Source organism: Malaclemys terrapin, chromosome 7, assembly GCF_027887155.1.
Source record: "Malaclemys terrapin pileata isolate rMalTer1 chromosome 7, rMalTer1.hap1, whole genome shotgun sequence".
Lineage (NCBI taxonomy): Eukaryota > Metazoa > Chordata > Testudines > Emydidae > Malaclemys > Malaclemys terrapin.
In genome coordinates this window covers 30182875-30426667 of record NC_071511.1, presented here as the reverse complement: position 1 = coordinate 30426667, position 243793 = coordinate 30182875, and the positions used below count along the sequence as shown (strand labels likewise).

The window sequence follows — 243793 nt, the reverse complement described above, 5'->3', positions numbered from 1 at the left end:
GAACCAAGGAGTTCCCTATGGGGGTTGGGAGGTCCACAGGAAGTGTGGGGTCTGTCTGTCCCTCCCCAGAATGGTGGAGGACAGGGAGGCCTGTCAGTCCCTCCCTGGGGCAGGATCCATGGGGGTTCCCTATGGCGGTGCAGAGGGTCCCTGGTGGAGGGGTGTGTCTGGGGGGCAGGATGGGGGGGTCATCACTGGGTCATCTGTGGGGTGATCTGTCTGGGGTGAGGACCTGGTGGGGTCTGTTGGTCCCTCCCTGGGGTGGGGATGCAGGATTCCTATGGGGGTGCAGGGGGTCTGTCGGTCCCTCCCTGGGGCGGGATCCGGGGGGTTCCTGAGTGGTGTGGATCGGGGGGGGGGTGTCTTATGGCGTGCGGGGGGTTCCGTCTGTTCCTTCCCCGGGCGGGGGTGCGGGATCGTGGGGCCCCCGGGGGTGCGGGGGGTCTGTCGGTCCCTCCCCGGGGCGGTCCCTGCGCTCTGCTCCGCTCCCCGCTCGCTGTCACATTCCTGCCGCCTGAGTCAGGCCCGGAGGCGGCGGCGGCACCAGGAAGCGCCGGGCCCGGGCCATGTAACCGAGCCGAGCCGAGCAGATCCCGGCCCGGCGCGGCCATGGGGGACGGGGCAGAGGAGGAGACGGTGGAGCTGCCGCTCACGGACGGTACTGGGCTGGGAGCGGGCCCGGCGGGGCGCAGGGGCCGGGAGGGAGGGAGACACCATGCCGGGGTGTGGGGGGCCTGGAGGGCTTGGTGCGCAGGTTAGGGGCCGTTCCTGGGCTCGGGGGAAGGGGGGGCAGGTCCCGGGAGCAGCGGAGGAAGAGGGGGGTGCTGCAGTTCCGGGGTGCAGGGAATCGGGTGCAGTGAGGGGGGAAGTCGGGTGCAGTGCCGGGGTGCAGGGAGAAGGAGGGGGTGGCGGGTGCAGAGAGTCGGGTGCAGGGAGAAGGAGGGGGTGGCGGGTGCAGTGCCGGGGTGCAGGGAGAAGGAGGGGGTGGCGGGTGCAGTGACGGGGTACAGGGAGAAGGAGGGGGTGGCGGGTGCAGTGCCGGGGTGCAGGGAGGAGGGGGAGGTGGCGGCGGGTGCAGTGCAGGGAGGAGGGGATTCGGGTGCAGTTCTGGGGTACAGTGACAGGGTACAGGGAGGAAGATGGCGTGGCGGGTGCAGTGCAGGGAGGAGGGTTCAGTGCCAGAGTACAGGGAGTAGGAGGGGGTGGCGGGTGCAGTGCTGGGGTGCAGGGAAGAGGGGGCGGCGGGTGCAGTGCCAGGGCGCCTGGGGCCACTGGTTTGAACTGTGCATGTCCCCTGGGACTTTCCGGGTGCAGGGCCCCTGGTGGCAGTGGTGTGGGCGAAGGGTGGCTATTGGGGGAGAGGAAGTGTAGAGCCATGCGGGGGGGGGGGGCTGCCCCTCTTCTCCCTATAGCCCTATGCCCCCCCCCCCCATCAGTGCAGGCTCAGCCCTGTGGGTGGGCAGCAGCAACAGGCGAGCGGGGGTGGGGATTAGTCACTGCACCCCCTTCCCCAGGGACTGGCAGCTTGGAGAGCTCACGGGAGCTGGAGGCGTATGAGACACAGCCTGCTGGGGGAGTGGGAGTGGCCAGGGACACGGGCAATGAGGCAGGGTACTACCTGGGCTTGGGGTAGGGCCTGCGTGGGAGGATGGATGCTAGCCAGGGGTGTGTGACATAGGCAATGGGGTAGGGGCTGCATGGAGGGCAGGCTGCCCCACCCACCCAAAGCTGGGCACTGGGCTTTCATCCACCACTGGTGCCAGACTCATGCCTAACATGCCCTGAGTTGGGTCCTGCTGCAAGAAAGCTCACACTGCCTGCCTGGGCACTAGGGTCTCTTGCATGTGAGCCCCCGGGGTGATGCCTGTTTAAACCCAAGGGAAGCCCTTGTCCCGAGTGGGTGGGGGATGGGCAGGGAGCACTCACCACTCTGGGCTGGGGTAGCCTCCCATCCAGAGTCCTGGAGCCTTTGTAGTGGAGGAGAGAGCAAGAGGGGCGGTGCCAGGTGGCCATCCTGGTATCTGCCACTCGGTGCCAGCTGAGGAGGGTCTCATGGGTGGATTGGGACCTGCCAGGACATGTGAGGGGTTGAGGGGAGGAGGCAGAAGCCTCCTTAGCTGCCAAGAGCTTGGAGGGGCAGGGTAGTGCACCCGCAGCCCTGTGGGGAACCTGGGGAGGGGAGGTGTGGTGGGGGAGGATGTAGGGAGATCTGGCCAGAGTTGGGGGGGAGGGGGTTGTTAAGCAGGTGATCTCACCCCAAGCTCCTCCCAGCTGCAGGCTCCCCATTTCCCCACTGCACCCTTAACTCTGTGCCCCCCTTCACAGGAGGTTGTGGGGTGCCCCTCACCTTGCCATCCCCATGGGCTGAAGGAGATGTCTCTCTGGGCACTTCATACCTCCAACCCCCACATTTGCCACCAGACCCAGGTGCCCCCTTGATCCAGGGAACCCCCTTTGGGGAAGAGGAAAGCAGCATTCAGGATCCCCACTAGGCAGCACCACAGGGATGTGGGGGGATGAGTCAGTGTCCCCACCTGGAAATGGAGGGGTGATCCACCCAATTCCCCCCACCCTGGCTTGGTCCCAGGGTGTCTGTGGGGATGGGAGTTGTTGGGCCTGGGCCCGCCCATCCCCTTGGCACCAAAGCTGCTGTGAGTCACTGGCAGGAAATGGGGGCTCCTCCTCGCTGCACCCTGACCCCACCCATCCCTGGGGGAGAGGCTGAGGCAGGGGGTGAGGACTGAGGTGCAGCAGGATGGGGGGGTAAGGTGGGGACATTTAGTGGGGGGATGGGGATGAGGCTGGAGTGGGAGGTGGGGGGATGGGCCTGAGCTGGGTGTGTGTTGTGGGGGGTGAGGCAGGGGGCATGGGCTCATAGGTGGGGGGACAAGGCAGGGGGTATGGGCCTGTGGCATGGGATGAGGGGGTGAGGTGTGTGGCCCATGGGGTGGGACAATGTAGGAGGAGGTGAAGGGCAAGGTTTGTGGTGAGCAGGCGGGGAGGGGTGGTACTGGACCCCCATCCTCATAACCTTGTCTCTATGGTAGCGAACCTGACTGGCCATGAAGAAAAAGTTGGCATGGAGAACTTTGAACTGCTCAAGGTGCTGGGGACTGGAGGTGAGTGGGGGACACGGGGCTGTGCCATGGGGAAGGGCACTGGAGGTGCACGGGGGCACTGGGGGCTGTGCCCCCATTCCTCCTCCCAATGGGATAGCGCGCTGCCCATCAATCCCCTCTCTCCCCAGCCTATAGGAAGGCCCCCTTCCTCCCTGAGCCTGCTGCTCCCATCCCCACTTTCCTGAGTTCCATCGTCTCCCCAGTCCCCTGGGATCCTCCTGATGTCCCCCTCTGGGCCGCCTCTGATATCCCTCTGTATCCCCCAGCCTACGGAAAAGTGTTCCTGGTGCGCAAGATGACAGGCCATGACGTGGGGAAGCTGTATGCCATGAAAGTGCTGCGCAAGGCGGCCATTGTGCAGAAGGCCAAGACCACAGAGCACACACGCACTGAGCGGACCGTGCTGGAGCATGTGCGGGCATCGCCCTTTCTAGTGACCCTGCACTATGCCTTCCAGACTGGCTCCAAGCTGCACCTCATCCTGGGTATGGGGGAACCCTTGAGGGGGCAGGGGAGGGTGGGACACTGGGACCCAAGGGATGGGGTGTGGCAGATGCCAGGTGCAGAGTGGATCCAAGGGAATGGGTAGGGTAGGACAATGGGACCCAGCAGGTGGGGGAGCAGGGAAACCCTAGGGTGTGGCAGTAGGTGGAGCTGGAGAAAGACCAGTGTTGTTTTCCATAGCAATATTTGATGAAAACATAATACAAGAACATAATACAAGAACAAGGGGCCACCAAATGAAATTAATAGGTAGCAGGTTTAAAACAAACACAAGAACGTTTTTTTTCACACAATGCACTGTCAACCTCTGGAACTCCTTGCCAGAGGGTGTTGTGAAGGCCAATACTATAATGGGGTTCAAAAGGGAGCTAGATAGATTCATGGAAGATAGGTCCATCAATGGCTATTAGCCAGGATGGGCAGAAATGGTGTCCCTAGCCTCTGTTTGCCAAAAACTGGGATTTGGTGACAGGTTTTCATCAAGCGATCCATCCCCTGTCTGTTCATTCCCTTTGGGGCACCTGGCATTGGCCACCATCAGAGGACAGGATACTGGACTTGATGGACCTTTGGTCTGACCCATTATGGCTGTTCTTATGTAAACAGAGGGGGAAATGATTTTTGCCTAACTTTTCCAGGGGAAACTTTTCAAGTTTTTCAGCAGGAATTAAAAAACGGTATTATGATAGAGAAGTACTGCTGCCATGTTTGATGGGAGTTGTAGTTCAGATACCTCGCACTCCTATCCTTTATGTACTGTGCACCCTGGTCGGACTACATTTCCCATGGTGCACCAGGCCATGGGCTTCTGACACACCACCTAGTGTCTCCAACGGGGGAGGGGGGAACTATGATGCATTATGGGAGATGTAGTCTGGCCAGGGAGCTTAGTCAATAGAGGAGAATGGGGGGTGGGGTGTGTGTGTGAGGCAGCTGACTTACAGCTCCCATGAGGAGCTCAAGCCAGACAGCAAGGGGAGGCTGTGGTGCATTGTGGGAGGTGTGGTTCAACCAGGCAACTTGGCTTACAGATTAGAATGAGTGTGTGAGGCACCCAAACAACATCTCCCAGGATGCACCACAGCCAGGGATTCATGACACTACCACCGCTGTGGGGAGAGGGACAGGACTATGGTGCATCATGGGAGATGCATGGTGCATCATTTGTTTTTTTGATAAAAAATAAAACATTTATTTCAGAAACAGGCTTTTGGGGAAAATTTGCCTTTTAACACCCCCCCCTCAAGTTTTCCTGGGGGAGAGGCAATGAGGGTGGAGCGATAGGGGAGGCATACAGCACCCTCCTGTGCCATGGGGTGTGAGAGAATCCAAACCAAGCTGAGAGGGGCTGGGGGTGGGGAGGGGACTGGCTGGGGTTTTGGGTTCTCACTCCCTGTCGTCCCCCACCCCCCGCCCTGCAGACTACGTGAGTGGTGGGGAGCTCTTCACCCATCTGTACCAGCGCGATCATTTCAAGGAGGATGAGGTGCGGATCTACGCCGGGGAGATCGTGCTGGCACTGGAGCATCTGCACAAGGTGGGGGGCTGTGCCTAGGGGGTGGAGCACGGGGAGCTCTGCTTTCCAGGGGGTGCATGTTCTGGAGGGACGGGAAATATCTGGAGAGGATACTCCAAAGAGCAGGTAGACTTTTATGCTATGGAGGGGCTCTGAGGGGCCATGCCACAGGGAATACGGGGGTGCTGTCCTATAGGGAGTTCCTAGGGGGCTCTTGGGCCATGCCACAGGGGTTATGGGGGTGCTGTCCTGTAGGGGTTCCTGGTGGGCTCCTGGGCCATGCCACGGGGGCTATGGGGGTGCTGTCCTGCAGGGGTTCCTGAGGGGCTCTTGGGCAATGCCGCAGGGCCTATGGGGGTGTGTCCTGTAGGAGTTCCTGGGGGGCTGTTGGTCTGTGCTGCAGGGTCTGTGGGGGTGCTGTCCTGTAGGGGTTCCCGGGGGCCATGCTACAGGGTTTATGGGGATGCTGCCCTGTAGAGGTTCCTGGGGAGCTCTTGGGCTTTGCCTCAGGGCCTATGAGGGTGCTGTCCTGTAGGGGTTCCTGTAGGGATCTTGGGGGCCATGCCGGAGGGGCTATGGGAGTGCTGTCCTGTAGGGGTTCCTTAGAGACTCTCGGGCCATGCCGCAGGGATGATGGGGATGCTGTCCTGTAGGGGTTCCTGGGGGGCCTCTCGGTGCCACGGGGGCTATGGGGTGCTGTCCTGCAGGGGTTCTCCCTCTGTGCCATAGGTTCTGTGTGGTTGCTGTCCTGCAAGGGTTCCTGGGGGGCTCTTGGGCCATGTCACAGGGGCAATGGGGGTGCTGTCCTGCAGGATTCCTGGGGGGCTCTTGGGCCGTGCCATAGGGGCAATGGGGGTGCTGTCCTGTAGGGGTTTCTGGGGGGCTCTCGGGTCGTGCCATGGGGGTTATGGGGGTGCTGTCCTGTAGGGGTTCTTGGAGGATGGCACTCCAGGTTGGAGGGGCACTGAGGAGCCATGTTGTGGGTGGATCTGGGGGATGCAGGCTTTGGGGAATGCCCGTTCTGAAGTTGTGTCATCTGCAGCTGGGCATCATCTATCGGGATGTGAAGCTGGAAAACATCCTGCTGGACAGCGAAGGGCACGTGGTGCTCACTGACTTTGGCCTCAGCAAGGAGTTCCTCACTGAGGAGGTCAGACTCCGCCACCCTGCCCCTGATGATCCCCCATAACCTCCCCTGGGCACCTCAATATCCTGCCCCTGGGGACTCCTGCCCCATCCCCTCACCCTGCCCCCTGGGGATCCCCCAATATCCTTCCCCTGGAAACCCCCTGCATTCCGCCTCTAGGAATTTGCCCCTCCCCACAAGGATCTCCCTGCCCTCACTCTGCCCCTCTCCCATCTTTCTGATGAAAAGCGGGGGAGAGTCTCTTTGCTTCCCAAGCAGGGCCGGCTTTAGGCCAATTCCACCAATTCCCCCGAATCGGGCCCCACGCCTAAGAGGGCCCCGCGCCCAGTGGCAGGGCCGCAGGGGTGGGGGCAAGTGGAATCCCTTCCCTGGCTAGAGGCTCCTTTTTAATTTTTACTCACCCGGCAGCGCTCCGGGTCTTCGGCTGCACTTCAGCGGCGGGTCCTTCACTCGCTCTGGGTCTTTGGCAGCACTTCGGCAGCAGGTCCTTCAGTGCCACCAAAGACCCGGAGCGAGTGAAGGACAAACCGCCGAAGACTACGAGTGCCGCCCGGTGAGAACAAGCCCCACATGTTTTTTTACGTGTTTTTTTTTTTTTTTTTCAGTCATCCCTGCCGGGGCCCCGTCAAAACTGTTCGAATCGGGCCCCGCACTTCCTAAAGCCGGCTCTGTTCCCAAGGGGGTGTCTCTTTGCTCTGCCCTCTCCCCTGGTCATTGGTGTTTGGGGCCTGGGGAGAGGTGCAGCCCCTCTTCCTTGTGGGGGCTCCATAGCTGGGACCCTGGCACTGACTCCCCCTCCCCATTCTTCTCACCCCTCCCCCACAGAAAGATCGCACCTTCTCCTTCTGCGGCACCATTGAGTACATGGCCCCCGAGATCATCCGCAGCAAGTCAGGGCATGGGAAGGTGAGCGGGGGCGGGGGGGCAGGGCGTAATGAATGGGAGGGCGTGGTGGGGAGGGAGAGGTATAGCAAGGGAACCAAGGGTTCCATAGGGGGCATAGTGATGGAGGAGAAGAGGGTGTGAGAAGTGGGGGGGCATGGCAAGATGAGAGGAGTGGGGGGAGTGGGGGAAAGGCATGGCTAGGAGGGCACAGTAAGGTTGGAGGGAGTGGCAAAGAGCAGTGAAGAAGCAGGAGGGGGTGAAGTGAGAAGGGGGAAAGCTGGGCATGGTGGGCAAATGGGAGGCTGACTGGCAGAGTGGTGTCAGCTTGTCACTCCCACCCCAGCAGCAGTGTCGGGGGAGGAGGGGCATTCCAGTTTCACTGCCCCCTCCCTGGCACTGGGAGGTGGGGTCAGTCTTGGGGGGTTTCTGGCTCATCACCCCCCCCCCCTCCTCCTCCACAGTCCGTCGACTGGTGGAGCCTGGGGATCCTGATATTTGAGCTGCTGACGGGGGCTTCGCCCTTTACACTGGAGGGGGAGAAGAACACGCAGGCCGAAGTGTCCAGGTGAGGGGGCTGCTGGGTAACGGTGGGCAGGGAGGGGGATTGGCAGGAGCCAGTGGCAGAGACTGCTGGGTAATGGGGGGAGAGGGGGATTGGCAGGGGCTGCTGAGTAATGTGGGGCGGGGAGGGGGATGGCAGGGGCTGTTGGGTAACGGAGCTGTCTGTGCCGCAGACGCATCCTCAAGTGCCAGCCCCCGTTCCCAACTGTGATTGGCCCCGTGGCCCGCGACCTGCTGCAGAAGCTACTGTGCAAGGACCCCAAGAAACGCCTGGGCTCGGGGCCCAATGGGGCGCAGGACATCAAGGAGCACCCCTTCTTCAAGGTGAGGGGGTAGGGGGGAGAGGGACACCTCCACCCTGGCCACAGCCCACTGGCTCAAGACCCTCAGCATGGCTCCCCACAGCCGGGGCACAACTACCTTTCCCAGCAGGGTCCCCCAGTGCAGCCCCCTCAGGTAGGGATCCTGGCATCCTCCCCACAGCTCCTACATCCCATGCAGGGACCCTCTCACGTTTACTCCCTTGCCCCAGGAGAGGCTCCACATACAGCCCCCTCACCTACTGCCCCTGTCACCAGGGCCCCATGGCCACGTCCCCCCCATCCCTTATGTTGGCCAGGGATCCCCACACAGCCCTCACATACCTGGGAAAGAGCCTCGTATGCACCCCAGCCAAGGTGCCCTCCAATCCCCCCTGGCAGGTCTCCCCTCACAACATGCAGCCCCCCCAGCAATGCTCCTCCCCCCCAGCCTGGGCAAGCCCACTCCCCACACACAGAGCTCACCACGGGCATGGCCAGTGCCCCAAATCTTAGAGGTGGCCTTGGGGGAGTGAGACCCAGTGGCCCCCCCCCCCCCCCCCCGGCTAGGCTCTGGCCCTGTGCTGGACCCTTTCCCGCATTAGACCCCTTTCCCCACTCACCTCCCCCACACGCTGACCTTCGTGTTCCCCTAGGACCTGGACTGGGTGGAATTGGCCGCACGGCGGGTGAAGGCTCCATTCAAACCCATCGTCCGCAGTGAGCTGGACGTGCGCAACTTTGCCGAGGAGTTCACCCGCCTGGAGCCTGTGTACTCGCCCGCTGGGACCCCCCCCAACCTGGACCGCGTCTTCCAGGTGAGAGACTCTCTCCCTCCCCCCCCCCTCGTCTGGGGTCCTCCAGCAACACCCAGCTTCCTGTGCACTCGCCTGCTGGAACCCTCCCAACCGGGACTGCATCTTCCCAGTGAGACCCCCCTCGAGGTTCCCCCAACCCCCCCCTTCGGGTGTACTTTTCCACTGGAGCCTCCCTGCAACCTGGACCACGTCTTCCAGGTGAACTCCCCGCTGAGGTTCCCCCAAGCCAACACCCGCCGTCTTGTGTGCTCACCTGTCAGCACACACCCCCCAACCTGGACCACGTCTTCCAGGTGAGACCCCTGCCCTGCTATCCCCATGCATGTGGTGGCTGAGCTCTGTGCCCTGGGAGAGGGCACTGGTTCTTGAATCCCCTGCTCTCACTTACAAGAGTGGGGGGGCTGTTTGGTGTGTGTGTGGGGGGAATCTCCTGCACCCACCAGACCCATGGGGGAGGGTGGGGGGAGTCTCCATTGGGTGCTGTAGCCATGGAGATGTCTGCAGGCTCCCCCCCACGCCCCAGTCTTATCCCTCCCTCGTGCCCTCTTTCAGGGCTACTCCTTCATCGCTCCCTCCATCCTGTTCAACCACAACGCCGTCACCACAGATGTGCTGGAGCTGGAGCTGGCGCTGAGCGGGGAGCGCCCGGGCAGTGCTGCCGTGGCACGCAGCGCCATGATGAAGGTAGGGGAGCTCCCTGAGTGACCAGGGGTTGGCGGGAGTGGCTGGTTAATGGGTGAGGGAGGGACCTTAGTGGGATTCCTCATCAGGGGCTCCCTGTGAGGGAGGGGGATCCCTCCCCAGCAGTGAGCACCGCTGATGCTCCCTCCTTCCTCCCCCAGGACTCTTCATTCTTCCAGCTCTATGACATGGACCTGAAGGAGGCAGCGCTGGGTGAGGGCAGCTTCTCGGTGTGTCGCCGATGTCAGCAGCGCCAGAGTGGCACCGAATTCGCCGTCAAGATCATCAGCAAGAGGTGGGGGTGCTCCCCCGGCAACCCCCCATGCTTCAGCTGCTATGGCAACCAACCCCCTGCTCCCATCGGAACACCCCCACTCCTGCTCCTATAACAACTCTCCAGGTGCTTCCCCGACCTCCCACAGGTGCCTCCTCAGACTCATCCCTGGGATTACGTGAGGCCCCCCTCACTCCGGACTTTGCCCCCCCACCATCACTGACCCCCAGGCTCACCATTGTCCTCCATCACCCTTTATGGGACCCTCCCACCACCTCCAGATTCCCCCCTTCAGCGACCAGACTCCCCCCCCCCCCCCAGCTGCCTTCCCTCCCCTCCCCTCCTTTCCCTTCCCCTGAACACTCCTCCCACCCCCTTGTTGTCCCATTCCGCTTTCCACCCCACACCTACCTCCCCCTGCGTCTTTTCCTTCCCCCATCCCACAGTGCAGTTCTCCGAAGCCTCAGCTAACATCTCCCTCCCCCCAGGATGGAGGTGAACACCCAGAGGGAGGTGATGGCTTTGCAGCTGTGTGAGTCTCACCCCAACATCGTCAAACTACACGAGGTGCATCATGACCAGGTACCCCCCCCCTCCCCCTCAGCATCCCCTGGGACTAGCATGCCCCTTCTTCCCCGGGCATCATCAGCCCCCATTCCCCCCTGCCCCCCCCAGAGGTGGCTGCATGCATCTCAGTGCTGGGCAAGGGATCCCTGTGAAACTAGCCCCTGTACCCCACTCAAAGCAGCTGCATCTTAGTGAGGGCAGGCTCTCCATGTTGTGGGATCCCCCTCTGCTCAGTGACCCCCCCTCCCTTCTCCCCGGGCAGTACCACACGTACCTGGTGATGGAGCTGCTGCGGGGGGGTGAGCTCTTTGACCGCATCAAGAAGAAGCAGCATTTCAGTGAGTCGGAGGCCAGTCAGATCATGCGCAGCCTGGTGTCAGCCGTCAGCTTCATGCACGACGTTGGCGTGGTGCACCGGGACCTCAAACCTGAGGTATGGGGAATGGGAATAGGTTTGTGGGGCAGGGCCTCAGGAGATTGGGTGCATGGCTAGGGTAAAATGTTGGGGGATCAGGGCCTTGGGATGCAGGGCCTGGAGGACCATGGAATTGGGGTGCAGTGCCTTGGGTTTTGTGGTGTGGTGCTTGGGAGATTTGGGATAGGGGTGTGGGGCCTGAGCGATTGGGATGCTGGGGTTTTGGGGTGCTCCTGCTGTGCCCCAGGAGCTCAAGGCTCCATCCTCCTGCTGTTCCCCAGAACATCCTATATGCTGACGAGTCAGAGGGTGCCCCAGTGAAAGTGATTGACTTCGGCTTTGCCCGCCTGCGCCCCTCGGGCTCACAGCCCATGCAGACGCCTTGCTTCACGCTGCAATACGCCGCCCCTGAGCTCTTCACCGACGAGGGCTATGATGAGTCCTGCGACCTCTGGAGCCTCGGTGTCATCCTGGTATGCAGAGGGGGGAGGCCAGCATTGAGTACAAAGCACCCCATATCCCTATAGGGAGGGGGCATTACGATCCCAGGGCTCTGGAAGGGTCCCAGTCTCCCTGCTGCTGCTTTATAAGCACTGTGCGCTCCACCCCAGAGGTGAATGATTTCAGCAGGACTGAAGAATGTAACCACACGGTGGCGCTCCCCCCGCCCCCCAACCCATGGAGTCCTACACGGAGGAGGGGAAGTGCTGACAGCTTTGTTGCATGTCCTACTGTCTGGTGTTTGACTGCAGGGTCAGGGTGGGAGATGTGGGGAGGAAATAAAGGGTTAATCCTCCCCTCCCACTAAGGTCAAAGAACAGGCTCCCAAGGCTCGACTTTGGCTCCGCCCACAATTATAATCCTGTCCACACATGGAGTGGGGCTGTCAGGAGGCCCCCCTCTTCTCCCACCACTCCTGGGAACAGCAAGCAGGCCCCCCCTGTGCTTTTCTGAGGAATTCCTTTGCTTGGGGGGAGGGGCGGTCCTGTGAGACATCCACAGCCCTGCAGCGTGGGATTGGCAGGGCCCCCCAGAGCGATAAAGCTGGGATTGAACATCCCATTGGGATACTCAGGGCAGCGCCCTCTCTCAGAGTGATGGGCTCAGGCTCTTGGCAGACTCAGGCAGGCATCTCTGTGTCAGTTACGCTGAGACAGCTCCTCCTCTCCCCCAGCGATCAGCTCAGGCTCTCTGCAGACTCCAGGCTGGTGTCTCTCATTTTCCAGCTTTTCCCCCAAACCATGATGCCTAGAAACTGATTTTTTTATAACAGAAGTTGCCGTTCTGCCACAATCACCTGACTCCAAGAGCTGGTGTACCAAGCCCGGGGCAGTTAGTACCAAGTCCTAAACCCACCCCGACTCTGGAGTAACAGTACTGTGTCCTGAAGAGCTGTTGGGCCTCGAGGGGTGTTAGTGAGGGTGTGTTGCCCGATGGGGCTACTCCAGGGGAAGGGGAAGGGAAATGCCTGAAAGCAGAAGTCTGTACTGGGGTGTCTCAGCCACTTCCACAATCTCAGTTCCTCTCTGAGCCCTTAGAATGGAAAAAGCAAATGCTCAGCTCTGCGCCACACATGTGGGTTGGTGGTGCCTGGGATCACCCCCTTCCCAGGGGAAGGGGTGGGTCCCCAGTATGGGGGAGGGGATTTGGGGGGCTGGAGGATCACCCCCTTAGGGTAGCTTGCTGATATTTGCCCCGAGTCAGCTTCACCCAGACTGTCTGGTAACACCCCCACTCCACTGTCTCTCGCCCCACCCCCCAGTACACCATGCTGTCCGGACAGGTGCCCTTCCAGAGCAGCCAGGAGGGCGGCGCGCTGACCCATGCGGCTGAGATCATGCACAAGATCAAGGAGGGGCAGTTCTCACTGGAGGGCGAGGCCTGGAGGGGGGTCTCTGAGGAGGCCAAAGAGCTGGTCAGAGGTGAGGGGGGGGCATGAAATAAAGGGTCAATATATAGGACTCTGTTCCAAGGGTTGGGGGAGTGAGAATCTGTGGGGCTGGTGTATCCCTCACTCCACCTCAAATGGAAGGGGTGCTGTGGGGCTTGGGAAACCCCTCTCCCAAGAGGTGGGGGAGGTGGCATGTGTGAATTTGGCAATTTCCTATAATAGGTTTGTATTAAGTTTCTGTATCATTGTGGGCCAGGGATTGTGTAACTCCACGGGGGAGGGGGAACCACAGCCCTCCAGGATCAAAGAATAGCGGGGGTGGGGCAGGGGTCATTAAGCAAATTCACTCACCCCAGAGAGGTCCCTCGCCCTGGAGAGGCTGTACAGCCCAGTTCAGATGGGATTCTCCAGAGACCAACAGACTAAGAGGAGATTTTTGGATAAATAGCCTGAGTTTAAACTGACTCGGAACTGCTTTGCGATCCAGCAAACGGTCAGACCTTTCTGGCCGGGGCGGGGCCCAGTCCTTCCTGGGAAGGGTTGGAAGGACTTTAGCCTGCTGAGGCCCCCATTAGACAGGGTGGGTGCTCTCTGTGAAGCCTTTAGCAGGAGCTAGGAACTGTCATAGGGTTTCTCTGTAATGCTTTCACCTTTAGAATAAATGTGCTTGCTTAGAAAGAGCCGTGCCATAACTTGGGACTCCTGGCAATCGCAGCTGGTCACAGATATGGCCATCACTATGACAGTATGTGGGGCTGGGATATTGCTCCCCCCCAGGGAAAGGGCTGGTGAAGTGCCATCCTGCTCATGCCCCCCCATCACTAACCCATGGGTGTGTTCCCCTTCCCCCACCCCCAGGGCTGCTGACCGTGGACCCTTCCAAGCGGCTGAAGATGTCGACTTTGCGCTACAGCGAATGGCTGCAGGATGGCAGCGCCCTCTCCTCCACCCCGCTCATGACCCCTGACATCCTGGAGTCCTCAGGGCCCGCCGTGCGCTCAGGGGTCAACGCCGCCTTCATGGTGAGGGGGAAGGGTCTGGTGCATGGCCATGAGGGCGCTGGGGTGGTGGTGGAGGAGGAAGCAGCCTTGGTTGGGGGTGGGGGGGCTGGCTGAGTCTCCCTCATGTTGGGACTGGCTCTTAGGCAGGGCGGGGGGATGGGTTGAGGCTTTGGGGGAGGATAGTGTCAGGCAGGGAGAGTTGAGCATCTGAATAGGTTGGGTGGGGATGGGGAATAGGCCATGTGGGGGTGGGGGTGGGGACAGAACAGACCAGGGCAGGGAGAAGTTTGGGGGGTGAATATCTGGGTCTCATCCCATCCCCCCCCCCCCAATATCTTGCCCCCCAGGCCTTCAACAAAGGCAAGCGCGAGGGCTTCTTCCTGAAGAGTGTGGAGAACGCCCCCCTGGCCAAGCGCCGCAAGCTCAAGATGTCGAGCACAGGGGCCGAGGCCCGGCGCAGTTCCTCCTCTTCCTCCTCCTCTGGCTCCTCCTCAGCACTCCCCGCCCGGCCCCCCCGCCCCAAACCACCTGGCCGCCGCCACAACCCCCCCTCGTAGCACCTGTGGGGCAGGGAGAGGGGGGCTATTTATTGTCTCTGTTGCTTGTGGGGGAGAATGTGGGCGGGTATCTCATTTGGGGTTTTTTAGGGGGGGATGAGCCTCTTTGGGGGGCATTCTGCTCCCCCCTCCCATTTGGACGTGTTTTTTCATTCATCTTGTTTTTGTTTTTTTCATTTTGATTTAAACCTGGAGGTTGCCCTGTGTATGTCTGGGGGCCATAAGGGGTTGTCTCTGTGTGACAGAAATGTGAAGTCCCCCAGGAGCTAAAGTGGGGGTGATCTTTGGGTTGACAGATAAGTGGGGCAGGCCTGGGGTGATGATGGGTGGTGTTTTGTGGGGCAGGTGTGGGGGCCATAGGGCAAGGAGGTGTCTCTGGGGTGGATGCACATGCCTGTGGAGCTGTTCTAAGACACATACCCCCCTTGGCTTCCAGGTCAGACTAGGGTCCATCTCTGCCACAACAGTTCAGGGTTGCCCCACCCCACCCCACCACTGTTGCAGGGGAAGGGGAAGCTGTTCCCTACAGGGGATGGAGATTCTGTGAGTACTGCCACCACCACCCCTTAAGATCTGAGGGCAGGTCCCTTCAGCCAGGCTCTGGGGCTGGAATGAGAAGTGAAGGTCAGACCGGTAGGGTCACCTTAGCCCAGCCAAAGAGGGGGGGCGGGTTACTGGATTCTATATTTTATTTCTTTTAATCCTTTTCTTTTGGGGGGAGGGTGGACGGGTGGGCAGGCAGGCACCACAGGGCACCATCTCCCCTCAGGGCTGCCTGCTGCGGGAGAGCCCCAGCACAAGGGGCCAGGCCCAGCTGATGTCCCAATCAATGTCTCCCCCATCTCCCAGATCCATTGCTAATCTGATACCCCTGCTGTAGGGGAATGGGGCAGGACCCCCATTAAGCAATGGAGCACATGGGAGGGAGTGAACAGTACCCCACATTTAGTCCCTGCAAGGGAGGGGCTAGAATTGCACCCCCTGGATAAGATTGGAGTGTGGGGAGAAGGAAAGGGAAGAGTTTTTTTTATTAAGAGACAGAAATTTCTATCTATTTTTAAACTAAAAATGTTGGGGGTGGGTGCTTGGGGTGGTCTCAGAGTACAGCCCCCCTCCTCCCCAGCTGGGAGTGAGGCTAAAGCTAGCCACCACCCAAGCAAATTAATTCCTAGACCGTCCCTTCAGAGCGAGCCAGATGAAGGGGAAGCATGGGCAGAAAAAGCTTACTGGGGGGGACGACTAGTTTAGACTTGGGGATGGGGGGGCCTGAATCAGTCACTTTAAGGGGTGTTTGTGCAATTGCCTCCTCCAAAGATTGAGGTGGGTGGGGGAAAGGAGGACAGGTCCCTAGGGGAGTCAGAGGCCAGAATGGGGAACAGGGGCCTTGGGTTCATCCCACTTCCTGGGTGCTGCCATCTTTTGTGTTCCTCTCCCCGCCCCCTCCCCCTTTAGGTGTGCGGGAAGGGCTGGCTAGTGTCTGTTCCTGCAGCTGCCCTTTCCCGACCCCCGTCTATCCGACTCACCGCCCCAGTTGGGGTTGGATAGGAGTTGGGGCTCTGAGCATCCCCCCGCAGCTTCCTGGTTTCTGTCCCTTGGGAGCAGCTAAGACTCAGGGGCTGAGGATTTCGGGATGTGGGCAGTTGTCCGAGGCCCCCCGTGCAACTGCACTTAGAAGGGAGGGGCGGGGCCCCAATCTTTAGGATGACGTGGGATTGGGGGGACCCCAAGCTCCTGCTGCTCCGCCCAGGGGGCCGCCTCTCATCTGTCTGAGCGAACCACCTGTATTTTGTATTTGAGAATAAAACTCCTCTGACGCCACCGAGTCTGTGCGGGTCCGGGCGGGAGGGGAGCTCTATTCCTTGGGCTGCTGCTGGGTATGACGGGAAACAGCGCCCATCTCAAGCCCCCTGGGGGCGCTGGAGCAGGCTGCGGCAGCTTCCGGACCCCGCTGCTTGGCAAAGCGAAGCCGCCCAGCCCAACTAAGAACGTAGCCACGTGCCCGGCGGCCCAGGCGTTTCTGCGCGCGCCACCCATTCTTAGTAGTACTTCCGTGGGGCGAGGCCGCTTCTCATTGGTTCTGACAGTGGCCAATGAGGTGAGAGAAGTCAGTATAAATGCAGCTGGCGGCGCTCTCGGAGCAAGGTGTCCAGAGTAGGTGAATAGTGGGCGGGTTTTGGAGTCGGCGAGGCCCAGGCCGCCTACTCTGATTAAGCCTTTGGAGAAGACCTGTGCTGTGGGGAGGAGGAGTGTGCTAGCCCACTGTCCACAGGCTAGCTTAGTGGATATTGTCTCTCATCAGGCATAGCATAATCAACTGTTCTCTAGTGTAGTTTTATTGCAGGCAGTGGTAGCAGGACTAGCTGCAGCTGTCTTTTAGTACAGTGATTGATGCTGGATAGTAGCCTGTTGTGACATAGGCTGCACAGCTGAAGTCCTGCTAACACTGCTACAGTAACTAACCCATGAAGCTGGCCTGTAGATACTATATATATTGTATATTGAGATATGGCAGTGTTGAGAATAGAATTACTGGTACTGGCCTAAGAGGGTTCTAGTTTAGTATATAAATAGCATATTTTACAAGTCAGACTTTTTTTCAGTAGTGCCAGGGGGGTCTCAACAGTGGACTATCTAGATAGTAACTTCACTATTCACTAGCAGTGTTGGCAGGAGTTCAAGCTACACAGACTCTGGGAGACCTAGGTTCAAGTCCTGACCCAGATATTTACATGAGGTCATAGTAACTTTTTGCTGCTGCTGTACCTGCTTTGCCCTAGGGTGAAACTAGCCCACACCACACCAACTAGACTCTGCCCATAGACTCACACCACCCCGCTTGGTTTATCAATATAGCACCAAGCCCCACAGGGTGCTGGGGCTCCTCCAAGGGAATTGTGCACTGAACATGCTGAGGCAGCACTTGGAATAGAAACCACACAGAGACTTTATTGAAAATAAAACCTTACATCATCTGGAATGGAACCGAAGCATCCCCGGAAGCCAATATGGATTTGGGGGGGGAGGGGAGGAAAGGAATTAGAGATTAAGGGGGGTGAATATTAAGCAGTTAAGAAATTAACAGTCACAATATCCAACATATGCAGACACGTCCAGGAAGGCAACAGTGGCCAGTCAAAGAGACACTGTCAGCTGCCCTACCACAGTCCATGAGCATTCAGGTGAGATGCTGAATATGGGAGGCAGGGGGAAGAATTGTCAGATGGAAAGCAGTTTGCAGAGCCCTCCAGCAGCCAGGGGCCTGCTCCACCAAAACACTTGGGGGAAGCAGGCCATAGGCCCTGCTGGGCTCCTGTCCCTGTGGTGCCCAGCATACAAGCACACATTGCAGAAGAGGTGAAAGCATGCACTGTCCTCAAAGGAGAGCAGCTGCTGATGACAGGATGGCACCTGGGACAGGGCAGGGGTGACATGTGGCAGCAGTAGGAAGAGTCCATCCAGTCTGTACAGGTGAGGGGGATGCCCTACCAGAGCCTACTTAGCTGTCATCATCTGTACAAACTCTGCAAAGCAAAGGCACAGGGTCAGAGAGCATGAGACAAGCCTGATTCACCCCACCCCTGCCTTCTCTCAGACAGAAACCATCCCTCCCACCCCCAGCCAGGCTGCACTTGGAGGTGCTCTGCTAAGTCTCCCATTCCCTAGAGTTAACAGCATTTGTGACATTTCCAAGCCCCGTCACCAGGCTATGCCTGTCACAATGCAAGAGGCAGAAAGCAGCAGACCTGGAAAGAGAACCCAGGCATCCTGACTCCCAGACCCATCCTACCTACTACATTGGAGAGTCCTTAATGGAGCAAGTGCCTTCTGCAGAGTGGTACTATCCTAAGCAGCAGCTGTGCCCTTTGGACAGTCAATGCAAGCTGCCCCGCCCCCCTCACCTTCATAGTTGACCTGTCCATCACCATCGATGTCAGCTTCCCGGATCATCTCATCCACCTCCTCATCTGTCAGCTTCTCACCCAGATTGGTCATGACGTGGCGCAGCTCGGCTGCACTGATGTACCCATTCCCATCCTGGGGGGGCAGGCACCATGTCAGGCAAGGGGGCCATAGGACTGCTCCCAGTTAGCACAAGCACCACAGGGACCCCATCCTGTCAGCCTCAGCACAGGCCCTGGGGAGGGGAAAGCAGGTAGACCGCATTCCCCCCCTCCCCCAACACACACAACCACCTACCTCAGGTAGCTGATGACTCCAGCCCCCAACCCCATGTGGAAGGGGGAGGTGTCCAGTTGTGAAGCACATGCACACAGGAGGGAGTATTGGACTCAGCTGTCCCTGCAGGGAGGAGTTTAGCCCCAGCTGCTATTTTGGAGCTCCTGGGGAAAAAGGGGGGAGGGGGACACGCACAGCCACTAGGGATAAGGGGGATGAAGCCCCCCTGCCTCACCTTGTCAAACACCCTGAAGGCCTCACGGATCTCCTCCTCACTGTCCGTATCCTTCATCTTCCTTGCCATCATGGTTAGGAACTCAGGGAAGTCAATGGTGCCATTCCCTTGGGCAGGGGAAGAGGCCATTAGTGCCGGGCCTAACTGACATTGGGTTGGATGACCTGCATAGCCACTCCCCGCCCCGGAGCATCCAGTACCCTTACTCCCACGAATCCAGACACCCAAGTACTGGCAGGGATCTCTGGGGAATTCACTGAAACACCCCCTTCCCTCCAGTGGTGGGTTTGCCTTGAGGGGATTCCTCTTCACCCCCTCTGAAGAGATGTGGGGAGCCCAGAAACAAACCCCAGAGCTCTGTAGTTTGGGCAGGGGACTGGCCTACAAACCTTAGGTCAACCCCCTGGGTTTAACTCAGGTACAACCCTCACACTGGAACAGGAACAGGCAGCTCTCCATGGGGCCTGCATCACTTTGGGATGCAGAAGTGACAGGCCCTAGGATGAGGTGATTCTCAGCTCAGCCGTGAGTGACCTCCAGCTGTGTGAGCAGGACAGTAAACAGCAGCACTCGCAGAGGAGGGATAGTATCAGGGGTTGGGATTAGGTGTATCATACAGGGACATAGGGCTAGAAGCGGCCTCCTGGGTCATCAAGTCCAGGCCCTGCTTTTGCAGGCAGGCCCGTCAAAATCTCAATCAGAAACATATAAATGTTTGCTCCTATTGGGAGGTTGTTCCAGAAACTCATTCTTCACCCTCCTTGGGGTTTCCTCCCTGCTATATTTACAGAGAACAATCAGATCCACCCCCCCCACTCTTCAAGCTTCATCTAGCCAAACTATACAAACCCAGCTCTTTCGGTCTCCTCTCCATTCCCCTGATCAGCCTAGAAATCCTTCTCTCAGTCCCTAGCCCAGAGCTCATAGTCTAAACAGACAAAGAATGGTAAGGGAAACTGAGGCACAGAGCAGGAAAAAGACTTCTCCAAGCTCATAGCTAAGAACAGAACACAGGAGTCCTACCACCCAGCTCTGATCATTCCCCGCACCCCCACTGCCGCCAGTGCAGTGGCTGTATTCCCACTCCCCACGCGTCTCACAGTTCCCTCTCACCATCAGCGTCCACCTCATTGATCATGTCCTGCAACTCTGCCTCGGTGGGGTTCTGCCCTAGGGACCTCATGACGGTACCCAGCTCCTTGGTGGTAATGGTGCCATCCCCATCCTTGTCAAAAAGGGAGAAGGCTTCCTTGAATTCTGCCAGGAGAGAGGAGAGGAATCAGTACCCAGGGGGCCTGCCACAGGGTCCCTTCTCCCTGCAGTCCCCTCCCTCCCCCCAGCACCCTGGGCAAACAGGCTCCTGGGCCCAGGCCTGACCATATTGTGAAGCACCAGGTTCCCCCATATAAAAGATAATTTTGGGGCTGCAGGATGAAGGGGTGTCTCACCTGCGATCTGTTCTTCTGTCAGCTGGTCTGCCTGCAAGAAGAGACAGAGTTATTGCCGACTGTCTGACACCCTCCCCCCAGCCATGCCCTATACCCCATTGCCCCCCGGGCCATCTGCCCCCCAAAGACAGCCTCACCCCCTTCCCACCCAATCTCTTAGGGGAAGAGACTCTGCCCTACACCCCAGACACCCCTGGAGTTCCCACGCCGCCCATCTCCCGCAAGACGCAGCATGGCTGCTGTCTCCCAACTGCCCCCCAACTTCTTGTTCCCGACTAGCCAATGGGAAGCGGCCCTAGTAGCCCCAGTCTTGGGGCCTGGACCCCTCCCCCCAACAGTGCCACCTGCCGCCCCCCCAACACTCAGGACCAGGCTCCCGACCCCCCACTGCTCTCTCCGCGCACGCTCCCCGCCGCCCCCAGTGCCCCTGGCCCCAGCCCCACCCCCTCGCTCCGCCACCCGCTGCCAAGGAGCCCCAGCAGCGCCCCAGCCCCCCACGAGCCCCCCTTCTTGCCATGGCGGCGGCGGGGGGCTGGTGCTACGACCGCTCAGTTCCCCGTGGTCTCAGGCTCCCTCCGCCCGGGCCGCGCCGCCCAGATCCCTCCGCCCGCAACGAGTCCCGGACCCAGCACTGGCCTTCCGTTGCGTTTTGCACCGAGCCCTTTAAATACCGCCCGCCCGGCACGGCCACGTGACCCGCCTGCCCTGAGCCCATTGGCCGGCTCCCACCTGCAATGCGTCAGGGAGACCGCTTAAAGGGGAAGGCGGCGGCGGCGGGGCCGGCGTTCGGCCGACAGAAAGCGGCCAGGGTGGGTTAAAGAGGACGGGCACTGAAGAGCAGGTGGATTTAAAGGCGAGGTGGCGTGTTAAAGGGGAAGGTGTAAAGTGCCCATAGGGAGCAGTAGGGGCCTCCCCACGCTGAAACACTAGCTGCCAGCATGTACCAGTGCCAATGGCTCCTCTGCCACGTGCCTTGCGCTAGGGGGCGGTCCTTGACAGGTGGGCCCAGCATGCACCCCTCCGTCCTTCCCATAAAGGTAGCTGTGCGCCTCGCACAACCCCTGCAGAGAGAATCAGCCCCCTTCTCACACCCAAGGGGGGCTGGGCTAGGGCTGCCAGCTCAACTGCTCCTCCCCTAATGCAGAGGGAGCAATCTGTGATGGGTCCATATCCTTAGGGCACAGCCAAGGTTCGGGGAACCCGTCTCCACTAACAATACCAGCCCTGTGCTAGGCAGATTGCTCCAGGGCAGCACCCAGACCCATGAATTGCAGAGTGCAGAGATCTGCCCCCAGGCTACTCAGTGGTTACAGGAGGGGGGGAAAGGGGTCCTCACAGTGCAGGTAGGAACCTGCGGCAGTAGAAGAGATAGCCAGTGAGGATGAAGTGCAAGGGGTCCTCCTTCCCCCCTCCCTTAAGGCATGAAGCAGCCACAGGGAAAACAAGGAGGCAGTGGGGCACTTGAAGCATAGGGGGCAAATGCCAGGGCCACGCTAAAGGAAGAGACAAGCCAGAATCACTAAGCAGAGCCTTTTATTTCCATGCTGATCCCAGCAGCACTCAGGAGGAGCCCAGCACAAAGCCATCCATCCCCCCCCACACCCAAACACCAACCCCACTTCACACACAGCACTGGCCATTACAACATGGGGAGGGGGAAGAGAGGAGGAGAGACAGACCGTTGGTCCTGATCAGTCATCCCCACCTATCCCATCATACAGGGCACCTAAAGGAGGGGGTGACCCCAAGTGGGGGGATGATAGCAGGGCAGGGCCAGCCCTTCAGGAGCTGGAATGACTTTGGGGGAGGGTGAAGCTGCAGCCAGTGGGGCCTGAACCCTTTGGTCCCTAAATCTAGATGCTGCCCCACCATGGGGAAACAGATGTCACAGAGCCCAGTCCTCACCCCAGCTCAGAGCTCCCATAGCATCCCTGAGGATGGTGCCAAAGTGAGGCTAGCAGGAATTGGGGAACACTGAGCACCAGCTCCCCCCCGCCAGCCCTGTGGGGTGTATCAGGACAGACATCCAGGGCTCGGGAGAGCAGAACCTAGGGGCCTTCTTTACCTTATGGCTGCAGCTCCCTCCTCCTGCCCCAAGGCCTCAGTGCTGCCCCTGGGGGTGTTAGTAGGACTCACATGAATAAACCCCCTCCCTGGAACACGGAAGACCCTGGCCCGCAGGGGAGGCCTCCTCCCCTAGGCTACATAGGGGAAATGCAGCAGCAACCCCTCAGAGGGCTCCAATATCAGGCCCTGCAGGGCCAGCTGCCCCTCCTGGCGCTGGGGGTCAGTGCTAAGCTCCACAGTGGCCTCAGAAGGCAGGAGAGAGTGGGAGAGGGTGACAGAGCTGCGGGTGCCAGCTAAGTTGAGGACCACCAGGAAGCGTTTGTTCTGGTCCCAGCTGCGCAGGTAGACACAGACATCCGGCACCAGCGGGGGCAGCATCATGAATTCCCCATGCAACAGTGAGCGCTCCTTGCCCCGCAGCTCGCTCAGGTGCCGGAACAAGGAGAGCAGTGAGGAGTGGTCCCCACTCTGTGCCTGGGGAGGGAGACATGGGGTTAGTGCAGGAGTTCTCACAACAACATTTTGATGACCTTAGAGAGAAGCCACCCACTCTCGCAGGTGGCTGCCTGTCTATTTTTCCTAAAATATGTCATTAACTTTAGGAAAAACAAATACATATGCATGCAAACAAATGACAGTGATTTGGACATGTCTATGTAGGGTGTTTTTGCAGACTCAAATACAAATAATGTTCAGTTGTGTCTATGGTTTACTAAACCTAAACAAAATAGAAACACAAATAAGGTGTTTGGCACATTCTTGTCTTTATTGTTCTTTCTTTTGGTTGCCTAGCTAGCAAGTCTACTGCTGTGAAAAGTGATACTTGTATGTCAATATCCCCTTTCACAGCCTCCAAGCTAGCTGCTAAGTCTGCTGTGAAACGTGATATTAAACATACAGATATCATTTCACAGAAGACTTTATTCAGCTCCCAGCAAGCCCTGGATAGGGGCCGGGGGAAGCGATAGGGGACAGAGCCCTATCGCTGCTCAGCCGGGGACCAGGGAAATGGGGGTGGGTGACAAGCACAGGGCTGGGGCCAGGGCCTGCCATTGTGCAGCTGATGCCAGAGAAGGCAGCGAGGGGGAGGGGGGAGCCACGGACGGAGATCAAAGCCCTGCCTCCCATGGCTGGAGCTTGGGGCCCCGTAGCCAGAGGACAGAGCCAAACTGCTGCTCAGCTGGAGCCAGTTGCCTGCTACCCCAAGGCTGAAGCCAGACCATCTCCATCTCCAGAAGGTGGGGAACTCAAATGCTGGAGGAGCAGGCAGCCACTGTGTCCTCAGAGTGGGATAGGGCCCAAACCCTGCTGGTGGCCCCAGAGGAGGAGTTACTGCTTTGTCTGCCCCGCTGCCCCAACCACCACCACCACCACTGCCCAGAAGTCTGTGGCCATAAGAAAAGCCCCTGCTGGCCACAGTGGCAGCATTTGAGAAATGCTGGGTTAGTGTGAGGCAGACCATGCCCTCCCCCAGCTCCTCCCATACCCCTTGAGATCCCCCAGAGCTCTGCCCCCATCTAAGCCCACCCTCACCTCACCACCCATGTTCCTCCCCTAAGCTCTGCCTGTACCCCTGCCCTCACCTTCACAGTGATGTTGCTGCTGCCGCCGCCCGCACCTTGAGGCAATGACTTTGAGGAGAAGCCAAAGTTGGCCGAATCATTCCACTGCATGTGGGGTACGCCGGACTGGGGAAGTGACAGACATGGTTACAGGGAGTTGCACAGCTGGCTGCCCATCCTTCTTGCACCAACCCAGCCCATCCCTTCCTCAGACACCCCTTCCCCACCCAGGAGCTGAACAAACTTCCCCATCCCCTCCCCACACTGCACTGCCGTTCCCCCTGCCCTGACATTCCCCACCTGCCAGCACCTTCTGGGACTTCACTGCCCCCCTCCCCACCCCATCACCTTAACTAACCCTCCCAGGCCTCCCTCCCCCACCCCCTCCACACTGCCCCTACCTGTCCTGGCTGCTCCTGCAGCCCGATTTCATCCCCGTAGTTGGTGAAGGGCGTCCCTGGCAGCGTGAAAAGTAGCATGTGATAGAGCCGCAGCAACCGCTCCTTCACAAGAGAGGCCATGTGCCCTGTCCTTGGGCCCCCCACCTGAAGAGACAGCAGAGATGCAGTGTCAGCACAGGGGGTGGGAGGTGGACGTATTCCCCAGGTCTGGGAGGGGATGGGGGGGCTAGTGGTCACATCCCCGGCCTATCCTCCTTGAGCAGCCCAGACAGAACAGACCCATATGCTTTATGGCACACATCTGTTGGGGCTCAGCTCCTGCCCTGTCTCCAAAAGGGAGCCCACTCTGAGCACTGGGAGCTATGATACAGATGGGGGGGCTTAGCATGGGGATCCGGTGGGGCAGGGGTGGGGTGAAGGAGGGTCCATGCCCCAGCCCCCTCACCCAATTCCAAGAGCTGGGGAAACAGAGTGGGTGGGAGGGCAGCACTCACACTCCAGCTGGGCCACTTCTCTCCTGAAGCCTGGATGTACTCTTTGATCGCGTTTTCCACCTTCTTCCCAGTGGGCTCTTCCCCCAGCCCCGTCAGATACGGGCTGACCAGGAGGTCAGCGCTGGTCTCGTTCAGCAGGGAGAAGATCTGCCAGGAATCTCGTTGACCTGTCCCAGCGATCAGCACCCTGGGGAGAAGGGAGTCAGGGTACAGTGAGCGCCGGGGTCAGCTATGAGGTGCTAGGAATGGGAAGGAGGGTGTGGGAGGCTGGGGTGGGGCAGGGTACAGAGTCAGAAGATGGAGAGGTATTTTCTAGAGGATGAGGGGACATGGGGGAGCTATGGGTGCTTGAGGGGGGGTTGGCACCAGGAGAGGAGAGAGGCATCCCAGGGAGGGAGCCTGGAAGGTGGGCGTATTCAAGAGGGCTGGCATCCCACAGGTGCAGCCAGTCAACCACCACCGCAAAAGGGCCAGAACCATTTGGTGTGGGCTTGGCACCCACCTGGCATTGCCATCAGAACTGTACTGGCTGGTGAGGTTCTTCCACTCCACCAGAAGCTGGGAGTCCTGGAGGAGAAAAAGACCTGTGAGACAGACAGTCACTCCTCACATTACCTCCCGCCCCAATACCCCACAACCCTCCCCCACAACACACAGACAAGCCAGTCACTTACATTGAGCTGCTCCACTCCCTCCATCTGGATCCCTGCCACGCCAAACTCCAGCCAGAACTCCAGTGCAGCCTGCCCAGAGAGTGTGTGTCAAGCATCAGCATCTGGCATGCCACCAGCCCTGCATCCTCCCACCAACTGACAGTCCCCAGCCCCCAACTCCAGTGTAGCCAACACTTCCTCCCTCCAGGTCTCCATACCCCTAGCCCCCCTGCATTAGAAACCCAAACAGTGGTCCCAGCTGCTTTCCCAAAAATAGTGAGGATTCAGGGGATGTGGCAAACCAGGCCCTCACAGATCCCTAGGGAGAATCAGAGAGAGCAGGACACCCTCTCCCCCAGAACATAGCCTTCAGGTTAGATTGCCAGCTCCCCTCAGGTGCTGCTCCTCAAGATGCCCCCCATTGGAGCCCACCCTCACCTTCATTTTAGACTGGAAATCACTGTTGCGGGGGGTCTCCTGGCTGAACCAGGGCATCTGTCCACGGTAATTGGGGGTCAGGTCCAGGATGACCTTGAGACCTAGGGAGAAAGGGAGGTCAGGTGTACATCCTGGGGCAGGGAGAGCTCCCCTTCCCAAAAACTCCATATCCCATTCCCCACCACCCATCCTGGGGCCAGATCAGATCCAGCACCCCCAGGGGAAAAGACCCCATACTGGGACATTTTCTTACTCTTCTTCTTGGCAGCCTCCAACAGCTTGGCAAAGGTCTCCTTGGTGCCGAGCTGGGGGTCCACTTCCTGCAGGTCCGAGCGGACCAGGTTGTCAGGGGTGTTAACATGTATGGGCCCAATTACCAGCCCCTTCACCTTCAGGGAGCTCAGGTAATCGATGCGCTGCTCCACCCCTGGGGGGGAAGAGCGAACAAGGATCAGAGGTTGGCAGCTCCCCCAGTCCCACATAATCCCCTCCCCATCCCAGGTAAAAGCTGTCCCTATAGCCCCTGCATCTTGCCCACATTACCCTTCCCCGTCAGGTGAAGCATACTCCCCCAATCCCCTTTCCTCCCCCACCCAGAAAGAAACCTTTAACCCAGCCAATCCCCACAGTTCACATTTGCCTCTGTACATTATGGGACCTTTAACCCCAGCAGCTCCCCACCCCATCTCCCCATGGTGGGACCTTTAACCCCAGCTCCCTTCCCCTCACTCCCCCCCCCCCAGTCCACGGGATCTCTAACCCCAGCTCCCTCCCCCCAAGCCCATGGGACCTTTAACCCCAGCTCCCATCCCCTCTTCCCCCGCCCCCAGATTGCATGGGACCTTAACCCCAGCTTCCCCCCCCGCCCCCCCCGAACAGCTGAGTCAGCTCAGGCTGGGCTGACGTCAAAGCTGATGAAACAAAGCCTACTGGTTGCTGCTGCCAACCGGCTAGAACCGGCTGGGAGCAACTCCAACCCACCCTCAGCCCTCCCAGGCGCGGCAGACAGCCAGCCGCCGGCTGCCAGTCACCTGCTTGCGCAAGGAGCACGTGGGGGACAGATTGTATGGGATATGGGGGTGGGTGGGGGGGAAGCATTCCCACCTCCATAAGCCCCCCCAGATAAGGAGAACTAGGGGAGGGGGGGGTCACCCCAGGAGCACCTGGGCTCCAGTTTGTGCCAAGAAGGCAACCAAATCCCAATGTTCACCCGGGGTTCCTGCCACCCCCCCAGCAGCTACCTCCCGCTACCCCAAACCTCTCTCCTTTCCCACCCATAACACCTCTTCTCCCCGCACACCAGGGTCATCCCATCCCAACCCCCTCCTGGTTTAATCCCCAGCTCTGGGAAGGAAGTGGGGTCTACTGGGTTATGGGGGTGGGGGATGGTTAGGACTCCTCGGTTCTATCCCCAGCTTAAAGGGGAGTGAAGTCTAGTGGGTTGGGGGGGCTGAGAATCAGGACTCACCTGCTAAGTCCCCGACTCCATCGGCATCCGAGTCCTGGAAGGCCTCCAGTGCCTGGATGCGGTAAATGCCCCCCTTGTGCCACCACTCCTGGGGAGGCAGCTCCTTGCAGCGGGGAGCCTGGATGATGATGACGATGGCCCCCGCCAGCATGCCCAGCCAACCCAGCCAGAAGAGGATGAGCAGGGCCCAGCGGGTGCGCACCCACGCTGGAGTGCCCGCTACCTGCAGCAGCTCCTCCTTGGACAGCCCCGTGAACTTGGTGCTAGCATCCGCCTCGCCATCCTCCTCGGGCACCTTCACCTTCACCATCCCGTTCTTCTCGCCCAGGGTGCCTGGGGATCCCGAGGAGGGGGAGCCCGTCATGGGCTGCTTCTCTGGCTCCATCTCGTTCAACTCCACCTCCTTCATGTCCACCTCTGCGTCCTGGCTCATAATGCCTGGCTAGATACCACCGGGTATCGCTAGGGCCTGCGGTGAGGGGAGAGAGGCAGAGCCATGTGCCCCGGGCAGAGCACTCTCCACCACCCGGCCCCTGAGCCAAGCTCCCCTGACCTTGGCACACAGCCCTCCCAGTAGGCAGAGAAATTTCTCCGCCGAGGACAGAGACTCCCCCCTCCCCTGCCTGAGCCCCCTTTCCTAGGCCAGTCGCAGGATTCAGCCGCAGCCATGCTGCCTTCTCCCCTCGTGCCCCCCTGTGCGCGCTGGTAGGTACCCAGCCCATGCGCCTAGGGCGCGGCGCTAGATCACGCCGTTCCCACGCGCCCGGCACACCGCGTCGGATCATACCTAGCAACCCCGATTGATTCCTCTGACTGTGAGACTGGCGCTCCGCCTCAGCCGGCACTGATATATCCCGACCCGCCTCCGACTCCGCCTTCCAGATCCGCCCCCCGCCCGCCTTAAGGTGGAGACAGTTAATTACTCCGTGTTACCGTGATCTAGGGCTTGGAGAAATGGAGAGGATCCTGCTTGTTGCAGAGCTGGGGGGAGAGGGACTATGGGCAATTGAGGGCTGTGGAGAGAGCAGTGCCCCAAGGGGTGAGGGGTCTGTACCTGCTAGTACCTGCTACAAGGCCCTAGATTTCAGAGGAGATGACAACGAGAGGATGCCACTTCATGGAAAGTTTGGGGGTGAGATGAGAATAGAAAAAGAAGAGCAGGAGTACTTGTGGCACCTTAGAGACTAACAGATTTATTAGAGCATAAGCTTTCGTGGACTACAGCCCACTTCTTCAGATGCATATAGAATGGAACATATATTGAGGAGATATATATACACACATACAGAGAGCATAAACAGGTGGGAGTTGTCTTACCAACTCTGAGAGGCCAATTAAGTAAGAGAAAAAAAAAAAAAAAACTTTTGAAGTGATAATCAAGTTAGCCTAGTACAGACAGTTTGATAAGAAGTGTGAGAATACTTACAAGGGGAGATATCTCCCCTTGTAAGTATTCTCACACTTCTTATCAACTCCCCTTGTAAGTATTCTCACACTTCTTATCAACTCCCCTTGTAAGTATTCTCACACTTCTTATCAAACTGTCTGTACTAGGCTAGCTTGATTATCACTTCAAAAGTTTTTTTTTTTCCCTCTCTTAATTAATTGGGCTCTCAGAGTTGGTAAGACAACTCCCACCTGTTTATGCTCTCTGTATGTGTGTATATATATCTCCTCAATATATGTTCCATTCTATATGCATCCGAAGAAGTGGGCTGTAGTCCACGAAAGCTTATGCTCTAATAAATCTGTTCGTCTCTAAGGTGCCACAAGTACTCCTGCTCTTCTTTTTGCGGATACAGACTAACACGGCTGCTACTCTGATTAACCTGAGAATGGAAAAGTTTCCAACTGGGGATAAACAGAATGATCGGGCCTGGATAGCTCCCTATGGGGGTGTGTGTAACTTGGCTTGAAGAGAACAGGCTCATGGGGGTGTTTAATGGTTAAAGCTGGGGGCCTGGGTGTCAGGACACCACTTTACCACCAGCATTCTATCCACAACTCTGGCAGGAGTGGTATCTAGTGGTTAGAGCAGGGGAGTGGAGGCAGGATTCTGCGGGGTCAAATCCCAGCTACACTGACTCACTGTATGTTGCTGGACAAGTCCTTTTCCTTCAGTGTGCCTCGCTTTCCATATCTACTCTTGACTCAGTCTGTCCCTTGGAGCCAAGCCTTCTTGCTGAGAAAGAACCCTGTCTCACAGGGATGGGAAGGGGACAGAGATCAGTGTCTGGGAACCCTATACATCAAAGGCCAGGAACCCGAGCAGCAGGGGCGGGATCACAGTTGGGAACCCTAAGGGGGAAGGATAGATCAAAGGCTAGGAAGTGGTGGGGACTGGGATCAGAGTCTGGGAACACGGTGGGGGGGGGGGAGGGGAGCCACAATCAAAGGCTGGAAATCCAGCCCCTTCCCTCCGGCCCTGGCAATCACAAGAAACACTTGATTGTTCCCTGTTTCAGTTCTGTCACATGATGGGAAACCGCGGCCCCAGCCCCACACAACTGAGCCGGCTCCCTACACATAGCAGAGAGGGCCCTATGGGCTTCTTGAAGGGGCTGCAGCAGCTCCTCTTGTTTTCTGACCCTCCTGGGAAGCCTCAAGCTCTGAATGGCCCCATCGTGTGCTTTTGAGAATATGTGACCAACTCCCCCACCCCAACCCTGGCTAAGGGGGGGGGGGGAAGGCAATCTGGGGGAGATGCACTCCTTTATTCCTCCCCCAGGCTAATCAAGCCTCCTCCCCAAGTAACCTCCCAGGAGCCAGTGACCCCTAGTGCTCCCCGCTAACCTCCCAGTGCCCCCCCAGCTAAATCCTACCCCCACCCAGCTAACACCACAAAAGGTTATATACAGATCTGCTCTTACCTGTGGGCTTCCCATCCACCAGTAAACACTCCCAACTGCCTCCTGGTCCTGGAACACCCCCCCCCCCCCCCCCCCACATGGAGTCTAGTTGTCAGTTGCATCTGAATGGCACTAATGGGCAGGGCTTCCGGGGCTGATCTGACCATGAAGACAGAGTGCTCCTGTCTCCCCATAGAAAGGGGCAGGGGTTTTAGTGGGGCCACTACTCTGTGCTGGGCATCCAGAGGCCTCTGTATATGGCAGCTGGCACCGAACTACCCCCCACTCTAGCACTGAATTTGCCCCAGAGGGGTGGAACAGGGATAGGGGGAGGTTTGAGCCCCAGTGCCAGAGCTGAGGTGCTGATCCCCACACACCTGGAGCTCCAGCTTTGCCACAGTAAGCAGCAATACCTGACTCAGCAGAACAGACCAGGAGCCACACCCACCAAAGGTGGCCTACAGCCAGGCAAGGGCTGTAAACAAGTGCCAGTCACACAAGCTGTAACCAGAGACTAATTCATCCACCTCCTTCCATGGGCAATCCCCCTGACCTGACCAGCCCCCTGCCTCTCTCAGCGCCCCTCAGCCTCCACACACTGCGTATATACCCCCTCGTTTACCCCACACTTTGTGCCCCCTGGCCTCAACCCACTCTGTGGGACCCCTTTTTCTGCCACACTATGTGCTACCTGGCTTCCCCCATGCTGTATGTGCCCTCCAACATCTCCCACACTGTGCACACACACCCTTGATCCTGCCACTCTGTGTACACCCCTGGTCTCCTCCAGGCTGTACACACATACTTACCCCTTGCTGCCCATCTCTCCTCCCCCCCCACTACCTATGCCCCTTGTCCTGCCATGTGCATACACCTCCAGTTCTCCCCTCCCGCCCCAACACACACACAGTCAAAACCTGGGGAAGGCTCCCACATTGTCATGCTGGGGCTTGAATCCTCCTAAAGCCGAGGGCGTGGGAGGGACAGGGAGGAAAACAGCAGGCGCCAAGATGCTGCTCCAGAGCCACAGATGGATCCCACATGCTTCTTGCCCCATGTTGCCAGCCAGTCAGGGTGGCGCCAGGAATGGGAGAAGAATTCACAGCCCTAGGGAAAGTCTGGGCCCTAGCAGAGTCCTGGGATTCCAGTTCAGCCATCTTGGGAGAATTACACAAAATGGCTGCCAACAGCCTCTTTGTACCACTCCCGCCTTGGCAGCCATTTTTGTGTTTCCACCCCCCCCCCCCCAATAGCCATTGCATCCTGTCAGGCAGCCATCTTTGTGTCTCCCCTATCAGCAGCCCTCATCCTCCCTGGCAGCCATCATTGTGCCACCTCTTGGCAGTCATCTCTGTGTTATCACCCCGACAGCCATCACCCCTTGCCTGGCAGTCATCTTTGTTTCGGCATCTTAATGCTGCCCCCTGGGCCTGCGATGACTGAGAAAGGGGCACCCCCACGCCAACTGGTGCCACGGTTGCACTGTGGGGCAGCATCAGGATTGGGTGTCATTTCCTAAGGGGCCAGGCCTGGGAGCCACAGGCAGTGCTGAGGGGGCACCTTCCCTCCGTGGGTCTCTGGGCTGGGGCAGAAGAAGCAGGCTCCATGGAAGCCCCAGCTCTGCTGATCTCAGCCCCGAGAGGAGCTGCCCTGCTTAGACAAAGTGAAGGGGATACATCCCCCTGACACACTGCATTTCCTCAGGGAGTCAGGGCTGCAGAACCCTCAGCTTGGGGTTATGGGAGACTCTTATGGGTCCTGCCCTAACCTGGGGGTTTCAGCCTGAATGACTAGAGTCTGTTCAGCTACACACACCCCCACACTCCCCTTATTCCCAGCGCTCCAGCTTCTACTGCCCAGCTCCAGAATACCCCAGTGTCCACTGATCCCCAGTTCCCCCATACATCCAGCCCTCAGTGACCCCTACTGCCCATCCCAGCCATCAGTGATCTCCACTGTTCCACTCCCAGTATCTCCGCTCACCCAGCCTCTGGTGTCTCCCATCATCCCTGGCAGCCCTTGCTGATAGCACCCCCATCAGTCCCCCGAGCCTACAGTGTCTAGCCCCCATCACCCCTCCAGCCCCGTTGGCCCCCATGTCCCTCTTCACCCACCAGTACTCCCATCAATCCCCAGCCTTCCCCTCACCAGCCCCCAGTCTTCTCCACTGACCCTCTCTCCACCTAAATCTATTGCCTCACCTCCAACCCTGTTTATCCCACAGACTGTGTGTGCTCCTGGCAGAAGCCTCCCCCAGTTGTTGTTGCTGCTGGAACAGGAGCTGTCTGGGGTTATTAATGAGGCCAGTCCCAGCCCTGGGCTCCTGCCAGGCCAGTTCAAGGGGAGGGGCTCTGCTCAGCTGTTTGTTGTTGTAGCATGTTTTGCAGCTGGAGTGTCTTCTGTGCCATACTGGAGAGAGACAGAGAGAATTCCCTACATCCGACCTGCTCAGCCTTTTTCTCCCAGAGCCTAGGTTCTACTCCCCCTCCAGCCTAACTCCCCCAATTTCCCCCTGCCCAGCCTAGGCCTTTCCCAACCCAGAACCCCAAACCACATTTAAATGACCCATAGAGTGCAAGAAACAGGGGTGAATTTAGGGGAGGCCATGCCCTGCTCCCCACCATCTCTTCCCCTCAAATTCTGCAGCTGGGCACCAAGGGACGGGATGGGTCATGAACCCCCTGTCCTGCCAAGAGACAGGAAGTTCTAGGAATCAGAGGAAGGCATGCAGAGCAGAGGAATCCCTTCTCCCCCTCTGCCTGGCTGGGCTCCAAGGCAGGGATGTAAACAAGGCTATAATCATAGGGAGCATGGCTGGGAATGAGCCATCCAGGACTGGAGCCGTCCCTACAGCGATTAGTGAGTCAGTGCCGTCCCCAATGCCCCAGGTAACCAAAGGGCATGGTGCTGCAGAAAGCGGGATGGGGAGCTCAACGGGGGGAACTCTCCCCTCACTGCAGGCCCCCACTGTCCCAGAGTGGTGCTAGGGGCACTGTGCTCCTGGCAGCACCATCTTTAAGTTCTGCAATAAAATCCAGGTCCTTGTCTCTCATTTTTGTTATTTATTTGCATTCTAGTAGGGCCCAGACTGAATTTTGGTGCAAGACTGGGGTCCTCCCGGATCCTGAAGAAAACCTGACTGAGATCAGGGACTCCTGTTATACCGGTTGTTGCACAGACCATGACCAAGATTGGGGGCCTGTAAGGGGCGAGGCCCACCCCTGGGGCACCTCCTGCTGGTTACTCCAGGGAATTAGCTCTGTCCAGCTCATAGCGCCCTCTGCAGGCCAGTGATCCACCTTGTCCTCCTACTGGCTCCCATGTCCCTCCCAGGACCCCACTGCCCCCTTGCAGTCCCCACACACACTGGGTCTCCCCTCCCAGGGGAACCCCCACCCCCTCACCCCACCTCCCCTCAGAATAAGGCTACTGCCAATCACCATCTAGCCCCACTCCCTGGGGCAGACTGCAGCATCAGCCACTCATCACAGGCAAGGAGGGTTTGGACCTGCTGCCTTGGCCTACACCTGGGCTGCCCTCTACAACCCCCAGTACCTGTTGGCCTATGCTAGGCCACAGCCTAGGGCTTTCCAGGCTAGAGTGCCCCAGCTCAGAAAGGCTGAGCCTTTCCCCAGCCCTGCTCCTCTCAGGTACTCTGTCTCTAGCTCACTGCAGCCAGGTCCTTCTCTCTCTCTCTAAATGCAGAGAGAAACTGCTGAGTGTCTGGCTCGCAGCCTCTTTATAGGGCCAGCTGGGCTCTGATTGGGGCGTGGCCCAGCTGCAGCTACTTCTCCAATCAGCCCAGTCTTCCCTGCCCCAGGCTTCTCCCAGGGCTGTTTCAAACCTGTCAGGGCAGGAGCTGGTGTCCACCCCATTACAGGGCCCCATCACTGTGGGTGCTGCACAGCTGCATGGTGACAGTCCCTGCTCTGAAGAGCTTACAGCCAAACTAGAGAAAGGGTGGGAGGGGAAACTAAGGCACGCAGTGGGGGAAGGGATTTTCCCAAAGTTATTTGCAGAGCCAGGAATAGAAGCCAGCTATCCTGGGTCTCAGTACAGTGCCCCACCCTCTGGGCCACCTGTGACCCTAGACACCTTGCTCCCCTCCTCCTCCTTCCCCATGGCAGGTACTCTCCAATATGTTGGAAGGGCCATGGCATTGTTCTGAATACATGGGCGTTCCCCACGCAGTCCATGGGCTGCACAATGTCTCTGAGACTTCTACTGTCCCTCCTAAGCTCTCCCCTCCTTGGGGGTCTAACAGCAGGGTCTCTCCCAGAACACTGGGGCCACTGGCCTGGATCAGAGTCAAGGTCCCTCTACCCCGGTATCCTGTCTTGGACAGTGGCTGGCATGAGATACTTCACAGGAGGGTGCAAGAAACCCAGCAGTCACAGACCCCACTCTCCTCCCAGAGCTGGGCACAGAACCCAGGAGTTCTGACTCACAGTCCCCTCAACTCATTAGATTACCTGCTGCTCCCAGAATAGTGAACAGAACCCAGGAGTCCTGCCTCTTAGCTGGGATCTCGGAACTCCCCAACCCCTTCCCCTCACTCCCTCTCTGCTGGGGTCCATACAAGTACCACATCTGCCCCCCTCCCCATCACAGTTGCTATGGTGACTATATGAAGGGGGCAGGGCCTAGTTCTGGAACCCCACACCCTTGCCTTGTTCTGGAACCAGGTCAGTCACCACAGTAACAGCTGAGGGTGGGGCAGTCAGGTAGGGACCATGCTGGGGGCCCACCGCCACTCCATGTTCACCAATGCCTGCATCAGCCCCTCCCTGGACCCCAGCGCCCGGGCACCTGGCACCCTCTACCAGAAGAAAGGCAGGGTGCACCTACTAGGGCTGCTCTCAGGTTCTCTTCCCCAAGAGGTAATACCTGTACCTCCCTCCCCCACTGCATACTGGCTTCCCCCACTCTTGGGGAACCCAACATCTATTTTAGACCATCCCAAACTCTAACTTCATCTCCCTGCTGTTGGGGACTCCCCCAAGGGGCAAACACTCGGGGAAAATTGTTGGGTTGTTTTTTGTAGGGTCTCCTTAATTGGTGCATGTCTCTCTCCCTCACTATCCTGGGTTGGTGTTTGTAGAGCCACACCACTGGCTAAGGAGCAAGGGAGTCAGGTCGTCAGGACACTCTATTCCCAGCTTTGGGAGGAGTGGGGGCTAGTGGACTAGGGAGCTTTGAGCCAGGACCTCCTAGACAGGGCTGGCTCCAGCATTTCTGCCGCCCCAAGCAAAAAAAAAAAAAAAAAAAAAAAAAAGCCGCAATTGCAATTGCGACCGGCGGCGGCAATTGGGGGCGGGGGGAAAGCTGCAATCGGCGGCGGCAGTTTGGCGGTAGGTCCTTCGCTCCTAGAGGGAGCGAGAGACCTGCTGCCCCCTAATTGCCGCACGTGCCGCCCCTCTCCCTTGGCTGCCCCAAGCACCTGCTTGTTAAGCTGGTGCCTGGAGCCGGCCCTGCTCCTAGAGGGGAAAGGCCCCGTGTCCCATTCCCTGCTGCCCTGAGCCAGCCAGTCTCCCTGGGGAAAAGCTGGGTCCCTCTTGCCTCTGCTCTGCGGTTTCAGGAGGAGGTTTTCAATTCTGGTGACGGAATCGTGGTCTTGATGAGGAAAGGGAAGAGGAAGGGGTCACCCAGAGGCCCCCCTTCAGGGAGAAGAGGCAGCCAGGCCCCACAGTGCAAGATGCAGGAGCCATGTGTGAGTGACACCTCTGACGGAGACCAGGACTCAGCACCATCTGCAGGAAGGTGAGTAGGTTGGATGGGATCCTTATGGCCATTGGGCCAAACTCATCCTTGCTGCAGCTCCATGGAGATTATATTAGTAGCACCTGGATGTGCCAATTGAGATCAGCACTTGTTTAGTGGCAGGTGCTGCACAGATCCCGAGACCAGGGCCATAGTTGTGCCAGGCACTGCACACACCCTGACCAATATCGGGGCCCCCACTGCACTGGGCACTGCCCTGACACACAGTGAGAGACAGTCCCAATCCCAAAGAGCTCAAAGTCTAAACAGACAAAGGGAGGGGAGTGGGCTCTACTGGGTTAGAGCGGTGGGGAGGGGGGCAGCTAGGAGTCTGTTGCCAGCTCAGAGGGAGATGTGGTCAGGTGTTTGGTATGCCCTGTAGATGGACCCTTTGGTCCAGTCTAGAATGGCCAGGGCGGGATGGTGATACTAGACTAGATGAGTCCATTAGGTCTGATCTGGAGGCTACCAGACTAGATGGCCCCGTTGCTCTGACCTGACACTCATCATCTCCTCTCCTTCCCACCACCAGGCAGAGAGACGTTACTGAGGACACCCTTCTCTCCAAGCCAGCTCACTCCTGCACCCCTGATTCCTTGCCCCACAGTCCCCGCCCCTCCTTCCCCTTCCAGTGGATGTGGGAGGAATTCTCGCTCAACGGTCGTGCCCTCCTCCCAGCCCCTTCCCTGGACAAGGGGAAGAAGGGGGAGCCCCGCAGAGCCCCCAACAACTCCCCCCGTGACAGTGTCCGCCCAACAGTGACAGATTTGCAGGGCCGTGTAGACCAACGTGCTGGCAGCTTACGGGGGCGCAGCAGCACTGAGGGGGGCAGGATCAAGCAAGCCCCCCATCCCTCCCCCAGTACCCTCTCCTCGCTGTATTGGAAGATGGAAGCCCGGAGCGAGGCCCGCAAACGCCAGCTCCAGGAAGAGCGGAGGCACTGGCTCCAACTGGCTCAGCAGCTGCTGAGTCTGGAAGAGGCTGTGTCCTCCCCAGCCTGGGAGGCAGTCACCTCCGCCCAGCATCTCCGGACCAGGCTGAGAGCTGAGGCCCTGTGCCTGGCCACAGAGCCCCAGGACCCAAGCCCCAGGGGGCACAGAAGGAAGGGCAGGGGGCTGGCCCCCAAAGACAAGACCCGGTTCCAGCCCATCATCAACCAAACCATCCCTGACTTTGAGACACTCCACAAGAGGTTCCAGGAGCAGCTGGAGAAGAGGAAAGTGAGAGGTGAGCCAAGGAGATGGATGCAATTGCTTTTGGGGTAGGGTAAAGAAGCCGTTTATACAGAACCCCTTGCCTGGCGCTAAGGTGGAGCTGCCTCTGAGGTGGGGCTGTTTATACAGGAATCCCTGGGGTGGGGCACAGGAGCTGTTTATAGAGACCCTTTCCCTGGTGCTGAGATGCAGCTGTTTTTGGGGTGGGGCAGTGCAGCGCAGCTGATGAGGGAGGGGTTCTGGGACCCTCTGTTAATGCTTTCTGTGTCCCCCTCTCAGCCAAGCTGACCATCTGCAAACCCTTCCACCTCCATGTGGCCAGCAGCTCTCAGCACCAGCCTGAGGACGAGCTCAGAGACTGGGAGCAGCAACAGCTGCACCAGCTCTGGAGCTTCCACTGCGGGTCCCAGTCCTGCTCAGAGTTCGACCCCCTGCCTTCAGTGCCATCCACCAGAGCCTCTGACAAACGGCAGGAGGCCACCAGGTATGGACAGTGCCCTTAAATCAATTCCCACCCCAGCTATCCCAGCCCTGGCCTCCCCCCAGCTCTGCTGCAGCCCCTCTGCTATCCCAGCCCTAGGTTCCCCCCTCCCTAGATCTGCTGGTAACCCTCAATCCTGACCTAGAGCTAGGGTGGCCACTCACACGTTCCCCAAGTACCGAACATTCCAGTGCTACTGGTAATGGCACGAGCCCGCCTCTGCCAGTGCCACACGAGGGGCACCATTTTGAAGAACATGCCAGATAGGGGACTAATGTTAGAAAGGCAGGACTGTCCAGCTAAAAGCAGACAACTGGCCTGCCTACCTAGATCCCCCTGCTATCCCAGCCCTGGCTTCCAGCCCCCACTGCCCCCAGCTCTGCCCCTCAATCCTGACCCGCAGCCCCCTGCTATCCCAGCCAGAGGTTCCCCCCAGCCAGGGGAGCTGGAACAATTTTTATAGATGCCACCTGGCTGAGCCTTCTCCTTTGCTCCTGGTGCAGGCTGTTGCTGTTGGAGTGGGAGCGTCGGGAGAAGCAGGAGAAGAGGCGAGCAGAGCAGCGCCGGGTCAAGCAGCAGCAGGTGCAGAGGGAAGTGGCCAAGTGCCTGGCAGCCTACAGTCCCCCGGGCAGCTTGGCCCAGACCACGCAAAGGAAGAGGGAAGAGCTGAGGTAACAGAGAGGGGAAGAAGGGAGTAGCCTGGTGTGAGAGAGAGAGGAGTGTGGAAACCACCACATGGTGCTGCTGGTGCCTCTCAATCCTGACCCTCAGCCCCCTGCTAGCCCAGCCTTGGGCTTCCCCGAAGTTCTGACGGTGCCCCTTAAATCTGACCCATGGCCCCCTACCCTCTCTTATAGGAATCAATTGTCAGTAGATAGGGCAGAGGACGGGTGCTCGGAACACCTGGGTTCTGTTCCCATCTCTACCACTGTACTTCAGCAAGTCCCTTTTTCCACTCTGAACCTCAGTTTGCTCTCTGCCCCTTTGTCTGTTTAGAATGGCAGCTCACAGGGGCAGAGACCGGCTCTCACTGGGAGGCTGTCTACAGTGCAATTGAGAGGTGTGATTGCAGAACATGTAGAAATACCTGAACTACCTTTGATCCAGCTAGCATGCTAACAATAGCTGTGTAGCCGTGGCAGCACAGATTAGCAGCCAAGTACAATCCCACTCAGAACCCTGGGTATGTTTGTACTTGGGTAGCTAGCTTGTTCCACCGTCTGTGCGGCTATGACTGTACTTCTGTTTTTAGCACGCTAGCTGGATCAGCTAGCTCAGGCCTGGCTACATATTCTTCAGTCACACTTCCCAGTTGCATAGTAGACAGACCCTGTGTGTCTGTGCAGCACCTGGTACAACAGGGGCCACAATCTTGGTCAGGGCCTCTAGATACCGATACACCTAATAATAACGATCTAGAGAACACTTCTATTTATGTGTAACTTTTCTCACATAAGTGGCCTTCTTGAAATCAGTGGGCTTGCTAAAATACTAATAATTAATTGTAATAATTGTTCATAATATAGATACACAATAATTTAATACTGATTATAATCAACAACAATTTAAAATAATGTATTAATAAATTTAATAATAATGTATGGTTATTAACAGTGATCAATATTAAATCAACATGCATAATTATCAGTGGTAGCCTATATTAATTCAGTAATAAATAATATTGATTTATTTTAATGTAATGCTAATAATGGTGATCAATATTAATTTAATTGTTTCACAACAGTTCATATTAATGTAGTACTTTTAAATATTTGTGATTATTAGAAATTTAGTGTTAAGGGTTATCAGTATTATTTCAATATTTATTAAAAATAGCAGCTAATATTAATTTAGTAATAAATGCTAGTGATTAATATCAGTTAGTATTTTAATGGTGAATCATATTAATTTAATATTTGGTAACAGTAGTAGTTAATTGCTACTTCTTTTGAGGCGAGCAGTTAGCCAAATTCAGGGTGTTGTGAGTTGTTCCAGTTAGGAGGAGAAATTGATGATGGATTCAGGTATTTATTTATTTATTTATTTTTGGGTGCAATTCTGTTTTTTAACAAAGATTGTACAAAGTCCTGTTTCCCTGAACACAGGAGGAACCAAACAGAAGGTAGTTTATTTGCTCACAGCCCCAAGCCTCTTCAGTAGCACCAGGCCCAGAAGTCCTCAAGCCTCTTCAGGCTTCTCTCTGGGTCCTACACCGTGCTTGTCTGGGCTGAGTCTGTGTCTGTCTTCCTGTGTGGTCTCTTTTGCTTCTCTTACGCATACATGGGTATAGGGCCTGTCTACATGGCGAATGTTTTGCTGGCATAGTATAGCAGCATAGCTATCCTGGCAGAGCCCCTTAATGGAAATGCAGTGTAGGTCAGCAGAAGGAGTTCCACCAGCATAGCTACACCATCTCCCTGAATGACATTAGCTAGGGCTATGTTTACACTTAAAAACCTACAGCAGTGCTGCAGCTGCGCTGCTGTAACGCTTCAGCATAAACACTTAGCCCTTGTCTACACTACCATTTACTTCAATATAACGTACATCACTCAGGGTGTGAATAATCCACATCCCTGAGTGACGTAAATTATACCAACCTAAGCGCCGGTGCGGACAGCGCTATGTTGGCAGGAGAGCATAGCTACCGCCTCTCATGGAGGTGGAGTTATAATGCCGATGGGAGCGCTCTCTCCCGTCGGCATAGAGCGTCTTCACCAGACGTGCTACAGCGGCGCAGCTGCGCTGATGTGGCACTTATAGTGTAAACTAGCCCTTAGTACAGTGATGGGAGGGATTCTCCGGTCACTGTAGCAAATCTACCTCCCTGAGAGGTGGTGGCTAGGTCAATGGAAGAATTCTTCCATCGAACCAGTGTTGTCTCCACTGGGGGTTAAGTCGGCTTAACTTCGTCACTCAGGGGTGTGGATTTTTCACACCCCCGAGTGATATAATTTGGTCAATCTAATTGTCTACTGTAGACCAGCCCTAAATCTACAGAAGCACTCTTGTGTCAGTATAGTTGTGTCTGCACCAGAAGCGTTGCTGGCACAGCTATGTGAGCCAGGGAGTGTGGTTTATTTCGCACTCCTAGCCAACAGAGCTATGACGGCACAACTTTGTAGTGTAAAATAAGCCACACACGTGGTCCATGCCTAACCAAAACCATCTGCCCACATTGTTCCATTCCCTGGGCAAATGCACAACTGCCTTTGTTGTATTGGGAGTGGTGCTTTACTGTCTCTCTCTGCCATCTTAAATAAAGGGTAGCAGCCACTCTCACCAGCCTCAATGACATTTCACCCCCACACACACACACATTAATATTCAATTATTAATTCATCACAGTGTTCACTCTGCTTGTGTGTTACACCCTTTCCCCCAACCTGTGTCTGTCTGGTCTATGTAGACTGTAAACTTTTCAGGGCAGGGACCATCTGCTACTTGGTGTTAGATGAGTGCTTTGCAAAATGGGGTCCGACCTTGGTTGGCCCTTAGGCACTACCATAATAAACATTATTATTATTAATAATAACAATAATACTACCACCAATAATAATTAATCATAATAATAATAATAACACAAATTAATTAATTATAAGCAAGTAGTATTTGTTAATAGTGATATTAACCCGGCGTCTATCAATGATCATTATTAACATAATATTTATGAACCATATAAATTAATATTTTCGCATTCATAATAGAGTAATAATATTTAGTATTTATGAATGATCAATATTTAATATTAACACTATGACTGGATAATTGCTAATATGGTTCCTATTTTTAAGTAAGGGAAAAAGAAACTACAGGCCTGTTAGTTTGACCTCAATTATATGCAAGGTCTTTGAACAAATTTTGAAAGAGAATGTAGTTAAGGACATAGAGATAAATGGTCATTGGGATAAAATACAACATGGCTTTACAAAAGGTAGATCATACCAGACCAATCTTCTTTGAGAAGTTAACTGATATTTTAGACAAAGGACATGCAGTAGATCTAATCTACCTAGATTTCAGTAAGGCATTTGATACAGTTCCACATGGGCAATTATTAATTAAATTGGAGAAGATGGAGATTAATATGAGAACTGAAAGGTGGATAAGGAACTGCCTAAAGGGGAGACTACAAACAGGTCATACTGAAAGGTGAACTGTCAGGCTGGAGGGAAGTTACTAGTGGAGTTCCCGAGGGATCGGTCCCAAGACCGATCTTATTTAAAATTGTTATTACTGACCATGGCACAAAAAGTGAGAGTGTGATAATAAAATTTGAGTATGACACAAATTTGGGAGGTATTGCCAATACTGAGGAGGACCGGAATATCAGACAAAAGCTCTGGATGACCTTGTAGACTTAAGTATTAGAAAGGGGATGAAATTTAATTGTGCAAAGTGCAAGGTCATGCATTTAGGGACTAACAACACGAATTTTTACTAAAAGCTAGGCCCAGGGACTTATCAGTTGGAAGCAACAGAGGAAGAGAAAAATCCTGGGTGTATTGGTTGATCACAGGATGACTATGAGTTATCAATGTGATACAGTTGTGAAAAAGGCTAATGCAGTCCTAGGAAGCATCAGACTAGGTATTTCCAGTAGAAACAGGGAAGTGTTAGTACCATTATCCAAAGCACTGGTGATACCTCATTTGGAATACTGTGTGCAATTCTGGTCTCCCATCTTTAAGAAAGGGAACAGGTACAGAGAAGGGCTACTAGGATGATCCAAAGAATGGAAAACCTACATTATGAGAGGGAAATAAAAGACCTTGGCCTAACCAAAAGAAGGCCGAGGGAGATATGATTGCTCTCTACAAATACATCAGAGGGATAAATATCAGGGAGCGAGAAGAGCTATTTAAGTTAAGCACCAGTGTGGACACAAGAACAAATGGATGTAAACTGGCCATCAACAAGTTTAGGCTTGAAATTAGGTGAAGGTTTCTAACCATCAGAGGAGTGGAGTTCTGGATGAGCCTTCCCAGGGGAGCAGTGGGGGCAAAATATCTAACTGGCTTCAAGACTGAGCTTGATAATTTTATGGAAGAGATGGTATGATGGGACTCTGCCTACAATGGCATGTGGCCCATCTGTGACTGCCAGTAGCAAAAATCCCCAATGGCTGGAGATGAGACACTAGAAGGGGAGGGCTCGGAGTTAGTACAGAGAATTCTTTCCCAGATATCTGCCTGGCGAATCTTGGCCATATTCTCAGGGTCTGACTGATTGCCATATTTGGGAATTGGCAGAGACCTTGGGTAGTTTTCACCTTCCTTTGCAGCGTGGGGCACAGTTCACTTGCAGGTTTAAACTAGTTGAAATGGTGAATTCTCTGTACGTGAAATCTTTAAACCATGATTTGAGAACTTTAGTAACTCAACCAGAGGTTAAGCATCTATTACAGGAGTGGGTGGATGAGGTTCTGTGGCCTGCCATGTGCAGGAGGTCAGACTAGATGATCACGATGGTCCCTTCTGACCTTAAAGTCTATGAGTCTATAATTATTAATATAGATCTTTCGTATCTATGAATTATTTATATTCATTTTAATATTAACTGCTTTAGTGAATATATTCCTATTCTTAATAGTGATGAATATTATTTATGAATATAAATCATGATTCACATCATATTTTTAAACATAGTTGTTAGTATTAATTTATTGTTTGCTGAGTTATTGTAGCCATGTTGGTCTCAGGATATGAGAGAGACAAGCTGGGTCAGGTAACCAACCGAATTTGGTCCTTTAAAAGATATTACATCACCCAGCTTGTCTCTCTCAGTATTAATTTAGTAATTGTTAATAGTGATATTAACTTAGTATTCAGGAACTACTGATATTTTAACATTTATTAACAATAGTAATTTATATTTAGTAATTAGTAGTAATATTTAGTATTTATGATAATATTAATTTAATATTTATTAACATTACAATATATGTTAGTATTCAGTGCATACTCTTGGGTTGAGTACTGGACTGGGACTCAGGAGACCTGAGTTCTATTCATGGCTCTGCAAGTGGCCTGATGGGTGACCTTGAGGAAGCCACTTCACCTTTCTGTGCCTCAGTTTCTCCATCTGTAAAATGGGGATAACGATACCAACCGCTTTTATAAAGCACTTTGAGATCTACTGATGAAAAATACTATAGAAGAGCTAAGTATCTATTCGTATTCTCTTTCGCTTTGTCCCATCACTCAGGATCAGCAGCTCTTGACCCTCATCTCCAAGTGTTCTTGTCAAGTGGGTCTTCCAAGCTGACAAAAACCTGCTTCATGTCCTCCTTCAACATCTCTAACCATCTTTTTCTAGGTCTTCCTTATGGTCTTTGTCCTGTGATTAGTCATTCTTGTCTCTGGCTACCATATCACACATCTCGTTGTCTCACATGACCCAGACATCTCAGTTGATACTCCCTCAGCTTTTCTGTGATGGTGGCTACCTGCATCATGGGCTGTACTGTTTCACTGCATAGCCTAATAGCTCTCATCTTACCCAGTGTCCACCTGAGCTTTGGCAGTGGCAGTGTGAAGTAGTTGTTCTTCTCTCTTCCTCATTGGCAAGCATTCCGACCCATACGTCATGGCTGGCCTAAACATGATCCTACACACTTTGCTCTTTTGAATACTTGGCATATTTGTATAGAAGATAATTCCTGTCAACTTCTTCCATTTATACCAAGCGCTCTTCACGTAGCTCCTAACATCTGCATCTATATTCCCATCATGGCTCAGCAGTGCACTAAACCAAGGTATTTAAATTATTGCACATACAAAGCTAATTTTACTGGCTTTTCATTGTCACACTCAACAAAACATTCTGTTTTTTGCTGGCTGATTTGTAAGCCATTTTCTTCTAATGCAGTGCTCTTAGGTCCCTTTCCAGTTGTATTTATCTTCACGACAGAACATACTGTTATTTCCCTGTACGTCTCCTACAATATTTGGGCAGCAAACACTGCGTTCATTGTTAGCCTTCCTGGCATAAACCCAAATGGGTTGTTGCTTATTTGATGCAGAGCTTCTCCCAAAGTCTTTTGTCGATAATTCTTTCCAGCCAGCTCCTCATGTGACTCGTTACCATGATGGGTTGGTAACGACTATATTCTTGCACATCTCCTTTATGAATAAAGTTAGGGACCAATGTGCTCTTCCTCCACACCTCAGGCTTTTTCCCAGGACAGAGAATTAAGTTGAAGAAGTTTGTCATTGATCCCACTCCCTCATGGCCCAATGCTTTAAATGCTTGATTGGGACACTGGCCAGTCCCATTGCCTGCCCAAGCTTCATCATCTTTAGCGCTGTCTGCGTCTCCATCATACTGATAGGTCTTGTGAGGTTACTGCTTGTGGATACTTCCCTCAATGTTTTCATCACATTCTCTTCATTTAACAGTTTCTCATAAAACTACTTCCATCTCCTAATGATTCCACCGTCTTCCAGCAGTGCTTTTCCATTTTCATCTTTGACACACTTCACAGCTTCCAAGTCCTCTGTTTCTTTGCTTTGCTTCTTTGCTTAATTGTGGCGAATCTAATATTTCTTTTCCACCTTTCTTGTTAGTAGGTGTGCATATAAGGCTCTAAAATGCCTGACTCTTAGCTTCCACAACTGCTCTTTTCACCCTTTTCTTTACCCGCTTGTATTCCTCATAACTTTCCACTGTTCTTACTTTCTGCCATCGCTTCAACCTTTCCTTCTTTACTGCCTTCTACACATTAATGGACCATCACCACATCTCCTTGCCATATTTTCTTTCTTTTGTTAGGCCACAGACAGCTTGTGTACTTTTTGTAATAAGTTTGGATATTTTCCCCAGAATCTTGTTAGTATCATCACTGTTGGTTTGGCCATTGTCTTACCTCCATAGAATCCTTAAATCTCAGACTAACTTCCCTATCCACAAGCCTCCACCACTTTATCCGTTGTCCCACAACTCATCTTTTGTCTCTTAATAGTAACTAATATTTAGTATTGATGAATGATTGATATTAATTTAGTATTTATGAACAGTACTAAACAATATTTTGATATTTTAATAGAGAATAATAGTAGTTTGTAGTTATGGATACTAATCAATATTAATTTAATATTTGTTAAAAATATTAAGAACATAAGAACGGCCATACTGGGTCAGACCAAAGGTCCATCTAGCCCAGAATCCTGTCTTCCAACAATGGCCAATGCTAGGTGCCCCAGAGGGAATGAACAGAACAGGTAATCATCAAGTGATCATCCCCTGTCGCCCATTCCCAGCTTTTGGCAAACAGAGGCTATGGATACCATCCCTACCCATCCCAGCTAATAGTCATTGATGGACCTATCCTCCATGAACTTATCTAGTTCTTTTATAGTCTTGGCCTTTACAACATCCTCTGGCAAAGGGTTTCACAAGTTCACTGTGCACTGTGTGAAGAAATACTTCCTTTTGTTTGTTTTAAACCTGCTGCCTATTATTTCATTTGGTGACCCCTAGTTCTTGTGTTATGAGAAGGAGTAAATAACACTTCCTTATTTATTTTCTCCACACCAGTCATGATTTTATTGACCTCTATCATATCTCCCCTTAGTCGTCTCTTTTCCAAGCTGAAAAGTGCCAATCTTATTAATCTCTCCTCATATGGAAGCTGTTTCATACCCCTAATCATTTTGTTGCCCTTTTTTGAACCTTTTCCAGTTCCTATATATCTTTTTTGAAATGGGGTGACCACATATGCACACAATATTCAAGATGTGGGCGTACTATGGATTTATATAGCAGCAATATGATATTTTCTGTTTTGTTATCTTTCCCTTTCTTAATGATTCCCAACATCGTTAGCTTTTTTGACTGCTGCTGCATATTGAACGGATGTTTTCAGAGAACTCTCCACAATGACTCCAAGATCTTTCTTGAGTGGTAACAGCTAATTTAGACCCCATCATTTTATATATATAGTTGGAATTATGTTTTCCAGTGTGTATTACTTTGCATATATTAACAGTGAATTTAATCTGCCATTTTGTTGCCCAGTCACTCAGTTTTGTGAGATCCTTTTGTAACTCTTTGGAGTCTGCTTTGGACTTAACTATCTTGAGTAGTTTTGTATCATCTTCCAGATAATTTATGAAAATGTTGAATAGAACTGGGCCCAGTACAGACCCCTGGGGGACACCATTATTTACCTCTCTCCATTCTGAAAACTGACTATTTATTCCTACCCTTAGTTTCCTATCTTTTAACCAGTTACTGATCCAGGAGAGGACTTCCCTCTTATCCCACGACAGTTTACTTTGTTTAAGAGCATTTGGTGAGGCGACTCTTCCCCAACAAATTATATTAATCTATGTGTCTGACAATTCTATTCTTTACTATAGTTTGCCCAGTTCTGAAGTCAGGCTTACCAGCCTGTAATTGCCGGGATCACCTCTGGAGCCCTTTTAAAAAATTGGCGTCACATTAGTTATCCTTCAGTCATTTGGTACAGAAGCTGATTTAAATGATAGGTTACATACCACAGTTAGTAATTCTGAAATTTCATATTTGAGTTCCTTCAGAACTCTTGGATGAATACCATCTGTTCCTTAATTTATCAGTTTGTTCCAAAACCTCCTCTAATGACACCTCAATCTGGGACAATTCTTCAGATTTGTCACCTAAAAAGAATGGCTCAGGTTTGGGTATCTCCCTCATATCCTCAGCCGTAAAGACTGATGCAAAAAATTCATTTAGTTTCTCCACAATGGCCTTCTCGTCCTTGAGTACTCCTTTAGCATGAATATTAATTGAATAATTATTTATAATAGTGATTAATATTGTAGTATTAATGATTATCAATAGTATTTTATCTTCATTATTTAATATTAGGGTGACCAGACAGCAAATGTGAAAAATCGGGACGGGGCAGTGGGGGGTAATAGGAACCTATATAATAAAAGACCCAAAAATTGGGACTGTCCCTATAAAATTGGGACATCTAGTCACCCTATTTAATATAGATGTAGTAATTATTAATAATGGTGATCAATAGCTATTTAGTATTTATTATTGTTATTAACCACTAGGTGTGGCTGGTTCCTCACAAAAATCCTGCTCCTCTTCTGGCTGGGTCTTAGGGTGAATGGGGCCCAAAAGTGGGAGTTAAAAAAATTAGGAGTTAAAAAAACACACACACATAAACCAAGAGTGAGAGACTGTCAGCATGGAAACATCTGGTAAAGATATGCCCTGGCTATGCTGACACGAGACTCCCTGACTCCGCCAACACTCAGACACCCACTACACGCTGACACACCCCTATACAGCTACACCCATACACACTATCTCCCTGCTGACACTTAGACATGCGGACTTCCACAACACCTCCCATACCCCGCCCCTCCCAATACTCAGACACAACAACACCGAAACATCAGCCCAATACATTGACACCCAGACAGTCTGACACCTTTCTCTGGTACCCTCCCCTGACACCCCAACACACTGATTTTCACATTGACAACCAAAGACACTGACACACGCATTCCGACACCCTGACACCTCCCAATTCCAGACAAACCAACACCCCTCTCTAATTCCTCTACACATACCAACTCCCAGACACTTTGACCACCACCAACGTCCAGACATACCAACATTCAGATTCCCTCCTAACACACTGACACCCAGACACCCCAACACCCCTCGACATCCAGGCAGCCTGACACACACACCCCAACATACAGACACACTGACTTCCACAAACACTCATGACACCCCCCCAACACACACCCTGAACACCCTGACACACGAACATGCAGACACACTGACACCCAGACATAAAATCTACATACAGACACACACCCCCCAATGCCCAGACACACACATAATACAGACAACTACACCAACACCTATACAGACACAAACACACTTGGACACACATCCACACTGTACACACCACACGGACACCAACAGTGACACACACAAAGACCCCTGAGGACTCCTGGGCCCAGACATTGCAGGAGTGCTGGGCTGAAACTGAGGAGCCATGTGACTGGGACAGGTGTTAAATTGCCTAAGTAAAAAAGAACAGGAGTACTTGTGGCACCTTAGAGACTAACAAATTTATTAGAGCATAAGCTTTCGTGGGCTACAACCCACTTCTTTGGAAGTACTCCTGTTCTTTTTGCGGATACAGACTAACACGGCTGCTACTCTGAAACCTGTCATTAAGTGAAAAAGGAAGATTTGAGATAAGCTTAATGGGCAGATTTCAGATTCTGATCTAAACCCAACGATCCTGCAGGATCACCCAGTCCTCCCCTCACCCAGGCCCTATAGAGCTTCTAGATCTCTCATACCCTATAGATCTCCCACGATTTCCCAGACTTCACAGAGCCTCTTGCATCTCCCAGCCCCAATGGCCCAGCATCTATAGATCCCCTGGTTCTCCCAGGCCCTATAGTTCCCCCTGGATCCTCCAACTCTACTGGACCAGATCCTAAAGGACCTGGGGCCTAGGTGTTGGGATTGGGGTATCTGTTCTGATCCTGGTGGGCAGTAATATTTCCCCAGTACAGCCAGTGCCCTGGGGCAGAGGATCCAGCAGATCCCTGAGTGTCCTTGTGAATGGGCACTGAAAGGGGGGCAGGGATTGGGGGTGGGATTCGCTGCAGTCACCCTCTCTGTGCTGTTGCTCTAGGAGGCTGGAGCAGCAGCGCATGACAGAGTACGATGCCCAGCTGCGGGAGATCCAAGAGAGGGTGGAGAGCCGCCCCTACCTCTTTGAGCGTGTCATGCAGGTGAGAAAGGAGTGGGAGCTGGTGGGTTAGAGCAGGGGGAGGAGGCTGGGAGTCCAGGACTCCTGGGTTCCATCTCTGGCTCTAGGAGGGAAGTGGGGTTTAATGGTTAGAGCAGGGGGAACTGGCACCCAGGACTCCTCAGTTCTATCTTCAGCTCTAGGAGGGGAGTCTAGTGGTTAGAGCGGGGAGGTCGGGAGCCAGGGTGCCTGGATTTTATTCCTGGTTGTGAACTCCTCCTATTGCTCTCTTGGCTATAGGAGATCCCTGCTAGCTCAGCTGGGAGAGGTTCAAGTGTGGGCAGTGGGGTGGGCAGCCTGAGCCAAGCTCCGTTCTGTGGGTGATGTGAATTATGTCCCTGCCTCTCACCTCACAGACCAATGCCCGCCTGGCTGTGGAGCGGCGCTTCTCCCAGGTGCTGGCAGCGCTGGGCATCGATGAGAGGCTGCTGTGGAGACATGCAGGGCGCCTGGCCAAGGGCAACACTGCCAGGACAGCCGGAAGAGCCACACAGGGGCGGTCACGGAGCCTCTCCTAGACCAGGTGCTGGATATCCCCCATGGATCCCGCTTTCCTGGGTCCTATACATCCCCCTGCCCCTGTAGATCCCTGCTGGATCCCACTGCCCCAGGTCTGATAGAGTCCCCCTGGATTACACAGCTGAGCCCTATAGATCTCACTGCCTTGGATCCTATAGCTCACCAGCTGGCTGTCCCAGCCCCGAGCACTATGGATCACCCAGATGTTGGGTACTCCAGGCACTATAGATCCAGCTGGATCTTCCATTTTCCTTTGTCCAGGGGCTATAGATCTCCCAGCACAGGGCCTGCTGAACCTCCTGGCTCATCTAGCCCTCTCAGGACTCCTAGGTTCTACTCCCACCTCTGGGAGCGGAGGGGGAATCTAGTGGTTCCTTTGGTTCATGTCCTGCTGACAGGTTGCAGCTGAACAAGAGGCTAGAGTCTCCTCTTGACTCTCTGGACACCGCCTGAAAATAACCCCGTCTGGAACGGAGAAGGGTCACATACAGCTCCCTGCATTAGAGACGCAAAGTACCGGCAAATAAATGAGTCTTTGAGAGCAGAGTTTGCTTTTTTCTTACTGGGGTTACTGCACCAAATCGAGCAGGGGGTGTGCTGAGCCGGAAACTGAGAGCCAGCCAGGGCTCCTGTGTTCTACGCCTGGCTTTGGAAGGAGGATGTGGCCCTGTAGTTAGAGGAGGGGGAGGCTGGGAGTCATTATTATTATTGTTATTTTTATTACAGTATCAGCTAGAGGCCTTGGCTGAGATGGGGGCCCTTGTAATGCTGGGTGCTGCACAGACTCTGACTGAGATTTGGGCCCCCATTGTGCTGTCCGCTGCATAGACCCCCAAGTGAGATTGGGGCCCCCCACAGACCCTGACCAAGGTCATGGCCCCCATCATGCCAGACAGGGGGGTGGGAGCGCCCCAGTCTGGAGAGACAGAACTCTAGTGTCATGGAGCACGGCGGGAGAAAACATGGCTGGGGGGAGGTAAGAGTTCAGCAGTGCTGCAACCAGTGGCATGGGGCGAGGGAAGCTGTCAGCCCTGGATCTCCCCTGTTGCCCCTAGCCCTAGAGCCCCTCAACTCTGTATCCTTCTACATCCCATGTTCCCCTCACCTTCCAGCCTTGAGTCCCCCTCAACCTTAAATTCGCCCCTCCACTTCCCCCAGCCCCAGATCCCCATCGGACCCCTGCTCCCTCCAACCTGGATTCCCTTGGTCCCCCTACTCCCCATAGCCCTGGATCCCCCCTCCACTCCCCACAACCCCAGACAGCCCTGGATTCTCTCTCCCTCTCCCCAGGACCGGCTCTGGCTTTTTTGCCGCTCCAAGCAAAAAAAACCAAAAACAAAACCGTGCGGTGCGGTGTGGGCCGGCCGGAGCCAGGGTGCAGGGGGACTCCCTGTGCTGCAGATGTGCCCCGGGCAGCGGAATGTGTACCCCGGCTAGCGGGGGGAAGAGGAAGGAGCAGGGGGAGGGGTAGAGAAGGGGGGTGGCCAGGGCTTCCTTCAGCGGGGCGCTCGCCACGTGGCCCCTCCCGCTGAGCCGCCCGCTGGGAGGGCTCCGCGCCACTCCGGTCGGCGGGCAGGAAAGGACGTGGACTGCTGGGCTTGCTGCAGTCCTGGCACTGGCTGGGGCAGACAGAGCACGCAGCCCACTCCCAGCAGGGTGCTCCCCCTCCTCTGCGCCGCCGCCCCCTACAGGGCGGCCAGATGAGCAAACCAAAAAGAAAAAAAACTCTGCAGGGCGGCCGGAGCGGCAAAGCGCAAAAAAAAACAAAACAAAAACAAAACCCCTGCGGGGCGGCCGAAGTGGCAAAGCAAAAAAAAAAAAAAAAAAAGGATTGGAGGGAAGCCGCCCCTTAGAATCTGCCGCCCCAAGCATGAGCTTGCTCAGCTGGTGCCTGGAGCCAGCCCTGCCTCTCCCCCACAGCCCAGATCCCCTCACCTCCCCCGCTCCACTTGGGACAACCCTGGATCCCGCCTTCCCTGCAGGCTTCCTTGCCCCTCCCGACCTAAGCAGCCGGCTGCCAGTGCCTCCCAAGAGCCGGAGCTCTGTTCAAGCTCATCCAACATTTCTCTCCCCTCACCCCTACTTAGCTCTGTCTTTCCCTGGCTCCCCCCATGGGGCTGCACAGGCACTGATGTCTCCTACCCCAGAATCCAGGTGAGAGGCACTGAATGTGGGAAACAAGGCTGGGAGTGGGAGAGCACGCGGAGCCCGGATCTTGGCTGGAGCACACCTGCCTCCCCGCTGATTGTTTAAAGAGCCCCAGGCCCCCGGCCCAGCCAGGTTGGACACAGGACTCCTGGGTTCTATCCCCAGCTCTGGGAGAGGAGTGGGGTCTAGTGGGTTAGAACAAGAGAGACTGTGAGTCAGGACTCCTGGGTTCTATTTCCAGGTCTGGGAAGGGGGGTCTAGTGGTTACAATGGGGGTGGGGCTGGAAGTCAGGGCTCCTGGGTTCTATCCCCAGCTCTGGGAGGAGAGGGGGGCCTCGTGGGATAGACAGGAGGGACTGGGAGCCAGGACCCACCCCTGCCCTCCCTGTGCCAAATGGGGAGGGTGGGTGAGAAGCAGCACTAGCACTATGAACAGCTAGGAACCGGTTTGTACTGACCCCACTGCTGCTGCCTGACTCTCTGAGCTTAATGTCCCCCCCCCACCTCTTATTCTCATTGCACTGTCCCAATTGCTTCCCTCCCCCTAAAGGACTCTGCACCTGACTCAAGATAAGAGCCGATCATCGCCCCACCCACTGAAAGCTGAAACCAGCTCCTCTGCAGAAGGGACGATCAGCTCCCAGCTCTAGGGGCAAAGTGAGGTCTAGTTGCTAGAGCAGGGGGCTAGGAACCAGGACTCCTGGGTTCTATCCTGGCTCTGGAAGGGGAATGGAGGCTAGTGGCTAGAGCAGGGAGGCTAAAACCCCAGACTCTGTCACTGCTGCCCCTCCCATCTCCAGGCTTCCGGTTCCCACTCTACAATGGATATAAAGAGACAAACCCACCTGAGTGAAATGCTCTGAGAACGAAGTCAAGCAGAAGTGCCATGTAAGTACCAAAAAGGGCAGAGGTGTGTGTGTGTATGGGGGTACCTGAAATACCATGGGAGTGTGTGTGTGGGGGGATAGCTGAATGGCCATGGATATCTGTCAGAGTTTGGGGAAGAGCAGTTACCTGGAAAGTCCTGGAGGGGCTGTCAGGATGCATGTGGGGGTACCTGAAACATGGGATTGTCTGTGTGGGGGTACCTGATACATCCTGGGAGACTGTCAAGGTGTGTGTGTGCAGGGGGTAGTTGAATGGCTGTGGAGAGTATGCACACAGATGGTAGTTGAATGGCCACGGGGAGGCTGTTGGTGTGTGTGGGAGGCAAGTACCTGAAAAGTCCTGCTGGGCAGTGAGGTGTCTGTGGGAGGGGGTAGTTGATTGGCTGTGGGAGGCTGTTGGGGTGTGTATGGTGGTACAAGGAGGTGCCTCAAATGCAATTGGGATGTACCCTCTAACCCCTTCCCTTCCTTGCTCCACAGCACCCCCCCATACACACCATGAAGCTCCGCTACATCAAAGCTTATGTCTGGCTGTCCTGCGTCTTTGTTGCCAATGTGATAGTCTACACTGTAGTGACGCTCTCAAGGAGGCCGCTCGGTCTGCAGGCTTCAGGGAGATCAGCTTTCATTGGGGGCCATTTGAGGCTGTGGCAGCACAGGGACCTCCATGGCCTTCCCCTCTGGGACCTGTTGCTGCTCTACATGGACCGGCTGGAAAACCCCATACTGAGGAACACCACAGCCCAGTTCAACCTCACACTGCCAGGGACGTGTGGAGAGAGCTTCCATGAAGCGTCCCAGAGGCTGGTAGATTTCTCCTCCTACCCTAGCCACCTCCAGGCTTTCGTCCTCTCCATGCACTGCAGGGACTACCCGCTGCTAGTTGGGCCAGCAGATGATGAGGCCTGCCCAAATGGGACCCAACTGCTGGTGGCTGTTAGGTCCCAGATGGCCAACTTTGACCGACGTCAAGCCATCCGGCAGACATGGGGCCGAACGGGGCTAGTGAGGAATGTGACAGTGCAGACGCTCTTCCTGTTGGGCAGGCAGGGCTCAGGGGACGGGCATCCAGATCTGGAGGCGCTTCTAGAGCTGGAGAGATGGAAAAACAGGGATCTCCTGCTTTGGGACTTCCAGGATACCTTCTACAATCTCAGCTTAAAGAACATCCTGTTCCTAGGGTGGCTGCGGGGCCACTGCCCCAGTGTGGAGTTGATCTTCCTGGGGGATGATGATGTCTTTGTTAGGGTGGACACCCTGATGGCTTACGCTGGGAGCTTTGATGCTGTCACTCGCCGGGGCCTCTTTGCTGGCCATGTTATACAGGATGCTGCCCCAGTCCATGACTGCAAACACAAGCACTATGTCCCTGAGTCCTTCTATCAGGGCACCTACCCACCCTATGTGGGGGGTGGAGGGATCCTTTGCTCACGGGATGTGGCCACCCGGCTCCACGAGGCCTCGTGCCACTTGCCCCTCTTCCCCATTGACAACATCTACCTGGGGATCTGCCTGAGAGAACTGGCGCTGGTGCCACAGAACCACCCTGGTTTTTGGTCCTTCAACATGGAGGCCGAGGGACAGGAGGACTTGTGTGCTTACAAGGAACTCATCATGGTGGATCACAGGACACCCCAGGATATCATCCGGCTGTGGCGAGGCCTGCATGACCCTGCTTTAGCCTGCTAGGCCCCATGGTGGTGGCCATGTTGGTGGTCTACTTTTCTTTGTGGCCATCTTGATTTTCTAGCTTTCCTTAGTGAACATCTCGGCTGACTGGTTGGCCAGTGTTCTTTGGAGGCCATCTTTGCCTCCTGGAGGATATTTCCCCGTTGAGGTGTGGCTACATCTCCCTCATGCAGACTCCAAGAACTGCTTCTTCTCTGGAGGCTCGGCTCTGAATCCGAGGCTGCCATCTTAGTCCTTGACTGCTGGCTACAGTGCTGCTGCTTAGCCCATGGGTGACCACCCCACAGTGCCTCCTGCTGACTAAGCAGAGATTGAGTTTCTCATGCAGCCCAGATACATATCCAGAGAAGGCTAGGGAAGCTGCTGCTGCCGCCATGCCTGAGGGATGAACGGCTCAGTAGGGAGCACTCCCCTCACACTAAGTGCTCCCCCCAATGCCCCAGTGTGACACTAGAGGGTTCTTTGCTGCAGGGAGCAGGATGGGGGGTCAGTAGGGGGTGCTCTCCTGTCGCAGTCAGTGCTGACCCCAGCATGGAACTAGGGGCTGTGGTGCATAGACTTATCCCAGGGGTGTATCAGAAGGAGACAGCTCTCTCAGCTGTAAAATTTGGATTTAGACTATTGAGTTGCAACTGAAAGGGTCATTTTTTATGCAGTTAATTGGTAACATGCAGAAATCCTCTCATTTTGTTCTTGGTTCCTCCTGCATTCAGAGAATCAGGGCTTTGTGTACATTTCTTATAAATAACCAAGAGTGCATCAAAGAAATACCTGAGTATCAGCAATTTCTCCTCTTCACTGGAACATTCCCGGAGTCCTGAAATTTGACTAGCTGCTTGGGTCGAAAATGGGCAGCAACACAAACTGTACATGGTGCTTCTCGCAGCAGGTAAATGATGCTACACAATAACTACAGCGTTGTCCATGAATTGTGCTGGCTGCAATGTATTGCATGTCTCTATGTGTCGTTGTCTCCTGCTGGACAGAATCAGGCTGCTGGGGAGTGTTTTCTCTCAGCCTGCGATTGCCTGAGCTATGCTGTTCTATGGCAACACCAAAGACGCAGTCCCTGATCATTGTAAGAGACAGGAAGGCTGGCCTTGTCTTTAAGGCACAGAGCTGGGACCCAGGAGATCTGGCTTCCATTCCCAGCTCTGCTACAGCCTCCCTGTGTGATCTCGTGCAAGTCACTTCATCTCTCTGGGTTTCAGTTTAACCATCTACAAACCCTTTCTTTGTCTACTTAGACTGTGAGCTCTTCAGGGCAAGGGCTGTCTCTGTGATTGTCTCGAGGCCTGGCATGACGGGGGCCCTGAGTCAGGACTCCCGGTTTCTGTACCTACTCCTGCTGTTATGACCGTAGCCAGCTTGCTTCCTCTCTATGCCTCATTTTGCCTGTACCAAGGGTTAATTTATGAACAAGCTTTGAGCTTCCTTGGCAGCAAGAGGCCGGAGAAGGGGAGCCGAACAAGCAGCAGAGCCCTGGGCAGTCACAGGAATGTTATCTGATCATGCTGAGAGCTGCAATTTTACCCCCTAAGCTCCTGTTTACATCTCTCCCGTTGCACTCGGGTTATGAACCAGCAAAGGAGTTGAGAGCAGCTCCTTCGTACCTGGCCAGGAGCCAGGGTAATGCCCTGAAATAACCCTCTGTATAGCGGGGAAAAAAGAAGCTGAACTGGAAATACAAGATGAGGTGTAGGGGGCCCTTGGGGAAATGATATCTCCACTCCCTGCCCCTTGCATTGCTGTGAAAGTGGGGTCTAATGGTTAGAGAAGGGGAGGCTAGGGGTGATGGTCAGGACTCCTGGATTCTATCCCCAGCTCTGGGAAGGGAGTGGGGTCTAGGGGGCTAGAGCAGTGGGGGAGCTGGGACTCAGGACTCTTGGGTTCTTCCCCAACTGTGGGAGAGGAGTAGGGTTTAGTAGGTTAGAGCAGGGGTTCCCAAACCTTGTACTCACGTGACCCACCGACTGCATTTTCTTTTTTTAGTGTAGGTCCAAATTCATGCCACCCCCTCCCCAGTCATAGGTCAGCATTCTTCTTCTCCTCCTCCACAGACAGGGGACCAACCACTTGCAGCAGCACCCTCTGACCAGCACCGCAACCCTAATCCCAGCCCAGTGCAGAGGGGAGGTTGCAGGGAAAGGGGGCTGGAGAGCAAGTCTGCTCTGCACTCACCCTGCACCAGCAGCTCCTGTCCCATGGTGCTGGGCCCAGTTCCCCAACCTGGCGCGTGGGGTTGCAGCGCCACTCAGCTTTGGCCCAGAATGGCCAGAGATGGGAGTTGGGCCCAGCCCTGCAGGACAGGAGCTGCTGTTGGGGGGTGAGTGCAATGCAGGCTCTCTTTCTAACCCCCTTAGCCTGCTGGGACCTCCCATCCACACCAGGCCCATGACACATCTAAAACCTTCTCACAACCCACTGATTGGGACACTGGGTTAGTGCAGGGTATATTAGGTACCAGGACTTCTATTTCCAGCTGAGGGAGGAGTGAGGTCTAGGGGCAAGAACAGCTCAGGACTGGGAGTTAGCACTCCTGGGTTTTATTCTCAGCTCTGGGATAGGAGTGTGGTCTAGTGGCTAGAGAAGGGCAGGGTGGGGGTAGGGTCTGACTGCCAGAACACCTGTATCCCTGTTCTTTGGCCCTGATTTTCTGTATGATCTTGAGGCAAGTCCCTCTTAGTTATCTGGCCCCCATCATAATTGGATCTGCACCTCCCTGTGCCTCCATTTTCCTGTGGCATGGAGATATTTCCTTTTCTCACAGGCAGCAGAGGAAGGGAGAATGTGATACAGTTACCGAATATCTGCACAGTCCTTGGGGCCTGTTGTATTCCTATTCTTCCTCTTGTCAGTTTTTCCAACGACTCAGCCCTTACTCCTATTAACTGCCACCAGGATCTACAGCTCTGCATTGCTGGCTCCATCTCCACCAGGATGCCAGCTTTTTGCATAGAAAGCCCCTAACACGCCCAAGAAAGGTGTATCTTTTTTTTTTTTTTTTGGGATCAGAATGATTTAAGAGATAGCCAGGGGCTTATTTCAAGGTGTGGAGAAGAAATTGTATAACTAACCCCAACCCCAGCACGATAGTATGTTCCCCTATTAGGAGGGCAGGACCTTCATGGTTTATATCATTGGTGGCCAACTTTTTTTGCCAGTCATGGCCCAATATGAATTTATAACATACCAAAATATCACTTTATTACTAACATGTCTAAAACAGTGAATTTCAACTTGTGATCTATGGATCCCTTGGGGTCTGCAGAATATGTCTAAGATTTCCAAAGGGGTCTGCACCTGTGTTTGAAATTTTTTAGAGGTCCGCAAATAAAAAAAGATTGAAAACCACTGGTCTAAAAAATATGACAGTTAATTACAGTATTTCCTATAATGTAATTAATGCAGAATAAAACTAACCATGATCTGGGTGTCATGGTAGCAGTCTAAAGGGGTTTCTGAATGTCCCTTCTTATCCACAATGTCATCAATCCCTGGGTTCAGCTTTGCTGATGCTAGTACATGTAAGTCAGTGAGTTAGGAATTGGTGACCTAGGCGTGATATTTACTTTTAATAAACTTCCTCTCTGAAAATGGAAGTTTTGATACGTTGATCCAAGACTGCCCACGTATCGAAGGGCCAGGTCATCTATCTGAGGAAAATCTCCTTTAGGGAAAAATTTCCAGCATGGTGTCACGTCTTGGTTCACTGGAGATGTACAGAATTCTTTTAATTTATTCTCAGGTCCAGAATTAATATATTAGTTTAAGAGTAGCAGCCGTGTTAGTCTGTATCCGCAAAAAGAACAGGAGTACTTGTGGCACCTTAGAGACTAACAAATTTATTAGAGCATAAGCTTTCATGGGCTACAGCCCACTTCTTCGGATGCATATAGAGTGGAACATATATTGAGGAGATATATATACACACATACAGAGAGCATGAACAGGTGGGAGTTGTCTTACCAACTCTGAGAGGCCAATTAAGTAAGAGAAAAAAACGTTTAAAGTGATAATCAAGATAGCCCAGTACAGACAGTTTGATAAGCAGTGTGAGAATACTTACAAGGGGAGATAGATTCAATGTTTGTAATGGCTCAGCCATTCCCAGTCCTTGTTCAATCCTGAGTTGATTGTATCTAGTTTGCATATCAATTCCAGCTCAGCAGTCTCTCCTTGGAGTCTGTTTTTGAAGTTTTTCTGTTGTAAGATAGCCACCCGCAAGTCTGTCATTGAATGGCCAGACAGGTTAAAGTGTTCTCCCACTGATTTTTGAGTATTATGATTCCTGATGTCAGATTTGTGTCCATTAATTCTTTTGCGTATATTAGTTTAAGAATTTCTGTAAATTTGGAGGGTAATTATCAACATCAGCGTACAAAACAGTGAAAGTAGTAGTAAGAAGGGCCATGGTGTACTTATCAACCTTAAAAATCTTCTCAAATGACTAACAGTGAAGACACTGCATGGTGGAGTTTCTCATAATTTATACCCCTGTCATTCTCAATTTTTAACTGATGCAAATGAATGAAGTGGTCCAAATTATTTGGACAAACTGTTTTGAAAGAGTCACAGTTTTTATATAAAAGAGGCAACTCAACTGAACAGTGTAGCAAAAAGGCAAATGATTCCCTGTACATGTTGAGATTAAACACAATATCGATAAGGAAAGCTAGATCACTTATCTAGTCTTTGCCTTTAAATAAGCTTGCAATTGTCAACGAGTTCATTCCTCTTTGTTTCCCAAACCTTTTGAGATCCTTTCCCTTTGACAGCCAATGAACATTCCAGTGGAGCACTAACTCCCCCTGCAAAGCCGATCCAGTGGGATATTTTATGCTAATTTCTGCAGAGGTTTATGTAAAATGCCACTAAAAATCAAACATTTTCCATAGGGCTGCAGTGTTGCATACCACCACTCTAGGCCTAGACTCTTTCCCTTCTATAAACAAGAACGGGTCTTCCCAAGCCAGGCTAAATTCTCTCCTTGCAATGGCATTGCCATAGTTTGGTTTGGACTTGCTGGGCTTACTAAACAACACAGTAAGTAGGCAGCTGTAGAGGGTCCACAGGCATGTCTGAAGCAGCTCACAGAGCCATTAGAAACCATGAGGTGGATGAGATGGTTGAGCCTGGGCTGGATGGGGCACCGCTGCCCAAGGTGTCCTCGCTCTGGCTGTGTACAGCCGCGGGCGGTGCGCTGCCCCCCACCCCAGCCTTTCTTTGATGGCTCATTGTTTTAATTCTTCGACACTTTGACGCCTGCCACAACCCGCAATGTCTGCAAAGGGCAGCTCTGCGCCGCGGGGCGGCCACCACAGCCCGTGTCGCTCGGCTCCCCTGCTAAGAAATATGCCGCCGCCGCCCGCTCCAATCGTAACGGCACATCCGTCAGGCAAAGAGCAACTAGCTGCGGCAGCCCCAGGCAAACAGGAAGTGGGTAGGGGTAACCCGGAGGTGGTAGCCTTGTAAACAGGAAGTGACGCATGGGTAACCAGGAATTCGATTATTGGGAAACAGGAAGTGATATACCAAACCAGAAGTAGCATGTAGAGAAACCGGAAATGGCGTATGCCTTAGCCGGAAGTAGTGCGGAATGAACTCAAACTAGCGTGTAATGACCTGGAAGCTCAGCGGCGCCAACCCCGGAAGTTTCGTGTTGCGTCGGTGCCATTTTGCGTCTCCATGGGCTCTTCGAAGAAGCACCGGGAGCGGGGGGAGACCGGGAGCCCCGGGGGCTCTGAGGAGCAGCAGCAACAACAGCTGCAGCCGCCGCCGCCCCCCGCCGCCCCCTCTTCCTCCTCCCGGCACCGGGAGCACAAGAAGCACAAGCACCGGAGCGGCGGGTCCGGCGAGCGGCGAGGGAAGCGCAGCCGGAGCCGCGGGGAGCGGAGCAGCCGGAGGAGTGGGGGAGAGGAGGCGGCCGCGGCGGCACGGGGCAGTCATGGCCGGGCCGGGGACAGGGGCGCCCAGGAGTCCGAGGGGACCAGGCGGATCAAGCGGGAGAAGCGCGACGAGGGATACGAGGCAGGTCAGAGCCCGGGGGGTTTCGGGGAAGGGGCCTAAAGGGTAGAGGTGGTGGTTTGAGGGGGAGGGGTTTGGGGAGCCACTGGTGGCTAAGAGTGGAAGGGCTGAAGAGGTCAGACGGAAAGAAATAGGGGGTGCAGGAGGGGTATAGGTCAGAGTGGGGTGTGGCTATGAGATTTGGAGAGAGGAGCTATGGGGAGGGGGGGAGGGATTGATGTGGCTAATGAGCTAACGGAAAGGACAGAGTTGATTAGTCTTGGTGAGCAGTGCTTTACAGTGCTTTGGAGGTTTAGAGCTGGCTATGGGGGGTTGAGTTGGCTATGAGGGTTTAGGGGGGGACTGGCTGCTAGGGGAGAAGTTATGGGAGCCACGTGTTGGGAAGGGACTCAGTGAGGGATTAGAGAGCGTGTGGGTCTTTCTGTGTTCTGGCATTGGGTCATTAACTTTGGAGGTCAGAGGGCATGAATTTGTTAGGGGCTAGAGATGAGGAGTTATAATCTCTGATAGGTGAGGGGGATGCAACATGTCTCATGGGTTGGAAGAAGAGGAAGCTGCAGGTACTGTCCTGGAGGAGGCAGGGGCATGAGGTTTAGGGAAGGTTGACTTGCTGACTTATTGGGGGAGTTTGATGGAGAAGGGGAGTGAGAGATCAGAGTAAAGCAAGAAAGTAAGCTCATGGCCCATCCTGGGGAGTGAGCATGCATGTGCTTGTAATTGCTCATAAAGAGGCCATTAAAGTTTTTTTGGAGCAGATGAGGTCAAGACAGACCTGTTGTGAAGGGGCTTCCTTTGTTGATCACGAGACATCTATGTATAAAGTACCCTGAAAAGGTGTCTTAATATATAACTCTATACAATAACTGTTGTGGCCTGTGATTTGCATGAGTGACTTTCTGGCTGCATCTGTCTAGCACATCCTGTTTTATGGTACCATATTCTGTCATGACATGGTATCTAGCCATTGACCTCACTGACACTCCACAATAGTGTGATCTGGAACCTGTTCTGTCTTGTCAACAGTATAACTAGCTTGGCTCCATCTGCGGGATCTTCATTCCAGCTGATGGGCAAGGCCTAAGGAACCAAGCTAAATTTTCAGGTCCCTGTAAGGTGTGTGTGTGTGTGTTCACAGCACTGTTCATTATAAAAAGCATACCTTAGCTGGGTGGTGGTCTCTGGCATGTGCTAAGCAGGAAATCAAACCAGTTGATCAGAGTGGACCCTTCTGGTCTTAAAATCTATGAAAACAAGGACTCTGCTACTTTTGTCTTATTTACAAACATCTCCCTGACTTATCTCTAAACAGCTGCCAGCTCAAAGGCCAGCTCGGGGGATGCTTCTCTCAGCATTGAAGAGACCAAGTAAGTGAGATGCTATATCTAATGTAATTATGTGCCCTCCCTCCCCACCACTTCCCATTGTGTCCGAGCACCGAGTGCATTTATTCCACCCTCTGAGGTTGGACGACACTTTTATCCCCGGTTTACAGGTGCGGAAACTGAGATACAGAAAGGGCAAGTGGCTTTAATTTTGTGTGTGGGAACTGTGGGCTGTGTAATTTATTTCTCTAATTAGTTGGCACTGAGAACCTGGCTCTTTTGGGAATCTGGAAAGAAATGAATGGGGAGTTGGTCTGAGATGCACAAACATGATTCAGTCAGAAATCTTTGCAGTCCATCAGACATTGCTTAGGGCGTGAACAAGGCTCTGCAATCCTGTCTGCCGTGCTGTTTGCTTGACTGTTTACCTTATTGTGTTTCTGTAATCTTTTTTATGAGGGAAGGCAGCATGGTCTAGTGGGCAGAGCACTGGACTAGGAACTTGAGAGATCTTGGGTTGCCTTGGCAGGAGCTGTCAGCAAAGCTCTCAGGGTCACTGGATGCACAAGCTTTCCCACTGTCAAGGTGTAGTTCCCAGGTAGGGAATTTGTATGCCTAATTTCCACTAATGAGAACTCGGCAGCTATGCCTCAGCCTTGGATTTTATCACTTGTGTTCCAGTGGTGTCCAGGAACCACAATCAGGAACCAGCACCGCATTGGGCTAGGTACTGTGCAAACATAGAACAAAGCTTAGGTACTTATTGCCTTCCCCCATTCCTGTAGCTTCCTAATCATTGATGTATCTATCCTCACAACTCCCCTATGAGGTGGTGAAGTGCTATTATCCCCATTTTACAGATTGGAAAATTGAGGCACAGAGCGACTGACTTGTCCAATGTCACACAGGACAGGGATGGAATTGAATTCAGGTGTCCTGAGTCCCACACTAATGTCTGAACCACTGGAGAATCTTTTCTCTGTGCTCTAAATGAGTCCTGCTCTTGTAGGCTGTGTATTTCTAATGGTTATGCCACATAACCCCATGTTTCTTCTTATCTGCAGTAAACTCCGAGCTAAACTTGGGCTGAAGCCTTTGGAAGTCAATGCCATCAAAAAGGGTAAGTTTGGCTTTCACGTTAATTACAACAAAACCCCAAACCACTTTGTACTTACGGCTTTAACATCCCTTTGTAGAAATGGCACAAAAATGTGAGGTCTCTGGTATTTTGCCATCTTAGTGTTCCCCCTCTTTGATGTATTGCGCTGGGGGTCTTTGCTGGAGGGTCCTTGTTCCTGTGCCCCACCCCTCATCTCTCATCGGTTTCCTGCCATTGCAGGGCCCGTGGGTATTGGGGTCGCCCAAGTCTCTCCTGTTCCCTGCATGGGGCACATAAGTGTCTCCTGAGGACTGAAGTGTTTTGGTCTAACAAGTTATTGGGTTCAGTATAGGGGTATTTGGCTGAAATTCTCTGACATGTGCCTTACAGGAGGCCAGGCTAGATGACTAATGGTCCCTTCTGGCCTTAAACTTTTTGAACCCATTAAGTATTTTTCTCATTGCAGTAGCACCCAAGAAGCCCCAGTCATGGACCAAAACCCCATTGTGCTGGGCGCTGTACAAATAACACTGTTTTTGTGTGTACTTACCTGGCCCCTATCTCTGTAGCATTTGAGCCCCTCAGCCTTTAATGTATTTATCCACACAGCTCCCTGGAGAGGTAGACAATGCTAATACCCTGTTGTACATATGCAGAAATGAAAGACAGAGGCCATGTCTGTGCTAAGAGCGCTATACCACCATAAAAATATCAGTATACTATGCCGGTGAAGCATGTGACTGAGTAGTACTGGCATTGCTCTGGTCTAGTAACCCTATCTCCCCAAAACGAAACACCTCAAAGTGCAGATTTGTCTGTATAGCTACACCTACACTAAAGGCGGTTGCCTGCACAGCTCTTGTCAGTCACAAGTCACACCTAATCTGACCCCTGGCTGACAGAAGTCTGTAGTGTAGACATGGCCTAAGTGACTTGCCTGAGGTCACACAAGGAGTCTGTGACACAGCAGGGACTCAAACCCGGGTCTGTCCTTCAAAATGAGGTCTGGCTGAAACTCTCCACAGCTTCCATCTGAATTCTCCTCTTCATCAGGCAGCAAGATGCTCTGGGTGGGTTGTTCAAGAACACTAAGTGTTGGCCTGGCAAACCCCTATGGAAGCCCGGAGGAGCAGGATTAAGGCAGTGCTCCATGATTCTGAAAATTCTGCCCTCTGCCAGCTGAGGGCCCTAGGGACTCCATCCCAGCATGCATTTCTGCACTAGGCGTGGTGGCAGGACAAGCAGAACTGGAGGATGTAGGAGGGCTCAGTGGCTATAGCGCCCCTGCCTGGTAGAGAAGAGCAGGTCTTGGCAGTGGTGTTTATCAAGGCTGGTGGACACAGACAGACCCCGTGGTTCTCCTGGCCTCTCTGACGCCTAGGTTGCACCGTGTAGCGTCACCACACAGTGTCTGCGTACGGACTGTCCTGGGCCAAGCTGCTGAAACATGCCGACTCCCTGCTGAGCAGCCCTTTAGAGCGTGGTGGTCTCCTTCCTCCCCGGACCCAACGTCTGCCAGTTCCCACTGCTGCTCCCTCCACAGGGAGCAGGGCTCTTGCTCTGGCCAAGGGGAAAAGACATCAGGCCCATCCCATGATCAGATGTGGTAAGACTCCCCCCATGCCCTCTCCCAGCTGATCAAGGCATTCAGTTGATGCCTGTGCTATTCTGTTCTCCAGCCAAGCACTAACAGGAGGAATGCAAGTGGCAAGGGGGGCAGTAACATATCTGTATATACTCATTCATTAGCCTGTTCGTTTATAAGCTGACCCTATATTTCAGGGGTTGGCCAACTTTGGCTCCCGGCCGTCAAGGTAAGCCGCTGGCGGGTTGGGACGTTTTGTTTAATTGGAGCGTCTGCAGGCATGGAGCCCCTCACCTCCCTGTAGCTGCAGTTCGTTATTCCCAGCCAATGGGGCTGAGGGGTTTCATGCCTGCAGATGCTCCAGGTAAACAAAATGACAATGTATTAGATATTCAATTCAATGATTCCATAGAGTTTAAAATCGTCAAATTTTGGTGTAGACCTGTTTATAAGCTGACCCCTGCTCTTTGATGCGTCACTTTTTTACCAAAACTATTTGGCTTATGAACGAGTATATGCTGTACTTGTCTGGCTCCTTCAGCTGCAGCTCCTCTGTCTTATGTGTTTTCCTCTGCAGAAGTGGGCAGTAAGGAGGACCCTGTGGCAGCTGAGGTGATCAACCCCATTGTGCTGAAGCAGAGGGAGGAGATCCGGGAGAAGCTAGCAGCAGCTAAGGAGAAGCGGCTTCTCAACCAGAAATTAGGGTAACCCCCCACCCTGTTTGCTTTGTCGGTGCTTGCCCCCATTACTTTTGAGTGTGATGCAGTGTCTGCACGCACTGCCCCTTGCTCTGACCTCAAGCTTTATACAAATATAAGGATGTAACTGTTTGGCAACAGGAGTTGAACCTGGGATGTCTGGATCTAACAGCCTGGGCTAATGACCGCTTTGCTCAAGATGTGTCATTGAGAAGGGCACACATTTTTACTAGTGAGGCTAATTAATCCTTGGAACAACTGACCAAGGGCTGTGGTGGGTTCTCTGTCACTGGTCGTGTTTAAATCAAGATTAGGTATTTTTCTAAGAGATCTGCTCTAGTTCAACTAGGAATTACTTCAGGGCAGTCCTATGGCTTGTGTTATACTGTGGTCAGACCTGGGCCCTTCTGGCCAGAAGTAGCCTGCAGAACTCATTGACACAGGATATTAAAGTTGAGAATTTAGCTGGATTCCAAGAGGAATTGGACGTTTCAATGGAGAAGAAGAGTATACAGTGTAGTTAATACAGTCAGTTCTGGGATGGGGTAACTTAGTCACTGGGTAGCTTTAGTGACTGACGTAAGGTCAGGCAAGAAGTCTGATAGAGTTGGGAAAGGAACTTGGGTCTCCCAAGTCCTGGGCTAGAACCCTGACAACTGAACCATCCTTCCCTTCTCTCCCTCTTCCATCCCTCTTTAAAACATTGGCTCTGCATTGACCAGAATTTGAATCCAGGTCTCCCACGGGGCAGACACAAGAATTCTACCACTGAACTACCAATGCTTTTCCTGAGGACAGGGAAGGCATTTGAGCTTCTGGTCATTTCAAGTATCCAAAGGGCTCCAGGGAGGAGGAGGAGGTGGTGGGGAGCTCTCCAAGGCAGAATAGCCTTCTTTCCTGCTAGCTTCTGCCTCTGTTCCCCCCCTTTCAGGAAAATCAAGTCTCTGGGAGAGGATGACCCCTGGCTGGATGACACAGCTGCCTGGATCGAGAGGAGCCGGAAGCTGCAGGTTGAGAAGGAGTTGGCTGAGAAGAGGGTTAGTATAGTCCTGGAGTCTCCGGAGCATCTGGGCTGCATGGGCGCCTCATTGGGAACACTAGCGCCATGTGTGACATGTACCCAGCTGCCCTTGTCTTCAGTCCAGTAGTAAAGCATGTTCAATCCTTATCCCAGCAGTTGGTGCCTTCTGCCCTGCTCTCAGCTGTGCCAGCTCTCTGGTTGCCTCTGCGATAAGGAATTAAGGCTGTAATTCGCCGCGTATGGCAGAGTGTTGCATGGTGGCTGGTATTCTGGGCCAGCTGATGCGAGAGCAGACATTTGCTGGCCTGGTACTGCATGCAAGGGGGTGTTGTGTTGGACTGGGCCTGTGCTGATGGCTTGCTGTATGCTTTGGAAGTAATACTCTTCAGCTTAGCCAGCTCCTATTGAGCTATGAGCTTGCTACAGAGGTCGGAAGGTGTAGACAGCAGCCAGACTTAGCCCTTGTGTTGTTTAGATGCATTATGGTAGTGCTTACAGACCCCAGCCAGAAGGGGGCATCATGCCAGGCACTGTGCAGGTCCCCAACCAATATCAAGAAACCAGACGTAGAGAAAGTGATGCGGGTACAAATGGATTAAATGACAAGTTTGGGCCAGGAGTTCTGGTTCTCACCCCCACATGTGCCTCTGTTCTGACCACTAGACCATGCTCAGTGGGTAATAGAAACCAGGAGTCCTAATGTTCCGCCCCCTAGCTCTAACCGCTAGATTCTACACCCTCCTAGTGCTGGGGAAGGAACGTATATGTCCTGGCTCCCAGCCCTCCCCCCAACTTTTGGCCACTAGACCAGCAGTCCCCAAACTTTTGAGGGTCGCACCCTGCTGGGACTGGGAGCAGGGCCACGGCTCAGGGGTTGGGGGGCAGATGGGTAAGGGAGCCAAGGCTGAGGGTGGGTCTGGGGCCAGGAATAAGACTGAGCTGGGGGTGGGAGCAGAGCCGCAGCTGGGCTGTTGTGAGGGCCGGCAGCTGGGCCTGTGGCCAGGTGTGGCTCCGCTCCCGGCCTTGCCCCCAGCTTCAGCCCTGGGAACTGAGCCATGGCCGAGGCTGGGGGCTGTCGTGGGGTTGGGATTGGAGCTGCACCGAGGCTGGGGACGGGAGCTGGGGATGCGGCTGGGGGTGGGACTGGAGCAGAGCGGGGAGGGGCTGAATGGCGTTCCCTCCTCGCCCTTGTGGAGGCTGGCCCACGTCCAGCCGTGCCCTCTCTTTGAGGACCTCTGCACTAGACTCTATATCTTAATATGTCCTTTGTGACTGCGATTAATTTTAAAAGCATCAGAATTGTTTCTATTTTGTTAAATTCAGGCCAAACTCCTTGAAGAGATGGACCAGGAATTCGGCATCAGCAGTCTTGTCGAAGAGGAGTTTGGGCAGAAGAAGAAGGTGAGACCAACCTGGAGCTGCTGGCAGAGTGCAAATGCCTCAGCAGTGCCTAGGGACCAACCACGAGCAGGGCCCCATTGTACTAGACCCTGTACAAACAGAGTCCCTGCCCCGAGGAGCTTATACGCTAAATGGTGGGGACAGACACAACTGGGGGAAAGGGGTAGAATGCAGAAGCAGAGTGAACCATGCCATGGCCACAAAGAGAATGATCGCTGTTCCTGGGAGGGGAAAGGAAATGGGGAGAGGGGGCAGGGTGGGGAGAGGGGGCAGGGTAGTGAGGGTATGAGGGGAAGCTGTGGAGCAAGTCTGAAGTGAAGAGACAGAAGGGAGCAGGGTGGAGCAAACCCCCGTCAGTGCAGGGCAGAGAAGTTCCTTCAAATCAGTACAAAATAGTGTATTATGGTCTGAGCGTCAGCTGACTCTGCTCCTTCCAGTTTGTCTCTGGCTGGCTTCTCCCTGCAGTTTCTCTCTCTGTAGCATAGATGGGTGGGGAGTGCTGCATGGATCCTAGTGCCCCCAGAGAAAGAAGGGGTCTCTCCTGTACACGTCTGGTGTGTGCTGGGATGGAGGTCTGGCCATGTTTGCTTATTGAAGATGCAGTAGTATTGATGTCTCCATTCTCACAATGGCTTTTCTGGAGACTATCCAGGACTCCATGTGCTATGGCCCTGATCCATGCCAGCGTCGCTCCCTTACCTCAGTGCAACTCTGTGGATTTCACTAGTGTTGCAGTTACTCTAGAGTGAACTGGACTGTGAGTGCTGCAGCGGTGGCTTCCCCATGCAGCCTAACATTGCTCTAGGGTAGAAACTGCAAGTCCCCCAATTCCAGGCATCTGATCTGAAACCTGCTTCTCTAGCCTCTGTACAAAGCTGAAGCCATACAGTGCTTGGCCGCTGGATCTTGTGTCCAGTTCTGGTGTGCACAGATCCAGAAGGACATTGATAAACCAGAGAGGGTGCAGAGAAGAGCCACAAGCTTTATTAAAGGATTGGAACCCTTGTCTTAGAGTGAGACACACCTGAAGCTCAGTCTAGTTAACTTAACAAAAAAATTAAAAAAAAGTAGCAGTTTGAGCCCAGTCTAAGGACCTAAGTAGGGGACAGAAATTTGTCTGCTAGGTTGAAGAGCCCTCCATTATCAAAGATTTGACAAGAGCCAATGGCTGGAAGCTGAAGCTAGACAAATTCAGACTAGAAATAAGCAATTTTTTCCCCAGTTAATTGTTGGAAGAACTTCAAGGGCTGTGGTGGATTCTCCATCACTGGCAATTTTTATATCAAGGTTGGATGTTTTTCTAGCAGATCTGCTCTGGTTCAACCTGGAATTAACTCAGGGCTGTCATATGGCCTGGGTTTTACAGGAGGTCAGACGAGATGATCACAGTGGTCTCTTCTGGCTCTATAATCTATGACTCTACTGTCTACTGGGGGATGGGTGGCTGTGCCTGAGTTCTGGCTTGGGGGACCATTTGCGCTTTCTCCTCTCAAGCTGACTTCCTGCAGCCTGATGCTCTCCTATTGGATCTTCCTTTATCTCCAGGATCACTACAGCTCCCGGGATCTGCAGGGCCTGACAGTGGAACACACCATCGATTCCTTCGAGGAAGGAAAGACAGTTATTCTGACCCTCAAAGACAAAGGTAACCAAAGGGACTTCCCTTGCACCCCTCCGCGTGGAAGTGGGGTAATGATCATGCTGTCTGTATTGGGACGACATGGCTACCACTAGGGCCTTCCCCACTCCCTGCTATAAGATCTGAGTTTGTTTTCTGGCCTGCCTGTACAAATCCCTGAAAAAAGAACTGTTAGTGGAATTGCTCACAGGTTCTACACACAGATTATGTACTGGTAGAATTGGGTGGGTGGGTGTGATATCAACCAATACAGTTATACCAGGTGCTGCATAGACCCTGCCCTCAAGTAGTCCCTGCCTCAGAGCTCACAGTGTAAACAGGCAAAGGGTGGGAGGGGAAACAGGCACGGAGAGGGAAAGGGCCTTGGCCAAGGTCACCTGGCAGGGATTAGAACCCAAATATCTAACTCGCAATCCAGTGCCCTGCCCGCTAGGCCGCACTGCCTCTATTCACTGAATGGAGATAATGGTGGATATTCTGGAGTCTGGGCAGCAAGGGGCAGGTTTTGTACAGGTTTCAGAAGGCAGGACTCCATCAAACTCGGTGTTACACCCACTGTGCAAGAAGCCCTTTGGCTGGGGAATGCATTTATCAGCATACTATTCCTGCCGCCAGTACAGCCGGTGCTGAGCCACTAATGATTCGCTGCAGTTTCCCATAATCGTACTAGAAGTGGGAGGGAGCGAGACCCAGTGGCTAGAGCAGGATGACCGGAAAGTCAGGAGATACTTAGACCGGCAGCTCTCTGTTTGTACAGTGCCTAGCACAGGGGTCCTGATCAGTGACTAGAGCTCCTGGGCACTACCATGGGTGCTGCCACTGACTGAACTCTGGCAAGTCGCTTAGATGTGTTGGGCCTCAGTTTCCCTCTTTGCAGCCTCTCTGGGGCGTGGTGCAGGATTAAATGCCAGATGTAAAGCACTTTGCAAGGCTAAAGGAGAGGGAAGTGGTGATGTTGTTACCGACTCTTGTTCCTGCTGGCCAGTGACGGGCCATGGTCGTTAGCTATAGCGCTGAGAGCACTGTGGCTGGGGCCTAGCCGGGGCTGTAAAGTGATGGTGATGGTGTCTTGTCCCCCAGGCGTCCTGCAGGAGGAGGACGATGTCCTGGTGAACGTCAATATAGTGGACAAGGAGAAAGCGAAGAAGAACGTGGAGCTGCGGAAGAAGAAGCCGGAGTACAGGCCCTATGAGGAGGAGGAGAGCGTGGATGACATGGCCATTGTAAGGGCAGCATGGGGTATCAGGGCAGGCTACCCTGGTTTTCAGGCCTCCTCCTGTAGTTTAAAATGGGCCCAGGTCCGTGTGTGTGTGTCCGTATCCGGAGTCATTGGGCTAAAGGTAGCCATGAAATGTGGTCATAGGTGACCTAAAGCCACCTCCTGTAATCAAGCTACTAGGAAACCCTCCCCCCATGATTGGTGGCTGTGACTTAACACTATTCTCTAACCTACTTCAATCCAGGCCCATGGGCATCAGGGTTCTCGGGTTACAGCAGTACGGTGGCTTTAAAGGGCCATGCCATTAGCGTGCGGAGCATTTCCTGGCCTGCCTGGGAAGAGTCCTTCATGTAGGTTAGTCTGAGCGCTGACCTATTCAGTGGTTGCATTCCTGGCTGGCAATGGAGGCCAGGATTATGGACTAGCTTTGTCCATAGGGATTGCCGTTCAAACCCTGATCCTGAGAGGTGTGGAGCATCTGTATGGGGTGGGGAAGGGCATTGTAGTCAGTGCTGTGACTAGTCTTTGCCCAACAGTCGGGCGTGGGGGCTGCCACTGCAGGCTCTGTGATCTGCCTCATGGCTGAGATCAGGGGGCAGGGGCCCCCAGTGGTGGCAGGCAATGCTCCAAACATGGAATAAGCTAAATAGTGCTCTCTTAATAGCCTCAAATCCAGACTGGAGGCCTTACTGGGAGAGGCTTTCGCCAAACACCAGATTTTGGGCTCAATCCAGGGTGAACTGGATGAAACTGTCTGGCCTGTGATAGACAGGAAGTCAGAGTAGATGCTCTAATGGTCCCTTCTGGACTTAAACTCTATGGATGTATGAAAAGCGGAGAGGTGCCATGGTTTGTTGAAGCGGGGGTGGGTTGCTTGTGGGATTGGAAGCGGTATAGCTAACCAGACCAAGGAAGGCAGAGGACATGAATTGGTGGCGTGGGAGGGAGTTACAGGAAACGGCCAATCAGCAGAGGACAGGACATACCGAGTGGAAGCCAGAATGAGCAGTGATAGGGAAGACCTGGGCAGCTCATGAGCCGCAAACCCTGGCATTCTGATTCCCCTCTTGCGTTCCTGCTGGAATGCCTTGTGCTGCCTGACCCTGGAGGGTTGGCTGCTGGGGGGGGTCTCTGTGCTGGAGGCTCACATGCTGTCTCCCCCCCACCCCCAGTACAAGCACAAGAACGTCCTGTCCAAGTATGACGAGGAGATCGAAGGGGAGAAGAAGAAATCCTTCAAGCTGGACTCGGGTGGCATGGCAGATGGCTCATGGGAGCGGGAGCTGCAGCAAGTCCGCGATAGTCTACGCAGCCAGGCCCAGAGCCTAGACATGCCCGGTCTGCACCTGGCCTCGGAGTACTTCACCCCAGAGGAGATGGTAAGAAGGCCTCGTACACTAGCACCTGCTCCTCATTTATTCCAGGATCCAGCTCCCTACTGCAGTAGTGGGATGCAGGGCGAGCCAGGCTCTAACTTGGTCCACAGAATCCTCTCTAGTTGCCAGGCTGATGGGCTTTGCCCAGACGCTCAGGGTCCAGCTGATGGCCAGATTTGGGATTGGGAAGGAATTAGACCAAGGTCAGATTGGCAAGGACCTTAGGGGTTTTCACCTCCCTTGCAGCATAGGGCAGGGATCATCTGCTGGGCATGTCTTACCTCATCTATTACCTGGTGATGCAGGGGCCTTGGGCAGTGGAAGCCCCTTGGTCTTTCCTACTCTGTGTGGGGTTCACAACAGATTAGTCTCCTGAGGGATGAAATGTTATAGTCTAAAGTCTTTTGGTTTAATTTGGGGGAACTGGGTGAAATTCCCTGGTGGTGCTGTACAAAGCCCAGACAAGATAATCTTTAAACTCTGTGAAGCTGTGTCTAATGCTGTTATGTCTGTTACAGTAGCACCTGGAGGGGGATTGTATCCTGGGTGCTGCAAAGCACCTGACTGAGATCAGGACCCCACTGTGCACCAGGCAACGCACAGAGCCCCCAAACTGAGATCAGGACCCCTCTCATGCACAGAGAGATAGTCCCTGCCCCAGAGAGCTTAGTCTGATTAGACAAAAGATGGGGCTGAGGCATAGAGGAGATGGGACTGACTCCAAGATTAGCGGCAGAGCTGGGAGTCCTGGCTCCCAATCCCAAGATGGTGCTGCCTCCCATACACGGAGAACATTTGCAATGGGGGGTTGGATACTGACCTCGTCTCACAAGACCAGACTCCCTGTGGCATCGCGGGGACTGGAATGGAGAGCTGGGTTCTAGCCACCCCCTGGCCTGGTGGGTTAAAGGCAGTCCCATGTCCCAGTTGCTCATGTGTGTGTGTGTTAGGGGGTGGCGCCACAGGCCATGCGCCTGCACTTGTGGTTCTAGGTACAGATGCGGGGGGGGGGGGGGGGGGAGTGGGAGGTGGTGCAGAGCCCCAGGTGCTTCTGGGTAGATGTGTGAGGGGGTGGTTGGCAAGGTGCTGGGCTCTGGGTGCTCATGGGGATTGGGGACAAAGTGCCACACACCAGGCCAGGACCCTGCTGTGTGGATGAGGGATAGGGGCTGTGCCTCACTGACCCGTCTGGTCTCTCCCTGCAGAACATCACCTTCAAGAAGACCAAACGGCGGGTGAAGAAGTTGCGGAAGAAGGAGAAGCCAGTGAAAGCTGATGATCTGCTGCCCCTGGGCAATGAGACAAAGCAGAGCGACTTTGGCTCCCGGTAACCGGGGCGGGGCATGGGAGTCTAGTCCTGTGGGTGGAGAGACCAAGAAGGTTGTGGGGGATTGGCTCATGTGCTAACCAATTTCTCTCTCCCCACAGGTTACGGGGCCGAGGGAGGAGGGCTCACAGGAAGAAGGAGGAGGAAGAGGAGGAAGGGGACATGGAACAGAATGTGAACCAGCCTGCAGACCTGCCATCCCAGTCAGATGACACCCGGGTAGAGAACATGGAAATCAGCAGCGATGGTGAGGGGCTGGGAGCCAGGATTCCAGGGTTCTTTCCACTACTCTAGGAGGAGAGTGGGGTCTAGTGGGTTACAGGAGTGTTTCTCAACAACCAGTCTGTGAACTGATGCTGGTCCCTGAGATCCCCCTGACAGTTTAGGAAGGCAGCAAAGCCGGTCCCTGGTATCAAAAAAGTTGAGGAGCCCTGGTTAGTGTGTCAGGGGCCCTGGGAGCCTGACTTCTTACCCAAAGCTTCCAGTGTCTGGCCTGATGCTCCTTCCAGGACCCCACCCTATTGAAGCAAAGGCCCCTTGGGATACTTGTTGCTGATTCCCTCCCCATGTTTCTTTCCCTGCAGAGGAGGCTGAGAAGGTGTCCAAATCCCCAGTTGCCTTGGAGGAGGACGAGGCGGAGCAGGAGCTGCAGAAGCAGCTGGAGAAGGGCCGTAAACTCCGGCAGATGCAGCAACTGAAGGAGAGTGGGGAGAAGGTGAGGAGGCCTGGTCTCTGGGGGGAATCAGGGTGGGGGGGGTTGATATTGGTCTGGGAGGCCGTCTGAGCCTTATAACCATATGGAATAGAATGGAATCAGAGAGAGAGCCCAGGAATCCTGGCTCCTAGTGTGGGAACCCAGGAATCATTAACCCATAGACCCCACTTTTCTCCCAGAGCCAGGGAGAGGATCCTGGGGTCACCCTGTTCTATGGATGGATGCATTTGGCCTCCACTGCTCCTTGATTGAACCCCCCACCCCAGAACGGAGCATGTGGTGCCCAGTCACACCCTTCCCCTGAACACAGGTCCAGCTGCCCTGCTGGGGCTGCCCTGAGTCTGGGGGCTCCTAGTGATCCTTGATTCAGCGCGTGAGCTCCCAGCCTTGTTAGCGCCCAGCTGCTGTCTAACCCAGCCCTCGTGCTCCCAAAGCAGGTCATTGAGATCGTCAAGAAACTGGAGACGCGCCGTAGCCGGGAGGACGACGAGGAGCTAGAGAGGAAAGGAGCAATAGTCTTCAATGCCACCTCGGAGTTCTGCCGCACACTGGGCGAGATCCCCACTTATGGGCTGGCCGGCAACCGTGAGGACCAGGAGGAGCTCATGGTGCGGCTTCCTGGGGATTCTTCCCTCCCCCCCCCCCCCCCTTTTCCCCAGAGTGGGCTGGGCTGGAAGACACTTGCCCCAGATGGAGGGGCATCAGCAGAACTAGCAGGAGCAGAGGGCTGTGGGTCAGAATTATGGGACACTGCCAGTGTGTGGCGGGGGAGAAGAGCCCAGGACTGCAATAGCAGCGGTCTGTGGGTTGAGACTGATCGGCACCAGCACAGCTGGGTGGGTTTGAGGAGAGTCCAGGGCTGGGATAGTAGTGGGTTGGGGGTTGATTCAGATATGTTGCCATGGTGCCTTACAGGAGTTTTGTTCCAGGTGTCTCATGCTCCCATTTTCCTTTATGGGATGGGCTTCCTGGACAGACTAAAGTTTCCATCCCACACCATGGTCTTTCCTCTGGAGCAGAACAGCACTACATCATTGGAGTCTTTGGCCATGGGGCATCCTGGGAGATGTAGTCTGGCCTATAAAGGAAAATGGGCATGTGAAGCAACCAAACTACCACTCCCAGGAGGCACTGCGGTGGCAAAAGTGCTTCTGTTTTGGGGCTCTGGGCTCTAGCTGGGAGCATGGGGCTGCAGTGGACGTTGGGGCACATGTTCTGCAGTGATCCTAGCCCCACTAAAACAGGCAGCTGGGGTGCCCCCATGCTGATGCCCCGGGTGGCCTCTCTTCTGCTTTCAGGACTTTGAACGGGATGATGAGAGGTCAGGAAATGGAGGCTCAGACTCCGATGGCGAAGAGAACATCGGCTGGAGCACGGTCAACCTAGATGAGGAGAAACAGCAGCAGGATGTGAGTACAATTGGGGAAGGGGTGTGTGGTGGGGATAGGAGTCACTGCATTCATAGCTTCCCCACACTCACACCCCAGTATAACACAATGAACCCTGAGGGGCTGCAAGTCAGGATTGAGGGGCACTGCAGAGCTGTGGGAGTGGAGCCCAAGGCTGGCATTGCAAGGGACTCTAAACAGATGGGTCCAAAGCCCTGAACCTGTCTCCTCCTTTTTCAGTTCTCAGCATCCTCCACCACCATTCTGGATGAGGAGCCCATAGTGAACCGGGGCCTAGCTGCTGCCCTCTTGCTTTGCCAGAACAAAGGTAAGTGGGGAACTCAGGATGAGGCCCCGGTCCCAGAATCCTCTTGGGTTCCCATGCTTACCTGTTGTGCTCCCAGTCCTGGCTCCCTGTTCCGACAGGGCTCAGCTCCTCATTGCCTCTCTGAAAACCCTCCCTGGTACTTAGTGACTGGAGTGAACTTTGTTTAATTTGTAGTAAGGCAGGATCTACAGAGATTGCAGCCCCTGTCGCTGGGCACTGAACAGTCAGTGAGGCAGTCCCAACAAAGGGTGGGAGGGGGACAGAGCCCTTGAGAGGGGAACTGATGTGCCCAAGGTGTGTCATAGCTAGGAACAGAGTCTAGGAGTCCTGAGTCCGTCTACTGCCCTGCCCATTAGGCCATGCTGCCCCTGAAAGTCCCTTTCTCCCTGTGTGATCCAGCAGCTCTGAGATCTCTGGGGCTGGTGGTTGTTGGGGGGGGGGGGGGGGGGGGGAGCTTCCCAGACCACTCACTGCCCTTGGGCAGGGCCTGATCCATGCCTCTTCTGTTCACTGCAGGCCTGCTGGAGACGACAGTGCAGAAGGTGGCCAGGGTGAAGGCCCCCAACAAGTCGCTTCCCTCAGCTGTGTACTGCATCGAGGATAAGATGTAAGTGGTCTTTTGAGGCAGGCAAAGCCCCGGGGTAGATCATCAGTAGCTGGAATCGGATCTGTCACCTCTGGGTCTTGGCGCCTGGGCCTCTTGCCTGAGCTAAAGCCCCACTGTGCTAGCCATGGCTGTAGCACTTGCCACCACGAGAGCGGCCTGGAGTGGGTGCCACAAGATCTGTTGCCAGAATAGGTGCTGTCAGTGCCCTGCCCCATGGCTGGTTTTCCCCAACCCCAGAAGAATGCCCATGGTCTCACAGTGGAGACTGGCAATAAGGGGGCAGTTATTGTGCTGGTGGTTTGGGTGATGTGGACACTGGTCATGCACCCCCAGTAACACCCATTCCCCCCCTTTATCGTAGACCTGGGCCCAAGTCTCATGCCATTGAAAGGCCCCTGAGTGCCAGGGGATCATTAGTGGCCAAGGGCTAAAAACCCTGATTTTGGCATCTCGTTCAAGACCGCATCCCCTAGCACCACACTGGGATCAGCAGTGACTGCAGGGAGAACACTCCCCCCCCCCCCCCTCCCCCCACCAAACTAACCTTCTGGGTTGGGCTCCTGCAGGGCCATTGATGACAAATACAGCCGGCGGGAGGAGTACCGGGGCTTCACCCAGGACTTCAAGGAGAAGGATGGCTACAAGCCTGATGTCAAGATTGAATATGTGGACGAGACGGGTCGCAAGCTGACACCAAAGGAGGTAGTGGGAAGGGACATGTGGGGCGCGAGCCAGGGGAGGGGAGGGGCAGCGGTGATGCAGCCATGTCTCTCCCCTCCATTCCCCCCATGGGGAGCAGCTGTGATGGTGAAAGGAGGCTGTTTCTCAGGGGGTGGGAAGGTTGGTTGGGAGCTGTGATGGTGAAGGGGGAGTTCTGTGGCAGGGATCCCCTGCTCTCCCTGCTGCCACAGACAGATGGGGAAGGGCGTTGGGGGTTCCCCAGCCCTGGTGCTGTGTTGAGTGGGTGGCAGGAGGCCCCCGGGTGGGGCTGACAGTCAGTGCTGACCCCCACTCTGTGTGCTCTCTCCCCAGGCCTTCCGGCAGCTCTCTCACCGCTTCCATGGGAAGGGCTCCGGGAAGATGAAGACAGAGAGGAGGATGAAGAAGCTGGATGAGGAGGCGGTGAGTGGGTGACATGGCTGGAGCTCCCCATGGGCAGAGCCTGCAGGATGCTGCAAGAGGGGCGGCTGTGGGGGCAGGTCTAGCTTCATCCTGTTGGCCAAGCTGTCAGGCATGGATGGGAAACCTGAGGAGGGCCCAGGGGGACACAGGAGCAGCATAGGGTGGGGTGCTCTCCCATTGTGGTCAGTGCTGGCTCCAGTGCTGCAGGGGGGGCGCTGTGCTGCTGCTTCTGCATCAGAAAAGTGCTGATTATTTGCAGTCATCAATAGTTTTGCTCCGTCCTTAGAGTCAGGCTGTTAAGCCTGGGGTCCTGGCCAAATCCCTCTTTAGGTTAACTGTCTCCTCTAAACAGCAGGGGGTATTAAACTGGACTAGGGGAGTTTTTCCTTTGCTGTATGATGGCCTGGGAACAGCCCCTACACACCCCTGGTGGCTGTGTCCCAGCACTGGGTGCGGATCCCGGGGTGCAGGTGGGATGGGATGGGCTGGTAGCCTGGGCTCACAGTTGAGCTGGTGAAAGTCTGCAGGGGGCTGTACTGACTCAGGCTCTCTTCTCTCCCCCCCTAAGCTGCTGAAGAAGATGAGCTCCAGCGACACACCCCTGGGCACGGTGGCACTGCTGCAGGAGAAGCAGAAGGCCCAGAAGACGCCTTACATTGTGCTGAGCGGCAGCGGCAAGAGCATGAACGCGTAAGTACCCCATCCTCCCACTTGTCATGGGGTTGGTCTGTCTGACCTCCCCGGTGTTGGGAAGCCAGGGCCTGGGGCCTAAAATCCCCAGGCAGGTGGTTGGGAAGGAAGCATTGGGAGAACCATGTCCTAGTCTAATGGGGCTAATCTAGGAGTGCACGGCCTCTTTTGTAGCCAGTACCCCTGTTAGGAATGACCCCTTCCCCCTGCCTTGAGTGCTCCTGGGAAACATCCCCTGGATCCTGGTCCTTCACTCATGTCCCCTCTCTCCTTGCTTCAACAGAAACACCATCACCAAGTGAGCTGCCAGCACTGATCCTGGAAGCAGATGCCGCCTGCCTGTCAGTTCCCATCTGGTCTGACCGTGTGCATCCTGGGTTCTGAGGGTGGAGAGTCTCTACTCTCCTGGGGAAAATGGTCCAGTCCTGCCCTCCTCTCACCATATACCTACAAGTTGTGAAGTCAAGGCGGGAGGACCTCCCATGGTAGTGCTCCCTCTAGTGGCTTCCACCTCTCAGCATCTGCTGGAGTAGTGTCACTCTGCCCTGTGCCACAGAGGGGACTCCTGCCTGTAAGTAAGATGCTGGAGTGCAGTTTGTTAAACTCTCCCTTCAACTCTTGATGTCTTGGATGCAAAACAGGCTGACCTGCCCTCGCCCCCACAGGCAGGGGCAGGGCTGTGTATATAGTTGAGAAGCTGTGACTCTTGGCACCAAAACCTTGTTTTTGTATTGATGTCAATCCAAATCACTCATTAAAAGCGCCAATTCCTGTCTGGGAGCTCGGCCCTGTTCTTGCCTGTCTGGAGATGCTAGTTCCTAGGGTGTGGGTCTGTAAGCCTGGGGGACAGGGCCTGGCTCTTGCTGTGTTTGTACAGCACCCTGCCCCATGACTGAGGCTCCCAAGTACTATCCAGACCAACTTCCTAGTCCCAGGGAGGCCTGACCTGTCTCTGCCAAACATCTAGTTCTATTGAACAGGGTGACCGTGCTGTACTGCTCACCAGCATTGCAGTGGGGGGAGGTGTGTCTCGGCTGGAGGAGCAGCCATGGGCTGGTAGCTGGCCTATATCCTCACTCTGCACAGATCAGTGTGGATAGCAGTGAGTTCGACCTGCCACCCCCTGCAGCCCAGAACCTGCCCCTGCGTACCAGCTGGCCCGGGACCAGGCTGCTCATTCTTGTGCAGTTTCAAATCAACCCAACTGGCTGCCTGTGGGAAAGTCTTTATTGAATAAGGCAGAGGGGAGACAGCTTATTACACAGCCATAGTGTCTAGGACAGACAGCACCCAGTGCTTTGCCCAAGGAGCCTGCATTAGAGCAGAGGGCACAGTCCAGTCCCCCATTAAAAGGGGCTGATAAGGGATGCTGACGCTGGGCTGCTCCATCTTAGATGAGGCCTCCCAGTGGCTATAACTTTACTCCTCCCCAGCCCCCTCTTTACAGCTTCAAGCAGCACTGCTGCCTAGAATCCCATTTCCCTCTGCCCCAAGGAGCAGTGCCACTCTTCCCCCAGAGTCGGCTGGGTGAACAGTGAAATACCCATGCATTGGGCACAACAGGCCCAGCACCTTCATCTCTAGTGAGCTGGATGCTGCAGCAACTCATGGCTCAGACAGCAGAGGTGATGGAGGGAAGAAATGTGTCCCCAGCAGGGGGCAGCACTGAGGCACTTCCAAGCCAGCTGGAGCATTCCCCAGGCTGGTGGATGTGAGTTCAGGCCCCAGAAAGCAGTCTCCTTCCTGCTGGATCAGGCTCCTCCTGCATGAGGTGTTTAGGAGGCTAGATCAGCTTTCCTGCCCTGGGTCGCTATTTTTCTTCCTCATCCTGGTCACTGGCCACTGTTGCCTCCTCCTCACTGTCATCCTCGCTCTCTGTGCAGCCGTAGCGCAGTCTGTTCGTGTTCACAAACAGGTCACTGTCGTCGTCTGAGTCCTCTTCCCCAGAGGAGCGGGCAGCCGTTTGCTCCCCTTCCCTGCTGCAGAAAGGGGTGGCTGTCAGTTCTAGGCCTGTAGCCCTAGCCGTCACCTGGCTTCCCCCTTGGGGCAGCTGCCCCCTGATAGGGGCACTAGCCTAAGACTGGAGACCTGGGTTACCTAGGACTGGAAGGGACCTTCTGGACCAGTTAGCCCCATCCCTGCTATCACAGCCACCCCGTCATAGAATCCAGCTTCCTCTGTAAAATCATTGGGCTGTTTGCCCCCATCTCCTGGGGAGGCTGTTCCAGAACCTCCCTCAGAGGGGCTGAAATGTAATTTCCAGTCTAGTTTATTCCTGGACAGTTAAGCAGCCATCCCCCTCCTTTCCCACTCACCTGGCCTCGGAGCTGGGCTGACTTTCTGCAGTGTCAGAGAAGGCCTCAGGCCTGTGGGGGGAAAAGGCATGAGATGATAGAACAGCCCGGACTTTGCGACAATGGCTCTGACATTTCCCTTCTAGGGAGGGCTGCAGGGAATGGGATATGGGGCCTTTCCTCTCCACTCCAGCCCCTGCCCAGGGCATGGGACTGCTTCAGCCAACACAGCCCCTGCTGTGCAAAAGGGTCCACTAGTAACCACAGCACAGACTGATTTTCCCACCAACGCAATCGACAGACAAACTACTTTGCATCAAAACCTAAACTGGTGGCAAAACCTCATTTGACAAAAAGAGCAGGAGTACTTGCAGCACCTTAGAGACTAACATTTATTAGAGCATAAGCTTTCGTGGACTACAGCCCACTTCTTCGGATGCATATAGAGTGGAATAAATATTGAGGAGATATATACACGCATACAGAGAGCATAAACAGGTGGGAGTTGTCTTACCAACTCTGAGGCCAATTAAGTAAGAGAAAAAAATTGAAGTGATAATCAAGATAGCCCAGTACAGACAGTTTGATAAGCAGTGTGAGAATACTTACAAGGGGAGATAGATTCAATGTTTGTAATGGCTCAGCCATTCCCAGTCCTTATTTAATCCTGAGTTGATTGTGTCTAGTTTGCATATTGATATAGTCCACGAAAGCTTATGCTCTAATAAATTTGTTAGTCTCTAAGGTGCCACAAGTACTCCTGTTCTTTTTGCAGATACAGACTAACACGGCTGCTACTCTGAAACTCCTCATTTGACAGTTTTTCCCATTTTTTCAGTTAAATTAGAACCTGAGACTTGGTTTTGGCCAAGTTAGTTTTCAAAAGTTTTGTAGAGGGAAACTTCCTTTACTCCATCCCTGCCTCCCTCATGTTAAGGAGTCCTAGAGCAGGTAGCCAGAAAAGGGATCATCTAATCTGACTCCTGTACAACAGGCTCTAGGACTGCTCTGAATTAATTTCTATTCAAACTACATCAAGTCTTTCCAAATCACCTCTGAGCTGGATTTAAAAATTGCCAGCACTGTTGAATCCACCACAGCCTTTGGTCAGTTGTTCCAATGAACCCTCTGCTTTCCAATCTGCATGTGTCTAACTTCAATTTCCGACCATTGGCTCTTGTTTAATGTTTGTCTGTTAGATTGTAGAGCCTATTGTCAAATGTCTGTTCCCCCTGCAGGTACATATAGACGGGGCTCAAGTCACCCCTTAAGCTAAGATTGAGCTCTGGAGTCTGTCACCAATCCTTATATTCTTGTGGCTCTTCTCTGCCCCCTCCAATTTATCAATATTCTTCTTGAGACAAGATCACAGCAGCCCCAAACTGATTATAAACAGCATCTGCTGCCAAAGCAATGAGCCCCCTGCTGGAGAACTACCACCCCATCTGCATCCAATGTCCATGGAGCTAACTGCTCTGCTTTTATTCCTACAGCTCACCAGTGGTGGGAATCAACCCTAGGCTCAGAACTGAAGCCCAAATTGAGCAGTGAAGGAAACTAGTCCTTGGAACAGCTTATCCAGGGCTGGGGTGGATTCTCCATTAGGATGGTCTAGGGCCACTAGCCCAGCACGGGGCAGAGCAGGGTTCTGTTCCTGGTTCTGCTACGGCCCTTGGGCGAGTTGCTTTGTGTATCTTGTGCCTCAGTTTCCTCATCTGTAAAATGGGGCTAATCCTTACTGGGCAGGGCTGTGAGGAGAAATTCCACAGCAAGAGGCACTGGGATTCCATGCTGAGTGTCATGAGTAAATCTATGCCAGGGAGGCTGGGAGCTTTCTAGATTCCCCAAGACTGGCCCACTTGCTTCAGAGGGGGGAAGATGTCCTGCAGGCTCCTCTTCCTACAAGATGGACCTTGCTCTTGACAGCCCAGGCAGGGCTGGTGACACATGAGCACTGCTGAGGGGAAGCAGCAAGGCTCAGGAAGGGATGTAAAGAGCAGAAGGGACCAGCTGATGAAATCTCAGCCTCAGGAGGGACACTCAGGCCTGGGCCAATCCCCACTCACTCTTTTCTCCAGCACCTTGGTGCCAGAGGGGCAAGAGCAAGGAGTCTGGGAGCTCATGGCTCATCACACACACACACACATCCTCCCCCACGCCTCCAACTCCTACCAGAGCCCTTCTTTCTTTAGGTACCGCACATGGTCCTTGTACAACACAAAGTTGATCTCAGCCTTCACCTTCTCGCCCTCTTCGATAGGGTCCACCAGCAGAAAGTCACCTGCAATGATAGAGGGACAGAGTGGGGAGTTTGGCTGGTTTAGGAGATGGGGAATGGGATACAGGGCCTTTCCCCTCTAGGGAGGGCCAGCTCTCATCTAGCCCCAGAGTGGGGGGACTGGTGGGCAGGGAATGGGACACAGAGCTGCTTCTTCCTCTTTTGGGGTGAGGATTCCAATCTGTGCCCAGGGGAGGTGGGATATGGGGCCTTTCCCCTCAAGAGGTGCCATGAACCCAGCTGCACTGTACTCACCTCGTTTGATCCAGATGTTCTTGCGGAATTTTGTGGGCATGCTCACTAAGAATCTAGTCCCCTCGGCTGTTTCCACCTCATGGAGGTTGTTTCCTGGGGTCCCCAGGACCTGGCAGAAGGAACAAAGGGGATTAACCACAGAAGCTGCTTCCTGAGGGAGTGGATTTTCCAGCACTGAGCACCTACAGATTAGGGCCTGTCTTAAAGTGATGCTCTAGCTCAGCCCACCAGAGCTGGGCTGCATGCAGGAATGGCTGTGGGGGGGTATTCCATGGCCTGACTTATGCAGGAGTTCAGACTAGATCAGGCTCCAATTTTGGCCTTGAAATCTTCTGCCTAGCTAGGGCTTTCAGATGGCTCACACTCCACCTGGTCTGCTTACCCAGCAAGACAATGACTGGCTGAAGCCCTGAAGCATGAGATTGGACTGCAGTTGCCTTCAGCCAGCAGGAAGGGATTTTCTTCCCCGATGCACAATTGGACAGATATATTCGGGGGTTTTCTTGCCTTCCTCTGAAGCAAGGAGCTCACCAGTGCTCAAGGGATATGATGGTAGGGAAGTGCTGAAATGAGACATGCCCAGATGCTCCCCGCAAGCAACCCACACCCCATGCTGCAAAGGAAAGTGAAAACCCCCAAGGTCCCAGTGGAGCCCAGCTAAGCAGGGTTGCTCCCTCTCTCACCCGGACAATCTGCTGTTGAGGAGATGGCACCACGTATTCCTCCAACACCTCTTTCACCACATGCTTGCGTTTGGTTGCTTGGGACATCCTGGTGCGTTAGCCCTCAGGGACAGGATCCCTGCTGGGCGGGTGAAGTGCTGAATGGCTGGAAGGCAGACGTGCTCTGGAAGGCTATAAGGAGAGAAGGAACAGTAGAGGGAGAAGAGTCTTGTTGCATCTTCCCAAGATCAAATAAGCTTCTGAAGGCAAAGAGTTCCCCAGTGAGAAGGGCACTGGGCTGGGAGCCAGGAAATCTGGGTTCTGTTGCAAGCTCTGCTGCTGACTTTGGGCAAGTCCTTTTGCCACTCAGTGCCTCAGTTTTCCCACCCCCCCACAGACCCTTAGTCTAGATAGAGTACAAGCTCTTTGGGGCAGGGACTGCTTCTCACTAAGTGTCTGTGTGCCGCCAGGCATGATGGCATCAGGGTCTGTACAGCACCCAGTACCATGTGTAGGCACAGAGTGCCTGCCAGCCCCTTAACTGAGATCAAGGCCCCATTGTGTCAGGCACTGCATAGACACAAAGTGAGAGACAGTCCCTGCCCTGAGGAGCTTGCAGTCTAAATAGACAAAGGGCAGGAGAAAATGAGGCACAGCGAGAAGCGTTATTGAGGGGGCAGAACAGAACCCAGGCAGCCCTGGATCCCTGGCCAGCGCCCTCCCCACTACACCACACTTCCTATCCATCAAGGATGTCCCCTTGATCTTAGGTTATCAGAAAAGGTTACTAGAGATGCCCCATCTACTTTCTCTACTCCCCCCAGGATGGGGCAGAGATTGTCTGCTCTCCCAGGAAGCCAGCAGCACCACTTCCTGCAAGGTACCTGTTTGGGGGATAAAAAGAGGCTGTCCGTCTCTGATAGTTGAGGATCCAGCACTGAATTCAGTCCTCGAGGCATCCACCAGCACTGGACACACTGGAAGAGGAACAAAGACAACTCTGTGGCTCATGGAAATGGACTGAGACTCCCTCACTCAGGGAATGAGGCCGCTCCGAGATTCCTCCATTCTGCTGGAAAATTCCAGGCCAGGCTCCTCACATTGTCTCCCGTAGTAATAATTCCACTGAGAATGTTTTAGCCGTGAATCTCAAAGTGCTTTAACATGAGGAGGTCAGGATCATCAATAGGGAACTGGGGCACAGGGAGGGGAAGGGACAACACAGGGCAAACGGTGGGAGGTGAAACTGAGGCAGAGATGGAGCATAACACGGATTAGATTCCAGGCATTTTGAGTGTCAATTTGAGTACACCATCCCACTGGGCCATGGAAAGATTGCCAGCAATTCTGCTGATGATTGCATGAGGGAGATTAATTCTTCAGGGCTGAATCAGCTTCCCAGATAAAATCTCATCCACATCAGAGAATGAAGCAAAGACCCCACAGCGACCATGGAAACCAAGAAGAGGTTGATCCAGCCACTTTGTGCCATATCCCTGTTATGGTTTCCTTGCAGTCAGAGACAGACGAATGGGGTCGAGTGAATGAGTCACCTCTGTGACTCAGTTTCCCTCACCTAAAAAGTTGGGGATAATGCCTGCATCATCAGTCCGTGCTGAGATTCATTCCAGCCCTGCCCTAAGCATTAGACCCCCCCCCCCATCTCCCAGAGCTGGGCTGGAACCCAGGTGTCCTACCCCCTCCCCCATCGCAGAGATTAGTCCCATTTGATTCTCCATCTCCTCGCCCGGACGTGAGGACCAGGTCCCCTCCAGGGCTATTCCATGTCACCGGGGGGGGGGGCGCCCCTTGGGGGCGGGAGGGTTTCCTGTTGCCCTAACACCCGGGGGGAGAAAGTTGGTGTGTGTGTCTCTGCCGCCTCCCCCTCTCCCCAGGACGGGGGTTGGCCCTGCCGCCTCCCCATTGCCTCCGTTGGAGCCTCCCGTCCCTACCTCTCTCCACATGGGACTGAGTCGAGTCAACCGCTTCCGCCTCCTGAGCTCCCCCGCTCCACTTCCGGGTGTTCGGCTCGCTTCCGCCTCCTGACCCACTTCCGGGCGCCTCCTCGCCCTGCCCCGGTATCCTCTGATCCCGTCCCAGCCCCAGCTAACGCACGGGGCAGCCCGGGGGCGTTATTATGGGATGGAAGGGTTGTTACGGGCCAGCCCCACAACAACAGGTGGCGTCAGAGCCTGGCCCCGCCCATTGGTTACTGCCGGCGGAAGGATTAGTGGGTACCATCGAGTTTTCAACTGGCTAGAGTGTAGATTCTGAACTCTGTGGTTCAAATGTGGCTGGAGCGTCCCTAGGAGGGCGCTAGGGCTGTCAGGACTCATAGAGCGGATGTAGCCTAGAAAGAGTGACCCTGTACTCTATGGTTAAAAATGTGGCTGGATCGCCCTTGGAAGGGCTGTATATAGCGCCGCCTACTCTCTATGGTTATATGGGGCGCGAAGAGGCGCGCGTCCCGGCGTGGCCCGGAAGAGGAAGGGGTGTTTGCGCAGGCGCGGTGGGTGGCCGGTTGGGCGGGAGCGGCGGTGGCTGAGGTGCTGCAGCAGCGAGTGGAGCTGGTGAGTCGTTGCGGCGCTGGGCGGGGGCCTCGGGCAGGGTGAAGGCGGCTGCGGGCGGGGCGGTGTCTGTGGGGGAGCCTGAGGGGGTAGGGGAAGCAGGAGCTTAGGGAGGGGGGCGGAGGCTGGGGATGTCTCTGGCAGGGGGCGGTCTGGAGGGAGGGATGGCGATGGCGGCGGCGGGTAGAGCGGAGGAGGGTGGTGTTGAGGGGCGGGGTATATGGTGGGGCGGGCTGTCTCTATGGGGGTGGGGTGAGTTACGGAGAAGAGGGTCAGGTTGGAGTGTTTGGGGCGGGGGGGGGAGGGTTTCTCTGTAAGGATTGGTGGGGCTGACGGTTCCTGGAGGGGGGGCTTATCCATAGGGGAAGAGAAGGGTGGTCTCTATAGAGCACTGGTTTCAGACCTTTTAAAGTACAAGATAAATTCAAAAAGTGAAGTGCAACCTAGGATCTACCCTGCCCTTTCCCTGAGGCCCAACCCTGCTCACTCCATCCCCCCTCCCTCTGTTGCTCGCTCTCCCCCACCATCACTCACTTGCTGGGGCAAGGGGTTGGGGTTCGGGAGGGGAAGCAAGTTCTGGGCTGGGGCGGAGGGGTTTGCAGTGTGGGAGGGGGCTCTGGGTTGAGCTTGGGCCAGACGGTTGGAGTGCAGGGTGGGGTTAGGGGTGTGAGCTCTGGGAGGTAGTTTGGGTTCAGGGCTGGGGCAGGGGGTTGGGGTGCAGGAGGGAGTACAGGGTGCTGGCCCCACGCCCCTCCTGGAAGCTGCCTGCACGTCCCTGCCCTGTGCCCCCTGGAGGGGGGGGCATGGCAAGCGGCTCTGTGTGCTGCCCATCTCTCCAGGCACTGCTGCCACAGCTCCCATTGGCTGCATTTCCCCATTCCTGCCCAATGGGAGCTGCAGGGTAGTGTTTCCAGGCAGGAGCAGTGTGTGGAGACCCCTGAACCCCCCCCTCCCCCGCAGGGACATGCTTGCCACTTCTAGGAGCAGTGTGGGGCCGGGGAAGGTAGAAGCCTTCCTTAGCCCCGCTGCGCCACCGGACTTTTAGCAGCCAGATATGGCAATCTACTGATTGTTGACCTCTGCTATAGAGGGTGAGGCTTGGGAGCTCTGTGGGGGTGGGTGGGCTGATGGTATCTGGGGGAGGGTTGAGTTAGTGCTAATGTTAATCCTTACTTAGCTCTTATCATTAGTAGCTCTCAAGAGATTTGTAAAGGAGGGTCAGTGTCATCCCCCATTTTACAGATGGGGAAACTGAAGCACAGAGTTGAAGTTAGGCCCCCGGGTCAGTAGCTGATCTGGGAATAGAACCCAAGTCTTTTGAGTCTAGTTCAGTTCTCTACCCACTGGGCTACGTTCTAGGGAAGGGAGGGGTAGAGTGCAGGTTTCTGAAATTGTGGAGTCTTTTTTGAAGAGAACAGTGCTTGTGTTGAGTTAGAGAGAGGAGGATCTTTAGTGGTGAGAGAGGGGTTGGGTTATGGTGGGTGTGTCTGGGACGGCTAGGAGCATCTGTAGTGATGGTGTCAAGTATCATGGGGTAGCCGTGTTAGTCTGTATCTACAAAAACAACAAGGAATCTGGTGACACCTTAAAGACTAACAGATTTATTTGGGCATAAGCTTTCGTGAGTAAAAACCTCACTTCTTCGGATGCATAGGTGGTCTCTGCTGGGGCTGAAAGTGGCTCTGGGCAGGATTGGATTGGGAGCGGATGGTGGAAGGTGTTTCTGAATGGGTGGAGAGAGGATCTGAGGGGAGGGAGGTGGGGATGAGGGTGTTTCGGGGAGGGAGGGTGCCTTTCTGGTGAAGGAAGGGTGAGGGTGTGCATAGGGGAGGATGCATCTGGTGAGGATGGGCCAAGAGCAGGATCTCTAAAAGGGCTGAGGGTGTCTTGAGGGGAGGAAGGGGGTGCAGAGTCAAAGCAAGGGGCTTGTTGGTATTTGGCAGCAAGGATGGGGCTGAGGGTGCATGTGGAAGGGAGGGCGTTATCCCTGAGGTTGGGTGTTCTGCAGAAAGTGGGGAATTCAGGGGCCTTTGGTGTGGCTGTCATAGATTCACAGGGCTCTTTACATCCTTGGACTAGTCCCTGGAATGACCCCTTTACTGTGTTGACTCCATTAGGGGCATGCCCTCTCACTGGGGTAAGTCCCGTGGCTTCACCGCCTCCTGGGACTGAACCTCAGAACCTTTAGCACCCCTGCTAACTCTGTGAGCTTCCCTCAGTGAGTCCACTCAAATTGGACACCTGGGGAAGACTTACACACCCAAAGGGAGCAATGGAGCCCTGACTTCCTGACTATAGAGTGACTAAGCCAGTGTTAAAACAGAAGGATTTATTAGAATACTCAAGGAGCTGACTGAGGAGATATCTGAGCTGCTAGTGATTATCTTCAAAAAGTCATGGAAGATGAGAGAGATTCCAGAGGACTAGAAAATGGCACTATATTTGCCCATCTATAAAAAGGGAAATAAGGACAACCCAGGGAATTACAAACCAGTCAGCTTAACTTCAGTACCCAGAAAGATAATGGAGCAAATAGGTATATCTCCATATATTATTATCTCATAGAACTGGAAGGGACCCTGAAAGGTCATTGAGTCCAGCCCCCTGCCTTCACTAGCAGGACCAAGTACTGATTTTTGCCCCAGATCCTTAAGTGGCCCCCTCAAGGAGGGAACTCACAACCCTGGGTTAGCAGGCCAATGCTCAAACCACTGCGCTATCCCTCCCCCCACAAACAATTAAGCAATCGTGTAAACACCTAGATCAGGGGTGGGCAAACTGCAGCCGGATCCAGCCCGCTAGCCATTTTAATCCAACCCTTGAGCTCCTGCTGGGGACACTCCATGTGGCTCCTGGAAGCAGCAGCTTGGCCCCCTCCTGTTCTCCAGCCATGGAGCAGGGGTTGGGGGCTGTGCCACGCAGCTCCCAGAAGCAGAGGCATGGCCCCCCTTCTGGCTCCTACACGTAGGGGCTGTTACCTCAGTTCCCCTAAAAACCAACCCAGGGTCACACTTGTATTAGTTTTATTACGATGCCACTGTTGCATCAGATAGAAAAGAGATGGAGCTTATCCACACACACACACACATTCACCGCATTCATACCCTCATGCACCCACACACGCACACAGGTGGAGAGTTACCAGAGACAGCGTGGAAGCTGAGAAGCCAAAGTGTGGTAGATCTGGTGTGTCCGCCTGCGGTCATGAATCCAGGCTGGTGAGCAGGTCAAGGAGCAGCAGCTTGTGTGCATGCCTTCTTCCTTTTTCTGGAACTGAGTGGCTCCTGTCACGTACACTGAGTTTTCCTTCTGTGTCCGTCACCGAGAAGCATTCCCAGATCAGTTTCTTTCATGCATACCAGGTTCTTCTTTTCTTTACAGCACCCCATGATTGCCTTCTCAGGGCAGATTATATCAGACACACTTGGCTCCTGTCTCCGAGCTCTTTTCTCCTTATAGTTCCTCTCCACCCAGTCCCACATACAATCCCTTGTTCACACTCCCTTATCTTCCCCACACGCTCCCTCGTTCACACTCTCGGATTGCGTGATGGGATATTACAAAGCTTGGAAGTTCATACAAGTGGTAATTTGAAAAGGTTATAGAGCTTTCAAAGGTTACAAAACTTAAAAGGTTATGTTAACAATAACTGAAGTTACAAAAAGAACAGGAGTACTTGTGGCACTTTAGAGACTAACAAATTAGAGACTATAGCCCACGAAAGCTTATGCTCAAATAAGTGTGTTAGTCTGTAAGGTGCCACAAGCACTCCTGTTCTTTTTGCAGATACAAACTAACATGGCTGCTACTCTGAAACCTGAAGTTACAAAATCTGCAAAAAGGTTGCAGAACTTAGTGATACAAGTTACAGATTTTACAATCGCGTTTGAGCGGAGGCTTTACATAACGGGTAGCCAGGGGCCTCCCCTCTGCATGCTCCCCCCACCCCAAGAGCTGGGAACCTCATCCAATGGGAGCTGCAGGGGCGACGCCTGCGGACGGGGCCATGTGCAGAGCCTCGCGTAGGAGCCGGGGCGGGGATATGCCGCTGTTCCCTGGACCTGCTTGAGGTAAGGGCTGCCCGGGGCCTGCACCCCAGACCCTCTCCCCGTGCCCCAACCCTCCTGCCCTAGCCCTGATCCCCCTCCAGACCCCTCAATCCCAGCCTGGAGCTCCCTCTTGTACCCCAAACGTCTCATCCCCAGCGCCACCCCGGAGACCTCACCCTCCTACAGCCCTGCCCTAGCCCTAATCCCCCTCCCACCCTCTGAACCCCTCGATTCCCAGCCTGGAGCATCCTCCAACACCCCAACACCTCCAGCACCTCCTCATCCCCAGCCCCACCCTAGAGCCCACACTTCCAGCCAGCGTCCTCACCCATTCCCGAACCCCAACTCCAATTTTATGAGCATTCATGGCCCCCCCCCATGCAATTTCTGTTCCCTGATGTGGCCCTCGGTCCAAAAAGTTTGCCTACCCCTGACCTAGATGATGATGATAAGCTGATAAGTAACAATCAGAATGGATTTGTCAAGAACATATTGAGTCAAACCAACCTAATATCTTTCTTTGACAGGGTAACAAGCCTTGTGGATAGAGGGGAAGCCGTAGATGTGGTATATCTTGACTTTATTAAGGCTTTTGATATTGTCTCGTGTGACAGTCTCATAAATAAGCTAGGGAAATACAACCTACATGGAGCTACTATAAAGTGGGTGCATAACTGGTTGGAAAACTGTTCCCAGAGTAGTTATCAGTAGGGCTGTCAAGCGCTTAAACAAATCAATAGCACTTAATAGAAAACCATTTATTTGTAAAAAACTTTGTTTTTGATTACAAACATTTGCATTGTAAAAACCAAAAATAGTATTTTTCAATTCACCTAATACAAGTACTGTAGTGTAATGTCTTTATCATGAAAGTTTAACTTACAAATGTCAAATTATGTACAAAAAACCCCTGCATTCAAAAATAAAACAATGTCAAACTTTATAGCCTACAAGTCCACTCAGTCTTATTTCTTGTTGTTCAGCCAATCACTCAGACAAACTTGTTTGTCTACATTTGCAGGAGATAATGCTGCCAGCTTCTTGTTCACAATGTCACCTGAAAATGAACAGGCATTCACATGGCCCTGTTGTAGCCAGCGTCGCAAGATATTTATGTGCCAGATGCATTAAAGATTCATATGTCCCTTCATGCTTCAACCACCATTCCAGAGGACATGCGTCCCTGCTGATGATAGGTTCTGCTCTATAACAATCCAAAGCAGTCCAGGCCTGCGCATGTTCATTTTCATCATCTGAGTCAGATGCCACCAGCAGAAGGTTGATTTTCTTTTTTTGTAGTTTGGGTTCTGTAGTTTCCGCATTGGAGTGTTGCTCTTTTAAGAGTTCTGAAAGCATGCTCCACACCTTGTCCCTCTCAGATTTTGGAAGGCACTTCAGATTCTTAAACCTTGGATCGAGTGCTGTAGCTATCTTTAGATATCTCACATTGGTACCTTCTTTGCATTTTGTCAAATCTGCATCAAAAGCGTTCTTAAAATGAACATGTGCTGAGTCATCATCTGAGACTACTAGAAGATGAAATATATGGCAGAATGTGAGTAAAACAGAGCCAGAGACATACAATTCTCCTTCAAGGAGTTCAGTCACAAATTTAATTAACACCTTATTTTTTTAATGAGTGTCATCAGCATGGAAGCATGTCCTCTAGAATGGTGGCCAAAGCATGAAGGGACATACGAATGTTTATCATATCTGACATGTAAATACCTTGCAATGCAGGCTACAAAAGTCCCATGCGAACGCTTATTCTCACTTTCTGGTGACATTGTAGATAAGAAGTGGGCAGCATTATCTCCCGTAAATGTAAACAAACTTGATTGTCTTAGCGATTGGCTGAACAAAAAGTAGGACTGAGTGGACTTGTAGGCTCTAAAGTTTTACGTTTTGTTTTTGAGTGCAGTTATGTAACAAAAAACTACATTTGTAAGTTGCACTTTCATGATAGAGGCTGCACTACAGTACTTGTATGAGGTAAATTGAAAAATACTATTATTTTTACAGTGCAAATATTTGTAATGAAAAATAATATAAAGTGAGCAGTGTACACTTTGTATTCTGTGTTGTAATTGAAATCAGTGTATTTGAAAATGTAGAAAAACATCCAAAAATATTTAATAAATTTCAATTGCTATTCTATTTTTAATATTGACTAAAATGCGATTAATCGCAATTAATTTTTTTGAGTTAATCATGTGAGTTAACTGCGATTAATCAACAGCCCTAGTTATTGGTGGTTCACAGTCAAACTGGAAGGGTATATCAAGTGGGGTCCCACGGGGATCACTTTTAGGTCCAGTTCTGTTCAATATCTTCATCAGTGATTTAGATAATGGCATAGAGAATACACTTTTATAAAGTTTGTGGACGATACTAAGTTGGGAAGGGTTGCAAGTGCTTTGGAGGATAGGATTAAAATTCAAAATGATCTCAACAAACTGGAGAAATGGTCTGTAGTAAATAGGATGTAATTCAATAAGGACAAATATAAAATACTCCACTTAGGAAGGAACAATCAGTTGCATACATACAAAATGGGAAATGACTATCTAGGAAGGTGTTCCCCAGAAAGGGATCCAGGGGCTCATAATGGATCGCAAGCTAAATATGAGTCAACGGTATAACACTGTTCCAAAAAAGCAAGCATCATTCTGGGATGTAATAGCAGGAGTATTGTAAGCAAGACATGAGAAGTAATTCTTCCGCTCTACTCCATATTGATTATGCCTCAACTGGAGTATTGTATCCAGTTCTGGGCACCACGTTTCAGGAAAGATGTGGACAAATTGCAGAAAGTCCAGAGAAGAGCAACAAAAATGATTCGAGATCTCGAAAACGTGACTTATGAGAAAAGATTGAAAAAATTGGGTTTGTTTAGTCTGGAGAAGAGAAGACTGAGAGGGAACATAAGTTTCAAGTACATAACATTTTATTAAAAGGAGGAGAGAGAAAATTTGTTCTCCTTAACCCCTGAGGATAGGACAAGAAGCAATGGGCTTAAATTGCAGCAAGGGTGGTTTAGGTTGGACACTAGGAAAAAAATCCTAACTGTCAGGGTGGTTAAACACTGGAATAAATTGCCTAGGGAGGTTGTGGAATCTCCATCATTGGAGATTTTTAAAAGCAGGTTGGACAGACACCTAGATAATACTTAGACCTGCCTTGAGTGCAGGGGACTGGACTAGATGACCTCTCGAGGTCCCTTCTAGTCCTATGCTTCTATTAGATGTCTGGAACACAGCTTAGAAAGTCCTTGGTTAGCATAGAGAATAGCAAGCTACAGCAAAGTCCATCTGGGTCAGTGCAGAGCTCTCCCTGACCCCCGTTGAGTCCCAGTCCAGAAGTTGAGAGTTTACTTCCAGCAGTCCACACTGAACAAACCCCAATGGCCCCGCTTCGTCTTTTGTTCTTGTTCCTGGGCAAACATTGTCATCTGGTCTCCTCCTCAGGCCTTTGTGCTCCAGCTGCTCACAACTGGCTGGTTTCCTGCTGAGGGTGGGACCCCCTGTCATTAGTTGCTAGGTACCAAATGGTGAGGCAGTTGTAATGGCCATTGTCTGTTGGGACTCTCCATGGGCATGGGTCCCCCTGGCTCCAGACAGCCAGGCCTCAGTCATACCTGTATCTCTGGGCCTCTGCAAAAAGCAAACAACCCTTTCGCCCCACCTACTTAACCAAGTACCACATAGGGAAACTGAGGCACGCACAACATTCTCACAAAATGTTATGAAAAATTCCCACTCCATCACTGGGGGTCTCTAGGAAGGCTGAGGAGGAGAATGAGGCTGAAGGTATCTGGATGGGGCTTAGTATTGAGGGGCCTTTGCAGGAGTAGGTTAGGGAGGAGTTGGGGATATCTGCATGGGAGGTTGGAGGGGTCTGCTGAAGGAGGCTGGGAGCTAGTGGGCGGGAAATCTGGAAGGGGAATGATGCTGGAGAATTTGGGCGGTTGTTGGAGGTGGGGAGAGGTGATCTCGGGAGCCTTGGGGGGGTAGGACAAATGCATGGGGACAGGACTGGAAGCACTCAGGTGTTAAGTTTTGTTGCTTGGGGCAAGAGTCCTGGAAGGGGATCAGAAGTACTGGGAGTGGGGAGCAGGGAAGTGGGCTGAGACTCCTGGGTGGAGGAGTTTGGTCCTGGGACATCAGTCTCCCTTCCCAACCCTTAAAGCTTCTAACTAAAACCATGATGTGTCCAGTCCTCCCTCTGCCTGTGAGGTGTGTATAAGGAAGCTGACTAGGAAAAATGCCTCAAGAAAAACCTTTGCTCCATGAAAAGTCCAAGGCTACCATTCTCTCCTCCTGTCAGATCAGAGTGTGATAGACTTGAGTTACAAGACTAGGAAGTTGGTTGAATTCCTGATCTGGGAATTCCCTCTCCTGTGGACAGAAAATGTAAAACGGGGGGCAGTTTTAAGTACAAATAACCATTTTTTGTATTTTTGACTACTTTTCTTGACCACGTACCAAAGCTCTGTGAGCTTTTATTACTGCCTTAGCTATGTGTTAGCACCATGTGTTCTGCTCCTGGCATCTCGGTAGATGAGTCCATTTCCAGTGGCTTCATTTGTTCTCATTAGACTGCAGTTGTCTTGTTTACCCATGTATGCAGACAATTCAGTGAGCTAACACTGTGGGTGAATATTTCAAATATTAATTTAAGAATCCTGGGTAAAATTTGACACTAGCCGTCTGGTTTCTTGGAAGCTATTTTTATTGGCTTCTTCCCAGAAAAATAAAACTTCCACACTTTATGAAACAGATTTCTCTCCTCTGCTCCTGTGATTCAGGGCTTGTTTATTTTAAGTAATTTACAATTTCTACAACTACAAGGGAAACTAAAAGCTAAAGTTGGGCATCTGTACGGAGATAAAATTGAAATATTTCATCCAGTCTCATTATTGCAGCTGAGAGCTATGATAAAGGTGTTAGGCTTCCTACAACTAATTAATATTTTTATATTACAGTAGTGATCAGAGGCTTTGCTGTGCACGCTCTGTACACAGACAATTCTTGGCCCATATTCCAATCTTCCTTAGTGTGGTTTTGTTTTGTTTTTTTGTTTTTTTAAGGCTAGAAGGGACCATTAGGTGTATTCTGACCTCCTGCATAATGCCAGCTGTAGAATTTCACCTAGTTACTGCTGCATTGAGCCCAATAACTTCCCTCAGTTACATTCAGACTGGCGTGCATGACAGAGGAGATATATATAGAACTTGTATATACATTCCCTCTTCTATATATAGTGCTGGGCACTAGCCATGCAGTTTATAGCTATTCTGAAAGTGATCTGTGTGCTTGAACAGTGTTCTCAGAGGTTTGGCTGATGGCTGTTAATGAATCTAAATTGTGGTCTCTCTGATCTGTGGAAGACCTGTTAGAATCTGAGATCACAACTAAAAGGGACTTTTGTGGGCATCTGTCCACAACGGAACCACTGGTATCTTACGATGATTGTTGTGGAAAATGGATCCAAAAATCAACCGTGTGGTCAGACAGCCTGAGGTTCCTTTATTGATCAATCAAACATGCATGCATGGGGAAATCAGCCAAGGCAGCCAAACACCCTCCTCCTCCCTCCCCCCCCCCTCCCCCCGATAAAATGCGAGAGTTTATATAGGATAAAACCACAAAAATTACATATACTTCCTTAAAGTTTTACATCCATAGAAGGAATAAAGCAAAGCAAGCTTTTTCTGTTTTTCCTTACTTTTGCTCTTTGCAGTTTCTTGCTCTGTCACCTGTCAGCTATTAATCATAAGCTGTTACAAAGGTTAATTCTACTTTTATAATGTCTGCAGTCAGTTCTGCTTTTATGATTTCTCTTTACCCTACCTTTTCTATCTCTTCCCCCCCCCCCCCCCCCACCTTCTACCTTCAGGCCATACTTTACACACTGCTTAACTAAGTTTAGGCCCTGACCATTATTCCTCCACAATTAGTAGGATCTTGTTAATAGTAAGTACCAGCACTTGTTTCTGTACTCACTTAAAACTTAGAGTGGATAAGATCTTTCGTTTTGCACCAAAATATATTTCACACACATTCAAGTCCCCAAATCCTGATTGAGTGGGTGCAGCTAATATTGATCTCTGGTCCAGCAGGATTCAGGGCTCTATGGCACATGTTGCCTCTTACTACAATGTCTGATCTTCTCTTCTTTTAGATCAAGCACCAGCCAGTATGTCGTCCACCTCCCAGAAGCACCGGGACTTCGTGGCTGAGCCCATGGGGGAGAAGCCCGTGGGAACTCTGGCCGGAATTGGGGATGTTCTTGGAAAGAAACTGGCGGACAAAGGCTTTGACAAGGTCTCTGGAACCTTTTTTTGCGCAGCTCTCTGTATCTTTAGAGGGGTGGAGTTCAGAAAGCTCAGCTCTGGCTGTGTCAGTGGCTTGAGTGAAACCATGTGGGAAATTGGGGCTTGAAATTGATTCACCAGCAATTTTGGAGCATCTTGGATAACTCCAAGGGGCAAAAGTTCCTCTTAAATCATGTGCCAACACAGGGCACCTTCTCCCTGCGATGCTCCTGTCACAAGGGGAGCTGGCCCTTTGAGGGGATTATGGCTCTTCTAGGTGTAGCCCACCTCCCCTAGTGAAGAGAGAGGATAGTTACATGCTGGGGCAGCATGGGATTTAGAACCAGACTTGTTGGGAGGGGGTAGGAAGGCAGCCTGAATTCAGGGAGAGCAGATGTGGGATTGAGTGCTCCATTAAAGAGCAGGCAGAACAGCCAAGGAGGAGGCCTAGGCTGTTCTCCAAAGGTTGTAGGTGGGCCTGGGGTAGATGACAGGGAGAAGAGCCTGCTAGAAGAACTGCAGCAGGGATGGGACTAAGGCAGGAGTGGGCAAACTACAGCCTGTGGACCAGATCTGGCGCCTCAGGGCTTTGGATCCGCCCCACAGGATTGCCACTGCCGTGGATCCCGCACCGCTTCAGAAAGCAGCTGGTGCCATGTCCCTGTGGCCCCTGGGGGAGGGGGGACAGAGGGCTGAGCGCACTGCCCTTGCTTGTAGGTACCTCCCCCGAAGCTCCCATTGGCCGCGGTTCCCCATTCCCGGCCAATGGGAGCTTCGGGGGAGGTACCCACAGTCAAGGGCAGCTCGCTCAGCCCTCTTCCCCGCCTTCCCAGGAGCCGCAGGGACGTGGTGCCAGCTGCTTCCCAAAGCGGTGTGGGGTCCATGGCGCCACGGGAGTGGCAATCCCGTGGGCCGGATCCAAAGCCCCGAGGGGCTGGATCCGGCCCGCTCCAGGTAAGCAGTTCTGGGCCAGAGCCTGCACCCCAAACCCCTCCTGCACCCTGCCCCCCAACCTCCTGCCCAGAGCCTCCTGCCTGCATCCAAGCCCCCTGCCGCACCCCGCACCTCTCCTGCACCCCAACCCCCTGCCCTGAGCCCCCCTCCTACATCCTGCACCCCTCTTTTGCTCCAGCCCCTTGTCCTGAGCCCCTTCCTGCACCCCAACCCACTGCCCCAGCCCTACATTCATGGCCCTGCATGCAATTTCACCACCTAGATGTGGCCCTCGAGCCAAAAAGTTTGCCCACCCCTGGACTAAGAACCTCTGCATCAAGAGTGTGAGCCAATTAGGAAGGCTTGGTGGGGGAGAGATCTGTGGTTTGAACTCTGGTTTATTAATGTAGACTCCTGAAAAGGAAAGGATTAGTGAGAAAACAGCTGCTGTCTGAGATCTGATGAACTAGAGAAGGGGAAACTGAGGCAGGGCCCAAAACCACATTGGGCAAGTCCTGCTGTAGTAACAAGGTTAGAAACAGGACAAGTGACAATCTGCCTTAACCAGCATCTTCCTTAAAAGATCACTGTCACATACTTCCAACTCTGAGTGCCTGAGCAATCCTGTAAGAGCAAGCCTGACCACAGCCTAATCCCTGTTACCTCTTCAGAGGTTCTAAAGCCCTTAATTCCCCTTTCACCAGAATTGATATGCCTCGTAATTGTCATAAATACAAAAGCTCCAGGCAATCAATTCTCCAGACTCTTGTTTTAAAATATCCATCTGCCCTGTGGTGTGGAATCCCTTGTATGTGGAAGGAAATCCTTTCACGCACTGTCAGCTTGAGTTGTAGAGATCAGAGATCCCAGCTGCTGTGGTTCCCATGAATGCAAGACTTTTATTTCTACCTTACTTCTATGTCCCCTAGAGGTCACCCTGAATAATGGCTCTAGATGTTCCCAACTAACACCAGACTGCATGCTTGTAGGGGTTGGAAGGATAGTGCAGTTGCCCGGAACTCAGGCCTGGGTTCAACTCCACCTGAGCCACAGACTTCCTATGTGACCTTGGGCAAATCCACACTTAAGCTTCTTTGGCGTAGCTATGTCAGTGAGGGGTGTGACTTTTTTGCTGACCGCTAGGTTGGATAAGTGTAGAGGTTGTAACACCTGCAAGAGGACTGTTCTGCCAGTATGCAGTCTATCCTGGGAGGGTTTGCTGTTATAGCTGTGTTGTCAAACCTTAAGTTTAGACAAGGCCTTAACTCACCCTGTGCCTCAGTTCTCTGTCTGTAAAACAGGGATAATGTTCCCATCATTCACTTTCCTGCGAGGTTAAAGCCCATTGATCTGTGAGGTACTCAGTTGCAAGTTATGTTAGTATCGAGATTGAAAACCCCTGCCATAGAGCAAACTGGGAATCACTAGGTTATTACATGGGGGGTTTGCAAGCTGTCAGCCTCCACCCCAAACCCTGCTTTGCCTCCAGCATTTATAATGGTGTTAAATTAAAAAGACTTTTTTATATATTTATAAGAGCAAGTCTCTGAGTGTGACCCCACCTATGTGAAAGGGGTCACCAGTAAAAAAGTTTGAGCCTCTGCTCTATGGGACCGTGTAAAAGCTGTTCAGCTATCACTTACCCTTTAGAAACCAATCAGCGGACAACCTGGGGCTGTCCTATCCTCTCCTCCATTTAGCAACGGGTTTTGTGTGTATATTAACTATCAGTTGTGATACCCTTTCCTTTCTGTGCTCAGGCATATGTGGTACTTGGGCAATTCCTGGTTCTGAAGAAAGATGAAGAACTTTTCCGGGAATGGCTGAAAGACACGTGTGGAGCCAACGCCAAGCAATCCAGAGACTGTTCTGGCTGCCTGCGGGAGTGGTGCGATGCCTTCTTGTGAATATTGGTTATTGTTGCCTCCGCACCAGCAGTCACTATTATGGCTTTCATAGTTAGCAGGGGAAAAAAAAAAATCTTCCAAACCCTTCCACTTTGTACCCAATCCAAAGGGCAGAATGAAATTAATAATTTATGGAAACCCCGTGGCATTCAGAATGTCTATTTACATAGCTCTGATTTCTATCCAGAAAGAAAATAATTGTTCCTAGAACCTGCCGTTAATGTAACTGACAAGATTTCTTCTGGGGAAAGGGGGGTAATGTTCTATTCTACACCTTTGTTAGATCTGTGTTTGGATTTTATAGATACAAGATTCCTCACTGTTTCAGACCAGCTAACTCCTAAAGCCTTAATAATCTGCATGCTTGTAAAGGGGAGCGCTTCTATTGTCTTAATTCGAACTCTCATTGATATGCAGCTTGCTCACTGTTAGTTTAAAAAAAAGTTGTGGTTTTAAGCTCATTCTGGCTTATTTCTGGAGCAGTTATTTGTGGACCCTCCAGATTGTTTTATGCCACTTGGCTTTCTTTGGAAAAGTAACAGTGGAAGAAAACATTGTAAAGTTTTTTTTAAAAACAATAAAAATCAGCTGTGTTAATATTCCAGAGTTGTTCTTGGTTTAACTTGTTTCCTAGGGGATCTGGGAGATGGTGGAGCAGATGTAGATGGGGTATTGGTTGCAGAAGGGCATAGCACTATGAAGGTGGGGCACATGCTCTTGGAGGCTTAGATCTGGGCTGGAGAACAGGCTGCTGGGAGCTGGTGTTGAAAATCTAGTCTGAGCCTGTGAAGGACCTCTGTCCTGCTTACATTTCCCTGAGCTTGTTAGAGGTACTGGCCATTTAAGACATTGTGTTTCTAGCCTTTCAGTTCAGCTCCAACTCTCCTTAAATCCTTATGTCATCTGGTAGCAGGACCCTAGGGTGTCAGGTCTTCCTCCAGCTTGTGGAGTGCAAGAGAAGGGATACCTGTTTTGGCTGGCAGGTTTCCCCCAGCTATGTTACCCTAGTCCTTGGGGTTTCTGTTCCAGCACCTTGGGCAACTTCCTGCCAGTTTGCTGCCTGACACAAGGTAGTCCTCAGCCTGTCAGACAGCTGTGCCCCCTGCTTGGGATGCAGCCCATTATCCAAATGTTGCTGGTCACCCACTTAGCTATTCTGCCCCTTAGTGGCTGTGACAATGGGGTTTATATACCCCATCACAGAAGGCTTGTCTTTTGAGGGGGGCGGGCTGTGAATCAGTAACTTGCCAGACTTCATGTGATGATAGCAATGGTAGAAGCCAAAGTAGTACTGAAAGGGCTCACATACCATTGTTATCTAAGCCTGCTTGGAGCTGTCACATCTCCCTATGGCTGAATATTACACTGGAAATGCACATTCCAGGTGTGGACAAATTCCATGGGGCAGAAAAATCTTATCACAGGAAAGTGTCTTGGCAGCCAAGAGCCACCCATTGTGTTGGGAAGATTGGCAGAAGCACTGGCCAACATAATCACTTCTACTCTGCAGGTGCTCAGTCCTCAGGTGGTCAATCCTCCGGTGGAGGATGGGCCGTGGTACCTAAGGTAGTTCAGGCAGCTCACGTAAGGGACAGGATTAGAACTTAAAACTATTTTGGCAAATTAAAGTATTCATCTGAAATCAAGACAAAATTCAGTAAAGGCAAGTGCAAAGTATGCTTAGGAAGTCAAAACCAAATGAACCAATACATGACAGGGAAGAGCTGGCTAGGTGGTTGTACTGCTGAAAAGGAGGTGGAGATGAGAGCGGATTACAAATTGGACATGCATCAACAGTGTGATGCAGCTGCAAAAAAGTCTTACTATTCTGGGGTGTTAGCAGGAGTGTTGTGTGTCAGATAGGGGAGGTAATTGTCCTGCTCTACTTCACACTGGTGAGGCCTCAGCTGGAGTACCATACTCAATTGTGGGTGCCACAGCTTAGGAACAATGTGGACAAACTGGAGAGCGTCCAAAGGCTTAGGAAACCTATGAGGAAAGATTTAAAAAACTGGGCATATTTCGTTTTAAGAAGCAGGGGACTGTAATCAAGCACCCAGGGAATTTCAGCTAGCAGTAGCTATGTAGGGCTCATGACATGGGGTGAAGTGGGGCTGATTCTGGTCCCTAGAAGGAAGCAGCTTGTAGGGGGCTCTAGGAGTGTATGTAGGGTGCTTAGGGCACCTGGGGTAGAGAGGCCCTGAGGGGACCCAGGTAGGGTGGGGGACAGCAGCGCGTGAGGGGAAGGGATGGGTGGGGCTCGGTCCCCCTGGCGGCCTAGAGGGGGCGGGCCCGTCTCTATGGCAACGGGGTGCCCCGCCCTACAGCCCATATGCGAGCCCCACGCGGAGGCGGTGCTCATTCTGCGGCCGGGATGCTGCTGCCGCTGCTGCTGGTTGGGCTCCTGCTGCCCGCTGCGCTGGTGGCCGCTCCGGGGGCCGGGGCGCTGCGGGAGCTGGAGGCCGGCCTGGACCCTGCGGCCCTGGAGGCGGCTCGCTTCGCCTTGGAGAGCTACAGCCGGGCAGCGGAGCAGCGCGGGGGGCCGGCCCGGCTGGGGGCTATCCGGCGGGCGCAGGCCCAGGTGAGGGGCCGGGGTACGGGGCTGGGCTGTGGGTAGGGATTGGGACGAGCCGGGTTGAGCGCGGTGCGCGTGCAGGGCCCGGGCCGGCGGTGTCCGGCGACCGGCAGCCTGGCTGGGGATGGGGAGAACGGACTGTGGGTCCGTGTTTGCAGTCACGGACCGGGTGATATGAGCCAGGCAGGGGAGTGATCTGGTTTGTGCTGCGGTGCAGAAGGACTGCAAGCTGCATCATATGACCACGGCCTCGCTGCCTAGGGGTTTGGACTAGGCAGGGTACAGGGCAGAGGGGCTGGGGGCATGGACTGGGTTCTAGTGATGGAGGTGGATTGGTTATGGACTGAGTTATATAGATCAGGGCGTGACGGTGGGGTGCGTAGGGACAGGCTGGGACATATGGACTGGAGTATACTGTACAAGGGCTAGTGGGGTCTGGGGTGGGTTATGTGGACTGTGGTGAGGGGCACAGTGTGTGTTATACGGCTAAAGGCTCTGGCTTGAGTTGTAGACTTGAAGGTCTACACATTGATCATGCAGGGCAAAGGGGTATATTGGGGTACATGGACTGGGATACAGGGCAAAGAGCTGGGGGCATGGACTGGGTTACATGGATTTGGCAATGACAAAAGGAATAGGGATTGCAGCTTGAGGCCTGGGCCTGGTCTATGCTAGAAAATTAGGTCATCTTAACTACATGGGTCAGGGGTGTGACAAGTCCACGCCCTAAGTTTCTGTGTAGCCCGCACTAGGTCGACAGAAGAATTCTTCCATCAACCTAGTTACCGCTTCTTGGGGAGGTGGATTACCTACACCGATGGGAGATCCCCATTGGCACAGGTAGTGTCTACCCTGAAGCGCTACAGTGGCACATCTGTACTGCTGTCGTGTTTTAAATGTAGACAGGCCCTGAGGTAAATGGACCGTTGGGGTTGTAGTTGATATGCTGGGGTATAGCCTGGCCTATACGAGGGTATGGTCTGGGGATAAAGACTAGAATGTACAGTAAAAGCGCTGCTGGTGTCGTTTGAGTTCTATGGACTGAGTGAGGGGTTATAGACAGGTGTACAGGGCAAAAGAACTGTGGGAGATGGGGATTGGGTTATATGGACTAGATTATGTGAACTGGGGCCGTAAACTGGGTTATGTGGACTGGGAGGAATTACTAATTTGTATGATTACTTATGTGTGTTTCTAAGGGCAGTTACCACCCGGTGAATCTGACTTTCCTTCCTAGTACAGTAACAGGAAGGGAACAATTGGAACCTCTGTAGAGTAACAGATTTGTGAGCAAAAGGTTTATAAAGAATCATCCTGCCCGGATAAATGCGATAATTTCCATAGCTAAACAAATGGACACCCGGAGAATCCTGCCATAGGTTGGAATGTTACAAAAACACTTGCTGCAGTCTCTCGCAACATCCTAATTGAAAAATTAATTCAATTTGGCTTGGATCAGAGCGCAGTCATGTGGGCTGAACATTCTCTAAGAGACTAAGGAGATAAACAGGAAGGTGTTCCAGTTGGGGAGGTGCCTAAGTAGTACCATAGGGCATGGCTCTATTTAACTTGATGATTCAGGAGAAATAGCACATGAACGAAATTTGCAGAATATTCTAATAGTGGGAGCAGCTGGAAATACTGTTGAGAACAGAAATAATACAAAACACTCATTCATGTTAGAAAAATGAGCTTTTTCATGGAGATCTGCAGCTAACACGTGAGAGAAAAATTAATCTGAAACCCAGATACTCTAGCTCTCCCTCCATTAATCTGATGCATCAGGCAAAGACTTCAGTTGAGATAAGAAAGTATGAATGCCATTGTACAAGGCACTGGCAAGGCGTCATCTGGAATGCCGTGTTCCATTCTGTTCTGGTCACCCATGTTCAACAAAGATGAATTCAAATTGGCCCAGTACAGAGAAGGGCTCCCAGACTGATGATCGGGGAATGGAGAGCTGATTTTAGGAGAGGAGACTGAAAGAGCTGGATTAGTTTAGCCTGGCCAGGCGAAGGCTGAGAGAGGATCTGGTTGCTCTGTCTAGGTACAGTGGGGGAGACCCCACGGAGGGAAAAGATCTATTGAAGCTAAAGGACAATGTTGGCGAAAGAACAAATGGGGATAAACTGGCCAGGAATCAACTGAGGCTGGAAATGAGAAGAAGGTTTGTGCCCATCCGAGGAGGGAGGGTCTGGAATACCTCCATAGGAGCAGTGCGGGGCAAACAACCCAGCTACGCCGCTACCTCGATATAATGTGACCCGATATAACACGAATTCAGATATAACGTGGTAAAGCAGTGCTCCGGGGGTGGGGTGCTGCGCACTCCAGCGGATCAAAGCAAGTTCAATATAATGCGGTTTCACCTCTAACGCGGTAAGATTTTTTGGCTCCCGAGGACAGCGTTCTATCAAGGTAGAGGTGTAGTTTGAGGATGGAGCTGGATAAGTTTTGGACTGGATTCTATGATGGGGCGTTGCCTGTGATAGTGGGGACTGGACTTGATAACCCAGTAGGTCCCTTGCAGCCCTACATTTCTATTGACTTAAAAGCTGATAAAAGAAAATACATGGTTCACACACCCTGTCGTGACCCTTTGGAACTACTTGCCTCAGGAAGTCATTGATGTCAAGTACTTAGCAAGATTCAAAAAGGGATTGGCCATTTATATGGATCTCAGGAATATTCACAGGTGATATATACATAATGATAACAATTTTGGAAGGGGTATAAAACCCTGTGCTTTAGGGCTTAAGCTGATCTCTGTTAGAGACCAGGGTGAGAGCTAATGGAGTGGAGGGCAGGTTATCCCATATCTTCATACTGTGGGGTTCTTGTACCTTCCTCTGAAGCATCTGGCCACTGTCAGAAACAGGATTTTAACTAGACAGACTTTGGATCTGATCCAGTCTGGTGATTCCTGTGCAAGTTTCTCTTGCAGGGTAGCCCTGGGAAGACACCCTTCCCCCCCTCCTATCCCCTGCAATCTTGCACTCCATTCTAGATCTCTCAGCGCCAGAGGCTTCCTATTCCAGAGCAGAGAGGGCATAGTGTCCTGGGGCTGTGCACGAGGCTGCCTGGAACTAGGTATAACATATGTTCTGCTTCCCATGGCCCCCTGTGGGTCCTGGAAGCTGAGAGTAGCTAGCGTGCAGAGAGCTCCAGCCTCGTCCTTTGCTCTGGGGGTTGGGAGCAGAGTCAGTGCGGAGCCCTCACTCCAGCTCTACCCTGACTGGCACGGGAGATATTCTCAAGGGGCAGTTTACTTCTATGCCAGGGCTCTTAGGAGCTACACTAATATAACTACTAACTTTAAGATCCCTTTGCAGTGCCAGAGTGGTGTGACTGAGGATTCAGACCCGCTATTCTGGATTTGTAACCAGCAGGAATTAATTAACATAATTAACAATATGTAGCATCTTTCCACTTACGAAGCCCTGTACAAAAGTACGTGATTAACCCTTCCAGATGCTGGTAAATAAGAAGATGTAATAATTAATCCACACACTTCGCACATGACAAATAAACCAGTTATCGGAACTCAAAATAGGGCAAAGCATTCTAAGCTAGCAGGAGACTCGAGAGGCGAGGAAATCCTATTAGGGTATGTCTGCACTGCAGGGGGAGGTGTAACTCCCAGCCCAGGCAGACGTGCACAGGCTAGCTCTGCTTGAGCAAGCGTGCCATAAATAGCAGCAAGTCTGCGGGGGTACGGGCAGTGGTTTGGGCTTGCTGCCCAAGTCCAATCCTGTTGGAGATCCTAGGTATGTACTCAAGCGATGGCTTGGACTAGCCACTTGGGTACGTTCCTAGGATCTCAGATGGGCTTGCATTCTGGTGGCTAGCCATTTTTATCATGCTAGGGCACGTACACCTACCCCCACTGGGAATTACACCTCCCAACTGCAGCATAGACACACCCTTAGAGAGAACTTGCTAATGGACCTTCATGTTCCCCTGTTAGTCACAGCTAGGCCAGCACAGGACTGTCTTCTGGAGATAACCCAGTTATTGTCTTTACATCCCTAAGTGTTGGTACATTCCATTTTACTTATACCTTTGCATTACTGGTTGGAACAATGAGGAATAGACCAGACAGTTTCACTCTTGTTTCTAGTCAATTTTGCTTTTCAAGTTTGGCTAGCATATTGGAGGCTGGTCTAAAAGTTATGTTCCAATTCAACCACACGTTATTGGGCTAGATGCAGGAATCGCTGGGTGAAATTCTCTGCCTTTGTCAGGCTCCTGCCTGATCATAGTGATCCCCTCCTGGCTTAAAATCTGCAAATTTAGCACAGATCTACCCTCAAACTTCAGACTAGTGCTGGGAGATCTATAGTTTTATAAAGAACTGCGTCTGGTAGATTACTTTCTGATTGCTTGTTACCTCTGTGTGTAGCATCAATGAGACCAGTACGGGAGTAAATCGCCCAATTGTGGGGGCCACATTTTAGAAAGAATGTTGAAAAATTGGAGAGGGTGCTGAGAAGAGGGCTGGGAAAAAATGCCTGACAGTGAGAAACTTAAGGAGTGCTGCCTGTTTAGCTTCTCAAAATTATCAAAAGGTGACTTGATCCTAGTGTGAAAGTACCCTCGCAGGGAGAAAATCCTAGGTACTAAAGGGCTCTTTAGTGGAGAAAGGCAGAACAAGAACCAGTGGCTGAAGTTAAAACCAGACACATTGCCATTAAAAATAAGATGCACATTTTTACCAATTAGGGATTAACCCTCAGAACTAACTCTCAAGGGAAGTGGTGGGTTCCCCATCTCTTGATGTCTGTGAATCCAGACCTGGCTGCCTTTCTGGAAGGTGTTTTAGCCAAACACAAGTTATTGGGCTTAACACAGGGGTGACTGTGGGATATTCTCTGAATTGTGCTATACGGGAGGTCAGAGTAGATGATCTAATGGTCATGCTTTATAAATGCTTTATATGCGCCTGTATAAGAAATAAGCTATGAAATCTGAACCCAAGTTTGTCCCAACAAGATCCCTGTAGCATCCTTTGCTGTAGAGATGAGCCAGAACTTGGCTGTAATGAATATTGAGGGGAATCTTTATCCAGGCAGCTGGACACAGGCAAACTCTGGTGTTCTGTCTTCACCAGTTCCCCATTTATTGTCACTGAATGTTAAGTTCTAGGCTGGGGTCTGCAGGAATGGAGCAGACGGTGCCATGCTCTGCCTACCCGAGAACTGTGCTCTGTCTGCAGGTGGTGAATGGGATCAAGTACTATCTGGATGTGACCCTGCTGAAGTCACCGTGTAGCCAGCACCGATTCACAAACCAGGATGCTGCTATCTGTGAAAATTCAGTGGAGCCGGAGCAAATAGTAAGGACCAGGTGCTGGGTTGTGGTTTTGTTTTGGGTCTGTCACAGATCCACCCTCTTGGTGCAACACCCCCAGCTTTGGCACAGTCTCTTGGAGGAACCCCCTCAATGCACCAGATCCCCAACGGGGGGGGGGAGGTCTCACCGCTTCTGTAGACTGAACCTGTGCGGTTCCAGCACTCCTGCTTCACGCTGTGAGCTCTCTTCAGTGAGTCCAGCTGAGAGAGACTCCTGGTTAATGTACCTAGCCCAGCCTTTGCAGTGACACTCAAACAGTGTTGTCAAAACAGTCGGGTTTATTAGTCAGCTGGAACACCGCGTAGGCCGTCCTTAGGTGAGCACAGAGAAATGAAGGTCAAAGCCTAGTCCTGGTCCATTCTGGCCAGCGCATAGCCCAGCAAGCTGTAGTGAACGCCAGGTTCAGGCTGTCTCTCTCTGTCTGATGTCCTTGGTCAGCTCCAAGGTGAGAACCCAGACTCCATCCAGCAGCCAGTTCCTATCCCCCACCTCCCACCTTCCAAGTCCTTTGTTCTGGAGCTGGGTGGTCTTGCTCAGCTTCCCTGCTGAGAGGTGGGGAAATCCATCTCCCTCTGGATAAAGAGTTTTTGCGAACAGGGGCTGCTAACAGGGAGTTTCGCAAGGGAGTTCTCCAGGTGAAGGAGGAGCAATACAGCAACCTTTTGGGGTAAGTGACTGTCTGTAGTGTGTGTTTGTTTGTGTTTGAGGGTTACTTGCTGTGTGCTGAGCTTGTGTTTGTCAGTCTGTTTGTTTGTTTTGGTTGTTTGAAGGACCGTGTGCTGTGGCTGGCAGTTGGAAGCTGTGAGCTTCAAAGGAAGGTTTGAAAGCTAGAAGCCTCTGGTAAGTGGCTGAGCCTTAATCAGTGGGCGGGGCATTCATACAGGCCAGGGCTTTATAAAGCAGCGCACAAGCGACCAGGGAGCTTTGCGACCAGGGGCTGCTAACAGGGAGTTTCGCAAGGGAGTTCTCCAGGTGAAGGAGGAGCAATACAGCAACCTTTTGGGGTAAGTGACTGTCTGTAGTGTGTGTTTGTTTGTGTTTGAGGGTTACTTGCTGTGTGCTGAGCTTGTGTTTGTCAGTCTGTTTGTTTGTTTTGGTTGTTTGAAGGACCGTGTGCTGTGGCTGGCAGTTGGAAGCTGTGAGCTTCAAAGGAAGGTTTGAAAGCTAGAAGCCTCTGGTAAGTGGCTGAGCCTTAATCAGTGGGCGGGGCATTCATACAGGCCAGGGCTTTATAAAGCAGCGCACAAGCGACCAGGGAGCTTTGCGAACAGGGGCTGCTAACAGGGAGTTTCGCAAGGGAGTTCTCCAGGTGAAGGAGGAGCAATACAGCAACCTTTTGGGGTAAGTGACTGTCTGTAGTGTGTGTTTGTTTGTGTTTGAGGGTTACTTGCTGTGTGCTGAGCTTGTGTTTGTCAGTCTGTTTGTTTGTTTTGGTTGTTTGAAGGACCGTGTGCTGTGGCTGGCAGTTGGAAGCTGTGAGCTTCAAAGGAAGGTTTGAAAGCTAGAAGCCTCTGGTAAGTGGCTGAGCCTTAATCAGTGGGCGGGGCATTCATACAGGCCAGGGCTTTATAAAGCAGCGCACAAGCGACCAGGGAGCTTTGCGAACAGGGGCTGCTAACAGGGAGTTTCGCAAGGGAGTTCTCCAGGTGAAGGAGGAGCAATACAGCAACCTTTTGGGGTAAGTGACTGTCTGTAGTGTGTGTTTGTTTGTGTTTGAGGGTTACTTGCTGTGTGCTGAGCTTGTGTTTGTCAGTCTGTTTGTTTGTTTTGGTTGTTTGAAGGACCGTGTGCTGTGGCTGGCAGTTGGAAGCTGTGAGCTTCAAAGGAAGGTTTGAAAGCTAGAAGCCTCTGGTAAGTGGCTGAGCCTTAATCAGTGGGCGGGGCATTCATACAGGCCAGGGCTTTATAAAGCAGCGCACAAGCGACCAGGGAGCTTTGCGAACAGGGGCTGCTAACAGGGAGTTTCGCAAGGGAGTTCTCCAGGTGAAGGAGGAGCAATACAGCAACCTTTTGGGGTAAGTGACTGTCTGTAGTGTGTGTTTGTTTGTGTTTGAGGGTTACTTGCTGTGTGCTGAGCTTGTGTTTGTCAGTCTGTTTGTTTGTTTTGGTTGTTTGAAGGACCGTGTGCTGTGGCTGGCAGTTGGAAGCTGTGAGCTTCAAAGGAAGGTTTGAAAGCTAGAAGCCTCTGGTAAGTGGCTGAGCCTTAATCAGTGGGCGGGGCATTCATACAGGCCAGGGCTTTATAAAGCAGCGCACAAGCGACCAGGGAGCTTTGCGAACAGGGGCTGCTAACAGGGAGTTTCGCAAGGGAGTTCTCCAGGTGAAGGAGGAGCAATACAGCAACCTTTTGGGGTAAGTGACTGTCTGTAGTGTGTGTTTGTTTGTGTTTGAGGGTTACTTGCTGTGTGCTGAGCTTGTGTTTGTCAGTCTGTTTGTTTGTTTTGGTTGTTTGAAGGACCGTGTGCTGTGGCTGGCAGTTGGAAGCTGTGAGCTTCAAAGGAAGGTTTGAAAGCTAGAAGCCTCTGGTAAGTGGCTGAGCCTTAATCAGTGGGCGGGGCATTCATACAGGCCAGGGCTTTATAAAGCAGCGCACAAGCGACCAGGGAGCTTTGCGAACAGGGGCTGCTAACAGGGAGTTTCGCAAGGGAGTTTGGAAGGGGAGCAGGAAGGGGGCGAGGGTCCCTTGCCGGTTCCATCTGTTTTCTCTTGATTCCCCTTAATACCTATAAAGCAACTACATTCTAACTGTTTGCTTAAACAACCCTTTCAGCTGACAGGGGGCTGCAGACGGGAGTTTGACAGAGGGAGGCTTACGATGGTTAGGAAGACCCGCAACACCTGTGCCAGCACTGCTACTGTCTCCTCCACCTGTGCCTGTAGCCAGACAGAGTGCCTAAGCATGGATGCCTCTACCCAGATCCTGGTGTGGTTTTGCAAAGACTGTAACTTGCAATTTCCACTTACGGATATCCAGGCTGGGGGGACCATCCAATGTGAAAGGTGCCTGCTGGTGGAATCTCTCAGGCAGCAGGTGAGAGAGCTACAGGAGGAGGTGGCTAGGTTGAGGAGCATCCGTATCCACGAGCAATTCCTCGACAGTGTCCATGTGGAGACAGCTGAGGTAGCTGTCCCAGTACACAGGACTGCTGATACACCACTGGTGGAGGAGGAGATGGCTCAGGGTGGACGCTGGCAGCTGGTTACTTCTGGCAGCAGGCAGTGCTCCACCCTTGCTCCGAACCCTCCTGCCGTGGTTATAGGTAACCGTTATGCTCTTCTTGATACAGGAAAGAAGGAATCACTCCCTACAGTAAAGGAGGAGAAGCCTCGTACCCCTAAGGCTGGAGAGTCTGCTGCCACCACTGCAAATAGGAAACGTAGGGTAGTGGTGGTCGGAGACTCTCTGCTGAGGGGGACGGAGGCGCCCATCTGTCGCCCTGACATTTCATCTCGAGAGGTATGCTGCCTGCCGGGGGCCCGTATCCGAGACGTTACGGAGGCATTGTCGAGGATTATCCGGCCCTCTGACTACTACCCCATGCTACTCATCCATGTGGGCACAAATGATACTGCGCGGTGTGACACTGAGCGGATCAAGAGTGACTACAGGGCTCTGGGAGCACGGGTGAAGGAGTTTGGAGCACAGGTGGTATTCTCTTCAATTCTTCCTGTTAAAGGTAGGGGCCCGGGCAGAGACAGATGCATCATGGAGGTGAATGCCTGGCTGCGAAGATGGTGTCGCCAGGAGGGCTTTGGCTTCCTAGACCACGGGATGCTATTCGAGGAAGGACTGCTAAGCAGAGATGGCGTTCACCTTTCGAGGAGAGGGAAGACCCTATTCGGACACAGACTGGCTAACCTAGTGAGGAGGGCTTTAAACTAGGTTCGACGGGGACAGGTGAGCAAAGCCCACAGGTAAGTGGGGAACATGGAGACCGGGGAAATGAGTCGGAAACAAGAGGGAGTGTGGGCTATATTGGCAGAGAGAAAGGAGAGTCAGGAAAAAACTGGGAGGAAAGATCAAACCAGTATTTTAGATGCCTATATACAAATGCGAGAAGTATGGGGAATAAGCAGGAAGAACTGGAAGTGCTAATAAATAAATACAACTATGACATTGTTGGCATCACTGAAACTTGGTGGGATAATACACATGATTGGAATGTTGGTGTGGATGGGTACAGCTTGCTCAGGAAGGATAGACAGGGGAAAAAGGGAGGAGGTGTTGCCTTATATATTAAAAATGTACACACTTGGACAGAGGTAGAGATGGACATAGGAGACGGAAGTGTTGAGAGTCTCTGGGTTAGGCTTAAAGGGGCAAAAAACAAGGGAGATGTCATGCTAGGCGTCTACTACAGGCCACCTAACCAGGTGGAAGAGGTGGATGAGGCTTTTTTCAAGCAACTAACAAAATCATCCAAAGCCCAAGACTTGGTGGTGATGGGGGACTTCAACTATCCGGATATATGTTGGGAAAATAACACAGCGGGGAACAGACTATCCAACAAATTCTTGGACTGCATTGGAGACAACTTTTTATTTCAGAAGGTTGAAAAAGCTACTAGGGGGGAAGCTGTTCTAGACTTGATTTTAACAAATAGGGAGGAACTCGTTGAGAATGTGAAAGTAGAAGGCAGCCTGGGTGAAAGTGATCATGAAATCATAGACTTTGCAATTCTAAGGAAGGGTAGAAGGGAGAACAGCAAAATAGAGACAATGGATTTCAGGAAGGCAGATTTTGGGAAGCTCAGAGAGCTGATAGGTAAGGTCCCATGGGAATCAAGACTGAGGGGAAAAACAACTGAGGAGAGTTGGCAGTTTTTCAAAGGGACACTATTAAGGGCCCAAAAGCAAGCTATTCCGCTGGTTAGGAAAGATAGAAAATGTGGCAAAAGACCACCTTGGCTTAACCACGAGATCTTGCACGATCTAAAAAATAAAAAGGAGTCATATAAAAAATGGAAACTAGGACAGATTACAAAGGATGAATATAGGCAAACAACACAGGAATGCAGGGGCAAGATTAGAAAGGCAAAGGCACAAAATGAGCTCAAACTAGCTACGGGAATAAAAGGAAACAAGAAGACTTTTTATCAATACATTAGAAGCAAGAGGAAGACCAAAGACAGGGTAGGCCCACTGCTTAGTGAAGAGGGAGAAACAGTAACAGGAAACTTGGAAATGGCAGAGATGCTTAATGACTTCTTTGTTTCGGTCTTCACCGAGAAGTCTGAAGGAATGCCTAACATAGTGAATGCTAATGGGAAGGGGGTAGGTTTAGCGGATAAAATAAAAAAAGAACAAGTTAAAAATCACTTAGAAAAGTTAGATGCCTGCAAGTCACCCGGGCCTGATGAAATGCATCCTAGAATACTCAAGGAGCTAATAGAGGAGGTATCTGAGCCTCTAGCTATTATCTTTGGAAAGTCATGGGAGACGGGAGAGATTCCAGAAGACTGGAAAAGGGCAAATATAGTGCCCATCTATAAAAAGGGAACTAAAAACAACCCAGGTAACTACAGACCAGTTAGTTTAACTTCTGTGCCAGGGAAGATAATGGAGCAAGTAATTAAGGAAATCATCTGCCAACACTTGGAAGGTGGTAAGGTGATAGGGAATAGCCAGCATGGATTTGTGAAGAACAAATCATGTCAAACCAATCTGATAGCTTTCTTTGATAGGATAACGAGCCTTGTGGATAAGGGTGAAGCGGTGGATGTGGTATACCTAGACTTTAGTAAGGCATTTGATACGGTCTCGCATGATATTCTTATCGATAAACTAGGCAAATACAAATTAGATGGGGCTACTATAAGGTGGGTGCATAACTGGCTGGATAATCGTACTCAGAGAGTTGTTATTAATGGTTCCCAATCCTGCTGGAAAGGCGTAACGAGTGGGGTACCGCAGGGGTCTGTTTTGGGACCGGCTCTGTTCAATATCTTCATCAACGACTTAGATATTGGCATAGAAAGTACGCTTATTAAGTTTGCGGATGATACCAAACTGGGAGGGATTGCAACTACTTTGGAGGACAGGGTCATAATTCAAAATGATCTGGACAAATTGGAGAAATGGTCTGAGTTAAACAGGATGAAGTTTAACAAAGACAAATGCAAAGTGCTCCACTTAGGAAGGAAAAATCAATTTCACACATACAGAATGGGAAAAGACTGTCTAGGAAGGAGTACGGCAGAAAGGGATCTAGGGGTTATAGTGGACCACAAGCTAAATATGAGTCAACAGTGTGATGCTGTTGCAAACAAAGCAAACATGATTCTGGGATGCATTAACAGGTGTGTTGTGAGCAAGACACGAGAAGTCATTCTTCCGCTCTACTCTGCTCTGGTTAGGCCTCAGCTGGAGTATTGTGTCCAGTTCTGGGCGCCGCATTTTAAAAAAGATGTGGAGAAACTGGAAAGGGTCCAAAGAAGAGCAACAAGAATGATTAAAGGTCTTGAGAACATGACCTATGAAGGAAGGCTGAAAGAATTGGGTTTGTTTAGTTTGGAAAAGAGAAGACTGAGAGGGGACATGATAGCAGTTTTCAGGTATATAAAAGGGTGTCATAAGGAGGAGGGAGAGAACTTGTTCACCTTAGCCTCTAAGGATAGAACCAGAAACAATGGGTTTAAACTGCAGCAAGGGAGGTCTAGATTGGACATTAGGAAAAAGTTCCTAACTGTCAGGGTGGTTAAACACTGGAACAAATTGCCTAGGGAGGTTGTGGAATCTCCGTCTCTGGAGATATTTAAGGGTAGGTTAGATAAATGTCTACTAGGGATGGTCTAGGCAGTATTTGGTCCTGCCATGCGGGCAGGGGACTGGACTCGATGACCTCTCGAGGTCCCTTCCAGTCCTAGAATCTATGAATCTATGAATCTATGAATCTATGGATCATTAGTTGTTAGGTGTCAGTGTCCTGGTGACTGGATTTGCCGCTGGCTTCTCGGATTCTCCATTGATACGGGGTCACCCTCGGCCAGTCCTTTTTAATGACCCATTCAGGCTCAGACAGACAGTCCTTTTCCCCCCCACTGGGCAGCCATACAAAATGTAGAGGAAACCGAGGCACACACAGGGGCTGTAAAAATATTACGGAAAAATCCTGTTTCATCACAGGGTCCACATAATCGGATCCTCCCACTCTTAATAGGTCAATTAAACTGGTGTGACTCTAGTGTCGTATCATTGACCTCCATGGAATTAGGGCTAGATTCTCTCTGTGCACCAAGATAAATGTGGATTCATCTCACTGATTTGAATGAGGTGATTCTGGGTTTACACTGCTATCACAGAGAGCAGAATCTGGGCAGAGATATTATGAATCACTGCCTTTCTCCTTCCCCCAGTAACTCCAGGAGTTCTGAAATCGTGGACACCTAGCAAGGGCCACATCTCCAACTGGGTAGGAGCCCAAAGGATACACTTAATTTGCGTTAAATGGAACAGGTATGAAGGTATGGCCGAGGGTACTGCAGCTCCCAGCATATCTTGCTTCATCTTGATTCAAGTGGAGGCCAGTTATTGTTGAGCATGGCATCCTGGGATCTGTAGTTTCCACGGCTCTGCTTTAAGAGAAGGCAGACAGTTAGGATCCCAGTGAGTGGACACATAGGGAGGTCTCATCTGGGATGCAGTAAGATGTGGGGTGGTGTTTGGGGATTGGACTTTTCCAATTCCTGATTGGGATTCTAGAAGGGGATGTTGTTCCCAAAGCATGATGGGGGGAGAACTCTGTGGGCGACCCCCCCCCCCGCACCACCCCTGTCCTGTGCACACACCACTCTTACAGGCAAACACATTCCTTAGGGTCAGAGTAGGAGAACTGGAGAAACTATAGGGACTTCATAGCAGTGTCAGGATAGAGATGGGATCTACCTATTTCAGAAGCAGCATCACTACCACTTGAGCTCCAGGAGAATTGCTCCTGGGTGTTTACAGTATGGGGGCTAAGACACACAGCTGATTGTCTTCTACTGGTTGAAATCAGAAGCAAGGGCACGTGTGTATGTACACGCACACCAGTGCAAGTTTCTTAAAGTATTAAAATGGGGTATCACAAGCAGGCAGTGGAGCTGGGGCTCTGGGAGATGGCTTTGAAACTAAACAGGGACGTTACTAACACAGAACCCAGGAGCCTGGTTACATTGTAAGCGACCTGCTGGTCTGTATTTGTCCTGTGTCAGACTCTCCAGTCATTGTCCTGTGAGCCAGGCCTCTGTCTGTTGAATCCTCTCATTTGTTGTCTTGTGACCTGGCATTAGCCCAAACACACTGTAACTAGGGGATCTTTTTATAGCTTTCATTAGTGGAGGATCAGCTGAGTAACTCGGGTTCAGCCTGTTGACTGGAAGGATTCTGCTCTTCTCTGGCCCCTTTCAGCTGTGGGTCCCAGAGCATTTTACAAATAAGCTAAGACACATGCACCCCATCCAGGAGTTAGAGAAACACAGGCCCCATTTTACAGAGTACAGCTGAGGGGCTTCCCCAGCATCGCATGTTATGAGCAGAAGTAATAATAGAACCCAGGAGTCCTGACTCTCCCAGCCCTTCCGTTCTAACCCAGCAGACCCCACTGTCCTCTCAGAGCCAGGAACAGAACCCCCCACCACCATCACCATGCCCTGCCAATCCATTCGTCCCTGCAGCCTCCAGGCAGGTTTCTGTAACGTTCATTTCTGAAATTTTGACGCAAGGCCTGTTTTTTTCTCTCTCTCCTGGAAGTCTTGTCACTTTGAGGTCTGGAGTCAGCCCTGGATGAACAGACAGAAGCTGGTGAAGCAGGAATGTCGTCCAGCTGGTATGGCGAGTCTGCATGGGTGTCATCCCTTTAAAGGATCCTGACTAGAATGTAAACAAGAGCATTAAGTCTGGAATCAAAGCCACACCCCTCCACCACCTGCACACTTGGCATAGGGCCACTTACCATGTATTTCCTGGGTGGAAGGAACTGGTTATGGAAGCTTTAATCCACTTCTGGCCATTAAAGAGTCATTTGGCACTTTCCCAAATAGCTGTCTGTTAATCCAATCTCCTGGCCAGGCTCCAGCTCGGCTGCTTCCCCTCTGTTGACCTTAATTCCCCCCTTGTCCTCCCCTCCCCACCTGCTGTGTAGCATTGCTGTGCACTGTTGCAGAGCTGCCTTGTCTCATCCCAGAAGTGGCTGCATGTCAGCAATACCTGCATTGGTGAGATGAGACCACTCCTGGGATGCTGCATCCAGATTGGCAGACGCACCGTGAAAAAGATGGTGACAGCTTTGGAAAGGGTTCAGAGAAGATCTACAATATTCATCTGTTCTAAGGAACCATTGTGATCATCCGGCCTCCTGCAGAACACAGGCCATAGGCTGGCCCTGAATTAATTCCTGGCTGAACTAGAGCAGAGATTTTAGAAAAACACCTCGTCTTGATTTAAACATTCCCAGTGGTGGAGAATCTACCCCAGCCCTGGGTCTGTTGTTCCGACGGTTAATTCCCCTCACGGGTAAAAATGTGTTTCCCGTTTCCAGTCTGAATTTGTTCAGCTTCTGGCGTGAATGATTCCCGTTCTGGAAAAGCTGTCTGGAGTGAGAGACTAAGGCCTGCTGTAGATCCTGTTTTGTCCTGGTATAGCTATGCCAGTTAGTGGTTCTGTATAACATAGACAATGTTTCACTGTCATAGTGATATCCACCCAGCCCTAGTGTGGATGCAGTTTCCTGGGGTAAACGTGCCTTTCCCAGAATAGCTTATTCCCCTTCCTGTACAGGCATACGCCTATCTATCCCCGTATAACTGCATGCACACAGAGGGGGTTGTACCACATTAACTAGACTGGTATAAAGAACAGGAGTACTTGTGGCACCTTAGAGACTAACAAATTTATTAGAGCATAAACTTTCGTGGGCTACAGCCCACTTCTTTGGATGCATATGGAGTGGAACATATATTGAGGAGATATATATACACACATACAGAGAGCATGAACAGGTGGGAGTTGTCTTACCAACTCTGAGAGGCCAATTAAGTAAGAGAAAAAACGTTTTAAGTGATTATCAAGTTAGCCCAGTACAGACAGTTTGATAAGAAGTGTGAGAATACTTACAAGGGGAGATAGATTCAATGTTTGTAATGGCTCAGCCATTCCCAGTCCTTATTCAAACCGGAGTTGATTGTATCTAGTTTGCATATCAATTCCAGCTCAGCAGTCTCTCCTTGGAGTCTGTTTTTGAAGTTTTTCTGTTGTAAGATAGCCACCCGCAGGTCTGTCATGGAATGGCCAGACAGGTTAAAGTGTTCTCCCACTGGTTTTTGAGTATTATGATTCCTGATGTCAGATTTGTGTCCATTAATTCTTTTGCATAGAGACTGTCCGGTTTGGCCAATGTACATGGCAGAGGGGCATTGCTGGCACATGATGGCATATATCACATTGGTAGATGTGCAGGTGAACGAGGCCCTGATGGTATGGCTGATGTGATTAGGTCCTATGATGATGTCACTTGAATAGATATGTGGACAGAGTTGGCATCAGGCTTTGTTTCAAGGATAGGTTCCTGGGTCAGTGTTTTTGTTCAGTGATGTGTGGTTGCTGGTGAGTATTTACTTTAGGTTGGGGGGTTGTCTGTAAGCGAGGACAGGTCTGTCTCCCAAGAACTGTGAGAGTAAAGGATCATCTTTCAGGATAGGTTGTAGATCTCTGATGATGTGCTGGAGAGGTTTTAGTTGGGGGCTGAAGGTGACAGTTAGTGGTGTTCTGTTATTTTCTTTGTTGGGCCTGTCTTGTAGGAGGTGACTTCTGGGTACTCGTCTGGCTCTGTCAATCTGTTTTTTCACTTCAGCAGGTGGGTATTGTAGTTTTAAGAATGCTTGATAGAGATCTTGTAGGTGCTTGTCTCTATCTGAGGGATTGGAGCAAATGCGGTTATATCTTAGAGCTTGGCTGTAGACAATGGATCGTGTGGTGTGTCCTGGATGGAAGCTGGAGGCATGTAGGTAAGTGTAGCGGTCAGTAGGTTTCCGGTATAGGGTGGTATTTATGTGACCATCGCTTATTAGCACAGTAGTGTCCAGGAAATGGACCGCTTGTGTGGATTGATCTAGGCTGAGGTTGATGGTGGGATGGAAATTATTGAAATCATGGAACCTATCCTTGTAACAAAGCCCGATGCCAATTCTGTCCACATATCTATTCAAGTGACATCATCATAGGACCTAATCACATCAGCCATATCATCAGGGGCTCGTTCACCTGCACATCTACCAATGTGATATATGCCATCATGTGCCAGCAATGCCCCTCTGCCATGTACATTGGCCAAACCAGACAGTCTCTACGCAAAAGAATTAATGGACACAAATCTGACATCAGGAATCATAATACTCAAAAACCAGTGGGAGAACACTTTAACCTGTCTGGCCATTCAATGACAGACCTGCGGGTGGCTATCTTACAACAGAAAAGCTTCAAAAACAGACTCCAAGGAGAGACTGCTGAGCTGGAATTGATATGCAAACTAGATACAATCAACTCAGGATTGAATAAGGACTGGGAATGGCTGAGCCATTACAAACATTGAATCTATCTTCCCTTGTAAGTATTCTCACACTTCTTATCAAACTGTCTGTACTGGGCTAGCTTGATTATCACTTCAAAAGTTTTTTTCTCTTACTTAATTGGCCTCTCAGAGTTGGTAAGACAACTCCCACCTGTTCATGCTCTCTGTATGTGTGTGTATATATCTCCTCAATATATGTTCCAGTCTATGTAACCGAAGAAGTGGGCTGTAGCCCACGAAAGCTTATGCTCTAATAAATCTGTTAGTCTCTAAGGTGCCACAAGTACTCCTGTTCTTTTTGCGGATACAGACTAACACAGCTGCGACTCTGTAGACTGGTATAGTTCAAGCAATACAATATTTGTGCATAGACTGAGCTCCTTAGAGCCTTAAAGATGAAGATGTGAGTTGAACTCAGGCTGTAAGTGTGTCCCCAGGGAGGAGAGTTTGGAGGGCAGAGGACTCATCAGTTCAGTAGAGAAAGGCAGATTGAGACCCAAAGGCTGAGAACTGAAGACGGACAAGTTCAGGCTAGCAATGAGGTAACATTTTTAACAGGGAGGGGTTTAACTATTGGAACAACTGTCCAAGTGATGAAGAATCCAGCCTGTCCCTGCGAGTTTTTAGGGATTGGATGCATCTCTAAATCTATGCCCTAGCTCAGCCACCAGATATGGGCTGCAGGCAAGAAGGGCCATGGGAGGTTCTCTGGCCTAGGCTATGCAGGAGGTCAGAGTGGATGATCACAATGGTTCCATCTGGCCTTCCAATCTTGGAATCTAGAAAAGTGAATGTGTCATCCGTTGGCTACCAACAGGATAAGGGACCTGCTACTACTGCTAGCCAAGAGAGATCTCCTTTAGCACAAGCAGTGGAGGCTGTTGGGTGTGAAGAAGATGGGCACTGGCCCTTGTTCTCCTGTGGCGTATGAGATCTATACAGTAACTGTATTGGGGCTAACTGCAGTACTCTCGGCTGCCTCCTCTTATGTTTAGAGCCATCAGAGAAGGTCCAAAGCGTGGCATTGCTGGAGCCAGAGGAGCTGGCTCATGCCAAGACACCAGAAGAACCAGTTAGCTTGGAGGCCCTTTCCCAGGTGGGTGGCTGGCTGCCTCACTCCTCCTCCTCTCTAGCCCAGTTTGTCCTGTCTCTTGATGGGCCCCAGTCTCCCTTCTTGCGATGGTAACTCATGGCTCTATCCCAGAAGGGAGAGTGTATGGGGCTGAAACTAGAAGACATGAGGCCGCTTGCTCCCAGGGAAGGGCAGGGGGATGTGGCCTGGATTAGGGGAGTATGTCACGTGGGGCGGGGTGCTTCTCTGGGTTGCATTTCTCCAGTCCCCTCCCGTTATACGCTGCTTCATACCTTCCCCCATGCCACCGCCCTGGCCTCTGGCTCCACCCCCTTGCCACTCGGCCCCTGTGCTGTGCCTCAGCGTGGCACCTCCTCTGGTCACCAGCCCTAAGGCCAACCTCCTGCAATGCTCCAGAGACAGACCTGCTGCAGGAAGAGGCTGAGAATGGGTCTATAGCACCCCCTGCAGCCAGGCACTCGCCTGGCCTTGGCAGATGGCACGTCTTCCAGCATCAGTCACTGAGTTACCGCCTCCAGCCTTCCAGGTCTCTAAGCCGCTTGCCTCCCTGTCCCTAGAATGCCTCCATCCAGCTGATCTCGCTGTTCAAAGACTTCCTGACCACCTACAAGAAGAGCTACAAGGATGAAAGAGGTGAGCTCCAGGTGCTAGCATATCTCTTGGGCCCCCATCCCACCACCTTTGCAGAATCCTGCGAGCCAGCTCCTGTCACCCTTTCAGCTCTTCCCACCTAAGAATCCTTTGCACTGGCTCCTGCAACACGTCAGGGAGCCCCCTGTATCTTGGACACGCTCCCTGTCTCACAATGACTCTGACTCCCTGGGTCTGTTTCCCTGTTTAGAAGCCGAGAGGCGTTTTCAGATCTTCGCGGAGAACCTGGAAAAGGCTCGGACAATCCAGGAGCTGGACCAGGGCACAGCCGAGTATGGAGTCACCAAGTTCAGTGACCTAACGGGTGAGAGGGCGATGGCTTTGGGCTCAGGGTGCCCATGGAGTCGTGGCAGCACACCCTACTGGGAAGGGCTAGGAGCTCCCCGCTCTCTACACGTGGGGCCAGAGCTGGAGTAGCCGGGAGCTCTCCCCACAGCTAGTGCGCCTGCCCCACTCTCTGCAGCACCCCCTGCCAGGGAGATCATAGGCAAGTACCCTGTGTCTCCTGAGTCCTTGGCGTTTCTCCACAGCTGCTTTCTGTCTCATTTCAGAGGAGGAATTTCGCTCCCTGTACCTGAATCCGCTGCTGGCTAAACTCCCGGCCCGGCCCATGAAACCGGCTGCCATCCCCAGCGACCCGCCTCCTGCCGAATGGGACTGGCGGGAGCATGGAGCTGTCACTGACGTCAAGGATCAGGTGGGTTTCCATGGCTACATTAACCCGCCTCCCCTGACAGCAGCAGCTGCAGAGCTTAGGCCAGGGGTGGGCAAACTTTTTGGCCTGAGGGCCGCATCAGGTTTTGGAAATTGTATGGAGGGCTGGTTAGGAGAGGCTGCGCCTCCCCAAACAGCCAGGCATGGCCCGGCCCCTGCCCCCTATCCAACCCCCCCTGCTTCTCGCCCCCTGACAGCACCTCCCCCAGGACCCCTGGCCCATCCACTCCCTGCTCCCTGTCCCCTGATTGCTCCTGGAACCCCCGCCCCTGACTGCCACCCCCATCCAACCCCCCCCCCCTCCTTCCTGACTGCCCCCCGGAACCCCTGCCCCCATTCAACCCTCCTGTTCCCCGCCCTCCGACTGCCCCTCCCCCTATCCACACCCCCACCCCCTGACCACCATCCCAAACTCCCCTGCCCTCTATCCAAGTCCCCCACTCCCTGCCCCCTTACCGCACTGCCTGGAGCACCTGTGGCCGGCGGCATTACAGCCGCGCCGCCCGGCTGGAGCCAGCCACACACTGCGCAGCACAGAGACCGGGTCAGGCCGGGCTCTGCAGCTGCGCTGCTCCAGGAGCTCGCAGCCCACTGCCCAGAGCATTGTGCCAGCGGCAAAGCAAGCTGGGGCTGCGGGGGAGGGGGAACAGCAGGGGAGGGGCCGGGGCTAGCCTCCCAGGCCAGGAGCTCAGGGGCCGGACAGGAGGGTCCCGCAGGCCGGATGTGGCCCGTGGGCTGTAGTTTGCCCACCTCTGGCTTAGGCCAACATAACCTGTTGTGGCACTCTGTCCCCCGCTAGTGGCTAGACCAGGTATAGCAGCTGAGGCTGCTAATGCCTCTGAGCTAATGTACCTGGTTTAGCACAAGCTGTAGAGGCTCAGGGAGGTAGAGCCAGAGGTTGCGGGTTTGATCCCTGCGTGCGACCCTTCCAAGGATGTCATGCCACCAGTGCTAATATAGCTGTCGCTGTCTCATCCCAAAGAGCACAGGCAATGCCCTCTGCTGCGAGAGGCCAGGACAGGAGTAGCTGCGAGTTTCCTTGCAGCCAGCATTCCCGCACCATTTCCTGATGGGGTTTGGGAGAATCTGAGGGTTTGGGACACTGACATGTCACTCGTGGGCCATCATCTGTCTGGCCTTGTGTTTCCAGGGTATGTGCGGCTCCTGCTGGGCTTTCTCTGTCACCGGCAACGTGGAAGGACAGTGGTTCCTGCGCCGGGGGTCTCTTGTCTCGCTGTCGGAGCAGGGTATGTGGCTGGCACTTGTGGCATAGGAGCCAGGACTGGGCTGTGACAGGAATAAGAGGGATCCCTTATCCAGGACCCTGTGGCTCTCCCAGCCTGCACTGCCCAATCTTGCCACACAGGGAGCTCCCTGAGTCCTGGGCTGTTTAGCCAGGAGAGGGAGTGCATGGCATGGCTGGTGCCCCAGAGAGCCTGACCGATTCCCAGGCTCCCTGGACCTAGCTGGTTTCCCTGAGACGATGGCTCTTCGGAAATCCCTGTTAAGAGTCGATCCCTGCACCAGAGTGAAGAACCCAAACTGCCTTCGAGGAGAAGGAGGGCTGGTTGCTGGGTTCCCCCTCCCACTCCTTATTTGGTGTGGGGGTCAGGAGGTGGGAGCTAATCCCCCTTCAGTGCCCTGATCTCCCCAGAGATGTTTGCAGCTTCCACTCTGATTTCAGCACTGTCAGCAAACCTGACCAGGCCTGGGTTGGTGGTAGAGCCAGGCAGCCCCTGTCAAGACCAGGGGACCCTGTCATGTTGAGCTCTACACAAGACCCTGACTGAGGTCGCCCCATGCCCCTGGTCAGACACACTGTGAGACAGTCCCTGCCCTGCAGAGCTTCCATTCTAACTAGACCAGGGGTGGGGGAGAAAATGTGCATGGAGGGGGGAAGGAGCTTGCCCTAGGGTCAGTGTCAGGACTAGGAATAGAACCCAGGTGTCCTAGTCCAGTGGCCCACGCTACCTGCTGAACACCTGTGGCAGAGAGATGTGGAGCAGCCAACCGGGGATGGGGACAACTTTGAGGCCAGCAAAGCTTTGGGAGACCCTAACGGAGCCTCGGGAGTGGCTCCAGCTGGCCATGAGCATCCCAGCTGGGAGGCTGTTCCCTGGGGGGATGGGAGCCTGAGAGCCTCAGGTCAGTAAGAGCCAGTCTCTCCCCCTGCAGAGCTGGTGGACTGCGATGGACTGGACCATGCCTGCGGAGGAGGGCTGCCTTCCAATGCGTACGAGGCCATTGAGCAGCTAGGTGAGCTCAGGACCATCCAGGCCCAATGCAGGGAGGTCAAGGCCTCACCCTGACTGGGGCAAGCAGGTGAAGCTCAAGGGTTGGGCAGTTAAGGAAGATCCTCAGCTATTACTAGCTGAGGTAAAATAGAATAGCAGGGGGCTGTGGGTAGGGGTTGAGGGGCATTGGCAGGGCTGTATGCGTGGGAAACCTAGGGCTGGGGTAGCAGGCGGCTGTGGGTCAGGATTGGGGTCAGAGGCTGAGCTGTGGGTGGGGGTGATGGGGAGCCCAGGGCTGGGGTAGCAAGGGACTGTGGGTCAGGATTGGGGTCAGAGGCTGAGCTGTGGGTGGGGGTGATGGGAAGTCCAGGGCTGGGGTAGCAGGGGGCTGTGGGTCAGGATTGGGGTCAGAGGCTGAGCTGTGGGTGGGGGTGATGGGGAGCCCAGGGCTGGGGTAGCAAGGGACTGTGGGTCAGGATTGGGGTCAGAGGCTGAGCTGTGGGTGGGGGTGATGGGGAGCCCAGGGCTGGGGTAGCAGGGGACTGCGGGTTGGGACTGAGGCGCATCGCAGAGCTTTTCCAAATCCCTATAGTCTTGTACAAGCCCCAGGCGAGTTCCCTGCAGCAGGATCTATCTCTTAGCCCCTGGCATTATTAACCCTCCCTTCCCGGGGATCGCTCCTTCCAGGTGGCCTGGAGACAGAGGGTGATTATAGCTATGAGGGCCACAAGCAGAGCTGCAGCTTCTCCACCACCAAGGTGGCCGTCTACATCAACAGCTCTGTGGAGATCTCCCGTGACGAGACCGGTGAGTCCGGGCTCCTCCTCCTGCCTCTGCCCTGCCTCCTCCTAACTCCAGTCACTGGGGCCTGGTAGGGGGAGGGAGGGAGACTTGGAGCTGCCAGTGGAAAAGACCTGCCCTTCCACACAGCTGTGTGTGTTAGGGTAGATTGGGACCCTGTGTTGTGCCAGGCGCTGTCCAGAGCTCCCAGCCGAGATCTTCCCCCGCGTCATGCCAGGCGCTGCACAGACAGTCCCTGCCCTAAAGAGGGCGGGAGGAGAAAGGCAGGCACAGAGCAGGGAAGGGCCTTGCCCAGGGTCACGTCACGCAGCCTGTTGTGGGTCCAGCCCAGGTCTCCTGAGTCCCAGTCCAGTGCCCTTTCCACTAGATCACGCTGCTCCCCCATACCTGTCCTGGGCAGCGCAGCCACCACCAAGCCTCTGCCAGCTGAGATGCACGTGCCAGAGCCCCAGAGAGTCCTGGCTGCAAGGAGCACAGGGAACCTCATGAGCCATGTGAGGCCGAGACCCCTTGGAGGCTGCTGATGCCTGGCGGATCGTGCCTGTCTGCCCCCTTCCCAGTCAGCCCTGCGATAGACCCAGCGCCCTCCCCGCCACAGCCCAAACTCACCCATCCTGTCCGTTCCAGAGATCGCGGCATGGCTGGCGAAGAACGGACCCATCTCCATCGCACTCAATGCTTTCGCCATGCAGGTGAGCTGACGCTTCGGGGCAGAGCCACCTGCTCCCATGTCCTTATAGACTGGGTGGGATTCCAGTGGAGTTCAGACTCGCTGGTTCATTACAGCCTGGTGTGGCGGGCGGGCGGGGATGCGGCGTGTGCCTCAGATAAAGAGCTGCGTGAAGGCCCTGAGGCTGCTGAGATGTCCTACCCTGGCCCTGGGGCTCTCAGAATGAGGGGTTAAAACCTGGGACCTGAGTTCTAGCCGAAGCCAGGTGGTATTGGATCCAGTGGGATGCCAGAGAATGAGCTGCTGCTCAAATTCAGCAGGGGGGCTCTCCCTTTGCATTCAGTGCTGCCCCAATACCTAAGCCTGGCACTAGGTGGTGCTGTGATGCAGGGCAGGGGCTCAGTAAGGGGCACTTCCCATCCCAGAGACGGTCAGCACCGGGCAAGGGATCCCTGTATAAAGAGCCCTGTGCTCCACCCTAGGGGTAGCTGCATCTCGATGGCATTGTAGGGAATCTGTGCAGTTAGCTGGCTAATGTTATGTTCCTCATCTCCCTCCCCTTCAGTTCTACAGGAGGGGGGTCTCCCACCCCTTCAGGCTCTTTTGCAACCCCTGGATGATTGATCATGCCGTGCTGCTGGTGGGGTATGGGACACGTAAGTGACGCTAGTCTGGAATCCACAGGAGGGCCCCCACCCCTCGGGGACATCAATTCCCTAGGCTCCCTTAGACCTAATGAGCCACCTTGGGCACCATCCTGTTTCCCTCCAGGACTGGCCTTGCTGGCCCTTCCTCCATACTATCCAGCCTAGAGGAGGTAGTTCTTATTGCCACCAGCATGCGTCACTGTTGAGCCAAGTCCCTGCTGCTCCCAGCCCTCTCTCATGGATTTGTAGTGACCAGGGGCACAGAAAGGGGAGGTGGCTAGCTCAAAGGCATAGTGAGTCTGGCAGAATCAGAGAGAAACCCAGGTGTCCTGACTTCCAGCTCTGCTCTAACCACTAGACCCTATTCCTCTCTCAGAGGTGGGGATAGAACCCAGGAGTCTGGGTACTACTATGACCGGTTTCTATAATCTACAGAATCCCTCTTGCTATAAAAGTGGAAGCTGACAGCAGGGGCTCAGGCAGTGCTGGCTAATGATGCAACACTCCCTGGCAGCTTGGGCTCTGCCCCAGCCATGTATCAGGAACTGTCCAGCCCCCTCCCCTCAAGCTTAGCCTTCATGATGGCCCTTTCTACCTTCCAGGTGACCGCACCCCCTTCTGGGCCATCAAAAACAGCTGGGGCAAGAACTGGGGCGAGCAGGTGAGTCCAGTGAGGAGCAGCTGGTGCCCATGCTGTGGGTGTGGGCTGGGATAGAGACTGCTCTGGCCACCTGGCTTTGTTCCTCTCCTCCCAATCCCTCTTCCCCTGCACTGGCTGCCTGGCTTTCCCGTCCTTCCCCCAGTCCCATCTCCAGGGAGGGGAGGCCAGGCATCCTCCCAGCAGCAGCTCAAGCTGGCCTCCCTCTGTTTTCTCCCACGTTTCCAGCCTGGCCTAGTTCCCCAGTATTGTCCCTGGCAGCAGAGAGCCACGGCTGGGCAGCAGGGGGTAGAAAAGGGGGTCTTCCATCAGGGCTGCTGGACACAGACCAATCCCTATGGTTCTCCTGGGATTCCCAGCCTGCACCTCCCAGTCTCGCCACATGGGGGTGCCCAAAGCTAAGCCATAATGAGCAGGTGCTGGGGGAATTAGGCCTGGAGTAGTGGCTTGCTAGCTGATGGGAACCATCAACCCCTCTTTCTTTTCCTTTTCCAGGGCTACTACTACCTGTACCGGGGCAGCAGAGCCTGCGGGATGAACACCATGTGCAGCTCAGCTGTGGTGGACTAGACACTGCAGGACCTCCCCCGCCCCACCTCCCTGTGAATCCCCTCCTCTGTGTCTCGCTACACTGCCCCGGCCCACTAGCTTCCCTAGAGCCTAGGAGAGGGACTTGAGAAGGGGGAAGGGCCCTGGCTAAGCTGGGGGAGATGCCACAGTGTGGAAACGCAAAGGGGCTGGGAAAAGACTTGACTTGGGGCTGGCTGATCAGCAGGATGGGAGAGGCTGGGCCATGCTGGCAGGGGGCACTCATGCATGCATCTTGAGCCCTGGTCTGCCCCCTGCCCTGGAGAATGCCACCCAGAAAGAGCTGCAGAATTTGTCCTTATGGGCCATCTCCCAGGGCTGCATCTTTGCAAGATCTCCCACTGCTGAGGCTCCTGGCTCCCCCCGCCAGTTGAGGTCAGTGGGACAGACTTCGTGGGGTGAAAGGCCACCTAGAGTGGGATGCTGGCGGCACTGGAGCTGCTGCCCAATCTATGCTCCAGTCCCTTGGGCCTCCTCCAGCCATGGGTTTGTGCAATACCCTGGAACGACGTGCCGCTCATCTCATGTTCCTCCCCCGCCCCGCTGAGCTGGAACCAAGGGTCCTGGCTCCTAGCACCAGGGCTGCTTTTCAACCCATGCTCCGAAGGCAGCTCACTCTCTCCTGGCAGAGAAACGATCCCACCCCCCGGGTTTGCTTCCGTTGGTGGATTCAATACAGTCCCTGCCAGCTGTGCCCGTTCCCATCAGGCCAGGGGCGGGAGGGGCACTTCACTAATTTCAATCCCTGGCCCTAATTCTGCTACGCTGCCCCTAGCTGGAGCTGCTGCTTCTCTCTGGAACAGGGGCTGGGCCTGCTGGTTTCTATTTTTCTAGCCTGCCTGGCTGGGTCTATTACAGGGAATCACTAATGATTAGCCTCAAGATGGGGCATTAAGCCCATGAAACTGACCAGTCTCTAGATTCGGCACCCCTCCCCCCAAAACTATTTTTGTTCCCATCTCATGTCTTGGGCAAGGGTTTCCAAAGCTTCACTTTTGGGGGTGGGCGCTTGGAGGAGCCTGGGTTTACAAAGGACAGGCCCTTGGGTCACACCCCTGCCCAGCTGTGGCTTTTGGAAAACAGGAATTGCGGTGCCCCAGATTCTCCTGCCTTTCAGGGAAATGCAGGCTGCTTTGAAGGATCGGAGACTAGACAGCAGGATACAGCCAGGTTCAGCCCTAGACCAAGTGGTGGCTTCGGCGCCCTCCCTCCATTTGTTAAACTTTTGAAGACCTTATAGCACCCCAGGCCCAGCACCCCAGGCAGTTGCCTGCCCCTAAATCCAGCCCTGGGTACAGCCAGCTACTGTTTAGGTGGGATTTCTTCCCCGGCTCTCCATGGGCTCTCCTTACACTGCCAGGTGGGCAGTCCTCCCTCTGGGCTCCCCTTACAGGGCAGAGCGGAAGAAAAGCTCCCTTATATTCCAGGGCTCAGCCCTGGCACCAGCTCACATGTGAGCAGGGCTGGCCAGCCAGGGAAGCTCTCTTGGAGGCAGCAGTTCTCTGGGAGGTTGGGGGAAGGCAGCTTGGAGCACTGCATGCTGGGAGTTGTAGTCCACCCACGTCACACATGCTCTGTATTTTTCAGCCACTCTGGTGTTGCAATTTGTCTCTGAGCTATGAGAATCCACCTATCCTTTAATGCCAAACTGACTTTCCCAGGCTCCCAGACAGGGGCGTTAATATCCTCTCTGGAGCTGGTCAGAAAATATTTGTTTTTTTTTTTTTCAGTGAAAAGATGTGATTTCTTTTCCCCCCCAAGAATGCAAAAAAAAAAATTTGATTCTGCCGAACTGGGCTCCTTGGTCAGACTACATCTCCCATGATGCATTATAGTCTCCCCTCTTGCTGGCTAGCCCCAGTGCCTCATGGGAGCTGTAGTTTAGGTGCTTCTTGTGCCCATTCTCCTCTATAGGCTGGGATCCTTACTCAGACTAACCTCCCATGTTACACTGTGCTCTCCCCTTTTGGGAGGCAAAGGTGGTGTATCATGGGAGATGTAGTCTGGGGAGCACCATCCATATAGGAGAATAGGGACATGAGTCAACTGAACTACACTCCACTGTGGCATTGTGGTAGCCTGTGGGAACTGAAATATTTAATTGCCAAACTATTTTGATTGCTGGGTGTTTGGGGTTTTTTTGACACAGAAACAAAAAAAATGTAGATTTTTTCCACCAAAACCGGATAGTTTTCACAGAATATTCCTTTAGGTGAAAACGTAATTTCCTGCCGGAAAAACAGCTGGGTCAGACCATTTTTGCCCAGCCTATATGCTGCCTCCACTGCAGCCGTGTCACTTCCCATGCAGGGGGTGGGCAGGTGCAGGCTACACCTGACGTCCTAGCTTCTGCTTCCAGCTCTGCTACTCCCATGCTGTGTGGTCTGTGGGCAAGTCCCTTCTCCGTAGCTGTACAGCAAACAGGGGCTATTCCCCCCTCCTCAGCAAACAGGGGCTATACCCCTCCCCCACAGTGGGGTGCAAATTCATATAGGAAGCCTTTTGATCAGGCAAAGTGTTATTGTCAGAGTAGGTGATCAAAGTTGGATGGGGGGGAAGCCCTGTGGCTCCCTATATCTCCTGCTCCCCCCCCTCCCAAGCACTAGTGTAAGTCCACGGTGGGAGATGGTTGAGTAGGCCTTGCTGTGATCTCGCTGCTAAAACCATTCTGTTACATTCGATTCTTTCCGTTTTGCAAAGCCGCACGTAGCGCAGGTTGGGGGCTCTGAACTAACGCTGCTAGAGGCTCGCTGTAGTATTTCCCCTCGCGGGGCTCCTTGGTGAAACGCACTTCGAAAGTGGATTTGCACAAGGCAAGGGGGCAGTAGCCTTTTGTGATCCTGCTTTACGCCTGCCCGGGGAGGATCTAGTCCTTCCAGTGTGTTACTGAGTGACTGGGGTTTTAGTGCCATATGTTACCGCAACACCAGCCCAGATCTCTCCTAAGCAATAAAGAAAAGCCTGGTTGTTGGGTTTTTTCCTCTCCGCTCTGGAAACTCATGACTTAATTAGCTGATCCGGGTTCCTGGCTCAAGGACTGAAATGGCACAGAAAGGGGGCTGGAGCACTGATCCTTTGTGGAACCTCTGCTTAAAAGAATGGGCACTTGTCCCCAGTAGACTACAGCAAGGAAGCTGTATGTACAGGTAGGAGGAAAGTTCAGCGCACCATGGCCTACCTCCCCGGCGTGGGAGGAGCAACAGGCTAAGGTTTGTTAAGCACTTTGCTTTTGGAGGATGCTGTTACAAGCGGAGGAGCAAGGGGGGGGGGTGAGGTTTTTTGGGGGCAAAGTTGGATTTTCCCCTTTGTCATTTGCATGGAGAAAAATTCTGCAGATTCTTGTAACAGAAAAATGTGAAGGGCTGGTCTGTGGGAGGGAGGGCAGGCTGGGCTTGCCACAGAGCAGTGGTAGCAGGAGCTCAGAGCGATGCTGTAGGGTTTGATGTTCCTTGATCTGTGTTCTACACAAATAATAAATGATGAACCCGGTGCCTGAGCTGCATTTTCTGTCTGGGGCCGGAGACCCCCCAAAACAAAGGGGTGCTGCTTTGCAGCTTTAAAGTGGACTTTCCATGGGTAAGGAGGAAGTGAAACGAAATTGAGGGCACTTCCCTCCCTTAGACTCCTCAGCTATGCTCACACCCTTAGTTCCAAGATCTAGTTCTCTGCCTGCTTTGACAGAGTCATAGACTGTGAGGCCAGCAGGGTGCACTGTGATCACCCAGTCTGACCTCCTGTGTCACAGGCCTTAGGACTGCCCTGAAGTGATTCCTGGTTGAATTACACACGTACTTCAGACAGAAATCCAAACTTGATTTAAAAATGGCCAGAGAATCTGCCCCACCCCCTGGGAAGTTGTTCCAATGGTTAATTCCCCCCCCCACGACTAAAAATTATTTCCAGTCTGTGTTTTGTCTAAGTTTAGCTTCCAGCCCTTGGAGCTTTTAAAGGTACAGCAATTTTCACTCCCCCTCCCACCAGTGCAGAGGGATTTGAACCCATCAGTGGTAGTACTGGAAGCCACTAATCTAGCCTTAATCTACAGGGCCAGGATTAATATTTTCCCCACATGCCATTATCCTTGGGAACTCATGGCTACAAGATACCAAGGCCAAGTACTTGGATTCAGAAAGGGAGTGGACGGTTCTGTGGGTAACGAGAACAAGCGAGTTCCAGGAGATTTACCACATTTTGAAGTGGGTTGGATCTAAAGCTGACGGCTTTGGGCCATGAACCCTCAACCTCTAAATTATCCCATCACTGCTGCAGCTCAACTATTGGGGACTGGCTACTGGGCGCAAACCTCAGTGTAAATGCCTTGCCTTGGAGTGATTGACTCCAGTGAGTTACTGGGGACGTTCACACCAGCATGTGCCCATTGGCGCGGGTGTACTATGGGGCTAACAGCAGTTGAGCCCCATCAGTGGGGTAACAGCAGGGCAAATTGACACGAGTGGACGCATGGCCTGGGTATGTCGTGCATGCAAATGCCAGATCCCAGCGGGGTGGGGGGAAATGTTCGGTGACTGGCTCCTAGCCTTGTCCCCTGTGTGAGTATGTGAAGTGCCCAGAGCCTCACAGGAGACACGGAAGGAGAAGGCTTTTGTGTCTGTGGGGAGGAGACGATTTTTTTGGAGCCAAGCAAATTGGGAATTTGGACATAAGTTTTGGGGGAGGGTAAGAGGCAGATGGAGCAATGAAAAATAACCAGCCATTGAGCTGACCATAGTGAGAAACTGCAGTAAAGTGATTTATTGCTGCTAGTGAAGCAGGTCCAAGACCCAGCGGTAACAGAAAGAGCCCAGAGGCTCCAGTTTTGGCATTAATCAGGGATTAGAAATCAGTCCGGAAGCAGAGGAATTGGTTGATTTCCAACCCCAGTTTAGATTCAAGACACTGATCGCCCATCACGTGCTGGGAATAAGGCTGGGGGAGTAGAGAAAAGAAGTGCAAGACGGAGCCGGCCTGTCTCCTGCAAAGCTTTGATGGTGGAGCGGACGTTTTGGCTTATGATCAGCTCGGCGTGAGCCAGAGCGGGGCTCAGTGACTGACCGAATTGCATTGCTGATCTATCTGTGTCTTCTTGAGCCAAGTCTGAGACCAGATCTGGAAGTTACAGCGCACTTTCTAGGGGTGGAATGAAGCACATTAGAATGGGGGTGACTCTCAGAGGGGTTCCCAGTAAAACCAAGATGTCCTCTTCCCCCCCCCTCCCACGTCACAGCATGACTATGGGCAAGTCACATGTCTCTGTGCCTCAGTTTTCCCACTGGTAAAAAGGACGGGGGGAGGATGGAGGCAGTGAAGCTAAAGTCATTCCTGTGTGTGTAGTGGCGAGATGCTGTGGATTTGTGGGGCATAAAACCACCTGAAGAGCTAACTGATCTCCATGTCCGGTATGTCCACACCCCTGTATTTCGTGTGTTTATCCTCACACACCCCCTGGGCGGCAGGGCAGTGCTACTAGTCCCATTCTACAGATGGGGAAACCAAGGCACAGAGCGAGGAAGCGACTGGCCCAGGCTTGCACAGGGAGTCTGGCAGAGCAGGGAATAAAACCCAGCTTCCCTGGGTTGCAGGTAAGTGACCTCCCCACTCCCCATCCTTGTGACTCAGCTGTTCCTTGCCCCTGCCCCAGAATCAGCTCCCAGCTCAGGCAATGCCAGGTTTTAACCTCCCTCCCATTCTGTGCCCAGCAGTTCCTGCTATTTACCCTCCAGTTCGATACACAAAGAGCCGGCTGGTATTGGAGGTGGATTGGGCTGGGAAAGCAGCAAGGGCAGGAATAGCAAAGGGCTCCAGGCTACCTCCCTCTGCGCCACACCAAGCAAATCCCCCACTCCCCTTCTAATCTGCGCCTTCTCCAAGGCCAGCAGAGGTTGGTTGGTTTCAATCGGGCTCACAATAGATTCTGGCTGAGCTGCCTCCTGCCCCCACCGCAGTGTGGAATTGGGGCAGGGCTGGGCCCTGCTAGTTAGGAGCGGATGATGATGATGATACAGTTTTACAGGGTTTAGAACCAACGGAAATGTTTCCCTTTGCTCTGTCGATGTTCTCGAACGCAGCACCCTGCCCAGAGCGGAACCCGGACCCCACAGCCAGAGTAACAGTGAGTGTGAGCCCCTCCCTGGTCTGGACTCCACCCAGTGCCAGGCATGAGGGGACCCCCCCACCCCGATCTCACTGGTGGGGGCGTGGCTTTAAATAATCGTCACAGAAAATCAATTCTTGGCAAACCGAATTGGTGCCCCAAACCCAGGAGCTGAACCCCGAATAGGCCCAGTCCCGTCCTTTCACCTTCTGTTGGGACGGGGATGGCAAGAGGCACTTCTTGAGCTCCATGACGCCATCCTGTTTTTTCCTGCACAGTGTCTCCACCAGCTCCATGGTCAGATGTATCATGATCCCGGACACGACCTGCCAGGAAATTGGGGAGCCCGGTCTGGGGATGAGTCCCAGTGCGACCCCCCCAGCCCTGCCCGCCACCCCTGAATACCAGGAAATACGAGGGGCTGAGGTCTGAGCCTCCCCATTGCCACACGCTGCCTCCTAGGCCGTGTCCAAGCAAAGGCAGTTGTGGGGGGGGTCAGTCTGTTCCACTTGGGCTATGATCCGTGTTCAAAGCCCTTTGCAGGCATCAGGGGATTTGCTCCCAGTGCCCTGGGGCATTAGCGCCCATCCCCGTGTCACAGAGCAAGGAGCAGGGAATGAGGGGAAAGGGCAAAGTCAGCCAAAGGGCCTCCCCCTGGGGGGCTCAGCTGGGGAAGCCTTGGGCTGGGTTTTCAGTGGTGTTGGGGCAGCAGGACACGGAGGTACCAGCCTCATTGCCCAACCCCACTGTGGGTCCCAACTATCCATCCCCTTCCCCCAGGTTCAAGCCCCACCAGATCCCTTCCACCCGCACCCTGCAGCCTTACCGCAACTCTGCCCCCTGGATCCCAGCCCCACCAGACCCCTCATTTGGGGTTGCACCCACAGTACTCACAGCCTTACTCCCCTCACCTGCCCCCTGTAACACCTGCATCCACTCACCTGTTTCTGGGCGCTCAGCACCTGCAGCCCCTTGCTGTAGTAGGGGCTCTTACTGCGCTGGTTGTAGGTCTGTTCCGCTGCATGCGCTGCCTTCTGGACTTCTGGGTCTGACACTGACACATTGTGCAGCCCCCCAGCAATAGAGGTCCCCAGAGTGAGGGGAACCCCCAGGAGGAGCAGCAAGCAAAGCCAGGGACCTGCCACTGCTGCAGGGAACGCCATGGCTGAGGGTGGCCAGAGCTGGGGATGGGGTGCTAAGATATAGGCAGGGGGCCCCACCCCCTGGGATGGCCCCACCCGCATGGGGAGGAGCCATGCTCCTGATGGCCGCACCCGGAGGGGGTAGAAAAATGTCACCCTCCATTACATAAGACCCAAGTATAGATGGGAAATAAACCCTCAGGGCTTGATTCAGCCAGGGGAAAAGGGCCTTTATGGGACAGGTCATCCCAGAATTCCCCATTACATGGGGCATTTCTTGCACCTTCCTCTGAAGCAACTGGCAATGGCCACTGTCACAGACGCGATGCTAGGCTAGATGGGCCCATTGTTCTAAATGGGTGTGGCCAGTCCTAGGAGAGCCCCGCCCCCAGTAGAAAGCCCCACGTACAGCAGCTGGAGAAACATCCCCTCACAGGGAGCCCTGCTAGCTGCCGGATGGAGCCCTGCCCCTTGGGATCTGCCCTGCCTCAGAGAAAAAGGCCAGCCCTCAGCTACATTTAGGCTGACCAGACAGCAAGTGTGAAAAATCGGGACGGGGGTGGGGATTAAGAGCCTATATAAGAAAAAGACCCAAAAATCAAGACTGTCCCTATAAAATTGGGACATCTGGTTACCCTAGCTACATTCCCCTGTTGGTCAGCTAGTAGTTGGGCAATGGGCACCAATTGATCTATTTTCCTTTGTCCCAAATCCATAGTATTTATGGACAAGGGAGGGACGGGTGCAAAGAGACTGGTCGCCAGGGACTCCCATTCAGTGTTGTCTGCCATGGCCTGTGTAACATTCTCAATCTGCACATGTGGCCATAGGGCCTGGGTCCCAATCGGAGTCAGAGAGGTGAGGGTCAGACAGAATCCATCCGGGCTCCCCTGGCATAGTGCTGTCCCCACAGAAAGGTGGTGGTATCCCAGAGCACATGCTATGTCCCCAAGCTGTACCCCTCCTTCACTCTCTTTTTAATGACTGGTCAGGCCTAACCTCCCTCACTTGTGGTCAGGTTTATTTGTGCCCAATTTCACCCCGTTCCCCATGAGGATTTGGGGGATCTGTCTGTACAGATTATGAATTCTGGTTCATATTATGGAGTGGCTCTTATGAAAACTGCTGTACCATGAATGCCCGTCCTGATGCATAACCCTGTGCACTCCCAGCCGGAGAGAGAGCAGGTCTTGCCCACGCTGAGGACAATGGAGAGTTCTTAGCTTTGATCCCAGAATAGTTATGCTAATGAGTGGGCATCCTAGGGGAAACTGCTTGTACCCATCCTCTCTGAGGGGAGGGGGTTTAGGGGCCATGAGTTGTTACCAAACCACAGAGCAAAGGAAGCCAGGTGTTGGGAGGGGTATGTAGAGAGAGTCACGTGGGGAACTTGAGGTTTGTCCCACAGGATGCCTGGCAAGAGGAAGGAACGGGTGGGTCAGACTGGCCAAGGGAGGCATGCTGGGGAAGCACCCTCCATGAGGAGAAGCAGCCCTGAATGTAGGGCTGTATGAGGCAGGGGACTCCACCTGCCTGCCTGGACACAGATGATCCCCCAAGGCCTCCCCAGGGAAGAGGGGACTTGCACAGGGCTTTGGGATTAGGAGGTTTGTTGTGTCCTGTCGGGTCTGAGCTCTTCGTGCTCTGCCTGTTAAGCAGAAGAGAGCCACAGGGTGGGAGGCTGGGCAAAGCGTGCGCATGTTAAACAGCTGCCATGGGCCTCCTGAGAGAGCTAAGCGGTATCCAGGAGGTTCTCACCTTGGGCTGGGTCTTGGGACAGAGCAGACTGAAGGGTCCGTTTTGCACAGGCCATAGTTGAATTGCGGCCTGAGTAACTGTGGTTGGCCAAATGTCCACGTTAGCGTTACTGAGACATGCTTGAAGCAGCTTTTGGGGATGCAGGGCAAAAGGTTATTAGGCTGAGTTCACTGACCCCACCTTTTCACGTACACACCCAGTGTCAGTAACTCACTGTCATGAGGATGTGCTGAAATGACCAATCGTGTAATGCTGATGGGCATTCAGGACATACAGAGCATTAAGTCACTTATGTCCGGTTTAAGCAGAAGTGTGTTACCAAGTCCTCCTCATGTGGGCCGCTCACATGTCCTGCTTACAAAGACAATGTCTCTGTGTGATCACCAAAGGGTTTTGCACAAAAATGTCCCCCTCAGACTGGAATCTTCTACTATGACCTCAGATTGAAATTCCAATTTATTGATGCAAATGGGCTTGAGTCAACCTGCTGGAATCACCAGTATTGCCAACCCCAAAACTCATGAGCCAGGCTCACCAAAAATCATGAGATTGTTTTTACATAATCTCATGATTTTAAAGTCAATCAATTTGGGGTTCTTTTTATTTGCCTTCTGTTTTCGGGTGCACGGGGGGCACATTTTGAAGCTTTTGATACAGCCATGAGGGCTAGAAACGTATTTTTCTTTAAGAATGAAGGTGAAGTCATCACATCGCCACTTGACTCCAGGAGCTGGAGCTTTAAGGAAAACAATAATTATCATGAGACTCAAGGCAAAATCATGAGTTGGCAACACTGAATCTCTAATTAGACCAAAGTGGTCCCTAAGGTGGCGCAAGGGAACAGAGATGCCCACAAAAGGTGTTAACCTTGTGGAAGGAAAGGGGGGCTCCTTCACACCAGTGACACCTGAAGCCCTTCCCTGAACTAACCATCCAGAGAAGACGTGAAGAAATCTGACCATCAGCTAAACGCAGCCTGAAGCTACAACTAAGGGCAGGTCTACACTTAAAATGCTGCATCGGCGCAGTTGCACCAATGCAGCTGCTCCACTGCAGCATTATAATGAAGACGGTCCTGCGCCGACCGGAGAGAGCTCCCCCGTCAGCGTTGTTAATCACCTCCCCGAGAGGCAGTACCTATGTTGACGGGTCTTGCTGACATAGCGCTGTCTACACGGGGGGTAGGTTGGTGTAACTATGTCACTCAGGAGTGCGGAGTTTTCAGTAGTTATACCGATCTAGGTCTGCAGTGTAGACCAGAATTAAGGCTATGTCTATTCTTAAGACACAAGAGCAGCATAGCTGTGCCACTGCTGCGCTTCAGTGTAGACGCTACCTATGCCGACGGGAGGGGTTCTCCCATTGGCATAGGTAATCCTGCTCAGTGAGAGGCAGTAGCTAGGTGGATGGAAGAATTCTCCTGTTGATCTAGGGCGGTCTAAACTGGGGGTGAGAGTGGCTTCACTATGCTGCTCAGGAGTTTGGTTTTGTTTAGCAGTATAGCTGGGTTGACCTACCGTTTTAGAGTAGACCAGGCCTTAGGCGTACAGCGACTTCACTAAAGCGCTACAGTGGCTCAGCTACATCTGTGCATCTGCCCCAATGCAGGGCTTTAAGTGTAGCCCTGCCCCTGGAGCAACCCTTCCTTAAAACAAAGGCAAGACGTGGCGTCAGTGTTTAGCAGACTCTTAGCCCAGTTGAGTAGCTTCACAGCAAGGCGTTCCTGTTCTCCCTTAGCTTTCCTGGGAAGTGCTGAAGTAATTCTTGTGGTTACCTTCTACATTGACGTAATGACTCATTGTAGTGATTGATGATTAGAGAAATTGACTCACTGGTTTACTGACTGAATTTCAGTTGTAACCTTGCATTGCCTTGTGTTCTATTTGGATCAGTTTAGGGGAATTAGATGTAAGCAGGATCTAAAGGAACTGAATGAATTCTCGCCTGACAGCTAGCTGGGAGAAGGAGAAACTTCTGGAGCAAACTATTTACATGAACACACCTACTCTGCTTAGATAGCCAGCAGATAGAGCGGCGTTGCTCAAAATAATCAACTTTGGCTGGTGTGGTCCTTCAAATCACTTTAGTGCTGAACGCAGTGAAATGCTGTTACCAATGTTGTTGGCATTGTTGTATGAATACAGGGAAGCAGGACTGCTTAACCTGTCCTAAATGAATGGGGTCACCCTCAGGTGAAAGGACCTCATTAAGCCAGGGGCTCGAATGCCAGAGCCTTGTGAATGTAAGAGGGATGAGGACAGGTGCTCTAGCAGGAGGCTCTCCCCAGACTGGTTTTACCTGTTCCTTCCCTTTACTGTTCAAAGAAAGAGCTAAATAGGCTTCATTACGAGCCTCTTTGTTGTTTGAAATGCTCAATCAGAGCTGAAATCAGTTGTGGTGGGACTGTATTTCTGCCCAGCTTGCTAAGAGCTAAACATCACTGAGAGCTGAAATCACTGTGAGATGGAGCAGTGTTTCTGCCCAGCCTGCAAAGATGTGCAAATTACTAAGGGTATGTCTACACTACGAAATTAGTTCGAATTTATAGAAGCCGGTTTTATTGAAATCGGTTGTATACAGCCGATTGTGTGTGTCCACACAATAAAATGCTCTAGGTGCTCTAGTCGGCGGACCGCGTCCACAGTACGAGGCTAGCGTCGACTTCCGGAGCATTGCACTATGGGTAGCTATCCCACAGCTATCCCACAGTTCCCGCAGTCTCTGCCGCCCCTTGGAATTCTGGGTTGAGATCCCAATGCCCGGATGATGCAAAACAGTGTCGCGGGCGGTTCTGGGTACATGTCGTCAGGCCCCTCCCTCCCCCGTCACAGCAACGGCAGACAATAGATTCGCGCCTTTTTACCTGGGTTACCTGGGTTACCTGTGCAGACAACATGGAGCCCGCTCAGCTGAGCTGAGCTCACCGTCACCATATGTCCTCTGGGTGCCGGCAGACGTGGGACTGCATTGCTACACAGCAGCAGCTGCTAACTGCCTTTTGGCGGTAGACGGTGCAGTAGACTGGTAGCCTTCATCGGCGATCTGGGTGCTGGCAGCCATGGGGCTTGCCTTTTGGCAGTAAATGGTGTATTACGACTGTTAGCCATCCTATTACAAGTCGGGTCATCGTACGTTAGCAGAGTCTTCCCTGAGCAGCCGATTGTGCAATAGGCCTGAAGACCATCGTCATACACCGCCCCGTATTTGCTGCCAAGCACCCAGAAAGATGCCGAGGGCTATCAGTCACGCTGCACCGTCATCTTAAGATGTAAAAAAATAGATTTGCTCTGTATTCATTTGCTTCCCCCTCCCTCCGTCAAATCAACGGCCTGCTAAACCCAGGGTTTTCAGTTTAATCTTTGGGGGGGACCAGTCTGTGACAGTTGTTTGTGTCTCTCCCTGATGCACAGCCACCGTTCTTTATTTTAATTCCCTGTGCCTGTACGCCATGTCGTCACTCGGCCCCCCTCCCTCCTTCCCCTAGGCCGTCAGATACTACGTTTGCGCCACAGCTCAGAGAGCCGAGAAGCGGTTCGCGCCTTTTCTTTGAATTCTGGGTTGAGATCCCAATGCCCGGATGATGCAAAACAGTGTCGCGGGCGGTTCTGGGTACATGTCGTCAGGCCCCTCCCCCCTCGTCACAGCAACGGCAGACAATAGATTCGCGCCTTTTTACCTGGGTTACCTGTGCAGACAACATACCACGGCAAGCATGGAGCCCGCTCAGCTCAGCTGAGCTCACCGTCACCATATGTCCTCTGGGTGCCGGCAGACGTGGGACTGCATTGCTACACAGCAGCAGCTGCTAACTGCCTTTTGGCGGTAGACGGTGTAGCATGAGTAATAGCCGTGGGGCTGGCAGCCGTAGGGCTGCATTGCACCAGCCCCTTGCAGGCGATGGTATATTATGACTGGTACCCGTCGTCGTCATACTGGTATGGCTGTCAATCATGGCCACCTGGGCAGACATGCTACTGTTTTGATGATGACGGTTACCAGTCGTAATATACTATTTTCTGCCAATTGCCCAATATTGTCTGCTAAGCACCCAGAAGAGGCCGAGGGCGATGCTGGGTGCTGGCGGACGTGGGGCTGGCAGACGTGGGGCTGCATTGCTACACAGCAGCAGCCCCTTGCCTTTTGGCAGATGATGGTATATTATGATTGGTACCCATCGTCATCGTACTGGTATGGCTGTCACTCATGCTGCACCGTCGGCTGCCACCTTAAGATGTAAAAAATAGATTTGTTCTGTGTTCATTTGCTTCCCCTTCCTCCGTGAAATCAACGGCCTGCTAAGCCCAGGGTTTCCAGTTTAATCTTTGGGGGGACCATTCTGTGTGACAGTTGTTTGTGTTTCTCCCTGTTCCTGTACCTGTACGCCATGTCGTCACTTGGCCCTCCCTCCCTTCCTCCCTCCCTCCCGCCCTCCTTCTCCTGGTCCATCAGATACTACTTTCGCGCCTTTTTTCTGACCAGGCGCCATAGCTAGCACTGGGATCATGGAGCCCGCTCAGATCACCGCGGCAATTATGAGCACTATGAACACCACGCGCATTGTCCTGGAGTATATGCAGAGCCAGAACATGCCAAGGTGAAACCCGGACCAGGCGAGGAGGCGATTGCAGCGCGGCGACGAGAGTGATGAGGAAATTGACATGGACATAGACCTCTCACAAGGCACAGGCCCCAGCAATGTGGAAATCATGGTGTCACTGGGGCAGGTTGATACCGTTGAACGCCGATTCTGGGCCCGGGAAACAAGCACAGACTGGTGGGATCGCATCGTGCTGCAGGTATGGGACGATTCCCAGTGGCTGCGAAACTTTCGCATGCGTAAGGCCACTTTCATGGAACTTTGTGACTTGCTTTCCCCTGCCCTGAAACGCCAGGATACCAAGATGAGAGCAGCCCTCACAGTTGAGAAGCGAGTGGCATTAGCCCTGTGGAAGCTTGCAACGCCAGACAGCTACCGGTCAGTCGGGAATCAATTTGGAGTGGGCAAATCTACGGTGGGGGCTGCTGTGATCCAATTTGCCAGGGCAATGAAAGACCTGGTGATAGCAAGGGTAGTGACTCTGGGCAACGTGCAGTCAATAGTGGATGGTTTTGCTGAAATGGGATTCCCAAACTGTGGCGGGGCCATAGACGGAACCCATATCCCTATCTTGTCACCGGAGCACCAAGCCACCGACTACGTAAACCGCAAGGGGTACTTTTCAATGCTGCTGCAAGCCCTGGTGGATCACAAGGGACGTTTCACCAACATCAACGTGGGATGGCCGGGAAAGGTACATGATGCTCGCGTCTTCAGGAACTCTGCTCTGTTTCGAAAGCTGGAGGAAGGGACTTTCTTCCCGGACCAGAAAGTGACCATTGGGGATGTTGAAATGCCTATCGTGATCCTTGGGGACCCAGCCTACCCCTTAATGCCATGGCTCATGAAGCCGTACACAGGCAGCCTGGACAGGAGTCAGGACCTGTTCAACTACAGGCTGAGCAAGTGCCGAATGGTGGTGGAATGTGCATTTGGATGTTTAAAAGCGCGCTGGCGCAGCTTACTGACTCGCTCAGACCTCAGCAAAAAGAATATCCCCATTGTTATTGCTGCTTGCTGTGCGCTCCACAATATCTGTGAGAGTAAGGGGGAGACCTTTATGGCAGGGTGGGAGGTTGAGGCAACTCGCCTGGCCGCTGATTACGCGCAGCCAGACACCAGGGCGGTTAGAGGAGCACAGCAGGGCGCGGTGCGCATCAGAGAAGCTTTGAAAACGAGTTTTGTGACTGGCCAGGCTACTGTGTGAAACTTCTGTTTGTTTCTCCTTGATGAACCCTCCAACACCCCCCCCCCCGACCCGGTTCACTCTACTTCCCTGTAAACCAACCACCCCACCCCACCCTCCCCTCCCCTCCCGCTTGCAGAGGCAATAAAGTCATTGTTTTTTCACATTCATGCATTCTTTATTAGTTCCTTACAGAGGTAGGGGGATAATTGCCAAGGTAGCCTGGGATGGGTGGGGGAGGAGGGATGGAAAAGGACACACTGCATTTTAAAACTTTAACTCTTATTGAAGGCCAGCCTTCTGATGCTTGGGCGATCATCTGGGGTGGAGTGACTGGGTGGACGGAGGCCCCCCCACCGTGTTCTTGGGCGTCTTGGTGAGGAGGCTATGGAACTTGGGGAGGAGGGCTGTTGGTTACACAGGGGCTGTAGCGGCGGTCTCTGCTCCTGCTGCCTTTCCTGCAACTCAACCATACGCTCGAGCATATCACTTTGATGCTCCAGCAGACGGAGCATTGCCTCTTGCCGTCTGTCTGCAAGCTGACGCCACCTATCGTCTTCAGCCCGCCACTTGCTCTGTTCTTCCCGCGATTCAGCCCGCCACCTCTCCTCTCGTTCATATTGGGCTTTTCTCATCTCCGACATTGACTGCCTCCACGCATTCTGCTGTGCTCTATCAGCCTGGGCGGACATCTGCAGCTCCGTGAACATCTCGTCCCTCGTCTTACGTTTTCTCTTTCTAATGTTCACGAGCCTCTGCGAAGGAGAAACATTTGCAGCTGGTGGAGGAGAAGGGAGAGGTGGTTAAAAAAGACACATTTTAGGGAACAATGGAAACACTCTTTCATTACAAGGTCGCATATTTCGGCTTGCAGGCAGCCATCGTAGGCCACAGTGTTTTGGCTTTTTTAACCTTCTTAACATGCGGGAAAGGTTGCAAACAGCAGCGCATTTCCCATATCAAGGATGAATTGGGTTGTCCATTTAAAATGGGGTTTCAATGTAAAAGGAGGGGGCTGCGGTTTCCCGGTTAACATGCGGCACAAACACAAGTAAACCACCCCCCCCCACACACACACACACGATTCTCTGGGATGATCACTTCACCCCTCCCCCCCACCGCGTGGTTAACAGCGGGGAACATTTCTGGTCAGAAGAGCAGGAACGGGCGCCTCTGAATGTCCCCCTTAATAAAATCACCCCATTTCAACCAGGAGAGCTTTCTGGAGATGTCCCTGGAGGATTTCCGCTCCATCCCCATACACGTTAACAGACTTGCTTGCTTTTTTTTTGTAATGTTTACAAATATTTACAAAGTTACACTCACCAGAGGTCTCCTGTGTGCCCTGAGGGTCTTGGGTAAGTTCGGGGGTTACTGGTTCCAGGTCCAGGGTCACAAACATATCCTGGCTGTTGGGGAAACCGGTTTCTCCGCTTCCTTGCTGCTGTGAGCTACCTACAGTACCTCCATCGTCATCTTCCTCGTTCCCCGAAGCGTCTTCCCTGTGTGTTTCTCCAGTGAGAGAGTCATAGCACACGGTTGGGGTAGTGGTGGCTGCACCGCCTAGGATCGCATGCAGCTCCGCGTAGTAGCGGCAAGTTTGCGGCTCTGCCCCGGACCTTCCGTTTGCTTCTCTGGCTTTGTGGTAGGCTTGCCGTAGCTCCTTAATTTTCACGTGGCACTGCTGTGTGTCCCTGTTATGGCCTCGGTCCTTCATGGCCTTGGAGATCTTTTCTAATACTTTTCCATTTCTTTTACTGCTACGGAGTTCAGCTATCACTGCTTCATCTCCCCATATGGCGAGCAGATCTCGTACCTCCCGTTCGGTCCATGCTGGAGCTCTTTTGCGATCCTGGGAGGACTCCATGACGGTTACCTGTGCTGATGAGCTCTGCGTGGTCACCTGTGCTCTCCACGCTGGGCAAACAGGAAATGAAATTCAAACCTTCGCGGGTCTTTTCCTGTCTACCTGGTCAGTGCATCTGAGTTGAGAGCGCTGTCCAGAGCGGTCACAATGAAGCACTGTGGGATAGCTCCCGGAGGCCAATAACATCGAATTCCGTCCACACTACCCCAATTCCGACCCGCAAAGGCCGGTTTTATCGCTAATCCCCTCGTCGGAGGTGGTGTAAAGAAACCGGTTTAAAGGGCCCTTTAAGTCGAAAGAAAGGGCCTCGTTGTGTGGACGTGTCCAGGCTTAATTCGGTTTAACGCTGCTAAAGTCGACCTAAACCCGTAGTGTAGACCAGGCCTAAGGGTATGTCTCCACTACAAAATTAGGTTGATTTTATAGAAGTTGATTTTTATTCAGTCAATTGTGAGTGTCCCCACTAAGTGCATTAAGTCGGTGGAGTGCGTCCACAGTACTGAGGCTAGCATCGACTTTTGGAGCATTGCATTGTGGGTAGCTGTCCCACAGGCTCCGCCTCGCGTTGAGCTCCCAATGCCTGATAGGGCCAAAACATTGTTGCAGGTGGTTCTGGGTACATGTTGTCAGGCCCACCTCTCTCCCTCCCTCCCTCCGTGAAAGCAACGGCAAACAATAGTTTCTCGCGTTTTTTCCTGGGTTACCCGTGCAGACGACATACCATGGCAAGCATGGTATCCCGCTCAGCTCACTGTCGCCATATGTCTCATGGGTGCTGCTGGCAGACGCGGTACTGCATTGCTACATAGTGACATCTCCTTGCCTTGCCGGTGACAGACGGTGCAGTTCGACTGCTAACCGTGGTCGTCGTCTCGTGGGTGCTCCTGGCCAACCTCAGTGAGGTTGGTCAGGGGCGCCTGGGCAGACATGGGAGTGACTCCAGGTCATTCTCTTCTTTAAGTTTCATCTAATGGAGATTCAGTCCTGCTTGGAATATCATGCCAGCTGGAGGCTTTTGCCTCAGGCTGCTCTCCCAGCCGGCAGCACTGCACAGTCGCACCTACCCCAGCCTACCCCTTGCTTCCCATGGCTCATGAAGCCTGGACAGTAGTAAGGAGCAGTCCAACTATAGGCTGAGCAAGTGCAGAATGGTGGTAGAATGTGCCTTTGGACGTTTAAAAGCTCTCTGGCGCTGTTTGCTGACTAGGCTGTTTGTGATTAGAAGAGCACAGCAAGGTGTGCTGCGCATCAGAGGCTTTGAAAACAAGTTTCATGAGTGGCCAGGCTTCGGTGTGACAGTGACAGTTGTGTGTGTTTCTCCTTGATACAAACTCGCCCCCTTTGTTGATTTTAATTCCCTGTAAGCCAACCCTGTAAGCCATGTCGCCAGTCGCCCCTCCCGCCTCCTTCTGTGAAAGCAATGGCAAACAATCATTTCTCGACTTTTTTCCTGGGTTACCCATGCAGACGCCATACCACGGCAAGCATGGAGCCCGCTCAGCTCACCACGGCAGTTATGAGCACTGTAAACACCATGCGCATTATCCTGCAGTATATGCAGCACCAGAAACTTCAAAAGCAGGCGAGGAGGCAACGGCAGCGCGGTGACGGGAGTGATAAGGACATGGACACAGACTTCTCTCAAAGCACGGACCCTGGCAATTTGGACATCATGGTGGTAAAGGGGCAGGTTCATGCTGCGGAACACCGATTCTGGGCCCGGGAAACAAGCACAGACTGGTGGGACCGCGTACTGTTGCAGGTCTGGGATGATTCCTTTCGCATGCGTAAGGGCACTTTCATGGTACTTTGTGACTTGCTTTCCCCTGCCCTGAAGTGCAAGAATACTAAGATGAAAGCAGCCCTCACAGTTCACAAGCGAGTGGTGATAGCCCTCTGGAAGCTTGCAAAGCCAGACAGCTACCGGTCAGTCGGGAATCAATTTGGAGTGGGCAAATCTATTGTGGGGGCTGCTGTGATCCAAGTAGCCAACGTGATCACTGAGCTGCTGCTATCAAGGGTAGCGACTCTGGGAAATGTGCAGATCATAGTGGATGTCTTTGCTGCAATGGGATTTCCTAACTGTGGTGGGGCGATAGACGGAACGCATATCCCTATCTTGGGACCGGAGCACCAAGGCAGCCAGTACATAAACCGAAAGGGGTACTTTTCAATGGTACTGCAAGCATTGGTGGATCACAAGGGACATTTCACCAACATCAACGTGGGATGGCCGGGAAAGGTACATGACGCTGGCATCTCTAAGGATTCCGGTCTGTGTGAACGGCTGCAGCAAGGGACTTACTTTCCAGACCAGAAAATAGCTGTTGGGGATGTTGAAATGCCTATAGTTATCCTTGGATACCCAGCCTACCCCTTAATGCCGTGGCTCATGAAGCCATACACAGGCAGCCTGGACAGTAGTCAGGAGCTGTTCAACTATATGCTGAGCAAGTGCAGAATGGTGATAGAATGTGCATTTGGACATTTAAAAGCGCGCTGGCGCGGTTTACTGACTCGGTTAGATCTCAGCGAAACCAATATTCCCATCGTTATTACTGCTTGCTGTGTGCTCCACAATATCTGTGAGAGTACGGGGGAGACGTTTATGGCGGGGTGGGAGGTTGAGGCAAATCGCCTGGCCGCTGATTACGCACAGTCAGCTACCAGGGCGGTTAGAAGAGCACAGCAGGGTGCGCTGTGCATCAGAGAAGCTTTGAAAACTAGTTTCATGACTGCCCAGGCTACGGTGTGAAAGTTCTGTTTATTTCTCCTTGATGAAAACCCGCCCCCTTGGTTCACTCTACTTCCCTGTAAGCCAACCGCCCTCACCTCACCCCTTTGATCACTGCTTGCAGAGGCAATAAAGTCATTGTTTCAAATTCATGCATTCTTTATTACTTCGTCACACAAATGGGGGGATAACTGCCAAGGTAGCCCAGGAGGGGTGGGAGAGGAGGGAAGCACCGGGTGGGGTGGTGGAAGAGGGGAGTAGGGAAGGACAAGGCCACACTGCACTTCAAAACGTATTGAATGCCAGCTTTCTGTTGCTTGGGAAGTCCTCTGGGGTGGAGTGGTTGGGTGCCCGGAGGCCTCCCGACTGCGTTCTTGGGCGTCTGGGTGAGGAGGCTATGGAACTCTGGGAGGAGGGCGGTTGGTTAAACAGGGGCTGCAGCGGCGGTCTGTGCGCCTGCTGCCTTTCCTGCACCTCAACAATATGGTGGAGAATATCAGTTTGATCCTCCAGTAGCCTGAGCATTGCTTCCTGCCTCCTCTCATCACGCTGACGCCACCTATCATCTTGATCCCGCCACCTGTCCTTGTGTTCATTTTGTGCTTTCCTGCACTCTGACAGTATCTGCCTCCATGCATTCTGGTGGGCTTTTTCAGCGTGGGAGGACTGCATGAGCTGAAATAACATTTCATAACAAGTGCGTTTTTTTCACCTTCTCATCTTCGCTAGTCTCTGGGACGGAGATGATACGGGGAGCGTTGAAACATTTGCAGCTGTAGGAGGAAAAAAAGGGAGAGTAGTATTTAAAAGACACATTTTAGAGACCAATGGGTAGATTCTTTTACGGTGAACCAAGCTGTTAACATTACATCGCTCATGTGGTTTCTTTACAAGGTCGCATTTTGCCTCTTATATTGAGGGTCTGCCAGTTTGGTGTGAGAGATTACACACGCAGGGCTGGCGGACAACAGAATTTGACTTGCAGGCAGACATGGTAAGCTATAGTCTTTTGGCTTCTTTAACCTTCATAACATGTGGGAATGGTTTCAAACAGCAGCACCCTCATTTCCCATACCAAGCACCCGTTGGGTTGGCCATTTAAAATGGGTTGGCCATTTAAAAGGAGGGGCTGCAGTTTTTGGGTTAACGTGCAGCACAAACCCAACCAAACCACCCCACACAAACACACCCAATTCTCTGGGATGATTGCTTCACCCCTACTCCTACCCCGTGGCTAACAGCGGGGATGATTTCTGTTCAGCCACAGGCAAACAGCCCAGCAGGAATGGCCACCTCTGAATGTCCCCTTAATAAAATTCCAATATTTCAACCAGATGACCATGAATGATATCACTCTCCTGAGGATAACACAGAAAGATAAAGAACGGATGTTGCTTGAATGCCAGCAAACACCGGAACCATACGCTGCCATGCTTTGTTATGCAATGATTCCAGACTACGTGCTACTGGGCTGGCGTGGTAAAGTGTCCTACCATGGAGGATGGAATAAGGCTGCCCTCCCCAGAAACCTTTTGCAAAGGTTTTGGGAGTACATCCAGGAGAGCTTCATTGAGATGTCTCTGGAGGATTTCTGCTCCATCCCCATACACGTTAACAGACTTTGCCAGTAGCTGTACTGGCCGCGAATGCATCCCAAGTCTTCTTGGCAAATTAATCCTTAAACACGCTTGCTTTTAAACCATGTATTATATTTAAAAAGGTACACTCACCAGAGGTCCCTTCTGCACCTTCAAGGTCCGGGAGCCCGCCTTGGGTGGGTTGGGAGGGTACTGGCTCCAGGGTGATAGACAGTTCCTGGCTGTCGGGGAAAATGGTTTCTCCTCTTGCTTGCTGTGCGCTATCTTCAACCTCCTCCTCATCATCATCTTATTCGTCCCAGAAATCTGCATCCCTGTTGCGTGAGAATCCATTGACAGAGTCCACGCACAGGGGTGGGGTAGTAGTAGGGGCACCCTCTAGAATGGCATGCAGCTCATCATAGAAGCGGCATGTCTGGGACTCTGACCTGGAGCGGCCGTTTGCCTCTTTGATTCTTTGGTTGGCTTGCCTGAGCTCCTTAAGTTTCATGTGGCAATGCTGCGGGTCCCTGTTATAGCCTCTGTCCTTCATGACCTTGGAGATTTTTTCAAATATTTGGGCATTTTGTCTTTTGGAACGGAGTTCTGATAGCACAGATTCCTCTCCCCATACAGCGATCAGATCCAGTACCTCCCGTTCGGTCCAGGCTGGAGCTCTTTTGCGATTCTGGGACTGGATGGTCACTTGTGCTGATCAGATCGCCACGCTGGCCAAATAGGAAATGAAATTCAAAAGTTCCCAGGGCTTTTCCTGTCTACTTGGCAAGTGCATCTGAGTTGAGAGCGCTGTCCAGAGTAGTCACAATGGAACACTCTGGGATAGCTCCCGGAGGCCAATACTGTTGAATTGCGTCCACACTTACCCCAAATTCGACCCGGCAAGGTCGATTTCAGCGCTAATCCCCTCGTCGGGGAGGAGTACCGAAATCGATTTTAAGAGCCGTTTAAGTCGACAAAAATGGCTTCCCCCAGGTCCAAGCCCCACCAGATCCCATCCATCCACACCCTGCTTCGTTGTGTGGACGGGGTAACAGCAGGGCAAATTGACATGAGTGGACACATGGTCTGGGTCTGTCGTGCTTGCAAACAGGGCCGACTCTGTGCTTGTGAGAGGGGAAGTATTTCCTCTCAGAGGCGGCCAGGGGTGGTGTGTAATTATCCCAGGTTCCTGGGTGGGGGCTCAAGCCGGTTCTGTGTTGGATCGATGGAAAGGAATCCCTAGATATTGAACCCCGCAGGGCCGCCCAGTGGAGGGGCAAGTGGGGCAATTTGCCCCGGGCCCCACAGGGGCCCCCACAAGTTTTTCGGGGTCCCTGGAGCAGGGACCTTCACTCCCTCCGGGGGCCCCAGAAAACTCTCGTGGGGCCCGGGCCCCCGGAGCTTCTTCCACTCCGGGTCTTTGGTGGCAATTCGGTGGCGGGGGCCTCCTGCTGCCGAAGACCCCAGGCCCCCTGTTTGGGTCCACTAGGCATAGCTACCAGGTAACTCGGGAGAATGGAAGGTCAAAAGTGCCGATGAAGCTCCATCTTGGGAACTCTCACCTACTTCTGTGCTAACTGCTTACATGCTCTGAAGCAGGCTGAAGCAGAAATGTAATGTCAGCTTTTTAGCAGATGGCTGCAGTTTCACTCACACTAGCAGAAATAGTAGAGATAAAGAAGCGAGAGAAAAGAGGGGAAGTTAGTTTGCAGGCGTTTAATCCAAGGACGCAAAGACTGGGAAAGTTTTCTCACAAGCTTATGTAGAGTTTATTGTAACACTTGTCTGGAAGGGAGGGGTAAGGAGGAACAGCCAGAGAAAGAAATGTATGCAAACAGTTTAGAGTATAAAAGGTAAAATTTGTTTGTATTTGTTGCACTTGATTTGAGACATGCTGGTCTCCTAGTGCCATTTCAGAGCTCTGAAATAAACTTGGCTTGCTTTCTCCCCTCGGTGTCTTTATTGGTGCCAAGCACACCGGGCGACGAACCCCTGTTTGCCATCGCGAGGCCCAGTTCTGGGCAGGCAACACCCCTGAATCCTCTGGGTGGCCCTGGAACCCCACCCTGGTTGCTGCTGGCTCCACCCGGCAGAAGGGTAATGTAGAAGTGACTTAGGCCTTGTCTACATTGGCACTTTCCTCGTTAAAACTTTTGTCATTCAGGGGTGTGAAAAAAATACCGCCGAACGACAAAAGTTGTAACGATGAAAAGTGCCAGTGTCGATAGCGCTTCGTCAGTGGGTGATGCTCTCCTGTCGATGCTGCTACCGCCCCTCATTGGGGCTGGTTTCATTTTGTCACCAGGAGAGGGAAGGCAGGCTGGGCTTGCCACAGAGCAGTTGTAGAAGGACTACCACTGTCTAGGTTCAGCTTCCAGCCCTTGGAGCTTTTAAAGGTACAGCAATTTTCACTCCCCCTCCCACCAGTGCGGAGGGATTTGAACCCATCAGTGGTAGTACTGGAAGCCACTAATCTAGCCTTAATCTACAGGGCCAGGATTAATGTTTTCCCCACATGCCATTATCCTTGGGAACTCATGGCTACAGGATACCAAGGCCAAGTACTTGGATTCAGAAAGGGAGTGGACGGTTCTGTGGGTAACGAGAACAAGCGAGTTCCAGGAGATTTACCACATTTTGAAGTGGGTTGGATCTAAAGCTGACGGCTTTGGGCCATGAACCCTCAACCTCTAAATTATCCCATCACTGCTGCAGCTCAGCTATTGGGGACTGGCTACTGGGAGCAAACCTCAGTGTAAATGCCTTGCCTTGGAGTGATTGACTCCAGTGAGTTACTGGGGTCATTCACACCAGCATGTGCCCATTGGCGCGGGTGTACTAGGGGGCTAACAGCAGTTGAGCCCCATCAGTGGGGTAACAGCAGGGCAAATTGACACGAGTGGACGCATGGCCTGGGTATGTCGTGCATGCAAATGCCAGATCCCAGCGGGGTGGGGGGAAATGTTCAGTGACTGGCTCCTAGCCTTGTCCCCTGTGTGAGTATGTGAAGTGCCCAGAGCCTCACAGGAGACTCGGAAGGACAAGGCTTTTGTGTCTGCGGGGAGGGGACGGTTTTTTTGGAGCCAAGCAAATTGGGAATTTGGACATAAGTGTGTGGGGGGAGGGTAAGAGGGAGATGGAGCAATGAAAAATAACCAGCCATTGAGCCGACCATAGTGAGATGCTGCAGTAAAGTGATTTATTGCTGCTAGTGAAGCAGGTCCAAGACCCAGCGGTAACAGAAAGAGCCCAGAGGCTCCAGTTTTGGGATTAAATAGGGATTAGAAAACAGTCCGGAAGCAGAGGAATTGGTTGATTTCCAACCCCAGTTTGGATTGAATACACTGATCGCCCATCACGTGCTGGGAATAAGGCTGGGGGAGTAGAGAAAAGAAGTGCAAGACGGAGCCGGCCTGTCTCCTGTGAAACTTTGTTAGTGGAGCAGATGATGTGTTCATGGGGCTCAGTGAAAGCCAGAATTGCAGCGAAAGTCTATCTCTGTCTTCTTGAGCCAAGTCTGAGACCAGATCTGGAAGTTACAGCGCACTTTCTATGGGAGGAATGAAGCACATTAGAATAGGGTTCAGGGTAGCAGCCGTGTTAGTCTGTATCCTCAAAAAGAACAGGAGTATTTGTGGCACCTTAGAGACTAACAAATTTATTAGAGCATAAGCTTTCGTGGGCTACAACCCGAAGAAGTGGGTTGTGGCCCACAAAAGCTTATGCTCTAATAAATTTGTTAGTCTCTAAGGTGCCACAAGTACTCCTGTTCTTTATTAGAATAGGGGTGATTCTCAGAGGGGTTCCCAGTAAAACCCAGCTGTCCTCTTCCCCCCCAACCTCACAGCCTGACCATGGGCAAGTCACATGTCTCCGTGCCTCAGTTTTCCCACTGGTAAAAAGGACGGGGGGAGGAGGGAGGCAGTGAAGCTAAAGTCATTCCTGTGTGTGTAGTGGCGAGATGCTGTGGATTTGTGGGGCATAAAACCATCTGAAGCTAACTGATCTCAGTGTCCGGTACATCCACACCCCTGTATTTTGTGTGTTTATCCTCACACACCCCCTGGGCGGCAGGGCAGTGCTACTAGCCCCATTCTACAGATGGGGAAACCAAGGCACAGAGCGAGGAAGCGACTGGCCCAGGCTCGCACAGGGAGTCTGGCAAAGCAGGAAATAAAACCCAGCTTCCCTGGGTCGCAGGTAAGTGACCTCCCCACTCCCCATCCTTGTGACTCTGCCATGCCCAGCAGTTCCTTGCCCCTGCCCCAGAATCAGGTCCCAGCTCAGGCAATGCCAGGTTTTAACCTCCCTCCCATTCTGTGCCCAGCAGTTCCTGCTATTTACCCTCCAGTTCGATACACAAAGAGCCGGCTGGTATTGGAGGTGGATTGGGCTGGGAAAGCAGCAAGGGCAGGAATAGCAAAGAGCTCCAGGCTACCTCCCTCTGCGCCACACCAAGCAAATCCCCCACTCCCCTTCTAATCTGCGCCTTCTCCAAGGCCAGCAGAGGTTGGTTGGTTTCAATTGGGCTCGCAATAGATTTTGGCTGAGCTGCCTCCCGCACCCACTGCAGTGTGGAATTGGGGCAGGGCTGGGCCCCGCTAGTTAGGAGCGGATGATGATGATGATACAGTTTTACAGGGTTTAGACCCAACGGAAACGTTTCCCTTTGCTCTGTCGATGTTCTCGAACGCAGCACCCTGCCCAGAGCGGAACCTGGACCCCACAGCCAGAGCAACAGTGAGTGTGAGCCCCTCCCTGGTCTGGACTCCACCCAGTGCCAGGCATGAGGGGACCCCCCCACCCCGATCTCACTGGTGAGGACGTGGCTTTAAATAATTGTCTCAGAAAATCAATTCTTGGCAAACCGAACTGGTGCCCCAAACCCAGGAGCAGAACCTCGAATAGGCCCAGTCCCGTCCTCTCACCATCTGCTGGGATGGGGGTGGCAGGGGGCACTTGTTAGGATCCACAACGCCACCTTGGTTTTTCGTGCACAATGTCTGCACCAGCTCCATGGTCAGATATAGCACGATCCTGGACACGACCTGGAGGGAGATTGAGGAGCCCGGCTTAGGGATGAGTCCCAGCGCGATCCCCTAGCTCTGCCCCCCACCCCTGAATACCAGGAAATATGAGGGGCTGAGCTCTGAGCCTCCCCATGGCCACACGCTGTCTCCTAGGCCATGTCCAAGCAAAGGCAGTTCTGGGGGGGGTCAGTCTGTCCCACTGGGGCTATGATCCGGGTTCAAAGCCCTTTGCAGGCATCAGGGGATTTGCTCCCAGCGCCCTGGGGCATTAGCGCCCATCCCCATATCACAGAGCAAGGAGCAGGGAATGAGGGGAAAGGGCAAAGTCAGCCAAAGGGCCTCCCCCTGGGGCCTCAGCTGGGGAAGCCTTGGGCTGGGTTTTCAGTGCTGTTGGGGCAGCGGGACACTGAGGTACCAGCCTCATTGTCCACCCCCACTGCGGGTCCCAGCTATACATCCCCTTCCCCCAGGTCCAAGCCCCACCAGATCCCTTCCACCCGCACCCTGCAGCCTTACCGCAACTCTGCCCCCTGGATCCCAGCTCCACCAGACCCCTCATTTGGGGTTGCACCCACAGTACCCACAGCCTTACTCCCCTCACCTGCCCCCTGTAACATCTGCATCCACTCACCTGTCTCTGGGCGCTCAGCACCTGCAGCCCCTTGCTGTAGTATATGCAATTATTGCGGTCGTTGTAGGTCTTTACGGCTACTTGTGCTGCCTGCTGGACTTCTGGGTCTGACACTGACACATTGTGCAGCCCCCCAGGAATAGAGGCCCCCAGAGTGAGGGGAACCCCCAGGAGGAGCAGCAAGCAAAGCCAGGGACCTGCCACTGCTGCAGGGAACGCCATGGCTGAGAGTGGCCAGAGCTGGGGATGGGGTGCTAAGATATAGGCAGGGGGCCCCACCCCCTGGGAAAAAAATGTCACCCTACATTACATAAGACCCAAGTATAGATGGGAAATAAACCCTCAGGGCTTGATTCAGCCAGGGGAAAAGGGCCTTTATGGGACAGGCCATCCCAGAATTCCCCATTACATGGGGCATTTCTTGCACCTTCCTCTGAAGCAACTGGCAATGGCCACTGTCACAGACGCGATGCTAGGCTAGATGGGCCCATTGTTCTAAATGGGTGTGGCCAGTCCTGGAAGAGCCCCGCCCCCAGTAGAAAGCCCCACGTACAGCAGCTGGAGAAACATCCCCTCACAGGGAGCCCTGCTAGCTGCCGGATGGAGCCCTGCCCCTTGGGGTCTGCCCTGCCTCAGAGAAAAAGGCCAGCCCTCAGCTACATTTAGGGTGACGAGACAGCAAGTGTGAAAAATCGAGACGGGGCTGGGGATTAAGAGCCTATATAAGAAAAAGACCCAAAAATCAGGACTGTCCCTATAAAATTGGGACATCTGGTTACCCTAGCTAAATTCCCCTGTTGGTCAGCTAGTAGTTGGGCAATGGGCACCAATTGATCTATTTTCCTTTGTCCCAAATCCATAGTATTTATGGACAAGGGAGGGACGGGTGCAAAGAGACTGGTTGCCAGGGCCTCCCATTTGGTGTTGTCTGCCATGGCCTGTGTAACATTCTCAATCTACACATGTGGCCATAGGGCCTGGGTCCCAATCGGAGTCAGAGAGGTGAGGGTCAGACAGAATCCATCCGGGCTCCCCTGGCATGGTGCTGTCCCCACAGAAAGGTGGTGGTATCCCAGAGCACATGCTATGTCCCCAAGCTGTACCCCCTCCTTCACTCTCTCTTTAGTGACTGGTCAGGCCTAACCTCCCTCACTTGTGGTCAGGTTTATTTGTGCCCAATTTCACCCCGTTCCCCATGAGGATTTGGGGGATCTTTCTGTACAAATTATGAATTTTGGTTCATATTATGGAGTGGCTCTTATGAAAACTGCTGTACCATGAATGCCTGTCCCGATGCATAACCCTGTGTACTCCCAGCCGGAGAGAGAGCAGGTCTTGCCCACGCTGAGAACAATGGAGAGTTCTTAGCTTTGATCCCAGAATAGTTATGCTAATGAGTGGGCATCCTAGGGGAAACTGCTTGTACCCATCCTCTCTGAGGGGAGGGGGTTTAGGGGTCGTGAGTTGTTACCAAACCACAGAGCAAAGGAAGCCAGGTGTTGGGAGGGGTATGTAGAGAGAGTCACATGGGGAACTTGAGATGTGACCCACAGGATGCCTGGCAAGAGGAAGGAACGGGTGGGTCAGACTGGTCAAGGGAGGCATGCTGGGGAAGCAGCCCTGAATGTAGGGCTGTATGAGGCAGGGGACTTCACCTGCCTGCCTGGACACAGATGATCCCCCAAGGCCTCCCCAGGGAAGGGGGGACTTGCACGGGGCTTTGGGATTAGGAGGTTTGTTGTGTCCTGTCGGGTCTGGGCTCTTCGTGCTCTGCCTGTTAAGCAGAAGAGAGCCACAGGGTGGGAGGCTGGGCAAAGCGTGCGCATGTTAAACAGCTGCCATGGGCCTCCTGAGAGAGCTAAGCTGTATCCAGGAGGCTCCCACCTTGGGCTGGGTCTCCCCAGAGGAGGGTTCTGGGCCAAGAGGACCTTGCTGGTAAGGAACCTTCAACGTAACTGGGTTTGATGGACTAAGGTTGACTCAGCCCCTGCTCCCTCCAGCTGGAGATGCTGGGCCAGGTGAGGCCTGTTTGTGTGATGTTCTCTCTTGGGGGCTGAATAGACTGGACCCCTGAAGGGGGCCTGGCCAATAGAAAAGCCTCAAACTCTCACTCAGGGAGGCAGTGGTGGTGCTGCATTGGGCCACCAGGGGGAGTGCTAGGGTTAGGGCCCCCAAGCCACCACCCCTTTCCCAGAACTCCACCCCAACGGGCTTACAGTGTAACTCTCTAGGGGCAGTCAGTGCACACACGCTTTGTACAGTCTAACACCGCTCTGCTCTTTTAGATTTAATCATGTAAAGCAATAAACACTAAAGGCATGTCCCTGCCTCAGTTTCCACCTCATTCCAGGGTGTGCCCTGGGCTGGGGTCTGCATCCCTTGGGCTGTCCAGGGTCCTGGGGGGCCAGCTGGGCTCAGGAAAGCAGACATGAGGCTGCTACATGCTGGCTGATCGCTCCCTTCTGGATCCAAGAGCAGAGCCGACTAGCTTCTGCCCTTCTAAGACCTTCAGCCCCTTGAGTCAGGTGTCCCCCTTTGCCAGCTTCCCCGCATGAGCACAAACTTCTGCCAGGTGACCTCCCCCTAACCCAGTTCTCCTGGACAGGGGCCTGTCTTTTGCCTGGAGTGACTGGATTTCCAGGCTGGGATTTAGTCACCTGCCCACTATTGTTGTTCGTTGGCCACCCGCTGTTGGAATTGCCACCCGTCCTGGCGGCAAACCGACCAGCGAGAGGGCAAAAGGCCGCCCTTTCGAAGTGGGGTTTGCAGCCTGGCACTGAGGAGTCATAATCTCACACTGAATGGTGACATTGTACAGACGTGTTCCCGCTGCACCACAGGTGCCTGGAACGTTCCCTGAAATGGTGGAATTGAGTGGATGTAGCACCCCAAAGTTACTGCGGCACAGGCCAAGAGTGAAATGCCATCAACTCTCTCATGTCTGGCTATGTTCCACACCCACTCCCTAGTCAGCTCCTGACTCAGTCTCCCAGCTCCAGGCATGAAACTTCCTCCTCCTCTTCCCCTCCGTGCCTCTTAGTTACCCTCCGATTCGCTACGCGAAGAGCTGGGCTAGGCTGGGAGAGCTGCTTTGGAAAGCGCTGCTGGAGGAGAAAGGGAAACGTTTCTATTAGATTTAAATCCTGTCCCAGCGCTGCCCTCCGGTGTGAGGGGCTCAGTCTGACACACAGGACCCAGTGCCATGTAACAAAGCCACCTCTGCTTGTGTACGTGGGGGGCAAAGGGAAGGGGGATTTGCTTGGGGTGGCTCAGAGGGTGACACCAACTGATCCCTGTGCAATTGTTGCCCTTGAGGTTCTTCCCAGCCTCATCTAACTAGGCCACATGAAAGAATTTTGGGGACCGGTGAACTATTAAAAATGGACCCCCAGCCCTTCCTCAAAGCATCCTTGCTGCACACAGACCCCCAATTGCCCCTCTCTCTCCATCCCACACAGACCCCCAAATGCCCCTCTCACCCCTCCCCACACAGACACCCAATTGCCCCCCCATCCCCATATATCTCAACAGTCCTCCACCAGCCTCCACTTATCCTGACAGTCCAAACACACACACCAGCAGCCCTGACACATATCCGCTCCCTGCAGCCCCCATACCCCTCACTCACCTCCCACCCCACAGCCCCCAACACTCCCCACTCACCCATAGCTCACCAACAACTCAGCCCGAGACCCACCCCCACTGCCCTGGGACCTTCCTGGCCACTCACTGGCTCAGCACTCTGCTCCCATCCCAGGTTAGGGTGGCTTCTCCTGATCTCGGCCTCCCAGCTCTGCTGGCTCCCGTCTCCTGCCCCACAGACGGCCCTGCACCACTCAGATTCGGCTCAGCTGCTCCTTCATCATGACAGAGGGGCAGCCAGGCCAAATTTGAGTGAGTTGCGTTGAGACCTGGTGCATGGGGTCACAGCGCCACTCTGATGTGATTTAGTTTTTGTCCATCTTGGAATGCGGGGGGATCATAGAATCATAGGACTGGAAGGGACCTCGAGAGGTCACCTAGTCCAGTCCCCTGCACTCAAGGCAGGACTAAGTATTATCTCTAGACCATCCCTGACAGGTATTTGTCTAACCTGCTCTTAAAAATCCCCCATGATGGAAATTTCACAGCCTCCCAAGGCAATTTATTCCAGTGTTTAACCACCCTGACAGTTAGGAAGTTTTTCCTAATGTCCAACCTAAACCGCCCTTGCTGCAATTTAAGCCCATTGCTTTTTGTCCTATCCTCAGAGGTTAAGAAGAACAATTTTTCTGCCTCTTCCTTGTTACAACCTTTTATGTACTTGAAAACTGTTATCATGGCCCAGTCTTCTCTTCTCCAGACTAAACAAGCCCAATTTTTTCAATCTTCCCTCATAGGTCATGTTTTCTAGACCTTTAATTATTTTGGTTGCTCCTCTCTGGGCTTTCTCCAATTTGTCCACATTGTTCCTGAAATGTGGCGCCCAGAACTGGACACAATACTCCAATTGAGGCCTAATCAGCGCGGAATAGAGTGGAAGAATTATTTCTCGTGTCTTGCCTACAACACTCCTGTTAATACATCCCAGAAGGATGTTTGCTTTTTTTGCAACAGCGTTACACTGTTGACTCATATTTAGCTTGTGGTCCACTATAACCCCCAGATCCCTTTCTGCCGTACTCCTTCCTAGGCAGTCATTTCCCATTTTGTATGTGTGCAACTGATTGTTCCTTCCTAAGTGGAGTACGTTGCATTTGTCCTTATTGAATTTCATCCTATTTACTTCAGACCATTCTTCAGTTTGTCCAAATCATTTTGAATTTTAATCCTATCCTCCAAAGCACTTGCAACCCCCTCCCAGCTTGGTATCATCCGCAAACTTTATAAGTGTACTCTCTATGCCATTATCTAAATCATTGATGAAGATATTGAACAGAACCGGACCCAGAACCGAGCCCTGCGGGACCCCACTCATTATGCCCTTCCAGCATGACTGTGGAACACTGATAACTACTCTCTGGGAACGGTTTTCCAATCGGTTATGCACCCACCTTATAATAGCTCCATCTAGGTTGTATTTCCCTAGTTTGTTTATGAGAAGGGCCTTGTGCCAGAGCACCGAGTGCACATTAGTTAATCCAGGCTGAATCGGACTCTGATGCTATTCAGCAATTTGTGTATCTAACCGGAGGGTGAAGAACCAGAGCCAATGGGTACAGACAGGAGGGCGTGTAAAGGCCGGCACTGGGAAGCATCACCTGGTAGGAGTAGGGGGAGTGGTCAGTCAATGAGAAGGGGTTCTGGGAAGCTATGGCCCTGCAGAGAGCAATAGATCAATCTTTGCATCCCCCTGTGAGAGGGGGGTTGTCACCCCATATTGCCAATGTAGAAACTCCGGTCCAGCGAGGGGAAGTGATTTGCCCAAGGTCACTCGGGAGTCTGTGGCAGAGCTGGGAATTGACCCCAACCAGCATCCATGGTTAGTGCCCAACCACTGGGCATTCCTTCCTCCCTCTCCTCTGGGAAGTTGTTTTTCAAAATACTGAACTAGAGCCTAGGTGGCCTGAGTCCCAGCGGTCCCACCCCACCTGGCCCTCCAGGGCTGGAAGAAAAACTGAGGGGCCTGGAGTCCCAGTTCTGTCTTGTCTATTTAGGCTATGAGCCTTTGGGGCAGGGACTGTCTCCCGCTGTGTGCACAGCAGGGGCCCATTCTCAGTTGGGGCCTCTCAGTGTTACTTTAATACACATAAGATACTGCATATATATATATAAAATGCATATAAGATAGATACTATAATGCAGACAATTTTTTGTTTGCCGTTTCCTTGGTTTTATGAAAGGATGTGGGAAATGTCTGTGTCATCTTCCTGAAAATATGCTTGACTTGGTTTCCCCCAGTCACTTCTCTATTGTTAACTACTGGGATTGAAGGAATGTGACATCGCCCAGGGTGCAGTCCCGACACTAGGACAGCTATGTCCCATTAGACCTCCAGTCTGCTTTGCTGTGTGAGCTGCTACTCACCCACCCTCTGGGGCCTGGACTAGATGACCTCTCGAGGTCCCTTCCAGTCCTATGATTCTATGATTCTGGTATGCAAGTTAACTGCAGACAGATTTACTCCTTCTCATAACACAAGAACCAAATGAAATTAATAGGCAGCAGGTTTAACACACACAAAAGGAAGTATTTCTTCACACAATGTACAGTCAACCTGTGGAACTCTTTGCCAGCAAATGTTGTGAAGGCCAAGACTATCGCAGGGTTAAAAAAAAGAACTAGATAAGTTCATGGAGGATAGGTCCATCCATGGCTATTAGCCAGGATGGGCAGGGATGGTGTCCCTAGCCTCTGTTTTCCAGAGGCTGGGAATGGGTGACAGGGAATGGATCACATGATGATTACCTGTTCTGTTCATTCCCTCTGGGACACTTGGCATTGGCCACTGTCGGAAGACAGGATTCTGGGCTAGATGGACCGTTGGTCTGACCCAGTATGGCCACTCCTATGTTCATAGACCCGAGTGCTATGCCCAGCCACCCTTGAATTACATATAGGGCAACAGCCACATATCCCAGCCTTGCACCCCAGAAATGTACTGGCTTGTGCTGGTCGTAAATTAGTTCGGAAATCAGTGGGAAATGGATATGCACCAGCCTAAACTGAGTAGATTCCCCAAACACGCCAGCCAAAACCACACTGGTTTGGATTAAATGGAAAATAGATTTATTAACTGCAGAAAGCTAGATTTTAAGAGCTTAAGTGGTATTGGCATAGATGATCAGAATTGGTTACAAAAGGAAATAAAATGGCAAAACTGCAATTAAATCCTAAACTTTACCAAGCTAATAATTCTAAAAGTAAAAGGATTTCTCTCACCCAAAACTTCCCAGCTGTTCATGCTAACTAGGATGCCTTCTAGTTAGGACCAGCCACTCCCGAAGTCCCTCCAGGGAAGTTTTCTTTGTCTTTCAGGCAATCTTATTTCCTTGTGTAGAGAGGAGAGGGGAGAGGCAGGTGAGGTGATGATGTCATTGTTCCTTGTTTATACACTTCTCCAGGTGCTGGAATAATCCTGGCTGTGTCATGGGTCAGCCAGCCCCATGGTGTATGTGCTAGAGGGACTGTCTTTCCTGTAAAAACAACAAGGAATCCTTGTGGCACCTGAGAGACTAACAAATGTATTTGGGCATAAGCTTTCATGGGCTACAGCCCACTTCATCAGATGCATGGAGTGGAAAACACGGTAGACAGGCATAAAAATACAGCTCATGAAAAGATGGGAGTTGCCTTTCCAAGTGAGGGGTCAGTGCTAATGAGGCCAGTTCAATTAGGGTGGATGTGGCCCATTCCCAACAGTTAACAAGAAGGTGTGAGTATCAACAGAGGGAAAATTATTTTTTGTAGTGACCAGGGCCGGCTCCAAGCACCAGCCCAGCAAGCAGGTGCTTGGGGCGGCCAATGGAGAGGGGCGGCACGTCCGGCTCTTCGGCAGCAATTCGGCAGCGGGTCCCTGCCACCGAATTGCTGCTGAAGACTGAAGCGGCGGTGGTAGAGCAGATCGCGATTTTGATGGGTTGGATCACAGAAACCCCCTTGGGAGCTGCCACCCGATGTGCAAAGACTACCCCTGCTCCTGTTTTCCCTGCCAGCTCAGGACTCCAGCACCCTGTCTTGCTGAGCCAGACAGTCCCGTCTGCTCCAACACAGACCCAGGGTCTTAATCACTTGTCCCAGAGCTGCAAGTTTACCTGAAAACAGCTCACAGAAGTGGGCTTGTCTTTAGCACTCAGATGCCCAACTCCCAATGGGGTCTAAACCCAGACAAATCCGTTTTACGCTGCATAAGGCTTATGCAGGGCAAACCCATAAATTGTTCGCCCTCTATAACACTGATAGAGAGATATGCACAGTTGTTTGCTCCCCCAGGTATTAATACATACTCTGAGTAAATTACTAAATAAAAAGTGATTTTATTAAATACAGACAGTAGGATTTAAGTGGTTCCAAGTGGTAACAGACAGAACAAAGTAAGTCACCAAGCAAAATAAAATAAAATGCGCAAATCTATGTCTAATCAAACTGAATACAGATAATCTCACCCTCAGAGATGCTTCAGTAAGTTTTTTTCTCAGGCTGGACACCTTCCAGGCCTGGGCACAATTCTTTCCCCTGGTACAGCTCTTGTTCCAGCTCAGGTGATAGCTAGGGGATTCTTCATGATGGCTCCTCTCCCCCCTGTTCTCTTCCACCCCTTTATATATCTTTTGCATAAGGCAGGAACCCTTTGTCCCTCTGGGTTTTCACTCCCACCTCACTAGAAAAGCACCCAGGTTAAAGATGGATTCCAGCTCAGGTGACATGATCACATGTCACTGCAAGACTTCATTACCCACTTGCCAGCACACACATATACAGGAAGACTAACAGGTAAACACAGCCATCTGCAGACAATGGTCCTGGTTAATGGGAGTCATCAAGATTCCAAACCACTATTAATGGCCCACACTTTGCATAATTACAATAGGAGCTCAGAGTTATATTTCATATTTCTAGTTTTAGATACAAGAGTGGTACATTTATACAAATAGGATGATCACACTCAGTAAGCTTTGTAATGATTCCTTACAAGAGACCTTCTGCATGAAGCATATCCCAGTTACATTATATTCACTTCTAATTATGTTTTTATAAAACCATATAGACTGCACAACATCACAGCGATCGCGGCTTTTTTTTCTTCTTTTTGCTGCTTGGGGTGGCAAAAACCTTGGAGCCGGGCCAGGTAGTGACCCAGCCATTCCCAGTCTTTATTCAGGCCTAATTTGATGGTGTCCAGTTTGCAAATTAATTCCACTTCTGCAGTTTCTCGTTGAAGTTTGGTTTTGAAGTTTTTTGTTGAAGAATGGCTACTTTTAAGTCTGTTATTGAGTGACCCGGGAAATTTAAGTGCTCTCCTACTGGTTTTTGAATGTTACAATTCTTGATGTCTGATTTGTGTCCATTTATTCTTTTGCGTAGAGACTGTCTGGTTTGGCCAATGTACATTGCAGAGGGGCATTGCTGGCACATGATGGCATATATCACATTGGTAGATGTGCAGGTGAACGAGCCCCTGATGGTGTGGCTGATGTGGTTAGGTCCTATGATGGTGTCCCTTAAATAGATATGTGGACAGAGTTGGCAACGGGGTTTGTTGCAGGAATTGATTCCTGGGTTAGTGTTTCTGTTGTGTGGTGTTGTTTTGATATACAGTTTATCACCAGGGGTTAATTTCTCTCCTGGATCAGGGCACTGGGAAGGAGTTACGTAGGCAGCTGGTGTATTGTTTGGTATGAATGGACTATCGAGGACTGTCAACATATGATTCATAGATTTCAAGGCCAGAAAGCACCATTGTGATCATCCAGTGACTCTAGCCTGACCTCCTGTATACCACAGGCCACAGAATTTCCCTGAATTAATTCCTGTCAGAACTAGTGGATCTCTCAGTAAAACTTCCAGTCTTGTTTTAACCATTGCCAGCAATGGAGGCTCCTCCACAGGCCTTGGTCAATTGTTCCCACGGTTAATTGCTCTCATTGGTTCAAATGTGCACCTGATTCACAGTCTGAATTTGTCTCTCTTCAGTTTCCAGCCATTGGATATTTTTAGATCTTTGTCCGCTAGATTGAGGAGACCTTTATTATCAAATTTCTGTAGGTCCTTCTAGTCTGGAGTCAAATCCCTCTTCACCTTCTCTTGGTTAAGCTAAACAGATTGTGATCCTGGAGTCTCTCATTGAAAAAAATCTGCCTTTAGTTCTTCTCGTAGCTCTTCTCTGAGCCCTCTCCAATTAACCCTGGATGGGAAGGAAGTTGCCAGACAGATCCAACGGAGGATCCAGACTGGACATTAACTGTTACGGCTGCCAACCAAGGGAGGCAGAACATGTGAAAATAGCCTGACGGGAACTTGAAACAGGCCAGTGGTGTGAGCAGATTGGGGTACGTTTCCCACGGCCCAGCGCGGGGGGGAGATTTCAAACCCTGGCCACCTCAAGTGAGAGAGGCAGGTGAGGCTGCCAGCAATGACAGGTGGGCAAGCTGTGCTTTGCTTTCCCATTCTAACCTGAGGACCCTGAACTACTGGATTCCAGGGTTCAGATCCCCAAAGGGGTTTAGGTACCTAACTCCCATTGGGACTGAGGATCTGGGCTGGCTTGTTTGGAAAAGGCTGCCCTGTGTCGCTGCAAAGATCTGCCGGCTGCCTAGCTCCCAAAGGGGAACATCTCTGATGGCGTGAAACCGACTTGGCCCCACGGGCAGAGCTATGGTGAGAAACAGAGCCACGCCCCTTCCCCCGGCGTCATTGCTCGGCCTGGTTGTGCCCCAACTGCTGCTTGCCCTCTGCACCGTCCACATCGACGTCTCTGGGCGGTTATTCCTGAGGGCTGGGCCAGGTGAGCTCGCAGGAAGAGCAGCGTTTCACGAACACATTGGGGACATTAGAATGGGAGGGGGCTTCCAGTCACTGGGACTCCTGGGCAGGGGTGAAAGTAACTTAAGGGACTTACTGGTACGCCGGGCGGCCGGGGTCATGAGCAATGGGGGGGAGGGGCTCAACCGGTAGGGGCGGGTCTTGGGCGGAAAGGGCAGGGCTGGGGCCAGACTTCCCCAGCCAGCCCTTTAGCACGGCCTGGCGATGATTTAAAGGGCCTGAGGCTCTCGGCCGCCGCCACCAGCACTATCCCAGGGCTCCAGCAGCGATTTAAAGGGCCCGGGGATCCAGCTGCGGTAGCGGCAGCTGGGAGCCCCGGGCCCTTTAAATCACCGCCGGAGCCCCATGGTAGCGGTAGCAGTGGCGGCAGCTGGGAGCCCTGGGGCTCTTGCAGTGATTTAAAGGGCCAGGGGCTCCTGCTGCTGCTGGGAGCCCTGTGCTCTTTTAAAGTGCCAGGCCCCGGGGAAGCTGCCCCCTGCCGGTATGGTCAGCTGTGTAACGGTTCTCACCAGTACGCCGGGCCGGGCCGGATTGGCTTACTTTCACCTCTGCTCCTGGGCAGCAGAGTTCAAACTGGGACCAGAGCGGACACTGTCACGGGGACAGGGGCACTGGCGCTAGAGGACTGTTTTTACCGGTACCGATAATGCAGCATCCACACCGGCCCTGATCTCTCCTAAGCAATAAAGAAAAGCTGCAGTTTGTTTTTTCCGCTACGGAAACTCAGGGGTTAATTATGAACAGATCAGGACTCAAGGGCTGGAATGGCACAGAAAGGAGTCTGGGGCTCTGATCCTTCATGGGACTGAGCCCCCACTTACATAGGGTTACCATATTTTGTGCCTCCTAATGGAGGACACTCCCGGGGGGCTCGGCCCCGCCCCCAGCCCCGCCCACGCCCACGCCCCAACTCCGCCCCCTCCCAAAGTCTCCGCCCCCTCCCCTGCTTGAAGCCTGAAGCAGGTAAGGTAAGGTAAGGGAAGGGAAGGGGGGGGGGGAGGGAGAAGGAGGCGCGGCACGGCCCAGGCTGGCCCCCGGCGGCTCCAGCCTGGGTCGGCTCGGGCCCTGGCCGACCACCCCCGGCGCACCCCCCGGCTCCCAGCCCCGCAGCCCGGCTCCCGGCTCCCCGACCCCGGCCCGGCTCCCAGCCCCGCGGCCCGGCTCCCGGCTCCCAGCCCCGCGGGCCCGGCTCACGGCTCCCAGCCCCGCGGGCCCGGCTCCCGGCTCCCAGCCCTGCGGGCCCGGCTCGGCTCCCAGCCCCGCGGGCCCGGCTCGGCTCCCAGCCCCGCGGGCCCGGCCCGGCTCCCAGCCCCGCGGGCCCGGCCCCGTGGGCCCGGCCCGGCCCGGCACTGCGACCCTGGCCTGGCCTGGCCCCCGGCCCGGCTCCCGGCCGGGCACCATGCCCCCGGCCCCTCACAAAGAGGCCCCGGCCGAGCCTCCCGATTTTCCCGGACATGCCCGGCTTTGGGGGATTTCCCCCCGGACGGGGATTTGAGCCCCCAAAAGCCGGACATGTCCGGGAAAATCCGGACGTATGGTAACCCTACACTTACAAGATCAGTTAATTATCTGCAAGGAAGCGGTATGTTGGGGTCCACTAGGCATAGCTACCAGGTAACTCGGGAGAGTGGAAGGCCAAAAGTGCCAATGAAGCTCTTTTGCTCTGGGTCTGTGAACCACAGTGACTCCATCTTGGGAACTCTCACCTACTTCTATGCTAACTGCTTACATGCTCTGAACTAGGCTGAAGCAGAAATGTATTGGTCAGCGTTTCTAGCAGATGGCTGCAGTTTCACTCACACTAGCAGAAATAATAGAGATAAGAAGCGGCAGGGCCGGCTTTAGGCCGATTCAGCCGATTCGGCTGAATTGGGCCCTGCGCCAAGAGGGCCCCGCGCTGCAGCTGTCCGCCCCGCCCCCAGCTCACTTCCCCCTCCTCCCCTCCCCTGCACGCCCCGCCCCCTCCCCTGCTTCCCGCGAATCTCTGATTCGCGGGAAGTCTGAGACGAAGCAGGGGCGGGCCAGCAGCACGAGGTAAGCTGGGGTGGGGGCGGGAGAAGGGCTCCAGGGAGGCACGGCCCGTTCCTGCAGGCCCCAGCGGCTCTGGCCCGGCTTGGCTCCAGCCCGGCCCCCGGGGCTCGGCTCCCCCGTCCCCCCCGCAGCGCGGCGTGGCGCGGCTCCCCCGTCCCCGTACCCCCCGCGGCACGGCGTGGCGCGGCTCGGCTCCCCCGTCCCCGTCCCCCCCGCGGCGCGGCTCCCCCGTCCCCGTCCCCCCCGCGGCGCGGCGCGGCGCGGCGTGGCTCCCCCGTCCCCGTCCCCCCCCGCGGCGCGGCGCGGCTCGGCTCCCCCGTCCCCCCCTGCGGCGCGGCGGGGCTTGGGTCCCCCTGTCGTCCCCCCCCGCGGCTCAGGTCCCCCTGTCGCCCCCCGCAGCGGGGCTTGGGTCCCCCCGTCCCGTCCCCCCCCGCGGCGCGGCTCGGGTCCCCCCGTCCCTGCGGCGTGGCTCAGGTCCCCCGTCCCCCCTGCGGCGCGTCGGGGCTCGGGTCCCCCCGTCCCCCGTCCCCCCACGGCGCGGCTCAGGTCCCCCCGTCCCTGTTCCCCCCGCGGCGCGGCGGGGCTCGGGGTCCCCCGTCCCCCCACGGTGCGGCTCGGGTCCCCCCGTCCCCTCCCCCCCCGCGGCGCGGCTCGGGTTCTGCAAGCCCCGCCCCCAGGAATTGGGCCCCGCTCTTGCTAAAGCCGGCCCTGAGAAGCAGGGTAGTTAGTTTGCAGGCGTCTAACTCAAGGTCGCAAAGACTGGGAAAGTTTTCTCACAAGCTTATGTAGAGCTTATTGTAACAGTTGTCTGGAAGGGAGGGGTAAGGGGAAACAGCCAGACAAAGAGATGTATGTAAACAGTTTGAAGTATAAAAGGTAAAAGTTGTTTGTATTTGTTGCACTGGATTTGAGACATGCCGTCTCCTAGTGCCATTTCAGAGCTCTGAAATAAACTTGGCTTGCTTTCTCCCCTCGGTGTCTTTATTGGTGCCAAGCACACCGGGCGACGGACCATTGTTGTCCCCTCGAGCCCTTTAGGGCGGGCAACAGGTATGTGCAGGTAGGTGGAAAGCTCAGCTAATCAGGGCCAACCTCCCAGGCCCATGGGGAGCAATGGGCTTAGGTTTGTTAATCACTTTGCTTTTGGAAGATGCTGTTGCGAGCTTAGGAGCGAGGAGGTTGGTGGGGGCATTGGGGCTGAGCAAAGTTGGATTCTCCCCTCAGTAGTTTTCTTGGAGCAAAATTTTGCAGGTGCTGATGTAAGCAGGGTCAGGATGAGCTCTACCCTGACATCTGGTGGTGAATTATGGCGAGTGTGGGAAAAGAACTCCAGGGGATGATCTTGTTTGCATAGGCACACCCACTCGCCTGGCATGAAACAACAGCAACTCAAAGTGGTTACTTTGGCTGGTGTGGGATCCCCAGTTTTCTCTGTTATTGGGGCAGGAAGAATAAAGTTTTGTTACCCTGATTCTGTGAATCAAGGCCAGTGGAACTGTTGTATGACAGAAGGACTGAGTGAGTCCTTCACCATTACCTAAGTAGCACTTGCTTGACAAGGGGCATGGATTACAAAACCCAGTGACTGAAGAGTGGGTGGGGGAGAGGTTTTTGTACCTGATTGCATGTGTCTCCTCTGAGGGTTTGAAACAGTAACTGCACTATTTTCTTTCTTGACTGTTGAATGTGAGAGCTAACTTTGATTCTTCTAGTTACAGGCTGCTGAGCTGAATTCACTTTGGGCCAATGGTGCACCAGAACTGGGGCTCTCCTACTATGAGCTGAAACCACTGAGTGCTGTGTTGACTAGTGGGGGAGGTTGAACCTATATTGCTAAGCAGCTGGTAGAGCAATTTGTGGGGATGACTGGAGGAGCAGCGAGCGCGTGGAGCCTTGCGGGGCCAGTTGGAGCAGCCCAAGGAATGGCGAGTGGAGCTGTTTGCAGGGATGGCTGGAGTGGCTCACAGGCTGGCGAGTGTAGCGGAGCAGCTTGTAGAGCGGAGCAGTTTGTGGGATGGCAGGAAGTGGATTGGCTCGTGGTGAAGACTGTGGTGGAACCCCATGGAGAGATGGCCGGCTGGCCTTGGATCACATAAGGTGCCCCTTAGCACCCTGTGTGCCCCCCCTTTTGCTCTGGGGCTGCACTGACCAGGGACAGAGACTTTGGGGTCTGTTGGACTTTGGGTGGTTGCTGGACCCAAGAGACTTTGGGGGTGTTTGACTTTGGGGACTCTGGGTGATTTTTTGGGTTGCTGGATTCAAGAACCAAAGGGAAAGGACACAGCCCAATTTGCTGGGATGGGTTTTTTGTTCATGATTTGTGTTATGAATCCTGTTTGTGGTGTTTTTTCCAATTTAATGCTGATGTCGTTTACTCGTGTTATTAAACATTTTCTGTTACACTCAAACTCCGTGCTTGCGAGAGGGGAAGTATTGCCTCTTAGAGGCACCCAGGGGGTGGTATGTAATTGTCCCAGGTCACTGAGTGGGGGCTCGAGCCAGTTTTGCATTGCGTTATTGAAACGGAACCCCTAGATACAGAACCCGGCCCTTGTTGCTGCCAACTTAGATGGGCAGAAGGGTTACACTTGTAACCAAAAAATGCCCAGGGCCGTTCTCTTTGCCAGAGAACATCCTGGATCTGTGCACCTGAATGAGGGGGGTGGCAGGCTGTGCTTAGGAAAAAGCAGTTATGGAAAGAGCTCAGAGCGATGCTGTAGGGTTTGATGTTCCTTGATCTGGGTTCTACACTAATAATGATAAACCTGGTGCCTGAGCTGCATTTTCTGTCTTGTGCCACAGACTTCCCCACCTCAAACAAATAAGAGCTGCTTATGACTTTAAAGTGGACTTTTCAGAGATAAGGAGAAAGCTAAGTGAATTTGGGGCATCTCATTCCTTAGACTCTTTTCAAGACTTCAGATAAACTTCCTGCATTTAGTTCCATGATGAATTTCTGTACCCACTTTTATAGATGTATAGATTGTGAGGCCAGAAGGGCCCACTGTAATCATCTAGTCTGACCTCCTGATAGCACAGGCCCTGAATTAATTCCTGGTGGAACGAGAGCAGATCTCTTAGATAAACATCCCATCTTGATTTACAATTTGCAGTGATGGAGAATCCACCCCAGCCCTTGGGAAGTTGTTCCAGGGGTTAATTACCCACACAGTTAATTCCAGTCTGAATGTGCCTAGCTTCAACTTCCAGCCATTGGATCTTATTAGACCTTTGTCCACTAGATTGAAGAGCCCAGTTCCAGATGTAAACCATGGTCTGAAGGAGCTCTCCCCTGCCAGCTATTGATGAACGGGGGGAAAGACCTCAGGGGCCAGACTGTATTTGCATAGACACACCTACTTTGCCTAGGTGATCAGCAGACAGACCTGCTTTGCCAGAGTGATCAGTTTGGGGTTAAAATTCTCTGTAGTCTTGGATACAGGGGTAATGAAGTGTTATCCTTATTGCATGACCAAATATCTGCAGAATTGTACTTAATAGACCCTAATTGAAAGGGGTCACCCTAACGTGAAGCTCACTTGTTAAGCAGGGGGGTAGTGATGCCAAATCTGAGTGAAAGTCAGAAGCAGCTGTGAAGAAATGGGGCTCTCTGAGCTGTGGTGCAAGTGAAGTATCTGTCCTTCCCTGGTGTTCCTAGAGCTGAGCTCCCTGAGAGGTTGGGTTGGGGAAGGGATGATGAGGAGGAGGAGGAGGAGACAGTTCCCCACTGTTTAGTGAAATCCATTACCAAGAACTGGACTAAGTGGTAGAACCTCAGAACACAATGTTACAGCTTAAGTCTGTGATGAGCAGAGGCAGCAGTAGAGGTGGTAGTGATGATGGATTTTTATACCACCAGGTAAAAAACTGAGGCAAACAACCACCACCCAAGGTACTGTGAGGCAAGTCTTTACTTACTTGCATGCTTTTGAATAGCTGCAGTGTTTCTCGAATTAATGCCACATTCCCTCTCCTTTTAATACAGGTTTTCTTTTGTTAAACGCAGACTCTGTGCCTGTGAGGGGGGGAGGGAGAATTGCCTAATAGAGGTGCTCAGGGTGGTGGTTAGTTTTCCCAGATTTCTGGGTGGGGGCTTGTGCCAGTTCTGTTTTGTGATTTTATGAGGAACTCCTAAATGTTGAACCTGGCCCTTGTTGCTGCCAACACCACATGGAAGGAGGGTTACATAAAGGTATAGCAATTTCACTCCTCCCCACCCCAATTTGAACCTATGAGTGCTACCATCAGAAGTAGGGGCAATATACAGCAGAGTGGTGCAGCAGAAGCATGCTGGGCCCATAACCCACAGGTCAATGGATCGAAATCATCCTCTGCTAACTTGTGTTTTGATTTAGTTGGGGATTGGTCCTGCTTTGAGCAGGGGGCTGGACTAGATGACCTCCTGAGGTCCCTTCCAACCCTGATATTCTATGATTTTATGCCACCAGGCCATCTTCAATCCACTGCTCCAGAAAAATACTTTCCTGGCATGCTATTACCCTGTGGAACTCACAGCTACAAGAGATCAAGGCCAAGAACTTGGATTCAGAAAGGGATTGGATGATTCTTTGCCTAACAAGAACATGTGAGTTCTAGTGTAATTAAAGTATTTACAAGAGGAATGGATCTAATGCTGATGGCTTTGGGCCATAAACCCTAACCTGTAATTGAGTCAGGAAGTAACTTTCTGTGGGGCTAGCTCATCCAGTCACTGCAGCTTCTCTCGCATATCCACTCAATGTGCAGCAGCAGTCAAAAAAGTGAACAGAACATTGGGAATCATTAAGAAAGAGAGAGATAATAAGGCAGAAAATATCATATTGCCTCTATATAAATCCATGGTACGCCCACATCTTGAATACTGCATGCAGATGTGGTCGGCCCATCTCAAAAAAGATATATTGGAATTGGAAAAGGTTCAGAAAAGGGCAACAAAAATGGTTAGGAGTATGGAACGGCTTCCATATGAGGAGAGATAATAAGCCTGGGACTTTTCAGCTTGGAAAAGAGACGACTAAGGGGGGATATGATAGAAGTCTATAAAATCATGACTGGTGTGGAGAAAGTAAATAAGGAAGTGCTATTTACTCCTTCTCATAACACACAAACTAGAGGTCACCAAATGAAATTAATAGGCAGCAGGTTTAAAACAAACAAAAGGAAGTATTTTTTCACACAATGCACAGTCCACCTGTAGAACTCCTTGCCAAAGGATGTTGTGAAGGCCAAGACTATAACAGGGTTAAAAAAAGAACTAGATAAGTTCATGGAGGATAGGTCCCTCAATGGCTATTAGCCAGGACGGGCAGGGATGGTGTCCGTAGACTCTGTTTGCCAGAAGCTGAGAATGAGCGACAGGGAATGGATCACTTGATGATTGTTCTGTTCATTCCCTCTGAGGCACCTGGCATTGGCCACTGTCAGAAGACTATAACAGGGTTCAAAAAGGACCTATGCTCCATGAACTTATCTAGTTCTTTTTTGAACCCTGTTATAGTCTTGGCTTTCACAACATCCTCTGGCAAGGAGTTCCACAGGTTGACTCTGTGTTGTGTGATGGGGTGCAAGATTGGGATATGTGTCTGTTACTGGCCCTATATGTAATTCAACGGTGGCTGGGCATAGCACTCTGGTCTATGAACCATAAGAACGGCCCTACTTGGTCAGACCAAAGGTCCCTCTAGCCCAGTATCCTGTCTTCAGACAGTGGCCAATGCCAGGTGCCCCAGAGAGAATGAACAGATCAGCTAATCATCAAGTAATCCATCCTCTGTCACTCATTCCCAGCTTGTTGCAAACAGAGGCTAGGGACACCATCCTGGCTAATAACCATTGATAGAACTAGATAAGTTCATGGAGGATAGGCCCATCATTTTATATGTATAGTTGCGATTATGTTTCCCAATGTGCATTACTTTGCATTTATCAACATTGAGGCACAGAGAGGGGAAGGGCCTTCCCCAAAGTCAGTGGCAGAGCCGGGAATAGAGCCCAGGTGTCTAGTCTCTTAGTGCAGTCCCTTACCCACTGACTCTGAGGCCTTGTTCTCTATGAAAACCCCAGCTGTGATCATGCTAAGCTAGGGAGCACCGTGACTGATCTCCATGCAGTCCTATGAGGCCACCCATTTCCCCCAAACGTCTCTCCCTCTGATCTCGTTATACGCCTCAAGGCCCCCTCTCCTGCCCCCCATAGCACTTGCTCCCCTTCCCCACCTAGATTAGCACCCCCCACCTGCAGCCATGCCCCATAGTGTCTGCTCCTCTCCCCCACCTGGATTACTATCCTTCCCCCAAAACATCCCGTCACCTGCCTCCCACAGCTCCTGCTGCTATCCCTCACCTGCAGCAGCACCCCCTTCCTCCCAGCTCCCCCACTGTGCCCCCAGCATCCGCTCCCCCAGGCCAAGATAGATACAGCTGCTGTGCTGGCTGTCGATCTGCACAGTGAAATGTGCCGCATCCTGGAACTCTGGATCTGACAGTGGCACCCCCTGCCCAGGGCTTCAGTTCAGAAACACTGGGGGGAAATCAACATTGTGTCAGGACATAGAACATTGGATGCGATTTTATACTATGTCCTGCAAAGTCGGAGGCAAAAAGTGGAGCATATGAGATGGGGGGGGCAAACCAAGGCCTGGGGAGGCAACTGCCAAACTGCTCAGGAGAATGGTCATTTTCTCAACTGAAAAATATCAAGAATGAACTGCGGGCAACAATGATGCAAGAAAGTTATCTGCCCTAAGCATTCTGTGCACTGAAAGTGACAAACTCCGTAGCTTATCATTTGAGGACATCATCAATGACTTTGCTTTCCAAAAATCACAAAAGAAAATGTTTTAAATGTCAGTGTGAAAATTAATGTGATGTGCAAACAGACATACTGCAGGTTGCACTGCTTCCATTAAGTGAGCTGGTCCGTGTAACTCTAACAGCTTTTGTGTTGCTGTAGATATAAAGATTTCATATCTACTAATTAAGAAATCATAGATGAACATATGTTAATCTGAAACTATTTTATAATGCAAATAGGCATATTGCAAGATGTGTTTTAGTTAGATTATTATTCTATTGTTATAACTTCGCCTTTGTATATATGCAAATATAAAGCTGTTGTGTTTATATATTCAATGTCCTTTCTGTGCAAAATAATAAATTCTTTTTTTTTTTTTTTTTTATGGTATGGGGCCTCTTACACTTGACATAGCTTAGGGCCTCAGACAGAATGTCATAATCCGGCCCTGTTTTTCTGCATGCAAATGATGACCCTACTGCCCCCCCCAAGGTGGAGAGACCCCCCCCCCAGAGTGAGGGGAACCCCTAGGAGGAGCAGGCGGTGCAAACAGAGACATGCCACTGCAGCAGGCAACACCATGGGCTAGAATGGCCAGGCCAAGACAGGGGAGGAGAGTGGGGAATAGTGGGATGGAACCCCACCCCCACCCCTGAGTCAGCCCCACCTACATGAGGAGGGAGCCCCACCTCCTCAGATAGTTCCACAAGAATGCACATGGATCAGCAAAGTACAGGTGGGGATGTGGACGGGGTCTATTGCAAACCACCAAATCAAACCAGAGAGCAGGACGAGATGCTCCTTAAGCATCTGTCTGTAATGTGTGGAAAGAAAAATTGTTGCTGTGTGGGACTTGAATTTGGAGGGCCTTAAGCAACAAGTAGTAAAGCATCACGAGCATTTCTAAACATTGTACAGGATGAGTTTCTAGCACAAATGGTGTCACACCCAACATGTGGAAACTCTATTTTGAACCTCATCCTGATGACTAAAGAGGAATGAATCACTGGATGGGAAGTTGCTGTTGCCTAGGGACCAGTGATCGTGACCCGATTACATTCAGTATGGGCTAACAGAAGACAGTCCCTACACTTGGGGCTCTAAAAGGGCTAATTTCCCAAAGTTGAGGAAAATTGTGAGCAAAATTGACTGTGGGGGTGGGGGGATTTAGACAGAAAAAATGTGAATGAAAATTTGGAGATTTTAAGAGGAGTTTATTAGTTGACCAAAAAGCCAGAGAAAAGAAGACAGCTTTAGCTAGAAGTCCTTCCTGGCTCAGTGCAAAGTGAAGGCAGCACTTAGAAGCAATATATAACAAATAGAAAAGGGGGGAAATAGATAGCAATGGATCTAAATTAGAAGTTATAAAGTGCAGAAAATTTACAAGGCAAGCTAAAGACATCAGGGAAAATCCGTGGTTGGCTGGGCTAAGGACAATAAGAAGGAGTTTTTAAAGTATGTTAGGAATAAATGAAATCCTAAGAGTGGTATAAACTCATTGCGAGATGGAGATGGTAAAACTGCTAATGATGCAGAAAAGGCAGAAATGTTCAATAAATTATCTATTCTGTATTTGAAAAGAAGCAGGATGATGTGCTTATATCATATGAGGATGATGAAGTACTTACAAGTCCATTAGTAACTGAGGAGGATGTTAGACAACAACTACTATGGATAAACATTTTTAAAATCTGCAAGCCTAGATAACTTGCACCCAAGAGTCCTAAAATAGTTGGCTGAAGAGATCAATGCCCCCGCTGATGTTCATTTTAAATAAATCTTGGAATACCAATGACATTCCAGAAGACTGAATGAGTCTAATTGTTATGCCAATATTTAAAAAGGGCAAGCTGGATGACCTGGGTAACTGTAGGCTGGTTAGCCAGACATCCATCTAGGGCAAAATAATGGAAAAGCTGAAATGGGATTCAACTGAAGGATGGGACTATATTTAGTGCTAGTCAACATGGTTTTATGTATAAGTCCTGTGGTCTGAAGCCCTACAGGAGAAGGAGCCCACTACAGGAGAGATCCCAGAGGACTGGAAAGGGGCAAATATAGTACCTATCTATAAAAAGGGGAATAAGGACAACCCAGGGAATTATAGACCAGTCAGCTTAACTTTGATACCCAGAAAGATAATGGAGCAAATATCAAATAATCAATTTATAAGTGCGTAGAAGATAATAAGGTGATAAGCAATAGTCAACATGGATTTGTCAAGAACAAATCATGTCAAACCAACCTAATATCCTTCTTTGCCAGGGTAGCAAGCCTTGTGGATGGGGGGAAGCAGTAGATGTGATATTTCTTGACTTAGGTACAGTAACAAATTTTAAGGCCTAATAGTAACAAATTGATAAATTAAACAGTAATAAGTCACCAGGACCAGGTGGTATTCACCCAAGAGTTCTCAGGGAACTCAAATATGAAATTATAGAACTAGTAACTGTGGTATGTAACCTATCACTTAAATCAACCTCTGAACTAGATGACTGGAGGATAGGTAATGTAACGCCAATTTTTAAAACAAGGCTTCAGAGGTGATTCTGGCAATTACAGGTGAGTTAGCCTAACTTCAGTACCAGGCTAATTGTTTGAAGCTATAGAAGAACAGAATCATTAGACACAAAGATGATCATGATTTGTTGGGGAAGAATCAACAAGGCTTTTGTAAAGGGAAATCATGCCTCACCAGTTTATTAGAATCCTTTGAAGGGGTCAACAAACGTGGACAAGGGTGATCTTGTTGTTGTTGTAGTGTACTTGGACTGTCAGAAAGCCTTTGACAGGTCACACCAAACACTCTTAAGCAAAGTAAGGAGTCATGGGATAAAAGGGAAGGTCCTTTCATGGATCAGTAACTGGTTACAAGACAGGAAACAAAGGGTAGACATAAATGGTCAGTTTTCAAATGGAGAGCAGTAAATGGCAGGGTCCCCCAAGCATCTGTACTGGGACCAGTGCTGTTCAACATATTCATAAATGCTCTAGAAAAAGGGGTAAACAACGAAGTGGCAAGGTTTGCAGATGATACAAAATGACTCAAGATAGTTAAGTCCAAAGCAGACGGTAAAGAGTTACAAAGGGATCTCACAAAACTGGGTGACTGGGCAACAAAATGGCAGATGAAATTCAATGTTGATAAATGCAAAGTAATGCACAGTGGAAAACATAATCCCAACTATACATATAAAATGATGGGCTCTATATTAAGAAAGAAAAGAACAAGATCTTGGAGTCATTGTGGAAAGTTCTCTGAAAACATCTGCTCAATGTGCAGTGTCAGTCAAAAAAGCTAACAGAATGTTAGGAACCATAAGGAAAGGGATAAATGAAAGACAGTAAATATCATACTGCACCTATATAAATCCATGGTATTTCCACAGCTTAAAAACTTCATCCAGTTCTGGTCGCCCCATCTCAAAAAAGATATATTAGAATTGGAAAAGGTACAGAAAAGGACAACAAAAATGACTGGGGGTATGGAACAGCTTATACAAGAGAGGTATACAAGAGAGACTAAAAAGACTGGGACTTTTCATCTTGAAAAAGAGACAACTAAGGGGGGATATGATAGAGGTCTATAAAATCATGAATGATTGGAGAAAGTGAATAAGGAAGTGTTATTTACCCCATCACATAACACAAGAACCAGGGGTCACCAAATGAAATTAATAGGCAGCAGGTTTAAAACAAACAAGAGGAAGTACTTCTTCACAAGATGCACAGTCAACCTGTGGAACTCCTTGCCAGTGGATGTTGAGAAGGCCAAAGTATAACTGGTCTCAAAAAATAATTAGATGTGTTCATGGAGGACAGGTCCATCAAGGGCTATTAGCCAAGATGGCTAAGCCTCTGATTGCCAGAAGCTGAAGTGGATGACAGCAGATGGCTCACATGATGATTTCCCTCTTCTGTTCATTCCCCGAAGCATCTGGCATTGGGCACTGGGTGGCCCGGTCAGGACCCAGTTGCGGTGGCCCGGCCTGGCCCCATATCTGGGAGACCCAGCCCAAACCCAGCCATGGCTGGGGCCGCGTGGCCCGAACGGCCCGGCCTAGATCCAGCCATGGCAGCCTGGCCCAAACCCAGCCACAGCCAGGGTGACCCAGCCCGAACCTGGGCGGCCCGGCCCAGACCCAGCCTGAACCCGGGCGTCCCTGCCTGGACCCTGTTGCGGCTGGGGCGCTCCTCCCTGAACCCAGCCCTGGCCCAGACCTGCAATGGCTGGGGAAGCGGTGCCTATCCTGCAGCCCCAGCCCCTCCAGCACCATATTGATGCACATAACAAAATTCATTCCACACATGGGTGGGAAAAATTACAGGGAACACTGGTTGTAAGTGCTTTGGAGGACAAGATTAGAAAAATGATCTTGACAAACTGGAGAAATGGTCTGAAATAAATAGGATGAAATTCAATATGAACAAATGCAAAGTACTATGCTTAGGAAGGAATAAATGAATTGCACAAATTCAAAATGGGAAATGACTGGCTAGGAAGGACCACTGCAGAAAAGGATCTGCGGTTATAATGGATCACAAACTAAATATGAGTCAACATTGTAATATTGTTGCAAAAGAAAGCAAACATCATTGTAGGTGTATTAGCAGGGGTGTTGTAAGCAAGACAGGAGAAGTAATGCTTCCACTCTACTCAGCAATGATAAGGCCTCAGCTGGAGTACTGTGTCCAGTTCTGGGCACCGTACTTTAGAAAAAATGTGGACAAATTGGAGAAAGTCCAGAGAAGAGCAACAAAAGTGATTAGAGGTCTAGAGTACATGACCTATGAGGAAAGATTTAAAAAAAAAATTAGTTTGTTTAGTCTGGAGAAGAGAAGACTGAGGGGGGACATGATAGTACACCTCTACCCCGATATAACGCGACCCAATATAACATGAATTCTGATATAACGCAGTAAAGCAGTGCTCCGGGGGGGCAGGGCTGCGCACTCCGACGGATCAAAGCAAATTCGATATAACGCAGTTTCACCTATAATGCAGTAAGATTTTTTGGCTCCCAAGGATAGCGTTATATCGAAGTAGAGGTGTATGTAAAAGTTTGTTATAAAGAGGAGGGTGACAAGATTGTTCTCCTTATCCACTGAGGACAGGACAAGGAGTAATGGGGTTAAATTGCAGCAAGGGAGGTTTAGGTTGGACATTAGGAAAAACTTCCTAACTGTAGGAGTAGCTAAGCACTGGAACAAATTACCTAGGGAGGGTGTGGAATCTCCATCATTGGAGGTTTTTAAGAACAGGCTATATAAACACTTGTCAGGGATGGGGTAGATAATACTTAGTCCTGCCTCAGTGCAAGGGATAGGACTGATGACCTAATGAGGGCCCTTCCAGTTCTGCATTTCTATTATTTCTGTTGACCCCTGATGTGATGAACGGGGAGAAGAGTGGACCAGACACAGCTGCTTGAGAATTCCAGATGGGTAGAAATCTCCTGGCTCTCTGCTGCCATCTGTTGGTGAGAGAGGGGGAATGACCGATGGGCCAGCCTTATTTGCACATCTGGTATGTCTTCCATCCCAGCTGAGCCAAAGCTGTGTAATAATCACTGGTGCATCCCAGACAACCTTTCCTTTGAGGGCTGGAGATAGACCTGCCTGAAGCTTGGTCTCTGCCAACTCTGGACAACCATGGGGAGCAGTGGACAAGGGAAGCAACTAATGTTAGATGGCATTACCTCATTAACCACTCACAACCGTGAGAGGACTGAAGTTAAGGCACCTGAAGGTAGGGTTACCATACGTCCGGATTTTCCCGGACATGTCCGGCTTTTTGGGCCTCAAATCCCCGTCCGGGGGGAAATCCCAAAAAGCCGGACATGTCTGGGAAAATAGGGAGGGAGGGCCCGGTGGTGCGGGGCCGGCGCGGTGCTCGGCAGGGGCTGGGGCCAGGGGCACGGGGCCGGTGCGGTGCTGGGCCGGGGGCCGGCGCGGTGCTCGACCGGGGGCCGGGGGCGTGGGCACATGGCTGGGGGCTGGGGCCGGGCCGGCGTGGTGCTCAGCCGGGGGCCGGCGTGGTGCTCGGCCGGGGGCCGGGGCCGGGGTCGGTGCGGGCACTTGGCCGGGGGCTGAGGCTGGGGCCGGGGTCGGCGCGGTGCTCAGCCGGGGGCCGGGGCCGGGGCCAGGGCCGGCGCGGTGTTGGGCCGGGGGCCGGTGCGGTGCTCGGCCAGGGGCGCGGGCACTTGGCCAGGGGCCGGGGTCGGCGCGGTGCTGGGCCGGGGGCCGTTGCGGTGCTCGGCCGGAGCCGGGGCCGGGAGCACGGGCAGTTGGCTGGGGGCCGGGGCCCCAGGGCCCAAGCCGGGCGGGAGACACCGGGGCCAGAGCCTCTTGGCCTGGGCCGGCTGGCCGCCAAGGGAGCCACTCGGCCAGGAGGGCTGGACTGAGCCGCGCCGCACCCCGCCCCAGCTTACCTGCTGCCTCCCTGTTTCAGGCTTCCCGCGAACATTTGATTCGCGGGAAGCAGGGGAGGGGGAGGAGCAGGGGGCGGAGCGTTCAGGGGAGGGGGCAGAGTTGGGGCGGGGCTGGGGGCAGGGAAGGAGCGGAGTTGGGGTGGGGCCGGGGCCCCATGGAGTGTCCTCCTTTTTAAAAATTAAAATATGGTAACCCTACTGAAAGTGGGAAGTCTTCCCTAATAGATGGTGTTGATTCACTAACTGCTGTTTTTCCCAAGTTTCTTGTGTGTCCCCCACTCCCAATAAAACCTTTTCTCTTTGTTTTAAACCCTACACTTGGTGCTTATATGGGGGAGGTATAAGGGTGCCCAGGGGTGGTAACTTTCCTGGGTTTCTGGGTGAAGGCTTGAGCCAGTGTTGTTCAAGTTTTCAGAAGGAAGCCCTGGATAATTGAACCCAACCCTTTTGGATGGTGACACCTGGCAGAAGGGTTATCTGTAGGAAATAGGTCTTGTCAGAGCTGATTTCATTCGTTGAGGAAATTGTAAATTTGGTTGATAGAGTTAATGGCGTAGATGGAATCAGGGCCGGCTCCAGGCACCAGGCAACCAAGCACATGCTTGGGGCGGCACCTGGTAAGGGGCGGCCAATCTTGGGGTGGCAGGGGGCAGCGCGGTGCGGCGCGGCATTCCGCGGGGGGCGCTCCGGTGGCGCAGCGCTCGGCGGGGGGCCGGCGCGGGGTGCGGCGCTCGGGGGGGGGGGATTCCGGCGGCGCAGCACTCGGCGGGGGGGGGGCTCGGCGAGGCGGCCCTTTTTTTTGCTGCTTGGGGCAGCAAAAAAGTTAGAGCTGGCCCTGGATGGAATGTACTTAGACTCATGTAAGGCTGTTTGACTTTATACCATGACAGTCTGATTAAAACATTATCACTATATAGTATCAATAAAGCACACATGAAATGGATGAAGAACTGGTTAACTGACAGATCTCACAAAGCCTTTCTAGGCTAAACAAACCCAGCTTTTTCAGTCTCCTCTCATAAGATCAGTTCTCCATTCCTCTGATCAGCCTGGGAGCCCTTCTCTGCAGCTGGGCTGAGCCAGTTTGGATTCCTTTTTCTTGGTCATAGGTGACCAGAGCAACACGCAGTATTCCAGATGAGGTCTTCCCAATGCCTGGTCCAATGGCATTAATACTTCCCTATCTCCACTGGAAATCTCTTGCCTAATACACTTTAGGGCTGTATTTGCCTTTTTTCATGGTTGCATCACATTGGTAACTCTTAGTTATCCTGTGATTGACTAATACACATCATCATACAGTCATCCTGTGATGTCCTCCGTCGTTTCCAACTGATGAGTTTACAGTGGAAATTCCCATTTCTATTACTCCAGTCTTCAAGGTCATCAAGTTTTGTTCCTGTGTAATATTCCGAAGGCGGGATGGCTAAGGGCAGAGGGGAGGAGTTGGGATAACAGGTAGGGGGTTGAGGCGGGCAGATGACTGGCGGGGGGTAAGAGCAGAGGGAAGGAGCCAGTAGTGCTGCAGCTGAGTTCGGCAGGGAGGAGGATGCCAGCTCAGCATCCCAGCTAAGGGGTGTGCTGGTACCTTGCTCCTTGCTGCCTCCTGCCCTGCCCACATTCATTAAGGGCCCCCCTGCTTAGGGTAACCAGACAGCAAGTGTGAAAAATCGGGACAGCGGAGGGGTGGGGTGGGGAGGGGAATAGGAGCCTATGTAAGAAAAAGACCCACAAATCTGGACTGTCCCTATAAAATTGGGACATCTGGTCACCCTACCCCTGCTTTTCCTCCATAACTCCAGCACTGGTAGCCCAAGGATGTTGTAGGTGTCTGTGACGATGCAGAGACGTTCAAAGGTAGCCAAAAACACCTCTATAGCCTCAGTATTGCTGTAAATGGGACACATCCTTTCCCAGTTTTTCTCATGGCAGTGGGGAAGTGGAGTACCAGATGGCAATGACTTTCTCTGGTCTTCCATTACTTGGAGAGGAAGTTTGGCCATCTCCTGTTCCATCTGTCGAGCTTTCTCAGCAGCCAGCAGCTCCAGACGCCCCTTACAAGCTCTTTCTTCTCTCTCAACAGCTTCTCTTTCTAATTCAGCTATTTTTTGCTTTTCCAGCAATCGAATGTCTACTAGTTTCTGTTCATGCTCAAGTTGCAGTTTATTTGCTGCCTTTTTCATTCTAATTGCTTCTGCAGTTTCTGTAGTACCAGGTAAGGGCTGTGCTCCTGCCTCCTGATCACAGGCTATTAACAGATCTCTCAGTTCTTGATATGTACCTTTCTTTTGAAAGCTTATCCCCTTTTCTGAACACAAATCTTCCAGGGCTTTTTTGTCAAGGCCCTCATATGCTCTTTGCTCACCCATTGCAACTGCTCTTTAACCAACCAAGCTCTTACTACCAAAATTCAAATTTGGATAGCGTGGGGTTCTGACCCAAAGCTTAATTGACCTGGTTCTGTGGATCCTAGCATGACTACGCCACTGTGACGATGCTGCCTGTGGGAGCCAGCTGAGGTCACTCAATCAGGGTGAACTGCAAACAAAACGGGGCAAACAAACCCCAAATGCTGGTGGATATTCCAATACTTACATTTACCAAGTGAGCACAAAACAGCTTCTATAGCCTGGTCTACACTACGATTTTAGGTCGAATTTAGCAGCATTACCTCGATTTAACCCTGGACCCGTCCACACAACGAAGCCCTTTTTTTTTACTTAAAGGGTTCTTTAAATCGATTTCTTTACTCTACCTCCGATGAGGGGATTAGCGCTGAAATCGGCCTTGCCGGCTCGAATTTGGGGTAGTGTGGACGCAATTCGATGGTATTGGCCTCCGGGAGCTATCCCAGAGTGCTCCATTGTGACCGCTCTGGACAGCGCTCTCAGCTCAGATGCACTGGCCCGCAAACTTTTGAATTTCATTTCCTGTTTGGCCAACGTTGCGAGCTGATCAGCACAGGTGACCATGCAGAGCTCATCAGCAGAGGTGACCATGGAGTCCCAGAATCGCAAAAGAGTTCCAGCATGGACCGAACAGGAGGTATGGGATCTGATCGCTGTATGGGGAGATGAATCCGTGCTAGCTGAACTCTGTTCCAAAAGACGAAATGCCAAAGCATTTGAAAAAATCTATAAGGGCATGAAGGACAGAGGCTATAACAGGGACTTGTGGCAGTGCTGCGTGAAAATTAAGGCGCTCAGGCAAGCCTACCAAAAAAACAGAGAGGCAAACGGCCGCTCCAGGTCACAGCCCCAAACATGCCGATTCTATGATGAGCTGCATGCCATTCTAGGGGGTGCAGCCATCAGTACCCCAACAGTACCCTGTGCTTTGACTCCGTCAATGGAGTAGGACGCAACACGGAAGTGGGTTTTGGGGACGAGGAAGATGATGAGGAGGAAGTTGAAGATAGCTCACAGCAAGGAAGCGGAGAAACCGGTTTCCCCAACAGCCAGGATCTGTTTCTCACCCTGGACCTGGAACCAGTAACCCCCGAACGCACCCAAGGCAGGCTCCCGGACCCTGAAAGCGGAGAAGGGACCTCTGGTGAGTGTACCTTTGTAAATATTAGACATGGTTTAAAAGCAAGCGTGTTTAATGATTAATTTGCCCTGGCATTTGCGGCCAGTACAACTACTGGAAAAGTCTGTTAACGTGTCTGGGGATGGAGCGGAAATCCTCCAGGGACATCTCCATAAAGCTCTCCTGGATGTACTCCCAAAGCTTTTGCAAAGTAAGTCCCTTCCTGCAGCTTTTGAATCAGACCAGAGTTCCTGAAGATGTGAGCGTCATGTACCTTTCCCGGCCATCCCACGTTGATGTTAGTGAAACATCCCTTGTGATCCACCAGGGCTTGCAGCATCATTGAAAAGTACCCCTTTCGGTTTATGTATTTGCTGGCTCGGTGCTCCAGTGCCAAGATAGGGATATGGGTTCCGTCTATCACCTCACCACAGTTAGGGAATCCCATTGCAGCAAAGCCATCCACTATGACCTGCACATTTCCCAGAGTCACTACCCTTGATATCAGCAGCTCTTTGATTGTGTTGGCTACTTGGATCACAGCAGCCCCCACAGTAGATTTGCCCACTCCAAATTGATGCCCGACTGACGGTAGCTGTCTGCCATTGCAACCTTTCACAGGGCTATCACCACTCGCTTCTCAACTGAGAGGGCTGCTCTCATCTTGGTATTCTGGCGGTTCAGGGCAGGGGAAAGCAGCTCACAAAGTTCCATGAAAGTGCCCTTACGCATGCGAAAGTTTTGCAGCCACTGGGAATCATCCCAGACCTGCAACATTACGCGGTCCCACCAGTGTGTGCTTGTTTCCCGGGCCCAGAATCAGCGTTCCATGGCATGAACCTGCCACATTAACACCATGATGTGCACATTGCCAGGGCCCATATTTTGTGAGAAGTCTATGTCCTCATCACTCTCATCACCACGCTGCCGACGCCTCCTCGCCTGGTTTTGCTTTTGCAGGTTCTGGTTCTGCATATACTCCAGGATACTGTGCGTGGTGTTTACAGTGCTCATAATTGCCACGGTGATCTGAGCGGACCCCATGATCCCAGTGCTATGGCATCTGCGCTGAAAAAAGGCGCGAAACGATTGTCTGCCATTGCTCTGACAGAGGGAGGGGTGACTGACGACATGGCTTACAGGGAATTAAAATCAACAAAGCGGGCGGCTTTGCATCAAGAAGAAACACAAACAACTGTCACACAGAATGGCCCCCTCAAGGACTGAACTCAAAACCCTGGGTTTAGCAGGCCGTTGATTTCATGGAGGGAGAGGGGAAGCAAATGAATACAAAACAAATCGAATCTATTTTTTGTTTTGATCCACTCCATCTATCTTTTACATCTTAGGCTGGCAGCAGATGGTGCAGTACGACTGCTAGCCATCATATCTCCTGGGTGCTCGGCAGAAGATGCTACATTACGATTGCTAGCCATCGTCATCTCCTGGCTGCTCGGCAGAAGATGGGAATGACCTGGCTGAGTCACTCCCATGTCTGCCCAGGTGCCCCTGACTGACCTCACCGAGGTCAGCTAAAAGAGCCCCCAGGAGTACAATGACGACGGCTACCAGTCGTAATGCACCGTCTGCTGCCAAAAGGCAGTGAGCTGCTGCTGTGTAGCAATGCAGTCCCATGTCTGCCAGCACCCAGGAGACATATGGGGATGGTGAGCTGAGCGTTCGCCATGCTTGCCGTGGTATGGCCTCTGCACAGGTAACCCAGGAAAAAAGGTGCGAAACGATTGTCTGCCGTTGCTTTCACGGGGGGGGAGGGAGGGGGGCCTGACGACATGTACCCAGAACCACCCGCAACACTGTTTTTGCCCCATCAGGCATTGAGATCTCAACCCAGAATTCCAATGGGCAGCGGAGACTGCGGGACCTGTGGGATAGCTACCCACAGCTACCCACAGTGCAACGCTCCGGAAGTCGACGCTAGCCTCGGTACTGTGGACGCAGTCCGCCTACTTAATGCACTTAGAGCATTTTGTGCGGGGACACACACAATCGACTATATAAAAACGATTTCTAAAAACCTGACTTCTATAAATTCAACCTAATTTTGTAGTGTAGACATACCCTATAGTACCTCACTGGTTACTCAGAAGTCCAAATAAGGCAGTTCCCTTAAAGTACCCAGCCTCAGGCCTCCATCCAGACACACATGTCAAACATTGATGATTACTGAAAATCTTATCTCATCATATAAAATAAAAGGTTCTTCCAAACCCAAAGGAACAGCCACATACCCAGGTCCAATTATAATTTAGATCTTACCCAAAATATACGCTTATGGCCAATTCTTATTAACTAAACTAAAATTTATTAAAAAAGAAAAGAGAGAGAGAGTGTTGGGTAAAAGATCAATATACATACAGACTTGAATTCAATTCTTGAGGTTCAGATACATAGCAGAGATGAGCTTGTAGTTGCCAAAAGTCCTTTTAGATATAGTCCATAGGTTATAGTCCAATGTCCATATTCAAGGTGATTCCAGTCAGTGACTGGGGATCTCAATCCTTATGGCTTAAGGTTTCCCCCTCTTGAAACCCAAAGCAGATCTGAGATGAGGAAAGATCGTGTCTCAGGGTTTTTATACATTTCCTGCAGCCTTTTGGCCTGAGAAAACAGTAGGCTTAACTTTTCTTCTCCTAAACATCATGGCAATTAGCACAGTATAATTTATCCATAAAACAGTTCAGATACAGGTTACCACAACCTTCAAAGAGACATATAGACAATAATACTATTTCACTCAAGTGTCTTCCTAAATGTTAATACCCCTTTTTTGATCTTTGAATCAAAGCTATAGCAATAGACAAGACTTGTTTGCTTACATCACAAGACCTGAGCAAACATCTACCCTTCTATCTCCAACACTGCAGACTTGCACTTCAAAGCTCTATTCATTTACATAGCTCCCTAACCAGTCTCTAAAGTTCGGCCATGGGTCAGGTCAGTCTGTGAGTTAATTAACTCTTTCTGGCCCTGTCACCTTTCAATGAGATATTATATTACACTCACAGGGCTGGTGCAAGGAAGTTTCGCGCGCTAGGCAAAACGTCCACCTTGCGCCACCCCCCCCAGCTAACCCCGCCCCCCGTGTCAGCTAACCACGGCCCCTACCTCCCCCACCAGAGGAGCCCCCCCCCCGTGGCAGCTAACCCCGCTCGCCACCCCCCCCCGGGGAACCCCCTGCCCGGGGAGCCCCCCCCAGTAGCAGCTACCCCCCCCTGCAATTAACCCCGCCCGGGGAGCCCACCTCCACGGTAGCTAACCCCGCCCACCGCCCAGGGAGCCCCCCACCCACGGAAGCTAACCCTGCCTGGGGAGCCCACCCCAGCTCACCTCCGCTCCACCTCCTCCGCTGAGCACGCCGGCGCTGCTCTAATTCTCCTCCCCTCCCAGGCTTGCAGCACCGATTGGAGGAGAATTAGAGCGGGGGCTGTGTGCTCAGCGAAGGAGGCAGAGTGGAGGTGATCTGGGGCGCGGAGCAGTTCCCCTGTGCACCCCCCCTTGTTACTGCGGACGGCCCTCCCCGCGTCCCCCCACCCCAGCTCACCTCCACTCCACCTCCTCGCCTGAGCGGGCTTTTAGGTGCCCTCAACCACTAGGCGCCCTAGGCGGCCGCCTTGTTCGCCTAGTGGTTGCACCGGCCCCATACACTCATAACATTACAGTGTCACAGGAAGGGTGAGGTGGGGTGACCAGATGTCCCAATTTTATAGGGACAGTCCCGATATTTGAGGCTTTGTCTTATGCAGGCGCCTATTACCTCCCACACCCTGTCCCAATTTTTCACACTTGCTGTCTGGTCACCCTAGGAGGACAAGGCTGAAGGAGGACAGGGGGGAGGTAGTGTCCACAAGTGTATGGGGAGCTTCTCCCAAGTGCTAGGGACAGATAGGCGGGGAGGAATCCTCACTGTACACAGGGCAGGTGGGGTTCCCTGCGGGCGGGGCCAGCAGGGGAGGCGGGGCTCTCGGGGCGGGGCTAGATGGGGAGGCGGGGCTAGCGGGGCTCTCCTGGGGGCGGTGCTCAGGCCGCTCATTCGCAGCAATGTCGAGCTCTGGGGCGGCTGTGTGGCTGGCTGCGCTGTGGCTGCTGCTCCTGGCGGGGCCGGGGCTGCGCGGGGAGCGCCTGGCCGGGGGGCTGCAGGAGGTGCCGATCTCGGATCCTGGGGTGCAGGCGGCCGTGCGGTTCGCGGTGGAGGCCTATAACAAGGCCAGCAACAGCCTGCACTACTCCCGGGCGGAGCGGGTGCTGCGGGCCCTCAGCCAGGTCAGCAGGGCCGGGGCGGGGCTGGAGCCAGAGCCAGCTGGGGGGCACAGCGCCGCCGTCGGGGGTGCAGGTGTCCGGGTGGGAGCCGGGACAGGGGTGGATTCAGAGTGGGGTTTGGGTCTCTTCGGGGAGCCCTGGAGCTGACAGGGGTCTGTGGGGCGGGGGACGGAGTTAGGTATAGGCGGGGGTAGGGTCTGGACCCTGGAGGAGTAGGGGAAGCCCCATAGCCCGGTGGGGATTAGGGACTGGGCCCGGTGGGGGCAGAGGTGTGGGGGGCTGGGAGGCCCCTGTGGCCAGGTGGGGGGCAAGGATGCTGGTTATGGGATGGCAGGTTGCAAGGGAGGTGTCCTGTGAGAGCAGCTTCTGCTGCCACCCACACAGCTGGTCCGGGGGGGCGGCCTAGAATTCGTGCTAACTTCTTCAGTGACAGCCGAGTGTCCTGCCAGTCTGGGTAACCACTGGAGGAGCCCTGGACCCTGCAGGTGCCCACATCCCCCTCCCTCTGAGCCCCAGTGTTTCAGCTTCCTGTAACAAAACCCCGCTGTTGCCCATGGCCTGTGGAGAAAACCTGGCAAAGAGGAGTGTAAGCAGGCAGGATGCCTGGGGGGCAGACCACAGTGGCACCCACTTCCCTGTGCCACTCTTTTGTATGTGTGACCTGTATCTGAGCCCACGATCTCAGCTCCCCTTGAATTACCTCTCTAACCCCTGTGGCTGTGGAGAGACCCTTACTGCTACGAGTAGGCAGCATGGGACTGTTTGGATCTCCATGCAGAGGGTCGTGAGGAAGAGCATTGGTTGGTATCTGTGCACCAGAGTGCCAGAGCCTCCGCTCTCATCTAAAATAAAAGAATTGTCTCCAGGCCTCCTGGCTGCAGAAATACTCACCTCCTATGTTTAGGGTGTAACGCGGGACAGGAGGGAGGGAAGTCGGTATTGGCTAGTAGGGTTATTATGGCTGTACCCAAACCACAAGAATGCTGCTCTGCAACCAGGGCATTGTCCCTTCCCAGCATTACCTAAGCACCATGTCTGCCCAGACCCACAGCCTGCCCTGCTTCTCTCCTACTCGCCCAGCCAGGCAGGCTCACTCTCATTGCCACTGGTTCTCTTCCACCACTGCTGCAAACACCCAATGCAACAGGAGTTTTGTGGGGGCTCCCCATCTGCTGGGTGCTGAGTGGGACCCTGTCTGGGATTGTGTGTGTGTGTGTTTGTGTGTGTGTGTGGGTGCTCTCCTGCTGATGCTGTGCAAGACCCTGTCTGGGATCAGGGGTGAGGAGGGCTCCCCTATCGTGCTGGGTGCTGCGTGGGACCCTGGCTGGGATCTGGCAGTCAGGGTCCCATGAACTCGCTTCCCTCTGCCTCTACCCACTCTGGATTAGCTCATAGTGTGTCAACTCCTGGTTGTGTACATGGAAATCTAACTGCTGGAGGAAGAAGGCATGTATGATGATGGATCTGGTCTAGGACTGTCTGATCTCATTGTGTTCCTTCTAGGGGAGATCAGGGCTAAGTCAGACAGTTATTATTGGTGTTACACTAGTGCCTAGAAACCTCAGCTGAGATTGAGGTGAGGCCCCCTGTCATGTCGGGCACTGTATGGGTTCCCAACCAAGATTGGTGGGAGGGCTTTTAGGGGTGGGAAGTTCCCCATCTTCCTTCTCTATCTCATGGTTGTATCCTTCCATCCTGTCTCCTCTTTCTTCTCTAGTCTAGCATGAAAAGTGCCAGTCCTCAGTCTCTTTTTGTGAACTTGTGTATGCTGAATCTGTGCCCTCTTGCTCTTGGAAGCTGGTTTTCACCAAGATCGGTTGTAGCCATCTTGTACTAGACAGATGTGACCTCACAATAGAATGCTGCTCCCCATGGAATGTTGTTTACAGCTCTCTAATGCATAAGGCTCTGAAGAACCAGCCTTTTATAATGGTTACTTTGAGCTTCTGTGATGCCTTTTGTCCAAGGCTTGCTCTGTGCTAAGACTTGCAGTATGGGGACAAAAGGCCAGGTTCTCATTGGGATCATCTCTGTGCTTCCTTCGCCTTTTCTCATTAGCCTGTGACACTGGACCTGCTGGTCTGATTTAGCAACTGTTGGCTTCTTGGAGGGGTGAGAGGAGGAACTGGGGAGGGCTCAGTGAAGAGCTACAAGAACAATTGAGGGTCTGGATTCCTGGAACACCGTGCCACGGAAAAGGACTTGTGGGGCATGTAGGAACGTACGCTCCCAGTGCGATGCTCTAGCTAACGGGGCTAATGCGATCCTTGGACATTAAAACAGAGGAGTAAGCAAGCAGGAGTAGGGTGATGCTATTACCTCTGTCTGCGGTGTCAGTGAGACCACTACCGGGTACTGTCTGTTTCTGGTGTCTACCCTTTCAAAGGGTATCCATGATTGGAGAGAACTCAGAAGAGCCACAAAAGTGATTTGAGGGCTGAAAAACCTAGTACTTAGTTTCTCTAGGAGAAGGTGAATGGGTGATTTGATCATGGTCTGTAAGTACCTCCATGGGGAGGAGATTGTCTGCTGGGTTAAAAGGCCTGCTATCATCAAAGGCAGAATGAGCCCCAACAGCTGGGAACTGAAGCTGGACAAATTGAGACTAGAAATAAGGTACACATTTTTAACAGGGAGGGGGATTAACCATTGGACCAGCTGACATAGGGATTGGGTGGATTCTCTATCCCTTGAAGTTTTTAAACCAAGACGGGATGTCTTCCTACAAGACATGCTGCAGAAATGGCTAGGGGAGATGCTCAGGCCTGTGATATACAGAAGGTCAAAGATGATCGGGATGGTCCCTTCTGGCCTTAAAGTCTAGGGTTCCCTGCTCCACCAGTTTGAAAAATTCCCTACTGAGTGAATGGTCAGTTTTGGTGCTAAGCTTCCCCATATTAGTGGAACATGTGCAGAGGCATGCAGTAGAATTTGGGGCCATATAAAAAGGTGGCATAGATACAGGTGCATGCTACATATTAGCAAGTGGATGTAAACCATCCACTTGTGGTTGGGCCCTAGCATCTACCTGCTCCACTGGAAGGGAAGAACTGTACTAGGGACACAATCTGGAACAACAGGTTGCTGCTTGCATCAGGGCTCTTGTATCTTCTTGGTTTTATTTCCTAGTTACACCCTCTCTTTCCACCGTTTCCACCTATTCTGTATCTCAACGCCCACTTGTCTATGGAAAGTCTAACCTATGCCGTGATGATTGAGCTGATCTGGGATTGTCTTGATCTCACCAGGTTCTTTCTAGGGGAGATCTGGGCTAAGTAAGTAGTTGTTATGGGTATTACAGTAACACCTAGAAGCCTCGGCCAAGACAGCCCACTCCCTGCTGAGTTTGGGGGCCCTGGTTGTGCCACATGATGCACAGACACAGAGTGAGAGACAGCCCCTGCCCTGAAGAACTTCTAACTGAAGTAGACAAAGGGTGGGAGAGAAAGTAGAGGTACAAAAAGGGGAAGGAATTTGCCCAAGGTCAGTGGCAGAGTGCGGACTAGAACCCAGTGACCTGACTCCCAGCCCAGTGATCTGTTCCCTGGGCCACATTTCTTGGACTCCTCTTTATAAAGCTCCAGCTCTTTATTGTCACTGGTGCCAGATAGACATGGCCATAACAATCCATATCTTCCATGCATCCACAGAGGATGGGGAAGGATTAGTGGAGTGGCACCTAGTGCTGAGGACAGGGCAGTCCTACAGAACGATCTGTATCGCTTGGGGAACTGGGCCTGTTCCAACACAATGCATTGTAATGCAAAGTTATACATCTAGGGACAAGAAGTGTGGGCTGTGCCTACGGACTGGGGGACTGTATCCTGGAAAGCAGTGACCCTGAGCAGGATTTAGGGTCACAGTGGACAAGCAGTGCAGCATGAGCTCCCGGTGTGATCCTTACCTGTGCAAACAGGGGAGTAGGAGCAGGGAGGGGATTTTACTTCTGCATACAGCATTGGAGGGAGCGATACTGGAACACTGCGTCCATTTCTGAGGGCCACATTTTCAAAAGGACGTTGAAAAATTGGAGAGGGTGCAGAGAAATGATCAGAGGGCTGGAAACAAATGCCTGATGCTGAGAGACTTAATGAGCTCAATGTGATTAGCTTCTTAAACAGATCAAAAGATGTCATAGTTAAGGCTACAATTTAGACACGGGTATTTTTAGTAAAAGTCAAGGACAGGTCACTGGCAATAACCAAAAAGTCAGGGCCAGTGACCTGTCCATGACTTTTACTAGAAAAACCCCTAACTAAATCTTAGGTGCTGAGGGGGGTTCCAGCGGTCGCTGCTGCACCTGGGAATGGGGGGTGGCCCAGGGCCGTGCTGCTGCTGCTCCTGGATCTGGCTTCTTATTCTTCAGCTGACTCTGAGGACCAAATAGTGCTCTAAAATCCAGTGACGGATGAGTGCACTGGAACGGGACTCAGGAGACCTAGGTCTTATTCCTGGCTCTGTTACTGATCTTAGGCAAGTCCCTTCCCCTCTCTGTGTTGTAGTTTCCTCTCCCACCCTTTGTCTATTGTCAAAGCTCTAAAGGTCTGGGACAGTCTTCCACTGATTTTAATGAGCTCTGGATCAGCCACAGCACCTGGCATGGGGGCTGTGTAGATTTTTATGGGAGAGCAGGGGGGGAGGAATCTGCACAGCGCCTGGCACAAATGAGGTCCCGATCTCAGTCCGGGTGTGGTTTCTGCACAGCGCCTGGCACAAATGTGGGCCCTGATCTCAGTCGGGGAGGTGGAGGTGGAGAAAGGCTGTCTGTGCACTTGTTGGCATGATGAAGGGGCCCCCCAATCTCAGTTGTGGCCTCCAAGCACTACCAACTGCAAACAGAACAATTGCAGTTTGTGGAGCTGAAACTCTTGATTCCTCAATTTCCCGCTATTGATCAGAAGTGGGAAATGTCCAGAATCTTCCTCACTCTGGGATCTCTGCTCTTGTTCCAGGTGGTGGCTGGCATGAAATACTACCTGACCGTACAGCTGGTGACAACACAGTGCCGGAAAAATGGGGCAGGCCTTGGAAACGGGGACATCAGCACATGCCCCTTGCCGCCAGCATCAGAGCAACAGGTGAACAGAGAAAACTGTATAGTGTCTAGTTGAGGTGTCAACTTTGTGTGGGCGCAGTTCTGTCTTGCGAGGCCAGGGTCACTGCCTGCCATGGAACTTATTTGTATAACCACAACACCTACAAGCTCCAGTCATGGGCCAGGACCCCACTGTGCTCAGTCCAGTACAAACAGAACAAAAAAATGAGCCCCAGAGAGCTTCCAATCCAGGTATAAGACAAGAGCTGGCAGACGGACCGAGGAGCCAAAGGAAACAATGAGACGCAACTGGGCAGTGGGCTCAGCACATCAGCAGCCTGGTTGTTGAATTTTTTTTGTAGGTGTGACGAACTGGGACCGTTCTTAATGTGGTCTTTGAATGCTGAGTGGGGAGTGTTGGCTGGGAAGGCAGGGGAGTGTGGCTAGGATGGTCTGCATTGGGGGATGGGAGACTGGCTGTGAGGGAGAATACCTGAGCATATAACATGAGAACCCAGGAAGGGGTTAGAGGCCAGGTGACACCTCTGCCCGGGAAACTGAACAAAAGGCTGGGGAGAGAGGGTCAGAGCTGGCTGGTGGAATGGCTGGGAGGCAGACAGGGCTCTGACCTCCCAAGGGGGCTGTGGTGCCCTGGGACCCCAAGATGCACCTAATTGGAGGGGGGGGTCCTGTTGCCTGTGCCTGCAAGACCTGTCTTGGACTGTGTTCCTGTCACCTTCTGCTTTACTGACTGGCTGAGAGTCATGGTGAATCGCAGGAAGCTGGGTGGGGGGCAAGGCCTTGTGTCCCCCCACACTCCGTGACAGTAGGCATCATGGTAGAGGAGAACTTTAAGGCGGTACTTGAAGGAGGATAATGCAGTAGCTTTGCAGATGTGTACGGGGAGCTTCTTGGAGGGACAGCATCTTGAAACATCTGGAAAGCAACACCTTTAGTTGGACTTGGGTTACATTGGACAACCTAGAGTACAGGGTGCGGCACAACACCTCTTACCTCGGGCAAGTCCCCCCCTTCACTGTGCCTCAGTTTCCCCTGCCCACCCTTCGTCTATTTGGATTGCAAGCTCTGCGGAGTAGGGATTGTCAGAACCTGGCACAGTGGGGCCATGATCACAGGTAAGGTCTATGGGTGCTAGTGTAATATAAATAAGCTTAGGGAGTATCTCAGTCTTAAAGTGGATACATCATAAGTTTTGTGTTAACAGTATCTCAAAGCTTCATAGTAATTTAAAATGATGAAAATGTTTCTAATTTAAAGCAGGCCCCTGAGGGGCTAGCAATCCAAACACTGAAACCCAATGTAACCAGAGTGTGAAATTGACTTGCCCCAGAATGTAAACAGAAGTGAAACTGAGGCCAGTAGTTCCTTTTCACCATCCCCCTAAGAGGAATGGAATAGTAAAAGCGGGGGAAGGGTTCAGTTAGGATAATGAGACATCAGATTTTCCTTAGGCTCTCTGGAAAATTGCAGCTTTATGGTTTAAGATGTCCATAATGGGCTGGTCAAAAGTTTTTCCACTGAAATTGTTTATTAAATGAAAAAATTTAGTTTGGTCAAAATCCCAACTTTCCAACTAAACTGTGTGTGCAAAAAGTGCCCTCTTTTCACAGAAAATATCAATATTTCAGCTGTAAATTGAAATATTTCCATTCAGAATGGCACTGTAGCACCTCTCAGGAGTTGTCATTTGGGGACTTGGTGCTCCTATTATGCTCTGTAAGCCAGGCTCCCTGTCCAGCCTATATCTCCAGTGATGAACCACCGCCACAGACTGGCTAAGGGTATGTCTACACTATGAAATTAGATTGATTTTATAAAAGTCGCTTTTTAGAAATCGATTTTATAGTAGATTGCGTATGTCCACACTAAGCGCATTAAGTCGGTGGAGTGCGTCCTCACTACCGTGGCTAGCATCGACGTATGGAGTGATGCACTGTGGGTAGCTATCCCACAGTTCCCGCAGTCTCTGCCGCCCATTGGAATTCTGGGTTAAGCTCCTAATGCCTGATGGAGTCTGGCCAGAGAGTGCGACCTATTGAGGGGAATAGGAGATGAGGTACTTGAATTACAACTCTTGCGAAGCACCACAGCACCGTATTGAAATCAAAATAGCTCCGTTTTTGGCTGAAATATTTTTTGGGGTGGGGGTAGTTTTGCCCAAAAGTTGAAATATTCTGTGGAAGGGAAACCTATTTACGCCCCACCCTATTGGTAGTGACTCAGGTAAGGAATCTTAAATAAAGATTCCTTTTAACCCAATGTGCCCTTTGTAGAAAGTAAAATAGGAAACAAAAGACACTTTTAACAGACTGGGTGTATGGGGCATAAGCTGACTCGCTGCTAGTGTTGGGGTTATTTGAAGCTTTGCATGGGCACTGGTTTGGGATCACACTGGTAAATTATGAGTTCCCATCAATAAACCAAACAGCAGTTGCATCCCAGCGCTGTGTGAGTGGGTGCTGTCACTGTCACTAAATCTTGGGCCTGATTCTTGCGCTGCAATGCACCTGGGCATAAGCCAATTCATCCTGGTATTACAGCAGCCATACTGTGTTTCATGACTATCTAATTGTGGGACATTTTTTCCCCCCTACAGAAACTGCTCTGTGAGTTCCAGGTCTGGTCCCGTCCCTGGCTCAACGAGACACAGTTATTATCTCAGAACTGCTCTGTCTGACTCCTGACACCCGTCCCATCTGACGACAGTGAACCGATCTGCCATTGATCGATGCTGCCTGGGGGTCACGCTGGCTCTCTCTTCTTCTATTGTTGCCTCTTCTCTCTAATCCCCATATTCCCCACCAGGAGGAGGAAGATCAGGATCTTACATCTCCTCCTCTCCCCCCATCTCCCCCTCTCGGAGCAGGTTTGGAAATGGCTGGGCCCCTCTTCTCCTGTAGTGTCTGATGGTTCAGCCTTGCTTAATGACCAAACTGAAGCCCCTGGATGCTTTCTGTCGTAGCTAAGATTTGGCATCCCCTATGATGTAGGGAATAAAACTGATCCACCATGATTCAATGGCTGGTGTTTTTCTTCTCTCAGTTCCTCCGTCCCTCTTTTCTCTGTTGAATACTTCATAGATTTCAAGGCAATTGTGCTCATCTTTGCTGAGCTGCGAGACGCAGGCCATGGAATTTCATCCAACCCATATCTGGCAGTTGAGCTAGAGCATAACTTTTATTTCAGACAGATATCCAGTCTTGATTTAAAGACTCTTAAGTAATAGCAAATCCACCTACTTCCTCTGTACTCAGTTACAGATATATAATATAGGAAAAGGGCAGTATCCCTTTAAATATCTCAAGCCTTCTGGGAATGCCAATAGTTTTCTAGGAGTTAGAAGCAGTCAGAGCAGGGGTCTATACAGATCTAGGCTTTACATCTGTTCTCAGGTTATCAGAGAACGCTAAGCCAGGAGTTCTGATCCCAGCTACCTCGCACTATGGGGAAGATGAATAAGGTCTAAAAACCCAGTGGGCTGAACAGACACGTGGCAATAGGCAGCTTTGTGGGTCTGGTGGACAGACACCATGAGCTGGATCCATCTCGAGTTGTGATAGATAAATGCCTGGTTCCCAAGGTAAGGGCTGTGCTAGCCTGACCTGAACGGTGACCTGATTTGGACTGAGCCAAACTGCTTGGAGCTGAACTGACATTTACATCTGGGCCCTAGGGTGGGGGACCAGGCTGGCTCAGTAGGGAACATGGGGGGCCTTTCCCTCCTAGAGGCACCCTCTCTGATGTGGCCTGAAGGTGGGGGAGTCGCTGGCTCGGGGGAGGGGATGGGGCTCAGGGTGGAGTGGGAGGAGCAGACAGCAGAGGCAGGACCCTGAATATGGGCCAAGGGCTAACAGTGTGCTCCGGCTCCAAGAGCCATTCTGGGCTAGGTGCAGGAATGGCTGGGAGGATGCTCTGAACTGTTCTGCAGGAGGCTGGATTAGACTGGAAACTCTTTGGGGCAGGCACCAGATTTGTTCTGTGTCTGCGTAGGGCCTAGCGGACAGGGTCCTGGTCCCTGCCTGGGGCTGGTGGGCACTGTCGCCCCCCCAAATGCTAATAATGGTTCCTTCTGCCCTTATAATCCATAACACTGCCAGAGGCTTGGCTAAAGAGCAGAAATAAAATGAGCCCAAACACCATCTACTGGCTGCTTTGGGTTACTCTAAAATCTGCAGGGTCTCCCTCAGTTGCAAAGAAAATTCATATCCTGTGCCTCAGATGTGACCTGTGTGTAGTGCATAGGAATAGGGTGGGATCCATTTAAATAGCAGGTGAGCCTACTACCAGTGCTCAGTGTGTCCTGTGAGTGACAAGCTGTTGCAACATCTCCACCCCACCCCCTGAGCTGCAGTGGGTACGTAGCTAGGTCTGGCACGTTAATAAAATAATGAGCCCTGGATGTAATAAAGTGGTCATGATAGTTAATTGGGTTACCCAGAGTATTCTGGGATGGAACGGTGCTCCACCCCTCCCTTCTTGCTTTAGCTGCTGGGGGTGGGGAGTTTCCCCCCAACTCTGTTGTGATGCCCTTGAGTAAAGCAGCAGGTCCCAGCCTGCAGCACTGGGAGTAGACAGTGGCCCTATGGGTGTGTTTTGTTATTTTAAGACTTTCCAGCAAATCAAAAGCTCTCTTATTTGTCCTGATCAGTTGGGGGCTTGTACTGTGTCAAGGGCAACAGCACTCTGGGTCCATTTTTTTTAATGTATAAACAAAACTACCCCCAGAATAGACTTGACTCATATCTCACATTTCTTCTGCAAATGAAAACATCCCTACAAAGCCCTGATTGTTTGGGAACTGCTCAGGTCAAAGAGGCAACAATCTGTGAATAATTTGTAGCATCGGGTGATGGTGGGAGATTGTGGCTTTTTCCTTCACCCCCAGGGGCCTGGCTGATACAAGGCAAACAGCTCCCAACATGGCTTGGGGAAGATTTCCATGTTGCAATGATCCTGCTGTGATAGCACCTTTCTAAAGCTCACCACCTTGGGCTGACAGCCCTGAGGGGTGGACTTTGGCTCTGTGGGAGTCGTGTTATTTACAACGTGCTCTGAGTTATATAACACAGTGCACTTTCCCACCTGCGGACCTCATAGCAATGGTACCTACCGTTAATCATAGAACTGGAAGGGACCTCGAGAGGTCATCTAGTCCAGTCCCCTGCACTCAAGGCAGGACTAAGTATTGTCTAGACCATCCCTGACAGGTGTTTGTCCAACCTGCTCGTAAAAATCCCCAATGATGGAGATTCCAGAACCTCCCTAGGCAATTTATTTCAGCTTAACCACTCTGACAGGAAGTTTTTCCCAATGTCCAACCTAAACCGCCCTTGCTGCAATTTAAGCCCGATTGTCCTATCCTCAGAGGTTAAGAAGAACAATTTTTCTCCCTTCTCCTTGTAACAACCTTTTATGTACTTGAAAACTCTTATCATAGCCCCTCTCAGTTTTCTCCTAAACAAACCCAATTTTTTCAATCTTCCCTCATAGGTCATGTTTTCTAGACCTTTAATAATTTTTGTTGCTCTTTTCTGGACTTTCTCCAATGCGGAGGCAAATGGGAAGGGAAGCTGGAAGTCCTGCCTTCCAATTCCTTTTTCTTACCAGTAGACCCCATCCTCTCTTAGATTCAGGAACCTAACCCATGAGTCTGGACTCCCAGCTTCTCCACTCTAACCACCAAATCCCACGCCCTTGCTAAGCCCAGGGATGGAACCCAGGTGTCCTGGCCCTAAATTCCTACTTGTATCCACTAGACACCCCGCCCCCCCACCTCCTATTCTGAAATAAAACCCGAGAGTTCTGACTCTCAGCTTCCCTGCTCTAACCATTGGACGCCACTTCTCTCCTAGATCCAAGCAGAGAACCCAGGAGTCCTGGCTCCCGATCATGTGGCCTGTTCTGAGGAGCATTCTGGCTCCTTAGGGCCCATGGCTCAGTGTCTGTGGGATCTCAGTTGGACAGTGGTAGTGGCCCAGTGCCACCCCACCCCTCAGCCATGCTGCCCTATCCCTCTCCCCTAGTTCATGGCAGAAGGGGCCATGTCTGGGGTGGTAATGAAAGCAGGCTCAGATGCTGTGGTGGGGTTTCAGGGTTTATTAGCGCAGGGCATGCAGCACATCAGGTTACAAGGACCGTTCATACAATGCTGAAAACGTGGCAACCCTTCATTCCACCAAGGCCACAGACCGCTGGGGCACTCAGCAAGGTGCTTTGTCCCCCTCTAGTGGCGGCTGGGCCACATACACAGGTTGAGGAACCTGGCAGAGCCCTGGCTTTTAGCTCAGGCAGGAGAGGCTTTTGCATTTAGACCCAGAGGGCACTGGTCTGGTCCCTGTTGCTGAAGACCTGCCAGGGAGCGACTTGTACCCCCCCTGCTAGCGAGAGCACTTGACCCCCAAGGCTCCCAAGCGTGTGGGCCTGGGGATGGGGTGGCCAGACAGGTTCCAGACTCACTACTTTGCCTGCCATCAGGCACCCTTTGCCCTGGCTGCACTGGGCAGGGCCTCTCTGGGCCTGGCACTGCCTACTGCCTGCCGTGGGTGTGGCATCCTCTGGGGCTGGCATGGCTCCCCTCCCCCAGCACCCTCCGGCTTTCCCAGGGAACCCCAGATGCTCCTTTCACAGGCATGTCTGGCTCTGCCCAGCAGTAGCCAGTTTGATGCCCCTGTGCCTGGGATGTACCCACACTGGGAAGGGGGGCTACTAAGGAGTCCCTGTGGCTCTGCCTAGTGAAAAATCAACCCCCCTGAAAAATCACTTGGTTCCCTTCCCCTCCCACCCCACAGCAGGAGACAGTCTGAGTCCCTTAGCGCCAAGCTCCTGGGTTGGATTGCTGGGTTAGGGCAGGTTAATGAGGGTGGGATTAATAATGGGAGTCCCTGTGACTCAGAGACTATTTACAGTGTAGCCAGCACACCCCGGCCCCTCCGCCTCCATGGTTGCCGACATGCAGGGAAATACTGCCCGGGCATTACAGCTCCGGCTAGGTGAGCAGCAGCAAGGGCTGGGGAGTAGCACCGATGGTTACGGGTTTGGATGGAGGCCTAGCAGGAGAAATGTAGTCGGAGCTGAGATTTCGGTTCCCAGGTTACCAGCGAGGGGGCCAGGCTGGGAACTTGTACTCCAGCCACCCTGGACCATGGGAGAGAAACTTAGAGAGACAGGTATGTATGAAGGTAAGGAGGAGGATGCATGTGCAGGTAGATAGAGATGTGTCGATAGATAGAGAGAGGTGTATGGGGATGGATGGACAGACCTATGTGGGGATAGACAGATGGGGGTCTGTGGGGATGGATGGATGGATAGGTGTATTTGGGGATAGACAGATGGGTGTCTGTGGGGATGGATGGATGGACAGGTGTATTTGGGGATAGACAGATGGTGGTCTGTGGGGATGGATGGATGGACAGGTGTATTTGGGGATAGACAGATGGGTGTCTGTGGGGATGGATGAATAGACAGGTGTATATGGGGATAGATGGCTAGACAGGTATATTTGGGGATAGACAGATGGGGGTCTGTGGGGATGGATGGATGGATAGGTGTATTTGGGGATAGACAGATGGGGGTCTGTGGGGATGGATGGATGGACAGGTGTATATGGGGATAGATGGCTAGACAGGTGTATTTGGGGATAGACAGATGGGGGCCTGTGGGGATGGATGGCTAGACAGGTGTATATGGGGATAGATGGCTAGACAGGTGTATTTGGGGATAGACAGATGGGGGCCTGTGGGGATGGATGGATGGACAGGTATATTTGGGGATAGACAGATGGGGGCCTGTGGGGATGGATGGATGGACAGGTATATTTGGGGATAGACAGATGGGGGCCTGTGGGGATGGATGGATGGACAGGTGTATTTGGGGATAGACAGATGGGGGTCTGTGGGGATGGATGGATGGACAGGTGTATATGGGGATAGACAGATGGGGGTCTGTGGGGATGGATGGATGGACAGGTGTATTTGGGGATAGACAGATGGGGCCCTGTGGGGATGGATGGATGGACAGGTGTATTTGGGGATAGACAGATGGGTGTCTGTGGGGATGGATGGATGGACAGGTGTATTTGGGGATAGACAGATGGGGCCCTGTGGGGATGGATGGATGGACAGGTGTATTTGGGGATAGACAGATGGGGGCCTGTGGGGATGGATGGATGGACAGGTATATTTGGGGATAGACAGATGGGGGCCTGTGGGGATGGATGGATGGACAGGTGTATTTGGGGATAGACAGATGGGGGTCTGTGGGGATGGATGGATGGATAGGTGTATATGAGGATAGACAGATGGGGGTCTGTGGGGATGGATGGATGGACAGGTGTATTTGGGGATAGACAGACGGGGCCCTGTGGGGATGGATGGATGGACAGGTGTATTTGGGGATAGACAGATGGGGGTCTGTGGGGATGGATGGATGGACAGGTGTATATGAGGATAGACAGATGGGGGTCTGTGGGGATGGATGGATGGACAGGTGTATATGAGGATAGACAGATGGGGGTCTGTGGGGATGGATGGATGGACAGGTGTATTTGGGGATAGACAGATGGGTGTCTGTGGGGATGGATGGATGGACAGGTGTATTTGGGGATAGACAGATGGGGGTCTGTGGGGATGGATGGATGGACAGGTGTATTTGGGGATAGACAGATGGGGGTCTGTGGGGATGGATGGATGGACAGGTGTATTTGGGGATAGACAGATGGGGGTCTGTGGGGATGGATGGATGGACAGGTGTATTTGGGGATAGACAGATGGGGGTCTGTGGGGATGGATGGATGGATAGGTGTATTTGGGGATAGACAGATGGGGGTCTGTGGGGATGGATGGATGGATAGGTGTATTTGGGGATAGACAGATGGGGCCCTGTGGGGATGGATGGATGGACAGGTGTATTTGGGGATAGACAGATGGGGGCCTGTGGGGATGGATGGATGGACAGGTGTATTTGGGGATAGACAGATGGGGGTCTGTGGGGATGGATGGATGGACAGGTGTATTTGGGGATAGACAGATGGGGGTCTGTGGGGATGGATGGATGGACAGGTGTATTTGGGGATAGACAGATGGGGCCCTGTGGGGATGGATGGATGGACAGGTGTATTTGGGGATAGACAGATGGGGGCCTGTGGGGATGGATGGATGGACAGGTGTATTTGGGGATAGACAGATGGGGGTCTGTGGGGATGGATGGATGGATAGGTGTATTTGGGGATAGACAGATGGGGGTCTGTGGGGATGGATGGATGGACAGGTGTATTTGGGGATAGACAGATGGGGGTCTGTGGGGATGGATGGATGGATAGGTGTATTTGGGGATAGACAGATGGGGGTCTGTGGGGATGGATGGATGGACAGGTGTATTTGGGGATAGACAGATGGGGCCCTGTGGGGATGGATGGATGGACAGGTGTATTTGGGGATAGACAGATGGGGGTCTGTGGGGATGGATGGATGGACAGGTGTATTTGGGGATAGACAGATGGGGGTCTGTGGGGATGGATGGATGGATAGACAGGTGTATTTGGGGATAGACAGATGGGGGTCTGTGGGGATGGATGGATGGACAGGTGTATTTGGGGATAGACAGATGGGGGTCTGTGGGGATGGATGGATGGACAGGTGTATTTGGGGATAGACAGATGGGGGCCTGTGGGGATGGATGGATGGACAGGTGTATTTGGGGATAGACAGATGGGGGTCTGTGGGGATGGATGGATGGATAGGTGTATTTGGGGATAGACAGATGGGGGTCTGTGGGGATGGATGGATGGATAGGTGTATTTGGGGATAGACAGATGGGGGCCTGTGGGGATGGATGGATGGACAGGTATATTTGGGGATAGACAGATGGGGGTCTGTGGGGATGGATGGATGGACAGGTGTATTTGGGGATAGACAGATGGGGGTCTGTGGGGATGGATGGATGGACAGGTGTATATGAGGATAGACAGATGGGGGTCTGTGGGGATGGATGGATGGACAGGTGTATTTGGGGATAGACAGATGGGGCCCTGTGGGGATGGATGGATGGATAGGTGTATTTGGGGATAGACAGATGGGGGTCTGTGGGGATGGATGGATGGATAGGTGTATTTGGGGATAGACAGATGGGTGTCTGTGGGGATGGATGGATGGATAGGTGTATTTGGGGATAGACAGATGGGGGTCTGTGGGGATGGATGGATGGATAGGTGTATATGAGGATAGACAGATGGGGCCCTGTGGGGATGGATGGATGGACAGGTGTATTTGGGGATAGACAGATGGGGGTCTGTGGGGATGGATGGATGGACAGGTGTATTTGGGGATAGACAGATGGGGCCCTGTGGGGATGGATGGATGGATAGGTGTATTTGGGGATAGACAGATGGGGGTCTGTGGGGATGGATGGATGGATAGGTGTATTTGGGGATAGACAGATGGGGGTCTGTGGGGATGGATGGATGGATAGACAGGTGTATTTGGGGATAGACAGATGGGGGTCTGTGGGGATGGATGGATGGACAGGTGTATTTGGGGATAGACAGATGGGGCCCTGTGGGGATGGATGGATGGATGGATGGATAGCTAAGTGTATATGAGGGCACACAGAGAGGTGTATATGGGGATGGACGGATGATGGATCAGTGTTGGGGGACAGATCCGGATGGGTGGCCCAGGTCCATCTCCAGTCGTTATAAAAAAGCACCCTGTCCCCAATGCAGCCAGATCAGTGGCTGATGCTGCTCTAGGAAGTTCATGTCTCCGGGGGTGGCCCAGCCACCCAGAGTCATTGTTTCTTCTTCTGGTTCCTCAACATGTTCTCACCGCAAGGGGGCAGCCTCGGAGGGGGGAGCTGGGCGGCTCAGTGTCACGCTGTATAGGTTAGCCACAAAGGTCTCCCAGCCTCTGCGCAGGGCTCGGTCCACCTGCTGGAGGGTAGAGAACAGGGTGAAAGGTCAAGGAAGGGTGTGCTCTGATGGGACCCCTCCATGATTTGCCTCCCGCCCCAAGGCAGGCGCAAAGGCCATGACAGCAGGTATCAGGTGGGGCTGGCCTAGGGGCTGCTCCCTGGAAACTGGGGACAAAGTCACAGCTGGGGTTCCCCCTGGTTGAGCTGAGAATTGCTTCTATGAAGACAGGCTGGGGAAAGCAGTGCCCACCAAGCCAGGGGACTGGCTGGCTCAAGGTGTTGGGAATGGGGACGCTGGCTCCCATCTGACCCCAGGGCAGGGGGACTGTCTAGCACAGGGGGTGGGATACAGGACCTTCCCCTCTAGGAAAAGGCTCCAATCCAGCCTGTCACAGGGTGCTAGGCCCCTTTAAGAGGGAATGAGCACAGGCCCCTGTGATTAATTAGATGCTTCCCAGCAGGGACTGTTTAGCAGCTCACCTAATTCCACCTGGGGCCACTTCAGTTAGTGATCAGTCCCAGCTGAGGAGGGGCTGGGAGCTTCTCAGAAAATGCTCTCTGCAGGGCTAACTTAGGTTAGCTGCGGCTGCTAGAATCCCTCCATGAGGGAAGCAGGGGGTAAACTGCTGAGTGATTGCTGGCAGGGGGCACAGAGATGTGCTGCTGAGAAATGAAAGGCTCAGTGGAGTGGTCCAGGAGGCTGCTGCCCTGGCTAAGGGACAGGATCCAGGGGAACTCCAAGGTGGGATTACACAGAGGAGCCCAGTGGGATAGACACTAAATACCTGGGACTGGTGAGTAACCCCACAACTGGGAAGTTTGGGGGGAACCCTGGGGAATCTGTGGGGCCTGTAAGATGGGAGAAGGATCTGGCTGGATGGTGAAGGATGAGAGTCTTGGGAAAACCTATAAACAGACATCTGGACCTATATTTAAAACTCTGGTGGGGTGTGTCTAGTGCTTCTATGTAACTAAAGGAGCCCTCAGCAAAGGTGGCTTGTTACTGCAAGTGTCTGTGGTGTGATTGGCAGGACCTGGCTGTGAGGGGGCCTTGACCTTCTATGTGTCTGAAGGGGAGCAGGTTTGGGTCTGAGGCATGGCGAAGGGGCTGTGGCCCTTTTCCTCTCTAAGGGGTGCTCAGCCCATCAGAAGTTGGGTTACAGCAGGGGTCGGCAACCTTTCAGAAGTGGTGTGCCGAGTCTTCATTTATTCACTCTGATTTAAGGTTTCACGTGCCAGTGATGCATCTAAATGTTTTTAGAAGATCTTTCTATAAGTCTATAATATATAACTAAACTATTGTTGTATGTAACGTAAATAAGGCTTTTAAAATGTTTAAGAAGCTTCATTTAAAATTAAATTAAAATGCAGAGCCCCCCGGACCGGTGGCCGGGACCCGGACAGTGTGAGTGCCACTGAAAATCAGCTCAAGTGCTACCTTTGGCACGTGTGCCATAAGTTGCCTACCCCTGGGTTACAGCCTGAGCTTTCTGCCCTGTTATAATCCCAAATGTCCCCTGAGCAGAGGCTGATCCCTAAGCTATTGCCCATCTTGAGGCTGAGGGGCGGGGGAGCCTGGCTCCCTGGGGCATTGCAATAACTAAGCTATTAAACTTCCAAAAGGCCTAGATGCCATGGGTACTGGGACTGTAAGCTCCTCAGGGCAGTGACTGCTGCTTGGTTCTAGTTTAGTATGGCATTTGAGGTCAATGGGACCCTGGTCTGTAGGTGCTACCTCAATACAGCTAGTGAGGGGTGTGTGAGGGGGAAGAATTCCTAGGCACTAATGTGATCAAAACACTCCCTAATAAGAACCAGGAGGTCTATGCACCATGTGAGATCTTGGGGCACTCTATCTTGTAAATCCCTGTTCAAAGAGACCATAGCTGTAGTGCTAATTCTAGCCAAGGCCCCCATGAGGCATGGCAGTTTTTCAAGACCATTTGAGTCAGCTGATATATTTTTGAGGACTTACAAAAACCATATGTTAAGCAGAAAGCAAGTCTCAACTTGAACTATAGCGGGCTGAACTCTGATAAGGGAGGGTTCTGTTACAGATGCTTGGGAGCTAGTCAACAAAACATTCTTGGCCAAAAAATGCTGATTAGTTGAAACCAACCCAGTTTGTGAAAAGGGTCAGTTTGATTAATTTCCTGGCTTGATAAAACATTGGGGGAGGAGGGGCCTGGAATGTCCTGTGTTGATATTTGTTAAACAAACATCTGATATTTTGCTTTGAAGCTATTTTTTGTTTGAAATTTAACTTCATTTAGACTTTAATACTGAAATGTTTTGTTTTAATGGATCTGACTCAAAACTGTTTTCAGTTGCGTTCACCAACTTTCTGGTGTGTGTTTGGGGGTGGGGAAGAGCTTTTGAAATCTCAAATTGTCATAGGATGGGACAACCATTTCCTACCTGGTCCTGCTTAGAAGGCTATTTTTCTTTCCTTCTTCCTCCCCATCCCCTAAAGTGGGACAAATTCTCCCCACTTCCAAAGGCTTAACAGCACCCCACCACTGTCTGGCTTGTGGGGGCAGGGAGTGGTATGTGGGGCCTTTCCCCCCTAGCAGGTGCTGGCTTCCATTCAGGGAGGGAAACAGGCTGGCTGGGTGTGTGTGGGGGGAGGAATAGACCTTCTCCTCTAGGGGGTGCTGGCTCTAATCTGGCCCCAGAGTGGGGGGAGACCATCTCACACCACCATTAGCTGGGGGCCTCTCAACCCTTAGTGTAGCTATCTGCACAACAATGCTAGCAAGGTAGTGCAAAGCTACTGTCTTCTGCGTCTGACTCAGTTTCCCCTTACTGTAAAAACTAAAACTTGTCTAAGTTGGGTCGTGGACCAGGGAATTTACTGCAGTCTGAGTTGCAGGCGAACACCCAGAGTACTGGGTCACTTTCCCCCTCCATGGATAAAGGGTTAACAGAGGTTTAAATAAATGGTTAGAGCCTGACAGACCAAAAGGGTTATAACAATGTATAATGCCCTCTCCTGGCAGAGTTTATAACTTCATGCCTGTTACACACTTGCATCATCAGCTGCCATGTATTCACTCTTTAGAACCGAACCCCAGTATAAGCCATTAGCAGCCTTCCATGGGGTGGGGGGCCTGCAGAGTCCTCTGCCACCAAGCATGAGAGGGCAGTAAAAATTTTAGCACCCCTTGAGGTGAGGGGTAGAAAATAGCACTGCTGGAGATGGGAGGGGAGGGTCTAGCAGGGATGGGACAGGGAGGGGGGTGGTAACTTCCCCTGTGTGTGTGTTGGGGGGGAATGCCACTGATAGAAGAGTGGAGCTGGGGATTGGTAAAGGCAGAAAGGGTAATGACCTCACTGGATCAGAGGGGTTGGGATAGGATATTGGAGAGGGGTACAGGGGGTAACTGGGTTGCGGGGGGGGGGGGGGTAAGGGGCAGAAAAGGCCACCAGTGGAGAAGATTGGAAGGAGGGGTATCTGAAGGAATGGAATCCCCCAAGGGCTGCTGGGAAAAATCTAGGCTGGGATGGGGTTGGTGGGAAGGCCAGGAAAACATTGGGGGGGCTCCCACCAGTGCACCCCCAAACCCATCCCATGTCACCCCCTGGGTTTCCAAGCTGTTACCTTCTTGCACTGCTTCATCCTGTGAGAGCCCCTGCTCTGAGCCTCGCCGATCAGCAGCTCCCCATCATCGGGGCTTAGTGAGTGGGGCATCTCCCCTGGGGTGGGGGTCCTCTCAGCTGGGGACTCTTCCACCCCACTCTTCCACCCCCTCAGGCTGACAGCTCTCCTCTTTGCCCTCTGCTTAGCCTTGTCCGAGCTCTCTGTTTTATCCTCCAGTCGGCCGTAGGTAGAATCCAGGAGGCTGGGGGATTTGGGGGTGCGGAGGGAGTATGCTCTCCGGAAGCTCCTGCCATGGGCCATCTCTGGAGTAGGGGTGGCCTGATCTGGAGCTGACAGAGTCTGATCCTGTCCCTGCTGACCCGCAGAGGCCAGATGCTCCTGTCCTGGCCAGATCCCCAAAGGCAAGTGGTTCTAGCTTCCCTTTTTTGCTCTGGCTGATTCACCCGTTGGGGTGGGTGTGGCACCTGTGGGTGCCACCCCATCCAATCAGGCCTCTTATGGAAATTCCCCTTTCCCCTCCAGTCCCATGGGCCAAAGGTCCCTGCTCTGGCTGCCTTATCACAAAGTTCTTTTCTCTTCCCCCCCCCCCCCTCTCCCCCCTGCAAATCTCAGCCCATGAGGTCAAAGGTAGATGCTGCTACTCATCAGAAGTCCCTCCACGTTGCCCTGTGGGGTCAAACATTGCTGCTGTAGCAGCACAGTCAATGAAGGTCTAATGGGCAGAGAGCAGGAACCGTGTTAGCAGCTTAGAGCCCCCGGCCTGGGTCCTGATGCCTTATCGCTGCAGCTGGCTGGTCTGGCAAGATCTGGGCAGTGCCTGGCATGTGGGGTCCTGGGTGCCACCCCAGTGACCTTGGGCAAGTCACGTCCCCTCAGTGCCTTGGCTTCCCCATCTGTCACATAGGGGTAATTATACTGACTGACTCAGTAAAGTGCTTTGAAAGCACTGGGTAAGAGCTAGGTGCTATAATCAGACTCTGCCTGGGCTAGGAAGAAAACTGGAGTCCAGAACCAAACCTCCCCTCAAAACTTTCAGGCTCCTACCCTCCCAGATTAACCCTTTGTTTAAGTGCTTGAAGTCTGGTGCAGGGAGACTCAGAGCAGCTGTTGCTGGGGCTGACTGCTCCTGAGGGAGGGACATGAAGCAAAACGGGGAAACTGAAGCTACAGGGTAAGGGGCATCCAGTGGGCTGAGTAACTGGAGAGCCTTGTCTCTCCCAGTTCCAACATCTCTTAGCCCTGGTTTCCTATCTGCTGCTCTCAAATCCCAGTCCCTCCTGAGGGAAGGGTGAGGGGGGAGCTCAGCATTTCAGCGGGTAAATATTAGAGCCCCAGGGGATGCTGCTGCACCCCTGGGAAGAGAACTAGCCTGAAGGGGATGCTCCTTCCCCTCTGGGCACCAGGGCAACTCCAGGCTGGGGGAGGGGGAGCCGGGTGCCTAAAGGAAGTTGGTTGTGTGACACTGACTGAGTCTAGCCTATGAGAGGCTGGTGGTGGGGGGGAGAGACTGGGGGCCTGGTGACTACGTGGGGTGGGGCTGGTCCTTTGACACAGACCCAGCTGACTGTGAGCTCATGGGGACTAGCCTGTCACAGGGTGCCTGTGGGGAATGGCGCATGAGCCTGCTCCCACCTGCCCAAACCACTTCCCTCTCTAGCTGCTGGCAAAGCAGTTTGACAAGGGCCTGGGCTTCCACTGCACTCCGATCCCAGCTGCTCCCTGTATCCCATTGCTCTCATACCCCAGTCCTCAGCTGCTCCCAGGTCCGTGACTGGCAAGACCCTTGTAAGCCCCTGCGGCTTCCCCCCCAAACACACATCAGAGTGATGGGCACATGCCCAGAGTTGTTTTAACAGCGACATGTTGCTAAAATCAGCAGCACGGAGGAAAAGCTCAAGAAGCTGCTACCCTTGCTTCCTGGCCCCCAAGGACAGCAGCAGCACAGTCGTCCCAAGGGCTAGGTCACTAGGCTAGGACTCAGGACACGTGGGTTCTATTCCCACCTTTGCCACTGATCTGCTGGGTGACCATGAGCAAGGCCCTTCCCTATGTTGCACCTGTTTCTCCTCCCACCCTTTGCCTATTTAGACTGAGCTCTGTGGGGCAGGGACTGGGAGTCTGTGCAGCACCCGGCATGATGGAGGGGAGGGAGGGAGGGGGGGGGGGCTGATCCTGGCTGAGATTCATGCAGCTCCCAGCATGACAGGGACCCCTGTTGCAGGTAGGGTCTGTACAGTGCCTGGTTAACAAGGGCCTTGATCTCAGCTGGGGCTGTCTGTACAGTGCCTATTATGATGCTGTAATATACAGCATCTACTAAGGATTAAATCTGCTCCAGTACTTGCGTTATTGGTGTAGCAGCAATGGAAACCATCTCTCTTGCTCACATCTAAGACTCGTATAGTGGGATAACCTCTTGAGCCCTGAATAAATGGTCCCTCTGGGAAAGCAACTACCCCCCTAAAGTGATTTGATGCAGCCCTGTCCCTACACTGCTGCTCCTTGTGTGTGACTCCTGAGTATTGTAAATTCAGTGGTGAATCAGATCTACGATGGTGCTGAATAGGAGAGCCGCAAATGCGTGGAAAGGGAGCCTTGACCCAGAGGCTGTGGGGGAGGTCAGAGCTTCTCTTTCTGGTGTTTAACTGCAGTGACCTCTGGGGCTACAGTCCAGAAAGAGACCCTCAGTGGAAGGGGATGAGCTTGGCTCTATGTCCCTCTCCAAAATGCAGCATTATAAAGTGCACAGCACCCTCTACTGCTGCACTGGGGCATGGGCACCTGCACTGACTGCGATGGGAGTGTCTCTCTTGCTGAGCTCCCTGCCTCACAGCAACCCTTAGCACCATGCTGGGGTCAGCAGTCTCCCAAGGGTGAGTGTCCCTTGTTGAGCCACGGTCCTCCATTTCCTGCAGTAGTAGGGTGTTCTGTATGCCTTGACCCTCATTAGCTTTGCAAGCCCTGATGAGCTGAACCTGCCTAAGGAGAGAGGACTCTGCCATGCTAATACCTTTCAGGGAGGAGCTGTAAAAGCATGAACTACAGTGCTGCAGAAAATGGGCACAGAGTTGATGCACATATTTGCAGAGCTACAGTGCTCTCAGCAGGGCTTGCTCCCTGGGATGATCCCCTCAGCATCCCCTTTCTCTTTTCTACTTGCTGGTTCATTTCCATCACCCACTGCTGGTTTATGATGTGTGGAGGAGCAGCTACCAATCATGCCATCCCTTTGTCACCTCCCAGTCACCTTGCAGCAGAAGGGCTCATTCAGCAGGGACTTGATCCTAAGGCCACGTGTGTAGGGGAGAGAGAGAGAGTGTGAGGTGTTTTTTGGGTGGGGGCTGGGACAGAGAAATGCGGGTGGATGGAGTCAGAACAAGTCCTCTGTGCAGTGTAAGCCCTACGCTAGGCACAGTGAAGGTGGATTTCCCAGGGCTCAGAGTCCTCGAGCTCTCCCCTGGCCTGATTATATGAGGGAGGTCACTTTGGGTTCTCTTGCCTGCCTCCCAGGGGCCACTTCACCGTCCCCAGAGCGATGGGGCCCTGGCGTAGCGGCCTTGCAAGGCAGAGTTGCAACGTGGAAGGTGGGAAGCCCGAGTGGGCAGCTCAGGGTATGTAAAGGGGGCGGTGCTGAGGGCAGTCCAGCCCCTCCGCCTGATGCAGCCTGACGCCGCTCGCTGTTTGGTTATTACAGACCCTGGGGAGGGGGATTGTCCCGCCCCTCCCCTAAGGGGCACCCCAGCCAGTGTGCCGCCTCGGGCGGGGTCCCCCTGCAGCGCACAGGCACTGTCCCCACACTCGTTCAGCACGCGCCTCACCTCCCCGGCTGCCGGGCCCGCGCCGCATAGTGTTACGGTCACGTGTTCCCTGCCTGGCTGGCCGCATGAGTCACTCGGCCACGCCCACTATGTTGGGGCCCGCCCCTTCCTTCCTCCAACCAATCGCGGCAGGAGAGGTTTTAGTCGGACGGCCAATGTCCGTTCCTAGATGGGGGCGGGTTCACCATGGTACAACCACGTCCCCCTTTAGGCGGGGCTCTGGGATGCCGATTGACAAGTGTATGTCCAATAGAAAAAAGGAATGAGAGATGCTGGCCAATGCCAGGCATCAGATCTTAGGGGCGGCCAATAGAGAGGTGGTCAAGTCAGCGGAGGGGCGGGATGGCGGCAGGCTTGAACCGCTGAGTGACAGGTCTGCTCGGCCACAGATCGGGCTCTGGGGGCGCGACCGAGGGGAAATAGGGGTGTGGCAAAAGCGACCAATGGGAGGTGGCTTTCTAAAGGAACAGCCAATGAGAAGCCACGTGGGCGGGGCAGGGTACGAGGGGGCGGAGGTGCCTGAGGAAGTTGCGGTGGCTGGTACCTGACAGCTGGGGAGCAAGCGGCTGACGCGCCGCGGGGTAAGAGGGACCCGCTGGGACGGGGCGGGCTGGGGCCCCGACACCCCCATATATACTAGCCCCTCCCCCCGCATTGGCCAGGGCTGGACACCCCCTTCCCTTCATCGACTAGGGCTGGACCCCTTCTCCCCTGTATGGACCAGCCCCTCCGCCCTGCATGGACCAGGGCTGGATCTTCCCCCTACACCCGTATGGACCAGCCCCTCCCACTTCATAGACCAGGGCTGGAGCCCCTCTCCCTTGTATGGAGCAGTCCCCCCCCGTGCAGGGACCAGGACTGCACACCCCCTCCCCTTGCATATGAATCAGCCCTTACTCTCTCCATATGGACTGTTCCTGCATATGGACTAGTTCCTTCCCCTATGGAGTGGGCTTTATTGCCTTGTATGGATCAGGGCTGCACCCCCAGAATTTGGACCAGCCCCTCCTGCATACACCAGGGATGAACTCTCTCCATCCCCTGTATTGACCAGGACTGGGCTCCCTCCCGTATGAACCAGCTCCTGCTCCTTCCCGATGGACCAAGTTGTATGGTCCCATATGGACCAGGGCTAGGTCTCTCCTCACTGCATATTCCAGTTGCTCCCCATCCTGTATACACTGGGCTTTATTGCACGGTATGGGCCAGTTCCTCCCTCACTTCCCCATATGGATTAGGCTGTATCCCCTCATATGCACCAGTGTTGGATTCTCCCTCCTCCTTGTTTGGTCCAGTCTTCTCCCTCCCTCACCCCTGAACCAGGCTGTATCGCCTGTATGATCACACCTGTCAAGGACTGGGCTGGGCTCCCCCATCCCTGGCATGTACTAGGTTGTATGGCTCCATATGGACTAGTCCCTTCTTCTCTGTATTGACCAGATTCCCTTGTCATCCCTGTATGGACTGGGCTGAATTGCCACATGTGCACCAGTGATTGAACTGCAACTCTTTGCTGATATGGACCTTTCTTGGGGACTGGCCTGGATTGCCACCCTTATGGATCTGCTCCTCCCCCGCCATTACAAACCAGACTGTGGCCTTCACACTCATGTGTGGACTGGATTGTATTGTCCTATATGGGACGGTCCCTGGCAGGGGCTGAGTTGGGGTTCCTCTGGAATGCCAGGCTTTCAGACTAGTCCATGCTTCTTTTGGAGACTAGCCTGTATCATGCCATATGGACCAGTCTATGTCAGGAAGTGAGCTGTGTCTCCTCAGACTAGTCCATATTAGGGGTCCTGACATATCCAGGAGACTGATTTGGGCTTCCTTGTGTATCCCCAGTGCTGTATTGCTCTACCTGGACCAGGCCCAGCTGTCCCATACAAACCTACCTCCTTTCTACCCACTGTGGGGTCTCCCTAATACAGACCACTCCAATGCCTACATTGCCTTCTCAGGGAACCATCTTGGGGTACCCTTTGCCCCCCACTATGGACTCTGCTGCATGGTGCATATGGACCAGTCCCAGATGCCCAATACAAACCTTTCTCTCTTCTCCCCCCATAGGGTTTGGACGTGACCACCCTAATGCCCTTTGGGGCACTGTGTGGCAAGGAGCATTGTGGGAGATTGGTCTGTATCTTCTTTCCCTCACATTATTAACTTGTCTCTATCTTCCAGTAGGGACTGGAACAACTTCTGGTGGGAAATGGCTTAGTTCCCTCTCTCATAAATTATACCTCCCTTAGAAAATAGAGAAGTTTCTGGCCCAGGTTCCATTCCCCAGTTGAGATTGGTCCGTAACTCTGTGATATGGACTCAGACCTAGATTCTCTACCCCTTAATATGGACTAGTATCTATCTCTTGGTGTAGACCTGTCCTTGACCTTCTGACACTGTGGAGCCATTCCATCTCTCTGGATTGAGTGGTCTGTATCCCCATAATATGGAGTCATCCTTAGTTCTTGTTGCCTCAATATGGACCAGTCTATATTCTTCAATATGGACTGGGTGTGGGTCTTCTGTTGTTGTAATGAGAGGGGATAGATTGGGCTATATTGGGAAGGATGGACAAGTCTGTGGTATTTGGGTAATGGTCTGTGTTGGGGAAATGGGGCTGTGGTATGTAGTGTATAGGACCTGCACTAGTCTCTATTGAGGTGGCACAGTTTGTAGTGCAGGGGTAGGGTTAATTGGTCTGTATTGCTGTAAGGTTGAAGGCTTAATATAATAATAATAATTTAATTAATAAGGGTATACCAGTACAGGACTCTGCCTCGGGAAGAGAGTGTGTGGGTTATATCATCCTATACCCATTGGCATAACCGACTAGACACGCAGGTATGTTTTTCTTTTAGGGCATTTTTGTGAGGGCTTGGGGATACAGAGTGGGCAGAGTTAAGGTTAATACCAACAACGCTTTCACCTGCAGCATTCCTGAATGTGTAACCCTTTAGGACTGTCTTTGTACACGTGTGATACGATCTCAGCCATAACTCTTAAGTTAGTGAAGATTCATTGCCTGGTAATTATCACTCCGGGGTTGCTGGTGCCACACCAGGCATCTGTTTTGATTGCAGACATGAACGTCTTGAAAGATCTCTTGTGATGTGCTGCCTGACAGCCTTAGATTGGTCTCTCCTCACAACCCCCATGATATAGACCATTCTCCCCAATGGGACCACTTCTCTGATCCCATGGACCACTCAGAATGGTTGAGACCATTGATCATACTGGGTGTGTCCTCTTTCAGGTACTGGTCTGTAATGGGAAGGGAGGTAGGGTCTGGAAGTAGCCTTCAGCCTAGTGCTGGTATGTATTGGGAGGGCATCCTCTCTAGGGCTCTATTTTCTGTGCTAACTTCTGTCTGTAGGGGCATGAGGTGTCTGGCTTCCTGCTCTGTGATTGGAGCTCAGGGTCTGATTCAAGTAGTGGCAAATGGGGAGGGACTTAATGAGATGAGGGGAAAAGATGCACCACTACAGTGGGAAAACTGATCTGTCTATTGAGACAGGAGGGCATGGTTTGTAGTGGGGCCCATGATGGCCATCAGCTGGGTGAGCTTGTGGGCCTGGTTCTCACAGTGGTCTCTAACTGGAGAGGATGCTGCCATCTGAGTGGATGTGTGGAGGACTGTGGATCTGCCCCCCGTGATGGAGATTTAGCTTATGGGGCAAGGTCTCTGTGTTTAGCTCTGAAGTTGGCAGCTTGGTGCTGTGTGAATGGAGCATTGGTCCTGTGTGTTGAAGTCGCTGGGGCATGTTCTTCCTGATCTTCCTGCTGTGACGTGTTGTTACTAATTAGTAACATGGTAGCAACTGAAGGTCCCAGACAAGATTGGGGGAGGGTTCTGTTATGCTGGGCATTGCATAGACCCCTCAACCAAGATGGGGGTCCTGTCGGACAGGGTGCTGCATGGCCCTCCATCAGGCTAGGCACCCCGCCGGCACATAGCAAAAGACTGTCTCTGCCCTGAAGTGACGCTCACAGTCTAAATGGACAAAGGGTGGGAGAGGAACTTGCCTGGGGTCACACAGCAGGTCAGTGGCAGAGCTGGGAACAGAATCCAGGTCTACTTAGTTCCAATCTAGCATACACCCCCCAGCCCCGCCCCCAGATCATGCTGCTCCCCCATGAGCTCAGAATTGGATGGCATGGTGGGAAGAGCTCTTCTCACAATACAGCTTCCACCATTTCCTCTCTCATGACAAAATGTGAGTCTCCTTTTCAGCCCAAGACACAGATTGTCCTCCCTGCCTCTCATCGCTGTGTGCGCTCAGGTCTCACCCTGCCTCGCTGAGAGCTTTGTATCTTCCCCAAGAACTTTCTGCGCCTTGCAGTGCTGACTCGGAGCACCATGCTGCCTTTCCTCCCTGACTGGTTTCCCAGATGCTTCCTTGTCTCTGAAACTGAGAACGGCTTTCTAACCTCTATCTTGCTGTGTCAGGGATTTGGGCTCTGAATGGAACGGGGCTAGGGTGACCAGATGTCCCGATTTTGGGGTCTCTTTCTTATATAGGCTCCTATTACCCCCCCCCTCACCCCCTGTCCTAATTTTTCACACTTGCTGTCTGGTCACCCTAAACTGAGCTGGGGCACAGCCAGTTGCAGGCCTCAAATCTACAAGGGCATGTTTGGCTTTAGCTCATCCATCTTGCATTATCCTCACAGATAGCGCCCCAGGCTGCAAGAGTAGTGCAGGTCTTAATGCTCAGCCTCGTATATAACAATTTGAGGGTAAGTGATGATGATAATTATATATAATTTTTGTTGAAAATTGTCTGCTTCCCATGGAACACTGACTTTTTTTTGTCCAAAAAAAAAAAAAAAAAGCCCCAAAACTAAAATGCATTGATTTGGAAATGCAGCTGCAGTGTCTCATGGGAATTGTAGTTTGGTTGCCTCATGTCCCTATTATCTGTTTGCTAGGCTCCCTGGCTGTACTTCATCTCCCATGATGCATCATGGCTGTGGACTCTCATGATACACTGCCTCCCCTCTTCAAGAAGAGACATTGTGCTGCATCATGGGAGTTATAGTCTGACTAAGGAACTCAGTCAAGAGAGGGGAATGGGAGCATGAGGCAGCTGAACTACATCTCCCAAGATGCACTGTGGCCAGGTGTTACCATGATATATGTACCACCTGCCTTCTGCAAGAGGGGAGACGCACTCTGACCAGGGAGGCTGGCCTATAGAGGAGAATGGGAGCATGAGGCACCCTGATGTGACTTTCAAATTAAATTATTTCTGGTTTTGGCTGATATTTGTTGGTATCTAAATTTCTGTGTGGGGAGGGATCCAAATGTTCAGTGGAAAATAATCCTATTATCCCACCAGCTCTGTATAACCCAGGACAAAGAATCTGATCTGGTAGATTCTGTGTCAAACCCATAATGGGTTCTCCTTTAAGGCATAATGTGTCTGCAATTTCCCTGGCTTCAGGGATCACCGAGAGCAGTGTATGGCGGCTGTGCCTGCTCTTCCTTTACTGGCTTGCCCGTGTGGCTTGTAATACAATGTAGTTTGTCTTCTGGAGGTGTCTGATGAAAGTTTTTTGTTTCAATCAGAGGCTAATTAGCTAATTATTTAAACATTGATCAGTTAATGATTGTGGGGCAGCAGGGTGAGTGAGCCCTTAGTGGGGCTATTAAAGGGTCATGCTAATAAATGATTTACCAGGGTAGTAAAAGTTGAGAGAAATGGTAGTGATTTAATCTCAGAGGACATCTAGGTGTTGGTGCTGTGACTAATGCAGTGGGCTGGGGCCCTCAGGACTCCTGGGTTCTATTCCCAGCTCTGGAAGGAGGGGGTATGCCTAGTGGTTAGAGGAGAGAATGGGCAGAACAAGGAGTCAGGAAGCCTGGTTTTTGTTCCCACATCCTTGAGGGGAGTGGGGATCAAGTGGGACTCCTGTGTTCTGTTCCCATGTGTACCACTGACTTGCTGTGTGGCCTTGGGCATAGCCAACCTGTGCCTCCTGTCTGTAAAAAGGTGGGATAGGGCTAACCTCACCCAGAGACTTTGCGGCTTCCTTCATGTCTGTAGAGTGCTTTGAGAGCCAGGCACAGAGAGCCATAGAAGGATTACTCATCAGGTAGCCAATAATCCTAGCTGATGCCTGCAGAGGTGGTGCTGCCTGATAGTAGAGCGCACTGGTATCAGTGCCGGCATCTGGTGTGACACCCAGCATGTATGTTTTGGATCTTGGAGAGTGGGGCAGAACGCAGCACCATTCCCTGGGGGACAAAGGCTGTTGCCTCAGCAACGCTCTCCCATGCTAAGTTTGCTTCTATATTTGTGTCTTCCATGTGATGGCCAAATGTCATCCTGAGCCACTGGACAACAACCTTGTAGCCCCCCTGTGAAATTCCCCTCCTTATTCTTTGGGATAACTTGGGGTTTCTGGCATCAGTCACTCTGCACTGGAGTGGGCAGAGAGGCAGTAGATCTCCCATCTTTGACTTCCAGAGTGAAGCCGGGGCAATTCTGAGCCAGGATCATAACAATCAGCTGATTTCAGAATCTGCGAATATCACCCCTTGCACCTGGCACTGTGAAAGGGAGGCTTTTAAATGGCTCGTGGAAGATATTTATAGGGGGAAAAGTTTGCAGACACGTGCATATGGGGGAGCAATTTGCACATGCCAGGTGGACATCTGTGGGGGAATACTTTGCAGGCACACACATGAGTATACATATGCAGTGGGGAGCAGTTTGCAGGTGTGCATGAATGACTGTGTGTGCGCACGCACATGGAGGGGGAGTGCTTTGCAGGCTAGGATGACTAGATGTCCTGATATTCAGGGCTTTGTTTTATATAGGCGTCTATTACCTCCACCCCCATCCCCATTTTTCACACTTGCTATCTGGTCACCTTATTGCAGGCACAGGTGTGTGCATAGGGGAGCAGTTTGCATACCTGTGTGTGTAGTGGGGTGCAGGGGGATTGCTTTGCACACATGTGTAGGAGGAAGCACTTTGCAAACACCTATACACGTGTGTGTGTGGGTGTGTGCGCGCGCATGTGGGGGGGGGGGAATGGAGCATTCTACAGGCGCGCAGGCAGTTCCAATGTGCAGTCTCTCATATGGGAGGAGCACTTTGCAATCACAAGTAACTTCCGCTGTGCTGCAAGCTGTCGCTGATCAGCTGAGCCTTCTTGCCTTGGATGCCTTCAAAGGGGACAGGTGTGAGGATTCCTCCTCCACATCTGCATCCGGCTGCTTCTGCTGCATCATTCCTTGTGTGAGAAGGGGCGGAGGATGAGAGAATGTGTGGTTCCGTGCTCAGTAGCAAAACACAGCTGGCTTTCAGAATTAAGCTCGCCGCTCACTGGCGAAGGGGGGCAGAGGGTCACACACCAGCACAACTGTGAGTTGTACAACCCTGTAACGACGTGCAGTAAACAAAAATGGAAGGGACTCAATCTGCAAAGACTGCTTTTGTGTTCCTCCTGCATAGCGGTGTTGCAGTCGCTGTGCTGTGATTGCAGGCCCAGTCATGCTGGGTATTGCAGTCGCAGCTCCTGACTGCTTAAGAAGTCTGTCTCTTTCTGATGTGACCACCCCCTCATCACTGTAGTATCTGCCAGTTATCCTATCTGCCAGTTTGTCTCATCCACTTCTCTATTTACCTGGCCCTCGTATTGCAATAGTGCCTGGGAAACCGCCCACTCCCCTTAAACATGTTTATAGACTTCAAGGTCAGAAGGAACCATCCTGATCATCTAGTCTGACTTCTTGCACATCACAGGCCACAGAACCTCCCCACCCAGAGGAAGGTGAACACCACCCAGGGTCTCGGCCAATCTGACCTGGGGGAAAATTCCTTCCCAACCCCAAATATGGTGATCAGTTAGACCCTGAATATATGGTTGAGACCCTTCAGCCAGGCACCTGGGGAAAAATTCTCTGTAGTAACTCAGAGCCCTCCCCATCTAGGGTCTCATCTCTGGCGGTTGGAGATACTTGCTAAAAGCAATCTCTGAAGGGCCATGTGCCATTGTAGGCAGTCTCATTGTACCATCCTCTCCATAAACTTATTAAGCTCAGTATTGAAACAAGTTTAGGTTTTCTGTCCCCACTACTCCCCTTGGAAGGCTATTCCAGAACTTTACTCCTCTGATGGTTAGAAACCTGGTCTAATTTCTAGCTCAAACTTATCAATGGCCTTTTTATATCCTTTTTGTGTGTGCCAACACTGGCCCTTAAATAACTCCTCTCCCTCCCTGGTGTTTATCCCTCTGATGTATTTATAGAGAGCAATCCTATCTCCCCTCAGCCTTTGTTTTGTTAAGGAACTTGATTTGTTAAGTTTAACTCTTCTTTTGTAAGGTAGGCTCTCCATTCCTCTGATCTTCCTAGTAGCCCCTCTCTGCACCTGTTCCATTTGAATTCATTGTTCTTAAACATGGTCTCAGCAGTGCCTTGTATAATGGTAATAACACTTCCCTATCTCTACTGGGAATATCTTGCCTGATGCATCCTAGGATTGCATTAGCCTTTTTCGCAATCGCATCACACTGATGGCTTGTAGTCATGCTTTGACCAATATACTCTGCCCTTTTTCCTCCTCTGTTGCTTCCAATTGATACGTCCCCAGCTTATAGCAAAAATTCTTGTTGTTAGGCCCTAAGTGCATGACCTTGCACTACTCAGTTTAATTCCATTTTTATTACTCCAATTTTCAAGGTCATCCAAATCTTCTTGTATGGGCATTACTGGAATACTCCATATTGGCAATACCTCCCAACTTTGTCATCTGCAAATTTTATTAGCGCACACCCATTTTTTTTGTACCATGGTCATTAATGAAAATGTTAACTAAGATTGGTCCCAAGATTGATCCACTAGTAACCTCCCTCGAGCCTAATAGTTCACCTTTCACTATGACCTGTTGTCGTCTCCCCTTCAACCAGTTCCTTATTCACTTTTCGATTCTCGGATTAATCCCAGTCTTCTCCAGTTTAACTAATAATTATGCCCCATAAGGTAGGGCAGAGCTGTTATCCCCATTATACAGATGGGCAAATTGAGAATAAGAGACATGCTCAAGATCTCTGGTGGAGGAGGGAATTTAACCTGGGTCTCCTAAGTCTCTCACTAGCACCCTTACCACTGTGCCTCCATCTTCTCCATCTTTTATGTCTTTGGAGCAGTTACTGTCTTTTACCATGTGTTTGGGTGCTGCCCAGAACAATGCCCCTCCCCCCCCCCCCACAGTCTCAGCCAGGGGGGTCTGTGTGGCACATTGCAGAGTGGAGGATTCCCCTGAACTCCAAAGAGTCTGTGTTGCCCCCCGCATGATGGGCTCCCCCTCAGTTTCCATCGAGGTCAGTGAAGTGTCCAACATGATGAAAAGCCCCCAATCTCAGTTTGCGGGGCTCTGTGTGGTGTCTAGCATGATGGAGGGCCCCCCAATCTTTGTCAGGGTCAGCGTGACACCCAGCACCTGGGGGGCGAGGGGCCCTGATCTTGGTTGGAGTCTGTGCACACCCAGTGGGGGCTCCAACTCGGCTGGTTTCCAGATACTACTACAATACAAACGTTAATATTGGTGCATCTGTTTGTAATTTGTGCTACGTAACCGGCTCTGTCTCCTCACAAAGCATTACAAAGGGACCCGAGTGTCTCATGGTATTTGTCTGTATTGGGTAAAGGCAATATTAAATGCAAACGCTAACTTTAATGCTGTGCTAGGATTGGTAGTGTACAAAATCAAGCTCTCCTGGATTTTGAAGGGACCATTCTGGCCATCCAGTCTGACCGCCTGCATAACACAGGCCTGAGAATCCCCACCCAGCCATTCCTGCCTCCAGCCCAGCATGGTGGTTAGCCAGAGTGGATCCTTTTAGCGAGACGTGCAGTCTTGAATTATAGACTCCAAATGATGGAGAATCCACATGTCCCTGGGGCAGCTGTTCCAATGATTAATCCCCCTCAGTGATAAATATCTGTGCCTTATTTCTAGTCTGAATATAACAAAAATGTCCAGAGTTGTTTCAATAAATCTGAAATGAGATAAAACCTCATGCTTCAGGCCGTAAGCTGATCTCTAATTTTTAGAAGCCAAGAGGAAAGTTTTCCTTGGGCAGTTTATCCTGCAAGTGTGGAGTTCCTCTGATGCATGTGGTACTGGCCACTGCTGGAGACAGGAGGCTGGACAACATGGACCTTCAGTCTGATCCAGTGATTCCTATGTTCCGAAGGGCAAAAGCTTATTGCCACTGTTTGTCACTGAATGATTTAGAAATCTGCTCAGTTCTGTCCAGTTGCTTATACCCCACTATCGCTGTAGTATGTGAGTGCATCTACACACCTGGCAGGTGTTTGTTCTCTCTCTTCCTTTCTCCCTGGGGGAGAAGCATGGTGCAGAGGAGTGTCTTGTTTTAGTACGTGACAGGTCTTGGAATTTTTTTAAATATACACCTCTACTTCGATATAACGCTGTCCTCGGGAGCCAAAAAATATTACCGCGTTCTAGGTGAAACCGCGTTATGTTGAACTTGCTTTGATCCCCCGGGAGTGCGCAGCCCCCCACCCCCCAGAGCACTGCTTTACCGCGTTATATCTGAATTCTTGTTATATCCGGTCGTGTTATATCGAGGTAGCAGTGTACATCTTCATTAGAGAAGGCAAAATCAAAGAACTGTGCCTGGCTGTTGGAATGGAAGGTGGGGAGGCTTGTGATGGTTCTTAGTCCTGGAAATGTTCATTCCATAGCATCAGACCTGTCCCTGAGCTCTGTCTTCTGCACAGGCGAGCTTTACCCTTCTTGTTGAGAGCTCCGTCCTGCCAGAGGAGCAGATTTGTTAACTGTGGTCTTCATTGCGGCTCCTTTAAATACCTTGGGCCCAGACCACGGACGGAGTGCCTTGCAGATAAAGACTGAGACTTGGCTCTTCGTTAGAAATTCTATGGGAGGCCAGTGTAGGGTGTGGAGGACGGGGCTGATGTGCGTGTGGTAGCCTGAATGGCTGGCAAGATGTGCTGTGGCAGCTTTCTGTACTTGGAGTTTCTTAAGCACTGTGCCCAGGTATGTCGTGTTGATGGAGTCCAACTGAGAAGTGACAAAGAGGGGAATAACTGAGTCCAGGATGGGATGGAGTCTCCTAGCTAACTGGAGATGGTAGAAAGCCTTACTCGTGGAGGATCTCAGCCTATTTTGAGAGGGTAAGCACATCTGTTTCACCTGTAGCTTGAGCTCTGCCAGCCTCTGTGGAAGATGTGGGCTTCAACTTACTCCCCCCACTTACAAAACCAGGATCAAGGCATCAATGGAGCCAGGCAGCTCTGAGCACACAGTCCTCAGCAAAGAGATTATTATGGCTGGTAGGCAAGTCTGATCTCTGATTGCAAGAGAGATTCCATATTGTGGTAGCACCAGACGCTCTGTTAAGGCAATTCATTTTCTCCTTCCAAGAGCACTGGATTTGGTGGTTGCCAACTGCATGAAAAATATGGTGCTGCTTTAGAAAGTAACTGTTTAAACAGCACCCTTCTTGCTCAACAGGTCTGCTTCCAATATGCCTCGGAGTCAGATCCACAAACCTTAGCATCTCAAGTCTTTTGAGAGCTGGATTCCATTCTGGCTCTGGCATCAGCAAATGATTGCTCATCCAAATTCCCTCCCTTTCTGGGGGTGGCCTGGTTTTTGCCAAGGGCATGGTGTGATGGGAAGGAGATCGCTGAGGGCAGAGTCTGGCCTGCTCAATTTCTCTCTTCCTGGGCATGACGTGTGAGTGACTCAAATCCTGGGGTGAGTTTGCAGTTCAAAAAAATCCAAACTGAGCGCATTTAATTTGGAGAAAGCGAAACCAACATGAACCTTGAAGAGAGCTCCATGCAGGGTGCAGAGAAGAGCAACAAAGGTGATTTGAGGGCTGGAAAAAATGCCTTGCAGTGAGAGACTCAAGGAGCTCAGTCTATTTAGTGTCTCAAAAAGAAGATCAAGGGGTGATTATGGTGTTTTTAAGTACCTTCACAGAGAGAAAATACTGTGTACTAAAGGGCTCCCTCCATAACCTAGCAGAGAAAGGCAGAACAGGAACCAATAAATCTGTGTTTGCACAGCACTTAGCGCAATGGGGTCCAGGTTCATGACTGGCACAATGGTAATACAAACAATAATAATGACTGAAAGTCAAAGCCAGACTCTTTTTTTAAAAAAAAAAAAAAGCCTTATTTCACTTTTGACTAACAGTGCATGTGACTTATCACTGGAACAAACTCCCAAGGGAAGGGATGGATTCTCCATCTCTTGATATTTACAAATCCAGACTGGACGCTTTTCTGGAAGATGCTTTAGAGAAACACTCACAAGATATTAGGCTCCATACAGGGTAACTGGGTCTTGTGCTATATAGGAGGTCAGACTAGATTAGATTGTTTAATGGGCCCTTTTGGTAAGGTTACGATACGTCCGGATTTTCCCAGACATGTCCGGCTTTTTGATCCTCAAATCCCCGTCCGGGGGGAATTGCCAAAAAGCCGAACATGTCCAGGAAAATACTAGTCCCCTGCTTACCTTAGAGCGGCTCTGGCAGGCTGCGAGCTGCAGGCGGATTCCCCCGCCGCAGCGGCTGCTGCTGCTCTCCCCAGACACCTCAGCTTTGTGTAGCTGAAGAGCCCAGCTGCCCGAGTGCTACCGGCTTCACAGTTTGCCAGGCAGCCTCTAGACTCTGCGCCCTCGGCCGGGTGCTTCCCCTCCCGGGCTCCCGCTGTGCTGGGGAAGCGCCCGGCCGGGGGTGCAGAGTCTGGAGGTCTGGGGACTGCCCAGCAAACCGTGAAGCCGGTAGCACTCGGGCAGCTGTTTCGCGTGGCTGGGAGGGAGTAGGGGGAATGTGGGGCGCTCAGGGGAGGGGGCGGAGTTGGGGCAGGGCCGGGTGGGGCCAGGGCCCTGTGGAGTGTCCTTATGGTAACCCTACTTTTGGCCTTTAAAAATCTGAGTTTATTTAACTGCCAAGACAGCCAGTCTCCTCTTATGACACAGATGCGGGAGACGTGGTGACCAAGGATCCCTGGGGATCTGGTTGGGGAAAGAGCTTCCGGGGAGACAGGAGAAATCCAGTGTGTGATCTCCTTCAGCAAATGCTGCCCTAGCCTTCCTATTTGCTTAATGCTTTTCCATCAGAACTGGAATGGCAGTCCAACTGGCTGCAGCGGCCATTTGAGATGGGCCTCTTCCATAAAGCTGCCTGCTGCTCTACTCGCATGATTTTGAGTCCTGCACCTTCCCACACTGTTCTGTCTTGCCCTATCTTGTTTAATCCAGTGCCCCCACTCTCCCCAGCCGGGAGACATTGCTCTTAGCCTTCACGCCAGTAGGAACATCCTGTTCCACATGTGATGGCAGAGAACGTTTTTGATCTTGCCGCTGGCACAGTCTTGATTCATGTCCTTGCGAGAACAGCAGCTGATGAGTAACCCTGAAATGCATCCCTTGCAGCGAGGCTGGTGAAGTGGGTGCTTGCTCTGCAGTTCAGGTCCTTGCACAGAAACGTGGCCTTCAGCGCTGTGGTGTGTGCTAATGAAGGATCTTAATTATCTTTGTTTTTATGATCAGCTTCCCTGGGGGCTTGCCCTCACTGAAAGGTTGAGTTTAATGTAAATTAAGCCCACACGTGCACAAACTTAGCTCCGATGTGGTGGTACTTTTAACTTGAGATGGCTGGTGCAAGGTGGGTGATGGGCCAAAACACAAGTGACTGTAACTTGTCATCAGTGTAGCTCTAGTGGCTAGAGCACTGGACTGGGACTCGGGAGACCTAGGTTCTCTTCCCAGCTCTGCCATTCCCTGCTGGGTGACTGAGCAAGTCACTTCCCCTCTCTGTGCCTCAAGTTTGATAAAGATCTACTGACCTCCTCCGTAAAGTGCTTTGAGAGGTAGGGATTATTTCATGTGACCTTTCTACAGGCTCATGCCACCCGAGTGCAAGTAGTCCTCCAGTGCCTCCCCCCTTCTGTGTGTCCAGACAAGCTTTCCCACAATTCACTGGGAAGGGGCGGGCATGGATCAGCATTTGTCTCAGTCCCCATCAGTACCAGGCCCGGGCCAGGAGGCTAATGATCCAACCAGCAGACCAAATTTGGAAATTAATCGTGGTCATGAGGCACATTGCACATATGCTAAGAAGAAGACTAGGAAAGAACTCAGAGTGGCTCAGGTGATTGCCGTGCTAAGAACCATGGGATGTGCCCTTAGCAGCTCACAGGGGGAGTGTAGTGCGGACGCAGCCACTCAGAGGTTATTTCACAATGTGGCTGCTGTTACTTGAGCTAGAGTGACTCAAATTAGCTCTGCAGCGAAGATCAATGGTTGGAGGAAGCTTCCTGGATCCAAGGGACAGAAATAAGTTTTTTAGTAAAATGGGCTTATTTTTGGACTGAAGGAGCATCCTGGGTCATTGAGACTGGTCTGAGCTATCGCAGCCAACCCTCTGATAGAATCCCAGTCAGAAAGTGGGGTGTAATGCCAATATTTAAAAAGGGTTCTAGAGGTGATCCCAGCAATTACAGATCAGTAAGTCTAACGTCAGTATTGGGCAAATTAGTTTGAAACAATAGTAAAGAATAAAGTTGTCAGACACATAGAAGACCATAACTTGTTGGGCAAAAGCCAACGTGGTTTCTGTAAAGGGAAATCCTGTCTTACTAATCTATTAGAGTTCTTTGAAAGGGTCAACAAACATGTGGACAAGCGGAGCCAATGGATATAGTGTACACCTCTACCCTGCTATAACGCGATCCGATATAACACTAATTCAGATATAACGCGGTAAAGCAGTGCTCCGGGGGAGGAGGGGCGGGGCTGCGCACTCCAGTGGATCAAAGCAAGTTCGACATAATGTGGTTTCACCTATAACACGGTAAGATTATTATTTTTTTTTTTTTGGCTCCCGAGGACCGCGTTCTATCGAGGTAGAGGTGTACTTAGATTTCCAGAAAGCCTTTGACAACATCCCTCACCAAAGGCTCTTACGTAAATTAAGTTGTCATGGGATAAAAGGGAAGGTCCTTTCATGGATTGAGAACTGGTTAAAAGACAGGGAACAAAGGGTAGGAATAAATGGTAAATTTTCAGAATGGAAAGGGGTAACTGGTGGTGGTCTCCAAGGGTCAGTCCTCGGACCGATCCTATTCAACTTATTCATAAATGATCTGGAGAAAGGGGTAAACAGTGAGGTGTCAAAGTTTGCAGATGATAGTAAACTGCGCAAGATAGTTAAGACCAAAGCAGACTGCAAAGAACTTCAAAAAGATCTCACAAAACGGCAAATGAAATTTAATGTGGATAAATGTAAAGTAATGCACATTGGGAAAAAATAACCCAACTATACATACAATATGATGTGGGGGCTACAGCTAATCAGGAAAGGGATCTTGGAGTCATCGTGGATAGTTCTCTGAAGATGTCCACGCAGTGTGCAGCGGCAGTCAAAAAAAGCAAACAGGATTTTAGGAATCATTAAAAAAGAGAGAGAATAAGATGGAGAATATCTTATTGCCCTTATATAAATCCATGGTACGCCTACATCTTGAATACCGCGTACAGATGTGGTCTCCCCGGTTCAAACAGATATACTGGCATTAGAAAAAGTTCAGAAAAGGGCAAATAAAATGATTAGGCGTTTGGAACAGGTCCCATATGCGGACAGATTAAAGAGGCTAGGACTTTTCAGCTTGGAAAAGAGGAGACTGGGGGGATATGATAGAAGTATATAAAATCACGAATGTTGTGAAGAAAGTGAATAAGGAAAAGTTATTTACTTGTTCCCATAATACAAGAACTAGGGGCCACCAAATGAAATTAATGGGCAGCAGGTTTAAAACAAATAAAAGGAAGTTCTTCTTCACACAGCGCACAGTCAACTTGTGGAACTCCTTGCCTGAGGAAGTTGTAAAGGCTAGGACTATAACAGGGTTTAAAAGAGAACTAGATAAATTCATGGAGGTTAAGTCCATTAATGGCTATTAGCCAGGATGGGTAAGGAATGGTGTCCCTAGCCTCTGTTTGTCAGAGGGTGGAGATGGATGGCAGAGGAGAGATCACTTGATCATTACCTGTTAGGTTCACTCCCTCTGGGGCACCTGGCATTGGCCACTGTCAGTAGACAGGACACTGGGCTGGATGGACCTTGGGTCTGACCCAGTACGGCCATTCTTATGTTTGTTTTCCCCCCACTCGTATTGGGAGGCATGGAGAGCAGGAAAGGTCACACAGTGAATTGGTGGCAGAGCTACGAATACAGCTCAGGTGTCTTATCAACCCCACCCATTCTCTAACCATAGCCCTCCTTCCCTATAGATAGAACCCAGGAATCCTAACTCCCAGCTTCACCTGTCCTCTAACCAAGATTCTCCTCTCAGAAACAGGAGGAGAACCCAGGCCCTTGCTCTAACCACTAGATAAATGCTGCCCACAATTCCACAATGTAGCCACCCTTGTGTTGTGTTCAAAGGTCCTGCTCCACCACAGATCTCCTTTGTGACCCAGGACAAGTCACTTAGCTGCTATATGCCTCAGTTTCCCCATCTGTAAAATGGGGATAACAGTGCTGCCCTACCTCACAGGTGGTGAGGCTAAATGCATTAAAGACTGTCAGGTGTTCAGATACTAGAGTAATGAGGGCTGTGTAAGTTCCTTAGGTAGATAGTTATATCTGTTACACAAGGGGCAGGTCCCTTCCTCTCCCCCCCACCTCCCGAGCAGTTGGGCTCAGGTTATCTGCCATCGCAGACAAGCTGAGATCTGTTTCATTTTAGAACTCTCCTTTGTTTGAATAGCTGGCAATTTTTTGGTTACTAATTGGGTTGCCTGCATGACTGAGCATGGAGAACAGTGTATGCTATTTGGCAGTGTAAAGGAAGGCCCTTGTGATTGAGAGGGAGGGCTGTTTATCAAGCCAACAGGACTTGAAACACTATACTGGTAAGAGGTCAAGGGCTTGAAAATTGTTGTAGATTTACACAGGTAATCTGGCAACGCAGTGAATATTCAGTGGGTCTCCAGTGAGGACATCAATATTGCCGGTTTGTAGAGCCCTGCAAATCTGCTGATATCCGCGGACCATGTTTGCGGATCCGATGCAGATACAAACTTTGTATCCACACAGGGCTCTACCAAGGTGTTCAAAAAATCAGTAGGCTAGCACGACCATAGTGTGAGACTGGCTTAAAAATCAAGAGACTTTAAAAAACGTTGGGGTCTTTGTCTTCTAGTTTCTGAGTCTCTTTAGGAGGTGGTTCTGAGTCAGTTTCAAGTTTTTTCTTGGAACGGTGCAGGGTGGTATCTTATCTTTTCATTTAAAAAAAAAAGTTGGCATTCTAACACCATCATGTGATGCCGGGAGCCTGAGGCTTTATGGAAAATGGCAAATATTGCGCGACTCTTGATAAAATCGCAGGGGTTGGTGATGCTGCAATGGTGTCAGCATTTAGATCTACCCTGTTTCCCCGAAAATAAGACATCCTCCGAAAATAAGGCCTACTTACAGTTTTGCCTCTCGTTGTAATATAAGGCATCCCCCCGATAATAAGACCTCCCCGATAATAAGGCATCCACCGATAATAAGGCATTTTTCATTTCTGAAAAATAAGACATCCCCTGAAAATAAGACCTAGCGCATCTTTGGGAGCAAAAATTAATATAAGACACTGTCTTATTTTCGGGGAAACAGGGTAGTCAAGGAAATTTGACTGCAATAGCGGTTGCAGAATAGCTTCCTCTATGGATGCTGATTTAAGAGTGCCTTTCTCTGGTTTAGTGTAACGGACTAGGGGCAGAGAACGGTTCTTAGGTTGATGAGGGGAATGGAGGCTGATCTTATGAGAGGAGACTGAAAGAGCCAGGCTTGTTTAGCCTGGTCAGGTGAAGGCTGAGAGTAGATCTGGTTGCTCCTTCTCTAAATACATGGGAGGGGGGAGAACTCCAGGGAGGGAGAAGAGCTATTGAAGCTAAAGGACAATGTCAGCACAAGAACCAATGGGGTTAAACTGGCCAGGAATCAGGCTGTTAAGGAGGGTTTTAGCCATCAGAGGAAGGAGGTTCTGGAACGGTCTCCCCATAGGAGCAGGTGAGAACAAACGCCCCAATGAGTTTGAAGATGGAGCTGGATACGTTTCTGCCAGGATTCTAGGTGGGAGTTGGCTGCGATAGCAGGGACTGGATTTGATAATCTTGCAAGTCCCTTCTTATGTACTCCACTTTGAATTTGGATTCAGCTAAACTGGAAAAAGGAACTTCTGTTCAGAATAAGTGTCCACATGGGGGCTATTCTGGAATAGCTTTTGTGCTTTAAGTTCACGCTCTACCTTATTCTAGACTACAGGCTTTCACTGGCACTACTCAGTCAGACCGCTCCCTTGACCATTGGCAGAAGTACGTAGGAAAGGCCTGTCTTAAGTTACAGGAACAGAACCAGTTTATATTTTCCAAGCAAAGCCCAGATCCGCTGCCTCTTAGTCTGGTTCTTCCAGTCCGACCCTTCCTGTTCAAACAGGCCTGGGCTTTTCCCCAGGAGAACGAGATAGCTGTAGTCGCTCTGGCATGGTCTCTTTCCGATCATTCAAGGTAAGCTGTTAAGCGAGGACTCGAGGAGGCCTGCACAAGAGAGTTCTGGCATAGCTGAGCCTCTTGCAGGAGAGGTTGGGTTGTGCTTTTTGTGTTTGGACAACATTCCTATGCCAGCAAAAGCCCTGGGGTAGGTGCAGTAATCATGGCAAACTAGTGCTATTGCTGGCAAACTAGTGCTTACTTCACTGCTCGACCTTGGGGGTTTTCTCCTTCCTGTGCAGCATGGGGCGCAGGTCGCCTGCTGGGATCCCCTGGGCATGGCTCATCTCAGAATTCGCTGCCAGTGCAGGGGCTTCGGGCATTGATGGCCTCTTGGTCTCCCCTGCTTGGGGCTCTCAGCAGTTTAGCCTCCTGAGGGCTGAAATACTTTAATGTAACCTCACTTTAGTCTATGGGCTTAGTATAGGTGTATGTGGGTGAAATGTACTGGCCTGTGCTATAGAGGTCAGAATAGATTTAATGGTTCCTTTTGACCTTAAACTCTATGAAACCTCTTGAAACATAACCCTTAAAGTACTGGCGGGGGGGATCATCAATACACTTACTATGAAGCTAAAGGAAGTGTCAGACATTTTCTTGACTTGGAATAAGGCATCAATCCGAAAAGGATGAGGAAACACTGCTCTAGATTGCATCACATAGACCAGAGAATTTCCCCCACTGATTCTTGCACTGCACCCAAATCCTTCCCTTTCTTCAGGATTAACGTGCTTTAAAAATAGATGGCTCTATCCCCCTTAGTCATCATTTAGTTAAGCTACATGCACTTGGTTCCTCTTTCTTCCTCACAGTGATTAGCAATCACTCCAGGCCTTGAATTCCATCTTAACACACACACAGCTGATCTCTTCAAAAGCTGCCAGAGGAATTCGGAAACCCAGTTCCCATTTAAAATTAATAGGAATTGGGCATCCGAAATCCCAAGTAGGTATATGTAGCTGGAGGATATTTCACTCTTTCTTTGGGGGCCTGATCATGTGGATTTTTCTGCACAAAGATCCCATCCCATCCCAGTGACTATTTTTATATTCTGTGTTTGTGAAGTACCTCAGACCTCGGTTAGGGAGCACATCTCGGTGTGCTGTGGACCCAGGGGACATGGTCTCCAGAGGAGTTGGTATTACATTTAAACGTCTGGGAGCTCAGAGCTGTCTGTCTAGCCTGTGGTGTCTTCCTGCCCCAGTTGTCCAGTTGAGTTGTGCAGGTTTTGATGGACGACACAGAACATCGAGGCCGTGTTGTCCGTCAACAGGCAAGGGGGAGCATGCTCATCGGCGCTCTGTCAGGAGGCACTTTGCCTGTGGGACTTTTGCATTCAGCACGCAATCCACCTGAAAGCTTTATATCTCCCCGGCATCCTGAACACGCTGGCGGATCACCTCAGCGGGTCCTTTTTTCTCTCCCCATGAGTGGTCACTCCACTTGGAAGTAGTCCAGGTGCTCTTCCAGAACTGGGGGCTCCCCAAGTGGACATGTTTGCCACCAGAGAGAACAAAGTGTCATCAGTTCTGCTCTCTCCAAGGCCTCAGCAGGGGCACCCACTCCGATGCCTTTCTCCTGTCATGGGCAGGGGGTCTGATGTATGCATTCCCACTGATTCCACTGATCAGCAGGGTCCTATCGAAAATCAAAAGGGACACGGTGCGAGTCATTACCATTGCCCTGGTGTGGCCTCGCCAGTACTGGTTTGGCATGCTCATGGATCTGGCAGTGGCTGCCCCGTGGCCGCTGTCTAGCCACCCAGACCTACTCTCGCAGGACCACGTTTGGCTTGCACCTGAACCTTCCCTCTCTTCACCTCATGGCTTGGCTGCTGTGTGACCGAACCCAGAGGAACAGGCCTGCTCTAGTCAGGTACAGCAGGTTCTCTGGGAAAGCAGAAAGCCCTCCATGAGAGCTTTGCATCCTGGCAAAGTGGAAGTGTTTCTCCTGCTGGGTGTCAGAGCGTAGTATCTCCCCGATCCGGTCGTCTCTGCAGTCCATCCTGGATTACCTACTCCACCTAAAGCACCACGGTCTCGCACTTTCTTCCATCAAGGTGCACTTGGCAGCCATATCGGCCTTCCACCTGTGTGTCCAGGGCAAATCGGTGTTCTCGCATGATATGTCTATCTGGTTCCTGAAAGGCTCTTCCTGCCGGTCTGGGACCCAGTTCCCCAATGGGACCTCAACCTGGTCCTCTCCAAGCTCACGGGCCCACCCTTTGAGTCTATGGCTTCTTGTTCCATTTCCCATCTGTCGTGGAAAGTTGCTTTTCTTGTAGCCATTACCTCGGCGAGGCGTGTGTCCGAGATTAAGGCCCTCACTTCGGAGCTTCCATATATGGTATTCTACAAGGACAAGGTCCAGCCGCGACCTCAACTGGCTTTCCTGCCTAAGGTGGTAGCCAGGTTGACATGAAAAGGGGACATCTTCCTCCCGGTGTTCTGCTCGAAGCCGCACTCGACCAATGAGGAGAGGCAGCTGCACACTTTGGATGTCCGGCACGCCCTAGCGTTCTACCTGGAGCGCACCAGGCCCTTCCACAGGTCAACCCAGCTATTTATCACGATAGCGGACAGGATGAAGGGTCTCCCAGTGTCCTCGCAGAGGTTCTCGAATTGGATCACCACCTGCACCCGGACCTGTTATGAGATGACTCAGGCCGAGCCACCGCCTATAGTGAAGGCCCATTTGACTAGGGCTCAAGCATCCTTGGCGGCCTTCCTGGTGCATGTCCCTATCCAGGGCATCTGCAGGGCTGTGATGTGGTCTTTGGTACATACATTCACGACGCACTACGCATCACTCGGCAAGCAAGAGATGATGCAGGGTTTGACAGAGCTATGTTGCAATTGACACGTCTATGAACTTCTATCCGCCCCCATTGGTACTGCTTGGGACTCCCCTACAATGGAATGGATATAAGCAAGCACTTGAAGAAATAGTAAAGACAATTACTTTTTTTCGTAACTGGTGTTCTTGGAGATGTGTTGCTCATGTCCATTCCATGACCCGCCCTCCTTCCCCATGGTCAGAGTTTCCGGCAAGAAGGAACTGAGGGTGGGGGGAGCTGGTAGTGCCCCTTATACCACGGCATACGTGCGCCACTCCAGAGGGTGCCAGAGCTGGTCCTCTATGGATACCTCTGAGGGAAAAACTTCTGGCACTGGTGCATGTGGCAAGCACACACACCTAACATGGAATGGACATGAACAACATATCTCGAAGAACACCAGTTATGAAAAAAGGTAACTTTAGCCTGGAAGAGGAAGGCAGAAGAGACAGAGACTTTAGTACCCGGTATAAAGGTGCCTGGCATTGATATTGCTTGTTCTGTGTCCCATGTAGGCATAGTTATACCATACAAGCAGTTCTATAGCAATATAACTGCATCCACACAAGCAGGGTTGTGCACCAGAAGAGTTAAAGTGGGACAACTTGTTTGTGTAAACAAGATAGGAACATAGGACTGGAAGCAACCTCCTGGTCGTTGAGTCCAGTTCTCTGCTATTGCAAGCAACCCCATTGTATCATCCCATTCATAAATTTATCATAAAACTGGATTAATAGCTTCTCGGGACAGACGGGCCTACTGTGATCATCTAGTCCAGTGGTTCTCAACCTATGGCCCGCGCACCACTTGCAGCCCAATCAACATAGAGCTGCGGCCCATGTGACATCTTCATGGCCATGCAGGTTGTATTGAATGTGGCCCACAATGGTAAACAGGTTGAGAACCACTGATCTAGTCTGGCCTGAAGTATATCACAGGCCACAGGGACTGCCCTGAGCTGATTCCTGGTTGAACTAGAGCAGATCTGTTTTAAAAAATCCAGTCTTGATTTAAAAATCTCCAGTGATGGAGAATCCACCACAACCCTTGGTCTGTTGTTCTGCTATCTGGGTTGTTTGCTCCCCACTCCTCCTCCTGGGAGGCTGTTCCAGAACTTCCCTCTCCCGATAGGTAGAAACCTTCTTCTCATTTTCAGCCTTAATTGATTCCTGGGTAGTTTATCCCCAATGGGTTTCATGCCAGCATTGTCCTTTTGCTTCAATGGTGGTTCTCCCACCCTGGGATTAACCCTCCAATGTACTTAGAGCAACCAGATGCCCCTCAGGCTAAACAGCCCATCTCCTTCAGTCTCCTCTCATAAAATGGGTGCACCATTCCCCGATTTAGCCTAGAAGCCCTTTTCTGCACCTGGGTCAATTTGGGTTCATCTTTGGTGACCAGAATTGCACACAATATTCTAGATGAGGTCTTGTCCAATGGCATTAATATTTCCTTATCTCCACTGGAAATATGTTGCTTTAGATCTTAGACCAGATGTGAGCAAACTACGGCTTGCAGGCCACATCTGGCCTGCGGGACTTTCCTGCCTGGCCCTTGAGCTCCTGACTGGGGAGCTCCTGGCCCCCTCCCTCCCCTGCAGCCTCAGCTAGCCGTGCCGCCAGCACTCTGGGTGGCAGGGCTGCGAGCTCCTGCCAGGCAGCGCGGCTGCGAGAGCCGCCGGCCTGCCCTAGACTGCGCGGTGGCGTGGCTGACTCTGGCCGGACGGCATGGCTGCCAGTCCTGGTGCTCTGAGTGGCATGGTAAGGGGGCAGGGAGTGCGGGGGTTTGATAAGGGGCAGAGGGTCCTGGGGGGCAGTCAGGGGACAGGGGGCAGGGAGTGATTGGATAGGTGTGGGAGTCCAGGGGGGCCTGTCAGGGGGCGGAGGTGTGGATAGGGATCAGGGCAGTCAGGGGACAGGGAGCAGGGGGGGTTGGATAGGGGGTGGGGTCCTGGGGACAGGCGTTTAGGGGCAGGGGGTCCTGGGAGGGGGCAGTCAGGGGACAAGGAGCGAGAGGGGTTGGATGGGTGGGGGGTTTAGAGGGGGGCAGTCAAGGGGCAGGAAGTGGGAGGGGTTGGGGGCCAGGCTGTTTGGGGAGGCACAGCCTTCCCTACCCGGCCCTCCATACAGTTTCGGAACCCTGATGTGGCCGTCAGGCCGAAAAGTTTGCTCACTCCTGTCTTAGACTGTAAATTCTCTTGGACACAGATAGGAGCCTGCTCACATAAAGTTACTTTGGTTTAATACATAGTAGTTTAAAAACCTGTGCTGGTAAACACATAGAAAACTCATCATTTGATTTAAACCTGATTTATGTGAATTTTTAGCAAAAAAATTGTTTCCTTACTAAATTAAGCTAAATCAATACAAGCTGAGTCTAAATCGATTTGAAGTGTCTGCATGCGTCCTGTAGAGGGTTAACAAAATTGACTTAAACTAGTGCCTATTTGTACACAATGATTCACTCTTGCTGTGTCTCAGCAGTGCCCAGTGCAATACCCGCCCCCTCCCCCCGTCTGAGTCAGGGACTGCACAGAATCTAGCACAATGTGGGCCCTGATGTCAGTCAGGTCCCTAGCTGCTACCATGGTGCTAATAAAAAAAAAAAAATACTACTTTAACTTCAAACTCATTTTGGAGTAAAACCTCTGTCCACCTCTTCCACCCCCCCCCCCAAATAAAGATGCTTTCAAAACTAAAAGCCTTTCACCCCATGTAGTGATGCCTCTACTAGGTGCAAGGATGCAGATTTCACTGATAGCAAAACACTGTAGCAGACCCCACAGTGCTCCGTTTGAGCAGGGTTTTGTGCCAGGTTAGAGAGGGAGGTGCTGTGTCGGTTCTCATGGGTCGTGCCAGCTGACAGCTTGCCAAGGTGCCAGTCTCAACTCCTGTGGTTGGCCCGATTTTGAAAGGGAACACATGATGATTGTTTGGGTTCTTTTATTTTATTTTTTTGCCTAACAGATTGCTTTTGTAGTCACATGGCTTAAGTTAGAGCTTGGATAGATGTGATCTTTAATAGATCGCGTGCATGCAGAATTGGGTTTAAAAAAAAAAAAATCTGTGCAGATACGGTGTCCCATGGGCACTTCTCAAAGACAGATCATCCACCCGGGGCGTGGCTAGAAATGGACAGGGTAGTGTCTAGGATTTGAGTAATACCCTTTAAATAGATCAGGACCCCCGCTAGTTGGCCTCCCTGTCCTCTATTGTAGAAGCCACCAGAATGTAATGCAGCAGCCGTGTATATAAGTAGCTATATACAAACGTACAAGGCCTAGTTAATAAACACAGTTATTTGAAATCCAACTGCATCTATGACAAAACTCACATAGTCTTTGTTGCACAGAGCCTAAAGATACAAGAGCTGTAGAATGATTCAAATCAGAGGGAGGTCCCTTTCTCTCTCCATTTAGGTCATCTAGACTTTTTTCTGCCCCCTCATAGACTTTAAGGGCAGAAGGGACCATTAGATCATTTTTTGCTCTGTTTGTGCACTACCTAGCACGATGGGGTCCTGTCCATGACAAGGACTCCTAGGCACAACAGTAATACAAATAATAAATAATACACCTATTTGTATAGCACAGGCCAGAGAATTTCACACAGTTATCCTGTGTTGAGCCCAGTCACTTACATTTGACTAAATATCTTCCAGAAAAACCTCTAAGACCTCAAGAGATGAAGAATCCACCACTTCCCTTTGGAGATTGTTCCATTGTTTAATCCCCTGCTTTGTTAAAACTGTGGGCTTTGTTTCTCATTTGAATGTGTTTGGCTTTTAACTTCCACCCATTGGTCCTTGTCCTCCCTCTCTGCTAGATAAGAGCCTTTTAATACCCGGGATTTTCTCCATAGAGTCTGGATCTGTGCATTTGCTGCCAGCTTCAGTCATTCTTGAGCATCTGCCAGTGGCATTTAAATAGAACTTCAGATGACCCCAGAGCTGTTGAGTGCACACAGGTCACCAGTCCAGGTGGGAATGGACTAACCATCTGCAGCAAGGGTAACAGCCCTAGAAGCTAGGGGATCCTGTCCCTTTAAATAAAGGGCACTTGCTTTGATTAGCTTACCCAGCCGTGCTCTGATCTCTCCCATGTTCATCGGCATTTATTATTATTTGTATTACCATAGCACCTAGGAGCTCTAGTCCTAGACCAGGACCCCACTGTGCTAGGTGCAGTACAACCACAAAGCAAAGACGGTCCCTGCCCCAAAGAGCTTCCAATCTAAGTATAAGCCAAGAGACAACAGATGGAGACAGACAGACAGGGGCGTCTAAGGAATCAGCATGCTAGGCAGTGGTCTCAGACCAAAGGTCCATCTAGCCCAGTATCCTGTCTTCCAACACTGGCCAATGCTGGGTGCCCCAGAGGGAATGAACAGAACAGGGAATCATCAAGTGATCCTCCCAAGCAGGATGGGCAGCATTGGAAAATACATGAAGGGGTTTGTTTCCAAATGTAACAAGTGGGCAACGGGGGCTGGCACCATGGGCTGATGGCATGTGGGCATTGACAGCTTGATGGTGAATGAAAGATGATGGGTAGGTGAGGAATGGCTGTGAAGGGCCTTGAAAGGGAAGACCAGTAGCTTATGTTTGTAACAATAGAGAAGGGGAAGCCAGCGAGGAGGGGTGACTCACTGGACCATCCCTCTCATGGAACAGCTCCCAAATAAAGTGGGCATCTTCCACAGTGGGATGGGATCTTTAATTACCTTTGCAGTGTTCAGTTCTAAGATGGCAATATTGCTTTTTGAGATGGGGTAAAACCGCAACTAAAGCCGGCATTCCAGGTGAGGGTGTGCAGAACTTCTCCCTTGTATTGCCACGTGGCTCGATAGTCGCATTGTTGTGTAATGTGCTTCTGGATCCTGTTAATTTATTAGCCTCCGCATCCAATCTCCGTGACTTCCACAGGCTAAAATTATAAGTGGGTTTTTTTGATCTGTTTTTAAATGTTACCTCTTCAATTTAATTGGTTTTCTCTGAGTTCTGGCACATTGAAAGACAATCTTTTACAGGACAGGAAGGATGGTCCAAGGGTTAGTGCACTAGCCTAGGACTTGAGAGGCCTGGGTTCAGTTCCATGCTCTGCCAAAGACCTGCCCGTGTGACTCTGAACAAGTCACTTAGTCTATCTGTGCTCTGTTTCCCCATTTGGCAGACAGAAATGCCATCAAGCTGATGGGGGTGGGGTGGGGGTGCACAGCCTCTGACAAGGGGCAGGAAATGGGGCACCCTGGTATGGAGGAATGAGGGGCACTTAGAGCCCTTGGTGGAGGGGAGGAGACTGGATATGGGAGGGAATGGGGCAGGACACAGAACCCCTGGTGGGGGGCAGGGGGACAATTGGAGGGGGGTAGGGAGTTGTGAGGAGTCCCTGAGCTAGGGAGTATGTCACCCAGGGAGCTGTAGGTGGGAATGGAGGGATGCAAGGAGCCCTGGTGGATGCAGTGAACTTGGCCAACACCAGCTATGAAGTGTGGAACCTTCCAGTAGTATTCCCTTTATCCTCACAGATGTCTTGTGAGGCTAACGCTATTAAAAGATCATGAGGTACTACGTGAGGGGTCTAAGTTCGTTAGATACGCTATTCATTATTTTATATCTCTCTTGTATTCTGCTCTCATACATCAAACCCTAATCTCTTGCAATCTCTCCTCATATTCATATTTCCTGCTTCTAATGATATTCATTACCCTGCTCTAGACTTCCTTCCATTTCTGCTAGATTTGATTTTTGAACATCACTTGCCCGTTTTTGCTGCTATTTGGCCTGAATTGTCCGTGCGTGGAGCTGGCAGATGGAATTTAATAGGAGCCCTGTATGATTAGCTCTAATCAGTAAAGGTCAAGACTAGATGTTTCTTTTCCCCTGCTTAAAAGGAGCATTCAGAGCAGCCTGGCTTTCCACTGGAGCAAATCTACTTAAGCCTGATTCTCTTCAATGAGTCTTGATGACTTAATAGGGACTCTTTCTGCTGCTATCTGAGCTTTGGTGCAGAGTTTGAATAGGTCTGACTCTTTTTAACATCCCAATAGGCCCTGCCAGTGTGTCTATAACGGTTTGGTGGGAACGAGGGGATATAATCTGGCTAGTGGAGGAGTCACAGTTCCTGAGGTAACTGCACCTCTGTCCTCCTTGAAGGCACCATACTTAGGCCTCAGGCCTCTAGCTGTCACCTTTCTTAGGGTGAGATCCTCTCCCTCCAAACTGGGCACCTCAGCTGCAGACTACTGCAACCCACTGTGGTCTGAGTGCCTGCAGTCCTGTTCTCCCAGGGGCAGTGACAGGGCTGACCAGCCAGCCTTCCCAAAGCAAAGCACTGTTTGTTCAGAATCAAAGCCTTCTGGAGAAAACAGAACTTGAAAACAATGAACAGTTTATATGCAGGCCTAGCTTAGTAGGTGTCACCCATCTTCCACATGGGGATCCTGGCAGCTCCAGAGTCCCTCAGGCCCCAGGCAGGGCCTGTCCCTCTGGGCCACAGAAGTTCTTTTGCAAATCCTGGTAACGCAGGGTTGTGTATTTATCATCTCTCTCAGGGTACGTTCACACTGTGATAAAAGACCCACAGCATGGCCATGGCTGGCCTGGGTCAGCTGACTTGGGCTCAGTCTGCGGGGCTGTAAAATTGCAGCATAGATGTTCGGGCTCAGGCTGGAGCCCAGGCTCTGAGACTCTCCACTCATGGGGTCTCAGGGCCTGGACTCCAGCCTGAGTGTCTACACTGCAATTTTATAGCTCTGAAGCCCAAGCCCGAGTCAGCTGACCTGGGCTGTGAGACTCAGGCTGTGTGGTTTCTACTGCTGTGCTGTGTCTTTGCAAGTCAAGCATTGCAAACTCCACTTAAAAACTGAACCTCGCTGGCTTTTCCTGCTGCTGTGATCTCCCTTTTTATGCCTTCTCTGATCTGGAGAGCTGAACCATTTTGGAGCACAAAACAGTTTGGTTCAACTGCACTGGCCCAGCTGAATGGAGGAAGAGTGTCCCAGTGGTTAGCGTACTAGCCCACAATTGGGAGACCTGGGTTGAAGTATCCACTCTGTTACAGGCTTCCTGTGCCTCCTTGGGCATGTCACTTAGATCCAGCCCCTCAGATGGATTTAGGTGCCTAAAGAGCTTTGAGGATCTGGGCTTTAACCTCTCTGTGCCTCAGATCCTTGTCTGTAAAATGTGGATAATTGTACCTTACAGTGGTGGTGGTGGGAGGGTAAATGCAGTAAAGATTGCCAAGTGCTCAGCTGCTGTTGTAGAGGACTGTGTAAGTACCGGAGAGTGAATTGGCTTAAGTTTTGCCATATTTCCATGCTATCCTGAAATGCGGTGACTTCTGGGTACCTATCCCACAATGCTCAGCTACCCAGAATGATTTTGTATTTGTATTGGGGTAGCGCCTAGGAACCCCAATCATGGCTCAAGGCCCCACTGTGCGCGCACACAATACAGGGACAGTCCTGACCCCAGAGAGCTTACGGTCCAAGTACAAGGGCTACAGAGGGAAGTTATTTCAGAATAAGGTAGGGTGTGAATTTAAAGGTCTATAGCTGTTCCAGTCAATTGCCCCATCTAGAAAAGCCACAAGACTCAGTACTGCCAACGCCAAAGCGTAAACAAATCATGAGTCGGGCACCAAAAAATCATGATTGCCTTAAAAATCATGAGGTTTAAAAAAAAAATGTATTTGTCTTCTGGTTTGAGAATGGGTACAGCAGGCAGTTGCAGTTAGTGCTTTCTGCAGTGTCTCAACTCAGGCCCTAAATTACTAGTTGTTATGGATCCACAGGCTCACTGCTATGACCCCAGCTTTAGAACAGCCTCTGGGGGGAGCCCTTCAGTGAGCCAGACCCCCTAGGGGTCTCACTCTTCCTTCAGCCCTCCTGCTTCCCACTGTGAGCTCTGTTCAGGGAGTCCCACTGAGGCAGACCCTGGAGGGAGACTTGTACAATCTCAGGGAGCAATGCACCTCCGCCAGCATCTGCAGTGATCTAGGGTGACCAGATGGCAAATGTGAAAAATCGGGATGGGGTGGGGGTGGGGGTAATCGGTGCTTATATAAGAAAAAGCCCCACATCGGGACTGTCCCTATAAAATCGGGACATCTGGTCACCCCACATTTACACAGCCTTGCCAAAACTGAAGGTTTTATTACTTCACTTGGAACGCAGCAGAGAGAACCCTTGGTTAGCATAGAAAGAAGGAACTTGCAGCACGGTCCATCTGGTTTAGCTCAGAGCCCTAACTAAGCAATGTATCCCACTCTTGGCTCCCACTCTGTCCCCATTTGTCCAGGTTGCCCCTCCTCAGTCCTTTATTGTTCAGCTGGTCAAACCCAGCCGGCTTCCTGCAGAGGGTGGAACATCCACGGTCATATTAGTTGCTGGGTAAAAAGTGTTCTGGGGTTTGGCTTTGCTGTTGTCTTCATGAGATGGGGCCCCGAACTCAAGCTGGCTAGGCGTCAGCCACACCTGGGCGGTACCCTGCCAGAGAGTAAACAGCCTGTTTCCACCCCTTCTGGTGCGCCCTCTATGGGTTTTCCCAGGGGTATGCAAATAATGCAGCATATAGGGGAAACTGAGGTGCACACAGCATTTGTACAAAATATTACAGAAAATTCCTATTCCGTCACACTAATTGCACATTTTCCAAAGCTGACAAAATGATTTGTGCTCCATTTTTATAGGGAGAGACTAGGAAGCTCAATCTATTTATTTTATCCAAGAGAAGGCTAGGAGGTGACTTGCCCATTGTCTAGAAGGACCTGTGTAGGGAGAAGGCTTGTGACAATAGAGGGCTCTTTAGTCTGTGAGAGGAAAAAAGCAGAACAAGATTGAATGGTTAGAAGCTGAAGCTGGACAAATGCACATGAGAAATTAGCCACGTGTTTTTAACTGGGAGAGGTGTTAACCATTGGAACAACTGACCTAGGGATGGGGTGTCCCTCGGTGTCTGTAAATCCAGATTGCATAGCTTTCCATAAGATTATTAATATTTATTATTGGGGTAGCACCTGGAAGCCTCAGTCCTGGAGCAGGGAACCCTATTGTATACACTGTACAAACAGAACAAAAAGACAGTCCCTTTTGTAAGGAACTCGCGCTCTAACTCAAACAGAAGTTAGGAGCTTGATGCAGTTACTGGATGAGATTCTCTGGCGTGTGCTATGTAGGAGGTCAGAGTAGATTTGGGATGAGTCCTTCTGGCCTTAAAAATCTGTGAAAATGTTGGCCTTGGATTTCATGATCACAGGCAGATAGGGTGACCAGATGTCCTGATTTTATAGGGACAGTCCCGATATTCAGGGCTTTTTCTTCTATAGAGACCTATTGCCACTCCCACCCCCGTCCCGATTTTTCACACTTGCTGTCTGGTCACCCTACAGGTGGAAGTTAGGACTTGAAGAAATACTAAGCACAGCTGCAAAAGAAACATTTCTTTGCCCGTCGTATTGTCATTTTTCTGACTGTGCACTTCAAAAATGTAGTCTGTATGTATTTCCCCCCCGTACTGGACCGGACCGGCGTACTCTCACCTCTGCCCCCAAGTGCATCTCCTTCCGCAAAGGACAACAATGCTTTTGCAAGCAAGGAGGGAGGAATTACTTACAAATGCTTTGAATTCTTTGGATTTCGCACAAGTCCCTGGCAGCTCAAGACAATCTTGTTTCCTCCCCCCCCTCCCCCCTTTGTTTCACATGATTCGAGTGGTCAGATTATCAATCTCAAGAACTCCAAAGCAAACATTCTGGTTTACATTTTTCTCTAACCTTCCCCAAGGTGAATTGTGAGAACTCTGACTGAATGCTTTGCAGACTCTTCACTAGGCAAAGAGGTATGTTCTTACTTGTTAACTAACAAGGTTTGTAGTTTTCGTGTGTGTTAGCAGGTCAAGATAAGGACTAGGGAGTTACTAGAACTAGTATAGATGCATGCCACATATGCCAGACTGCCCATGTTTGTTCTTAACCTTGGGTATAAGAGATGCAGGTGCAAATGCAGGAGAACGCCATCAGGTTGAGTTTTAGTGTCTGTGCTAGAACACAACCAGCTAACTTCACTAAAGCCTTGTCTTCTGTAGGAAAAAAGATTCATAGATTTATAAGGTCAGAAGCCACCACTGGATCATCCACTCTGCCCTCCATTTATATCACTGGCCAGAGACTGTCACCCATTTACCCCTATGTCATAACTATAAAGGGAAGGGTAATAGCTGTCCTGTGTACAGTACTATAAATCCCTCCTGGCCAGAGACTCCAAAATCCTTTTCCCTGTAAAGGGTTAAGAAGCTCAGGTAACCTGGCTGGCATCTGACCTAAAGGACCAATAAGGGGACAAGATACTTTCAAATCTTGTGGGGGGAAGGCTTTTGTTTGTGTTCTTTGTTTGGGAGTGTGTTCGTTCTCGGGGACTGAGAGGGACCAGACATCAATCCAGGTTCTCCACATCTTTCTAAACAAGCCTCTCCTATTTCAAACTTGTAAGTAAATAGCCAGGCAAGGCGTGTTAGTTTTCCTTTGTTTTTCTCAACTCGTAAATGTACCTTTTACTAGAGTGTTTATCTTTGTTTGCTGTACTTTGAACCTGAGACTAGAGGGGAGTCCTCTGAGCTCTTTAAGTTTGATTACCCTGTAAGGTTAATTTCCATACTGATTTTACAGAGATGATTTTTACCTTTTTCTTTAATTAAAAACCTTCTTTTTAAGAACCTGATTGATTTTTCCTTGTTTTAGATCCAAAGGGGTTTTGGATCTTGATTCACCAGGAGTTGGTGGGAGGAAGGAGGGGGGATGGTTAATTTCTCCTTGTTTTAAGATCCAAGGGGTTTTGGATTTGTTTTCACCAGGGATTTGGTGAGGGTTTTTCAAGGCTTCCCAGGGAGGGAATCCATTGACGGTGGCAGCCGAACCATAGCTAAGCTGGTAGTTAAGCTTAGAAGTTTTTCACGCAGGCCCCTACATTTGTACCCTAAAGTTCAAAGTGGGGATCTCAGTCCTGACATGGTGGCAGCGGTGGGATCATTTTAAACCCAAAAGCCAGTGAGATTTTTTTTTTCCTTCTAGCTGCTTGGAAAGCCGAGCTGGAAGTAGATAGATGCATATCTTATCTCTCCTTGCCTGAAGGCAGAGGTGTTAAGTTTTTTTTACAGGTCCTTTGTTAAGAGAAGGGTTCAATTAGCAAATGACTGGTAAAAGGTATTTACAAGCTGAATTGTTTTTTTTTTTCTTTTTACATCCTCGGGAGTAGCTAGTTAGAAAGTTACTGTTAACTCTGCAGCAGCCAGAGCTGAGAGCTTCCCAGTTTGTCAACTGCAAAGGGGGTTACCCAGCACAAGAAAACAGGAAAATGACTACCAAAGAAGTAGCTAACAAAATAGAACTGGCCAAACTAGAAGCAGAAGAAAATGAAAGAAAACATCAGAGACTGCTTCAATTAACAAAACTCGAGACAGAGCAGAGAGAAAGAGAAGAAAAAGCCAAAGAGGAGGCCCACAAGAGAGAGATGGAGCTGAAAGAAAAAGAGATGGAGGAGAGAGAAAAAGAAAGGAAGCATGAACTGGAAGTAGCAAAGGCTAAGCAGGATGCACCAGCCAATGCTAACAACCCCCCTCCAGGTACCACTTCCCATCCCAGAAAATTCCCCATCTACAAGGCAGGCGATGATACTGAGGCCTTCTTAGAAAATTTTGAAAGGGCCTGCCTTGGATACAGCATCACTGCAGACCAGTACATGGTAGAGCTGAGGCCGCAGCTCAGTGGACCCTTAGCAGAGGTGGCGGCTGAAATGCCTAAGGAACACACGAACAGTTATGAACTCTTTAAAAACAAGGCCAGACTCAGAATGGGGCTAACACCCGAGCATGCCCGTCGGCGGTTCAGAGCCCTAAAGTGGAAACCGGATGTCTCATTTACCCGTCATGCCTACCACATTGACAAAAATTGTGATGCCTGGGTATCAGGAGCAAATGTTAAATCTCTGGAAGATCTGCTTTCCCTAGTAAAAATGGAGCAGTTTTTAGAGGGTG

The 243793-nt window shown here is 51.9% G+C and overlaps 14 protein-coding genes across 19 annotated transcripts in view; 8 read left to right on the top strand and 6 right to left on the bottom strand.

The window, feature by feature from the left end:
* The first annotated feature begins 421 nt into the window (after nucleotides 1-421).
* On the top strand, nucleotides 422-16053 carry RPS6KA4 (ribosomal protein S6 kinase A4). The gene is made up of 17 exons (XM_054034196.1): nucleotides 422-658; nucleotides 3048-3119; nucleotides 3386-3604; nucleotides 5045-5160; nucleotides 6182-6289; nucleotides 7112-7192; nucleotides 7633-7736; nucleotides 7906-8056; nucleotides 8688-8849; nucleotides 9402-9533; nucleotides 9692-9825; nucleotides 10293-10386; nucleotides 10634-10804; nucleotides 11068-11259; nucleotides 12549-12708; nucleotides 13536-13699; nucleotides 14026-16053. Exons 1-17 carry the CDS (start codon nucleotides 610-612, stop codon nucleotides 14233-14235), a joined length of 2319 nt encoding a protein of 772 aa, XP_053890171.1. The 5' UTR covers nucleotides 422-609; the 3' UTR covers nucleotides 14236-16053.
* Nucleotides 16054-17155: 1102 nt separating this feature from the next.
* On the bottom strand, nucleotides 17156-20732 carry LOC128840348 (calmodulin-1). The gene is made up of 6 exons (XM_054034199.1): nucleotides 20609-20732; nucleotides 20095-20125; nucleotides 19760-19903; nucleotides 18647-18753; nucleotides 18135-18270; nucleotides 17156-17756 (listed from the first exon to the last, which is right to left on the bottom strand). Exons 1-6 carry the CDS (start codon nucleotides 20609-20611, stop codon nucleotides 17728-17730), a joined length of 450 nt encoding a protein of 149 aa, XP_053890174.1. The 5' UTR covers nucleotides 20612-20732; the 3' UTR covers nucleotides 17156-17727.
* An 878-nt stretch (nucleotides 20733-21610) lies between these two features.
* Nucleotides 21611-28034, bottom strand: SLC3A2 (solute carrier family 3 member 2). The gene is made up of 10 exons (XM_054034198.1): nucleotides 27965-28034; nucleotides 27178-27646; nucleotides 25963-26136; nucleotides 25710-25810; nucleotides 25293-25361; nucleotides 25121-25185; nucleotides 24619-24805; nucleotides 24125-24268; nucleotides 23745-23849; nucleotides 21611-22635 (listed from the first exon to the last, which is right to left on the bottom strand). Exons 2-10 carry the CDS (start codon nucleotides 27608-27610, stop codon nucleotides 22291-22293), a joined length of 1623 nt encoding a protein of 540 aa, XP_053890173.1. The 5' UTR covers nucleotides 27611-27646; nucleotides 27965-28034; the 3' UTR covers nucleotides 21611-22290.
* A 6725-nt stretch (nucleotides 28035-34759) lies between these two features.
* Nucleotides 34760-49781, top strand: TSGA10IP (testis specific 10 interacting protein). The gene is made up of 7 exons (XM_054033626.1): nucleotides 34760-34906; nucleotides 35605-35786; nucleotides 36319-37013; nucleotides 37280-37484; nucleotides 37985-38152; nucleotides 49147-49246; nucleotides 49620-49781. Exons 1-7 carry the CDS (start codon nucleotides 34760-34762, stop codon nucleotides 49779-49781), a joined length of 1659 nt encoding a protein of 552 aa, XP_053889601.1.
* A 2438-nt stretch (nucleotides 49782-52219) lies between these two features.
* LOC128840473 (N-acetyllactosaminide beta-1,3-N-acetylglucosaminyltransferase 2-like) lies at nucleotides 52220-57860 on the top strand. Its single transcript, XM_054034508.1, has 2 exons — nucleotides 52220-52818; nucleotides 53298-57860. Exon 2 carries the CDS (start codon nucleotides 53316-53318, stop codon nucleotides 54504-54506), a length of 1191 nt encoding a protein of 396 aa, XP_053890483.1. The 5' UTR covers nucleotides 52220-52818; nucleotides 53298-53315; the 3' UTR covers nucleotides 54507-57860.
* A 2302-nt stretch (nucleotides 57861-60162) lies between these two features.
* Nucleotides 60163-78850, top strand: SART1 (spliceosome associated factor 1, recruiter of U4/U6.U5 tri-snRNP). Of its 2 annotated transcripts, none has more exons than XM_054033469.1 (20): nucleotides 60163-60540; nucleotides 61843-61897; nucleotides 62920-62975; nucleotides 65117-65243; nucleotides 66169-66274; nucleotides 67582-67659; nucleotides 69205-69304; nucleotides 70379-70521; nucleotides 71690-71896; nucleotides 73099-73220; nucleotides 73322-73467; nucleotides 73805-73935; nucleotides 74373-74543; nucleotides 75234-75344; nucleotides 75564-75651; nucleotides 76168-76258; nucleotides 76825-76960; nucleotides 77291-77380; nucleotides 77949-78070; nucleotides 78354-78850. In XM_054033469.1, the coding sequence occupies exons 1-20, from the start codon at nucleotides 60195-60197 to the stop codon at nucleotides 78370-78372; spliced, it is 2445 nt and encodes an 814-aa protein (XP_053889444.1). In that variant the 5' UTR covers nucleotides 60163-60194; the 3' UTR covers nucleotides 78373-78850. The 2 variants fall into 2 exon arrangements, with proteins under 2 accessions (XP_053889444.1, XP_053889442.1); XM_054033467.1 differs by having other exon boundaries at nucleotides 60164-60540; nucleotides 74370-74543.
* Nucleotides 78851-79279: 429 nt separating this feature from the next.
* On the bottom strand, nucleotides 79280-85882 carry EIF1AD (eukaryotic translation initiation factor 1A domain containing). 2 transcript variants are annotated; one of them, XM_054033471.1, is made up of 7 exons: nucleotides 85512-85882; nucleotides 84444-84536; nucleotides 83581-83751; nucleotides 82898-83006; nucleotides 82537-82645; nucleotides 80386-80436; nucleotides 79280-80046 (listed from the first exon to the last, which is right to left on the bottom strand). In XM_054033471.1, exons 3-7 carry the CDS (start codon nucleotides 83665-83667, stop codon nucleotides 79881-79883), a joined length of 522 nt encoding a protein of 173 aa, XP_053889446.1. In that variant the 5' UTR covers nucleotides 83668-83751; nucleotides 84444-84536; nucleotides 85512-85882; the 3' UTR covers nucleotides 79280-79880. The 2 variants fall into 2 exon arrangements, with proteins under 2 accessions (XP_053889446.1, XP_053889445.1); XM_054033470.1 differs by having other exon boundaries at nucleotides 79280-80049; nucleotides 85512-85876.
* A 148-nt stretch (nucleotides 85883-86030) lies between these two features.
* On the top strand, nucleotides 86031-99933 carry BANF1 (BAF nuclear assembly factor 1). The gene is made up of 3 exons (XM_054033472.1): nucleotides 86031-86129; nucleotides 96359-96501; nucleotides 99185-99933. The coding sequence occupies exons 2-3, from the start codon at nucleotides 96376-96378 to the stop codon at nucleotides 99329-99331; spliced, it is 273 nt and encodes a 90-aa protein (XP_053889447.1). The 5' UTR covers nucleotides 86031-86129; nucleotides 96359-96375; the 3' UTR covers nucleotides 99332-99933.
* Nucleotides 99934-101694: 1761 nt separating this feature from the next.
* On the top strand, nucleotides 101695-127099 carry LOC128840236 (cathepsin F-like). The gene is made up of 14 exons (XM_054034013.1): nucleotides 101695-101912; nucleotides 107122-107241; nucleotides 115989-116064; nucleotides 119799-119899; nucleotides 120454-120529; nucleotides 120738-120851; nucleotides 121099-121244; nucleotides 122412-122508; nucleotides 123437-123517; nucleotides 124183-124302; nucleotides 124924-124988; nucleotides 125532-125622; nucleotides 126216-126274; nucleotides 126767-127099. The coding sequence occupies exons 1-14, from the start codon at nucleotides 101706-101708 to the stop codon at nucleotides 126839-126841; spliced, it is 1428 nt and encodes a 475-aa protein (XP_053889988.1). The 5' UTR covers nucleotides 101695-101705; the 3' UTR covers nucleotides 126842-127099.
* A 4538-nt stretch (nucleotides 127100-131637) lies between these two features.
* Nucleotides 131638-143464, bottom strand: LOC128840294 (uncharacterized). Its single transcript, XM_054034122.1, has 5 exons — nucleotides 142960-143464; nucleotides 142104-142411; nucleotides 133892-134173; nucleotides 133157-133276; nucleotides 131638-131986 (listed from the first exon to the last, which is right to left on the bottom strand). Exons 1-5 carry the CDS (start codon nucleotides 143348-143350, stop codon nucleotides 131900-131902), a joined length of 1188 nt encoding a protein of 395 aa, XP_053890097.1. The 5' UTR covers nucleotides 143351-143464; the 3' UTR covers nucleotides 131638-131899.
* A 7609-nt stretch (nucleotides 143465-151073) lies between these two features.
* LOC128840293 (cystatin-like) lies at nucleotides 151074-154407 on the bottom strand. Its single transcript, XM_054034121.1, has 4 exons — nucleotides 154378-154407; nucleotides 153473-153754; nucleotides 152740-152859; nucleotides 151074-151361 (listed from the first exon to the last, which is right to left on the bottom strand). The coding sequence occupies exons 1-4, from the start codon at nucleotides 154405-154407 to the stop codon at nucleotides 151275-151277; spliced, it is 519 nt and encodes a 172-aa protein (XP_053890096.1). The 3' UTR covers nucleotides 151074-151274.
* Nucleotides 154408-186757: 32350 nt separating this feature from the next.
* LOC128841232 (cystatin-POGU1-like) lies at nucleotides 186758-195062 on the top strand. The gene is made up of 3 exons (XM_054036089.1): nucleotides 186758-186996; nucleotides 191946-192071; nucleotides 194646-195062. The coding sequence occupies exons 1-3, from the start codon at nucleotides 186775-186777 to the stop codon at nucleotides 194724-194726; spliced, it is 429 nt and encodes a 142-aa protein (XP_053892064.1). The 5' UTR covers nucleotides 186758-186774; the 3' UTR covers nucleotides 194727-195062.
* Nucleotides 195063-202521: 7459 nt separating this feature from the next.
* Nucleotides 202522-206948, bottom strand: C7H11orf86 (chromosome 7 C11orf86 homolog). The gene is made up of 2 exons (XM_054035687.1): nucleotides 206556-206948; nucleotides 202522-202973 (listed from the first exon to the last, which is right to left on the bottom strand). The coding sequence occupies exons 1-2, from the start codon at nucleotides 206853-206855 to the stop codon at nucleotides 202866-202868; spliced, it is 408 nt and encodes a 135-aa protein (XP_053891662.1). The 5' UTR covers nucleotides 206856-206948; the 3' UTR covers nucleotides 202522-202865.
* A 3959-nt stretch (nucleotides 206949-210907) lies between these two features.
* PC (pyruvate carboxylase) overlaps nucleotides 210908-243793 on the top strand; it is a 261745-nt gene continuing 228859 nt past the window's right edge. For 3 of the 4 annotated variants that reach the window (XM_054033613.1, XM_054033617.1, XM_054033619.1), the window contains exon 1: nucleotides 210908-210954. The gene's annotated coding sequence lies outside the window, so the exon portion shown is untranslated. Of the gene's footprint in view, nucleotides 210955-241536; nucleotides 241604-243793 lie in introns of those variants that run through there. The other variant, XM_054033614.1, reaches the window with a different exon arrangement.

Bases quoted from the DNA above. Each gene is read 5' to 3' on its own strand.
- RPS6KA4 (XM_054034196.1), top strand. From the start codon at position 610: ATGGGGGACGGGGCAGAGGAGGAGACGGTGGAGCTGCCGCTCACGGAC. The intron at 3,120-3,385 runs GTGAGTGGGGGA...TGTATCCCCCAG, and splicing joins CAAGGTGCTGGGGACTGGAG to CCTACGGAAAAGTGTTCCTG. The intron at 8,850-9,401 runs GTGAGAGACTCT...GCCCTCTTTCAG, and splicing joins ACCTGGACCGCGTCTTCCAG to GGCTACTCCTTCATCGCTCC.
- LOC128840348 (XM_054034199.1), bottom strand. The intron at 19,904-20,094 runs GTGAGACACCCC...CTCTCCTGGCAG, and splicing joins GACAGAAGAACAGATCGCAG to AATTCAAGGAAGCCTTCTCC. The intron at 18,754-19,759 runs GTGAGAGGGAAC...CCCCTGCCCAAG, and splicing joins CAATGAGGTGGACGCTGATG to GGAATGGCACCATTGACTTC.
- SLC3A2 (XM_054034198.1), bottom strand. From the start codon at position 27,610: ATGAGCCAGGACGCAGAGGTGGACATGAAGGAGGTGGAGTTGAACGAG. The intron at 25,811-25,962 runs GTAAGAAAATGT...CTTTCTCCCTAG, and splicing joins GGAGGCTGCCAAGAAGAAGA to GTCTCAAGGTCATCCTGGAC. The intron at 24,806-25,120 runs GTGGGTGCCAAG...CCTTCTCCCCAG, and splicing joins AGTTCTGATGGCAATGCCAG to GGTGCTGATCGCTGGGACAG.
- TSGA10IP (XM_054033626.1), top strand. From the start codon at position 34,760: ATGCTGGGGGCCCACCGCCACTCCATGTTCACCAATGCCTGCATCAGC. The intron at 34,907-35,604 runs GTAATACCTGTA...CTGCGGTTTCAG, and splicing joins CAGGTTCTCTTCCCCAAGAG to GAGGAGGTTTTCAATTCTGG. The intron at 35,787-36,318 runs GTGAGTAGGTTG...TCCCACCACCAG, and splicing joins TCAGCACCATCTGCAGGAAG to GCAGAGAGACGTTACTGAGG.
- LOC128840473 (XM_054034508.1), top strand. From the start codon at position 53,316: ATGAAGCTCCGCTACATCAAAGCTTATGTCTGGCTGTCCTGCGTCTTT.
- SART1 (XM_054033467.1), top strand. From the start codon at position 60,195: ATGGGCTCTTCGAAGAAGCACCGGGAGCGGGGGGAGACCGGGAGCCCC. The intron at 60,541-61,842 runs GTCAGAGCCCGG...ATCTCTAAACAG, and splicing joins CGACGAGGGATACGAGGCAG to CTGCCAGCTCAAAGGCCAGC. The intron at 71,897-73,098 runs GTAAGAAGGCCT...CTCTCCCTGCAG, and splicing joins ACTTCACCCCAGAGGAGATG to AACATCACCTTCAAGAAGAC.
- EIF1AD (XM_054033470.1), bottom strand. From the start codon at position 83,667: ATGTCCCAAGCAACCAAACGCAAGCATGTGGTGAAAGAGGTGTTGGAG. The intron at 83,007-83,580 runs GTGAGAGAGGGA...TCCTTCTGCCAG, and splicing joins CTCAACAGCAGATTGTCCGG to GTCCTGGGGACCCCAGGAAA. The intron at 80,050-80,385 runs GTGAGTGGGAAA...CCCTTTCTGCAG, and splicing joins CAGCCCAGCTCCGAGGCCAG to CAGGGAAGGGGAGCAAACGG.
- BANF1 (XM_054033472.1), top strand. From the start codon at position 96,376: ATGTCGTCCACCTCCCAGAAGCACCGGGACTTCGTGGCTGAGCCCATG. The intron at 96,502-99,184 runs GTCTCTGGAACC...TTCTGTGCTCAG, and splicing joins CGGACAAAGGCTTTGACAAG to GCATATGTGGTACTTGGGCA.
- LOC128840236 (XM_054034013.1), top strand. From the start codon at position 101,706: ATGCTGCTGCCGCTGCTGCTGGTTGGGCTCCTGCTGCCCGCTGCGCTG. The intron at 120,530-120,737 runs GTGAGCTCCAGG...TTCCCTGTTTAG, and splicing joins GAGCTACAAGGATGAAAGAG to AAGCCGAGAGGCGTTTTCAG. The intron at 121,245-122,411 runs GTGGGTTTCCAT...TTGTGTTTCCAG, and splicing joins TCACTGACGTCAAGGATCAG to GGTATGTGCGGCTCCTGCTG.
- LOC128840294 (XM_054034122.1), bottom strand. From the start codon at position 143,350: ATGAAGGACCGAGGCCATAACAGGGACACACAGCAGTGCCACGTGAAA. The intron at 133,277-133,891 runs GTGAGTGGATGC...ATTTCCTGGCAG, and splicing joins TGCTGAGCGCCCAGAAACAG to GTCGTGTCCGGGATCATGAT. The intron at 131,987-133,156 runs GTGAAAGGACGG...TTCCACCCCTAG, and splicing joins CATCCCCGTCCCAACAGAAG to AAAGTGCGCTGTAACTTCCA.
- LOC128840293 (XM_054034121.1), bottom strand. From the start codon at position 154,407: ATGGCAGACAACACCAAATGGGAGGCCCTG. The intron at 153,755-154,377 runs GCAACCAGTCTC...TTTTTTTCCCAG, and splicing joins ACACCAAATGGGAGGCCCTG to GGGGTGGGGCCCCCTGCCTA. The intron at 152,860-153,472 runs GTGAGTGGATGC...ATCTCCCTCCAG, and splicing joins TGCTGAGCGCCCAGAGACAG to GTCGTGTCCAGGATCGTGCT.
- LOC128841232 (XM_054036089.1), top strand. From the start codon at position 186,775: ATGTCGAGCTCTGGGGCGGCTGTGTGGCTGGCTGCGCTGTGGCTGCTG. The intron at 186,997-191,945 runs GTCAGCAGGGCC...CTCTTGTTCCAG, and splicing joins TGCTGCGGGCCCTCAGCCAG to GTGGTGGCTGGCATGAAATA. The intron at 192,072-194,645 runs GTGAACAGAGAA...TCCCCCCTACAG, and splicing joins CGCCAGCATCAGAGCAACAG to AAACTGCTCTGTGAGTTCCA.
- C7H11orf86 (XM_054035687.1), bottom strand. From the start codon at position 206,855: ATGGCCCATGGCAGGAGCTTCCGGAGAGCATACTCCCTCCGCACCCCC. The intron at 202,974-206,555 runs GTAACAGCTTGG...TCTACCCTCCAG, and splicing joins GGATGAAGCAGTGCAAGAAG to CAGGTGGACCGAGCCCTGCG.